Below are 288,358 nucleotides of genomic sequence, written 5' to 3' on the forward strand. Positions count from 1 at the left end.
AAAAATAGTCTCTTTTACCTAGTTAAAAATAAATTCTTATTCTTACATTAATGGGGGCCACCCACTATCCCAGGTTAATGTTGCCTCAGTTCTTTTTTTTTTCAGGTTTTTGCAGGGCAAATGGGGTTAAGTGGCTTGCCCAAGGTCACACAGCTAGGTCATTATTAAAGTGTCTGAGGCCAGATTTGGACTCAGGTCCTCCTGACTCCAGGACCAGTGCTCTATCCACTGCGCCACCTAGCCACCCTCAGTTCTTTTTTTTTTTTAACAGAAGTGAGGTTTTTTTGCTTTTTTGCAAGGCAATGGGGGGAAGTGACTTTTCCAAGGTCACACAGCTAGGTAATTATTAACTGTCTCAGGCTGTATTGGTGCTCTATCCACTGCTGCCCCTGTTGCCTCAGTTCTTTTTTTTCTTTTTTCTTTGCAAGGCAATGGGGTTAAATGACTTGCCCAAGGCCACACAGCTAGGTCATTATGAAGTGTCTGAGGCCCATTTGAACTCAGGTCCTCCAGACTCCAGTCATCTAGCCTCCCCTTGCCTCAGTTCTTGATTGTATATGCCATCAATGAGGAGATGGAATTAGGGTGGACTCAGCCCTTCCCTCCTTACAGTATTACAGGAAGATGGAATCACTGAACATGTCTTCGGCAACTGCCTATACTCTACAATTAGTGATCATTCATTACCATCATCTTGAGCTGGCTACTTGCCTTATATTCAAGGTTAAAAACAAGGTTTTAAAAATGGACTAACTCAGCTCAAATAGCTTGCTCTTCACAAGAGTCTCTGGCGACTTCTCCAGTGTTCTTGGAAAGTACCATCTCAGGAGTTATTTCAACAGTGCAAAGTGAAAGTGAAATATGGAAACTAATAGTAGTTATAAATACTAAAAAAAATAGTAGTTATAAATTAATGTATTCTTTCTTCAGTTTGGGTTGGTTTTTTGGGATGGAGGTCTTTAATAAATGTTTATTACTGATTTGATGTGGATCAGTACCAAAAGTACTGATTGATTGGTCTATTGATTTGTATTTAATCAAGTGCTCCCTTGAGAGAGCTTTTTGCTTAGTATTCTTTTTGTCTGTAAGAATAAATTACCTCTCCCATACCTGATTCATATTGTACATTAAGTATCTCTTCTTTTTACCATCTCCCTTCTGAGGAAATAAAGACTGTAAGCCAAAAGCCATATACTATAAGATACAGACTTGCATTGGCCAAGAGATTTCTCATCCAAGTAATACCGCTATCAGTGAGATCAGATTCAAGCCCTCTTGTCCATATCTGTTTTTATATAATAAGCACACGTTTATTCTGTATATATTTATGAATGTATGTAATGGGATCTGACACATGTACAAAATCCATCAGTTTGTTGGTTTGATGAAACTCTCCTTGTGGAGGAACTGGGAGAAATGTGGTGGTTTATAAAGGAATTGCCATTGAAGAGACTGGAGCAGGTGTAGATGTTGTGTAATTGGTTGGCTAACCAGGTATGGATGGATTCAGAAGAGCTAGAGGTTTGTACTCTCTCTCTCTCTTGCCTCAGTTCTTTTTTTTAAGGTTTTTGCAAGGCAAATGGGGTTAAGTGACTTGCCCAAGGCCACACAGCTAGGTCATTATTAAGTGTCTGAGGCCAGATTTGGACTCAGGTCCTCCTGACTCCAGGGCCGGTGCTCTATCCACTGTGCCACCCAGCCGCCCCTTCCCTGCACATTCTTGTAGAACCCAAACACCCCCATATTCCTCACAGCCCTCATGTTTGTTCTTTTTTCACTCTAGGTTCAGGGAGTAAAACCTCTGTGAGTTTTTTGAGTTCCAAAAATCTGGAGGACATCTTGGTCTTCCTGTTCCAAAGTTCTGGAGCCAGTAAAGCCTTAAGACTTTTAAGAACCCAGCCCACTGATAGCAGAGACAAGTCTGGTCAAGATATCTTTGTCTGATTATGAAATTGGTGGCACCAATACTGGTAGGAACTGAGTTAAATTGAGCTTACCCTCCATAAGGGAAAAAGTATGAACCTAAGGTACTGGGCGGGGGGCGGGGGGATATCTAGATTTTGTTCTTGCCATATCTTTGAAGTAAATATCTCTTCAGAAAAACTAATTGAAAAACAACCATTGCATATAGTTGGAAAAATAAATAAATAAAATATTTAAATTTTTTTTAAAAAGCTAATTGAGTGGTTAAATAAAACTGAGAAGTTAGTTACCCCTAATAACAGTGGCAGGAGAACCACAGTGAGTAAGGACTTAAGCCGGTGAGAAGAGATAAGAGAGATTCCTGAAATCTTTGGGGTACCATGGAAACCTGAGGGGCAAGAGTAGCAGCCCAGTTCTGGGAGAGTGGGACAAAAAATACATGCATAGTGTACCATGTTACATGCCTGTAAGGTAAGGAACATAGAGGGTCATAGAGAGCTGCCATAGAAAGAATGGGCAGAAAAAATAAAATAAGAAAGAATGGTCAGCCTAGATTAAAAAAAAGAGAGATGAGATTGAGCAGAGGCCCCTTTGCAGCAGAGGACCCAGGCTAACACCACTGACATCCCAGTGAGGAATAAGTAGGTGTTTGGGTTCCACAAAAATGTGAAGGGAGGATTGTGAGTTTAAGGGTCTGCCTATATTGTTGCCTTATGGGCAGGTAGCCTCAATCTGAACACAAACTGATGAGATTGCCCCACCTGGTTTTAATTAACCTAGTTTTTTTATAGTTTTTTTTACAAGGCTTAAGTGACTTGCCCAAGGTCACTTAGCTAGGCAATTCTGAGGTTGGATTTGAACTCAGGTCCTCCTGACTCCAGGGCTCTATCCACTGTACCACCTAGTCGCCCCTAAATTAACCTAGTCTTGACCTTCTCTTTTGCTCATCTCAAGGAGATCTAGCTGTTCTTGCTCATTACTATAATGAACAGGATGGGGGATATGTATGGGGATCAATGTATCAAATTTAGATTTTGACCTCAGCCTATGATTGGCTTAAGGGGGGGGGGGGCAGGAACAAGGCCTTTCAAAGGGCATAAAAGAGCCTGTATTTTGGGATTTCCCCACCCCCTCTCTCCCACCTTGAGAGGTGTGACATTTTTAAAGCTATCTTAATAAAATCCATTTTAATCACTCTGGACTCAGTATTCACAAGCCATTTATAATAATCCCCATCCCCATTTTTGTTCTTGAATATCCTCATTACCAGCAAATAATTAGTGCTTCCTAAATGTTTGTTGATTGATTGAATTCATACTTAATCAGCCTCCTTTGAACAGAAGGCTTAATCAAAATATACTTAATATATTTTATTCCCCAGAGAAGTCAGAATTGTTGGTTAGATGATTAGATGGAATCTGTGATGGGTTGAACTAAGAGAGAGAGAGAGAGAGAGAGAGAGAGAGAGAGAGAGAGAGAGAGAGAGAGAGAGAGAGAGAGAGAATGTCTTTTTTTCTTAACCAGATAAAGAGAGCCCTCTCATTTACTAGACCAGATTGAAAAGGGGTGTTGTGAGGAGTAGATAGTTTCTAAAACTCCACAGAGTTCTTTGTTTTGTCATTCTATAAACCTAAAGCTAGGTACTTCTGCTTTTTACCACAGGGGAATGTCACCTTTTGTTTCAGAATTATTACAAAATGTAAGTTGAATTGCTTGAGTGATGAGGTCTTTTTTGATTTACCTGGAAAGAATCTCTCTTCAAGCAAATACATATATGTTTAATAAGGATTTCTGATATTTCTGTCTTTGTGCTGCAGAGCCTAACCAAAAAAAAAATGGATTTGTGGACTTGGGACTCCATTGATTATCCTAATTCACTTTAAAATAGTTTTATTTATTTATTAGGGTTTTTCTGCAAGGCAATGGGGTTAAGTGGTTTGCCCAAGGCCACACAGCTAGGTAATTATTAAGTGTCTGAGGTGGGATTTGAACTCAGGTCCTCCCGACTCCTGGGCCAGTGCTCTATCCACTGCGCCACCTAGCTGCCCCCAAAATAACTTTAGCTTTGTTAGATTAGGACTTTTTTGACTGAGATAATATAAATAACATAATAAAATATAAATAATATGTAATCTATAATATTATATGTTATATATGTATATATAATATAAATATAACCAGGGCTTGTAAATGATCTTAAATTAATCAAAGCCATTTAATGAGAGACCTGAGGAACTCATATAAAAGAGGGAAGAGCTATCTCAGAAGTAGAGAGAAATTCTGAAGGTTTGGAAGAAGAGGGGTGCGAACATAGTCATAGAGAGTTGACATAGGTCCTCTTGATACCAGGCCTAACAGAAAAAATAAATTAAAAAAAGAATGAATAGATAAGACTAGATAAAACCAGATGAAGGAGAAAGAGAAGGTAGGATTGAGCTGTGGCAGAGCTGGAGGAGAGCCATTGACCCCTTTGAAGCAGAAGACTTAGGTTAATGACATCAATTTATCTTTTTTTTTAACCTCCTTTGTCTCAGTTTCCTTTTCTGTGAAGTGAATTGAAGAAGAAAATGGCAAACCACTCTACTATTTTTGCCAAGAAAACCCTAAATGGGGTCATGAAGAATTGGACATAACGACAATAGACTAGTTCTAATCTATCTGATGGTATTCTCATCTAAGGGAAATTTCCAGAAAATCTACTGCATCTAAGGCCATTTCCACTCATCCTAATCTAGATCTGGCCACTGGATCCAGATGGCTCTGGCAGAGAGAATGAAGCTGATGGATTTGCCCATCCCTCCCTGTTTGAAATCCAATTCACTTTCATGTCTTGGCATCACCTCCCTCTTTGAGAAAGAAGGACAAAAAAACAACCATCCTTCAACCAGTATTTATGTGGAATTATCTAAAGGTCTTTCAGGATCCTGGATGCTAGGTACTGTCTTCAGTTTCTCAAGCTCCTCCTTAAACAATAGTACCCAAAACTCAGCTTAATATTACAGATATGGTCTGTCCAGGGGAAAAACCAACGTGACTTATTTCCTCATTCCTGGGAGCCATCTTTCTCTCATTTGTAGCCCATGAGAACATTAGCATTTTTTTAGTTGCTATATCACCGTGCTGACTCATACTGAGATTGCAGTTCACTAAAGCTCCCAGATATTTTTTAGACAAACTCTTCTCTAACCAACCATACTTCATCCATCCTGTATATGTGAAGTTGATTTTTTTAACTCATGTACGTGATTTTACATCTGTTCCTATTGAATTTCATCTATTTCAAATCAGGTGAATTTGTAAAATTGATGTCATAAAATTGAAGCATAGGATTTCAGGTGACTTTGTAAAGTTGATTTTTAAAAGTTCAAATGAATTTCACCTGTTTCTATTCATTTTATCTAGGGTAACTAGGTGGTGCAGTGGATAAGAGTACCAGCCCTGGAGTCAGGAGGACACGAGTTCAAATTTGATCTCAGACAATTAATACTTCCTTAGTTGTGTGAACTTGGGCAAGTCACTTAACTCCATTGCCTTGCAAAAAAACATACATACATACATTAGAAAGTTGATATTTGCTCTCAAATTAACTACCTGAAGAGAGACTACAGGACTACTGACCTTGGAGACAGGAGGTTGGGAGTTCAAATCCAGTATCAGACACTTGTCACTTACTAGCTGTGTGATCTTGGGACCTTGATTTCCTTACAGCCAGGGTCATCTCCAGTCATCTCGATTCATATCAGGTCACTGGACCCAGATGACTCTGGAGGAGAAAGACTGGTGACTTAGCACAGCACCCCCTAATTCAAATCTAATTCACTTGCTTGTCATGGCATCATCTCCTCTGATGACATGGTCTTCGAGAATGAAGGACAAACATCATCATTCATTCTATCTCTAAACTGTTATAAATTCTTTTCAGATTCTGACCATCTTTTATTGTGTTGCTTGATTCTCCAGGGTTTTGTATATCATCTGTACCTTTATCCATCACTAATAAAAATCTTAATCTATAAAACCAATGTGGTTTTCTGGGACCCCTAGCAGAGATCTCCTACTACCTTGGTACTGAATCATTAACAATAACTTTTAAAGAAAAACCATAAACCAACTTAGTGGCATAATAGATGGTGTGCTGGCTCTGCAGTCAGGAAGACCTGAGTTCAAATCTGCCCTCATACACTTCCTAGTTGTGTGACCCTGGGCAAGTCACTTTTTTAACCTTATGTGCCTCGGTTTCCTTTTCTGTAAAATGAGTTGGAGAAGGAAATAGCAAACCGCTCTACCATTTTTGCCAAGAAAACTCCAAATGGGGTCTCAAAGCATTGGACATGACTGAAACAACTGAACAACAAAGACAAATCAGTTCTAATCTATTTGATGGTGTTATCATCCACCTTCATATCTATCTTTTCTCCAAGAATAGTATGAGATACTTGATGGAAACCTTTGCTGAAATGAAAGAAAACAACATCCACGATATCCCCCTCATATACCAGTTTAGCATCTACTGTTAAAAATAAGGAAGTAAGGTCAGACAGAGACCATCTGTTCTAGATGCAAGCATTCCTGCTGCCTCTTAGTAAGCACCACTTCCCTTTCTAGCTTTTCCCTTTCTTGAATAATCTGTCCTAGGATTTTCCCAGAAATTGAAGGCAAAAATCGACGGGCTAGAGTTTGCAAGTTTTATTCTCTTCCCTTTTTTAAAATGGGCCCTTTTCCAGCATTTTGGTACAGCTCATTTTTTCACAGTCTTTTAGAGTTGACTGGAAGTGTCTCAGTAATCATGTCTGCTAAGACATTTGCTGGACGTCAAATAGGTTACATAATGGATGGAGTATCTGGCCTGGAGTCAGAAGGACCTGAGTTCAAATCCAGCCTCAGACAAGTATTAACTCAATGACCTTGGGCACGTCACTTAATCCTCAGTTTTCTCAACTGTAAAATGAACTGGAGAAGGAAATGACAAATAGCTCCTTTATCTCAAGAAGAGTTGGGAATGACTGAAACAACACCGACCAAGCCTTTTACCATGTCATCTGTATCAAAGATATGAATCTTATTCTTTTATTGTTTTCTTACTTATTTTGGTTAATAAGTGTTAGTCATTTTTTTCTCTATCTTCTCTCATACATGGGTCATTGCCCTTGGCAGAGAAACTGAAGCAAACCAAGAACCCAATTTAGGCTACTAGGAGTCACAGTTGTAGAGTTTTAGACAGTCAGGAAGACCTGAGTTCAAATCCAGCCTAGGTACTATCTATGTGACCCCTGGTCAAGTCAATCTGTGCCTTAATTTCCTCATCTAAAAAATGGGAATAATAATAATAAAACCTACTTCCTGGCATTGGTATGAGGATCAAATGAGACAATATTTGTAATTTAATCATGTCAGTTGTGTCTGACTCTTCATGACCCTATTTGGGGTTTTCTTGGTAGAGAGGCTGGAGTAGTTAACCATTTCCTTCTCCAGCTCATTTTACAGATAAGGAAACTGAGGCAAACATCCTCTTGACACCAGGTCTAGTACTCTATCTGTTGTACTACCAGCTGCCCCAATATTTATAAGGTGTTCTATTATGCTATTTCAGGGTTACTAGTTTTTAGCTATCAAATCCAAAGACCTCTTTGCAATCCTTATCTTTCTTGAGTTTTCAGTGGCAGTAGATAGTATTTATCATAACTTCTAATTTTATTTTTTATTTTCAGTTCAAAATTCTCTCCTCTCTAAACCCCTCTCTTATCCATCAAGAAGGCAAGAAATATGATAGCCATTATACATATTAAATACACACACACACACACACACACGCACACATATAGCATTAGACACTTAGCTTTTCCCAGTATTTGTCTTCTCCATGGGTTTTTGTGAACTGCACCTTTCTGGATCTTCTCCTACCTTTTGATTGCTCCATCTTAATTTCCTTTGTTGGATCATCATCCATGTTCTACTCACTATGCATAGGTAAACCCCCAGGACTCAGTCCTGATCCATCTTCTCTTCTCTTGTTACATAGTCTTTCTTGGTTATTTCATTGGCTTTATGCTGATGATTGTCAGACCCACATATCCAGTCTTCATTTCTTTCCTGGATATGGTCCCATATTACCAGCTGCCTGTTGGACATTCCTAAATGAATGTTCCATGTCCAAAATAGAAAAACTATTCTTTCCCCCTCCTCCTTGCCAACCCTCAAGTCTCCTAAATTTCCCTTCCTCCTATAGCACCTGTCCTACCCCTAGTCAGCCCAGAAGAGTAGCCTTATGACCAAGACCCATCATCCTTCACCTTTGCTCCAGAACACCATCCCAAGGAGATTGAACAATAAAATCCAATCCCACTTACTGAGTAAAGACAGCTCTCCCACAGCACTGGAGACAAGATCTGAAGAGGACTCCAGATGAAATAAAAGAGAATACCCCCTCCCCAGAAAAAAAAAAAAACCCAAACCCCCCAGAAATAATTATTCTATCCACTACAGAACTGCAAAGAAAAATGGCCAGTTGGGAGAGGATTTGCACAAGAGACATCAAACCCAACTTCAGGAAGTGAACCTGTAGCATATGAACTCAGCAAAGAGGCATTGTGTCAGAGAAAATATAAGCAAAGAGGGAAAAAAATGGAAATAATAAAATTATTTACCTTCCAGAATTGATGTGATGAAATGAGACCCTATTTATAAGGTGCTTTGTAATCTTTTAGCATCATATAAGTTGTTATTAGGTGTTATTATTATTATTATAGAAGAGATGAGGATTGAGGATGAAGAATTTTCTATTTCATTTAAGTAGAGAGAAAAGAATATACAAAAATGGAGGAGAAATCTCCTAAACCACATTCATCTGAATCAAAGGAAGTTGGAAAACAGAGTTTTATATAGAAATACATGAAATTCAATAAAAATGGAGAGAGGAAAGAGCAGTTTAAATGGGGAAAGCAAAGTTGGGGAGGAATAATTACAAACAAATGCAAACTCAGAAAGTTAGTCATAAATGGAAAATTCAAAGGCCACAGAAAATGCAAGAACAAGAGGGTGGAATCTAATCTTGGTGAAAAGGAGTAGAGGAAGAAACTTTAGTTCTAGATTATTGAGAATCACATTCCTTATCTTTCTCCATCTCCTCTGCAAAATGTGGAGAAAAACAATGAAAGGATATGATGAAGGGAAATATAGACAATTAACAAGCATAGCCATGAAACTTGAAGGGAAGAACTGACTCATAAAATGGAGGAGGGTAAAGAAACAGAATAGAAAGTAGAATCCACCAATGGGTTGTTTTTAAGAACAGACTCTCTAGGTTGGACTGCTGACTCATCTTCATGGACCTTTCTCTGCCAAACTATAAAAAGCTCTCCTTGGAGAGAAGTTTACTCCAACATAACTTCTCTTATTGGTCCCCTCTGATTGGTTGGATCTTCCCAAACTCTTCATTTTAGGGAGGATTGTCAATGATATCTTCATTCCTCTCCTGCTGACTCATTTCCACAGCCCCTGGGGTGGAGGGTAGGAGGTAAGGGAGGGTCTTCTATCATCCCATCTCCTTTTCAGTTCTTTTTTTAATGTGTGTCTGATTACATAAGAGTGTAAGCTTTTTGAAATTGGGACTTCCTTTTTATTTGTATTTGTATTCTTTGCCTTAAACAAAATGCCTAGATGGGTAAGCCCTTAAATACTTATCTTCTAGGTAGCTAGGTCCAGTCATATTGATCCATATCTGGGCCACAGGACCCAGATGGTTCTAGAAGAAAGGTGAAGCTGGTGACTTTACACAGCCCTTCCTCACTTAAATCCAATTCATTATGCCATGGCATCACCTCCTTGATATCTTGGTCTTCCAAGATGAAGGACAAATAACAATCATTAGATGATGCAGTGGTTAGACTACTAGGGTTGGAGTCAGAAAGACTTATCTCCCTTAATCCAAATCAGGTCTCAGATACCTAGTAGCTGGAGGACCCTGGGAAAATCACTGAGCCCTGTTTGCCTTGGTTTCCTCATCTGTAAAATGAGCCGAAAGGAAATGGCAAACCACTCTAATTTCTTTGCCAAGAAAAACCCAAATGGAGTCACAGTCAGACATTGATTGGATACCAATAAAATCTACTTGATTAAAAAAAAATAAAGATTCACATAGTTGAAATATGAAGCCAGACCCAAACTTTTATGCTTCAAGTCAATTTAATAAAAAAAAAACCCAACAGAAGTAGAAGTCATGGCCCCTTATAAGACAATGGTAAAAAATACTTGGTTAAAGAGATAAACAAAAAATTGCATTATTCTTGATAGCACCATAAATAATCACATCATCAAAAAACGTGATATATATCATATATATGTATAAAATATAAATATATAATACATATATTAAGAGAGAGATCACTTCATATCATCTAAATATCTTAAAGAAAAGTTCTTTGAATTATAAAGAGAAGTAGATAGCAAAACTATAATAGAAAATTTTATACCTATATCAGATTGCTTGCTGCCTTGGGGAGTGAGGAAGAAAAGGAGGGAGGGAGAATAATGTGGAACTCAAAAGCTTACAAAAAAAGTGAATGTTGAAAATTATCTTTACATGTAATTGGAAAAAATAAAATAAAAAAAATTTTTAAAAGAAAATTTTATTTAAAAATCAACAATAATGGAATAATATTGACTATATCCAACTCATCCTTCAGTAGAAATTTATATCCCTAAACACTGTTATCAGCAAAAAAGAATAATGAATTGGATGTGTAACTTTTTAAAAAAAGAGAAAAGTAACAAATAAAAAAACCACTAATAAAAACAAATATAGATATTTGGAAATCAGAGATAAAATTAAGGAAAAAATGAATTGATAAATAAAAGTAGGATTTGACTTTTTGAAAAAATGAATCTTTATGTCTATATATGCATACACACAATATAGCTCTTTGCTAATCAATTAAAAAAAGAGAGAGAGAAACCAAATCACCAAAATCAAAATTGAAAAAAAGGATAATTCAAAACAAAGGAAAAGAAAAGATATTACTGGAAACTATTTTGTTCAACAGTATGACAACAAAATTGATGACAAATGAAATGGATGAATATTTGCAAAAATATGAAATATCCAGATTTATAGACATAAATTGAGAATTTAGGTTATTCAATCTTTTAAAAGAAACTGAACCAGTCAAAAAAGAAACTTCCAAAGGAAAAAAGCCTCAAGACCAGATTAATTACCAAAAAATTTCTATCAAGCATTCAAAATGCAATTAATTCATAAATTGTTTACAAAAATAAAGAAATGTGGCATCCCACCAACTATCTTCTGGTTTAGGTTCAAGAAACCTAAACTAGGAAGATATGAAGCAGAGAAAGAAAACTGCAGATCAATATCTCTAATAAAGATGGATCTGGTAATATTTAACAAAATATTATCACAGAGGCTATAACAGCATATTAAAAGATTATGTTCATTGTGACCAGAAAGGATTTATACCAGTAGTTCAATATTAGGAAAATGCATTCATAATAGATCATATTAACATAAAAAGTATAACCATAATAGATATAGAAAATAAAGCACTTTATATTAAAAATTATTTTAAAACATAGGAATAAAAGAATTGTTCCTTAATATGCTTTAAAAAATTTTATTTAAAACCTAAGAGCAAGCACTTTTGTAATGAGAAACACTAAGGTCTTTCCACAAATATCAGGGATAAAGAAAGGATTTCTATGTCACTACTATTATTTAATATGATTTTAGAGACACTAGCTATTGCAATAAGATAAAAGAGAGAAAATGAGGGAATAAGTCTAGAAAAAGAGGAAACAAAATCATTTCTTTTTATAGATGATTCAAATAAAAAATAATTGAAATAATAACCAGGATAAAATAAATCCACAAAAGCAACCACAGCAAGAAGAAGAGAAAAAATAACTTCCTTTCAAAATAGCTACAGAATGTATAAAAATATCTGAGAGTTGACCAACCAGGACATATATGGGAATCATATAACTACAACCACAAAATACTTTTTACAAAATAAAGACAAACAAATAATCAGAATGATATTAATTGTTCATAGATAAGTCACATACCAATGGAATAAAAATGATAATACTACTTAAATTAATTAATATAAAGTTCACTGAATTAAAGGGAGAAATGCTAATATATCCATATTTCTAATACTAGTATATATAAAAATAATTTACTAATAGTAATACTATTCAAATTACCAAGAATAATCGAACTAGAAAAACTCATAACAAAATTCATCCACACCATGGATTATTAACTTGGACAGGGTCTATGATCTTGTTCTTTTAAAATTTTTGATAATTCATTTTAATATAATTGGTTTCCTTTGTAATTCTATATAGGGTCCATAGGTTTCATCAGATTGCCATTGGAATCTATGACACAAAAACAGGTTATGAGAGCATCTGTTTTAGAGGAATCAGCATCCAGAATCTCAAGGGAACAATCAAAAAAAGGAAAGACAGAGAGGACCTTAATCATATTAGAATTCAAACTTTACTATATATTGTGCCAATACTGTCCATAAAGTTTTCTTTGGCAAAGATACTGGAGTGGTTTGCCATTTTCTTCTCGAAGTAGATCAAGGCAAAGAAAGGTGAAGTCATTTGCCTGGGATTATAGCTAGTAAATGTCTGAAACTGGATTTGAACTCAGGTCTTACAGACTCCAGACCCAGTGCTCTATCCACTGAGTTATCTACCATAAATGGCTATGTGTTTGCATACATGTTCCTGTATTGTAGATAACTGGAAGCTTCTTTTCACATACAGTCCTCTCTGATCTTTGTTTATGGAAATGTTTATATTTGTCAGACAATAAACATTTATTAAGCATCTACCTGGGCTAAGCATTGAGCATACAAAAAGGCAAAAGTTAGTTTCTGCTCCCAAAAGACTTTATTCATACTTGTTGAGTTCAAAACAACATGAAAAGAAAATGTTTCTAAAGGAAAATGACTCAAACGAGGATATTTCCCCAGGAACCTGTCTTTACATTGTTATCCAAAACAAAGGGGATCCAGGTTCCTGGCAGAACCACACCCCTCCTTTCCCACAAAGATGCATTGGGGTCACTTCCCAGGTTAGTCAAGTATACAAACATCATCCTTGGCCAGGAAGTTCTTCCTCACTTCTAACCCAGGCATGGTGGTTTAGGAAAAGGCCACTTGGTTCAATCTGTAAAGGATCGCACTTGGAAGGAGGAAGACTGGTGATTCTAACCCTACCTCAGACATTTATTGACTGCCAGACTTTTAAGCCTTGGTTTTCTCATCTGGAAAATGAGAGACTTGATGACCTCTAAGGTCCTTTTCACCTCTAAATCCATGGTCCTATGTAAAACCTTAGATATAAGTGGCAAAGGTATCACTCTCCTTATTTTATGAATGGGGAAATTGGGTGTGGTTAAATGACTTAGCCAGGGTTATGCCATTCATGGGGGTCTAAGTTAAGATTAGTAAACAATCTTTTCCTGATTTCCAACCCAGGATTCTCTCCACTTTGACAAATCCTTTAACCTAATCCTAGCTGGTTGCAGTACTGGCCAAAAGTGCTCTCACTGGGAGGAGGTGACTACAAAAGCCAAGAAGTCAGGTATCATCCTAAATTGACCCAAACCTGCCTTGCTGTATCATTCTTCCATTGGTTCTAATTCTGCATGAAGTCCAGCAGGTGAGGCTGAAACCTCTGCCAATGACCACTTTTTTTTTTAGGTTTTTGCAAGGCAATGGGGTTAAGTGACTTGCTCAAGGTCACACAGCTAGGTAATTATTAAGTGTCTAAGGCTGGCTTTGAACTCAGGTCCTCCTGACTCCAGGGCCAGTGCTCTAGCCACTGATCCACCTAGCTGCCCCTGACAATGACCACTTTTAAGTGGAAACAACAAACTTGTGAAGAAAGTGACCAGGTCACCTCAGGCTCTGTGACCCAAGAAAGATAGTGAGGTAGAGTGGATAGTGATCGGGCCTCAGAAATGAGAGGATCTGACTTCGAGATTTGTCTCAGCCACATACTAATTGCTTTTGTGGATTTATTTTATGCTGGTTATTATTTCAATTATTTTTTACTTGAATCATCTATAAAAAGAAATGATTTTGTTTCCTCTTTTTCTAGACTTATTCCCTCAATTTGGACCTTGGCCCAAATCACTAAAGTTCTCAGAGTTGGAGGCACTCCTTTGAAACTAGGAGGGGGCAATTCTTCATTGGTAGGGGGATTCTTCAATGTATTTGATGGGAAGGATGTCAAGGCTTGGGCATGGGGCCTTCATTTCTCCATCAATGAACAGGGATATGAGGTTTAGCCTGAAACTGAAAATATCTTCTAGACTAACAATATTTTGGGGAGCAGATAGCTATAATTCTAGACCAGTATCCCTACTCTCTCTGGAGAGAGAGCATCCTCCTGCCAGGAATTATAATCTCCCTTGGAGAAGGGTGGGAGAAGAGGCTAGAGATGTCTATTCTGCTTCCCTTCAAGCTATACAATAGCACCCTCACATCATGTGGGGGTAGGATTCCCACATGAGGATGGGCAAGACATGAGCATGGTTGAAGGCATTAGGATAGCAACCAATAGACAGAGATTGAAGATAAAGGCAATCTCTTGGAGAAGGAATGGAATAGGAATATTTGAGCCAGAAGAGGGGTCAGCTTTGGCAAGGAGAAGGGCCATTTCATCATGGGAGACAGCGGTGACAGAGGAAATAGTACCAAGGGCATCTGAGTGATGAGAGTTGAGGAGGAGCTCTCAATGACCCCAATTTTTTTCAGTAAAATAAGAGGCAAGGTTCTTGGCTAGTCTGCCCTAGAACCAAGATCTCCTGATTGTAATTCCAGGACTCTTAGAATCTTTAGCTTCCTTTCAGAATTGGCTAAGGTGCCACTTATTCAGGAAACCCTTCCTAATCCCCCCCCACCCCTTCTTCCGCCTTTGCTTATCCTCTTTTACTCTCAAATTTTCTTATATTTACTTTTCTGTTTACATATTATATTTGACCAGGGAAGTGCTGGTAAATATTTTAACAATGGGTTCTCTCTGGGAAAAAAAAATGGACCCACTGGTCCACACTTTTACATTTAGTCCATTTTTTTTGTTGTTTTTTTTTGCAAGGCAATGAGGTTAAGTGGCTTGCCCAAGGCCACACAGCTAGGTAATTATGAGTGTCTGAGGTCGAATTTGAACTCAGGTCCTCCTGACTTCAGGTCCTCCTGACTTCAAGGCTGGTGCTCTATCCACTGCACCACCTAGCCGCCCCACACTGAAAATTTAAGAGCGTGTTCTCTAGAGCTGACTCCGGGATTTCCCCAGTAGAATATAATCTGTGATGGTTTCATTTTGGATAGTTATTGTAGGTCCAGAGACTAATAGATGTAGATGAAGAGGTCCTAAAAATTTTTTTCATTGAATTAAATTGAATTCCTGATGCCATTGGATTGCATTTCTGCGAAATAAATTTTTCTAGGGGAGCCTCATCACCCTTCTGTCCTTGAATGAAGTAGAAAACCCTAAGGGACAAAGAAAAATTGTAAGGGGCTCTTTTGTGCCATTTTTTTCCCCCTGTTGCCTCAGTTTCCTCAACTATCTCATAAACTGGAGAAAGAAATGACAAACCATTCTAGCATCTTTTTCAAGAAAAACCCCAGAAGGGTTCACAAAGGGTCAGACAAAACAGAAGGATAATCAACAAATTGGGTCAATGACCAAAGACCTTGAGTGAGGACTGATGGGGTCTTTTATAACAATCAGCAAGATGAGAGAGCAGAATCTTGAGCTCTGAGTGTGTCTTCTTCTGATTGGCCTGACATTACATCATGACCTACCTGATTGGAAGACATTTTAATGAGGAGGTGGAGTAATCCTCAGGTGATAGGATTAGTCTCCTCTCTCCTCACTCCTCAACATTGAAAAAAAGCATGATGTAACTATGGCAATGAGCATTCTTGCTGCCAGAGCTATCTTGTGTCATATTTACTTGTGTTCCCTCCTAGGAACCTTCACCTCCCAGGTAAAGTGCACTTCACAAGGGTAGAGGCCCTTTGATTTTTGATTGTATGAATGCTTAGGTGGCCCAGTGAATAGCAAGTAGGACCTGGAGGCAGGAAGACTTGACCCCGGCCAAGTCCCTCCAACCTCCATCTGCATCAGTTTCTTCATCTTCAAAATGAGAATAATTAAAAGCACCAACCTCCCAAAGAGGATCAAATGAGATAACTTTTGTAAAGTGCCTTGCAAGTCTTAATGCTCTGTTCAAGAACTTGGTGGTTGGCTAGTCTTCTAAGAATTGAAAAGGTCCAGAAGGTACTGAGGATGAGTGTGGTGAGTATTAGTAGGTTGTAGCAAATAGGGAATTATGAGGGTTCCCTGGTGTACAGGGTGTCATCAAAGACATGTTTGAGCAAAGAAGATGACCCGGTCCTATGGTAAGAATGAGAGATGACTAAAGGATAGCCCAGAGGCTCTTCTGATCATTTCGTAATGTCAAGAGAAATTGATGAATTTATGAGAGGAGATGAATAGGTGTAACCCTGGATGGGTTGAAAGTCTATTCCTCCCCAGTCAGACCAGAGTCCTTCACTCCTGTCCCAAGACTTCTAAACCCAGGTCTTCTCTAATTCAAGTTCCCAGTTCTTATGGAAAATAGTCTATCTTTGAAGCTTTTACTAATCTATTTAATTGATGATGATTTTTCTTTAATTTTTTTAATTTAAATTTGATTTTATGCACTTAAAGCTTAGCACATAGCAATTATTTAATAATATTTGTAAACTAGGTCACTTAACCTGCCCTGGACCTTGAGTCAGAATCTGCTCCAGCTTCAGAAGGGACCTGACCATTCTGCCATCATTCTGCCCTTTTCTCTAGTTTTCCTTTGCCTCTCCCTACTTGCACTCACTCCCCTATATGGGTTGTCTTCCTCCATTAGAATGTGAAAGGAAAGAATAGTCTCATTTAAAAAAATTGTATCTCCAGCACTTAGCACAGTATCTAACATATATAATAATGATTTTTTCATTCATTCATTCCTCTCCCCTCCTCTCTTTCTTGATAACTTTATCAGTTGCCATGGGTTTAACTATTATCTCTATGTAAAAGACGCTTTTTAAAAAAATTGGTATTTTATTTTTCCACTCACATGTTATGAAGGTTTTTCAACATTCATCCACTTATATATTTATGTTATACATTTTTCTACCACTCTTCGGTGGTGAACAGTCTAATAAAAGTTATACGTGCTCATTTGTGTTTGACATATTTACATATTAGTCATTTTGTGTATGAGGAGTTAGGACTAAGGGAAAAGAAAGAAAACCATAGGATTGGAAGGAAACATAAGAGATGTTTTAAAAAAAAAAGGGAATACAGTATCCATTCAGATTCTGTGGGTTTTTGTTTTATTTTGTTTTGTTTTCCTCTGGGTATGGATAGTATTGTCCATAAACAGGTCTCCCAGGGTTGCCCTAGTTCTCTGAACTGCTGAGAGGAGCTGCTTCCACCAAGGTTGATCAACTCACAGTGTTACTCTTAATGAGTACAATGATCTCTTGGTTCTGCCCCCATCACTCAGCATCAGTTCATGTAATTCTTTCCATGCTTCTCTAAAGTCCAACCATTCATGGTAACTCCATGGTTACAACCATTCATAATACTCCATAACATTCACATACCATAACTTCTTCAGCCATTCCCCAATTGATGGGCATCCCGTCAATTTCCCATTCTTTGCCCCTACAAAGAGAGCTGCTATAAAAGTTTTGAACATGTGGGACAGTTTCCATTTTTTATGATTTCTTTAGATATAGGACTATTAGGGTATTACTAGGTCAAAGGGAATGATCAGTTTTATTGATCTTTTGGGCATCCACCAACAGATATGCAAAAAACTCTTACATCCATATACTCAAGCCCCATTTCTCCACAATAGATGCCTACTTGATATGTCATACTCAATGTTCTAGAGATATTTCAAACTCAACAAGTCTGAAACTACTCAATATTTTCCCCTTTAACCCTTCCCTTTGCGAAACTTTTCTATTTCTGTTAAAGACACCACTGCAATTGCAGCCTCTCACCTTTGTCGTTTGTAACATTATCCTTGACTCCTTATTCTGCCTTCCTCCCTATATCTACTCACTTGACAAATTTTGCCATTTCTTTTTTTTTTACATCTTTCACATTTGATCCCTTCTTTCAACTCTCATAGCAACTAGTTTGGTTCGGACTTTTATCACCTCTTGCCTAGATTTGTTGTTATTGTTCAGTCATTCAGTTGTGTCCAACTCTCTGTGACCCCATGGACCATAACATGCTAAGCCCTTCTATCCCATCTTTCAAAATTTGTTCAAGCCCTTGTTTGTTGCTTCCAAGGCATCTTCTTTCTATCTGATCCTCTAAGCCTCCTTCTTCTTTTGCCTTCAATATTCCTCAACATTTTACAATGAGTCTCAAGTCTTTAAACTTCAGCTTCAGTTTTTGTTTTTCCAGTGAATTAATTTCCTGAATTAATTTATTGGATCTTCTTGCAGTCCGAAGGACTTTCAAAAATCTTCTCCAGCACCTGACTCCAAGGCCAGTGCTTTATCCACTATGCCACCTAGCCGCCCTCAACTTTCCTTTTTAATCCAACTCTCATAGACATACATTGCTACTGGAAAGACCTTAACTCTGACTCTACAGACCTTTTTTGATAATTGTCTAAGCAATCTTCTAATTGGTCTCCTTGCTTCCAGACTCTCCTCACTCCATTCTACTCATTGCTATCAAAGTAATTTTCCTTAAACTTGGATCTAATCTTATCATTTCCTGACTCAAAAAACTCTAGTAGATACATGTTGTCTCTAGAATAAAATAGAAACTGCTGTTAATTTTTAAAAACCTACACCAGAATTTGACCCCAAGCTACCTTTCTAGCCTTATTGGACATTATTCCCTCTCCCACACTCTCCAGTCCTATTAAACTAGCCTTTTTTTTTTCCTGTTCCTCACTCATGATCTTCATCTTCCTTCTCTGCATTGTATTGGCCATCCCTGATGCCTAGAATGTACTGTCCCAAAGAGTTTCTTCCTTTAAAATGAAACTCATATGCCATCTTCTACATGAAGACTTTTCTGATCTCCTCCACAGAACTGTCCTCTTTCAAACTTTATATTGTATTTTCCTTCTCTCTCTCTCTCTCTCTGTATATATAGGGGGTAAGGGGGTAGTGGTGGAGGTGGTGGTAGGGATAAAGTTCTTACACACACATAAAGCCCCTCTGTTGGCATGCTTCCATGTGGAGGAACTTGGGTATCCTTCTTTCAAGGTGGCCAGAGCCACTGGCCTTGGAGTGAAGAGGATCAGAGTTCAAATCTCGTCTCAGACACTTGTGTATGACTCTGGGCAAGTCACTTAGCCCTGATTGCCTTGCATCCAGGGCCATCTCCAGTCTGCCTGATTCATATCTGACCACTGGACCCAGATGGTTCTAGAGGAGAAAGTGAGACTGGTGACTTAGCACAGCACCTTTCACTCAAATCTAATTCATGTGCTTGTCATGGCCTCACCTCCCTGATATCATGGTCTTTTTTGAGAAAGAAGGACAAACATTATTATTATTGTATATATATAATGAAATTATCTTGAAGACAGTATTAGCAGACTCTGGTCTGCTAACCATATAGTTAAGGACTAATGAGTGAATTGTTTCTCTTTAACTGTATTCTCTTTTTTCTTTTGTTTTGACTCCTTTACTATGAAGTCTCATGAGAGACAGTGCTGCAAGGGAAGAGGCCTTGAGCCTTTCACTTTCTGAAGCCATCCTGTGGCCCTGTGGAAAATAGGTCTCAGTTGTCTGCCTGGCTGTTTGTTTAGGTAAAGGAGATTCTTCTAGAGGTATGACTTTGCCAAATACAATACTTTTGTTGTTACATCCTCAAAGTAAATTCAGTTGTTTCAGATTCTTTATGACTGCATTTGGTAAATTTTCTTGGCAAAGATAAGAGAAGTAGTTGCCATTTTCTTTTCCAAGTCATTTTACAAATGAGGGAACTGAGGCAACAGAATAAAGTGACTGGCCTAGGTCACAAAGTTATTGTCTGAGTAAGGTGTCTTCCTGATTCCAAACTCAGTGCATCACCTAACTGTCCTTTGTAAAAGCTAATTGATATTAAATGTTTTGCTTATTGGGGAATACAGTGGGTGGGTACTCAAGAAGAAAAACACCAGTACCTTTCAGGGTACCCTAAAATCCTGAGAAAGAAGGGTTCTTGACTGGAGGGGGGTGGCAGACCTAACTGAATCTACAACCATTGTTCCTGGGAAGAGAAGGATCCCACTCATCACACCCTCCAAGCTAAAATGTCCCTCCCTGGTTGCCATTTTCTTCTTCGGGTCTTCTCCATCTGTCTTAGAATATAAGGACTTTGGTGTCAGGGGTTGTTTTGCTTTTGTATTTATATTTCCAGCCTCTAGCACATAATAAACGCTTAAAATGCTTTTTATTCACTCATTTAATCAACTTGTCAATTATTTATTTGAAGTGAACCAACAAATATTCATTTGGAATCAATCGCTCCAAGTCTGGAATAAGTGATTTCAAATCCCATTTCTGATATCAACTGTGTGATCCTGGGTAATTTCTTATTACTTCTCTAATCTCAATTTCCTCATTTGTAGAATGGGGTTATTAATCACCTATCTGGCAAAGGAGTTCCAAGTTTAAAGGAGATTATTTATTTGTAGTGTTTTCACAAGTTAAAGCTATCTACCTAAAGAGCTCCTAGTCTGCATGTTGTCTCTCCTGTTGGATACTGAGCTCCTTGAGGGCAGGGACTGTCTCTTGCCACTCTTTGTCCTCATCACAGTCACTGGCATATAGCAGGCCCTTAATAAATGTTTATTGACTGACCTCCTGCCTATTCCACAGCACTGCGACACCTCCGTCTCAGATAATAGGTGAAACACTTTATAAATTTGTCTTTCTTATGGGATTGAAAAGTTTTCTTGGAGCTAAATGTTAGCTCTGTCATTGCAAACCCTGTCTCAGACTCTAAGCCATGGGTCCTTGGACAAGTCACTTAACCTCTCATCTGGCTGGCTTACCAGTCTTTACAGTCCCATCCTTTACTCTATCTTCATCCCTTAAGGTAGGGGTTGTCTTTCTTGTGTTGGTTTTTCCAGATCTTACTCATGGTGAGCAATTAATAAATGCTTTCTCCAATGATCCATGATCCTATTATCCTTAAAACAATCTTAGGAAGTAAATACTACCAGATTTTTTTTTACCTAGATTTGTCTACAGTGCTATCCACTGGGCTATCTGCCCAGCTGCCGAATGGACTAGTCACTAGTTGGGTTTTACATTCTGTCTTTATAAACCTAGTCCCTTCCTCACCATGCCAAGGTGCCTCCAGTTGTCTTCTGGGATTCTGTGTTTGTAGCTACAAAATTAATGCCTTAAGATATTTGTCTAAATATCATCCAACCTTTTCCCACCCCCTGAACCTTGGTTCAAAGTTTTGTTTCTTATATAAATATACTGGATTTCAAATAACATTAGAGGTTGATTAGGCTTTGAGGTTTGTTCAAGGAACTAATATTTATAACATTATTTACGTGGGAAAAATGCTTTCTGAATTTCAGACAAGTTACTTCCAGATACATTTTTGGAACATGGTTAATTTGTAAGTTGGGGACAGACTGTTCTGAGAAGTAACTATTGGCAGAGATAGTGAGGGATACAAAAAAAGGAAGGAAGGAAGAAAAAGAAAGCAAAAGAGAAAGGAAGGGAGAGAGAGAGAGAGAGAGAGAGAGAGAGAGAGAGAGAGAGAGAGAGAGAGAGAGAGAGAGAAAGAGAGAGAGAGAGAAAGAGAGAAAGAGACAGACTAATAGGAGAGTGGAAAATATTCTGAATTTCAATTTGGGCTTTGTGTGACCTCATACAAATCTCTTTCATTTTCTCCTCCTATAAAAAGAAGGCTTTGGTTTCAATAGCATCCAAGGTCCTTCCCAGCTCTAAATCTATGTTCTCATGATCCTAAGTCCCTTGATTAATTTATAATCTGCTTGGTGAGATCGAGATGGGGAGGTACAGTAGAAAATGAATTAATTTGAAATCCTAGGGCCTGGGTTCATCTACATCTTGGAAGGCACAGAAATGTAGGAATGCTCTTTGCTGTAGCCCCTTATGGTTTATAAAGTACTGAAACAATGTTCTTCAAATAAATGTATGAACAAAAAGGTGATGGGTCGGGATCATGGTAAAAGCAATGGACAGCTCATGTGTTCTGGTGAAATCTTCACTACAGTGGCCTACGATCATGGAAAGAATGCTGGGCTTTGAGTCAGATGTTCAATCATATCCATCCAACTCTTTCTGACTCCTAGACCACATCACACCAGGACCTTCTGTCCTCCTCTTTGTCCTGAAATCTGTCCAAGGTCATGTTCATTGCTTCCACACCACCATCCTGTCAGCCTCTGTTGTTCCCTTCTCCTTTGGCCTTCAATCTTTCTTAACATCAGGATCTTTTCCAATGAGGTCAAAGTGTTTAAAGCTTCAACTTTAGTGTTTGACCTTCTAGTGAATAGTCTTGAGTTAATTTCTTTAACTATTGACTGATTTGATCTCCTTGCTGACCATGGAGCTCCCAAAATTCTTTGGGACTACTATTTCAAAGCTGTGTACTTTGGGCAGTGGGTCTTAGTTTCCTCAATTGTAAAATGAGAGAATATATTAGATGGTCACTAAGGTCCCTTCCAATTCACTCTATCTCTGTGATTCTATAGTTCAAAGGAAGCCAGATAGCCCTTGTTAGGTATGCTATTTGAATCTCCCTCAGATTTTGCTTGCTCTACATCTCTGGACAAGTAACTTAATTTCTTTCAGCTTTAGTTTGCTTGTTTGTAAAATGGGGAATCATAGCAATGGGCAGAACACTGGTCCTGGAATCAGAAGGACCTGAGTTCAAATCCAGCCTCACATCCTTTCTAGCCGTGTGGCTCTGGGCAAATCATTTATACGGGGCAGGTAGCTGATAGAATATCAACCCTGGAGTCAGGAGGACCTGATTTAAAATATGACCTCAGACACCTGATACTTGCTACCTGTGTGACCTTGGGTAAGTTGCCTCTCATCCAGGACGTTCTCCAGATGTCCTGATCCATCTCTGGCCACTGGACCCAGATGGCTCTGGAGGAGAAAGTGAGGCTGGTGACTTAGCACAGCATCCCCCTCATTCAAACATTCATGTAATCATTCTATCCTTCTAGCTAACTGCCTACATCTAATTCTTTATGGTTTTTTGATGTTATTTTATTTTTTCGGTTACATGCATGGATAGTTTTCAACATTCACCTTTTTATAAGCTTTTGAATCTCACCTTTTTCTACCACCCTCCCCTCTCTCCATGGCAGAGAGTACATCTAATAATTTAAACAAGAAGCCAATGGAGTAATAATGAGTTGGGGAGTCACAAGTTCCAATGACCTTGATAGATGTTTCTTGAACTGAACAATTCAATTCCTCAAGATAACAATAATAACTCTATAATGCATTAGTAACATTTTTAGTATGTAACAGTCAGAAAAATTCCAGGGTCCATTAATATGTTGCGTTGTTCAGTCAGTTTTCAGAATTCCAGACTCTTGCTGACCCCATTTGGCAGAGATGCTGGAGTGGTTTGGCATTTCTTTCTGCAGCTCATTTTATGGATGGGGAAAGTGAGGCAATGAGAGATGAGAAACTATATTGACTAATAATAAGATAATAAAACTTTCACAGTCTATTAGCAACATTATTAGTATATAACAATAATAAAAATTCCAGGATCCATTAACATTTTGAGTTGTTTTATTGGTTTTCGGTCATTCCAGACTTTTTGTGACCCCATGTGGGGTTTTCTTGGCAGAGATGCTAGAGTGGTTTGGCATTTCCTTCTGCAGCTTATTTTATAGATGGGGAAACTGAGGCAATCAGGGATGAGCAACTGTCTTGGTTAATAATAATGATAATAAAACTTTCACGGTCCAGTAGCAATATTATTAGTATGTAACAATAATAAACATTTTGAGTTGTTTTATTGGTTTTCCGTCATTCCAGACTTTTGTGACCCCATGTGGGGTTTTCTTGGCAGAGATGCTGGAGTGGTTTGGCAATTCCTTCTGCAGCTCATTTTATGGATGGGGAAACTGAGTGGATTGGTAATAATTGGCTAATCATCGAGGTAATAAACCTTTGGGGAAACTGAGGCAATCAGCGCTGAGCCACTGGATTGGCTAATCATCAAGGTAATAAATCTTAGGGCAACCGACGGCAATCAGAGCTGAGTAACTTCTGGTCATGAAGGCCATTTATTTTCCCGGTGCATAGCAACCTAGCTGGGCCTTAGTAAACGCCCTGGGAGGCTCCACTTCCGAGCTCAGACACGCAGCGGGAGGAGCCGCCAGGAAGCGGACACGCCCCCGAGGGTCGGCCAGCCAATCGGAGACCGGGGGGGCGAGTCCTAAAGGCTCCTCTGAGCGACGGGGAAGAGCAGCCAATGAGCGCGGGGCCGGCTCCGCGGCGGAGCCAATCGGGGCCCGGCGGGTCGCGGTGGCCGGAAGCGGCGGCGGTGCTGGGGCGGTTGTCGAGTGCGGGGGCCGAGCGGGACGGTTGCCGCCGCCGCCGCCGCCGCCGCGGACGGGCCTTTCTCCGCTGCCTCCCCAGGTGGGCCGGAGGGCGGCGGCGCCCCGAAGGTGCGGGTGGGAGCGGGGGCGGGGGGCCCGGCCGCCGACGCGCCCCTCCCCCGCAGCGGGAGACCCCCCCGCCCCGGGGCCGCGGCGGGCCGGCGGGGGAGGGGCCGGGCAGCAGGTGGGCCCGGCGTGTCTCCGGGGAAGTGCCCGGATGAGGGGTCCTGGCGGGGCGGCTTCACCTGAGGGCGGAAAAGGCCCGCCCCCCCCCGCCCTTCCGGCCCGGCCCCTCCCCCGCCCGGGGCCACCTGCGCGCCGGCCCGCTCCGAGCGCAGGGCTGACTCCGCGGCCTCTCTCCTTCAGCTTCGGGCAAGTTCAAGATGGCTGAAGTTCAAGAGCCGGAGACGCAGCTGTGCGACAACTGGTAAGAGCGGCCGGCCGGCCCGTGCCTCCTGGCATCGCGCGTCGGGGCCGCCCTGTGCCAGGCCCTCCCGCGCCCCACAGGCACCGCGGAAGTTCTGGACGCTGCCCTTGCTTTGCCTTTTCCGGCCCCTGGGAACCCTTTGTAAAATAGACTGAGGCGCGCAGCGCGTCCCCAGGGCCAGGGCGCCTTCCCCTCGGCCTCCCGGAGCTTTGTTGGGCCTAGCCGTTGGAATTTACTTGTCATAGAAACTTGTTCCAGTCTTTGGAGAGGGGGTGGAAAAAGAGACGGTGGGGCTTTGGGCCCAGCATGGGAGCTGGAAGTGCCAGATTTCAGCCAAGTGCCTATTTGGACTTGTTCGGGGTGTTGGCGGCTACGTTTAGAGGCAGGACGGCCGATGGATGCTGCGCTGCGGGCCCTGGGCCTCTCGGGCCCTGTTTCCTCATGGACACAAATGGGAGGAGGTTGGATGCTCTTAGCCAAGGCTCCTTCTGGGCCTGGCACGTAATTCTGTCTCAGGAAACTTGTTGCCATAGAAATCCCAGAGTTGCGGCTGGAGGACACCTTCATGGTCGTCTAGTACAGTTGCTCCATTTTATTTTGAATTTGGGAAAGTCAGCTTTGTTTTATTTTCAGATCTGCATCCTCTCATCTTCCCCCCTCCACCCCCCCCCACCCCCCCACAGCTGAGAAACCAAGAAAAACGAAATCTGTTACAAATGGATATTGGAGCCAAATAAATTCCCTACTGGCCAACTTCCCCATTTTGTGGAGGGGAAAATTGAGGCCCTGAGAGGTTTGATGACTGGCTCCAAGGACACAATAATGGATTAGATCTGACTGAATATGAATATCAGTTACCCAAGTTACAGTGCAGCGTGCCCCAGGGGACATAACCTTTATAGGATAAGGAACCCTTAGCTCTCTGGAGTCTTCAGAAAGATGTTTTTAAATGCATAAAAGGATTACAGAGGATTACATACTAGGATTACAGAGAAACCAATATATTGAATTATCCTTATCAACACAGTATGTAAGTTCAAGGACCCCAACAAGCCCAGGTAATAAGGGCTGGCCTTAGAATCAGGAGCAGCTGGTATTCAGTCCTGTTTTTGACCCTAAGCTTTATGACCCTGGACCAGTCATGTAATGTCCAAGATGACTAGGAGAGCTTGTTAACACTGGATTATAGAGGCCTTGCTATTCTTTGCATCAGAGGAGGGAGTTTTCCACATTGGGAGTTCTTCCCATCCTCTCTTCCCTCTCCCAGTATGAAAAACTCCCCTGTCATTGACATGAGTTGCTAGGGATGCTTTCAGAATGGGTATTTTTATGATGCAGGGTCTCCAAGAGAGACTTCTGAGTCTCCATTAGCTACTCAGTGGGGGTAAGATTTTTACCCCTGTGGGCGGTCTCTCTGTGAGCAGAATTGTCTTCCCCTCTGATCCAGTCTTCTTACCATTGCCAAACCACAGAGGCTCAAAAAGCCTGCTCAACATTCTTCAGCGACATAGTACACCTTAGTGCTGGAGAGCGCTTCTCCAAACACCCAGCAGGTTTCCTCCATCCACCTTCACCCAGCCTCCAGCTGCTCCCTTCTCCCTAACCCTGGCTCTGTTCTGGCTTTCCTTGCCAAAAACTGCTTTAGGCTGCTATGTGAGAGACTGGTTTAATGGTTGGGGGGGCAGGTCTTGTGTCTCCAGCCCGACTCAATGCCTGTTCACATGGTTGGGTGACTGTTTAACAATTATTTGTGGAGTGGAGAAAAGGGCTCAAATCAGGATTCCTTCCCTCCTTCCCTCCTTCTCTCCCCCCTCCTCTCCCTCCTCCTCCCCTCTGTCCCTTCCTGTCCTTCCTCCTCCTTGCTGTTCTGCCTATTCCTCTGTCATCTATGGTATGAGATGGTGTGTGGTCTGAGCCCTCATAGCATTGTAAAATACCTTTGCAGTTGTTTTCTAGTTGGTCTTCCTGTCTCCAGTTTCTCCCCTCTCTTTCCATCTATTCCTGTCCTGAAGCTGTGAATTGATTGTTCTCGAGGTTAGATCAGGACTAGGTCACACCTCCACTGTCACTTTGGGTTAAACTGCAGACCCTCCCTCTGCTTAGCATGTAGAGCCTCTCCCATGAATGTGAGTCTGTCTTCCTGGGCTCATTGACCATCCTTGACCCTCACTCCATCCTTGCATTCTTCTCCATTCACAGCTTTGCTTCTAGCTTCTGGACCTTTGCCCAGCTCCTCTTCATGTCTATCTCTTGGAACTCCCAAGGTCCCCTCCTCCACAAGGTTCCCAAGATGCTAGTGCCTCCCCCTCTAATCTCTGTGTTTTAGTTTTTGATGACTCCTATAATGCTCCCTGAGACATTCCACTTTCATTAGGCAGACTGGGGGCTTCCAGAGTGCTGGCACTGGTGGGCCCTGGGTACAAGACAATGACAACAGCCTGAATGATTGTCGGTGGACTCTTTCATTGGAAAACATCAGTGCTGCTTCTGCTGTTAGAATGATGTTCTTTTTATCATGAATTCAGTCTTGAAAAGGACTTTTTCCAAGTGAGAAAACCACTACCAGCCCAGGAACAGCCTTCAGGCCCATGAGAATGTATAAATAGCTGTGCCAGAGTCACCGAGGCTGGGCTGTTGCTACCTTCCAGCAGAGCCAATGAAAACAGGGTGATTTCGAGCAAAGCTATTTATTTAAAGAAGAAGCTCAGGAAGCAAGGAATGTGACTAGGCATCCTCCAGCGCATTCTGCTTCCAACAGACACATGGAATCCAGGCTACTAAAACCTTGGGGATTGTTGGTTTACCCATCATTCCTATTTAGCAAAAGGTTAAGAGAATTTTTTAGTTGTGCAGACTGAGCTGTTATCAAGCTGGGAGCCCAAACTGGGCAACCTCAGAGGGAGGGGAATTGGTGGTACATGGCCCTTGGATTTGCCCAGAGCCTCCATGTGGCCAGGGACTGAGATTGAAGCTCTTCCTTTGGCTTGCTTCATGGGTGGGAGGGAGGTGAACAGTTCTGGGTGTTTACTGAAGATCCCTGTTTGGCTAATTGTGGATTGTGTCTAAGGTGATGCTTGCTCCTTCATCAGCTCTTTCTTTGGGCTTTGTGTACTAAGAAAAAGAGTGTGTGAGAGAGAAAGAGGATGTATATGGATCCATAAGACATATATATGTATGTACACACACAGAGTACATTTATGAAGTGCTGCTCATTTTATTAACTCCTAATGGCATACTCTAATGGAGAATCCTTGATGGCAATATAAAAAATTTACCACACTTCTTCCTTCTCCACTTCCCTCATCTAAGACTTTTAGATCAATATGTAGCTTATGGAGGGTGGGTTTTCAGCAGAACTTAACTGACCACCCTGTAGTGATCATTTCGTGAAAATGGTTAGTGTAGACCTGGCTTCCTGAATGGGTCTAATTTTATTAATTACACTTCAGAGAAATTTTATGTGAATTGGAAACATCCAACAAAAGTACACTGAACTTGTCTTCTTGCCTCTGTAATCTGTAATTAAAAACAACCACCACCACCATGTTTGGTGTTTTGTTTTTCTATCACTTTCATTTCTGAAAGCTTATTCTTCCTTTTCCCCTAAGTCCCATCCTCCAACTCCTCTCCCTGCCCCTGGGTGGGTGGAGGCATCCCTTATAGCAAACACTGATCAGGAAATAGTTGAGCCCAGACAACCAGCAGTCCACTCCCAGTGTCAGGGGTCCATGCCTATCTATTCCTTGCCCGGATCTCTCAAGAGACAGGGAGGTACATATGTATTCTCTTCTGGGCCAAGTTAGGTCATGATTTATATCATTTCTTCCCTTGTTTCCTTTTAATTTTTGTTGTCCATATTGTTTTTCTGATTCTACTTCACTTTGCATTTGTTTCTGTAAGAATTCTCAGGCTTTTTTGTATTATAGATAGTCGTTATTCCTAATGACACAGTCATAGTCCATTCCATCCACATGCCACAATTTGTTTCACAAACAATGGGCATGCATCTACTCTAGTTGTTTAGTATTACATAAAAAGCAGCTGGAAATATTTTGGTGTATGTAGGGCCCATCCCTGATAGGGTAGTATCTACCTAATAGCAGGATCAAAGGATTTGGGACATAGTAGTCATTTTCTTAGCATATTTCCAAATTGCTTTTTTTAAGGTTTTTTTTTTTTGCAAGGCACATGGGGTTAAGTGGCTTGCCCAAGGCCACATAGCTAGGTAATTATTAAGTGTCTGAAGCTGAATTTGAACTCAGGTCCTCCTGACTCCAGGGCCAGGTCTCTATCCACTGTGCCACCTAGCTGCCCTTAAACTCTATTATGTTGACTTGCATTTTCTCTTATTAGTAACTTAGAACTGTTTACCCTTGCCATTATATATCCTTTGTGGAATGGTTCCTGCAGGGTCTTAGATGTGTGACTCCTGCCCTCTTCCCTACCAATCCCAATATATTGGGATATCATGTCCTTATTGTAAATGTCTGATGTCATTTAATCAAGATGATCCACTTTTTTTGAAAAACCAAACATTATTTGATTGTAAATTCTTACTTAAACCCAAGCTGTGAAAGGTATATAAGCTTGTTCTTTTTGTTTTTTAATTGAGGATTTCTTAACTGTCTCATAGGTTATGTGTCTGCTGTGAACTTAATGTGGTGTATGGTCTTGGAAGATTTTTTTTTGCCAAACTATTTTTGATTATTCTCAGCAATTCTTGTTTAGAAGGAGATTCTTTCATAAATATTTTATTATTCTCATGTTATAACCCCCCCCCCCCGTATTGAGTTTGATAGTTTGTGATTTTTCCTTATCTGTCTCCTAATTTCCTACTAGTCTATATTTTAATCAGTACCAAAGTTTTTATAGTATTGCTTTATAGTGAATTTAAGGTCAAGAAGGACTATAGTCTCCTCATGTATTTTTTATTTTTTTTTAAATTTTTTTAATTTAAGGCAATGGGGTTAAGTGGCGTGCCCAAGGCCACACAGCTAGGTAATTACACAGCTAGGTAATTATTAGGTGCCTTAGGCTGGATTTGAACTCAGGTACTCTTGACTCCAGGGCTAGTGCTTCTGTCCACTGCGCCACCTAGCTGCCCTTGCCTCTTCATTTTTTATTGAACATCTTCCACCCCTGTTCTTCCAGATGAATGTTGTCATTTTGTCTGACTCTTGATAATTTGGTATGGCCCTTAGTTTGTAAATCAATTTAGGTAGTATTGTTAGTCTTCATCTGTGATTTTAAAAAATTCTTAACCTTACAAGAAGATATTAGTATGTCTAGGTCTGATGAGCCCAGACCCCTTGAAATTATTACTCTTGGGGCTTAGAAATGTACTGATCTAAAAAGAAATAAAAGTCACTTATAGATTCCTCTACCCTTCCCTGGGATCCAAAGAAAGCCCTGAGAATGATGTAGGGTAGATTGGTGGAAAGCAGAAGGGTGGTCTGTGTGCCACTGGCAGCTCCCAGGCAAAGACCTACCAGACCAGAGCTACCATAAGGCTCAAATAAGACTTAGCAGCTGCTGCTCTAAAAAACAGGAGAACTTGTAATATAGTATTTCCAAAGGCAATTTCCAAAAATTTCCAGAGGTTTACAATCAAGGATACCCTATCTAAAATTTACTATACTCCTTCAAGAGAAAAAGATGGATTTTTAATGGAATAGGAGATTTCCAAACTGAATAGACACTTTATTTTTTTAGGTTTTTGCAAGGCAAATGGGGTTAATTGGCTTGCCCAAGGTCACACAGCTAGGTAATTATTAAGTGTCTGCGATTGGATTTGAACTCAGGTACTTCTGATTCCAGGGCTAGTGCTCTATCCACTGCACTGCCTAGCCACCCCCCTGAAAAGACACTTTAAAATGGAAACTCAGGCACATTTGTTGAATTGGAAGAGAACATTGCGGTGGAGGGGGGATGAATTTTTTGCATATTGATAAGGAGAAAAGAAACAAATGGCTTTTTAAAATTCTGCTCTTTTTAAGGGTCATGTTGTGAAGTTGTTTTTAGTTGTGTCTAACATTTGTGACTCTTTGAGGTTTTCTTGACAAATACTGCAGTGGTTTGCATTCCCTTCTCCAGCTTACAGATGAGGAAACTAGGTTTAAGGGTTAAGTGACTTGCCCAGATTCACTCAGCTTGTAAATGTTTGGTCCAAATTTGAATTCTGGTTTTCCTGACTCCAGACTCAGCACTGTCTACTTTGCCATCTAACCACCCAATTAAAGGTCATAGAAAAAAGGTAAAAAGGACAGAGGGCCTGTGGATGGTTTGGTTTTATTTCGATCATCTTAGAAGACAAAAATGGGAGGGTCAGAATATAGACTTGAAGAAGAAAAGCATTATTATAATATTGTTAAAAGACATGACATGACATAATAAGGATGAGAACATATAGTCATAGAGGATGGGGTAGAAACCAGCATCCCACAAATTTCTCTTCCATCTGAATTTGATAAAGTATTAAACTCATCCTCCATTCCCCCTTCTCCCCATCCCTTGATTTCCATTTGGAAGTGGATTAAAAGGGAAATGGGAGGGTATACATAAAAATAGAAAAAAGAAAATCTTTGTGACTGGTTTCTCTGACAAAGATCTCATTTCTAAAATGTATAATTCGAATTATAAAACTAAGCCATTCCTTAGTAGATAAATGACCAAGGGATATGAATAGGCAATTTTATCATAGATGGGGAAAGATCAGGAGACTTTAGAACTGTGCCTGTCTTCTCTCCCACCATCTTGGCCTGAAGTGAATAGGCAATTTTAAAGCTGTGCCACCAACCTTTCTATAACCATGTAAAATTCTTCAAGTCACTAATAATTTGAGAAATACAAATGAAAGCAACTTTATATCCATTAGACTGGTAGAGATGACAAGAAGAAAACGACATGTGTTGGAAAGCTGTAAATTGATCCACAGGTTCTAGAAAGCAATTGCGAGTTTTATGCCACCTAAATTGCTAACTGTCCTTTCCCTTTGACCCAGCTATGTCACTCCCAGCTCTGTACTTCAGAGAGATCAAAGAAAGTAGATAAGGGTTTGTTTAGATGCAGAAATATTTATAGCAGCTGTAGTGACCAAAAATGGGAAACTAAGGGACAGAATTCCAAAAGGCAAATGACTGATCAGATTTGGGTTCTGAATTCAGTAGAATGTTTTGTGTCCTAACACAATGAAATGGACAGTTTCAGAGCAAACTGGGAAGAGAGTGGTACCAGAACGGGTGATTATACAGTGATTAACAAAAGGATGGAGGAAAAATGACTTCAGAACTTGGATAAGTGCAGAAGAGCAAGACATGACTTCTGCCAGAGAACTGATGGACTTAAATGCAGCTACATACATATTGGAGCATGGCCAATTTGGAAATTTATTTTGCCTGAACTATGTGTTTCTGATAAAAGTTTTATTGTTTGTTTTTTTGTTTGGAAGAGGAGTTTAGCGGGAGGGACAGATGATAAAAAGCCAGTTAAATAAATTAATTTTTAAAAATCTAAAAAAGTAATTTTAAAAAGTTGCTTATCCCCAAGTCTTATCAGTTTTAGTTAAAAGTTTCTACACTGTTTTTGGAAGCCAAGGCCTGGAGAAGGGATTGAAGTCAATTAGATATTGAAGTCAATCAGTCAGTCATTTGTCTTCTTTTCCCCTGGCAGTTACTCTCCTCTTACATTAAAGTTTTTGCAGGGGAATTTGTCCTTGGGGAAATGAGCTTGAAATGCCAATGTATCCAGTGCTTAGAGAATCACCTAGATTGTGGTGATACTTTTAGGAGCTGATGAGAGATTCCTTTGTAATCCTATTTTGAAGGACCAAATGGTAATTCTCTATGAGGATTGAGAGACTTGTTAGCAACAGTTCATTACTTTGTAGGTTTTTTTCTCTGCTAAACTAAGTTCCAATAACTGACATTAATATGTTGTCTTAAGGCTGATTTACAAAGTCCATTGTCTAATTTGATCCACACAGTATGTGTGGAGGTAGGTACGCTTTTGTCATCCTTCATCTGATGCCAGGCTCAGACAGGTTGTTACTTTTGTGGATGGCAAGCTCAGGAGGAGTCAGGAGGTGGGGCAGGTAGCCCTCAGAGGGTTGTCTTGAGTTCTGGTATATATTCTTTTAGGGGAGAGAGAGAGAGAGAGAGAGAGAGAGAGAGAGAGAGAGAGAGGGAGAGAGAGGATAATGGTCAAGGACTACAGTATCATTTAAAGGAATGAGTTGGGTGTTCAGCCTGGAGAAGAGGGAAAAAAACTTGGGAATTAGGAGAGATTCTCCCAAATAGTTTGAAGGATTGTCTTATGGAATAGGCAAGAGACTTGGTCTGCTTGATACCCAGAGGTTAGATCTGAAGAAATGAGTGGTACAGAGAAATTTAGGCTTTCAACTGCCAGGGGATCTGGGCACCTTCTGGGCTCTCCCCCTTGTTGGAGCTTTAACAGCCAAGGCTGGATGACCTCTCCTCAGGGATATTGTGGAAAGCACTTGTCTAGGTCTCAGCCTCATGAGTTAGTAGGAGTGGGCAGCTTGGAGATTCTCTGGCTTACTTCAAGGCCACATAGCTAGAATCAGAGAGGGCAGGTGATCATTGTGTCTCCTGACTCCAAGGCTGGCTCTTTTTCCACAGTGGGAAGCATCAGATGAATAAATTGATGTTAAGTGTTCTGTAAATAGTAAGTTGTTATTTTATTGCTCCACAATTAGTTATCTTCATCTCTCCTGCTAGAATATCCTCTTGTGGAGGGGCAAGATTGTCTAATTCAGTTGTTTTCCATCTGTTTTCTGGAATCCCCTGGAGGTCCTTGAGACCCCTTTTTACAGGATCTTCAAGTTCAAAATTATTTTTATCATGTTATTTGCCTATTAAAACACTCCCTTTTGTGGACAGAGCACTAGCCCTGGAATCAGGAGGACCCGAGTTCAGACACTTAATAATTTGTGCCCTTGGACAAGTCACTCTTTTTTTGTTGTTGTTATTAAAAATTTTATTTATTTTGAGTTTTACAATTTTCCCCCCAATCTTACTCCCCCCCCCACAGAAAGCAATCTATCTGTCAGTCTTTACTTTGTTTCCATGTTGTACCTTGATCCAAATTGAATGTGATGAGAGAGAAATCATATCCTTAAGGAAGAAGTCTAAGAGATAACAAGATCAGACAATAAGATATCAGTATTTTTTCTAAATGAAAGGGAACAGTCCTTGAACTTTGTTCAAACTCCACAGTTCTTTTTCTGAATACAAGATGGCACTCTCCATTGCAGACAGCTCCAAATTGTTCCCGATTGTTACACTGAGTGAGTCCTCCAAGGTTGATCATCACCCCCATATTGCTCTTAGGTTGTACAGTGTTTTTTCTGGTTCTGCTCATCTCACTCAGCATCAGTTCATGCAAATCCCTCCAGGCTTCTCTGATTCCCTGGACAAGTCACTCTTAAACCCTTAAATTAAAAAAAAAATTAAAAAAAAATAGGGGTAGCTAGGTGGTGCAGTGGATACGGCCTCAGACACTTAATAATTACCTAGCTGTGTGGCCTTGGGTAAGCCACTTTAATTCCATTTGCCTTGCAAAAAACCTAAAAAAAAAAATTCTCCTTTTTCCAATTACATATCTTGGGGAGGTTAGATTTTCTTCATATACTTTGACCAAAACAACACTTGTACCACAACATATTGAATACAGAAACATTATGAGAGTCAGACATTAAAAGAGATTTGCAGAAATATGTATGACAATGCCATTCTTTACCCAAATTATATTTTTTGTTTTTTGGAAAATTGTTATTTTTTTGTTATTTTCATTTTTAAATGAATTTGCAAATTTTTGATTTCTAATATGGTGAATATCACCATAGATAATTGAGATAATTAAGTTTTGGGGGGCCTTTGAGTAAGGGGTTCCTGAGACCAAAAAAATTTGTAAACTTGTAGTCTCATTTATCCTTTTTTCTTTTCCAGTCTTAATTGTAGAAACTTAATCCTTATTAATTGACCTGAATTGGTTCATTGTTCTATGGGTTGGGTGTGTTCTGCTTTTGGGAGGGGTCAGACTTGGAAAAACCAAACCTGGTCCAGACTTCTTGGCAGCCAAATTCATATGATTGGTGTGTAATTAGGAGAGGGAGGTGGGCAGAACCTGGAGAGAGTGAAAAGGAGGGAATTAGCTTGAAGATCCTAGACTTGGGAACTGAAAGGGACCTTTGAGAACAGGCCTTCTTGGTCCCCTTGGGAACCCTTTGCAGAATAATGATGTCATATGCATATGATAAAATACATAGGGTTTCTAAGAAAACCAGTAATATTGAAGTACAGTTTTTAAAGTATATCATTTATAAAAAAGCAAGTTAATGTTCCCTGTTCTAGAATATTGATGAGGAAGCTGACCCACAGTGGCCTATTGAGTTTAGAATCAGACCCTAGGCCGAACTGAAGCCTCCTGGTCCACCTTTATGACTGGACCTAATGGAACCCAAATCAGCATTCCCCTCAGAGGCTGATGGAGGGTCAGTGCACAGACATGTGAACTGGGTTGTTCAATTGAAGGTGTTTCCCTGGACCAGAAGAGGTCCCCAGCAGGGTTTTGTCTTGTCTTTTTTCCTTTCTGTCCTCTCCCATCCACTTTTCTTTTCCTTTATTTTTTTCAGTTTTTTTTTTTTTTGCATTAAATGATTTGCCCAAGGCCACATAGCTAGGTAATTATTAGGTGTCTGAGACTAGATTTGAACCCAGGTACTCCTGACTCCAGGGCCGGTGCTTTATCCACTGTGCCATCTAGCGCCCCCCTCCCCTCCCCCCAGCTTTTTAAAGTTTTAATCAGAAAAGCTGGAAAAAGGCAGCCTGTGTTGTAGTGTGGCCCTATGGAAGCAGTGTTCCAGGTGCATTATGGCTAATTTAGTTTGAATAACTGGGTCACTTCTCTGAGAGGGGAAGCACTCATGTTGTGTGTGTTTTAAGTTTGTGAGGCCGGGACTCTTTGGGTAGAAGCACTACAAGCCTTTTTAAAAAAAGCGCTCATGTAGTGATTTCCTTGACTTTAGGGTGATAGTGGTACAGAGGAAGACTCCTCTCCCTGAGTTCACATCTGGCCTCAGATCCTTACACGCTGTGTGACTCTGTTTCCTAATCTGTAAACTGAGGAGAGGAAGTAATGAAGTTCCTCCAGTGTCTCTGCCAAGAAAACTCCAAATGGTATCCAGAGTCGCCTTGGACTTTAGGAGGAGCTGATTCTTCTTCATCGTTCTTGAGTTTTGAACTTGACCACTTCAGGACTGAAAAATGACTGAGCATCATGGAAGAGCTGTGGCTCTTACAGGGTTGCACTAGATTGACGTGGGCCCTGGGTGAGTCTAAGTCTAGTGAGGAGGTGGGAACATGAGGCCTAAGTTGGTGCTGGAAAAGTCTGGATTGGATGAGTGAAGCACAAAGCAGATGTGAGGAAGTAGAAGCAAAGGTGAGAGGGCTGGGGCGCTGTGGGGAGGCCCCAACACTGCATTTCCCACAGCAGACTTGGGAGGCAGGTGCTCCTTGTATCCCCATTTTGGAGGAGTGGATGGGCCTGGGAGGTTCAGGACTCAGGGAGGATGAGTCTGGATTTGTGTTCAGGTCTTCCTGATTCCAGGCTGTGTGCTCATGGGAAGGAAAGGCTCATTGGGCTCACAGTTTGTTTTCTTGTGTCTCATGAAGTAATCCACATTTTTTTCCCCTTTTTCTAAGTCTTATCGGAGCCTTTTGTTTTCATATGATAGTTGTTTCTGAATTCAAATTTCCCCTTGTGACAATGAAAAACAATTAACAGCAAAATCCCGTAAGACCTAGATGTTGGCTGACCCTTGACGGCTTTGGCATCCTGTCAGTCTTCGAGCATTATTAAGTGCTGTGTGTGTGTGTGTGTGTGTGTGTGTGTGTGTGTGTGTGTGAAGACCCCCCCCACACACACACAAAGTCAAGACGGCCAGGGCTGATGATGGTGGCATCAGTCCCTCCATCCTTTTTCACCAGGCTTCTCTGAATCTTACTCAGAGCATTGCTATTCTCTGACCCTTGTCTTACTAGGCCTAATGTAAGAGGCACCCATTGGTTTCTAGTTCTTTGCTGCCACATTACTACTACTATTCTAGAGTGGTTACTCTTATAGCTCTACCTGGGTATATGCCACCCTGTGCCCATGTATCTGAATTGGAGACTTCCGGGCTAGTCTCCCCCACCACCACCACCAAAAAGGCATTGAGATTAGTTGACTTGCTCAAGGTCACCCAGTGACCTTATTAGGTGTCTGAGACTGGATTTGAACTCAGGTCCTCCTGACTCCAGAGCTGGTGCTCTATCCATTGCCCCACTTAGCTGCCCCCCATCAGTCATTTTCTTAGGAGAATTGCTTACTGGAACACTTGGCATTGAAGTCCTTATCTTCCTATAACCCTTTCAAGGATCCCAACTTTGCCATCTACCACATCGTAGGGTATGAGGTGAAACTTTTAGTTTTTAACTTGCATTTTTCGGATTCTGAAGCAATCTTTTCTCTACCTTGCATTTCTATTTTGGAGATTCTGTTAATCAGGAAGCATTTATTAAGTGATGAACCCTGTGTCAGGCCCTGGGGAGAGGGTGTTAAGAACTGAAGCCCCCTATGACTTAAGGAGTTTCCATTCTCTTCTGTGGGGGATATTATTATTCAGGGTAACATGACACAGGAATGGGGTTGGTGAGGAGGTGGGGATGGTCGCCTTGGACTTCGGGAGGAGCTGATTCTTCTTCATCTTTCTTGAGTTTTGAACTTGACCACTTCAAGTTTTATTTTTTCTTGGATTTGAAACCTGAATCTGTTCTTGTGTTCCCTAAAATAAGTCACCTCTAAATTATGGGATAATTGTGGATTATTCATTCTGTGGCAAGCCAGAAAGACTCAAGAGTATTAGATAGTTCTCTCAAAACTTCATTTTCTAAAGCAGGGGAGAGATGAGGAGAATAAAGGAGAAACATCCTGGAAAAAGAGTTGAGCCAGAGCGCCCAGCCTGAAGGGCCCTGGGACAGGCCTTGGTGCTAGGAAGTAAGGGAAAGGGAGGCAGCTGTCAGTAAATAAACCCACTGTTATTTTGTCTGTTTCTATAGCAAAAGAGAAATTCCCATGCCCAACTTTACCATCCATGAGATTCACTGTCGACGGAACATTGGCATATGCCATGTCTGCAAGGAACCAGTTCCCAAATCTGAAATGAAGGCCCACATGGAGCTAGAGCATATCCAGGTAGTTTAATCTCTGCCCTCCAAAGGCACAGCTCAATAGCCCGGGGGTGGGGGGGGCACGGACGGACGACGAGCTTCTCTTCAGAAAACAGACTTAATCATTCTTCACTCTCACCCAGGTGACCTGCAAGTGCAACATGAAGATGGAGAGACAGCAGTTGGCAAATCATGAGGTGGGTGCCTTTGTCCTCCAGGAGGAGGTTGGGCAAGGTCTCCAAGGCCTGGCCTCCTTTTCTGTTGGGAGTGGTTCTACTAGGACCAGATGGCCAGGGGCCCTGAGACTCTGCCCTCAGGGCTCCAGGGCTGTAGGGCTGTGGCTTCATCAGGTGTCTGATCCAGTCTGGGGGAAGGCTTCTTTCTGACTGCCCTGGTTTTCTAGCTACTTATACCTGAACTGACTCTCCCAGAGCCTTTGGCGAGAGACCCATGTCTCCCTTGACTCTGAGGAGATTTAGAAGTGTCGGGTCAGGAGGGCTCACTTGACCTGCTGGCTTGGACCAGAGTAGGGAAAAGCCAGGTTAGGGCTGTCCTGTCCCAGCTTTAGTCTCCTTGTGTTGAGATTCTGTAAAAGCTTTTGATGGTTTCTAACTGATCTACTCCTGGAGAGAATTTTGTATGACTTCAGGGAAGGGTCTTGGGGGGGATCAGGTGAGCTTATAAGCATATTGATTTATTAAGTGCCAAACAAGTAAAGCCCAGGCCCCAGAAAACAAGCCACTGTAAACCAAAATGCAACATTAGGGAATCTGATTTCTAATTGGAGGAAAAATTAGGGATTTAACAAGTTGGGAAGGGTGTAGGACCAGTTTTCATATAAGAAATAAAAGTTGACTGAGAGGTCTTTAATTGTGAGAAAACTTGTTGCATTGATCTTGGGATCTAACCAGGTTTCCACTCCTAACTTCAGCTCCTTGTTTTAGGGGCCTCAGCAGCAGGGAAGGGGCGGTCTAGCATCCAGGCTGGGCAGGGCTGGGGTACAACATTGTAACCAGGGGGTCTCACAATTGCATAATTGAAGAAAGTAAAGGCAGAATTTGGAGGAGGCCCATCAGGGAACGGTGCTCGTTCCAGAATCGAGTCACAAGATGGCATTTGTGGGATTCCCTCAGTTCCCTCGCCAGCATTGTTATTTCAGGGCTTTAGTTCAGAAAGTTGGTGAATTTGGAGCCTTCCTCTGCTCTCTTGGCATTAAGACTGCAAATGACACAGGAATGGTGCTGCCTAAAATCAGAGCCTTCAGCATCCAGGCCAGGAACAGGTCCCTTCTTTTCCCATGCCCTTCCTGCGCATTTATGTTCCTGGTCACCTCTCTGGGTTACTGCTCGGAGGAGCTCATGCCATGCGCATGTCCATAGAGATTGGGAAGGGGTCTAGTCAGCAGAATCCGCTCAGCAACCTGGAACAGTTGAAGGAAGCTGAGGCCCGGCTGGGGTGGGGTAGGTCCTTGTGGGAGGAGAGGTGGTGGGGGAGGGCCTGGTGCCCAGAAGGAGCCCCATCAACTGGGCTGGCCGCTGCCTGGCGCAAGGACGTGGCCTGGGCCACCAAGGCCAGACTCCGGCTGCTGTGTTTTTCAGGCCCTGGAATGCCCCTTGAGGCTTGCTGTCTGCCAGCACTGTGAGTTGGAGCTGGCATTCCTCAAGTTGAAGGACCATGAAGAGTACTGTGGAGCCCGCACCGAACTCTGTGGCAAATGTGGCCGCAATGTGATGGTGAAAGATCTCAAGGCTCACCCCGAAGTGTGTGGGAGAGAGGGGGTGTGCAAGAGAGAGGAGCGAGCCAGGCCTCCCCACGGCTGTGAGAGTGAGGAGGAGGAGGAGGAGGAGGAGGAGGAGGAAGAGGAAGATGGGGCCTGGTTCATAGCCCAGACTGTTCAGAACATGCTGGGACCTGAAAATGCCACCAGACCTCTTCGGAGACTTTCAAGGTCCCTGGAGGATCCCTTTGAGAGCTGCCTCTTAGCAGACCAGAGGGCAAGAAATCCAAGCCGAGGGGCTGGGTTGGCTGTGCCGCTCAACCAGAATCGAGGTGAGGGGGGAGGGGCTGGAGGTGGAGGGGGCCTGTGCTGGGCGGGGGTCGCTGCTGCCAAGGGGTCTCCTAGGGGTCTGGGGGGGGTGCTCTGGCTCCCTTCCTACTCTCCTCTTGGGTGACAGGACCTTTCCCTGCAGGCCTGGCTGGGAGTGCCCACCCGCCTCTAACTTCTGTCTGCTGGTTTTGCTCTAGATGAGAAACCTGAGAGGCACCCGGGGAACAAAAACCAGCCGTCCCCCCTGGCATCTGGGGAAGATGCCCATCTGGACTACATGCTGGCCCTGAGCCTGCAGAGTGAGGGTGGCACCCCCAGTGGCACTGCCACCCACCTTGAGGACTTCTGGAGGGCCGTGTGCACTGAAGACCTCGGCCCCACCGTGGGGCTGGGCAGGGCCCAGGATGCCAACCTGCTCTACACGGAGCCTTTTCTAACTACTGAGGCTCCAAAGGAGTCAAAGAGTAAGTGTAAAAATTAGAACATGGCTTGAGCAGGGAACCCAAAGGAAGAGCCAGGGCCCCTCTGGGATGAGCATTTCCTGCGTTGAAGGGAGAACTTGAAGGGCCTGTCTCTGATGGAGTCGGGTCCTATGCACGCATGAGTAGGTGTCCGACACCCAGGCTTTGGGTGGGCTTTGCTTTTGCTGATTCTCAAAGCACTGTCAGGACTGAGGACAAAGTATCTCATTCCCTTGTGTCCCTTTTGTGAGGATTCTGACCACCCTTTATTTTTATTTCTTTTTGTGAGGTAGTCAGTGCTAGTGACTGAACTCAGGTCCTTCTGACTCCAAGGCTGGTCTCTGTCCAGTGTGTCCCATAGCTGCCCTGAGACTCTTTTGAGGTGCTGTTTCATTCTTAGATTATAAAAAGAAACCTCTGGGGCTGAGGCACCACTTTTATCACCTCATTTTTGGGGATAGTGTAAGCCTTTTGAGGTCTTTGGAGGGGATTGTGTCCCCTCCCTCATCCCTCCTGACCAGAGCAGGCGTGAGAAGCTAATGAGTGGGGGTCTGGTATGGCCCAGTGGGAGTTGGCCCCGGCTTAGGGAGAGCCCAGCTCAGTCACCCTGACTCTGGCCCTGTTACCTCTGGGCAGATAATGAGACCATGCTGCCTTGTGAGTTTTGTGAGGAGCTCTACCCTGAGGAGGACCTGATTCTCCACCAGGTAGGGTGGGCCTACTGTGGGGAGGGGTGGTCTACAGACAGATACTGGCCTTCTGTTGGGAGAAACGATGTGCCAGGCCTGGGGTGGAGGGCTACCTGGGGATAGCACCAGCTTCCTGCCAAAGGGGGCTTGAGTTGAGTCCAGGAGTTTGATGGAAGCGGGGAAGCTCAGAGAAGAGCAAGTTTGGAACGTAGGTGAATTCTGTTTAGGACTTATTGGAGTGGAGGGGTCTCTGGGTCGACCAGTTTGAAAAGTCCAATAGGCAGTTAGTGATGGGAGGCCGGCGCTCTGGGCGGCTCTGGGGGCTGAACTCTTCTCTCCAGACTAGGACTGGTGCGTGGGTCTGGGGGTCCTCTGTAGAGACAGAAGCTGACCGAGATTACTGAGTCAAGAGAGAGAAGAGTAGAGGGTCCAGGACAGAGTCCCCAGGACGGGATATGGGGAGGGGTCAGAGGACTGGAAGGGGGAGGGCTGGACGAAAGACTGGCCAATTTGGGCCATTGGGAGATACTTTGAGGAAGGAGTCTAGGAGGCTGGCACTTGCTGGACAGGTGTTGGGAATCCAGCCCCCCCGCCAGGGTAACTAACCCCTCACTGGGGTCCAACAGCTTGGGGTGGGGGAGAGCTGGCCTGGCTGTTTGCTGGGTCATCTTGCTTTCCCTGGAGTGACTGACCATCGGCTTGTAATGGCAGACGGGCTGTAACCCGGCGAGCGCCCTGGCTTCGTTCAGTAAGCGGAGCTCTCCCCCGAGCCTGTCTCAGGACCGAGGGGACCGTGAGGACCACGAAGTGCGGCTCCAGAGGTTCCTGGACCTGCCGGCCACCCGGGCCATCAATAGCAGGTTTCGCTCCCTGTTGGACCTGTCAGCTGCATCCTCTGGGGAGAACAGCATCATCATTCCCTGTGAATTCTGTGGCGTTCAGTTAGAAGAGGAAGTCCTTTTCCACCACCAGGTACGGCACTCCAGAGATTGCGGCTGCATGGGGACGGGCCTGGAGGGTGTAATGGGCAGGGAGGTCTTCCTGGCCCTGGCCTGCAGCTGGTGCCCGACGAGGCATCCCTGACACCAGACTGCAGTCCCCAAGATGGGGGGGAGCTGGAGGTGAGCATGGGCAGGTTCAGTCTCTCCCCGGGGCCCCCAGCTCTTCTCTCAGAGAGGTGCTTGACTTGGGTGGTCTGGGCTCCCTTTGGCATCTTTTTGTGAAGCATAATATGAAATGTGAGTCTTGGGTGCAGCGTTGCTTGGTTTTCCCCTTCAGTGTGGCAGATGGGCCACCGTCTAGACTGGCTTTGTTCTAAGACCTGGCTAGTGACGGGGCTCTGCCTTGGTCAGGGCCCTCTTCCTGTTTAGCCGGTCTCAGGCTGGCAGCTCACTGCCGCCCCCCCGTGGCAGATAGATGGTGGCCTCTAACGGAGATAAAGTGGAGCCGGTACTGAAGCTTGGGGGGGGGGTCCCAGAACTTCTCATGCTCGGTGTTCCCTGGGGCCCCTCGGGGTTGCCTTGCCTGGGGAGATCATTGTCTGCTTCTAACCCAGCAAGAGGCTGTGTCCAAGCTGTAGCCGTCTTGTTCTCAGGGCCTGGTCTGGCTTTCTCCTCTTAGGATCAGTGTGACCTCCGCCCAGGCAGCGGGGTGCCCGACTGGCTGCTCCCTGCCTACAAGCCACTTCCTAAGCAGGACAACTTGCAGCAGGAGCCATCCCCCGAGCTGCCCCGGCGGCGGATCAGACACCAAGGTATCGGTCAGGGGCTTCCGGCTCAGCCTGGTCTCTCCTTGGGTGCTCCAGAGAGGAGAGCCTCCGGGACCTCTGGCCCAGCGGGTACATCCCCTGGGGGACCCCTTTGCCCTAGATTTGGGGGAGGGGTCTTTGAGCCCACCTCGGTCCTTGACTTCCTCCTGTGGGGAGTCATCTGCCTGGGACCAGTCTGTTTGGATTCAGAACATCAATTCATTTTTCACAATTGAGTTGTAATCCATGAACTAGGAGGCAAAATTGCATTAGAAATAATTTTGGGGGAAAATACCCACAGGTCCTCGTTTCAGGCCTCGGTGCAGCCCTTGGGTCGGGCTGGTGCTTCCGAGGGAGGAGGCCAGGGCCACACCGGCTGGGCTCCAGGGAGCTTGGGTTCTTCTTATTCATTCCCTTGGTATTCCTGCCCCTGCTGAAAGGCCATCCCCGGAAGTCCTGACTCTGGCAGCACTGGCTTCCTTAATCACGGGGGTGGGGGTGGGGGTCTCTTCTCCCCTTTCAGGAGACTTGTCTTCTTGCTACATGGATGACATCCGGCAGGAAGCAGCCAACAAACAGACATACCCCCTGCCCCCCAGCAGGCCTGCCAACAGCATAGGGCTAGCCCGAAACAGACTGCCAAAAGGGGCGTCGGACCCTCGGCCCGGGGTACTGCCAACCCCTCCCCGCGTGCTGAAGGCCAGCAACCTAGAGAGTCTGGACACGAGAGGGCAGGGCCGCAGGAACCACAGCCTGACCACGGGGCCCATCTCTGTGGTGCGGCCTACTCGAAGCTTATACCCTGAGAATTATGTGCCCAGTTTCCCCCGGGTACCTTCAGTGAGACACATAAGGTAAGGAGTGGGGGGTCCTCTGTGGGAGCATCCCGGAGAACCAACCTGCAGTTTGAGCCAGAAGAGTCACCGCTCACTGTAGTGAGCCCTTCCCTGAGACCTGAAGGTCCCAGGGACTGGCCTCAACTCCTTTTCCTGGCTTTTCAGTGTGAGAAACGAGGTGGGAAGGAGCTCACGACTCACCCCATCTGCTGCCAACTTCCGAAACAGGACCACAAAGGTAAGAGTCCTCCCCGTGAGCTCCTGCCCCAGTGACCACCCAGCCCAGCAAACCTTGCCCCCCCCAACCCAGTGGCCCAGGGCCCTCTCCCTTGGCTCGGGTTTTCCCTTCGGTATTCTAGAGAACTGGGAAGGGTTGGAAGGCAGCGGGAGTGGAGCTAAGGCTCCTGCTGGGTTGTGTTTCCACAGACCAAATCTCCTAAACCAGCGGCTGGCGATGCCGAGGAAGAGGAGGAATAGGCTCCGGGCTGGAGACGGTCCGGTTCTAACCCTCTTCTGTGCACAGTAGTGCCTGCGCTGGTGCAAGAAGCCTGCTCTCTGATGTTCCGACAGAGAACCTTCTATGGATTTTAATTTTTCTAGGCAACAATCATTTTCTAACTTTTTACATTGTGAAGTGGTCAAGCGGGGAGGATCGTTCAGAGCCCAGCGGAGGCCGTCGAGAGGTCCATTTCTGCCTACGGGCTGGTGCCTAGAGGTGACCGAGGAGACCCTGCCCCTCCTCCCGGGGCCTGTTCTCCCGGTGGCATCGTGGGGGTGGAGGGCGGGCCAGAGCTCAGGCCCGACATCTGCCTCACGTGTCGTCTGGGAAGTCTGTTCCCCATCACCGGAGAGGAGCTCGGCCCGGGGGTCTCGGGGCTTCCCCGTGGCCAGTCTGTCACTCCTGTTCTCTGTGCTAGCTTTGAAATTCACGTCCTGAACGCGAGACTCCCCTGGGTCACGGGACGAACTGCAGCCGGCTGCCATGTTCTTGGAGGCTTTAAGCCAGTGGCCCAGCGTCTTCTGGGTCTTGAGCAGCAGGGCCCCGGGAGGAGTTTGCCATTTAGGGGATCTTGTCATTGGCTCCCTGGTAGCCTTCTGTCACTGGGACCCCAGGGTGCGCCTGGGCCCCAGCAAGTGATTTTCACCCCCCCCCAAAGCCATTCTACAGTTGGCTCTGAAAATTAAATTTCAGAGTCCCTTGTTGTTTTTTAATTTTAATTTTTTTTAAAGTTCCCTATAATGGAAATAAAGTTTGTACTAGAAGTACAGCCTGGCCGTGGTGTTTTCTGTCATCGGTGTATCAAGAGGTCATGGCTGGGTGCCCCACCCGCCATGTTGATGAGGGGCAGAGGACAAGCTAAAGCAGCTGGCCCTCACCCACGCTGACCAAGCGGAGGCAGGTCATCGCCACCTGGGATTGGGGAGGTCCCGATGACTCGGGAGAGGCCTGTATCTGCTTAGACTTGGGCTGCAGGGGGGGGGGGGCTGGCTTAGCACAAGTGGCCACTGGGCGTGTGCCCAGAAGGGAAGTGGCTGATGCTGCTTGGTGGGTGCCCACCCCCAGAGCTGGAGATGAGAGGGAGGCCTGCCTGGACCAACTGGGGAGTAAATGGTTCAAGCGCAAAGAAACCAAGAGGATTTAAAAAGTGTTTAATTCAAGCCGCCTGGAGGCCTTTCAAGAACGTCAAGGCCCCCAAAACATCATTCCGGGGACCCCTCGGCCAGGATCAACAATAAATGACCTCAGAGAAATCAAAACTGGACGAAGGTTATTTATTGTGGACGTAGCAGGTGGCAGAAGGAGCACTGGGTCAAAGGAACCATAAATAAGGACAATAAATAGAGGCCGCGCCGTGTAGCCTCCGGCCGTGGCGCCTCTGGGAGGGGGAGCAGGGGACGGGGGGAGCAGCAGGACTCTGACTTCTCACAGCTGTCATTGGCGGGGGGCAACGGGGGGGACATCAGCGTTTCAAGTCTGCTCAAGGAGAGGATGGAAGGGGAGGCCGGCGAGGGGTGTTGACTTCTCCACACCCCACTTTGCCCTTTCCACAGCAGGGACAGACGCTGCCCTGGCTTCCCCCCTGAGGCCGAAGCCAGGCTGGGGGAGTGGGGGTAGGGCGAGGATGGCACCAGTCCCCCAACCAGAGCCTGCGCCCCTTCCCTAGAGGGGCTCTGGCCACCTGACGACACACTCGCTTCAGTAGTAGAGGTTAATCCTGGCCTTTATTTTAGAAGACTGGGGGCGCATTTCTATATATGCATATAGAGATCTCTATATATATGGACGTATAAAACGGTCAGTAATACCTTGGCTAAGAATGGGGGGAGGCGCAGCCGCAGCTCTAACCCTCAGACGCCCACCCGGCCCCGTTCACGGCAGGGCAGCGCCGACTTGGACCACACAGGGAAAGGAGGGGCTTCTCGCAAAGCCTCGGCTCCCGTAGTCACAATAATATACAATAAATACAGCTTTGCAATTCCATGAGACCCCCGGAGTCGAGCATCCGGGGAGAGCTGCTAGCACTGCGGGCCCGGAGGTGGCGCCTGAGCAGGAGGACGCGGGCCCACCTCCTCACATGGTTGGCAGACAGCCGCAGAGGGTTATTCCTATTTCTGTTCGCTGGGAAGCGGGGAGGGGCTCTCCCCGGTGGCCCAGGCCCACTCTGGTGCTCGGGATAGTCCCCGGGACTTGTCCCAGGGGGCGGGAGGGCCTCTGGCAGCCCCCTCGGAGGTCTGCGGCCCGGCTGCCAACTTCTCCATTTCGGTCCCTCTTTCACAGCTGTGTGTGGCCCACTTTTGCCCGGGCCCGGGGCACAAGAACAGGAAGCCAGAACTGTGCTTGAGTGTTGCCCTTGGGAAAAGGCCCCTTGGCCGAGTGGGGAAGGGGACCCCTTGCCCGGCCCAGCTGCTGACCACGCTCGGGCTGACCTCTGCCGACTCAGGGAAGGGTCCTTCCAGTCCACAGAGGGTCAGAGGAAGGCCCCCCCCCACCCAGTGACTACAACATAGCTGCTTTTTCACGGGCAGTTTGGAGATCCGCAGGTCCGCCGGCCTCTCCGACCCGCTCGCTCCTTGGCTAGCTGGCTCTGCCAGGGGCAGAGCAGAATTGCTTCTCCAGCACAGGCCCCTGGGGTCCGCTGAGGAGGCTGGGGACGGGGTGAGGGGCAGGAGGAGTCTGCGGTGGCCGGGAGCCCAGGTGGGCTGAAGGCAGTGGTGGGGCCCGCTCCCCTCCCGAGGGGCCTCTGTCTGGCTGAGGCTCCTGTGGCTATCCGACGGGTAGCTGGACTCCACGCCTGGAGATCAAATCACATGTCACACCGCTTGGTACTAAACTAGCCTACAAACGTTCCACTGATGAGCGAGGCCGCCGAAGAACCAACCCGGCATGGGACTGACGGGTACAAAAGGTGGATTTCCGGAAGGAGAGGACACGATGGGCTGCAGAGAAGCCCCGTGTCCCAGCTCCTCCCAGGTGCCGCCTTGCCCCCGGCGGGCTTCCCGGGCTGGCCCGGGGCTTCCCCACGGCCGCCCCTCCTCGCGCCTCCACGAGCCCTGATCCGGGCTCTCTCCCTCGCCTCTGCTCAGCCACTCAGGGGGTCCTCCCGGTAGTGAATGGCACAGCGCAGTTTCTCCAGCATGATCTCCAGCGATGAGTACTGGGGAAGCTTGATCATGAACATGCAGGTTTCTACACGGATGTACCGAGAGTCCGGAGAGCCTGTGAAGCGACCCGTCCCCGACAATGGTCAGCTGCCCTGGCAGGTGATGAGGTCAGCCCCACACCCTCCACCCACGCCCCGTGTCCCAGGCCCATCTGGTCAAGGCTAGGAATGACGTGGGCAGCCTCACGGGGCCTTTTAGGGTCTGGGGAAGCTTGTTGTATTTTTCGGCCTCACTTTTTTTCTTAACCAGCACAGGGCCCTGGAGTGACTTGGGAAGAGACATACCTGCAGTGCCATCTGGGGGTGCTATCTTCATGGGATATGGGGGGACATGGGCAGTGTCAGGGCCCCCGTCTTTGCAGGGACAGGTGAAAGGGATTCGCTCCTGGTTGCAGGCAAACTTGATGAATTTGCAGAGCTCCTCCTGGGCAAACATCTCCAAAGCACCCCAGAAAAACTCGATGTGCTGGTCGGTCTCCATCAGTCCCACCTGGTACATGGTATGAGCCTGGGGGGGGGCAGAGTCTGTCACCTTGGGGTGTTCTGGAAGGGGATGCAGAGGTGGGACCGGCTGCAGAGGGGCGCCTGGCCACGGCTCTGCCTCTGGCCCTTCCTCTGGCCCTTCCCAGACCCGCTGTGAACCCCTGGGTCACTAAGCCTGGGCTTAGTGCAACGAGGGGGTGCTGAACACAGGTAGAGGGAGCAACACCCCTGCTGATGATGTCCAGGGTGGCCAGGCCAGAGGCCCTTGGATTCCTGCAGTCACCCTCCCTTCTCCCCCATCTCCCCAACCTAACAAGCCCCCCCAGTCCCCTTGGAGCTCTGATGGATGCCAGTCCCTGAAGGGGCTGCTGGGGCATCATCCATGGAGCACTGGGCCTGGAGCCAGGAGCTCTGCTTCATGACTTCAAATCCAGCCTCACTCCTACCAACTGTGGGACTCTGGATAAGTCACCCAACCCTCTACCTCAGTTTCCTCATCAGTAAAATGAACTGGAGAAGGAAACAGCCAACCTTCCAGAGTCTCTGCCAAGAAAGCCCCACCCCGCCCCCCATGAGGCTCTGAACTCAGCATCCCCAAGGTCTCCTCATTCTGGATGTCACAGACATTTCAAACCCAACACGGCAGAGAAGAGCCATCACCTTCCTCCCCGTCTCCCCTCTTCTCAGCCACTGCCTGCAGCACCCCCACCCCCAGGTGTGGAGGACACCTCCCGACCGCTGTCCCTTTCTCTCTTCTTCCAAGGTCCCCTCCAGAGGTGGCCCTCACTCTGAGTGGTCTCCCTTCCTCCCGCCTCTGCACTCCAACCACCCTTTATTGGGGAGTCCCATTTGAATCCTGCCTGCCTCTGCTTTACTCAATGAGCTCCCGATGACTTCTGGGATCAAATACCAAATGCCCTCTTTGCTATTTAGAACCCTTGACAACACTGTTCCTTCCTGTCTTTCCACAAACCCACAACCATTGACCTTCCACTATTTTCTGGCTCCAGACTTTGCCCATGGGGAGCAGGGTGCTGGGGGGGAGGGGCAAGGCCTTCTGCTCCCGTCTGAACCTCCTACCTTCAGGAACTCCAAGTTGATGTATGGGAGGCCACAGGTGCGCAGCTCCATCTCCAAGGGAGTGAGGCTAGTGAGCAGCTGCAGGGGGATGATGGAGCCCAGGCCTGCCCGGACGGCCATCACACAGTCCTGGTTCTGCAGCTCGCGCAGCCGCAGGTTCCGGATGGCCGTGGCATAGACGTCTTTGTTCTCCCAACTAGCGGCGTGGGGAGAGATAATGGAGATAGGGAAGGTGTGAGTGAGCGTGCCAACCAATCTCACTGTCCCTTGGGGAGGTCTTCTGGGCTTAGGGGGATGGCCCAGGTGAGCTTGCTCAGGTGTTGTCCCCAAGCCTCCCTCCCAGCCTCCTTCCCCACTCTTACCATCTAAGCCCCTTTCCAGTCCCATCCTTCTTCACACTCACTTCCCCCAGACTCTCCACCACAGGCAGCCCTGGCACCAAGTCTCACCCAACTGGGATGTGCCTTCCTCGGGAGCAGAGTTCCACCTCTTCGCCGGTCATGGTGAGGTAGGTAAACTTGCAGCACGGTTTGTTGGGGGAGTCGGGGCTCTCAGTGGCCAGATGCTGGGAGGCGATCTCGGCACAGAGGGCTTCCAGTTCGGTCTCATCATTGATCTAGAGTGGGAGAGAGTCAGTCTGGGAGAAGTGTGCTGGTGAGGGTGGGGCCATCCGGCGTGATGATGGGGGACCAAGGAAAGATAGCAAGTTCTCCTCTGGCCAGTCCCACCATGCTTGTTATCACCCCAAGAAGAGAACACAGCCCCGGGGCAATGGGGTTTCCATACCCTAGAAACAGACCACCACTGGGGTTGCAATGACCTGGATGAGGCTTCTTTAGTCCCTCCCGCTTCTGTCCTTTGGTGAGCTCACCCACAGGGTGGTGAGAGTGAGGACCCCTTCTGTGATAGTTAACTGTGGAACCCCTAAAATCCAGCTTCTCTCAGAGTGTGCTAGCCGGGAGACAGAGGGGTGAGGGAGGGGAGGACTCTTAGAATAGAGAATGTCAGAGCTAAAGCTTGAAGCTGATCTAGCCTCCTCTTGGATATACTCAAACCCAAGAGGAAAGGGATCTGGCCACAGCTGCAGAGCTTATCCGGGGCACCACCACAACCAGCACCAGGATCCCCATTTCCTGGGTGCAGTCTCCCTATCTCTGCTGCTTCTTCCAAGATAAACATTGGAATTATCTCCAGTCTGTGACCCCATCCCAACTAGAAGAGCAGTTGGATAGAAGGAGAACCCAGACTTGTTCTTTTGGTGGGACTCTTGGCAAGGACTCCATAAACTTCTAAACAATTTTCTGCTAACTACATTTCAATGGAAAGAGTTTCTGGGGGGGGGGGGGGGTGGAGGGGAGGGAAGCAAGATTAGGGGAAAAATTTGTAAAATTCAAATAAATTTTTTCTTTTATTAAAAATAAAGAAATAAAGTGAGAGAACCCCCCGCCCCCAAAATGAGATTCTGAGAAGGGGTCTCAGCTTTAGCATTCTGCTGCCCAAGGTCTGGGACAACAAAGAAGGTGAAGAACCACCTCCAAATCATGAAGTGGTGGTGGAGGGGCAGCTAGGTGGTGCAGTGAACAGAACAACGGCCAGAAGTCAAGAGAACCTGAGTTCAAATTTGGCCTCAGACACTTAATAATTACCTAGCTGGGTGACCTTGGGCAAGTCACTAAACACCACTACCTTGCAAAAAAAACTTAAAAAAAAGAGGTGATGGATGTGTGGAGGAACCAAGGCTCGGACTGTCGGAGTGTCCCCTTGTCCTTAGAGGGAAGCATTCCTTCTCTAGAGACTCAGTTCCTCAGGGTGGAAGAGGCTGGTCAGGAGGTGGCACCTCTTAGAGATGTGGAGATGCTAAGTGGGCTTAGGGCCATCCTCAGCTGGGCGAGAGCCCCTGCCCCAGTACTGAAGAGTGACCCAGGGGAATCAGCTCAGGACTTGCATTTTTACTGCCCTGGAATCTATCACCAAATTGGAACAGAGTGGAGACCTATGAGGCAGGCCAGGGGCTACAAGAAGGGATGGGGGGGCCTCTCCTGCTCCAGGCCAGCCTAGTGAACAGAAAGGGTATCCACAGAAATTCTCAGGCTGGAGGAGATCTTGAGGGTCCTTTGGTCCATCCATCCTTCCCTAAAAGCAGAAATTCTAGAGAAGGGGAGACACTAAATTTCTAAGTGGGATAGATGGTCCAAGAAATAGGGGAGAATGCCTCCTTCTTGAGTTTCTGTGCATGGCCCTAAAAGTAGGGACCCCCCCCCCCCAACCCATGGTTTTCAGCCTATGTGCTTTCATGGCTCCCATCTCTGTGCTGCACTGTCTATTCAAGTCAGATATATGGGAACCAGTTCCCAAGATTCCCTCCCAACACAGGACCATGCTGCCTCCCTGAGCCTTTAGGGGCCAAAACTCTGCAGGGAGTTTGAACGGAAGACAGAGGGTGATAGGGATTCTTTGGCTAAGTCAACCACTGCCAAGTGAGGCTGCTTAGAGCCCATCGGTGTCCGTTGGGGCAGGTGGAAAGGTGTCAGGGTAAGGCTTCCCACTGAGAAAGGGGGGATTGTGGGCAGGATTGAGATTGCAGGGGTCAGTCACTGGGAGAGTGACTTCTGTGCAGGTCCCAGTGGCAGCTGCTCCCTCAGGTCATTACTTACATTTTCAAACTTTTTGACATAATTGTAGGTGAGTATATCTGCTTCCTGAAGATCCCCATCAGGATCCAGGGGCTCCCCTACCAAGGTTTTCCAGAAGGAGGGTAAGAGGTCCAAGGGCAGAGGAACGTCGGCCCGGATGGCAATTCCCAAGAGCTGTCCAAAGAAATGAAGCAGCTGCTCTTCTCCATAGGTGATAGGACTAGGAGTCAGGATGTATTTGCCCTGGAAGACAAACCCAAAGGTGGATGAGAAACAGACAGCTTGGATCTGACCCTGGAAAAAACAGAGCCTGGGGAACGAGGCCAAAGGTTCAAAGGACCTTTAGCCCACATCAAGTCCAATTCCCTCATTTGATAAGTAAGGAAACTGAGTCACAGACAAGTTAAAAGCCTCTGGTCGCCCAGATGGTAAAACAGGTATCCAAACCCTGGTCCTGGAGCTTCAATCCAGATAGAGTCCCTTCGGTTCTGCCATATTATCTCTTAGACTTTGCCTCTCTTGGAACGTCATACCTTATTTTTGTTGACAGCAGAACTGGGACACAGGAGGAGGAGGGACAAGGAAGAGCTCTGGAGTTCCTTACACACCTGCCATAAAAAATGACGGAAGGAACCACCTGCAAGACATAGACCAAGACACTTGAAGCCCAGGCAGATGCCGCACTCCCCTCCAGAGCACTTAGAGGCATCTGTCCCTGGGAGAGCTAGGAGTGATCCCCTCGCCTCTGGGAGGGGCAGCCGTTTGAGGCCTGCCAGGCTTCAGGCATGGGGGGTGGGGTTGGACAGCCCTTCGTCAGGGAGGCTGACTCTGGGATCCAAAGCTCACAGTCTACAGAGGCCCAGCTGACAACATCGCAGGCAACAGAAGCTCAAGGAGGCTGCCAGCCAAGCCAGCTGCCTCAGGCCCCAGTCAGACCTGCTGGGAAGCCCTTCCTGGGACAGCCAAGTGCACAAGGGCTCCCTGCCCTTCCCCCTGCAGCTTCCTGTCTCTCAGGTGATTTTGAGACCTCTGGGAGCCCCCTGCTAATGCCGAGGTCTAACGAAGAGGCTCAGACTTAGTATAGTGGCCATGTGCAGACTCAGGACCCTTACCTGGCCCTCCCCCCTTGCTCCTATCAGCCACCTGCCCCTAATCTCCAGCAGAGAGAGCAGAGGAGCCTATGGGCTCAGCTACACTTGGGGCCCACTTCTTTTTTTCCCCGCCTACTCTGAATCTGCTGGGACAATGGCCGGGAAGTCAGGGGCTACAGCCACTCCAAAGCAATGTTCAAGTTTTAACAGGGAGGCAGAAGTCCCTTCAATCAGGCTTCTCCCTTTAAGAGGCAAAGAGATTCACTCTGAAAGTCTGTGTATTGGGGTGGTTTTATCCAGTTCACCAGCTTCTTCAGAATTATCTTTGAGATGAGTTTTTAGGTCCATTGTAGTCTTTCCAAAGAGAATCAAAGGCTCACAAAGGAGAAGTAATAGGATCAGAAGCAATTGTTAAAAAAAATTTATATATCTATATATATATACAAATATATATAGATATATATTTATATATTATGTATCATATATATATATATATATATATGGATGGGATGGGTCTCTAGGAGATGAGACAGGGAGAAGCACAGGGGAAATCTAAGTGATAAAAAAAAATGCTAACAATTATAACCAATGCTGAAATAGCGCTCTTAAGTTTGCAAAGCCCTCGGATCCTCCCAGCAGCCCTGGGCATGCTGGGATGACTACATCACTTGCCCTTAGTCAGGAAGTGCCAGGTCCAGAGCTCCATCTACAAGAATAAATCCATTTTAAACAGGGAATCCAGGTCTGTTTTTGGAAAGTACTAAGTAGGTACATGAGACTCTGGAGAGGGCGGTCTGTCCATGCTAATCATACACCCTCTGTGACATGGGCTAAAGAGAGGTTTCTGAGGAGGAAGATCCCTGTGCCAGGCTTCCAGCTCTGCTCCCTGAGGCCACCAGGACCGCGCTACTCACTGGTCCCGTGGACTTCCTCTCCCGTGAAGCGGATGTTGAACGCATAGGTGGGGTCACCTCCACTGGCCAGTTTGACACAGAGCTGGGATGAGGGGACAGAGGACAGCTGCCGGGCCGCCTGGCAGAAGTATGAGTTTTCTGAAGAACGAATCTCACCTGTGCAGAGAAGCACATTGGTTTCATGTGGCGGTTGGGCAGAATCCTCGGGGTGAGGTTGCCCAAGGGAGATGTGCCATGTCCTACCTCCCACAATTTCCAGGGGGTCCAGAGTGATCTCCGGGGCTGCGTGGTCTGCCGTCCTCTGCACGGTAGCATTCAGTACGCGGTTCATCACCGTCACCTTGGTATCATAGAAGATCAGCCCTACATGAGGGAGGCAGAGAGAGGTTGGTCAGAGGCCTTTCCAACTTCCTGCGGCTGGCACCTGCCACAGAAGCACTTTCCTAGTGGCCACAGCAGGGCCTCATCTCCCTGCTCTGTCTCTCCTCCTCCATCTCACTTCACTTCCTGGCTCCTGGGACCCCTCAACCAGTCCAGGACTTGGTTTGGACACCCAGTCGGTGCCATCCTGTCCAGGCAGAGTTCCTTCTCTTTTCACAAGGCTTTGGAAATACATAAGTATATTTCCAAGTTAGCTCTGAGGTTGGGGAGGAGATAGCTTCTTGGCAATGCTTCCCCCACCAACCATGATACTCTCTTGACTGTTCTAGCCCCAATTTTATAGCTTTGCCAGGAAGATGGTACATTTGTGCTGATTAACTCTGGTTGCCCAGGGAGAGCGAGGAGATGACCTATGGCTGCCCGCCTTACGGCGGCCTCTTTGTTCAGCCTTTGTTCAACTCCAGAAGCCCTGTAACCCAGGAATCTCTGGACCCGCCGGGAGATCCTGACCTTTGGCCTCCTGCAGTAAGGCGGCAATGCTGTTGGAAAACACGTCGGTCTGCCGCAGCTCCACCAGGGGCAGGAAGAATGTCTCCAGGGTGGTGTTCAGGGACTGGAGCAGAGCAAAGCGCAGACGTAAGCTTTCGATGGGAACATCTAAGGCAGCAATAATGGAGGGAGTTAGGACACAACTAGGCCACTATGCAACACTCAATGAAGCTGGACTAACAGAGTCGGGTCTGGGGCAGGGAGGATGTGGATCCTGCAGGTAGGACCCCTCTGGATCCTGGAGTCTTAGTCTGAGGGATGAGCCTGTATCTGCCCCCTCACCACAGGGCCATGACTCAGTCTATGCTTTTGTGGGGCATGGACATTTTAATTTGTTCAGAGATTTTAAAGATTCCTGTTTTCCAATACTTCCCTCTCCTGGTCCCCTCCCTCCCCCCCAGGTCCATGGGGAGCATCCCTGGCCCACCTTCCTTAGAGGAAGGCCCCCAAGCCCAGACTAGCCAGGCTCAGGTGAGCCCCTCCCCAGCTGCACGTACTCAGGAGACAGGCAACTCTGGGGTCAGCAGCATCTGCAGGGTCTAAGTACACTTCATGGGGGTGAAGCCGTGCAGGGGTGATTGCCAGATGACGACAGAGGCGGTTGATGTACTGGACCAGTGCTACATCCATCTCTAGGGTCCACTTCCTAGATGTTTTCTGAGCATGTCGGGCATCAATGCAGGCACACCTAAAGAACAACAATGTTAGAAGCTAGGAATTTGGCTCACGGTCTAGAAGAAACCCTTAAACAATGTTCCATCAAATTTAAAAATGAACTTTGTGAAATTGGAGACACCTCCATCCCTGGAGCCAGCCTGGGAGTTGCCGGCCTCAGAGGAACCCCCCTTTGCTAGGGAATCTCTGGGCCTCTGGCAGCTGACTATTAGGGTCTGAGCGAACCTGGGGCATAAAAGTCCTGGCAGGGGAGAAGGTGCCATGTGGAGTGGAGCAGGGGCTAGGAGAACCAGAACTGCTCCTCCCTCCCTCTGGCTAAGGGAGGAGGATGGAAAGGCTACCATGGATCAGCAGATGCCAGGCTGCCAGGAGAGTATCTCTAAGCACTGGCATCAGCAGGCACTCAATCAATATTGATCCTATCAGAGGGATCAATGAGAAACCTTCCAGAAGTCAAAGGAAGTTTATTTTAAAGTCTACAAGAAGGGAGGTGACCATTCCTGTCAGTAATTCACCTGACGGAAGATATGGAATCAGAAAAAATCACCAACCAAATTCAACAGCTGGGTCCTCTGAATGCAGGAATGAGCCACCTACCTTTCAAAATGAAGGTCATAGCCACAGGACAGAATGGCCCTCCAGACGCTGCGGATGTCCTGCTTAGCACGATCAACCACAAATTTGTGAAATCCTTCCAGGGTCAGATACTTCTCCTCAGGGACTGGAGAGAAGCAAAGCCCCCTCAGTCAACCCGGAGTTCCTCCGTGCTGTCCCTGCCACCTCGTGCCCCTCCCTACCATCAACTTCCCATTCTTCCTCCCCTGTAAAAGACCACTTCATACTTCGCTCAAGCTACATGGGGTTTCTGAACATACTCTGTCATTTCCCACCTCCACACTCCTGCTCACATGGCCAGTCCTCCTGGCAGGAGGCTCCCCTTGAGAATCTTTGAAAGAAGCCTAGATGACAATTTGTCTGGAACATTGTATGGGGAATTCTTGTTCAGATACAGGCAGAACTCATTGGCTTCTCTTGTTCTTTCCAACTCTAAGATTCTAGAAGGCCCATACTCTATCTCTTCCCATCTCTCCAAAGTCCCCTCCTGTAGGAAAGCCTGCCCCGATGGTTCCATCTCTAAATCCCTAATGCACCAATGGATCCTGGCACCAGCTATATACAGAGAAGGAAGGAAACTCCTTTCATCATTGCTGAATGGCAGCTTCACAGAGCCTCAGAGGCTGCAGCACCCAGAGGGTCAGGGTTCCATTCATAATTCTTCCTTAACAGACTGCAGTAATACGGGCAACCTGAGATATCATCTTCTTCCCTCTTCTATGCAGGGGATGAAGTCTTTCCTTTCTCTTTTCAGTTTGTAACCAGAGCAAAACCTTCCCCACTCTTTCCCTTAATCTATTCTCCCTAACACCAGGGTTGGGATGGCCCAAGGTTTACCAAGATTTTCCCCCAACTTTGGGAATATTCAGAAACTTATAGCATTCCTTAATCAAGCCCCATGATCATAAAGTACAATTCTAGCAATTTTCTTCATTTCCTCTTTCCTCTCTCCCCAGGAGCCTGAGCCCAGTTTGCATTGATCTTTAAGAATATTTAGTTCAGAATTACATGGACTGATGCTGAGCAAAGGGAGAAGAACCAAGAGAGCATTAAATATATCAACAACAATGTGAGTTGACCATGATGGATGCAGCTCCTCTCAGCAGTTTAGAAAGCTAGGACAACCCTAGGAGACTGGCTATGGACAATGCTATCCCCATCCAGAAGAAGAAAAACAGAATAAAAAAAATTCCTACAGAATCTGAATGAACACTACATTTGCTTTTGAAAAAAAAGATTAAAAAAAAGGAAAAAAAGTACTTAGTTCAACATACTGCCCCTCTTGTGTTGTGCATGGTGTCTTTGTTTCTCCCCTAAAGTAATTAATGGGGTCTAGGAATATATACCTCCTCTTCCTCCTCCTCCTATTTCTTGGAACTTCAGAAGGAAACCTCCAAGTGAAGCCAGAGAACCTCAAGTTTGGAGGGGAACTCCAAGACTATCTGGGAAAGTCCCTCTCAACAACTGGCTCATCTATTATATGTCAGGTACTGGGGTTCCAAGATAACAAACCCCATTTCTGACTCTCAAAGAATTTACAATGAACTGGAATCATCAATCCCCTTTTCCACATCACTGACAAGAAGTGGCTTGGAGGCTTTGTTTGATCCCCAGGTTATCGACAGGGACAGCCTCAGGCTCTAATGGTCTGAGCTTGTGTTTGAGGGACAAACAATGGCCAAGCTAGATAGCGCGCTGCCTACTGGGATTCATGTGGCCCTCTGGCATGGAGATGTGCTCCAAAGTCAAAGCTTTTGATCCCTTTCCCCTGGCCCTCCTCACCTTCTTGTTTTTTGGTGGGAGACTTTTCAGGGTCCTTTTCATCAGGTTTACTCTTCTCTGGTGACTTGGGCTTCACCATTGGCTTCTTCTCACTTAAAGCTGTCCTACTACAAAACCAAATGTTTGAATGAAACTGTGTCTGCCTGGGCCGGATGCAGAAAGCCAGCAATCTGGTTTTTCTGTACTCTCTGGAAAGAGTGTCTATTTAAAAAAATGAATAATGTGGACAGTTCATTCAAGTCTGTTTTCAGACTCCAAGGACTGCCTGTTGTTCAGGAGAGCCAGAGAGTGATCTGATAAGAAGGCACTTTACTGGCCATTCAGTTTACTTGGTTCAGTCCAACAAATACCCAAGAACACTTGGAGCTAGGCTTTGCTCCCTCAGTTAATGAGGACTGGATGGAGTTCAAACTAGAAGAAGCACCCCCTGGAGTGGACAAAATGGAATATTGAGGCCCTGGTTCAAGCCTCAGCTCTGCTTCTTCCCAGGTATGGACAAGTTTGGATTCTCTGAGCTTCAGCTTCATTGTCTGTAAACTGGGGACATTTGTGTCTGTCCACATCATTCTAGGGTAGTTCAGAGGAGTAGATGAGATGTTTACAACACACAATATCAACTGAAGCTCATGTTAGAAAAAAACAATATTCTAAAGCACCTTCTAGAAGATTCCTTTCCTGATTCTCTTTAATCTTAGTGCCTTTGCTGTTCATTATCTGATTTTGTCCACCTCTTGTTGCTATCCCATTAGATTGCAAGCTCCCTGAAAGCAGGGACTGTCTTCTGCCCTTCTTGTACTCTCAGTCCTTAGCCCAGACCTGGCTCCCCCTGCCAGAACTTGATAAATGCTGGAGCTTCGACTCCAACTCCTCCAAAGTGATGTCTTTCTACTGACCCAAGCATCTCCTGCCCTGCTAGAAAGCAGAGAGCTCACAGGCCCAATTGCAGCAGGATCAAAGATGCCTTTAGGCTCGGGAACCTCAGTGGCAGGAGACACGTCCCTTCCTTGGGGGCTAGCTGGGGGCCCTAGATGCTCACCTGACGCTGTTCAGTACAGACTTCTCCTTGGTAGGAGGCTTTGTCATTGGTCGCTTGGTGCTCACCACCTTCACAGGGTGCTGTTCTTTGCCCGCTTTGGTGTATTTGCTTTTGTCAAACTTGGGCTTGGGCACGCCGTATTTCCTCAGAATCTTCCCACAGGAAGGAACAGTTAGTCCTGGGGTGAAGGCTCCGGTCTCCCAACCCCACTCCCTGGGTTTAGGCGAGGAGGGCAGGCTTACCTGGGTGAGTTGGTCTTCCAGCACCTTCTTCGGGGGACGCACATTGGTGAAGAACACGTGGAGCAGGTTTCCAGGTGTTTGGGAGTTGATTTGCTCCTTACTGAGATAGATGTCAGAGACTTTAATGGGCTTAGGTGGTGTCAGGCTGAGCATCTGCTCCGAGTGGACACAACTTTTAAATATATCTGTGAGGACCTCTCGAGCCCCAGGGACCAGCTTCTCTCCTGAGATTTAGAGAGAAGGACAATACTGGAAGATGAACATGCTGTTCGGAAGAAAGGCAGTTTGCTCTCAAGGGCTTTGGAATGTAACAGTAGCCTGCCATTTGTCTCTAAGTTGCAGCTACATTTGTAGAAAACTCAACTATAATCAAACAACATTCATTACATGGCCATCGAGGTAGGTGCTGTGATGGGTGTTGGGGACACAAACAGAGGCATGCAATCCCTGCCCTTCAGGAACCCACAGTCTAGTAGGGGAGACAAGGTGCAAGCCCCCCACAAGAGAACTGTGTCCCCATCAACAACAGGAAGGCCCGAGAAAGGCAAGGGACTAGGAAAGGAGTAAGCCAGGGCCCTTAGAAGGGAGAGCTCCAGTCAGAGAAAATGTCCAGGAAGGAGAGGTGAAATGTCTTGTTCATGGAACAGCCGGGTGCCAGCATCACTGGATCCAAGAAGATGTGGTGGGGAATGAAGGTGTAAGGAGGCTGCAAAGTAGGAGGGGCAGGTTAGGAAGGGGCTTTGATTGACACACAGAGCATTTTGAATATGATTTTGGAGGTAACAAGGAGTGATATGGTTGCATTGTGCTTTAGGAAAATCACATAGTAGCTGGCTGGAAGATGGCCCAGAGTGGGGAAAGCCTTGAGGTGGGCAGGCAGACCCCCCGCCCCCAACCCCTGCCAGTAAGTGTTTGCAATAGTTCAGAAATGAGAAGATAAGGGCCTGCACCAGGGTGGAGGCTGTGTTGGAAGAGAGGAGAGGAGGGGAAAAATTTGAGATGCCCCAAGCCTTGGCAACAGAATAGGGCAACTATTGGGACAGATAGAAAAGGCCACTTGTACTAGCAGAGGGATTAGTCTTGGTAAGAACAATTTATCATGTAAAACTAGGGTGAAGAAGGAGAATGGCAGAAGGACCTGAATGATGGAAGATGAGGAAGATGAAAGGAGGAGGAGCTCACAATTATACTTTTTATACTTTTCTATAAAATATCAGGGAAGGATCTGTGCTTTAAGAGTGGGAGCTGGGGGAGCTGTCAAAGTATTTGAGGAGGTTTGGAAGACCTGCAGTGAAGAATGGGAAAATGGGTTGATAGGAGAGGTAGAGGAGGAATGTCAAGCCTCCACGAAGGCCCAGACCTGGGCAGAACAGCATGATTTCCTCCACCTTCATTCAAGAGTTGTGTAAGAATGAAAGTGATGAATGATGGGAACAATCTGAAGTTTAGTTGGGTGTAACTGGTCATATGATAAGGGAATAAGGGATTCAAGACAGGAGCATAGTGTAGAATTGAATTGGTTCACCAAGGGGTCAAAGTGGGGAAAGGAGGATGGCTAGTGTAGGGGAATGGCCTGGGAGAGAACTGAGGGGCCAAGGAATTAGATGAAGTGAAGTTTTATAAGGCAGAAGGAGGTGAAAAGTCAATGGATTACAGTCAGATAAGGGAATTTCAGAATTCTCGAACATGGAGGTATTCCATATTGTGTGTGACAGCAAGATTAAGGATATGACCTTCTTTGTATGGATCTGGTGGGGGGGAGTAATAACTTCTGAGAGGAATCAAGGTGGAAGAACTGAGAAATGAAGGGGACTGAGAGAGAATCAATATGTATAGTGAAGTCCTGAGTATGAGGGCAGGAGTTGGGAAGGAGGGAAAGAATGTAAGCAGGATAACCAGACTCACTGAGGAAAGCAGGGGAGTGACCTGGGAGGATGGGGTGGGGTGGTGGGGTGAGGTCTGTAGACAGCTCCCAGGATTCTGATTGAGTGGTATACATGAACCAAGGCCCAAAAAAGCGATGGGAGAAGAGGAGAATCTGGAAATGGCAATGGGAGTACAAAGTAGCTCAACTTCACCTTGACCAGTGAGCTGTAGAGGATGAGAGAAGGTGGAGCCAGAATAGAAATTATAACTTATAATAATGTTACTATTCTAAGATACAATAACACTGTATGTAATCATCAAAGAAGATGTGTATTTTGGCCATTGAGCATGTGTTCTTGTTCTCCTCGTTTTCCTAATGGTGCCAAAGATTCTCTGGCACCATCTTGGCTGATCCCAGGTTGCTGCCTCAGAGTCTGTCAGCAAAATTCATCATCTCCCTTCCGTCCTCTCCTTATTTTCTTAAGTACTATTCTCTTAGGGGACATGATAAATGTGTCCCCTAAGACAGGCTGATAATGACATAAAATCCTAATCCCAGCTAGAGCGTAGCATGAATAGCAAAGGACTATTCAATGGCAATGAGGAGTCTGGTCCAAGTGGTCATGTCCAGAGCAATATGATATGCCTTTTAAAAAAATGATGAATACACATCAATTAGAGCAAAGCCTTGTTAGATTTTTAAAATGCTATGTATAAGTGCATGAGAATTCCACCTTAGTATAATTAGAAAATAAAATTGATATAAATGTAAGACAGATGAAAGAAGATAAGCTAAGTATCAAAAGAGGCCAATGGTGAGTAGACATGAGGCTGTGATGAAAAGAATCAGCACATCCTAGGGCTGGCCTAGCAGGACCTGTCATACCCATGGGGGACTCATTCTGCTAGAGCCAGGATTGTCAGAAACATCATCTGTACCAGGTCTGGTCTGAACTCTGCAGTTTGGGAGAGGTGAGGAAGAGAGAAAAGTATATATAGAGAAAAATGGCACCTGGCACAAGGCCAATGGAGATAGGAATGGTTTATGCAAGAGACAGGAATCAGCTTCCTCAAACAGATGAAAAAAGTTATATCTAGAGAACTGAACCACAGGGCTAAGGAGTCCAAAAAAGACTATGTAGTTACCAAAAGTCAAAGAATGTCCATTAAAGAAGGCTGCAGGTTATCTGATTCCTTTCTTGGGTTGTGTTGGTTTAGATGGAAGCTGAGGGAAGAATTTTTCTCAATAGGAGAGGCAGATATACAAAAAGAAAAAAATCAACACACTTCTGATATGCAAGAGATGATCACAATCTTTGAAAGGGTTACTGTGCTTTGGAAAAAAATTAATTCTGACCCTACATCTTGACCTTAGACCACTAAATGCTAAAAACCAGCTCCTAGAAGGATTTTGAGAGAATAACATACCTTTAATAGATTTATCATTGAAATAGTCTTCTAGACCTGGGCTTCCTTGGGTATCAAATAAACTCTGGTTTACTGTTGACACGGTTAAAATTTCTTCAGTTGACATTTCCATTAATTCATCTTCACCATCCAGGCTTGACAAACCAATCAGATCATTATTGTTAAACAGACTCGCTCGGATCTTCTCAATTTTGGCCCGGGAACGTATCTGTGTGAAGGATGAGGAGTGTCACTTCTGGAGCTTTGGTAGAAAAGCAATCATTCAATGCCACAGAGATCCTTTTCTTCCTCCCCTCTCTCTGAACTGGCTACTTGCCTTTTCCTTTCCTGAAGGTGATTTCTGGTCACCTACTCTATGACAAGCTGAGGCTGGAGCTAGCAGGTGGGCTAATTCATAAAGAAGAAATGACAAGAGCACTAATGGTCTGGGAAGGGCTAATTTGTATGTCTTGCCTGGCCTGCAGGGGCTCTCTGCAAATATCTCCATGGCCTTGGGCTCCAAGGGTGCCTAGGTCTTTCTGAATTCATGACCCACTCTTTAAAACCCAGCTCCGAGACCACTTGCTCCAGGGCCCTTCCCTTCCTTCTCCAATGAGTAGTAATGTGACCCTGGCCATCTCTAGAACTCATGGAGCACTTCATTTGCTAACACTGGAATGCAGGTATGCCATGATGCCATGAGTTTCAGAAGAAAAGGGGGCTGCTTCTAATTTACATTTTTGTATTGCTCCCCCAATACCTATTGGGTAGTGTGATTCATACACAGCAGGCACATAATGATGGCTGATTGTACTGTTCTATTGCTCAGCTCGGGTGAATACTGTTGGAATAAACCAAACCATCAGTACAGTTGCTAAGTGGATACAATCCTAGATTTGGAGTCAGAAATAATATTATAATGATAAATAATAATAATGATATCACAACAGTGACAGCAACAACCACCACCAGCAGCTAATCTATTCTGTGCCAAAAACTGTGTTAATTGCTTCATAAGTATTATCTCATTTGATCATCACAATAGTAGGAATGGGTGTGTGTGTGTGTGTGTGTGTGTGTGTGTACTATTTTAATTCTATTTTACAGATAAGGAAACAGCAAGGTGATGTAACTCGTCTCAGGTCCCTCCACCAGGGCCTCCTCTGGCCACAGCAATCACCCAGCTGCTGCTTCTCAGGAGAATCTGAGTTCAAATCCTACCTCAGATGCCTAAGAGATGTGTGACCCTACTACCTGCCTCGGTTTCCTCATCTGTAAAACAGGGGGTCATAACAGCCCTCCCTGCCCAGGACTGTTGTGAAGATTAAATCAAATGAGCTCTGTAAAGCTGTATGAAAATTACTCTCTTACTGTCACTCTCTCCCACTTAATGAAACCCCTGAAAAGAATCGTAGGCGGTGTGGGGACCACAGGGAAGCTCAGAGGGCTGTGATTCCAGGTACCTCTACGACAGCGAAGCCTTTAATGGGGCGAGTCATTAGGGGCTGGTTGTCCAGTGAGGTGACCGTGTACATGGACCCCACATCAGAGACGGAGGCTGTTTCTGCATTATCCACAGGCTCCCCCAGGCTGCCCAGACTGCCCAGGCTTCCAGTGCTGCAGAGGGAAATGTCTAGACTCTCCTGGCTGGAGACGACATGGGGCTCCAGCAAACCAGGAGGAATGGCCAGCTCCAGACCCGGAGGAAACTGCTCTACTGAGACCTCGCTGACTGTCTGGGAGAGCCCCTGCGAGCTGCAGAGGGAGGCCTGGCTGGTGGAGGCAGAGGCGCTGACGCTCATGGCAGGGGTGACACTACTGGAGCTGCTGACATCCAAGCTCTCAACACTGGGGAAGCCCCCGGGCTTCTCCAACTCTGTCCGACCATCCCCACCTTCTGCTTTGTCCTTGGGCTTTTTAGGGTCTTCTTCCTGCAGAGGAATATAGATCTCATCTTTAAAGACCCCACCGTGGGCATTGCAAGCCTTCCGGATGGCATTCCTCACTATGCCCTCATCCAAGTGTGTGGGGATGCCCGAGATGACCAGGAGGCGGCTGTGGGCCGTGGGGCCCACGAGGGCCTGGCAGGCATCGGCGATGGCATCATTGGTCACCCCCAGCCCTTGGGGATCTTTCTTGATGAGGTGACGAAGAATAGTAAGCAAGGTCAGGGCCCTGTGAAACCACAACATGTCCTCCGGCTTGCCGCCACCAATCGTCAGCACAGATGCATCTGTTTCCACCGTTCGAGAGTTAGATCGTTTCCCTGAAGAGGAGGCCTTCTCCCGCTTCATTTTGACCTTCTTCCTCTTGGATAGGAGGCTGGGGCTTTGTGGGGTCTGACCTGGGGAAGATGAGGATGAGGATGAAGAATCGCTAAGATTTGGTGCGTTGGTTGAGGCCATGACGCTTGAGGTCACACTCATGTTGATGGGCAGAGTCACCTCAGCCACGGCCAGGCAGGCTTCCATCAGAGCGTGGAAGTAGGTGGAAAACCTGCCCTGGTCGACCCCGGGGGTGCCTGAGCTGGCACAGGCACTGCTGGTGACCCAGGTCTGGGTTTCTTCATCATAGAGCTTATGCAGCTCTGCCTGAAGGGCCATGAGCACAGCCAGGCAAGGGTTGAGCTGGAGGGCAATGGAAGAGGACAGGCCGGATGGCTTCTTCCTCTGCTCCAAGCTGTGCACTTTGCGCAGGAGTTCAGCCAGGAGATGGAAGATCAGCTCCTTCACACATGCTGCCATGTCAGTGGTCCACAGGAAATTTCCTATTTGGAAAAAAAAAAGTCCAAAGATTAAGCTTCTTTTTGCACCTTCTTTTCTGCAGCTAAGCAGGAGGCTGTCCGTGTCCCGCCAGTTTTTCTCCTCCCAAGCAATGACATCTGCAATAGAAACCACTTCCTTTTCTAGCTTCTTGAAATCATGAAGATCAAAACTGCAGTTCAGGGAGAGCAAAATGACCATCCATAGAAAAAACTGTTCATCCTGGCTAATAGGCACCAAGGTCTCATTTGATCGAAAAGATGGGGGAACTTGGGTTTTGTCCAGGTCAGGGCTGTTTTTTCCCAGTGTGGTGATACTGCGGAAAGAGGGCTGAGGTCAAGCTCTGCCACCTGCAGTCTCAGATCCTTTCCCACTTTGGACCTGAGCTTACTCAAGTGTGAAATGATGGGGGTAGTCTCCTAAGATTCTTTCTGCTTCTAAAATTCTAATTTGAATAGAAATTCACAGACTTCCCCCCGCCCCAATCTTAGAAAACAGCTTTTTAAAAAGGAATCAGCCTGAGGTAACTGTGAGGCTCCTTCTTCTTCTTTTTTTTTTTTTGTGAGGCTCCTTTTAAAGAAGGAGGGACCTTGGGGCTTTTCATGGCTCACCCTCCTCTACCCAGGGGACATTTGTATCAGAGAGGAGAGGCCTGGGGTGAAGCCTGGACAGGGCTCAGAGGACTGTGCTCCAGTGTGACTGGAACAAATTTGATCTCAGACACTTACTACCTGTGTCATCCTGACTCTTTCCTTACCTTTGAAAAGGGAAAAATAAAAGCCCTGGCTTCTCAGCACTGTTGTGAATCCCAGATGAAGTCTGGGAACCCTGCTCCATTCACTCGCCAGTTCTCAGCATCACTACCATTCCTGTTAGCATTATTCTATATCTCACCAAGGAGCTCCACCACCTGCAGCAGAACTGAAGCTGGGATGATGGTGTCTGGTTCATCTTCAGATCTTCCTAACCCGTCTTCGGATTTCCAAGACAACAGCTGCTCGGCGAAAGCCATGGCCAATGGAAATTCCAGGGGCAGAGAATGTAACACCAGCACAGCTCCCGGAGGTGGAGAGACCCCTAGAAAGACCCCCCCCCCAGGAAGGAAGGTAAGTGATTAGCACTCAATTTTAATAATTAGGTGAAACTGGTTGGTAGAAGACAAGCTAGAGAAGATGGCAACAAAGGTGAGCATTTCACTAATGGTAGAAAACATAGGAGGCTTACATGCTTTCCTTTCCAATGGGACAACAAAAGATGGGGAAGCAGAGTAAAAGGGAGGAAGAGACAACATTCTTCAATCACTGAGAAGCAAACTCATCTTAGTGAAACGAAAGTGAGTTTTATCTTGTCTGTTAAGGAGACATTACCTAGTACATTCCCACCCCTTAAACAAATGCTCTGGCACTGTACTAACACACCAGAGAGCTACAGCAAGGAAAGAGCTGGCAGAGGACAGCTATGCTTCCCCTACAGACTCCCAGGACCTCCAAGCTGGGGAGGCTCTCTGGGGCTCTCTGATCCAAGCAGTACCAAAGCAAAATCTTCTGGAAAACCTTTGTTGAAAGGAAAGTCAAGCCACTATTCCATTTAGAAAGTTTTTCTTTACAATGAAATTAAATCTGCTTCTTAGTCCTTCCAGTCACTGATCCAGGACCATCTCTAGGCTTTCTGTGACCCTAAAGAGTCAGCTGACTTCTTCTACATGATGGTCTCCCAGCCATTTAAAGGTGTCTCTTTTATCCTTCCTTATGTCCTAGAGTGAGAATAGCACAGAGTTAGGCCTGGAAGGGAATTTTACAGATTGTTCTCCAGGCCTTGAAAGCTAAGTGGAGTGACTCCAAGTCCAGGGCTCTCTCTGCTATACTACTCTGCCTTTTCTCCCTTTCGAGTAGCTTCTTGGATGTCTGCCATGCTGGCCACCATCTTCTTGAAGCTCTGCAGCTTACCAAGGCACTTTAAAAGAGTGTGGCTCCACATGTACACAGGACTCCAGTGCTGAACTGGCCAGAACAGAGGACAAATTGTCATCATCCTGGTCTGGACACTAGGCTCTCTCCTATGGCCTAAGATGGGGCCAGCCTTTGGGCTGTCCTATCTCAGGACAACCTGTATTTAGTTTGCAGACCCTGCTACCTCAGATCTTCAGGTAACTGCTATCTGGTCAAACATACCTTGACTTTTTTAAAAAGAGATTTAAATATTTTATTTATTTATATTTCCAACTATATGTTACAGCAGTTTTCAATAATCAGTTTTTGGCAAAGTTTTGAGTTTTACATTTTTCTTCCTCCCTCCCCCAACAAAAAGTATCCAGTATAGGCTAGAACCCTACTAAAGAGAGATCCACATGATGTGAAAGAAAGATCAAATTAAAAAAAAACCCAAACATAACACATAAGACAATGTTTCAAAATTGAAGCTCAAAAACTTTGGTCTACATTTAAATTCCAACAGCTCCTTCTCTGGATATGGTTCATTTCCTAACTTGTATGTGTGAAACTATTTCTGGAATCTAAGACCACTTTTTCCTCTTCTGAAAGGATCTCCCAAGTCCCTGCTGATGCATGGGCACAAGCTGTCCCCAGGCCTCAGGTGGCTACCAGCCACTCTCCTGCTCAGAGTTACCCAGAGAGGTGCTGTTGAAGGAGCTCTGATCTAGAAGAAGTCAGCAGCTGAGGGTGCCTATGAAGTCTGGCTCTGCCACTAACAAGCAGTTAGTGGCATCTCAGCCCTCTCAGCCTCAAGTTTTCTCCTGAATGGGGATAACAACACTTGAATTCTTTCCTTCCAAGCTTGTGGTGAGGTCAATGCTCTGCCAACATGCTCTACAGATCCCCAGTGCCTGAGGCTGGTCCTGGGGTGGCCACCCATTGGCTGCAGAGCTAAGGGCTTAACTTTAAGCTAGGAGCCCACAAATAAGAATTTCAAATGGTCCCAGAGTATTATTCAGCTCGATCAATGACTTCACTGATGACCGTAACCTGCCTGGCTCTTTCTCTTTGGGAGAAGGTCTGGTGATGGAGCACCCAGATGCTCTACCTAAAATCAACATCTTGGGCAGAGAGACAAGTGACACCCCCCAGACTGAAATAGACTGCCTGTTGCCTAAAACCAGATTCAAGCACAGACACTATGGTAGCTTTCATCAAGACACTGGGAAAGACAAGGCACATTGTTTTTTCAGCAAAGAAACATTTCAAGGGTTGCATTTTTACCAGGAACCTGAGCACGATTTTATGGCTCTCAGTGTCCAACACCCTGGGGGCCCATTTGAAGCACAGTAGGTCAGACAGAGAACTGCCCCCCCCCTTCCTAAGGAGAGGTCCTTCCAACCATTAAGTCACCATCCCGAACCTGTCAATCCCTGTATCGCCGGGCAGGGTATCACCCGTCCGATCTTTGCATAGTTACAGGTCTCCAAGGTAGACCATACTAAATAGTGAGAAATGGACTCTGCAAGGCAGAAAATCCCTTCCATTGTAGAGAAGGAAAAGCAGAAAAATGATTCTCAATAAATTTAATCCCCATAAGCTAATCAGGAGTTTTACCCAGTTTGATGTGGACTTTGTCAGTTGCTATGATCACGGAGGGATACTGGTTGGTGGTAGGAGGCGGGGTGAGTCCTGTGTTGGTTGGAGAAGCGTCGCGTGGGTAGCAGACGGCCTCAATGAGGTTGAGCTGGCCGTTACGCTTCACTTTGTGACCCAGTCCATATAGGAGCACTCGGGCCCAGGGAGCCTTGTACAGGGAGGAGCTGTGAAAAAAGCAATGAGCAGGGATGGAAGAAGGGGCCAGACATCCAGAGGATACTAAGAACAGAGGTGCTTCTAGTGGAGAGTACAGTAAGCAGTTTGGCTAATGGAATCGGGCCTGGACAATTCCACCAGCTTTTGTCAAAGGGGAACTATGTCAGAAAGCCCTATCTACTCACAATGTAATCTTGAAGAAATCCTTTAACCTCCATGAACCTGTTTCTTCAATTTTTTGGTTCTTGTGAAGCAATGGAGTTACACAGTTAGTAAATGTTAAGTGTCTGAGGCCAGGTCCTCCTGACTTGAGGGGCAGTGCTCTATCCACTGCACCCTATCACTGCTCCCCCTCCCTGCCACTGCCTCTTCTTCATTTTTTTTTAAGGTTTTTTTTTTTTTGCAGGGCAATGGGGGGTTAAGTGGCTTGCCCAAGGCCACACAGCTAGGTAATTATTAAGTGTCTGAGGCCAGATTTGAACTCAGGTACTCCTGACTCCAGGGCCACCTCTTCTTCATTTTTAAAGAGAAGGATCTTTCATGCTTTCATGGCTCTTGTGAGAGCCACAGAGCATTGTGGCAAGTACTTTGTAAATTACAGTATTGTATAAATGTCTGTGGTTATTATCATTATTATTCTTCATGATTAATTCTTTGTCAGAAAGAAATATTTCCCAAAGCAAATGCTCTGGAAAAAGACTAAACAAATTCTGGCACATGGACATAATGGAACATCACAGGGATATGAGACACAACAAATGTGACTGGTGTCCACTTGGCTAGAAGGACCAGGGAGATAAGGTGCTCTAGGCAGCACAGTACAAACCCAGACTACAACAAAGGAGTCTAAGGATCGAGGCTGGGAGGCATGAGAACATGATAGCCAGACCCGATGAAAGGTCTGACCCCATGGGACAGCAAGGGGGGGTGGAGGCGGCATGAGACTGCCTCCCTTGGGAGGCCGGCTCTCTGAGCCCTCAGGAGGCAGTGACCAGCTGAGGAATGGAGGAGCTGGAGAAACAAAGCACCACGAACATTGAGTGGAAAGAGTGTCCTCGAGAACTGGAAGCAGCAGGTGCCCCAGAGACGCCCTCTCGACCCCCCTACCCAGGACCACTGCCTGACCACTCACTCTTTGCGGAAGCCAGACTGACTTTCTTTACAAGATACAACGACGAAGGCGGCCCCGGGGAAGTTAACATCCATGTTGACTTTGGACTCGGAAACTGGGAATTCTTCTGAGGGAAACTGTTCTGGGGCGGTCTGCAGAGAGATGTCGAACCATGAGAACCACAGGCTCCCAACAATGGAAGCTTTTCTAGCTTCTAATATGAAAATGAAAGGCAGTGAGGTGGGGTGGGAGGCCCTAGAGGACTGGAGAAACAAGGTAACAAGACATAAAGGCCTCCCCGAAGAAATCCATCAAGAACAAAATGAGCATAATTTTGAGAAAATCACCATCTTCTATTTTAAAACTGTGACAACACTTAAGTTCTAACAAAGATTATTTTTTACCTGCAGGAAAGAACAGATCTGTCTTGTTAGCTCCAAAAGGCTCTCTTCTCCTTGGTGGAGAGTGCGTGTGATGGCGACGTTGAGCCATTCTCGGACTGTCTGTGAGCTGCCTTGGTAGAAGAGGTCTGCAGCTGAACAGTTCTGGGCGTGGATGCAGTGCTGCAGAGACTGGGCCAAGAGGACAGCACTGGAGCTGACGGTACCATCTGCAAACAGGAAATCAAACAGGGTCTGAAGGCAAGGCCCAGGGCAGTGGGTGCAGCTGCTGGACCCTCGATCACTTGGGAGGCTGAGTCTGAAAGCACCTGGAAGGTACCAAAAGACTTGGCTTCCCTCCCCCAACCAGAAGATTCTGAGAGAAGTTCAGAAGATCTGCAAGTACAATTGAATGTCTTAAAGCCCAGGGCAGGGGGAAGGTCAAAGAAACCTGGAAACCCAAGAATCCCTGATGCCCCTGGGGGATATCACACAAGCATCTCTGGTGGCAGGGACAGAGAAGGCAACTACCCCAGGTGCAGCCCCAAATGAAGGGTGGACTTGTGCATCCAGCTGACCAAAGGTTCTACTGAGTGTGCCTCCCTCCCCAGCACCTCCAGCACCAACTCCAACCTCCTCCCAGATCCTCTTCCAAGTTTCTGGTAAAGCAGGGATGGGGATCACAAGGCAGATTGTACAGCTCATCTTGGGTAGCTGGGGGGTGAAAGGAAGGAGAGGAAGGGGTTGCAGTTCTTGGATTTTGTCCTGGGGTGGCAGAGCAGAATAAAGCAGCATCTGCCAGGACAGTCAAAAAGATTCCATCTCAGTCCTGTCTTGGGAGGTCTTTAATCCAAGCACCCAAGCAGGAATCATGGCAATTACCCCAATATAGGATGAATGAGTGGCCTCCCTAAATGCAGCTTTACCTCAAGTCACAGGGTGAAAGGTAGGCATGTGTTACTCTAATTGTCATGATACTGAAAGGCACAAGCAGGTCTCTGCTTCAATCATCCTTTGGAGAAGTGACTCTTCCTAGCCTCTCTCTGGGCCACAAGCTCACCTGGCCTCTAACAACAGCAGAAGTTTAAAGGGTGAGGGCCAACTTCATGTGAATAAAATAAAGATCAACAATCTGGAAAGAGTCCTTCCACCTGCACCTCCCAACACTCTTTGCTCTCATTTCAAAAGGGAGTAAGGAGAAAGGGGACCCATCATCCTGTGACCTTGGGGGAATCTTGGAGGAGTCTGAAGAGGCATTTGTTGACCAGGTCAGCAGGTTGACAGGAGCCAAGGAGACTGATGATCAAAGTTATGTCTTACCAGGAAGAGGTGGAGCAAGGAGCTGGCTGGATAGGAGCTGCAGATGCTCCAGGGTGATGTCCCGGACAGCAGGGATGTGGAACAGTCGAGTAAACAGGTGGGGAAGCTTTGGGGCAAAGATGTTGAGGAGGGCCATGCGGCAGTAAAGCCTGGCCAGGGAGGCCTCACATCTCAGCAGCTCCCTGGAAAGAAACCAGCGATGTGGGTGACAGAAGTCTCCTGCTCCCCTCTTCAATACCAGACCCTAACTGCTGGTGTTTCTCCCAAACACCCTGATGACTTAGTGTTGCTATCTATAGTGGTGGTTTTATTTCTCTCTGCACTTCCTGCGGGGGGGGGGGGGGGGGGGGGGTTGGTCACAGCTGAGTAGAAAAACAAAAGGGCCAAGTGATTTCAGTTCCCCAGGACAGTGGCTATAAGGCTATCAAATCGAAGCAGAGAGCAGGGGTTTTGAGAAACCACTCATTAATGCTCAACCAGGTCTTGTCTGAATCGTGACTCCCACCTTAAAAGTACTTTTTAAGTTGCCAGCCCCCAGGCTCTTGGCTAGACAACCCCCCAGGCTTATTTATTAACCACAGATAAGGAGACGAAAACTACACAAAAAAGTCTCTTAGAAGCAGTTCCTCTGGAGGCCATGGAAGTTTGGGTCATTTTTTACTGCTATTTCTTCAATGGTTCAAATTAAATTTATTACAAGAATACTACCTGGGTTCTATTAGGGACTAGCAGCCATGAGAATACCATCCCGACTTTGGTCCTTGGATGGTCTTGATTATTAATATGCAAGAACTGCAGAAACAAAATCAAAGTAGACCCTAGAGGTGTGATGGGAAGGTGGATTAAGTAACAGACACGTCTCCCTCTTTGGGAGGGAGTCTATAATGTAAACATCATCTATAAATGCAAAGCTACCATGAAAGGAGAAAAGCAGTCCAAACAGATTAAGTCTGTGATCAAAATACTCATCCTTGAAATTCTTTCATTTCCAATTTCAATGAGCTGAAATTGTTGTAAAGCAGTCACAGGACCAACAAGGGAAGCCTTTCTTAGGTAATTTTCTTTTCCTAGTTTAAATTTCATTTCACAGGTGAACTATTTTCTGTCTAGGAAAAGAATTCCAGAAGCCTCTTTTGGTGCTGGATTCCTTTGCGTTTATTTGAAAAGAAAAGGCCTCTTTGGAAAACACAGAAACATACACCCTTCTTACTGGTCAGAATTTCAGTGGAGGCCTGAATTCAAGTCCTCAGTCACTGGACAATTCATGTTCCTCTCCTGCTGAAAACATGTTATCCATGACAATGATCCCCTACATACATTTGGATGCTCCCTCAAACTTTCTAAATCCCTTTCAGATCTGGGACCCATTTTGCCTATCAATACACAGCTGTTTTCTTTCATTGTGGATATCTATCAACAATAAAACTAACAGTCTACAGTAGTGAAGATTTCAGCAACAGGTGAGGAAAGATGCTGAGATTCAGAGATATTTGGGGTTTTTTTTCCTATTAAAGCTAATAAACAGTTCCAAACTGAGCAAAACAAAATGCTAAAATTGATAATGGACAAAGAGCAAGTATGGCCCTTTGAGCTGGGTCTGTTCTGATGTTCCCATGCCCCTCCTGCCTGGGTCGGGCCTCCCCCCAAGGGGCCTGGCTTGCAGTGTTGGGCAGACATCAGATGTTCAGGAAGCCTCTAGAGAAGAAGCTGCTGGGGGAGGAGAGGGAAGGAGCTTTTCCTCTGGAGAGCTCTTAGACTTTTGAGTTACCTGTGAATCTGAATGTTGGTGTTGTCCAGGGTGACGAGCCCATTAGTCGCAGTCCTGCGGTAGCCTGCAGGAGGCCTTTCCAACATGTCTATAGGATACCAGTACCGTACCAAGACGCCTTCACTGCGCAGGTATGTTTCCACCTGTACTAGTTCATTTACCTGCAACAATAATAAGAAAGTTTGTTGGGGATTTTTTTCTGAATAGTGATTTTTATTTGCAAAGTTTGAAAACAGGCACATTTATTCATCTCTCCAGGCTTTCCAATCCTCCTCTTCTTTGTGACAGCCAACAGCTGGTTCAGAGCTATTTGACTATCCAACAAATGATTTGACCAGGAAGGCAACAGTGAAAATGCCATACACAAGATTTTTTAAATGCTTGTCCTTTTTTTTTCCTCTTTAAATAAAGGGCAAAACACGACAAACATTGAGACCTTTAGAGAACTGAAACAAATAATGAAAGTTTTAATCTTCTTATATAAAATATGGCTGAAACACTAATTGTAAATATTCAAAATAGAAATGGAAAAAAAGGGTAGAATGATTAGAGGACATTTAAATATGTTTGGTTATAAAACACTGGATGGTCTAAAAATCTAAACAGATCTAGAAAGGCAAAGAGATAAAATGAAGTTGTTAAGCTGCCTCTTCACAAACTATATGAAACTTTTAAAAAAGTGCCAGTGCTATGTTATTGTTTACCAATGACTGGAATCACTCTGACATTTATTGAGTGCCTATCATGTGCAAACACTAATGAAAGCCCCTCCCCTCAAAAAGTCTTTGTTTTTTAAGGGAAACAATACAGAAACACACAAGTTCCATCCAAGAGAGATCCCAGATGGACAGGAGATCATTTTGTCGGGAGATCTAACAGCTCGGGGATTGGGAAAAGTCTCATAGAGGTGGCAGCAGCCTTTAAATGCCAGACAACTGAAGAGAGACATGGTAGCCGGTGCAGAAATGATGTGGTCAAACCATAGCATAGAGCCCAAGAGGAGGCTATTGCAATGACCCAGGCAAAAGGTGCCGAGAGCTTTAACAAGGCTGGACCAATCTAAGTAGAGACAAAGGGAAAGATGCTGAGAAGGCACAATCAGCAGAATGTGACAAGTGACTGGAAAGAAGGGCCAGGGAAAAGCCTTTATGAGAAGACCAAGTCGTGTGCTCCTCACACTGGGCACCCATCTCTGTTTTGGAGTCATTAAGGCACAGAATGAAATCATACAAATGTATTTGAGATTCAAATTCCAAGGAGTAAAATAAGAAATTAACATATCACAGGAGGTCGTCACTCAAGAAAAAAAAAGTATTGCCTCTCATGCAAACTATTTTCACAGTTTTCTATTTCTAAGTGATTTGTCATGAATTTCCATTGTGAGGAAAAGATGTTAGTTTCCATATATGGATCATCAGTGTCAGAGACTGGAGTTACACTGGATCAGAATGATTTAAAGTTGCAAAATACATGTATAACCTGTATCAGATTGCATGCTGTCTTGGAAGGGAAGGAGAAAAATTTAGAAGTCAAAATCTTATAAAAACAAATGAAAACTCTCTTTTACATGTAACTGGAAAAAAAATACTATTAAAAAAAATAAAGTTGCAAGTGAAATTATGAGCCAGCCTAACCAACTCTGTATTGAAGATGGTGTTCATTGCTGCACTCCTGCCCTGAACTCCCAGAGGTCTGCAACTGGTTTCTGACAAGGGCATCTCAGAGGACTCAGTCCATTAAATGGCCTGGCTTGGTCAGCGGAGACTGAAGTTCAGAGCTCAAAGACCTTTCAAATAGGAGTGGTCCTCACCAATCATTTATTTCAACCCCCATCACTTTACTAAACCCCAAACTGAGGTCTGGGAATGAGGAGACATGAGCGAGGCTCTGAGGCTCCTAAGAGGTGGAGTCACAACCAGAAGCCAGGTCTTCGGGCACCTCCTCCAGGCTTTTCCCCCATCACATGAACCTCTCAAGGTGAGGCAGGGCTCCATAGGGGAGGGCCTTGTCTTCCCAGAATCTAAGCATTAAGCACAAAACTCTGAGCATAGTAGGCTCTTGATAAATGCTGCTACTTTATTTCCTGGTTTGTTGTTTTTTTTTTTAACAACTTATCTCTCATTTACCTGAGTTATGAAATGAAGTAATCCACCCACCTGAAATGAGTGACAGAAATTAAGGGAAAAAATGGGCCAGTGTTTTTTTTCCCCATAACTGGCCCTGGCCATTGCAGCCAGTTCCTTGGTCTAGAAGGGCAGACAACAGTGAGCCTGATCCCCTTTCCCTGGTCCCAGGGAAGACAGTGGTCTGTATGACTGGGGGGGAAGCAGATGATACCACAGGCTCTGAAGGCTGCTCCCCATTTAAACTCAGTGATGAGGGGGGGAAAGATAGAAGCAACAAGGTATGTTCGACAGTCATTTACTTACTGAGTCCACATCTAGAACAACTCCATGGAGGCCAAAAGTTTTCAACATCCCCCGGATAGCAAATTTGGGGAGTGCGGTCCCTACGGCGCTGCTGGCTACATTGTTACTGTCTGGAGACCGTGTGACCACAGTGAGACCTGGGGGCCAAGGGAAGGAAAGGTTCATTCAGAGTTTGTATCCCTGTAATCCAGAACCATTTCTAAGCCTGATGCTGGATGGGAAGAGGGGTGGGATATCATTTGAATGTACCCTCAGAGTGGCTACAGACACCACAGCCAAAAGCTCTCTTCTTGAACGATGGGCCCAAATGACTTGTGTTGGCTATGAGAGAACCCTCCCATCTCTATCCATGCCTGCCCAACTCCTGTAATTTTCTGTCTGGGATTCTCATGCTGCTGAGAAGGAATGGAATCCTGAGAATGACTGTCCTGACTGAAGTCTTAAAGGTTGGCTGGGGCTGGTGCACAGAATGAGTGGGTCTAAGAGAAGCTGGGGGCTTCACTGCTGCTCCCCAGAGCAATCAAAGCCCTGGCACTATGCTGTGTTTCTCAAGCTCATGGCTTTTAAAAAGGTCCATTCTCAATTCCAAATTTGTAGCAAAAAGCAAGAAGGAAAAATAAACCTTTGCGAACTTTATCAATTGTGAATTTATTTGCTTCATCTTTGATATCTTCAATTGTAGGAAGATAAAGATCTCTGGGAATGCCACCATTCTCCTCATAAAGAAATTCTACCGTCTGCCGGGCGATATCCACCATGCCTGAAAGAAAAAGATGCCTTTTGGAGAAGCCCTATCACCCTGCTCATCCTCATCCTCTTCAGGGCCATACCCAAGGGAATATGCCATGAAGAAAGGGCACATCCTCCCTTCAGACTGAACCTGGAAGCATGTGTGCACGCACGTAGCCAGAGGCTACTGATGCTGGGTTGTTTTCCCACGATGTTAAAGGAAATGTTCGACAGTATTTGCTTTTCCATAAAAGTCATCTCTAATGCTCATTTACCACTTTGCTTATTAACTGGCCACACAACAATTAGGAAAGGCAACAACCTGCATGCACAACTCCAAAGGAGAGTGTAATTAGAGAAAGATGCTTCAGAGAGAAGTCAGTGAAAACAGAGTAGAGAGCATAGGCTACAAATCATTCCCCTCTCCTCAAGTACTTCAGTTCCAAAGACTCTTTTTTTTTTTTTTTTTTTGGTTTTTGCAAGGCAATGGGGCCACAGGTGTCTGAGGCCAAATTTGAACTCAGGTCCTCCTGACTCCAAGGCCAGTGTTCCACTGTGCCACCTAGCTGTGCCACTTTCAAAGATTCTATAAAACAGCTTACACCATTTCTCAAAGTATTATTAAAAAGGCCACACCTACCATGTAACATCAAGGAAATTCTGCCTATGTGCACTAAGATAAAAAAAATGGGCAATCACAAGGACTAGTTCTATTTTCTTTCCTACGATCAGGGCTATTTAAAATCTAGTCCCTTGCGCATACACCTTTGAAAAGGGGGGGGGGTGAAACATCCAGAGACCAATCCTCAAAAAGAACATTCAGCCAGTCAGAATCCCAATGGGTTCTAGAGAACCATTCTTATGGTTATTCCTCCCCAGAAGCTGCTGGGATGATGCCTACCAATGATCAGGGGAAAAGGGTAGAAACATCACTTGTATAAAAATACTCATAGCAGCCCTGTTTGTGGTGGCAAAGAAGTGGAAATTAAGTGAATGTCCTTCAGTTGGGGAATGGCTTAGCAAATTGTGGTATATGTCATGGAACAACACTATTGTTCCATTAGAAACTAGGAGACGTGGGAATTCAGGGAAGCCTGGAGGGATTTGCATGAACTGATGCTGAGTGAGATGAGCAGAACCAGAAGGACACTGTATACCCTAACAGCAACATGGGGGCGATGATCAACCTTGATGGACTTGCTCATTCCATCAGTGCAACAATAAGGGACGATTTGGGGCTGTCTGCAATAGAGAATACCATCTGCATCCAGATAAAGAACCATGGAGTTTGAACAAAGACCAAGGATTATTACCTTTAATTTAGAAAAAAAAACAACCTGATATTTTATTTTCTGATCTTGCTATCTCTTACACTTTTATGTTTCTTCCTTAAGGATATGATTTCTCTCTCATCACATTCAACTTGGATCAATGTATACCATAGAAACAATGTAAAGACTGACAAATTGCCTTCTGTGGGGGGTAGGGGGAGGGAAGTAAGATTAGGGAAAAAATTGTAAAATTAAAAATAAAATCTTAGAAAGGGAAAAAAAAACCCCGAACCCCCACAAATGATCAGGGAATCTTGGGACTTAGCTGCCAGGCCACGGAGGAAAGGCTCGATTCTGCTTGAGAAGCAAGAGTAAAGTAAAAATGCTATGACCACAAGAGAAAGCTGCCAAGTCTCCCTCCTATCTTCTGGGTGCACATGGCTGGGAGGGCTCACGATATTTCCAGGTACTGAGAATGAATGGCAGGAGACCATTAACTACAGATTGTTTTCATGGCTTCTTAGGGGGGCATCAGCCTCATTGTTACCTCAGAACTGGTGGGAAAACAACGCTGGGAAAACAATGTGGCAGGATGAAAATAGAACCGGGCTTGAGTCTGAGATGTGTTCAAATCTTCCATGCACCCACCGGCTGAGAGGCTGAACCCTTCTAACTCTAGATCTATGATTCAATGCCCTGTATTGGGATAAGTGGTCAAAAAACTAGTTGGGAAATCAGAGGAAGCTTTCTTTCTGATCTTGGCAGAGGGAGAAACTTTATGTGCTAATAATGATCTTTTCTTTCTCTATATCTTTTAAGGATCAAAAGATTATATAAACATTATATATGTAGGGGCGGCTAGGTGGCACAGTGGATAGAGCACCAGCCCTGGAGTCAGTTCAAATCCATCCTCAGACACTTAATAATTACCTAGCTGTGTGGCCTTGGGCAAGCCACTTAACCCCATTTGCCTTGCAAAAATCCTAAAAAAAAAAACCCCAAACCATTATAGATATATTTTTTAAAGATTCTAAAGGTTATGCTGCTCTAAAACCGTGTCAATCTCTCCCAAGGAGGAGAGGGAAGGTCAGGAACTAATTGCTTTCCTGCCTGGTCCTTCAAGGGCATTTATTACATGCCTATGGAAGGCTTTCCTTTAGAATAACCATTGTCCTCTTAAAGGAGGAGTCACCAATGGTATGGCCTGCCCAGCTCCTGCCATCTGACAAAGTCCAGTGGGTCACTCCTGAAATCCAGGAGCTCTGGAGGATCTGAGGGCCCTTCACCGATGCAGGGCTGAAACCAATGACCCTCCAAGGAAAAGGAGGGGAGGCTCCCAGATTCAATCTTATTATCTTTGGTTGGTCTTTGATGTAAGCTTGCCTCACATCTAGGTTTTATCCCTATAAAAAGAGTCCCAGCACTACTTGTAAAAGAGGATTTCTTCTCCTCTAAAGCACATGTTAAGAAGAGGAAGTATAAGAGGAGAAAGGGAAGGGACTAAAAATAGGAAGAAGCTGAAGGCAGCAATTGTCAGGGCACCAAATACTGACCCATTCACTGCTAATATACCATCTAAGGGCAAAACTTACATTGTTCTTGGACCAGTAAACTCTCTAATCTAATGAGGTGATTGAGAAGAAAAGTCAATTCTGGAACCTTCCAGGTCTTAGATACTCAGTTTTGTTCTTTCAAACATGGCTTCACAGAGTCCAGCAATGAAAATCAAGCCCCCAGAACAAAAGTTGCCCCAGGCGAAGGATGCGAAGGTGGGAGGAGCAAGCCAGGACAACCTGCTTCTCCAGAGACCCCAAAAGAAAACAAAGTGAATAAAGGGGCCACCAGACCTAGTTGCAGAGCCCCCTTAATCTGGTCCAGGCCTGACTTTCGCTCAGCTTCATTACGGAAGCGTCTTCGAATGGTGGGAAACACTTTGGTTTCCCAGGCTTTCACGAGCAGGGCATAGTGGTCCTCCTGGAAATGAGAAGGCAAGCAGACCATGAGAGGGTGAGCAGGGTTCAATGGGCAATTCATACTTCTTTACTGATTTAACCTTTCCTCACCCACAACCTATCTCTCCCATTGTCAGGCCACGAGATCCAGGCACAAAGTATACAGGTCTCCAGCTGGGGGGGTGGGGTGGGGGGAGAGACAGAACAGCTGGATTAAGGATAGTTCCTCCATTTGTTTTTGGAAAACAAGAAGGCAATTTTTATGTCAGCCCATCTTTACTGAATCTAATGCCTAAATATATCTTTTTTCTGATACCTTAAATATGAATAGGCAAAAGGGTCTCCTGCCTTGAGCAAACTGAAGTCTTGCAACTGCTTTGTTGTTTGTTAGTTTTTTAAATAAATAATCAGAGATGCTTTTCAAAGTCAGATTATATGACTGACAACCCTTATGCCTCCTGGCTTGGCCACTGTCCACCATCTTCTAACTCCTTCCAAGTCTTCCCTTTTCACAAGTTTCACATGCATTCTGACCCTGCACACCCTTCTTACTCTTTCCCCATGGCTGCATCTCCCTTACCTGTGGGATGTCATCGTCATCATCATCATCACTCTCATCATCTGCAATAGGAGGTGGGTGGGGGTCTGGGCCAGAAGTGATGAAATTTTCATAGCTGAGTTCCACTTTGTAGTGACAAGAGGTGTCACTATCATATTCTGTAATAGAGAACAGTGAAACAAAACATTTCATGTGCGAAGTGATAGAAAAGTCCTTAACTGATGACATCCTGAAAAATCCTCATTCATCTGATGGAAAGGGCTCTAGAACTCCAAGGAGCTTCAAGCAAATAGTCAAGTGAATAAAATATTACTTATAATTATACTGAATTCCAAGAGTTTTTCAGGGCATAATTAATTCAACAGAAAGAGCACCTTGGATAATTCTTCAAGATGAAAGAGAGAATGACTTTTTAATGAGGCATCCAAATCTGCTTCCTCATTTGCAAAAGGAAAGAGTTGGATTGGCTGACATTTGAGGTCCCTTGAAGGTTTAGGGATGGGATCTTAAGTTAGCTAATTGCTCTGTACCTCAGTTTCCTCATTTACAAGATGAGGGAGCTGGACTAGATGCGTTCTAAAGACTCTTTCAAATCTTGATCTTAATGACATTATAATCCTATATGAAAATGTTGGTAATGCTGGTATAGGAGAATGAAACATGTATGGCCATTTACGTTGCTGAGCTGTGGCCACTGCAGTAATGCGACAGGGAGGCCCATGTGTTCCTGGGTCAGAAGCTATGCTGGTACCGGCATCATTGTCACTGTCAGAAGCCATAGCAAAAGGAAGGGCTTCAAAGTTGGCACTGATCTCCTCAGCCAGGTCAATGCACAGATCAGCAGCATTCCGGTGAGCCTGACCTTCAGCATAGGCAAACTGGCGGGACCCAAAATTAGCCCGGATCTTGGTGTTCTGAAAGGAAGATCATGGGGGGGGGGGAGGGAGATGAGAAGCTGCTGCTTGATCTGAATCCCTAGGAGGGCCTGAAAGATGCTAGCGCAGAATAAAGCCTCAGAAACCTGAATCAATTATTTTACAAAGCACTGCCTATCCCTCCTTCCCTTCTATTCCTCTTTCTCCTCCCTCCTTCCTTTCCCACAAAAGTTTAAGTATGACATACTGATTGAGCACAGGACCCGGTATTCCAAGCTTACAGGGACAATGAAAAGCATCAAGTTCCTTCCCTAACCAAACCTACACTGCATTTCCTTTTTTCTCAGAGCTGTCATCAGGTTCTTGATATGAGATTTCTGCATTGCTGATGGGAGGAGCTAACCCCCAAATCCAAAGGTTTCTAAATGAGAGAACCTGCCTTTTTCTGAATATGAACCACAGGCCACATGCCTCCCGAGACATCTTCCAAACATGGGGGCAGGCGCTGCCCACAGTACGTGAAATAGACCCGACCCTTGGGGGGCTGTCCTGGAGGTGGCGGGGTGCCCTCCGTTCTTTCCCAGCCAATTCCTGCCCCATCTCCTGCAGAACAGAGGTAGGAGACACCAGAATCATTTTTGTGGTAACAGTCCACCACTCAAAGTCATTTCTGATTTACAACTAGCTTCTGTCTCATCGTGAAGGTGAAATTGGCCAACTCTTTGACTGGTTTTTCATAATCAACAGAAGGGGTTGGACAGGGTGGCCATATAGCTGCGTCTGTGTCTAGGCCACTGAAAGGAAAACAAATAGAGGATATTATCATTTGTTCCAAGGTCCTGGTGTTAGCTCTTTTAGCAGCCTCTTGGCTGTACCCTGGTAAATGTCTCATGTTGATACTCAGAATGTCAAGGAGCTAAGACTCTGTGGGTGACCACAGACATCGTCACTTAGGGAATTGCCTGAGTCCTGGTCACATAGCTAAGCAACATCAGTGACAGGATCTGAATCCACGTCTGCCATATTCCCAACCCCAGCCTTCTCTTTGCTTTGCCACACGTATTTATTAACTATGTCTGTGCTTGCTCTGGAGGACACAGATGAAATGAAAACAGCTGCAGGCCTCCAGGAGTGAACTCGAATACATATACGCAGCTTAGTAACTACAAAATAGGGACATAATGATTTCAGAGGTGCTGAGGCAGGCGGCACAATTAAGAGAAATGAGAATTATGCTGGGGCAGAGCCTTGAGGGGAGGATGAGAGGACCAAGGCCTAGGACAGCAAGTGGGATTCTGGGGGGCTATTTGCTTGACATCATCTCTGACCTCAGAAGAGGGTCCAGAGATAAAAATAAAGAGGGCTCCTAACTGGCCAGTCCCTGCTGCCTAATGGTAACCCTCAGGAACAACGAGATCCTGAGGCTCTGTCTTGTTCATTCAGTGAACCAGGGAGACAAAAGAAACAAGAGCCAGCTTCTCTAAGAGTTGCCATCATCGCTCCTACCAGGGGAGAGGGTCACGTCCAGGCGCACGCTCTTCCACTGTAATAAACTGGAGCCATTGTAGTGCACAGCGCGGCCATTGCTAGGAAGGAAAGCACAACCAGGGCAAAGAACATTAGGTCTAGTAAAAATAAAAGTAATCTTTGCTGAAATGAAAGGAAGAAGATAATTGTAATAGGGCTTTGAGAAGAAACATTTTCTTAAGTCAAATTCTGAAGAGCTCAATGGCAGAGGAATGATTTTTAAAAAAACAAAAGCCCCCAAACCCCAAACCCTCAGGATTCTTCCTTATCCCCTTGAGATAAACATATTTTTTTTAGGTTTTTTTCAAGGAAGTGGGGTTAAGTGGCTTGCCCAAGGCCACACAGCTAGGTAATTATTAAGTGTCTGAGACCAGATTTGAACCCAGGTACTCCTGACTCCAGGGCCCGTGCTTTATCCACTGCACCACCTAGCCGCCCCGAGATAAACGTATTCTTGAGATGACAGAAGCCACTTACTTGTGGAAAAGGCAAGTACCCACAGGATTGGTCCAGGCACCGTCTCGTTTCTCTGCCTCAGTAGCAAAGCCAAAGGAAACTATTGGTCCAGTGTCATCATCTGTATCTCCATAGGAAACAATCTCAATTTCCCAATAGAAGGAGGGAGCCTGGAGAAAAGTCAGGGATAATCAGAGACACTTCCATTACTCTTTTCTTTCAGACTTAAGGGAGGGAAGGCAGTTGAAAGATGGTCTTTTTTGTCCCACCTGAATGGGAAGTGGAGAAGTCGCATAGATAAATGTGCCCCGAGGGAGACCTCCACCAGCACTTGGATCAGCCAGGAAGGTCACAGAGGTCAGATGAGATGAGAACATGCAGGCTCGAACAGGTGGAAACACCCGAGAAGGACTCCAGGTAATCTCCTTGGGCTGTGGCAAGAAGAACAGAAACCCTTTCAAAAGGTCTACTGCTGTGAATCCTTGTATTGTTGAGCAGAGGAAAATACCTTTATTATATCATTACATCACCATCTTATCAAAACCCAAGTTTTATGGAAAAACAAAGTTTTTTTTGTTGTTGTTTCTACAAGGCAATGGGGTTAAGTGACTTGCCCAAATTCACACAGCTAAGTATTATGTGTCAGAAGCTGAATTTGAACTCAGGTCCTCCTGACTGGTACTCTATCCACTGAGCCACCTAGCTGCCCCTGAAAAAAACCAAGATTTTGCATGGTACTTTATATCTATTATATCTTTTAAGCATCACCACTCACCTACGAAGTGAGTACCACAAGCATTCACTCTGCAGGCTACTAAAGAGGAGACTAGAGATCATACAGGTGAAGTGAATTGCCCAGTTACGCAGCTAATGAGTATACTGCACATACCTTGGGGTCAAGTAAGGTATTAGGGCCTGATTAATGAACTAGCAGTTTCTCAATGAAAGCAGATATGATCACCTAACCTATCAGACAAATGCCCCTTTATGGATATCTACCAGGCAATCTGGGAACTATGCCTTCTTCACTACCCAAAGAGAAGTAGGCATAATCTGCGATGATTGTGTATACAAGTGGATCAAGGGGAAGGAGTACAACTATAAACAAAGTCAACTTTTCATAATTCCCTTGTTTCGACAAAAAAAAAAAAGTCAAGTTCATTCAGAGTTAACGTTTTATCCTTCTACTAGCTTTATCCCTAGGTCCTTCGGACTTCCAAACACTGTACTCCAGTATTCGTCAACAAATTTTTCAACATTTTATATAAATTAACCAATATATATAATAAGTGCCTATTGTATGCAGGGCACTGGAAATAAAAACCAAACAACCAATAAGCATTTAAGCCCCTACTACACAGCCAAACATTGTGCTAATCACCATGGAAACAAAAAAAAAATGGAAAAAAAGTACTAAAATAGTGCCTATTCTTAAGGACCTTAAATTCTACTACAGAAAAGTATTGGCGGGGGGAGGGAAAGATGAAATTCAGAGAACTGAGCAGAAGAAAAAGCACATTACAGATATAGTCAACAGTTTGTAAGACTGTTTGGACATTGCAGAAGGAATGCCAAAGAAGTTCCATTTGGCTAGAGTAGGGTATGTATGTATGTATGTATGTATGTATGTATGTATGTATGTGGTGGGGAATGATATGAAAAGAGACTGGAAAGGCAGGTAAAGGCAAGTTGTGGAAAGCCTTGAAGGCAAGTCTAAGGAATTTATATTTTACTCTAGAGAGAAAAAGAAGACTTATGAATAACAGTAACACAGTCAGACCAAGAAGATTATTTTGGCAGATGTGTAGAGGCTGGAGGAGAGGGGAGGAGACTGTAAGCATGGAGATGCTGTGAAAGGACAGACAAGAGGGCTTAGCAAGGGAAAGGTGGAGAGTGAGAAAGGAAGAGTGTGATGAGTAGAGAAGGATGGCTGTGCTCTCTAACCAGAGCAGACTGTGAAGGGAAGCCTTGGGACACAGAGCTTCTAGGGGGTAGCTGGTGATGGGGATTAGTGTTCTGCTAAGAGATGAAGATATGAAACAGAAGTAATCACTGAACTCATGGGATCAGATAAAATTACTAAGGGATAAAGAACAGAGCAAAAAGTGGGGCCAGGCAGGAGCCTAGAAGGATAACCATGTTTAGTAGGTGAAAGATGGATGATGAGCCAGCTGAAGAAACTGAGGTGCAGAACCACTGGAGCTGAAGGAAAACAGAGAATTCAGGAATAGGGGGAGTCAGACACCCCCCCCCCAATTTCCAACCCCCTCCAGTGTTAATAGCTATCAGAAGGGACTGAGAAAAAGTTGTTACATTTAGAAGTAATGAGATAATTGGCACTTTTGTAGAGAAAGGGTTCAGTCAAGTGGTCAGAAACTAAAATGAAGGGGGCTGAGGGTAGCTCAAGGGACTGACAGGATCAGGTGAAATGTGTCATGGATCGGGGAGACCTAAGTGTGTCTGCAGGTTTTGGGAAAGCAGTTGTGCCTAGGGTGAGACTGAGGGCTAACAAGAGGCAGAGGAGAGGGGAGGGACTGGAATCAAGGGCAGAGAATCGGAAAATTGGCCGGACAAGGAGAATGGCTGAAGCTTCTTCAGAAATTTGGACAAAGGAAAACAGGGCAGATGGCAGGATGTTGGAGATGAAAAGTTTCAATTTTCTCAGTTGAGGTCATCTGCTGAGACAGGGGATTGGGGAGACCTTGGAGGAGGGAGGAAAGCCTTGTGAAGAGCCTCTGGGGAGATAACAATAAAGGATTAAACAGAAGGGAAGGCCCAGCTAAGTTCAGGTTGCAGAAGTGGACCAGGTTTCCTGGTTCCTGGGCTTCCTTCAGCAGTAAAGGGAGCAGCTGCTAAACTGACCCAACGCTGAGAAGTAGCAAGAACAAAGGGGCAAGGTATTCAGAGGTGAGAATGATGGTCAAGTTTTCTATTGACTTTTGAGTCACGATGGGCCAGACTAGGAGGAATAAGGGAGAGAAGAGGATGGAAGATCTCAGAGCAGAACTCCTGTTTCCAGATCAGTAGTCACTAGGTACACAGTTCTAAACAAACCACTCCTAGTCAATTTAACAACTCAAACTCTTTTTGTAAATTCTGTCAAAGCTTTGATGAGTAGTTTTGAGATCCCCTGAGACTTTCTGCCCAAGGGTTGGGTCTCCACATCACAAAGAAGAGAAAGCAGAGGACTGCTTGAGACTGCCTCTTTGGTGCTTACCTGTCTCCGGTCTGCCTGGAGAGGTGGGGGTGGGGGGCGAGCACAGTCTCGGTAGAGCATCCTTAACCTCTCACACTGCACTTCTACAACCAGAAGCCGCTCTCCTGAAACATCATAAATCAAACTTGGAAAATCCACCACAGAACAGCAACAACACACAACATATTTATACAGAGTGTTAAAGTTTACAGTTCTTTTCTTCTCAATTTTATAAAGTAGAGAATATAAATGTTACTGTCCCTGTTTTCTAGATGAAGAGTCTAAGGTCCAAAGAAGTTTCCCAGCTAGCAAATCCAAAGCAAGGATTTAAACCCAGTTTTCCTGGCTCCCCATCTTTTCACATTTCTTCTCTCCAATTCCAGGAATTCCAAATTCCAAGTCCAAATCTTTTAGGACAGGAAGAAATCACTCATTACTTGGCTCCAGCAACCCATACATTTTACAAGTACTTTACTATGTTAACCAGTTGAGACTCTAAACCCTCAAGAAGTTTACATTCTATTTGTAGGGAAAGGGCTAGTGGGTAGGGGATCTAGGACATTTTAAAAAAAGAGACAGATTCTTAAAAAAAAAAGATACAAAGCTATAATTGATTCATTCGATATTTTCTGAGGGCTTGACAGTATGAGGCTCTCTGAAGCCCCTGAAGTGTCAGTGAGAGTCTCAGGGATTCTAGGCAGGGCTTGGGTCAGTGGCAGAGCACTCAATAGAGGATTTGGGCAGAGACTGAGAAACCTCTCCGGGTCTGGAGTGACTTTCTTTTTTTTTAGTTTTTTTTTTTTGTAAGGCAAATGTAAGAATTTGCCTTTCACCCACTAAGGCACTGTGCCACCTAGCTGCCCCCTGGAGTGACTTTTAAGGGGTAAAGAGCAAGGTGTATAAACCAAGGTGCCACCACAGCATGGCTGAAGTGCGCTGGATCCATGCTGAATGTCCCAGGATCCTGACCAGAGGACAGAGCTTGCAGACAAGATGAGTGAGAAACAAGCTAAGGAGGCAAGCTGGGGATGTGCAGCCAAAGACAGTGGGAGCTTGGCTGGCAGGTATGATTTTGATTGTTTGGACAAGGGTTGCTGCTGAAATATGCAGAAGGAAGAAAGAGATGACTAGGAATGGAGCTGAAATGGGGATAGCTGAAATCCTGGGAAAGCAAAAAACCAAGTAAAGAAAAAGTCAAAGGATAAAGAACAGAGAGTATAAGTTCCCTGAGGTCCTAGGAACACGAAGGGCATGAAATTTCAGAGCTTCCAGTCCCTAACTGAATGAGACTGGACAAGAGTTACTAATAGCAATCTCCTTCTCTGGATGATACAGTGAACAAAAAAGAAATGTTTGCCAGGAGCTGCAAACATAAGCCTCAGCTGCTGCCTGGTGCTATAGTATTAAATTTCAATGTACAAACTATAATTATTTAGTAGAAGGTAACTGATGCTCAAGATAACCTTATTCTGTCAAGTTTAGAAAGCAGCTGACTTTATTTATTTATTTATTTTTAGGTTTTTGCAAGACAAACGGGGATAAGTGGCTTGCCCAAGGCCACATAGGTAATTATTAGGTGTCCGAAGCCAGATGTGAACTCAGGTCCTCCTGACTCCAGGGCCGGTGCTTTATCCACTACGCCACCTAACTGCCCCTAGCAGATGACTTTAAAAAGGCATCTTTACAAAAGCAAATGAAGCATTCAGTCATTTATACAAGCTTTAAAATCAGCCAAAAATCTGTCTCAAAATGAAGCTTGAGCCAAAAACACAAAACTGCAGTCAGTCACATTGTATGTAGCTCAAGCAAGAAGTGAAGCCCATTCTGGGGAAAAAAAACAAAACAAAAATCTTAGGCCCATTTAATTTCAGTCTAGGAGCTGATCAGATTTCCTATTAAGTTTTACAGACTAAACTTCCTCATTTCCTCCTGTTCTTTCTCTTAGCCCTACAATCTGCTATTTTTCTAGGTAGGACCTCTGATTGATTAATAAGAGCAAAGAGATTCTACCATAAAAGCAGATTAAAAAAAAAAAGAAACTAGAATGTGAGAGAATTTAAAGAAGGATCATAGACCAAAACCAGAGAAAGGCAAAGGGTAGAAAGGAATCTACAGTGATGTATAAACTACAAAAGGACCCATTTCCTCCCAAAGAAGAAAAAAATAAGGAAAATCTTAAAGAGAGTAAGAGATAGTAAAAAGTCTTGTACAGGAACATTAAGGAAATGATAATCTAATCTTGAGCTTCAAAATGATTCTTCATAACTTCCTAATTATGTCCCTGAACAAATGGTTAATTTTCACTTATACAAATGAACTTAAAAGGACAGCTCTTAACATAAACATTTAATTTTGTTTTCAACTCAAATTCAGCCAACAGCAACAGTGAGATCATGCATGAACCATTGCTATGGATTATCAAGTTTTAGTGAGAAAAAAGCCAGGTGAAATAGCATATATTTGAAAAATAAAATGTTCTAATAGACCTAAAGTTAACATTTTAAAAGTAGAGATAATTCATTTACAGCAAGATGTGTCCCTTCAAATTCGAGGGTCGGGCCTAGGCTGACAGATGTCAGAACCCAGTGTCTTAGGGTTCTGAACACTCTCAATAGACAGGTGCTTAAGGCAATGAGCCCCAGACCCATCATCAGATGCTGGTGGTCCATGGTCAAATTGCCACGATGACGACAGAAGCTGGGAGGCACTCACCAGGGCTGCATTCCTGGGCAACAAGGTTGAGGACTTCAACGGCTGCTGGACACTGCTGCAGGAATTCTTCACAAAACAAACTGTCTTCTAAAAGCTGAGCCATAACCAGGCATGCTCTTGATGATAAAAGACATTTAATAACATTTCAAAACTGTCAGTAAAGTCTTAATGAAGTCATCTTGAGAACTGAGCTTCAGACAAGTCTTCCCCATGCTACACCTGCCCCCAGCTGCCCCTGGGCTCCAATCCCTGATTCCTCTTAAGTGGGATCCATCAAAGGCACATTAGGATGCTTTTTTCCCTGCACAGAATTTATTGGTGCTGAAGTGAGAATGAGCTCCAATCACAATGACGGAGACACAAACCCTTGTGTCTTCAGCACCAAAGCATGAGAGGCGTCCATCCCACTGCCCAGAAGTCTAGCTGTGGCGGGAAGTCCATAATCAGTCATTGCTGTACTACTCTCCACCTTACTCCCCAGGTTCTAGGATGAGCATGCAAGGGTCCCAGTGGGGGGAAAGGTCCAAGAAGGGGGGAATCACCTCGTTCTGATCTCAGCAAGGAGCCGAACCACTGCCATTACTGGAGTTGAGCCATCTCCTGTTGCAGGAAGTGAGGTATGAATAGAGAGACTTCCCTCCTGAGGAAGCAACATGGACTGGACTGCCTGTACTACCTTCTCAGTAATGGACAGTTTATGAAGAGGCAAGGCCTGATGGTGGTGGTTGTGGGGGCATGGCAAAAAGTTAAATTCAAGTAGTTAGTTTCTAAGAAATGAGGGAGTTATCTGGAGTAGTTAATTCTCATTTTGCACAGTCAATTTAAAAAAAATGCCACACACACACACACACACACACACACACAACTAAAAATGACAACAAAGCAGCAAAACACAGCAGATCTATGATACAAAGGAAGGCATCTTACATCAAATACATGATAACTTGCATACAAATATTGCTCTGAAATGCTCACAACCAAGGCACATGCAAATAAACCAGATTTAATTTAATCATACATTTTTCATAGAGAATTTATATTTATTATTCATGACTGTGCAAATGACTGTTTAGAGAGACACTGGATTTGAAAATGACCTTACCTCTGATCTTGGAACACAAAGTCTAGATAATGGAATAGTCAATGTGTCTGATGCTTGCGAGGTCTTTCTACAGTCTATGGGTGGAAATTTGACAGTGGCTATACCTTCCTGTTCATTGATTGATGCCACTACTCCAATGCTCCCGGATATTCCTCTCCCTAATACCTAGAGAAAGAAATGGCTTAGCCTCAAGAATGTCCATGGCTTGCCAGTCAGCAATGGTGGAGACCCAGCGGTAGTCAAAATAAAAAACATCTTTCAAACTTTAAAAGATGAGTGTAAGAAGTGATAATATAGTCTTAACAGACGTTCTTCTTCAAATGCTACATATAATCACTGAAATTCCACGAGAGAGTTTGCACTGCATGAAATTTACTTTACAAAGCCTCCACTCCCCACCTCCTCCAAATGCCCAGAGGTCTGATCTCTCCAAGGCTAGGCCAGCTGAAGGTGACCTTGGGCAGGTCACCTGGGAAGTGGTAATGGTTTCAGAAGGAGGGGCCCCATCCAAAGACCAGCTTAGTAAGGGCAAAGGGTCAGTCAGAGACTTCCCAGTCCTACATCTCACAGACACACCTCCATCACTGGAGGTAGTAGGAGTCATGGCAGCAAAGTTCCAGCTGCTTGGATCACCCATTTTGCAAAGCCTGGTAGGTTTCAGGACTGAATGAATCCCTTCAGAATGCAGCTTTAACCTCTACACCATAATACTCTAACTGGGCTAAGAAGATTTGTTCTATAGATCTTCAACAGCAGGCTCAGGGAATAAGAGGAGGGGATGAAAGGAGTGTACTACCTGGACTTCAGAGCCTATCTTGATGGTTTCTTTAAAGCCCCCAAGGGCACACAGTGCAGCCACAGCCTGTCGGGCAATCCTCTGAAGCTTGGCAAGCTTACGGCCACTGCTGCTCCCATTCTCCAGGATGCTTTCAGCATATTTTCCCAGTTGGGGGATGTACATCAGAGCTTGAGACAGAACCTAAGTGAATAGAAGAATGGGGACAGGGCTGGAATGGCCACAAGACTGATGAGGCAAGTTTGGTTCTTCTATATTCTAAATGACAGACATAATGATTCCATGGGGTTCCCCAGGGGCTCCAAGGACAAGTGGGGCAAGTTTCATAAGACCTATGGCTTTTGTACAATGGCAGGGCTGGCAAACATAACCTTCAAAATATGGGAAAATGGAACACGGTTGCTAGGGAAGCAAAACAAAAACTATCCATGTGAAAGCAAGTAAATCTAATTTACAATATCTCTTCAATATCTAATTAATTTTAGGATGTGGTGCAAGGAATTCATCTTAAAGGCTATTGCAGGAAAGGGAATTGTTAGACAGCTTTAGTTTTTAAAAAACCAAACTGCTGTTGAATGCTTTATAAGGCATCAATTATGTCCATTCACTGCAGTTATCACACAGGGCCAGTTTAAGATGTCAGCAAACAGAGCAAAACAGATAAGTTCTCCATAAAACCTTTTTTGAGGGGCAGCTAGGTGGCGTAGTGGATAAAGCACCAGCCCTGGAGTTAGGAGTACCTGGATTCAAATCCGGTCTCAGACACTTAATAATTACCTAGCTGTGTGGCCACTTAACCCTGTTTGCCTTGCAAAAAACAAAACAAAACAAAACAAAAAACCTTTTTTTGATCACCAGCCCACTAGTGAAAAACCATTTCGACGTATTTATCGACTTTAGGCTCATCAGAATATAGGCTCCTTGAGAGCAGGAACAATATTATTAACAGTCTCCTATCTTCTGGCACCAAGCATGATTTATCATTACTTGCAGAATAAAGCGGAAGGTCAGAACTCCCAAGGGGAATTGGGAAAGGGGGAAAGAGGGTCTTATGGATGAAGTACTGTGGCTGTTTGACCCACTGCACCGCAGAGCCTCTAATCTTCGGTGAAGCACCACCATGATGATCACAGCAGCTGTAGCCCAGTGGGAATGCTCACCTTTTCAGCCGTCGTGGTCCAGATCTGAGCAGCATTAGACTCGGGAGCCATCAACAAACTATGAAGCAGGGCAATCACTTCTGCCGCCATGCTGTTGGCAACATGGCCACTGATGAATGGGCGTACAGGGTCAGTTCTGGAAGCGAAGACACAGAAGGGGGGGATCAGGTGCCCAGGAAGGTTTATCAAGGAAAGGCAATGAATGGTCTTTAGCATCACAACTACCCTAGAACTAGGGAGCAGCTAGATGGAGCAGCGGATAGAGCACAGGCCCTGGGGTCAGAAGGACCTGAGTTCAAATCCAACCTAATGGTGTTGACTTTGGGCAAGTCAATTAACCCCACTGCCTTAAATAAATAAAAATTAAAAAAAAAAAACCCAACCAAATCCAACTATCCTGGAACATCTACTTGTCCCAATGAAACCAGTGCAGTCTGGTAGAATAAGTCAAAGTATGTTATGAGGACAGGTATTATGATCAGCGTAGACAGGCTTGGTAGCCCAGGAATTTAGAAGCTTTTCTCTGAGTGGGCTTCTAGATAATGGGGGTTCTCAAAGATTTTCCAACCACAAAACAATTCCTCAGGGCAAAGGAAACCCTCTAACCCTCACCTGCTCTGGGGTTTCCAGCAAGAAATGACTTTCCCAAGAAAAGCTATTTTTACCCCATCCTGGTGAAGGATGTGTAATGAAGGCTGGGAGAGGGATGCTTTGAACTTTGAAGAGGAGAAGGAATGACAATAAAGTCGACTTATTTGTCTCAAGTTATACTTAGTGTTTCCTAAAGCAGTTCTTCACAATAAATTCTCTTTCCTTTCTCTGATCTGGCTTTGGTCCTCTATAGACATTAGTATCTCCAAATTCTGCATTTTAAAAATGCCTATAAAATACATAGACGTCAAGGACCAGTGAAATTGGAATTTGGTGTTTTGACTTTTGTCCTTATTTTAATAAATTTTCTATATCCCTTCCAACATTTATTATTTTTCTTTTCTGTCATATTAGCCAATCTGATAGCTGTGAGATGGTGCTTGAATTGTTTTAATTTGCATTTCTCTAATCAAGAGTGATTTAGAACATTTTTCTCACATGACTCTAGACAGTTTTAGTTTCTTTGTCTGAAAAGTCCTTATTCATATCCTTTGACCACTCATCAATAACTCATATTCTTATAAATCTGCATGTCCTTATTTCAAACAAGTCAAGGGAGTGATAAAACAAGTCAAGGGAATGACAGCAAACTAAATCCTAAAGCCAGTGCATAAAAGGATAGGTTTTAAATCAGTTTGGACAGTCTTTACCTGGCAAGTTCAGAATTCCTCTCTCGACAAATGGAGGTCTGAGCAGTTTTCTTTTTGTCCCCTGTAGAGAGTCCACTCATAGTCTCTGGGTTGACAGTCTCCACCGGAGGCCCCACACTGACTATAAGCCCTGACTGGGCCCATTTAGTTGCCTTCCGAAGGGCGGCTGCAGCCTCTTCAGTGATCACTTCACAGCAGCCACTCTGACAAATCAGTATGAGAAAAGTGTGGAATACTTGGCTCTGCTAGGTCCTATAACTAGCCATTAACAGCACCATCCACCTAAGAGCTGCCAAGTTATTTTTGGCTGTGGTACTTCTCTGAATGAAGTTGAGGGAAAGAATTCCACAATACCCTTCAGGAGCCCAAACCTCTAACACCTCTCCTCTCTTCACACTGGCTTGTGAGAAATTTCAAATAACCTGTCTATCCTGTTCTTTGAGGAACTGAATTGTTTTCCTATTCCTCCATAGATGGAGCTGAACAACGCTGCCAAATCCAGGGATGGCTGATACCAGGTCCTCCATACCAGGCTCACCTTTGTCATGTCTCGGTCCATTTTCACCACTTTCTCCATGTTGGCACCTGTGCCAAGTCTGAATGGCCGCCCTTCAGAACTACTGCAAATGCAAAGGAAAAGACAGTGGGGGCAGACCATTAGCAGGAAAAATGTTTGCATGCTGTGAGATGAGTGGCCAACAAAAACAAGGTCACCTTGTGTTAAAGAAGGACAAGAGTTCCAAAAGGGAAGTAGTCTGCCAAACAGTTAAGTACAGAGGCCTTGGAGCAAAACAAGACACAGCTTTCACTTAGTCAGCAAGTATTAAGTGCCGACTGTGTCCCCCAAGGAGCTTGAGGGATACAGTGATAAAAATAAACCCATCCCTGCCCTCAAGGAGCTCACAATCTAATAAGAAGTCTGCTGACATTTATTTCCCAGTCACCAGTGGAATGCACATGTATACTCAACAAGTGGGAGATTAGGAAAGGCCTTTCCAGGGGTGCACTCGAGCTGGCCCTGAAGAGGAAGAGAACGTCAGGTGAGGGCAGGGAGAGGAGGTGCTGGCTAAGTGGCAGAACAAGCAGCACAGCACACAAGAGTTAAGTCAAGCCCCCAGTTATTAGGCCCCTACTGTGTGCTTAGCATGGTGTGAGGCACCAGGAACCCAAAGAGAAGCAGAAGACCAGCCCTGTGCAGAGGGTGCAGAGTCTAGTGGAAGAGACGTTCAGGGATGAACAATACAGACAGAGGATACACCGGTGGTGATATGGATCATTCCAAGGGATCAAGGAAAAGCTTCTGAAGGATGTCAGGATGGGAAGAGCCCGAGTGTCCCCCCCGCCCCGCCCACTGCAGCTCCCTCTCTCCCAATCTGCTGCCGTCTCAATGACCAGTCAGGTCTGATTTACCTCAGCAGAGGTTGTAGGACCTCGTGGGATGACTGGTCTTCTCTCTTGTGAATAAAGATAGAAAGTTTGCCATCCACTGCTTCACTTTCCTCGCCAGGGTCTTTGTCTCCCTTGATGGAATTCTTCGGACTGGCTTTTGCCAAAGCTGTGTCTGGTTCAGAGGCGGTAGGGGAAAGCACAGTCTGGCATCCTTCAAGGAGAAGGCAAAGCTTCATGAGAAGATGCCCCTGGGGGGTGGCTAGGTGGCACAGTGGATAGAGCACTGGCCCTGGAGTCAGGAGCACCTGAGTTCAAATTTGACCTCAGACAACGATTACCTAGCTGTGTGGCCTTGGGCAAGCCACTTAACCCCCCATTGCCTTGCAAAAAAAAAAAAAAAAAAAAAGATGCTCCTGCCCTGGGGAGGCTGGCTTTCTCTCTCAACCTCTCTTATGACAGCTGGGTTGGCTGTGCCCTGAGACACTTAAACACCACGAAAGGACAAGCTACAAAACTACTGTACCTCAGGGAGGTTTCCTCTCCTTCCCCAACTCTTTACCTGGAACCACATAATCTGCCAATTTTGCCAAGAGCAGGGATGCAATCTTGGAAGCTGGGTCACTGGGATCGTCCTGCTCACTGTTGAGAGAGGGCACTGAGTAGCTCCACGGGGGGAGTTCTACATTTCCACAGTCTTCCACACTCATCAGAGGCAGTGCTGCCCGACAGAGCTGAAGGATGATCAGGACCAACTTTGGAGAAGGGCGCTGGTCAAGCAGCAGAGAAAGAAGTTTGGACACACAAGCTGGCTGGCTCAGGATGGCTTTCCCAATGTGACTCCTGGAGAGACAAATAGGCTATGTGAGATGGAGACTGCAAAGTCTCTCTGAGGCAAGACTAATTCCTTCCTGAAGACATGTTTCATAGGGAAGACTTCTTGGCTGTAGCACCAAGATTTAATTAATTAATTTATTTATTGGGGGGGGGGGGGGCTTTGTCAGGCAGTGGGGTTAAGTGACTTGCCCAAGGTTACATATCTAGGTAATTACTAAGTGTCTGAGGCCAGATTGAACTCCTGACATCACGGCCTATGCTTTATCCACTGTGCCACTGAGAACTTGCCACCAAGATTTTATGCAGATGCTCAAACATGCAGAGCATCTTTACTCTCTCTGGTGAAACTTCTATGGCCTCCAACACCATCAATCCCTCTCTTCTCCTCCCTGTGTCTTCACAACCCTGTCCTCTCCTGTCCTCCTCCCCCTCCTCCTTGTTCCCTGTGCCTTCTCCGCTACTTCCATGGACATGTCCATGAAGTCTCTGAGGCTCTCTCCCAGGACTTCTTCTCTTCTATTTCTATACTAGCTCCTGAGATGATTCCTCATCAGCTCACATGGGTTTATTTACCATGCTAGTGCAGATGACTCCCAGATCTCTCTCTAGCTTTGACCTCTCTCTGAGCTTTAGTGCTATAGCACCAGGCAACTTATGTATATCAACTAACAGTATGTCCGCAGACACTTCAAATTCAACAACAGAACTCCTTATCTTTTCCCCCAAAACTTCCCCCTCATCCCCCTGAGTGCTCAGACTTTCAACCTTAGTGTCATCTTTAATGCACCTATACTTCCCCAAGATATCCAATCTGTTGCCAAATTCTGGGGTTTCTACTTTTTCAACATGTCCTATGTATGTCCCTTTCTCTGCACTTTCCATTCTCTGGCATTGGCCTTTTAATTGGTCATTTTGAACCACTCTCCCCTCAACTGACAGTCATTTTCCAAAGACACCCCCTGCTCAGCAGATTCCAGTTGTTCCTATTACAGACTAGCCCTCACTTTCCTACTCTCCATACCCTCTGGGGTCCAGCACCACTGGCCTTTGGGCTGCTCTTCACAGGGACTCATCATCTCCCCAAACTCATCCTTGACCATAGCTGCCTCTTTACCCCAATTCTTTATCTTCACTGGCTTCCTTGAAGACTCAGCTCAAATCTCATTTCATACAGGAGGCCCTTCCCAGTTTACCCAAGGGGGTGCTAGTACAAGACAGAGCTATGTGGGGGTTGCAGCTCCCCTCTTTTCACCTCCTATTTACACAGTGCCTCCTCCACCTGTGAGCCCCCGAGGCCAGGAACAGTGCTTTGATTTATCTTACCCTTCCCTTATATTCCCAGAGATTAATAATTACTTCTTGACTATTGACTAATTATTAAAATTATTTCTGAGTAATTCATGCCCAATGAAATTGTGAGTTCTCAAGGCAAACAGTGAATTCCACTACCTAAAATCAACCACTATACTATATAAAATAGATATACAAGTCAAGATTTCCAGGATCTTTCTTCCAGCTGGATACTCCATGACATTTGATGAAGAAGAGCTTCACTTAGCATAAAAGTTCAGTGACTGGTACAAAGCACTCACTTCTTCTATTTGGCTCTATTTTAAGGGAACAACAGAAGGAAACCAGCATGTATTAAGTGCTAACTGTGTGAAAAGTGCTTTAAAAGTCATCATATTTGATCCCTCTAAACAAGGGAACACTGATGACTATGCCAAGTTTTGTTGCTCTCTGGTCTGTAAAGAGTCACTGATAACAAGATGTCATATCTCCAAACCAGTTGGCACTGGGGCCTCATATGGACTGTGTGCTCCTGTTGACTTCAGAGCTCATAATGATGCTGTTGAAGCACTGAAGGATTTCTTTTGCTAAGAGCACAATAGGAGAAGAAGAGTTCATTAGTGGCAATACAAAGATATGCCTGAATCGGCCAAAAAGGGGATCTGGATCTTTGGTTACCATTGAGTAGCCTGGCAGTTGTTTTACCCCACCCCGCTGCCAACCCCCAGGATTAACACACAGGACAACACTGTCTTATGATGCACAAATAACACTATATATCCTCAGACTCTGGCACAAAAATGGAGAGCTCTTAAAGAGCTCATTGGGATTTTTCAAAGGGAGAACTGGTTTCCAAACTAGCCCCAGGCTCAGAATTGCAAGGCTAGTACGACCCACAGCTCCTGGTCCACCCACGGTTGTTCCGCCCCACACCTGGACAAATCATTCAGAAGGCTGAGAACATCCTGAAGGGCATCATTTCCGGCAGCCTGGTTGCCACAGCACTCAGTTGCTCGGGCAAGGTGGTTGGTAAGCAGGCTGGATACCTGACGTGCCAGGCCCGAGTGCACAGCCTCAGTTGAGCCACCTTTAGGGTTAAAGGCAGAAGATATCATGTACATGTGAGAGAACGGCAAACCTAAGATCCTACAGGACCAGCAAGGATCTGCCTCAAGAAAGCACTTGTTTTGGGAAGCCTCTTTCCTGGTGCTTGGGATGCCTTCATTTTGCTTTAGCTTGTTCCTCATTAGCCTTGGCATAGATATTTTAATAGCTACTTGAAGACTAGGTCTAGAGGATATTGTTTACTAGCTACAAGGGGAAAAAAAACACTATTCCATAGAAAAACAGAAAAAGTCATTTGCTTTGATTAGGAGAGATCATTAGCAAAAGTGAAAGTGCAAATAGGGCTGCAGTTGGTTTGTTTGAACAACACATGAGATTTCACTGGTAGAGAAAACTTTCAATAGTGAAGATTAGCACCCACTGGACACCTTTATGTTGTGAGAACACTGCAAGGTAAAGATGCAGCTTGGGTACATAGTCAAGACACTGATGGTGGAGGACCACCCATCTGACTACCATTGCTTTCAAAGAAATATAATCTTAATGAAAATATACTTCTGACTAAGACCATCATACCTTCTCAGAATAATGAATATTCCTTTGGCATACTTTAAAAAAGTTATCAATTAAGCACTAAACTGAAATATAACTAGTAGACACTGTCTTAATGGTAACCTATCAGCAGTAGACCATTGCACTGAATTGTCTCATACCCAAGAGGAGAAAGAAATGAAAAGCAAGCTGTTTCATCTTGGGATGCTAGAACTGATAAGCTTTTCCCAAAAGACCCAAGACTTTTTCTGATCTCATGGTTTTCTCAGAATCAGTGCATAGGCAAGCCTCTCCTTATCTGGGCTGGGGGCGGGGAGGGCTGGCCCAAGGCAGACCTGTGTGAGGCATAGCTCTCCTCTTCTCACCTTCTTCTTTTTCCCACTCTACACAGCGATTGGCCAGCACCTGGAAGGCAGCCCAGGCCATGGCGGCCACCTTCTGCTTCTTGGTCTGCTTCTCGCTGGAGCCAGCTTCAGCCTGACTGCTCAAGCTACAGAGTCTGTCCATGAGCTGAACGAGGCCACTGCGGACCAGGCACTTTTCTTCACTTCTACACACGGAAGAAAAAGGCATTAAGAAAAGCTATCTAAATGAAAGATCTTGCCAGGATGACAGATTCACACTCTGCTCCATCGGAGAGGAGGATTGTGACCAGCAGCATTCATAATTAAGAACTTACAAAATGTTTTGTTAACGACAGCTTCACAAGATGGGGCCACTCACTGGATGGTTTGCTTTTCTTTAAAAAACAGAACTAACAAACAAAGTGAATAAGGACAGCTTAGGTTTGCCAAAATGGTATCAAAGAGGACTCTTTGAGGTTTAGACCCCGACCATATCTCAGGAGGAAAGGTAAGTTTAAGAATCTCTTTCACCATGCTATTTCATCTTCATCCTCCTGCCAGGTCATCCATTTTCACAAAATAATGAAATTGTCAAAGTCTGTTTATGACTCTAAAGGATTGACAATATTGAATTTACATTAGGTCTTATTAGTAGTAAAACACTTAATTCAAAGTCAGGGTGGCTGATAAATTCTTTTGAACCACAAAAGCTGCAAACTCAACATAACTGAAAGCCAACAGAATCACAGCTCAAATTTTTAAAATTTGATGTAGATGGAATAAAAGCAGCGTCCCTATGAATGTTCTCCCATAGGGGAGTTGGGACTACTCTCCTTCCACACCTTTTAAAATTCCCAGATATCTTCAAAATTTGGTCCCGATGTCAGAGAAGACTTCTCCTAACACCCTTTCCCTTCTCAACAAAAGATATTTGACATATAATTGTATGTGTACATTTTGCCTCTCTCAGTAGAATGTAAGTTCTTTGAGGACAGGGACCACTTCATTTTTATCTTTGTACCTCTAGTGATGGGTATGAGGTAGATGTAGATGCTCAATAAAAGCTTATTGATTCATTGCCTCATTACTCCAAAGGAGAAGATGTTCAACATTCTAAGAATACAACTGCAGGTTGACCTTTTCTTGTTTCTTGGGTAGGGTCTTTTACCTGGTGTAAGGTATGGTGCATAAGAGGCCAATGCTATTTGCACAAGCAATAGGATAACGAGCACACAAGGACACCACGGAGGTCATTGTCTCTCCAAAGGCTTCCTGCACCTGTTCGACCATTCCACCACAGGTTAGCTCTTCTATTCTATAAAAAAAGAAATCAAAACACACATTTCTCAGACAAGTCAAAGAGGGTGATGATACTGAGAAATCTCAGAAGAACTTCTGTGGGTAACTCAATTGGTCCAGAGTCAAGAACTCTAAGGGCTGAGGATATCATCTTGTCTATTCCTCTTTATTTTGCTGATGAAGAAAGCCAAGGTCCAAAGAAGAGAGTCTTGTTCAAAGTCACCCATAGGAAATGGCACTTTTAAGACTAGAATCCAAGGGATATACAAAACATAGGCTTCTTCTTACCCAATTTTCCAAGGAAAAAAATGCAACAAATTTCTTGAGGGCTCTTTGAGTAGTGGAGAAGTGATGTCCTGATGGGCAGGGTTGCTCAATGTCTGTTCAGGACTTTCTGGGCACATGTGCCCATGGCTACCTGTACCTGAGCCTATACTTCTTGGTAAGAGTCTCCAAAGGGAACTGATGAGATTAGAAAAATAACTGACTGCGGCTGCTAGGTGGCACAGTGGATTGAGCACTGGCTCTGGAGTCAGGAGGACCCAAGTTCAAATCGGGCCTCAAACACTTAATAATTACCTAGCTGTGTGGCCTTGGGCAAGCCACTTAACCCTATTGCCATTGCCTTTCAAAAAAAAAACATAAAAGAGAAAAAAAAATAACTAAATATTAAAAAACAACAGAAAGAGGACATAAGAATAAAAAACCCCTACTATTATTGCCATAAATTATGTAAGATTTTCTTTTTTTCCTTTCTTTTTTTTTGCAAGGCAATGGGGTTAAGTGACTTGCCCAAGGCCACACAGCTAGGTAATTATTAAATATCTGAGGCCGAATTTGAACTCAACTCAGGTACTCCTGACTCCAGGGCTGGTGCCACCTAGCTGCCCCAAGATTTTCTTTTAAAATATTTCTGATAATATGGTTCAATTTAGGATTTGTTCCTTATTTTTTTATATTTGTTGAAACTGTTATTAATTTTATAATTAAGAAGATAACAAAAGTACTGCCAGGTACAACTGGCTAAGTATAAAGGCACAATTTGTCAAAAGCTACTGAAAATCGTTCTAAGTTAGCAAATAATTATTTTGAGGTAATATAGTCATTGCCCATGTTCTGGCCTCAAGTAACAGAGTTTATAGAACAGTTTCCATCATTAATGGGTAGTTTCTTAAGGCTATTTTCTTGTGCTGGAACCAATTAAAGAGAAAAATAGAGATATGGGAGATGTAAATGACTCAGTCCGAAAATGAACAACAACAGACCTGGGTCCACCTTGAAGCACCATTGTGACTGGACCTACAAGATGGGTCACCCCACCAACTCGAACGGCTGCGGTCAGCAGCTCCCGCATGTGCACAAGTGCCTGCTTCCGGGTGTTCCCACGCCGCCACCTGGTCTGAGCAGCTAGGAGGAAGCTGCTACTAGATACCTGAAACAGTGGAGACCAAGGCATGCTTTAAATAACCGATACATCATCCTAGTCTGACCAGTACTCTGGGCTGTCGTATTGTATTTGACAGGGATGAATGAGAGGGGGACGAGGTGTGACCTACTGCTTGGTCTGGGTTGGTCCCGATGAAGGCAAACAGCTGTCCTAACAAGACACTGTAGGTAGGCTTGTCCCTGCTATCTTCAATCGCCAGAGACTGAAGGAGTGTGAAGGAGCTGCTCCGGTGGCTGGGGACGTGTCGACGTCTATGGAGAACAGGCCTCAGTCAAGCAATGGCACGACTACCAGTATGCCTGATCACACACTGGGCTCTGCCTCTGCCTCTCCATGAGTAACTTACCTCTGGCTTGCTCGAGTGAATTCTAAATCTTCATTCCCAATCATTTCCAGGTCAGATGGGGCAGACATGCTGCGAAGAAACACAGGCTGCCGGACAGCATGAGTGATCACCTTGGTCTCAGAGGCCGATTTACAAGCTGAAACACAAGAAAAGAGAATGGCTCCATCACTGTAGCTGTTTGCACCCCCACCTTCCTCCCAGGCATTCCTCCTTCCTCATGCTAACCCATGCCCTCACACTTCTGAAAGCCCAGTGAGCATTCTCGAGCCTCAAGGCTTTTTCCAACTTCAAGTAATTAAGTTATAATTCTTACTAATTTAATGAAAGAGATTCTCGAAGTTTGGAAGAATGCCCTTAGCTTCCTGCAAGGTCCCTTTTTATTTCAATGCAGGCATTTCATGGAACGGAAGATGGTAAAGAAAAGCGATGATGCTGGTGATGCCTGAGTCACAGGGTCCCTGTTTTGGGATGTGGAGGACATTTGGAGAGCCTCTAGGCCAGAAATTCTCCAATTGGATTCCAAGGCCCCCTAGAGAGCCCTAAGACTCTAACAGGGATCCATAAAGTCAAAATTATGTTCATCACCATACTAAGGGCTTATCTGCCTATTAAAACACTCCTCCCTTTTAATTACACATCTTTGTGGGGTAGTATTCTCTTCATATTTTTCAACCAAAAGCCACAAATATATCACAACAGATTGAACACAGAAGTATACATGACAATCTAGGTCATTTATTAAGCTAGACATTAAAGAGATTTGGAAAAAATATGTAAAATAATGCCATTTTTCTTCACTAACCTTTTTTGTTTCTAAAAAATGCAGCTGTTCCTCCATTTAAAACTGTTATATTAACATAATAGGTCTATCATTTTTTAAAAATGAATATTTTAAAATTTTTCAGTTTTTCTTTTTTTTTTTTAAAAGGTTTTTGCAAGGCAAATGGGGTTAAGTGGTTTGCCCAAGGCCACACAGCTAGGTAATTATTAAGTGTCAGAGGTCACATTTGAACTCAGGTCCTCCTGACTCCAGGGCTGGTGCTCTATCCACTGCGCCACCTGGCTGCCCCTAGTTTTTATAGCTAATGCAGTAAATAGATATAATCTACATCAAGATAAGCTCTTTGAGGGGAAGAGGATCCTACATCATTTTTAAAACTGTAAAAGAGTCTAAAGACCAAAAAGTTAGAGGCCTGCCAACTCTAAACCAATTCCTTTATTTTAAACAAAACAAATCTAGACAAGGAACTGTAAGTGACCAGCAAGGTAAGGAAGATGAGACTCAGGAGGCAGGACTGGGAGAGGAGCAGCAGCATCAGGAGGAAATACAGTTATGCTCATTGAATCCAACTTAAGGATCAAAGATGTACCTTTATTTTCAAAGAGAAAAAAAAGGTCAGATGGGAAAATGTTAAAATTTCCTTTTTTTAAGGCTTGAAGAAAAGGGAGCATGTAAGAGTGTGAGAGCCCTATGAGGCCCAACGGCCTCTTCTGGCAGTACCTGGCGTCTCTGCAGGTGTTCCCGACACACTTCGAGGGATGCCAGACTGGGCAGCAATGGTGACATGAAGCAGCAGTTCGGCTCTGTTCATTAAGCTCTTAACTAAGGTTTTTGTTTTAGCCAGAGGGTGCAGGGGTTTCTGAATAAGAGAATTCACTTCCTGAAGAAACTTCTCCCTACAAAGGAAAAGTTCATTGTCCTATGAATCATTCATTAATTAGGCCAAATCAATTTTTATAATCAAGTAGCTTGCCTAGAGGAGTGGGAGGGGAAAAAGCAGCCTCAGCAAACCAGGCTTTCCTCTCACTATTTTCAAAAACACCCTAACAATAACTTGGACCAACTTTATGTTATTGCTCCCAAGTTTAAAAGTCAACTATGGTTCAAAGAAAATTATGATAATTTGATTTCAGAAGTCTGTCCCAAGTCTGAAATTCTTAACAAACACATGAATTCTTTTTTAGATCTGAGATGATTTAAAAAGATTTACAATTTCTGTCTGGCAGAAACATCCATGTGATAAATTCAAAACATTCTTGTTTCACCATCACCAACCTCAATGACAAGACCATGTTTTCAAGGTCACTTCCATCAAAGGAAACCTCCTTCATCGAACACAAGAGTTCCAGCTCCTTCATTTTGTTCTAAAGAATATTCAAAGAAAAAAATATGGATGCATACACTGTAACACTAAGGGCCTTGGTACAATGTATTAGATTAGCAGGTCTTGAAGGGATAAAAGAACATATTTTTTAGGTATATTTCTGAGGAATGGACCGAGTTTATCAATTGGTAAGTAACATTTGATGACTAAAAATGGTACTGGGGATTTTTTCTTTTCAGTTTTTAAGGAGAGTGAAATATGATCTTTATAAATAAGCCAATTGGTTAAAAACAACTTCAACAGTTGGACCCTTGGAGTTCTGAACTGTCATCAGATTGGTCTAATTAGCATCATTACAATACTACCTTAAAAAAAACCAAATGGGCTAATCTCAGGTTCTACAATAGAAATGATATCCTCCTTCTGTGAAGGTAGCATGGCTTCATCCTATATAAAAAGGAACTCAGAAATCTTAAAATGACTGAGAGATTATACATCTGATCAGGTTTGGACTCAATAAAGAAGCATTTATTGCAACTTCTATTTTCAGTCTACAAAGAGAATAAGCTGCATGAATACAAGAGGGCTCTCTTCTGATCTGGCCATCACTTACCGACTCCATTAACTAGCGATGTGGTGGGGTATACAGAAGAATGAACTCTACTGACTAGGATTTGGACTTTTAAATTTACATTATTATAGGTATTAATTTCCATTAATATGCTCACCTCATTAAAATGATAATCATAAAAGAATGGTGTGTTGTTTTCCAGTCTTCCTTGCATGGCATCATCAACTTCGCTTTGCCATTTCTGTTCTAATTCTGCAACACTCTGATAAATACATTAAAGGATCACTGTAAAGAGATTCCACAAGAAATACCCAACTTCCATCTGAATTGGACAATCTAAACTAGGCTCCTCTTTAAAAAATTAAGAACACACCTGGAGCTTTCTTAACATCCGGCACTTAAGAAATCCTTTCTGACCTTGATGAGGAAATCATAAATTACCTGAAGCTGTCTCTCCATAGCATTGAGCTTCTTAAAGGTCTCCCCCATAATTTTACATAATAAATCATATTCTTCAGCATGTTCCTCTTGATATTGGAAATTGATTAAAGACTGCAGAGCATCGACCAAGTTCAAATGTTTAATCACACATGATACGACCATTTCTTCCATGACATCAGGCTGAACCACTTCCCTACAGTTCAAAATGAAAACCTTTACAATATGCTATTTCCACCTATTAATTACCCAGAAATCTTAGACTTCTGAGAGGTCATACTTTTGATTAGGTTTCAGCAAAACAAAGAAGCATTCTTTGCAACTTCTATTTTCAGTCAACAAAGAGAATAAGAAGCATGAAAAAGAGAATGTTGTCTATTGATCTGGCCATCACTATCACTTATCAACTACATTAGTTAGAGATGATTGTGGAGGGTGGGCTAAGACAAGTATTAGAAGAGAAAATTTAAATAAACATTTTAAGTGGTTCTGCTGCTAAGGTTTGGATATTTTAAGCTAGAATTAAAAATACATAGCTGAACACCCATCACGTACCCCCACACAAACGATAGTGCCTAATTTTACATCGCCTAATAATTAACAACACCGTGGCTTTATAACAACATTAGCAACAGGATTCTGTTCTGCCCAAACCAAAGGAGAAGTGTTTAATGGCCCTCTCTGACTGCAGGTAAAATGTCTCCTCCAGATAACACAAAGATGGTATTCTTTCCATATTACTAGATTTAGAAGGCTGGATCCAAAGGTAAGACTTCTGGGGAAGACAATTAACACTCACTAAATAAATGACAGAACGAGAATATATTTGGCAAACCAAAAAGTGCCACTCAGACTGATCTTTTTTCTAAAGAATATGAGAAAGGCAATAAAATCTGTCTAGAAACACAAATAAGATGCTAGAACATACTTTATGCTTGGTCTAAACTGAGGTCTTGCACGCCCAGAAATTTCCCTGAGTTTTATCATGATTCCTGGAGGCAGTCTGATCCTAGGCAGTTCAAAGTCATTCCCCACAGGAGGCACCAGGACATCAGAGGGATAGGTGAACTCTCTATCTTCGTCTATGGTGAGAGGCAGCGGAGAAGGACTTGGGGTCAGAGCGGGAGAGATCACTCCATTGGCTTCCACCTGCCACTGACATCTAAAAAGGGCAGAGATGGGGTCACTTGCAGTCAGATTCCTCATCCCCCACACTTCTAGAAAGGCTTATGGACAATGTTTGTTGGTGATGTTAAAAGACAAGGGAGCAATGAGGCTGTAATTTTTCTATATTGGACCTTTTTCCAGAGGCTTAAAATCAAGGAACACCATGGGAATTTGTGAACATTCTGGGATTTTTTGTAGTTGAAGGTTTCAATCCTAAATTTACTAATGTAAAGTCCATAGAAGTCCTTAGGACTAATTTCAACATAACTTCTCAGGCATACCACTATGAAAGGGCAGATGGGTGTGGAAGGCCACCAAAACTCTTAATTGTTCAATGATTGCTGTGTCTGGTTTCCATGATTCTATACTTCTTTCTCATCACATGAACAAGGGTATAATTTTGCTTCTTAGAATTTTGTATCCTCATTCTGAGGAATACAAGCAAATTAATTAAAGACAAATATATACACAATTGTCAATAAGGCCTTTATTCCCCCTTAGGATCATTTGTATTGAAAGCTTATTCCCCATTTCTTTATGGAATACAAGTTAGCATTTCAAATGTAGGATTCCAAGGAGAAACCCTAAGTACTGGGATGAAGTCTGATTCTTTCTAGAGGCAACTGGTATAGATATTCTTCAGTAGGATCTGTCCCTTGCTTTTAGCTCTAAAAACACCCAAGGTGGTCTCCCCTTATTGCCAAATAAAAAACTTCATGGTAAAATGTTTGCCTCAGCCCAGATAGTCCAAGCAGGATTTTTGAAGACCAGTCATGGTCTTGTTAGCACTTCTTGGATAAATCAAGGCACATTACATTCCCTATATTTGTCCCCCTTCAACTGATTTATGATCTCAAAAACTCCATTACAGCAAAGAGCTCCACCAATCACCACCCTAGAACCCTCCAAAAGGAGAGAGTATCTCTCCCATATGTCTATACCAAACATGAAAGTAGCAAAGATGTTTTCCTGGGGTGCCACTGTCCCATCATCCATCTAGAAGCAGATTGGGAGGTCCATGGTCTATTCCTCCCAAGTTCCAGCAGTACCCAAATCTAGGCTGGGCTTCTTCTCCCCTCATGAGGGTTCTAGAGTTACCAAGTAGCCACTCAGTGGAAGAAGCATTTTTTGCCCAATGAAGGAACTAAAATGAAAATGTCAACCTGCTCAAAGGGTTGCAGTGAGTGGCCCTAATTTATTCAGGCAGAAATTTTCTTTGTTCCTAGTACCTAGCATAGTGTCTGACACTGCAGGTGCTAGTGTATGCTGAGTGAAAGACTCGAGGGCTGAGAAATGAACCCCAAATGCTCCTTTTCTTGTTCCATGTCCCAGTCCCTTTCTACACAAAAGAAATTCAATTGAAAACTTTTACCTTTGCAAAAGCTTCGATCTTAACAGCTCCTGGCAGGTTTCCTCTTCTTTGGTAATTTCTGGGCCATTGTATAAGATCCTTAACATGGAACAAGCTAGAACAGACAGACCTAAAGCCAGGTCCACCAAAAAGGGTAATCCTCCTGAGACATCCTCCGAAGACTCCTGCAAGTGTGGACAGGGGGCAGAAGCATGCTGATCAATGCACATTCCTGCATCTTGTTAACCTAGGCTATGTCATGCTGCCCAGCAGCATCCCCAGTCCCTGGAACTTCCTGAGCCAGCAGCAGGCACAACTGGTGAGGCTCTGCAGTGGCAGAAGCCAAACTGTCTACTCCAGCAGCATGGACGGATGGTGGATAGAATTTCAATGACCAAAGAGTAAGCCCTTAGCAAATTCTGGAGAAGCAATATACATAACACTAAATATTCATTTTTGACAAATATTAGCAAAAACTTAAGAGGCCCAGGCTCTCTGGGACCCCAATCTAGGGATGAATCACAAATTCAGTTTGTTCCATTGTGCAGGACTTCCTATGGCTTTCTCAACCATATTACTTTCTCCAATCTGATCTACAATATGGTCTTCCCTCCCCAAAATTGGGGTCTTATGCAGTGGAGTCTGACACTCAGTAACTAAGGACAAGTTATCCATAAGATGTGCAGATTCTCTGGACCATAGGACGACAAAGTCTGAGTCAGCTTATCTACTGATATCAGTGACCTCAACCATAAAAACTAATCCAGTCCCTCCTGCTCAAGTCAAAAGCTTTTATTCTTTATCTAACAGAAGAGACTGGTTCAGTGCCATCAAACGGAGCTAACAGATGCAATCATGGCTCATCAATGCCCACATTTTCTAATGCAGATGCAGACGATACAACCGAGGAACTCGGGAGAAAATGCATCAGACAAACATCAGTGGTCACATTAGAGTACCTGAGCGCGGACCGTGCAAGCAAAGCCCCACATAGCTTTATCTGGAGTGTTGTGTTCTCGGCCACTTCTCATTTCAAAGGAGAAGGTGACTGTATCCCCTTCCACCTTAAAATTGAAGGGGGGAAAAAGGTATTTTTAAAACAAGACAAATACAGTTTTCAAAAGCTCAGTGTGTTTCACAGCCTTCTTTTTTGGAAAGGGCCTGACTTCTTTTGAAGAAATCATTTTTCTGACCCTTTCACTCCCTCACAGGAGCCTCTGGCCTCTCCTGCCCCACCAGATCCCAGGTTTGACAGCTAGGATGGGCCACAACTGCCAAAGTGCATGGCCAGAATTTACATGAGAATAAACTGGAGCAACGCCAGTCAATTGCTGCTCCCTCCGAGCTCTTCTCCAGTCTTCCTGTCCCTCAGTCCAGAGGGCAGGAGAAGCTCTTGGTGTAGGCAACACTAATCAAACTCCTGAGGCAGACTGCTCAAAGACTGCAATCTAACATGGAATCAGTCCTTTTACTTTCCCAAATGGGCATTCACTGGCATAGGGAGCTCCCAGGAAAGAAATTCTTTCTATTAAAGCAAAATAGCATCTACTCTATAACTTTTCACCTTGAAAAGTTGTCTGGGGCTCTGATCTACCCCAGCCTGGAGGTGACAGGCAGGTCTTCTGCTCCCTATCCATCAGGCTCCACTGTCTGTTAGTCAATCACTAGGAGCACAAAGTCAGATAAGGTCAACAACCTAACCTCAGGAAGGACTGGAAAGGTTGAGTGAATCAGAAGTCCAATTCATCCAGACACTCCTCCTGAGGATGGCTAGTTCTATGTTCCCTGAGGAACATAGCTCCAGGATAAACTCAAAGCGTCTTTCCAAGCCGAAGGAATCAGCTCAGCTCATAGTCCTGGAGGACTCCTCCTGGCTGAGTCTGACTCTCCCTAAGCTGAGGACTAGCAATGGCAATGCCCTCTAAAGCCTGGCTAACTGACAACTGTCCAGGAGCCATGTGCCTGCTGAAGAGGAAGAGACCTAAGGGAACATCTGGCCCAACCCCTCATTTTCCAGCTGAGGGGGTCAGTTGCCCTGGCTCAGACCCAAAGAAAAGTATGTACCCAGATTAGAAATCAAATCTAGGGCTTTGGACACCAAGGCCCTGCTTTCTCTGGGTCTTTAAAACTGTCCTCCTAGCCTGGAAGGGGAGGGGAGAATGCCCTGACCCTAACATCCAGGGATCTAGAGGACCCCTGGATCAGGTGGACTATGTGATTGACAAGGGATTGGAGGATGGTAATAATCTCACTTTGTAAAAAGGGCATGAGGAATCATTCCTGTAGCATTTCAGGGTAAAAGGAGGATCAAGCTGGAGAAGACATCTTCATCAGATGCCTAGGGGAGCAAGGGCAATAGGGTTAGGTGACTTGCCCAAGGTCACACAGCTAGGTAATCGTTAAGTGTCTGGGGTTGGATTTGAACTCAGGTCCTCCTGACACCAGGACTGGTGTTCTATCCTCTGCACCACCTAACTGCCCCCCCTGACTTCACAAAACGTCCTCATGGCAAACCTCTGTCCAAAGACTGTTACTCTTGATACCTGGACCCAGAGCTAACAAAATAAGACTTCATTTTTCTTTTCTATTAAATTATTTGAACTGTAATACCGTACCTTCACTAAGTCTTTTGGCCAACCAGTTCCTAAGACACTACGGCTGCCATATCCCAGTGTATTGCCTCCATATTCAGCAACCTTCCTACTGTTAGTGTTAGGCCCAGCATATATCACCAACTTCAAAACAGAAAATATACTGTTAGACTGTAAAAGAAAAACAAAAACAAAATCTACAAATAAAGAGGCCGCAAGAGATTTGTTTTTTAAACAGTTTAAAACCAGGCACTGATGTCAATTTAACAAGGCAATCTGCCTAAATTTTTTTACTATATAAACATTCTAGATCATAGCATTAATGATTTTATACTAAGCAACAGTGTGGGATGAACCCATTAAACTAGCTATTGAACAAATTTACATTTTATCAGTTAGTTAAAGTATAATTCATTGGAGGGACTATAGAATCATATCTAGAAAAGTGAGATATGCCCAATCTTATATATAAGCTCTATCATTTTTTAGTATGTTCAATTCTACTTATTATTTCACATACATAAATTATTTTTAACTGGCACAATTTCCCCTTCAAATAAATACTCCCCAACATGAGCAAACCAAGCAACACAGAAATATGGAAGCAATTAAGTAAAAAATGAATATTAAAGAAGAAATGAGTATAGGAAAAAAAAGTTACAAAAAATAAATTATAGAGTTGGGGAACACATGTCAGATGGTACAAAAAGGGAGTCCTTCCCATCTCTCCTCAAATTTCCTGGTATTGATCTTTGTCCCTGGGCTGGTCCAGTGCCTGGCTTGATAAATTGGAACTTCAGCACTGAGCTGGAGGCAAGTATCTTCCTTTGTCTATCATGGATTGATGTTATTCTTTATTAAAAGCAAATCATTTCATGTCACTTTAGAGCCAGAAGGAATGAGAAGAAAGAACTGAAGGCCCAAGGATGTTCATTGCCAAAGTTGAGATATCTAGGAAGTGGCAGAGTGGGATTAAAAACCCTATCCAATGCTCTCTCAATTAGATCACAGATTTTGAGTCTGATAGTGGGGTCCTCCATTAAGCAATAGTTCTGATTATTTGGCATTCAGGGATTTCTCTAGGAAAGGATGTCTCATGCTTTTGAATACAGTAAATTCCTGTCCTTCCTAAGAATTCATCATTTTCTCTGATTTCAACATGAATCAAGTGCCCAGAGAAAGGTGGGCTTCAGTGCCCTGGTTACTTAACAGAGTCATGGCATTTCTTATCCTTTGGGATCTTTGATTGTCAACAGCCAGAGACTGAGGGAAAATCAGTCTCTGTGCTGTGCCTCTTTAACATGACCTCTGGAAAAGATTTCATTACAGAACCATTGTAAGAAGACTATCTTTAAAAGGATAAACAAAATAATACTAATTAAACCAAAAGGGTAACCTTAATGAGGAAAGAAGACAGGGTTCCAGCATGCAGAGCTCCCACTCTCTAGGAAAATGATACAGAACTTCCGACCACTTTCCAACATTTTTCCATGTTATGTCATTCTATATTTCTATCTTCTGTTGCCAACACTAGTCTCCAAGCTCCATGAAGGGAAGTATTAAGAGTACTAGGTTCAGTCTGGGGGTGAACACACATTTCTTAAACCAATAAGGAAGATAATAATAATTACAATATAATAATAATAATAATGATAATCTTTAGGGGAGCGAGGCCAGGATAGTGCAGGGTCTCCAAGACCATGCCTTGGATTATAAAGTAAAGGAGCTAGGAATCTTTAACTCTGTAGAACAGAGGGTTTTGTGGCCAGAAGATGACTATTTCTGAGAATAGGAAGAGTTGCTATGTCCAGATTTGTCCAGTTTGGCTTCAGTGGGGAGAACAAGGAATGGGTCAAAGCTAGAGGGTGCCAAATTTAGGCTGGATTCAAGGCAAAACTTGTTCCTAGTTCAGGATCTTCTAAAGCACCCTGGACTGCTTCAGAAGATGGGGGTGGGGGGGGGAGATAGGGGAATTTGCCTCACTGAGGGCCATGTCAAGGAGGGTGAAAAGGGAGTTCTTATCCATTTATAGGCTAAACCAAGGTCAAAGAATGACTCAAGGTTTAGAGCTGGAAGGACCTTTGGGGTCATGTGATCCACCCCCTTCATTTTCAGATGAGGAAACTGAGGCCAAGGAAGTTGGGTGACTTATCCAATGTCCTAGAGATAGTAAGTGGCAGAGCTGAGATTTGCAGCTGAATTCTCTGACATTAAATCCAACACTCTTTGCATTTCAACTAGATGGCTGTTGAGGTCTCTTCTAACTCTGTCATTCTGTGCTTGTGTTCTGTGCATATATGAGACCTTGTATATTAATGGGTATTTAATAAATATTTATATAAATGAATTGAGAAGTTCTGGAAAGGAACTCTAAAAGTCATCTAGTTCATCCCCATCTCCAAGACAAAGTTGAATTTAGGTTGACATCATAAAACCATTTGTAGTAGATGGGACTATATACTATTTAAAGGAGATTCTACAACTTTCTCAGGTCTTTTTATACATAGTAGGCACTTAATAAGTATATGCCAAATAGTACTGAAATGTATATTGAACTATCTCATAATGACTCATAATCTCATAATCTCAGAATGAAAAAATTCTTTCTTCTTATCAATAGAACTCTCTCCTGCTGCAATTTCAAGCCACTTTCTCTTATTCAGTCCATAGCAAATAGAGGTAACAATTAGCTAAACAATCCTCCCTTTCATCTATTTAAAAGCTATTAAGAAAACCCTCAGTTTTTCATCCATAGGGTTAATTTTCCTAATTTCTTTGAGCTCTTCTTACAAGTCTCTTATTCTATCCTTTTAAGTTTTTTTCTATCAAAGTAGGATAGTAAGCCTTAATTTGGAAAAATGTTTTCTCTCTCAAAAATCTGTTCGGCACTGAAGGTGATAATCAATGAACTAAGGTACAATCCCCTTAACACAGTAGTTGTAGGGATTGCCAGCATCTTTCTCTCTCCAGATGCACACAGGGAGAACATTTTATGGAAATGGAACCTCTTCTGTCTCTCTCTACAGAAGAAGGTCCATGCTCAGAAAAAGGAAATCAGAAGATCCGTTTTAGGATTTCCAAAGAAGAATTTCCTTCTTTGCAGCTTAAAGGTTCCTACAGAGAGAGAGGTCATTTGATAAGTTTTCACAGTACACTTGAAACTTGCCATTAAAAATCCAATAGCAAATTGGATAATGGCTCCTGAAAAGCCTATGATCTGCACTACATGGGAGAGAGCAAAAGGCTTTAGAATCTTAATTTCATTTCAAAACCTCATTTTTAGTCTGCAGAAGTGGTGGTTCTTTTCTTTTTCTTTTTTTTTTAGGTTTTTGCAAGGCAATGGGGGGTTAAATGACTTGCCCAAGGTCACACAGCTAGGTAATTATTAAGCGTGAGGCCAGATTTGAACTCAGGTCCTTCTGACTCCAGGGCCGGTGCTCTATCCACTGCACACCTAGCTGCACCCCTGAAATGGTGGTTCTTTAACTCCCCCAATCACTACCCTTTCTGACATTATTTTAGGACAGAAATAAGATATCATGAATGTAACCACTAACAAAATAACCAAATAAAATAATAAACTGACAGAGAGAGAAATAAATAAATAAGAAGCACACAGGCGATCAGCATATTCAGTCTAGAGAGGTTTCCAAACTATTTCTTCCTTACCTTGTCATAGTCATATTGTGAAGAACATCGGGTATCAAATCTAAGATAGAGACAGCGAGCTCCTGGGATATGAACTGTTTCTTTAAATTTATAGTTGTCTCTGACTGGATGAACTGTTTCCACAGTCTTCCCTGCAGCCCATGGGGCAGGAATCTTTAATCCAGTGAGAAAACCTGGCTCTTCTTTTTCTTCCAACATTCTTAAAACAAAGAGATCATGATATAGTGAAACAATAAGGACCCAAGATTCCCACAAAATCTCCAAACACTTCTCCATCCTAACACTGAGCAGATTTGTAAGATGTTCTCCTGAGAGAGATCCCAATGAAAGATTTTGCAAGCCAAGCTTTGTGATAAGACTGGGTTTTGTCTGTGATTTATGAAATGGATGTGAACAATGGCAAATGATGGGAAGTACATGTCACTGGATCAAAAATTCCTTTAGTTAAGGCTTCTAAAACATATTTTTTCTTCAAAGGAGAAATCAGATAAGATGGATTACTGATTGTCAAAGGAATAACTCAACAAACTTTTCTTTTAAAACACCTTACCAAAAAAACAAAACCAAAATCTCTTAAAGTGCTAAGGGATCTAACCAAAGCCATTATTTTCCATACATGTTTTGTCCTTCATTTTCGAAGATCTTGACATCAGGGAGGTGATGTCATGACAAGCACATGAACTGAATTTGACTGAGGAGGGACTGTGCTAAGTCCCCAGCTTCACTTTTTACCCTTGCTTCACTTTCTACTCTACAGTCATCTGGATTTAGTAGCCAGATATGAATCAGGACAACTGGAGATGACCCTGCATCCGAGGCAATCAGGCTAAATGACTTGCCCAAGGTCACAAAGCTAGTAAGTGTCTGAGGCCAGATTCAAACTCCTACCTGCTGACTCCAAAGCCAGTGCTCTATCCTCTGTGCCATCTTGCTGCCCCATGTTTTTCAAATATCACAAGCATTAACGTCTCATAAGATTTCCTTTCAGGTTCTAAGTTCTACACAAATGCAAACCATTAGTTTTCATTTGCATGAATCTGTGAGAAATTCCCAGGTCCCTTCTTGCTTATTCTAACTTAATTTTAGTCATTCTGTATCATGGAATAGAGACTGACAGCACCTTATCATTCAAGTAATTCAATTTTAGTGGTTTTTTTCATCAGGGCAGAAAAGCAGAGTTGAATTTCATTTTCATTCAGGGGTTGGACTCATCTCTCAATTCTTTGGGAAATTATTTCCTTACAGAAATCAAATGTACTTTAGAAAAAAACACAACTATTTATAAATCTATAAAGCAATTTTACAAACAATGCAAAATTTTGACCTTCCAATCTTTTCTTTTTCTAGTTACAGCTTCCCTGACAAGAAACACTGTGACAGATAATAAGTCTTCATTAAAAAATAAAAATAAATAACAAAATGGGGGGGGTGTTGTTTAATAAAATAGCATGAATCACCTCTCATCTGGGAACAGCTTGCCCTTCTGATCTGAGGTACCACATGGAGAACAACCCATTTCAGCAAAAACTGGAGACTGAGTTTTAAGCAGCAAGGCCGTCTGAAACACACACAACCAATCATCTTAAGTCACATATCCTAATTTCAATAACAATAGACCATGAAATGATAGAGAGGTTTCTTTCCAAGGAGGTCAGGGTCAAAAAGGTGACCTCCTTTGTCTTATTAATTCCATTTCACAAAGAGATAAAGGCACAGAGAATGAAGTGAATCACTTAAGGTCACCAAAAGTCAAATCTAGATCTTTCTAGCCTGATTGTTTTTGGTGAATAAATACTATTATATTACTCAAATCTATTAACATAATTTTCCTTAATTAAAGTCTATATTGCCATATAGAGAATACCCTGCCACTAGCAGCTGGCAAGGTCATGAAGGATCCAGAAGGATGTTGGGTTCATAGTCCTACTTGTACAAAAGAACGTGAACTCAACACACACACACATCCACTGCAGAACTCATAAGTACATAATGTAATAAAAGAGGGGAACAATTACTCTTAACCATCTAATGATGTGAGATGTAGTTCATTTTTTAAGACATAAAAATTTTCTTCATCATCCCTGCTCTCTGACTCTCTGGTTTTTGCTTGCACTGAATATATTTTTGGTAGGATAGATGCCTCGGTCAATATAAGGCAATATACTCAGTCAGCATCAAAGGCCATACCTGACTGGTATAAAGCACAAGCTGGACCAGCTGGGGCATCAGGGCATCAGCCATTGTCAAAGTCTGTAAATTTGGATGCATCAGGGAGGTCAGTAACACGGGAAGAAGGTGACCAAGCATTGTAGCTTTAGTGACTTGTTCCAAGCCTTTTAATCTGCAAAATAGCCAAGAAAACACAATCTCAGACATTTTGGGGAAGAGAAAACAACAGAAAATCATCTAGCATTTACATGAAAAATGTCTATTAAATTCAATCTTCTTGCACCTATTAATTAGCTAGATCTTACCCAGAAATGTAAGTTAACATTAAGCACTTTCTATCTTCTTCAAAGGAAGGTAGAAAACAAAACAGGTAGAAAATATCGTTCTTATTCAGTGACTTTATCAGACATATGGGGTGTTTTCCTTTTCCTAATTCACATAAATTTCAACAGGTAAATGGTCACCCCCACATGGCTAGAGTGAACCATAAAATAGGGTCCTTATTTACTTTATGGGCTTTTGTAGCTCTTGAATGGAGAAACTAAATACTTGTTCAGCTTTGCAACCTCCAAACCCTTTGGCTCTACTAACCATTCAGACAATCCAGGCAGATACCATGCAGATGGAGAGAAGATTTTAAATGCTACTTGAAGGATCACCTTTTCTTAATCTCTACACTCAGAGAAAGGAATGGAGACCAGTGTGTGGGGGAGTGTAAAAGAAGAGGGAGGTGTTATACAATTTTTTTTCTAGCCTAAAAAGGATATCCATGTCAGAGCCAGGAATAGAATTTAGGCTTCCAGTCTTGCACATCAGATTACACCTCCCTCAGAGCAAAGTGTTAGAGTATGCCGTGTGTGTGTGTGTGTGTGTGTGTGTGTCTGTCTCTGTGTGTTATTGTGTGTGTGTCTGTCCATGTATAAGTTTTAGAGTTCTGTATACTGTTCTTTTAATTTATCTTTTTAAATTGGTATTTTATTTTTTCCAATTACAATTAGAGACAATTTTAACATTCAGTTTGAAAAAATTTTGAGTTTCAAATTTTTCTCTCTACCCTCTCCATTCCTTAAAATGGTAATTTGATTTAGACTATATATGTGCAATTGTACAAAACTATCTCCATATTAGTCAAGCTGTGAAAGAAGAAACAGATCCAAAGGAAAAAAAAAAAAACAAAAAAAAAAAGTGAAAATTAAACTGTTCTTTTCAGAGACCCAAATCCTTAGTGTCTTAGGTGCAAATAGCCACACATGAAAAGATACTGTACTTTTTCCTCTGACCAAAGACAGGTATCAAGCGTGAATGCAAGGTAAACCACTGCAGTGCCTTTAAGAGCAATGACTAAAAGATTTCTTCAATATAGGACCATGGAAACATTTTTTGTACAGAATATACATGGATCATTTATTAAGCTTTACTTGTTTTTTAATAGATAACAGAACCCATTCAGAGTACAAGCCAAGTCAGAGCCAAAAGAGTCATTATTGTCAAAGGATTTAATTGTATGAACACTCCCTTCAATGGGGTCCTACTCACCCCACTTCCTCCTCATGCCTTTGTGGGTAAGGCTGGATGGCCCAATGTAATCCAAACCACCACAAATGGAGCACCAATTCTGATGGATCAACGAACCCACTAACCAAATAAATCAATCTATATTTTCTTAAACACCTACTGTGTGCCAAGAAGATCTGTGCAAGGCAATGGGGATAGAAATACAAAGAAAACAACTCCTACTCTCAATGATCAAACACAAGAATCATATAATGATTACAACAATGGACCTGGAATCTGGAAGACTTGAATTCAAATCTTGCCTCAGATATTAATGGCCATGTGATTCTAGGCAAGTCACTTAACTTGTGCCTTAGTTTCCTTAGCTCTAAAATAGGGATAATAATAGTTACTACCTCCCAGGGTTGTTTTGATGATCAACAGAGATGCTAATTGTAAAAAGCTCAACATATAATCAGTGTTACATGAATGTCAGCTGCTCCTAGTACTATTTTATCAAATTTGAGAAGTTTCTGTCAAGGACAGGGTCAAAAGGCTATCATCAAAGGTCCAGACCAGTCAACTTCAAACAAGCTCATTTGCAGAAGGTCATCCACATACTTAGGACTGTCTTTTTTTGGCCACAGAAACAAATGAAGATGGCTTACTACTAGAGTGCAGCAAAGTCAAAATCTATGATGGTCAAACAAGCACCCACAGCATTGAAGAATGTATTATTTGGCTGCGAATGGGACTGTTCTAGGTGCTATTTAAAGAGAAGGAAATTTAGGGAAAATCCAATTGTCAAATTCTTATAGAAAGGGGTGACAAATGCCATTCCACATGGCAAAAATAAAAAATTCTTATTACACTCAGTTATATCATAATAATATTGATTTAGGGGCTGAAAAGAAAAAGGAAGCCTGGACAAACTGTAGACAAAACAACTGGTGTTTCCCTTAAAGAAGGCTTTCCTTCACATGTTTCAAGGGCATTCATATGGGAGAAGGATTAGATTGTTTCTGTGTGGTCCCAGAAAGAAGAAATGGGAAAAGTGAATGGAAGCTGTGCAAAGGTCAACCTGGGCTAGAAGGAAAGAAGATCTGACTCACAAGAGCTGTTTCAAGGTGGAATGGCAGCCGCAATGGAGACCTCTGAGCAGAGGTCAAAGGATCATTGTCAGAGATGCTACAAAAGATTCTTATTAAGGTGTGCGCTGAAATTCCTTCCAACTCTGAAATTCCATAGTAATTTCTACCCCAGGAAGAGGCAGCAGAGAAGGACTTTACTGAAGAAATGGGACACTTATTAAGGAAGATAAGAGAAAGGAACCTACCAACAAGAAATCCAGGCTGGGGGATGAAGGTAGGGGTAAGAGGACAGGCAGCGGGACAGTAAGAGAGTGTAGTTCTCCTCAAAGAAGGGTTAATCCCTGAAAGAAATTGGGAGGAAGGTGACCCTTCAGGAGTGGCAACAAAGGGACAGGATTTGGGGAAATGGGAAAGGGAAGAGTAGTAAGTAGTTCTACTAAAGATGTGCCACTGTAGTCTAACTGCCTGGTCCATCCACCCTTAATCATGCCTGTACTCTGGACCAATATTCCTCTTGCCTTGTTCTAGTTATAACTCTGATAGGACACAGAAAGTGCTTTCCAGATGGTTGATTTTGCTGAACTTTTTCTTTTGTTAAAAAGGTGGGCTATATTGGGCAAGGGGCATGTCAGGTGGACTTAAGAAACAAAAACCATCAATAAAACCAAAAGCAGTAAGAAAATAGGTTCTACTATCTCTAGATTTAAATTCTTGCCCTTTGGGGGTTTCAACACCAAAATTGCCTTTGATATAACAGATGACACTGCAGTCCAGTTTCACTTTCTAAGTCTCTGGGCTTACTGACCCTCAGTACTGCTCACCTCTGGTCCCGGTCAGCTATATCACTGTTCAGGAGTGCAGTTGTGACTTGCTGAAGCATTTCTAGAACTTCATCACATCCAGTTAGGATTTGGGTAGCAAGAGCCAAAATACTGGCCTTTAACTCCTAGGTACAAAATGTCATAGGGTCAGACTTTATGTTCTGATGAATACATTGACAAGTGAAAAAGAAAAAGAAAAAGAAAAATGTATGCTTCCAAATTAAATAATGTGGTGGACAGGGTCAGCCCAAAGCTGAAAACTCCACTAGGACTTCAAGTGGCCATTGGATTTGGGATGCTACACCCCGGAGCGAGTGCTGGCACAATTAGCCACTGCATTTCACAGAGGGGCACATCAAGTCCCTAGAGAGGAAAGGCACTGCCCCCATCCCATCCAGCATCAGAAAGCTGCTGGGGGCCAGCCAAGGAACTGCCCAGGTGGAAGACGGCCTTAGGTGGTATGAGGATAGCTAAAGAGAAAAACACAACAGTGAAAGGTGTACGCATAGGGAAAGGGCACAGAAGGTGAATAAAATGAGACAAATACACAACAGTTCTGTAACAATACAATTTAGCTTTTACGCAATGCTTTATATCCAATATACTTGAAAATAGACAAAAGACTCAGCTGAAGCAGCAGACAGTTCCAGGTTATTAAAAAGTCAAAAAAAGCTGTTGTTGAGATTATGGGAGAGCTAGGAGTAGATTCCAGGGAGAGGGCTACAATTTGGAAGCTCATGGACAAATTTAGCTCTTTCCTATTTCCTCTAAAAGAACATGACTAAGCCTGCCTGCTACACAGAAATCTCTATTTTTCTTTAGAAATGCCACATTTCAAGCCCCAAGTTGAGATGGTACACACTGATCTTATGACTGATTATTCTTTCATTATATAAATAACAAAACAGCTCAACAATTACTCTTTCTAGGCAGACAGAGAGAAGACTGCTTTTATGTTAGGAATTTTCTGGGGCTCCTTTTTATTAGATTAACTTTAGAATTTCAATCTTTTTAAAGAAAAGTAATGCTGATGTCATAGTTGTGGGTAACACAACATTCGAACTCCTTACCAATGGAGATTTGAGCAAAAGTGGCTTCAAAAGAGTTGAATGCAGTTGCTACCTCTAGCCCCCTGGCCCCTACATGTCCCAAGGACTTGGCTACAGGTGACTTCTGAAGGCTGGTGGCATCCCTATGAGGAGATTTCTTTGAAAGGGAAAAAAAATCTAAAATGAAAAATAAAAGATTCTATTCTGCAATCTAGAATATAGTGGCTTCTGATTTTTACACAAATTTTAGTTAGATGGAAAAATCCCCCCCTCTATCCAAATTAATGTGATATCAAGATAAAATAGGGCTAGATATATGCTTTACATGGAATTTATGTCAGAATGCATTCAGCAGAAATAAAGAAATGGGATGCTGCAAGGAATTTTACCTTTATTTTCTGGGGGTGGGTGGGTATCTTTTTGGGGGGAAGAGGAAATTTATCTAAGTCAAATATTTTTAGGATTGAACAGATTAGTTACCTAGTTCTTAAGTCTTCCCCAAATGATAAACCTCGACATAAAGATGCCAACAAAAGGTCCAAGCATCTGTTGAAATGATATCATTACTGCAATAACAATCTTTGGCTTATTCTAATTGCTATTTCAGGACAAATTATTGAAAAACCGTATAGTTGACAATTTTCATTAAATAATTACAGAAAAGTTGAGATGGATTATGAGTTCAGGAAAAAAAATCAACAAATGATTTAACAGATTATGAAAAGGAAGCTGAGCATCCTTTGCAACAAAGGCACCTGCATTACAAGAGGACAGGACACAAACAAACTTCTTGGAATGTTTCACATCTACAATGTCACACTCCCAGGCTCACTGAGGCACCTGATTTTCAGGGGTATGGGGCATCCCTATAAAGCCCAGGATTGTTCTGTTTCTTTCTATACTCTTGAATGTAAAATGAAGGTAAGAACCATCAAAGGGGCCAAATGGGATGCCACAATGACAACAGGGTCACAAATATTCTTGTGATAGAGCAACAGCATGAAAACCTTGGTGATGCACAAGGCACTATTATCCACTTGTGAAAAATGCACCCCCATGGCAAGCCTGGCCACTGAGTCACACAGATGCAGCCAGGGAAGCAGCACCCTACACACTGGAGAAAGCCTCATTAGAATAAAGCTTGGTGTTTACCTGTACCTTCAATGTCTCTCCCTGCAAGGAACTGTCACTGTCATCGTTTTCATCAGGCTTAATCAAAACCGTGTTACTGAGAAGGTGGTTCTGTACTGCCATCAGATAGCGCAGGCAGGAGGAAGCAGCCTTTAATACAAATAAGGGCAACTGGAATGAGCTAAACGCTACTGAAAACACAGAAGATGCAAAATCCTTTAGAGAAGTTCAAATAAGAAAAGGAGAGAAGGGCAACATACAAGACAAATTCCCAATCATTTGTTGAAATGAGCTGTTTCAAAGAGTCAACATGCTGACAAGACTAAGATGCCAAACCTCCTTCACCCACTGCCGCCATCTCATGTTGTCCCTGCTCCAAACACTCAGGCCAATGGCCTGATCTGAGGCCTGGAGGCCTGATGTGGAGATACCCTCCATGGCTCCAGATGGCAATTTATTGCAGGAGGTACCTGGCAGGGAGGGCTCAGGGAGCTGCCCAGATCTCCCAGTCAGGCTGCCCAGAGCCTTCCACACGAATTAGCAAGCCACTAATTGATGCCTTTGTATGGCATGTGTCCCCTTTTCCTCCTTGTCTCCTGATCCCTTTCCCTGTCTTCCCCCGCCCCCACCCCCATCACTAAGGGCCTTGTGCCTAACTCTAAAAAGTGATCCCTGGTGCCTATTTCCCTTTGCTGAGCAGATTGGATTTATTTGAATGATGGAATCAAACAAAAACCTGCCTCTTAAAGCAGGAAAAGTCTATTAGTGAGCAAAGAGGAACAACACCCACCCTTGATCCAGCTGTTTGCCTCTGACCTGGGGTTCGGGATAAGAGTCCAAGAGTTTGGAGAAAATGGACTTTGCCTGGCCTACCCAAAATACCTTTGTCCCACAGATGGCCAAGCCTGCTTCTAATTTCTCTCTTACATCATGCACAATGAGCCTAAAGTTGGTAGAACTGAAAGAAGGCTGCTCAAGAGAACCCTGCTTTCAGGAAATACAATTTACTTACAGGCACCGTTGAAAGAAGTCTTTGAAAATCATCTTTAGAGACTGTTTGGCACTTGGTGATTAAGATACAGGATTCTCGAACAACAATCTTCAGAATGTAGTGCAAAAGTTCATCATTTAGTCTTTAAAATGTAGGAAAAATGTAACAGTAAAATGTTGATGGCTTATTAGTTAAAGGCTACATTTCACACAACTGGTAAACCCTGAGAAACTATAATGCAGATTAAAAAAGGACTCATTTAATTAACCCTACAAATAAGTAAATGTTCATATATGTCAAACCACAACATACATGGCAAAAGTGCCACAAGGAAAGAAACATGGGGCAACAAGTAAAGGTGGTTACCACTGACCTAGGGCAGGGTATTGTCCACCACAGGGTATTGTCCATCAATGGTCAGCCAGCCACACAGACCAGATCTAGCTCTCACATATTATGTATGGCCTGGGACATAACAGTGTTTTTTATCTTTTAAAGTAAAGTTTTGTTGAGAGCTGGACACACAGACTTAAGCCATATTTGTTCTGTTGGCCATACTCTGTTGACCCGATTATAAATGACAGAAAAACCTACAGTCTAACAATAAAGTCGAGGCCAAGAGATCAGGAATGCCTCTGTGCCTTCTTAATCCCCAATGGCCCTTATTTCAGGCACATCTTTTCAATTCAATTCTCTCCTGATAAAATGGAGTTAAACTTTAGCAGTAGGACTTATTAATGATCATTCCCCATTCATGATCAGAATTCGGACCACTTTATATTTGATGAGAAAGGAGACTAAAGCTCTTTTCATACTTCAATAATACAAAGATCTTTAAATTATGCTGGAATTCAGTCCAAAACCCTCATTTTACAATTGAGTAGAATGGAGGAGCCTCTGTAAGTGACACTGACTTAGACTGGGTAACCCAGGTCCATTTTGGCCCAGTTAGTCCTAGAACTCGGCTGCCTTTGAGACTGCACCAGCCCACATGGTGAAAAGGGCACTGACTTAATGAAATTTAAACTTTTATTTTATCTTTTTTAGTTTTTGCAAGGCAGTGGGGATAAGTGACTTGTCCAAGGTCACATAGCTACATAATTATTGCGTGTCTGAGAGCACATGTGAACTCAGGGCCGGTACTCTATCCACTGTACCACCTAGCTGCCCCTGTTTAAACTTTTATTAAAGAATCTGAATTTGGAAAAGCATTAAAAATGTTCAGATGTTTACCCCCTCCCCCAGTTCACTCAAGTGTTAGAGGCAATGTTATAATAGACTCCAAAGGGCAAGTCAAGTGCTGATCAAGGTCATTCTGAGGCTGACACACAATGACTAATGAACAGTGTAATTGCATCACCTGTAATGATCATCTTCATCACTACCAAATCGATTGTTTTGAAGTTGTTCAGCCAAATTGGTCAGGATCACATCCCGAAGCTGGGAAAGCCCAGTGTTTCTCTCTCCTGTGATAGATAGTACAAAGGTTTACTAGTAATGGAATCTGAGCCATGGTGCCCAGGAACCTGATTCACTAGGAAATAACTTGGGGGCAACTGTTTAAATGTCCTAAGAGTAATGCCAGAATGTTAGTTGCTACTCTCATTCTGCCTTCTGGGTTATTTACTCCCTGATGACAAAGTCCCCACAAGGCAAACAACTTCGGTCCCTATCTTATCTTCCTCTAACTCAGGCTACCAAGTTCTGGCTGAGCACAGCAATCCTGGAGCTCCAATTTCAAAATCTGAATGCTAAGTTGAAAAAACCAAGTGAGATTCCTAATAGCAGACACTTTCATAGCACATGAAGGTCTACAAAGCACTTTACATAAGGACAAATACGACCATTGTAACAACAACCCTGAGAGACAGGAAACTATGGCTGAGAAACTTTAAGCAACTTCTCTAGGGCTATGGAGTTGTTCTAAGTGAATTAGGCAAGATTTAATCAAGGGTCTTTGAAATTCTAAAAGACAAGTTAACCTTATAATATTCAATTTCCTTCCAGGTTTAGAGGAATTTTTAATTATTATTTAGTTATTGTAATCCTTCCCCCATCATCTGATGCAATGCCACAAATGTTTCTGAAGTCCTTTGTGGACTTCACAAGTAGATGACACTCTTTTTTGTCAATGAGGATATAGATAAAAGCTCCTGCCTTCAAGGATATCCTATCCAAGGTCAATTCTTAAAATGTCACCTGAAGAGCATTCTCACCTTCTGTTAAGACCAGTTTAAGTAAGTTATTCATTTCAACTTCTCCTGGGTACAGGATAGTTAAACCAGAGCTAAAATGAGAGAAAACAAAAAAATTACTTTTTGAACATGTTGTAGGCAAACAGAAACCGATTCCTTCCTAGAAGAGTTCTAAATATTCATTTTCACTTTTAAAAAAATTTTCTTTTCTTATTCTGCCTGAAATTCTACAAAAGGAGTTAGTTAACTCACCCCACACATCCTGAAAACCTTTTGTTGTCCTATTTGTGAGTTCTCCAACATTTAACTTGTGCAGATGGATAGAACTGGTTTAATTGGATGGCTAGGGACAACCCAGGACGCCAATTTTATTGTGCATTTTGATGCTGGAATATATTGACTAAATATACGATCATAGGAGTTAAAAAGGGAAGAAAGTTTCAGGATTATCCATTGTACCACATTAAGAGACAGAGTAGTGTGAAAGCTGACTCTATTCTGATCTCCATTAACTGTGTGATTGTAGTGACTTCACTTCTCTCACTCCGTAAAACAGAATGCTAAGACTTTCTATCTCACAGGGCTGTTAAGGGAAAAGTATGTAAACCCAAAAGCTCCATTTCTTAAAAAATGACTCTTACTCTTATTATCTTGTGAGACCTCTCATTTGATAGCCATGAAACAGGCCTTAAATGTCAGTGTCTATGCTCTGACTCAAACACCTGGTTCTTGTGGCCAAGTAGCCCCACTCTCTCAATAGAAGGAAAGATTTGGCCTTAAAAACTAGCATCAGATGTCAATGTTCCCCATTCCCCTAGATCCTTCAAGGAGAGAAAAGACAAAAGCACGACCGGAGCCATCCGCTCCTCCAAATAACATATCCTTCCTTGAAATCTTTCCTTACTCTATCATGGGAGTGACTACATAGGTAGAAAATGATAAAGTAAATAATATTAGGCTTTCATTTATCTTAAGTTTATTTTATGGTATTAACTAAAAAAGGTTTGGAAATGCCTACTTTTGAAACAAATCACACACACACACACACACACACACACACACACACACAGCAAAAGATCAATAACATAGGAATTCATTGGTATGGGAATTCTCTCCACTGTTACAAATTGAAACCTATCTAAAACTCAGAATATCAGAAAACTATTTGAGGCTCAGAGAAGTTCCATTTGCCCATGTCACAGAGCAAGCCAGATGAACAGCCAGGTCCTTCTGACTCCTCTTTACCAGGCTCTGATAGGCCTCTTTCAAGGACCTGCCCTCACATGTCAGCACATGTCCTACTTCAATGAGAGAACAATGGGGTCTAGACTAATTCTAGTGTGGAACCAATCCAGTTTAATTGATTTCAAAAGAAGGTATTGGATTCTATTTAGGCCAAACTGGGCTGTGAATTCATCAAAACAAAAGTGGCCCTCAAATTTGTCTAAATCCCTCCATTGCCAGGGGAGCCAGACCAAAACCTAAAGGACATTACTGGTGAGAAAAGGACAAAAAAGGGGAAATTTAATGTAGTACCCAGGTAGAAGAAAAAAATCTACCTAGTTTTTTAAAAAAGATTAAAAATGTAACCGAGATCAAAAGAAATGTAGCAAACTGGGAAACAATCTTTACAACTTATGTTTCTGATAAAGGACTCATTTCTAAAATATACAGAGAACTGAGTCATATTTAAAAAAAAAAAGCCATTCCCCAATTGACAAATAGTCAAAGGATTGCAAAGGCAATTTACAGATGAGGAGATCAAAGCAATCCATAGTCATATGAAAAATTGCTCTAAATCATTAATAATTAGAGAAATGCAAATTAAAGCTTCTCTGAGGTATCACCTCACACCTCTCAGACTGACCAATATGACCAGAAAGGATAATGATCATTGTTGGAAGGGCTGTGGGAAATCTGAGACACTATTACATTGCTGTTGGAGCTGTGAACTCATCCAACCCTTTCTGGAGAGAAATCTGGAACTATGGCCAAAGAGCAACAAAAATGTTATACCCTTTGATCCAGCAATACCACTACTGGGTCTATACCCTGAAGAGATGATGAAAAAGGGCAAAAATATCACTTGTACAAAAATATTCATAAGTAGCCCTGTTTGTGGTGGCAAAGAATTGGAAATCAAGTAAATGTCCTTCAATTGAGAAATGGCTTAGTAAACTGTGGCATATATATGTTATGGAACACTACTGTTCCATGAGAAACCAGGAAGGATGGGAATTCAGGGAAGCCTGGAGGGATTTGCATGAACTGATGCAGAACCAGAAAAACACTGTACACCCTAACAGCAACATGGGGGCGATAATCAACCTTGATGGACTCGCTCATTCCATCAGTGCAGCAATCAGGGACAATTTGGGGCTCGAGAATACCATCTGTATCCAAAGAAACAACTGTGGAGTTTGAACAAAGACCAAGTACTATTACCTTAAATTTAGGGAAAAAAACCTGGTAACTTATTGTCTGATCTTGCTATCTCTTATACTTTATGTTTCTTCCTTAAGCATATGATTTCTCTCTCATCACACTCAATTTGGATCAGTGTATACCATGGAAACAATATAAAGACTGACAAACTGCCTTCTGTGGGGGGTGGGGGAAGGAAATTGTAAAACTTAAAATAAACTAGATCCTTCAGGATTCATAATTTATGACAAGAAGGAGCAGAGTAAGCAGTTTTGTCTCTACTTTGGACTCTTTCCCATTCATGAGAAGATTCACTGGAATCTTTTAATAGTTGGAGATGCTCTGTGCTCCCTTTCCTTCCCATTATCACCCCCATTTCTTCATTTTTAGTGTGGGCTACACTAGATGACCCTTTGAATTCTTAAGATTCTCTGAGATTATCTTTCCTTTTCCCTGCTCTCCCTTCAAAGAGCAAACAACCTTGAGTTTGTTTAAATGATCACTTATTATACTGAGGCAGTTGGTCAGTTGGTATCTGGATGAAATTTCATAAAGATTTTTAAGGCTCTTTCTAGAGAAGACTCTGACAATATATAAGAGTCATAAAACTGGTCAGACCTTTATGGAACACTGTTGGAAATATGCCTTTGGTAGATTATTGAAAACACACTAGAAAGAAATTAATAATTAAATCTTCCATTTCTCCAGCATTTCACGGTTCACCAAGGATTTTCTTTACAACAACACTGTGTATGTTTCCATACACGATTTGAGCAGGAAAGGATCTTAAAGATTATAGTGCAACTCATTTGTTTTTATGCATGAGTAAATTGTGAAAATCTTGAAAAAACTGAAATGCCCCATTGCATTGAGGTCCCTCAATTTATGGGAGTACTATATTGCCATAAAGAAGGATAAATGAAAGAAATAGGTGGAAATATACAAGACCCATAGGAAATAACACACAAAGGAAAAAGTAGACACAAAAATATGTGAATATGAACAAAATACGCATGTTATTATGTGAATACCATATCATTAAAGATTAGAAGGGAATATTTAGTGAGTTATGGGTTAATCTAAGGTCAAGTATGATTCTGATTGAACTGATAAATTACAAAAAGAAAACTGGAAAAAATGCCTTTGAGATCAAAGAGCAATATACAAATAAACTTTGGTCCTCTGTCCCACTGCCTGATGGATACTTCAGCAAATCAGCTGGAACAACTGAGATAATGCACAGCAGTTTACCTGATGGCAAGACAGACTTCCTTCTGTATTTCTGGGCAAATTTGGTCTTTCGGAGCCATCAATAATTGCCACAAAAGAAGCCCTGACCGTCGAATGATGTCTCGGTTCCTTTCACTTTGTGGGCTAAAGAAAAATTTAAACACCACCTACAGAAACAGAAGGATTTGCTCTAAAATCACACTTTCCATTGAAGCCATGGCAGGTAGGGGGGAATGAAATATTCTTTTTTTTTTTTAAGGTTTTTTGCAAGGCAAATGGGGTTAAGTGGCTTGCCCAAGGCCACACAGCTAGGTAATTATTAAGTGTCTGAGACCGGATTTGAACCCAGGTACTCCTGACTCCAAGGCCAGTGCTTTATCCACTATACCACCTAGCCACCCCTATTCTTATTTTCAAAAGCACATGGAAGGTGGTCTTGTGAGCACATTTTCAGGTAACTTTTAATCACAATTTTTTCTATACTGTACAGTTGTATAATTTCAATAACTATTTGCAATATCATCACTGCAGCACTCATGTCACTGTAATACTCTGAATAGGATATGGAGGATTAGAATGTATCACAGATCCAGGAGGTTTTATTATATTTTTTTGTTTTTATTATAATCAATGACTTAAATCTAAAATTTAAAACTAGGTCAAGAATGCTTCAATCTACCTTATGAAACTGGCAAAAAATTAGTGAGATTTAAATTTTCTTTTCTTTTGGTTGACAATTTCCAGAATTCCTTTCCAAGTGTTTATCTAAAACCTGTGTATTCACCTGAAAGACAACAAGAATGCAGCGAATAATACAGGTATCGCCATTGACCATGGCTTTCTCCATGATGTCACAAATACTGCTAAGATGGTGTGCTTCAATTGGATGCTGCTTGCCCAGAAAGTTTGTAATTGGCAGACTCGTATTGGTTGCAAGAAGATTGAGCTGATGGATGCACATGGCTCCAACATGATGCAGAAGCTGGTTTATAACCTCATTTGTGGTGATAGCCTCACCTAGAAAATAAACAACAGTAGGAAGAGCTGTCCAACATGTCCACAAAAGCCATTGGAGCCTCCACCTCTCTCAACGTCTCCCTCACATGCTGCTATTGGGGCAGGACTGATCTTAAATTTTTTCTTAGAGTTTATAAAGAAACAAGGAAGCTTGAAAAGTAGGAAAGCCCTAAGAAAACTGCTTGACCCAGGGGATGGGGGATGGGATAAAGGGCCAGAATTCCAAGCAGTACCAACTTGCCTCTACTGATGGCTTCACTGTCTAAAAATATCTTGCCCCACATTTTGAGGGAGGGGCCCCTTTTTTAGACTAATGGATTCCATCATTTTAAGATTTTCTTGAGTTTACTATACCTTCATTCAATCAACAAACTGATTAAGTGGGGAGGGTACTCAGAGTACTGTGCTACCCTTAAAGCTTATAGGAGGGAACAAACCCAAATATGTTTCATGATGACTACATCAATGAGAGGTAAGATAAAACCATCTTTAAAGGGTGTGTGAGAATTACAAGATCTTTCAGGCACAAATCCCATGAATAATGGCAAGGAAGCCAGAAGGCAGAGGGAATGTACAGGTTAGAGGGCAATGTCCAGTTTGGCTGGAGCCCAAGGTGATTGGAAGGAGGAATGTGATCCAACATTAGGAACTCAAGCAACCTGGCCAAAAAGTCTTGCTTCTCCCTGCCCCCTTCTTTCTCAAGCTAGGATTGTCCCTTCCCAACCACCTTGTATTTGATTCTCCTGTATTTATTTATTTTGATTCTGGTATACTCATATGTCCATATAGTCTTTTCCAATAGAATGTAAACTCCATGAGGGCAGGGGCTATTTCATTTTAAATCTGTGTTAGCCTACAGTTTTGGCACACATTTAATAAATGCTGTTGATGGTCAAAATGGGTTGAATTAGTTCAGCCAGAATGCTCAACCCCAACTATCCATAGACAATTCTGCAATTTCTATCATCTCATTTGCACAACCTCAGACATATACAATATCATTTTGCTTACCTTTTGGCTCAGTAATAATATGGCTGACTCCAAGTCTTTGACATACATAATGAAAAGCTTGATTTCCAGGATTGCACCACTGATCAATATAATCATTAGAACATGTCCATATCATGTTATTCATTGTATCATAACATGCACCTGCAGAAGAACATTTAAATCATCTTGTTATCTTGCCTGCATATCTTTTCAGCTTTTGTCCAATTAATTCAAGTTAAGTATTTCCTAAGAACCAAGACTTCACTAACGCTGAGTGCTCCCACCACGAATACAGATGATGTCACCTCAGCACATTAAAAAGTCTTCATGAGTTGTATGGCCAAGTTTCTGGTAAAGAACTTCTCCACACTTCAGTGGTCATGGTCTTAGACAATAGACAAGAGGAATTATTGGACCACATGTCTTCCTAGGTTGCTTTCCATGAAAAAAATTTTGGGCTCTATTGATACAGAGCCTTGAGGAACGCAGGGTCTTTATTTTTTTGGTTTTTGCAAGGCAGTGGGGTTAAGTGACTTGCCTAAGCTCACACAGTCAGGTAAGCACTAACTGTCTGAGGCTGGATTCAAACTCAGGTCCTTCTAGCTCCAGGGCTAGTGCTCTATCCATTGTATCACCGAGCTGCCCAAGAATCTGTTGCCTTGAAGGACAGAGAGGATGATTTTCCATAAGATTCCTCTTACTAAGCATTTCAAAAATTAAAATAATGACAAGAAGTATGATGCTGCTAATCCAGATCTTTCATGAACACAAAGGTGAATATTAAGCCTCATTCCTGCCCCTTCAACATGAGCTTTTTTTTTTATGAAAAATTCTCCTTATATGCTTTTCAGGGTATGTAAATAATTAAGATCAAAAGTCAATTCAAGCTAAGACATAATAAACCAAGTTTAAATTACAGAGGAAAACCACAGGTTCCTAATCCTTCAGATTTCTTTTTGCATGGGATTTTGGGACAAAGTTTCTTTCTAAGTGGCAGAAATTTACCTCAGGAATGGCCTTCCTTATTAGAGTAACTAGAAAGAAGTTTTTAAAGAGGACATAAAAGAGAAGTTTCTATTTAATGCATATTAGACTGAATCCAACTATGACATAAGCAGAATTCAATGCCTTCTAGAGGGAAGGTACTACTGAACTTGCCCTTGAATTTAACTAATGAAAGACTGTGACCTATGAATCAGAAGACTAAGGCTCTTTTTCTAGTTCTACAATTTAATCCCAATGGGAACCTGGACTAAACATCTCAAGATGAAGATAGTATTAACTGCCTCATTCTGTATCACTAAGACTTCCTTTTAAAACCCATACAAGAGAACTGAGAAGTCAAAATCCCATTTATGCAATGAACTGCTTTAATAAAAACTGGCAAAACCTTTTAAGAGAAGTTTATGAATCTACTGAGTTTCTCTTAGGAATTTCATCCTTTAATTTCTTACCCAGTCCTGGGACAAGAGCACCACGTCCAAGTGAGCTTCCAGCAGCATCAATCAGGTCAGCACGGCTTGTGAACTGACCATCCGAAATGTTATACACCAAGCTGGATGCCAGAACTTCAGAAACAAAAAAAAAACAAAAAAAAAAAACAAAACCCAACAACTATTTTAATGTAACTTTTAGAGGCTGACGGTTCATTTAGCAGATTGTCATCTTCAAGCTTTCAACTGTCCATTGAGGAAATGTACATTTTCACTATGGAAAAAAAATCTATCTTCATTTGTTATAGATTATATTTCAGGAATATTTCTAAAATTATTCTGCTCTTAGATGGTCATGTATCAAAATGATTACGTCCTAAAAATGGTGATGTGACATTTTCTACAGCTTTATTTAACAGGCTGAAAAATTTGGGCATCCTCTCTACTGCGTCCCTCCCCTTCACTGCCCTCCATCCTTTCCCACTCTAGCCTGAGCTGGTGCTGGGACATGCCCACTGATACTGCCCGACTACAGGCCCTGATGCATTTCTGTCTTAACTGATCTTCAGGCTTCCCATGCTTCACCTCCATTCCATCCTGGGGGTGGAATACCACAAAGATTACCACATACTATTTAGTTTGGGGTTAGCTTTGCTGAAATACTTTTTCCCTCTTTCTTTTAAATGTTAAGTACAAGGATAACCTCACTGGGTTGGCAGGGGATATGTCTGGAAAGGATATGATATAAAATCAAAAGTATCAATTAAAAGAAAATCATAAAATACACCTGTATGTTTCAAAGAGCAAGAGATTATGCTGATCATCCTCAAGAGTAAGGTGATTCTTTTGCTGAAATGACTTCAAGAAGACATAAACAAAAGCAACAGGATACAGACTAGAGAGGCCCCTTCCTCATGATCAGTATAAGCCAGGTGAGGGAATCAAGTGAAAAAATTTCAAATTTTTCCAAGTCATTTCAAGGGCATTAGGACAAGGGTCAGGAATCTGCCAAAATCCAATGAAGCAGCTATCCAGAATAGGAACAAAAAGAGTCAGCCCACCTCCCCCAGAGTCCCTGTGGAAGAAACTCACTTACTTTTTAAAGATGACAGACCACTTGTTCCACCAAAGAGTGAACGGGTTGCAGAGCTACCTGAGCCCCCCGGTGGGGGAACCAGCATCACCAGGTATGTGCCACATGTGTATATAGGTGTCTTCCTTAACATTTTCAGAGGCAGCCCACAACTGGTATTTGCTGCTGAAAAACATTAAAATGCTTTAGAAGCAACTGAAATTTAATGAACAAATCAGATGATTAAAATGGAATATGAGAAATATGAGATAGCTAGTTTAGGAAAAATATAGGATAAAGAAACAAAAAACTGAAGAAAACGATTTTGGATCAATTTTCTCATGCAAAGATCCCTTATTACCATTCTAAAACTCAGAATTTTTCTGTGCTCTTCCAACAGTTTTTCTAAAAAAGAAATTTAAAAAGTAAACTAAAAATCAGAACTAAAACTTAACAGAATAAAAGAAAATAATTGCTACAGGTTATAAAAATGTTTAAGTTAAAACACTAAGAGACTAAAGTATAGACTCAGTCTTTTTTTATCTGATTTCCACAGCCCATTCCTCACTTTTCAATTGAGCTATGACACTATATTGCAAGTGCCTTTTCAATGTCTAGATCTGGAAATCAAAAGGCATCTGGTGAATAGAGCACTGGTCTTAGAGTCAGGAATATGGAAGTTCAAATTCAGCCTCAGACACTTGACTCTTAACTAGTTGTATGACCTTGGGCAAGTCACTTCACCCTGACTGCTGACCATCCAGGGCCATCTCCAGTTGTCCTGATTCCTATCTGTCCACTGGACCCAGATGGCTCCAGAGGAGAAAGTGAGGCTGGGGACTTAGCACAGGACCCCCTCACTTAAATCCAATTCATGTGCTTGTCATGACATCAGCAGCCTGATGTCATGGACCTCTTAGAAAATTAAGGACAAACATCACGACATTCAAATTTCATTCATGCAAAATGGAATACATTCCCCATCTATACCCTGACCCAATTTCTTCTTAATAACTTCCCTGTTTTGGAGAATACCATCATGCTTGTATTTACCCAGGATCAGCTCAGACTCCTCACTCCCACTTTTCTACCACATCCAATCCATGACCAAATTTTTCCAATACTGTCTTCACAAAGTCACCCACACCAATCCTCTTCTCTCCATTTACCTAGCTCAGGCCTTGAGCACAGCTCTCCTGGAATATTTCAATAGCCTCCTCTACAGTCTCCCCAAATCAATTCTTTTCTCTCTCTAATTCATCCCCCAATATTGCTGGCAGACTGATGCTCCTAAAGGAGAAGCTCAACCTCTTTCTTCAGAAGTTTCTTGTTTCCAAGATGAAATGGACACTCCTCTGCCTGGCATTCCAAGCTCTTCCCAATATGGCTCTATCCTGTTCTTCCTGCAAGGATGGAATGTTTCCCTTCTTCCCTGCTCTCTTGGAGTCTCTAGTTCCCCTTTGGGCTTAACTCACCTGCTGTATGAGGTCCTTTGGAACACTTTATGTGTTAGTATTCTTTCCAAAATTGACATAACTTTGTCTTTTTAATTATACGGATACACAATATTTCTCTCCAGTACAATTCAAAATGCCCGATGGCAAGCACTGGGATTTTTTTGCCCTTGAACCCGCAGGGTCTGGCACAAGATGTCTATTTTTTTGGTCTGATGCTATGATTTCACTGGCACAGGGAAACTGCTCATGAGTGAACTTCCTCTACCAATGTAACCTACAGTCTTAGTGAATTGAGAGGAGAGTAAGAGGTTAAGTGATTCACCCAGGGTCACATAATCAGTAGATATCAGAAAAGTGAATCCAAATCTTCCATCAACTATGTCATGCTGCTACTTGGCCTGAGAGATGGTAAAGTTGCTAAGTGAATTGTATGAAAGGAATCTAGGCAGATCCCAAGCCTATCTCAGTTTCAAGGAGTATCCTCAGGAAATACAATGGACAAATCTAAAACTGCTGAGTACTTTGGGTCACTCTATACTGTGACATCACTGGGACAAGACTTGAATAAGTTTTTTAAATGTTAAACTATTAGATATATGTTTTGCAGTAGTTGTAGTGGTGATGGATATTTGTACCGTGCCTTAAGACTTCAGAAGCAGTCCTCCTACATGATGCCATTGGCTTTGCCAGGCCATGAGTGTCTGAGGCAGGATTTGAACTTGACCCCAGGCCCAGCATCCTAATCACTATATGATTTCTGAACAGAAAATGGGTCAGAAAGATCTTCATCACAGAACTAAATAATACAACATTTCTCCATCTATATCTCAGAATAAATTTTTAACCTGCAAGATTTATGAAATTCTATTAAGCTAACTTCTTTTGGGTCACTGATATAGGCTATTATGAAGAAGAAGAAGAAGATGAGTTTTCTAATTTAAAAACCATAAAATTAATTTTAATCTCCTTGCATACATTGGCAAGACTACAATCTGAAAAGTACTGGAACTCATTTAGGATCTTCTATACTTACTCGAGTGAGAAATAATGAGAAACTTATTCATAGCATTCTAGCTCAGAACCTGTCACAGATTAAATCATAATTTCTTATTAATAATCTAGCACAGACATTTTTCTCAGTGTTTTGCCTGAAATAAGAAAAGTGAAAAAATCCCAACTTCATCCAATGCAGTATCCCTCATGGCAAATACCACTTCCCTTCTTGTTTTGTTGTTCTGTGCCACAACAAATTGACTTCTGCAAGTCATAAATCCAGAACATAGGCTCTTACTTGAGGTAAAGAAATTTTATTTAAAAAGCGTATTAGGAACACTGAGAAATTAGTTACTGTGTGGGCACAATGACACCTTCCTTCAAGATATTTTTAATATGCATATTCCAATTAACATGGTGTCAGCTTCCTTCTCTAATAAACACAGAACTTTCAGATGAGACCCTTTAAAGTCTCTGAATAACCCTCCTTCAATCTTTCTTCTGAAGATCTGTCTAGAGCTTATCTCTCTCCTGGTTCTGGCCTAGGCATCTGGGACAGCAGGTGTGGTCTTAGGTTTCTTATCTGCAAAGTAGGGCAACATAAGCAAATGACCTGGGTTTTGGTGGAAAACTTGTAGATAGTTGAGGACTCCTGGTACAGTAGCTGAATACTGGGCTTGGCAAGAAAAACCTCAATCCAAATTCTGCCACCGACATATCCTATCTGTGTGACTGCAGGCAAGACACTCCACTTTTCAGTAATCCAGATGACTCTCAAAAATGAAAAAGCCACAAATCAACTGGCAATCTGTCTCAGTGGAGGAAGCTTCCACTCTAGAAGGTCCCCACAGCAATTAAATTATAGAAAAAAGAAAAATGTCTACAAACTAAACTGTTGCATCTAATTCAGATTCATATGACAAACCAAATGCAATAGGGATTTCTTCCCATCTTTCCTAAATTAATGGAGACAATGAAACTTTTAACATCTGAAATTATTAAAGGGTAATCAAGTATTTGATTGGACAGACTCACTGTTAATTAATAAGAGATCTTTTTCCTCTCAATCTTTCCAGCAGACATGTAAAAGCATAAATGAACAATTTTCATTTATACCATACTTTCTGAATGTGCTGAATATACTGCACAATAGTATACAACTTGATCTTGAATTTTATTATAATTTATTAGTTGATTGGCTATCAAGAGAGAGAAGGAAAGATCAAGCAATGAGCATTATCTGGTGTGTGACCCTGATATCTACAAAATGTTCTAAGACATGAGGAAGGCTTCAAATCTGTCTGATATATTTCCTGTGGCAGACTTAGAAAAAAGGTATAATCAAACATCGCATGGGAGAACATGGCATGAATGGGCTGCAATTCGCAGCAAAGAAAATAACAACTCTGAGAAGTAGACAGCTGCATCTAAGTCCAGTGGTCCAGGTGTAAAGGCTGGCATATTCTCCATGCTTGTCAATTTTAACTTTCAAAGTCTAAAAGGCCTAGCTTTTGCATGGCTGATCACCACCAAAGCAACAAGTCTATGTAGATATTCTGTAAACTGTACTAATAATGGTGATATAAAATAATGGAAAAGACATTGTTGAGCCCTTCACAAAAAGTCCTATTCCGTTTCCTCACTGGGGTAGAAAAGTGACCCTTGAACTCTCAGAAGTTAGGGGAAGTCAAAGACTTGACAGATTCTTACAAGCTAAAGCTTTGCTTCAAGTCCCAGGGACAATGTAGACTGTTGTCCCAGGATGGGGAGGCTCAATATGAGGAGGATGCGCAATCCTCTGAATGTGAAAATTCAAATAATTAAAAGTAACACTCAGTCCTGAGTTTCTACAAGTCAGCAAAGCAGAAAGGAAGGCAGAAGGTGTTAAGAATTCATTTTCAGATTTTCAATAAACATTAAAATTAACTGTTGGCACTCTAAATGTCACATTTTTATCCAATGACCACTGAATTGACATATTACCAGAGGAACTGTATTATTTCCAAACTGCTAGTCTCACAATAAATGAAGCCATTAGACAGAAAAGTTGCAACAATTGAAGCTAAATGGAACAACAAGTAATGGGTTCTCCTGAAATATGCGGCAGAATTGGTTTAGTTGTGTGCCCAAGGGCAGCATCATTACATGAGCTACTTGGCCTTCTTGACTTATAGAACTCATGATGCACATAAGCAAATGGCTGTCAAGAAGAGGACTATTGCTTATGGAATACCATAAAGATGATACAGTTTATGAACCTCCATAAGGATGATTGAGGATTACAGGTTGCTAATCAGGACTATGGATTAGGGACCATGATAACAAATGTGGATTATGAGCCAACACTTACTTGAGAGGAAAAAAGAGAATACAATTACCTGACAAATCTGGGAAGACCCTAAAAACCACATGAACATATATAGCAATATTTGGTCACTTCAATGTGAAAATGGGCATAGGGAAGGCATTTTTTTTTAAAAATTGGAAAATATGCTTTTGGAATGAGAAATTAGAGGTAAAGGATTTCTGGGTCACAGGAATAATGCTACACAGGACTAGACATTTTTTATAATCCATAAAGTCTCCCAAACATCTCTAAAGTAAGAATTATGCATAAGAGATAAAGGAATTTTGGCTATCTTCTTGGTCTAGGACGCCAAGTATTCTAATAAGGTACAAATCCGATGAATTTAAAACAGAAAAGGCTAATCCCTAACCTTAATGCACTTTTCCCATTTTCCACCTTGCTATGATAAGGTCAAACAAGGCTACCCATAGATTAAAACAGAATTAACATATTCTGGCTAGGTCAGAAGTATGAGAATGCTAACTTTAGAGGGAGAAGTGAATCCGGAAACCAGGAAACATTATTCAATATCTAATATGTTCCAGACACTGTGATAAGCATGAGGGATACAGAAAAAAGGCAAAAGAGTCCCCTGTCTTTAAGGAGTCCCCAGTTTAAGGGGAAGACAAAAAGCAAACAAATATGTAAAACAAACTATATCCAGGAAACAAATAAAAGAGGAAAAGCCCTGGAATTAAGAGGCATTGAGAAAGGATTCCTGAAAAAGATGGACTTTCAAGAAGTTAGATAAGCCAGCAAGCAAGGGGCAAGTCAAAGTAAAAGCCAGAGTCTCAAGATGGAGTCTCCCTTCAGGAATGGCCAGGAAGTTGTGTCACTGGCCTACAAGGGTTTGAATGTAGAAAAGGATTTTGCATTCCATCCTGGGAGTGATAAGGAGTCATTAGAGCTTAATGAGTCAGGAAGAGTGTGTGTGTGTGTGTGTGTGTGTGTGTGTGTGTGTGTGTGTGTGTGTGTAGGTATAATATAATTGACTTGAGCCTTAGCAAAATCACTTCAAAGGCTGACTGGAGGATGGACTGGAGTGGGGGGGGAGGGGGGAGACTCAATGTAGGCAGCTCCACCAGTGGCTATTGCAGTAATACAAGTATGAAGTGATAAGGGTCTACACTAATATGGAAGTGTCAGAAGAGAGAAGGGGGGGCATATCTGGTGTTACAAAGGCAGAATCAACATGCCTTGGCAAGAGATTAGATATGAAAGGATGAGAAAGTCAAGAATCAAAAATGATGTCTAGATTATGAGGCTGAGGTACTAAAAGGATGGTGTTGTCCTCTAAAGTCATAGAGAATTAGGAAAGGGGAAAGGGTTTAAGAGAAAAGTAATGTAGAATCAGTTGAATTAAAAATATCAACTGGACATCTAATTTAAGATGTCAGAATCAGACACAGCAGTAGATTTGAGATTTATCAGTATAGAAATGATAATTAAATCCATGGTAAGTGATGAGTTCACCAAGTGAAATAGTACAGAAGAAAAAAAGAATAGGATCCAGGAGAGAATCTTGCAGGATAATGATTAGAGGAATTGACCTGAATAAGCAAAGCAGGGTAAGGATAAGTGGTCAGATAAATAGGAGAACTATGAGAAAAAGGTGTCCTAAAAATCTAGAGAGAAGAGAGTATTAAAGAAGAGAGGGTGATCAAAACTATCAAAGATAGAAGAAAGGCCATGGAGAATGAGGATTGAGAAAAGGTAGTTGCATCTGACAATTAAGAGATCATTGGTAACTTTGGAGAGAACAGTTTTAATAGAAAGATAAGAAACCAGACTATAAGGAGTAAAAAAGAAAATGGGAGAAGAGAACATTGAGACATCTATTATAGATAGCCTTTTCAAGAAAATTAGCTACAGAGAGTAGAAGAGATATAGATTGATAGTTAGCAAGGATAAAAGGATCAAGTAAGTTTTTTTTCTTCCTTTGAGAATGGAGAGGGGCATATCTGTGGTTAAGAGGTAAGACATCAGTAGACAGAAACTGAAGAAAATAGAGAGGATAAAAGAGGGAACATTTTTTGGAGGAGGTAGGATGTAATAGGTTCATTTGATTAAGTAGAGCAGTTAGCCTTGGTAAAGAGTAAAGTTATTATTTCATATAAGGCAGGGGTACAGAAGGAGATAGTGACAGAATGTCTTTGAGTGATAGGAGATGAAGAAGGAAAGAGGGAATTCATAGCAAATGGCATCAATTTTTTTTGATAAAATATGAGGCAAGGTTCTCAGTTGAGAGTGGAGGGAGAGAAGGAGCCATAGGAAGTTTGAGGAGGAATGAAAAGGTTTGGAAGAACCACTGTGGAGTGTGGGAGAGAGTTGATAAAGTAGGATTGGCTCATAGCAATGAAAGCCTAGCTGAGGTTGTGCAACAAATTTGAAGTGGAGCCAATTGGAAAGACTGCATAATTTTTCCATCTTTCTTCAGCAATATGTGTATAGCAACAAAGGCTGCAGATGATGGGAGTGATTCTACAATCATGATTAGCAGGACACAACTGGTGACATGATAAAGAGGCTAGGAACTCACTAGAAGAGGACAGTGTCAAATTTTATTGGTTTAGCAATGATCAAAATGTGAGCCTGAGATATAAAATTCATTAAGAAAGAAAAGCAAGTGCCTTGGAAATCTGGAAACAACAGCTATAACAATTTTGATGGGGTGGATGGAGGAACTACCACAGTAAATTAGCATGTGTGGAGCTCCACCAAAACTGAAAGAATGCACCTAGCATCCACCAGGGCCAATTTTATCTCCTCAGAAATTATTCAGGGACAGATTAAGGTCAGTGAATTGTGAACTGCCCAGTATGGGAAGAAGCAAAAACTACTTTGAGGTCCGTCTCCCAGGGAACCAAGATGCTAGAGAGAAGCCAGGAACTTCCCTGAGCTTTCCTCAGCTTCCCTCAGAAACAATAATAATCAAATCTTGAAACAGATTCTGGAAAGAAAGAACCAACAGAAAGAAAGAGTGGAGCATTTTCCAATGTGAGATCTTATAATGACTTCAGGAAAGGTCTGTCTCATTCAAGTGTAGGGGGATTATGGACCAGCGCCAGCAGGAATGGGGAAGACAGATGAAGACTTTCAGTTGCAGTAGAGATCACCAACTAAGGTTCCAGTTCAACAGGTCAGCAATACAGCAGGTCAACTGAGATGGCCCCAGACGCAGCTTAGAAGGCAAACTTTCAAGCCCCCAGGCCCCAGTGCAGTGGATGTGACGATTCCTGGTGCCCCAGTGTAATAGGGAAGCTGAGAACACCAAAGGTCCCAGGCATGTGGAAAATTAGCGAACAGGACCTTGGACCTTGGACCTTCAGTCCAAGAAGCTTGGACCCCATTGCAGCCCAGGGACAGGGGAGAAACTTTAAAAACCATGAAATGGACTAAACATGAGTAAGAAACAGAAGTCCTGATCATAAAAAGTTACTATAGTGATAAGAAAATACCATCTCAGAAGAGGATATGTGAAAAAGATCTATATGTGAAATTCCAAAAGGATTATAAATTAATCCAAGCCCAAGGAATTCTCTTGGAAAAGATCAAAAAGGATTTTAAAAATTAATTAGAAAAATTGGGAAAAGAAATGAGAGGTATGCAAGAGAGAGAGAGTCCACAGCTTAGAAAAGGAAGTACAAAAAGTAACTGAAGAAAACAATCTCTTTGAAAATACAACTGGGAGGGGGGGGCTAGGTGGTTCAGTGGATAGAGTACCAGCCCTGGAGTCAGGAGGACCTGAGTTCAAATCTGGCCTCAGACACTTAATAATTACCTGGCTGTGTGGCCTTGGACAAGTCACTTAACCCCACTGCCTTGCAAAAACTAAAAAAAAAAATACAACTGGGCAAATGAAAAGAAAAACAACTTCAAAAATAGGATTTAGCAAATGATAAAAGAAAGCAATTCTTTAAAAACAGAAATGGGCAAAATAACTTCTTCAAAAATAGAATTGGTCAAATGGAAAAGGAGATTTGACTACCTGAAGTTAAAGGAACTGGGCCCACTAGGTGGAACAGTGGATAGAGCACTGGCCTTGAAGTCAGGAGGAAGGAACTCAAATCTGGCCTCAGACACTTGACTCTTACTAGCCCTGTGATCCTGGGCAAGTCACTTAACTTTGATTGCCTCAATCTCCAGTCATCCTGATTCATATCTAGCCACTGAACCCTGATGGTTCTGGAAGATCAAGTGAGACTGGTAACTTAGGACAACATGCCCTCACTGAAATTCAATTCATGTGCTTGTCTTGGCATCACCTCCCTAATGTCATGGTCTTCTTTGAGAATGAAGGACAAACATTTTAAATGAAGAAAATAATTCCTTGAAAATTAGAACTGGGCAAGTGAAGCTAATGACTTTAAGAGACTTCAAGAATCGGTCAAGCAAAATTTTAAAAAAATAGAAAAAATGTAAAATATCTCATTGGACAAACAACTGTCCTGAAAAATAGATCCAGGAGAGATCACTTAAGAATTATTGGAGGGGCAGCTAAGTGGCACAGTGGAACAGCTAGGTGTTTCACTGAATAGAGCACTGGCCCTGGAGGACCTGAGTTCAAATCCAGCTACAGACACTTAATAATTACCTAGCTGTGTGACCTTGGGAAAGTCACTTAAACTCCCATTGCCTTGCAAAAAAAAAAAAAAGGATTATTGGACTACTTGAAAGTCATGATTAAAAAAAAGAGCCTGGGACAGCAAAACTGCCCTGACATCCTAGAATCAGAGGGGAAAATCATCATTGAAAGAATCCACTAATTACCTTCTGAAAGAGATCCCAAAATGGAAATGCCAGGGATATTTTAGTCAAATTCCATAATTATCAGATCAAGGAGAAAATACTTCAGAAAAAAATGATTTAAATATCAAGGAGCCACATTCGGGATTACACAGTACTTGGTAGCTTTGACCTTAAAGGACCATAGGGCCTGAACTATGATATTCCAGAGGACAAAGGAGCTTATATTACAATCAAGAATCAACTACCCTGCAAAACAGTACATTTTCTTTCAGGGGAAAAGATGGCCATTCAATGAAATAGAAGACTTTCAAACTTTCCAGATGAAAAGACCAGAGCTGAACAGAAAATTCAATTTTCAAATACAAGACTCAAGAGATGCATAAAAAGGCAAACAGGAAAGGAAAAAATGTTATACAATTCAATGATTAAATTGTTTATATCCCTATATGGGAAGATAACACCTGTATTTCTTGCGAGAATTATATCTCTATTAGAAGGACAATACTTCGATGGGGGCAGGCATAAGTTGATTGTGATGTGATGATACAAAAATTAATTAACATATTAAAAAAAAGGATTGTACTGGTAGCCATCTCCCATTGAAACTGCAATCAATGGAGAAGGAATTAGAAAATGAACAAAGGGAGAATATAAAGAAAAAAGACTAAAGTTAACAAAGTACTATGTATATGATTTCTCTCTCATCACACCCAATTTGGATCAAGGTACAACATGGAAACAAAGTAAAGACTGACAGAGTGCTTTCTGTGGGGGGGGGGGGGAGGCAAGATGGGGTGAAAATTATAAAACTCAAATAATATCTTTAATAAAAATTAATTTAAAAAAACAAAGTACTAAGTAATTTTAAAAAATCATTTAAAGGCCTTGAGCATTAGCAGATAAGTAATCTTTTTGAGAAGATAAAAATGTGAGGGTGTAAATACAGTATCTAGATAAGAGAAGATTCCAAATAGCTCTAAATAGATATTAAAAGACAAAGAAAAATAAATCAACATTTGATGAGCCTGAGGATTCCCAAGGAAATAAAACCATAACTGGACTCCCTGACTGGTTTAAAGGAGAAATAACAGAACAGAAATTATGAGCTACATAACAGAAATTATGAGCAAAACAGAAAAATGAATTCACAAAGTGAAGTGTCACCAAACAAACAAAAAGAGAGATTAGTTGATTTAAGAATGCAAATACAGGGGTAGCTAGGTGGTGCAAGTGGATAAAGTACCGGCCCTGGAGTCAGGAGTACCTGGGTTCAAATCCGGTCTCAGACACTTAATAATTACCTAGCTGTGTGGCCTTGGGCAAGCCACTTAACCCCATTTGCCTTGCAAAAAAACTAAAAAAAAAAAAAAAAAAGAATGCAAATACATGATTTTCCGGAAGAGGGGTAAAAAAATAATTACATAAAAAGAAAACAAATGTAGAAGGAAAACCATATTAATCCCACCCTCAGTCTTCTTGACTCTCAATCAAGTTGGCCTCCCTGCTGTTCCTCACATAGAATAATGACAACTTTGAGTTGCCCCTCATGGTTGGAACTCTGTCCCTCCTCATTTCTACTTCCTGGATTCCTTAGTTTCTTTCAAGTGTCAGCTAAATCCCCATCTTCTTCAAGAAGCCTTTCTCTGCTTTAATCTTAGTGCCTTCCCTCTTCTTGATTTTCTCCAGTTTATCCTATGAAAATATCTTCTGAGTATATAGTTGTTTGCATTTTATTTCTCAAATAGATTAAGAGTTCCTTAAGAGACAGGACTATTTTTTTTGCCTTTCTTTGAATACATAGAAGTGAGCAGAGTTCTTGATACACAGCAGGTGCTTAATAAATTATAAATGATTGTTTGGTGATCTTGAAGACAGGATATGGAGAGGCAACTTAAGGATTGCAGGCCTACATGAAAAGTTAAAAAAAAATTTAATACCATAATGCCAAAAGTAGAAAATAACCCCAAATTTTTAAAAACGGAAAAGAAACCAGATGAAATAATGTAGATTGCCTCCAGGAAAAAAAAAAAACACAACTCTTTTTTTATAACTACATTACAAACTCTAAGTTTGTAGTTAAATTTAACAATTCCACTGATAAAAAAAAATTCTCCAAGTAACCAGGAGAAAAGTTAAAATTATAAAGGAAAAGGAATTAAAATAACATAAGATTGGGGAAGCTTTCGCAAACTAGATAAAGTACTGACCCTGGAGTCTGGAGGAACTGAGTTCAAATCTGACCTCAGACACTTAATAATTACCTGTGTGGCTTTGGGCACATCACTTAACCCCATTGCCTTGAAAAAAACCAAAAACATTAAAAAAAAAAAAGATTATTCTGCACTCACCAAAAACCACAGGAGAGAATGGAACAATGTGTTTTAAAGATCAAAGGAGGTCAAGATGGCACTTGTTTTCCATATCTGAGTCAAACCATTAATAAAAAAAAAAAAAGATGGGACAAGTAGTAAAAAAAATGAATTATTTTTTTTTTAAAGTCATTTGAAGGGGCGGCTAGGTGGCGCAGTGGATAAAGCACTGGCCCTGGAGTCAGGAGTATCTGGGTTTAAATCCTGTCTCAGACACTTAATAATTACCTAGCTGTGTGGCCTTGGGCAAGCCATTTAACCCCATTTGCCTTGCAAAAACCTACAAAAAGTCATTTGAAGCATTCCTAGAAAGAAATCCTGACCTGGACAACTTTTTTGTTTGTTTTCAAAAACCCAAGTTGATAGAAACCAAAGTCAACAACTACAAAATACAACAGAGAAACAAAGAGATTTCTTTTTAAAAAGTATACAAGGAATCAAGGGTAAAAGTAAATTAAATGATAGTTTAGAAACAGGCTTCACTCTCCTATATGTCAATTAATATTTTTGAGTATGTGCTGGTGGAGTTGTGAACTGATCCAGCCATACTAGAAAGCAATTTAGAACTGTGCCTACTGAAAGGGCAATAAAACTATGCATACCCTTTGCTAGGTTTATATCTGAAACAGATCATAAAAAAGGGGAAAGGATCCACATATACAAAAATATTTATAGCAGTTCTTTTTGTAGAGCAAAGAATTGGAAATTGAGAGGTTACTCATTAGCTGGAGAATGGCTGAACAAGTTATAGCATATGAGTGTGATGGAGTACTATTGTTCTGTAAAAAATCACGAATAGGGGAACTTCAGCAAAGCCTAGAAAGATTTGCATTAACTGATGCTGAGGGAAGAACACTGTACACATTAATAGCAACTTTGAAAGATGATCAACTATGATGTTCTTAACTCATCTCAGCAATTCAGCATTCGAGGACAATTCTAAAAGACTTATGATGGAAAATGTCATCCACATCCAGAGAAAAAACTATGAAGTCTGAATGCTGACCAAAGCAGAAACTGGTACTTACAAGAATGATGAACAACAGAAAAAAGGAACCAGGGCATAAAATCTATAAAAGTTATTTAGAAGAGGGAATCCAATATGGGAGCCTTATAATTGTCTAATGATAGAAGATCTAGAGAAATCTAAGAGTTTTAGATAACTTTAACAGAAAGACAAAAAAAGAAATAATGTAAAACTGAACAAACTATTGGAAAACCTAGAGCAAAAAGCAAAAGACTGATTGCATCTCTTAAGTAGGACTACAAAGGAATATATTTATTTCTCAGCTCAACAAAAGTTGATCATATTTTAGGTCACAGAGACATTGCATATATATATATATATATATATATATATATATATATATATACACACACACACACATATATACACACACACACACATATATACATATATATGTGGGTGCGTATATTGCATATATATACATATATATGAAGGGAAGAAATAAAATTAAAATTATAAAGGCAGAAATAGTAAATATATGTATTACAGATGATAATGTAACAAAAATAGTATCAGTTTAGGGAAAACAAACAAAAGACAGACCCAAATGGAGACTTAACAATGAAATCTTCAATAATGAGAAGGAAAAAAACACAGAAACAATGAATAGTTGTATGGAAGAAAATAATAATTATGAAAAAACATACCAAAATTTCTGGGATGCAGCTAAAGCAGTCCTCAGGGGAAAAATTATATCCCTACAAACATACATTAACAAAATAGAAAAAGAGAAGATTAATAACCTGAATATGCATTTTAAAAATTAGAAAGTTAACATATAAATCTAAAATAAGCACAAAACAGAAGATATAAAAAGTTAGAGAAAACCTGGAAATGAGAAATAAAACTAAAAGTTGATTCTTTGAAAAGAGTAATAAAATAGAGAATTTCTTAGCCAATACACTTAAAAAGAAAAGGGGAGAAAATCAAACCACAAAATAGCAAACAACTAAGGTGAAACCACAATAAGATCAGAACAAGAATTATCAGAACCTACTATGCAGTTTTTTCTAGCAAAACTGAAAATACAAAAGAAAGAGAATACTTTCACAAATAGAAAATACCTAAACTAACAGAAAATCAAACAGAGATCTTAAAAAAACAACAACCCAGAAAAAGAAACAGAACCAGATCCAAAGAAATTGGCAGAGGGGAAGAACTCTCCTAATTCTTAAGGATCTACAGGAAGAATTCTATCAATCTTTTAAAGAATACAAAAAGTAAGTACCCTACCACATTTCTTTGATGAGATGAAAATAGTCCTAATACTTAACTCAGTGTAATATAAAACACAGAAAAATAAACTAGTTATCATTAATGAAATGTCAATTCAAAACTTTTAAATAAAATTTTGTCAAATGGACTATACCAATTCATTCAAGAAATCATTCATAGTAACCAAGTTGATTATACCAGAAATACAAAAAAAGACAGCTCAACATTAGAAAAGCAATCAAAGTAATTAATTATATTTAAAAAACCCACCTCAAATTCCATGATTATGTCACTAGATACATAAAAAGCCTTTGATAAAGAATAACACTCATTTATATTATAAATCCTATAAAGTATAAGCAAAGAAGAATTTTTTATAACATTAAAAAGTTTCTTCCTAAAATCAAATTCAAGCATTATATACAATATAGATCTTTTAGAACCTCTGCAAAAATGAGAGTAAAGCAAGGATCCCACTATCTTTGAAACATAAAGGCCTGCAGGTAATAAAGAGATAAAACTATTCCTAATTCCTTATTTTAGGAACTGACATAAAGTGAAGTGAGCAGAAGGGAAGACTATATATTAACAATATAACATGATGATCAACTGTAAATGACATAGCTATTCTGAGCACTACAATGATCCAACACAATTCTGAAGACTTTATTATGAAAAATCCTATCTATCTTCAGAGAAAGAACTAAAAGCAGATGAAATCATTCTTTTTAAACTTTTTTTCTCTCTGACTCTTTTTTCTTTTGTAAAATGTCTAATATGAAAATGTTTTTCATGACTTCCTTATCTGTCTTTTCAAGGAGGAGGAGGGAAAGAAAGAAGAGAATATGCAATTTTAAATAAAAAAACATTAAAATTTTTTAATGTAATTAAGAAAAAATAAAACCACACCATTTTATTCAACAACAGAAAGGAAACAGAAATGATCATATGTAAGAATGATTCACATTAATAATAAGAGGAATACGTATCAAAACTATCCTAAACTTTCATCTCAGACTCAGCAAATAAGCAAAGATACCTTGTGGGAGGGGTTGTGGGGAAAACAGGCACACTGGTCTATAGTTTTTGTTTGTTCCCCAAGGCAATGGGATTAAGTGCCCGGCCCAAGGTCACACAGTAATTATTAAGTGATGGAGACCAAATTTGAACTCAGGTCCTCCTGACTCCAGGGCTGGTGCTCTATCCACTGAGTCACCTAGCTGCCCCACACTGGTGTATTGTTGATGCAGCTAAGAATCAGGACACATGCTGAAAATTTGGAATCATGCAAACAAAAAGTCCATACTCAGACATTTCACTACTAGGTTTATATTTCCAAGTCTCTATATAGATTGATAAAGTCCCTACCTTCACTGAAATATTTATAACAGCATTTTTTGTGATAGTGAAGAATTGGAAACAAAATAGATGCACATCAATTGGAAAATGGCTACACACAGTGTGTTATATAGATACAATAGGATATCACTGCCCTGTCAGAAATGATAAATATGACGAATACAGAGAAGCATGGATAGTGTTACATGAACTGATGCAGACTGAAATAAGCAGAACCAAGAAAACAATATACATAATGATTACCCAGTTTATGTCCTTGGGCAAGTCACTTTAACTCCATTGCAAAAATAAATAAATAAACAAACAAATAAATGAAAATTTTAGAAAATAAAAAAATGAAAAATGAATGCTGCAAAATTATCATGAACAAGTATAGCTTGAAAGAATGAGAAGAAATCCCAGCATACCCCTTTGTAGAGATGGAGAAACACAAATGTACACTGAACATATTTTCAGACTTTTTTTTGCCATATTGATTAGTTCCACCAATTTTTTTCTTCTTTTTTGACTCTATTTGTGGCTCTTTGTAAAGGGAGAGCAACTAGGGAAAATTATATTTAAAAAAAGAAAAACCAAAAGACATCAATAAAAACTTACTTTTAACAAAAACAAGAAAGAAGCTATTGATTTAAAAAATAGAAAGAGCTAAAAGAAAAGCTCTTGTCTCTAATTATCATCAACCCCTTTAGCTTAGAAGAATCACAATCTTTATAATGTGAAGGTTCAGAAATTACTTCTGCCAGAAAATGATCAATGGATCAAATGGAAAGACATGATAACAAATATAGCACCTTTTTCAAATATAAAATCATAAGTAAAACAGGATGAGCAGAATTATGTCACAAAATGACAAAGGGCTGAGAAGATAAAAAGAAATTTGCATAAAGCTTGGTGTAAGAGTCAAAGTAGCAGGATCATCCCAAGAGAATGTATAGACAAATCTGGAAGGAAGGGGAAAAGGGGAAGGAAAAGGAACATATCTTCTAGTATTTCTTTTTTTTTTGTTTGTTTGGGGGGTTTTTGCAAGGCAATGGGGTTAAGTGGCTTGCCCAAGGCCACACAGCTAGGTCATTATTAAGTGCCTGAGGCTGGATTTGAACTAGGGTACTCCTGACTCCAGGGCTGGTGCTCTATTCACTGCGCCACCTAGCTACCCCCTCTTCTAGTATTTCTATATTCTACTTTTTATCAAGGATGACAATGGAAACAGAACATAGGATTTCTCACATTTCGATGTGATACAGAAGTAGAAATGCCAATACAAAATTGATCAGATGAATTACATGCAGAAGAAATTGCCACTCGAGAACATAAGATTTTGAAAGCATTAAAGGACTGATTCTTAAGCTATTTGAAGAAAAGATAGCAAATAGCTCTCTATAGAGATAGATAGATAGATAGATAGATAGATAGATAGATAGATAGATAGATAGATAGATAGCTTTTCTCCTAAGATGATCCAGCCTTTCTGGAAATGGGAAGCTCTACTATTTTTAGCTCTTTCACCTCTCTCTCTAATCAATAAAGTTAGAAGTAGTATGAAATTCAAAGTGTCTCAGAGGTAGAAGAGAACTCAAAAGCCATGTAACCAAACTTGTCCCTTTAGAGGAGCCCCCTGATAAGTTCAAATTGAAGATATCTATTAAGGAAGAGAGAACTCACCACTTTCTAGGGCAGCCCATTCCAATTTTGGCCAGTTTTAACTGTTGAGAAGCTTCTTATTATATTAAGTCAAAAGATTCCTCTTTGTAGCTTCTACCCATTTGACTCAGGTTTTACCCCCAGGAGAACAAGTCAAAAACAACCAGTCAATGTTGTTTTTACAGTTTTTTTGACAGCCCTCTGCTGTCAAAGTCATGAAGATAATCATCCTAACCTTGTCAGAGGAGAATTGTGAGGATCAAATGAGAAATTACTTGCAAGAGGTTTAGGGAATATTAATCACTAATTTATAAATACTATTTTTATTAGCTATTATCTCCTTTATATTAACCAACCAGAGAATGATTCTGTTCAATCATTTTACTGTTAGCAACATCAGTCAATGCATAAAAGCAGGATGAAAAATGTTCATCAAAAATTAAGTGTACCAGAGTTACAGATAATATCTGGAATAAAGTCCAAAAGAAAGAAAAAGCCCAGTTAAACTGGTGAGATATTACAGATGCTCACTGTGCTGCTTACATCAGATCCACTATGTACTGCAGGTCTTCCTCGATGAGATCTGTATCTAGTCAAAATATACTGACCTGACCTCTCCAGAGGAAAAAGAAAATGGATAACTGTCCATGATGCAGTTGACTTGACAGCCCATTGAGCCATTTCATCAATATATTTATCTCAGACTACAAATGGACTATAAATTGGGTTCAGAATTTAACCACAATGAGAGAGAGAGAGAGAGAGAGAGAGAGAGAGAGAGAGAGAGAGAAATAGTGTGCACTTGGAAAATTATATTTTGTTTTTGACAGTCTCAAGCTCTTCCCTGATATTTTATCACCGATCTCAATGAAACTATTATTAATCATGGGTTATCACAACTGAAGAACCAAAATTGTAAAATTCAGCATGGAGATGCAACATAATTCTGATCAAATACAATGGTCATTAGTATCACAGTCAATTAATTGATCAACAAATTGTATCAAGCACCTAGCAGGTCTGGCACTGGCTTAGGAGCTAAAGATATTAAGATACAAATGAAACTGTCAATATTATGCAGAGATGAGCACACTAGTATCCTGTAGGTAGAGCTTGGAATTGGTCCAACTCTTCTAAGATTTTTTGTTTTTGCAAGGCAATGGGGGTAAGTCTCTTACCGAGGGTCAAACTATGACTGTGCTATAAAAAATGATGACTATGAATATATAGAGTCAGAGGAAAGTTTCCATAAAGTGATGTCAAGTGGATCAAGCTGAGTCAGGAATCAATAACCTCAAAATGGAAGAAATCAAACACTGTGAAATTATTATGACCAAGATCAGCTCCCCAAAGCCAAAGAGCAGAAGGCACCTGCCTACCTTCTTTGTAGAGAATAAGTTTGGATCTTTTTGATACACTGGTTAGTTCTTCTCTGATCCAGTGACACTGGTCTTCTTACTCCATCTCCATCTCCTGACTGAACCCTTTCATGTACTTTCCCTCCTCATCCCCATCTCCAGGCTTTCCTGGCTTCCTTCAAGACTCTGCTATGGAGTCCCCTTCTGCTAGTCCTCCTTAATCTTAGTGCCTTCCTTCTAAAACTAACCCAATTTATTTTGTCTATGTCTTGTTTGTACACAGTCATCTTCATGTTGTCCCCCCCCATTAGAGTGGGAGCTCCTTGAGAGTAGGAATTTTCTTTGCCTTTCTTTGTATCGCTGGCATTCACCCCAGTGGCTGGTACCAAGAAGAAATCTAATAAATTTTTATTGACTAATGGGTTCTGTGGCAGAGGGGAAGGGAAGGGAGTATATTTAAAAATATAGGAAACATAAAAACAAAAAGTCTTCAACAAAAACTTTTTTTAAAGTTCTTGCTCTCAAGTAACTTACATTCTACTGGAAGCTGGTTATGGTTTTTAAAGCTACAAGAAAATATATATGAATGGAGACTGATGGAATAAACAAAAGTGTATTATGCTGTATAAGTTGATTTACAAAATGAACATCATACCTGCTTGGTCTTCTTTCAGCGTATTGGAGATGGTAGAGCCAGTTAGGGCTGCCAGTGTTGCTGATGGAGAGGCTCTGTACCGTGAAAGTCTACTCAGAAGCATCTCATTAATGCTTTTGGCAGACTCACCCTCTTTCCTCATTAGTATTATACGCTCATGGAGAGGGCTGGCTATACACATACCATTTTCAACCTATTTAAAAAAAAATGCCCTTAGATAATTTTTAAAATAACATTTCAGCTCATCCCAATTTATTTATAAATGTACTCTCTTCCATTTGATAGCTGTAGTATAGCCTGGTTGCCACAAAAATAGTTATTTCTAAACAAGGAACTTTTAATGCTTACCTTTCGCTCTTATAAAAAACATCATGAAAAACCTAAGGCTTAATAGAAATTTTCAAGAATGAAAGAAACATGATACAAAACACTGAGAACTTTTCTTTTGTTCTTTAATACAAAGTGACTTCAAATTACATAATTTAGTAAGTGAAAATCAATCACTTCTACTAAGCTGTTGATAAAAATTTTATGTGCACATATCTGTTACTAGTACCTTCTAATTAAAATAATATAATCCCAGAAAGGGGAACTTAAAGATCTCAAGAGTTAATTTTACAGAATCAAGGGAAGGAATGTATGCTTGTAAGGGAGACTGGAGGGAAGAGGGAGGAAAAGTATCACATCTTAAATGTGATTATAAAAATGTCTCCTCAGCAGGTCCACAAAAAGCCAATGAAAAGGATTCATGTATGAGGATGAAGGCTGTCCTCTTCAACTCCCAGAGCATCTTCAGGGACATACGTGAAACAGTGAGGAAAGAAAGGTACTTCTGGAATTAGGCCAATTAGCCAGCATGTTTAGACAAATGGAATCTGGCAACTAATAGGTTGGAAAGATTTCACAATAAGATAGATCACTCTCATATCAATCCAAACAAAAATAAAAAGGTGGAGGGAAGTCTTGGGAGTCAGAGAGGACAGAAGTCCTGTCTCTGTGACATACTGGTCAAATCATTTAACTTCCCAGTGTCGCAAACAACTAAGATCAAAAGTCACAGAACAGGTACATAACTACACTGATGGAGGGAGCTTTTGCACCAAGAGTTCAACCCATAGAGAGCCAGAACTACACATACATTTATACCTGAACACTACTAACTTTTCTGTTTGGTTATTGAAGCTCTTCCTAACCTAGGCCCCTTGTTCTGGGTTTTCTTCTAGTTTACTCTCCTCCATGTACTCTGAAGATCTTTTGACACTAGTCTTCATGCTGCTGCTACATCTCCTGGCTTCTGGTATCTTTACTAGTTAGCCTCCAAATCCGGAGCTCTTTTCCTCCTCAGCCTTCTGACTTCTTCCAGATCTCAACTGAAGTCCCACTTTTCTCTGTTCTCCTTATTCTAAGTGACTCCTCTGAGGTGATCCCAATACAACCTGTCTAGCTCTTGTTTGTACACAGCTATCTGTGTGCTCTCTCACCAATTAGACCATGAACTCCTTGAAAGCAGAACCTAGATGGCTTTTGCCTTTCTTTGTATGCCCCAAAGTTTGGCACAATGACTGACCCACAGGTAATTAAAAAGGTTTGAGAGACATGATTTCTGGGTAATTTAATTATTAATAAGACTGGCATGTAATTAATGAAAGGATGGTCACTTGGCCTAATAGCAGTGGGTCCACAGTTTATACTGAAAAGCACAATGCCAACTCTGAAGAGAAGTGCCAATCAACTCTGATTGGTTAATACAATGGGGGGTGGGGGAGTGCTCTATTAAAATAAGGGTCTTGGGATATGGTGCTTAGATCATCAAAATCTTGGTCAAAGAGCCATTAATTTCCAAATTACCTGTCTGACAAAAAAAGGATTCACATTTTCCCAGACCTGTCTGAGCCAACCCAAGAGCAGGAATACACCTATCAGTCCAAACTTAGAATTTCTTTTATTGTCTTTTTTAGATCTTGGCCTGAGTAAATCATTTAAGAGTGATTTCCCACTCTGCTTAGGGAGTAGAAAAGGGGAAAAACCTTGGTCCTGATTCAATAATCAGTTATTAAATATGAAAGAAATAACTAAATTTTCACAAGAAATAAAACAATTTCTCACCACAATTATATGCATGTATGCACACATACAACCACAACACAACGGCTAAATTCCAGACTTAGGCTCATACTAACAGCATTAGCAAGATTCACAGAAGAGCAATAATAGCTCAGACATTCTACAGTCTTAGAACACTTATGTTACCAAATTGAAATACCAATGGAGAACTTTTCATAATGGGAAAGGTTACACTTACTATGAGTTCAAAAATATCCATAAAAACAGAATGTCCTTTGGGTGTTTTTTCATTTAAACTTGCAGGAGACCAGATCCAATAGAAGTAAGTACCATCAGAAGAAAGATGAACAGTGCTCATAGTGCTGCCAATAGGAAAGTGATTTGCTGGCATTGGCACAATCTGACATACCTAGAGTACAGAAGGAAAAAAAGTCAAAATAGCAGAGAGACAAATTTAGACTTAATATAAAGAAAAGCTTCCTAATGATGAGACCCACACAAAAACAGAAGCCTTTCAAAAAATGCTTGGATAGCTTCTAATTGGGTAGGTCTTTTTTCAGAGAGAGGTTTCACCTGAAAGCTACTGAACTTCCTTCCAACTCTGTAATTGTGATCCTGTGACAGAAGGAAATAAAATTTAACACTGTTCTCTCTGTCAAGTATAATGACTAGGAAGGCCAGAACAAAAATCAAATTTAAGTTTGATCAAACATAAAGAAATTTAAACCAAACATAAAGGAGGAGATAGTAAGAAAACATCTCCTTGACCTAAATGAGTTCAAGTTTGTCATGCAATCTGTTTGAACTGCATCCCCAGGTACTGGAAGAAATGACAGATGATGATGAATATTAAATTGCTGACAGTGATCTCTGACATGACTGTTTAAAGAATGTGAAGACCAGAAATGATGTTTCAGAAATGAAGAGAGGCAAAGACTCCTCTAATTTTCCAAAAAAAAGCAAGAGAGGGGAATCTATGAACTATTATAGAGTGGGGAGCTAAAGTTCAATTGTTGACAAAATTCTAGAATGTACTATTAAAGGGATGGTTTGTGAGCATTTAGAAAACTGTCAACCCAAGGATGGGGGTTAGTTACAAAGGAACACTGATGATGCTCTCCATAAGGGTAGCCACAGGCCTGGCCCATACCTTCCTCTGCCAAGGCAGGGTAGTCTCCAAAAATGCCGTGGAGGCAGCCTTTATTGCAACAAGTAATATCCATACCTCTAAGGAAGGCCTTTCCAAGCTACTTTCAGCTCTCCTTGAATCACACCATTGGGAAAGCAAAACCCCTGATAAACTACAAGACCTTCAAGAGACTGGGAGGGTCCTGACTATTGGTGATGGTATTGCCCGTGTACATGGGCTAAAGAATGTTCAAGCAGAAGAAATGGTGGAATTTTCTTCAGGCTTAAAAGGTATGTCCCTCAACCTGGAACCTAACAATGTTGGTATTGTTGTATTTGGAAATGATAAACTCATTAAGGAAGGAGATACTGTGAAGAGAACAGGAGCCATTGTAGATGTTCCAGTTGGTGAGGAGTTGTTGGGTCGTGTAGTAGATGCTCTGGGAAATCCCATTGATGGAAAGGGTCCAACTAAAGTCCAAAAACGTAGAAGAGTTGGTCTGAAAGCTCCAGGAATCATTCCCAGAATCTCCGTGTCTGAGCCTATGCAAACTGGCATTAAGGCTGTGGACAGTTTGGTACCAATTGGCCGTGGTCAGCGAGAACTGATTATTGGTGATAGACAGACTGGCAAAACATCAATTGCCATTGCAACAATCATTAACCAGAAACGCTTTAATGATGGAACAGATGAAAAGAAGAAGTTATATTGTATCTATGTTGCTATTGGTCAGAAAAGATCCACGGCTGCCCAAATAGTGAAGAGACTTTCAGATGCAGGTGCCATGAAGTACACAACTGTGGTTTTAGCCACTGCTTCTGATGCTGCCCCGCTTCAGTACCTGGCGCCTTATTCTGGCTGCTCAATGGGGGAATATTTCAGGGACAATGGTAAACATGCTCTAATAATCTATGACGACTTATCCAAGCAGGCAGTTGCCTATCGTCAGATGTCTCTGCTACTCCGTCGCCCACCTGGTCGTGAAGCTTACCCTGGTGATGTCTTCTACTTACACTCCCGTTTGCTAGAGAGAGCAGCCAAAATGAATAGCACTTTTGGTGGTGGTTCTTTAACTGCCTTACCAATCATTGAAACACAAGCTGGGGATGTATCTGCTTACATTCCAACCAATGTCATCTCTATCACTGATGGACAAATCTTTTTGGAAACAGAATTGTTCTACAAAGGTATCCGCCCTGCTATTAACGTTGGCCTATCTGTGTCCCGTGTTGGGTCTAAAGCTCAAACCATGGCAATGAAGCAAGTGGCAAGTACAATGAAACTAGAGTTAGCTCAATTCCGTGAAGTGGCTGCTTTTGCTCAGTTTGGTACTGATCTAGACCCTGCCACTCAACAATTGTTGAATCGTGGTATACGTTTAACGGAATTGCTAAAACAAGGCCAATATGCTCCCATGGCAATTGAAGAACAGGTGGTAGTCATCTATGCTGGTGTAAGAGGACATCTTGACAAAATAGATCCTAGAAAAATCACCAAGTTTGAGCATACTTTTTTAAATCATGTAAGCAAGAACCATCAGGATCTTTTGAATAAGATCAAAAGTGATGAAATGATCACAGAAGAGTCAGAGATGATGTTGAAAACACTTATCAATAACTCCTTGGCTGAATTTAAAGGTTAAACTCCCAAAGATGTGTGTAACATGCCAGTTTGGTTCTGTCGCTGTTTCTTCTACTAATTCAGTTCCATTCAATAAAGGATTTTAATTATTCACTCAAGGATCCAATATGCAGAAATCCAATATGAAAGTGGAAAGTGATTTAAAAAAAATCAGGAATCATTAAGAGCCAGCATAGCTTCATGAAAAAGTTTACCGTAGAGTAGCCTCTTTTTTGACCAAATGGAAAAACTGGTTGGTTAGGGGTGTATCACAAACAAGATGCACTTAGATTCTTAGTAAACATTTGACAAAATACCACTTTATGCTTGTTAATGAGAGACAGAGAAAAAGCTAGGGAGCGAAAGAGTTTGGTGACACTGGTCTAAGGATAGAAGAATAATCAGATCATCTAAATGGGTTGGTATAAACTTGGAGACCTCAGAGTTCTCCAAGGATTTGTCTTGGGATCTGTGCTATTCAACATTCTTATCAATGATCTGAAAATACAATGACATGCTTATTAGGTAAGTAGACTTAAAAAGGAAGCATTTCTTTAGCTTGGGGATTTTTTTAAAAAGGGAACAATCACTTTTCTCAAGGAGTTTTTCTAGTGAGTTGAATGAAAGATATGAAGCTAGGCAGAACAGTCAATGTATGGTATGACAGGAGGCAATCTCCCAAAAGATCATGACAAATGGGCTGCATCTAAAGATAAAATTAAAAAAAAATAGGAGAGTCATGGCTCAGTAAAACTTCATGTGAAAAATATGAAGGTTTTGGGGCAGCTAGATGGCATAGTAGATAGAACACTGGCCCTGGAGTGAGGAGGATCTGAGTTCAAATTCAGCCTCAGACACTTAATTACCTAGCTGTGTGACCTTGAGCAAGTCAATTAACCCCTTTGCCTTGCAAAAACCTAAAAAAATAAAAATGAAGGCTTTACTGGCCTGTAAACTCATTGTGAATCAATGCTGAAGTGAAGGTGATAAGTATTTGGGACATAAGACTAGAACAGAGTGAGTACTGGAGACTAAGACATAAGATCAAATGAAAGAACTCAGGGTATTTTTCTTGGGGTGAAAAACACTTAGAGAAAACAAATTAACTATCTTCAAATAAGGGAACAGCTACACATGGAAAACAGATTAGATTTGTCCTGGTTAGCCCCAGGGGACAGAATGGGGACTAATGTATAGAAGGTACAATCAGACAAATTTAATCCCAAATTAAATTTAATAAAAAAGGGATAATCTCCGCAAAATCAAGAATATTTAAAAGTAGAACAGCTTGCTGTGTGAGGAAGTTAGCTTTCTACTGGAAGGTCATCAAATTGAGGTTGAATAATCACTTTTTGAGAGTTCTTGGACTGAATCCCTATTTAGAGACAGGGTAAATAGCTAAATTCTGTAAAGTTTCTCAGGGAAACTAAGAAAATCCATCAGAAAGGGAGAAGAACCAGGAAACAGCAGAATCATGGAAGCCAAGGGAAGAGAAAATACCAAAAAGAAGAAGCTATTCAATAATGTCAAATGGGGCAAAAAAAGGTCAAGGAGGATGAGACCTGAAACAGCAACAATGTACTAACCAATTAAGAGGTTGCTGGTAAACTTATTAAGAGTAGTGAAATGTAGGGAAGAGATATCGGATTGTACAGCACATTGGGGGGAAATGTAAAGAAGAAACTGAAAATAAAAACTACTCTTTCTAGAAAATTAGCAGTGAAATGTGAGAGAAAGATACAATAATTACTTGGAGGGGAGTGGTGGCAGTATCAAGACAAAGGGAAGATTTCTTTAGGGAAGAAAAACCCTGAGTATCTCTTTAAGTAATGGAGGAGGTGTCAGAAGAAAAGACTAAATATGGTCCAAAGAAGGAATGACAGATTCTCAAAGTTGCAGGAACCAAAGTCAAGGGCTAGTAGGCTTAGCAAAGTGGACAACTACATTATACTTTGAAATGAAAGTAAGGTAGAGAAGACAGGTAAAGACAGAAACAGGTTGTGAGGTATGAACAAGGAAAGAGAAAGTTGTGGGTGGTCTTTATCAAAGTGGGAATGAGATCTATAAGTGAGGAACTAGATAGAGAAGGGGAAAAAAGGAAGTTTGGAAAAGTTGCTATGAGGGATATCATAGCCTACACTGCTAAACTAATGCACAAATTGTTTTCAATGCATTTGTGTATTCAAGAACCTCCTAGCTCTGCTTCACTGAATGGTTAAAGAAATTGTGTAGATCTCAACCGATAGAAATTAATATGCTTATTGATTGACTCAGATATGGCTACAAACAAATGCCATGTTAGATGAGTTTTAATGTGGAGCTTTCAGAGCTCTGTTTCTAATAACTACAATCATAATGGATCTAATAAAATAATGAATCTCATCTAGTCACTTTAATTCTCAGCATCAGCAATGGGATAAAGTAAAGCCAAGTCAGGGCCAAGATGGTGGCATGAAGGCAGCATTTCCTGGGAACTCCTACCCCCCCAAAACTCCAAAAGCCAACAAATTGTGACTCTAGCCAAAATGTAGAAGGGCAGAACCCACAGAAAGACTGAGTGATACTGAGTGATACTAAGTGATACCAGTCCAAGATAACTTAGAAGTTCCATGGGAAAGGTATGTCTTACCAGGACCTGGAGTTGGAAAAAGCCCAGTCGCCACACAGGCTGGGAACAGCTTGAAGGGGCAGAGAGAATACTGCTACACCAGAATGACTGTGGAGTGAGGGAGCACAGAACCTGCAGCAAGAATCTGGAGAAAGCAGCCTGCACTCGCAGAGACAGTAAGAGGGTCAGGGAGGACTGCAGAAATTTCTCTGCTCTCCCTCAGGGTAGGACTCTGCTGTTTGCCTACACTCAGATCCAGGTTGCAGTTTGGGCTTCTATACTAATTAGCCAAGCAGGAGCAGTCCTTACAGCTCCAGAGCAGAAGGAAGTATGGGGGTCATTTACATATCAAAGCACAGGCAAGAGAGCATAAAACCTTGGAGCAATAAAGGTCCAAGTGGGGTGTCCCTCCCCCAAAAAACCGCCAAAGACTTGGAAATGCTGTAACTTAGTCTTGGGCTCAGAAAATGAGTAAACAACAGAAAAAAGAAGAATCTGACCATAATTACTTTAGTCCCAAGGAAGATCAAAACACATACTCAGATGACAACAAAATAAAAGCTTCCATATCCAAAACCTCCAAGAGAAACAGAAAATGGGCTCAGACTATGCATGAGCTCAAAAAAAAAAGACTTTGAAAAGCAATTAAGGGAGGTGGAAGAAAAATTGGGAGGAGAAAAGAGAGTGATGCAGAAAAATCATAAAAACCAAATCAACAGCTTGGTGAAAGAAATACAAAAAAATACTGAGGAAAATAATATATTAAAAACCACTTTAGGCCAAATGGTAAAAGCAACACAAAAAGCAAATGAGAAGAATGCCTTAAAAAACAGAATTGGCCACCTGGAAAAGGAGATAAAGGTCTCTGAAGAAAATAACTCCTTCAAATGCAGAATGGAACTAAAGGAAACTGATGACTTTGCAAGAAATCAGGAAGAAATAAAACTTTTCCAAAAAAAAAAAGCCAAAAATTATAAGAAAATATGAAATATACTGAAAAATAACCGAATTTGAAAACAGATCTAGAAGGAATGATTTAAAAATTATTGCACTACCTGAAAGCCACAATCAGGAAAAGAGCCTAGACTTCATTTTTCAAGAAATAATACAGCAAAACTGCCCTGAGACCCTATAAGGAGAGGGTAAAATAGAAATTGAGGAAATTCACCGGTCACCTCATTAAAGAGATCCCCCAAAAAAAACTTCCAGGAATATTACAGTCAAATTCCAAAACTCTCAAAGAGAAAATTTTAAAAGCTGCCAGAAACAAACAATTCAACTACTGTGGCTGCATAGTCAAGATTACACAGGATCTGGCAGCATCTACATTAAGGGCTTGTAGGGATTGGAATATGATATTCTGGAAGGCAAAAAATCTTGGTTTCCAATTGAGAATCAACCACCCAGCAAAACTGAACATCCTCTTTCAGAGGAAAAGCTGGACTTTCAATGAAACAAGGGACTTTCAGACTTTCCTATTGAAACAACCAGGGCTGAACAGAAAATTTGATCTCCAAGTACAGGACTCTGGTGAACAATAGAGGGGATGGATGAGAAGGACTAACTATGAGGAACTTAATGATATTGAACTGTTTGTATTCTTGCATGGGAAGAAGATATTGATAACTCACATGAACTTTCTCATTTATAAGAGCTGTTAGAAGGAGCATACATAGACAGGACACAGGAAGGAGCGGAATATAATTGTCTAATATAGTAAAAAGCTGGAGTCAATGGGTGATAGGAAAGTACTGGGAGGAAAGAAAAGGAGATGAAGAAGAAGCTAAGAAATTTCACATAAGAATCAAGAAAAAGTTTTTTCAATGGAGTGGAAAAAGGGAAGGCAAGGGGGGAATGAATGAGCCTTCATTCTCATCAGAAATCACTCAGAAAGGAAATAACATACACACTTAATAGGGTGAGAAAATCTTACCCTAGAGAAAAATGAGAAGAAAGGGATGGGATGAAGGGGGATGGGGGGATGGAAGGGGGGGAATAGGTGATAGAAGAGAGGGAAGAATGAGGGAGAGGGTACTCAGATACAACACACTTTTGGACAGGGCCAGGATGAAAGGAGAGTAGAATAAACGAGAGTGGGGAAGAATAGAGTAAAGGTACAAGTAGTAATAGCAACTGTGGGAAAAATATTGAAGCAACTTCTCTGGTGGACTTATGATAAAGCAACTCACCCCAGAGACAGAGCCATTGGAATCTGAACACAGACTGAAGTACATTTTTCTTTCTCTCTTTCACCATTCTTGAGGTTTCTCATCTTCTTGGGGGGGGTTATCTTACTCTTTTAACAAAATTATTATAATAATAGTAATAATAAATTAAAGTTCACTTGCAAAAACAAAAAAGAAGCCAGGAGGGATGAGAATTCAGGGAAGCCTGGAAGGATTTCCATGAACTGATGATGAGCGAGATGAGCAGAACCAGAAAAACATTGTATACCCTAACAGCAACATGGAGGTTATGATCAACCTTGATGGACCTGCTCATTCCATTATTGCAACAATCAGGGACAATTTTGGGGTATCTGCGATGGAGAAAACCATCTGGATTCAGAGAAAGAATCATGGAGTTTGAATAAAGACCAAAGACTATTACTTTTAATTTAGGGGGAAAAAAATCCTCCCATTATCTTACTATATAATTCTGCTATCTCTTACACTTTATTTTTCTTCCTTAAGGATATTTCTCTCTCATCACATTCAACTTAGATCAGTGTATACCATGGAAACATTGTGAAGACTTAACAAATTTTCTTCTGTGGGGGGAAGGGGAGGGAAGGAAGATTAGGAGAAAAAAATGTAAAACTCAAATTAAATTTAAAAAAAAAAAATAAAGTCAAGTCAGTAAAAAGAGAATCTGGAGTAAATAGAAATCAGTCTTCTTTGAGAATGAAGACAAACATCATCACCATCATCATCATCATCATCATCATCAAATAAGAATTTCTATCAAATTCAGAGAAAGCTAACCTTTCCCTTTAAATGTCAATTAAGAATGTAAGGAATCATTTAGGAAATTCCCTATTTTCCAAAATCAAATCAAAATAACAAAGAGAATTTTTCTGGAATACAAATGCTTATTCTTAAATGATAAAGGCATGTGCTGTCAAATCACTGCAGGAAAACACAGTAAGATGCTTTCACAGTGCCAAAATACAAATAAAGTTTCAAGTGATCATTTCACTTTCAGAGTACACTCACTTTAAACACTTATTCCTTTATTCTTGAAAGAAACTTCCTAAAATACCAGAGAACAAGGAGGCTGTTCCTTAGAAGCAATTAAATTCAGACTGATTATCTTATCTCCAAATAAGGCCTGGAGATGGTGGAGCTCCAGCTCCTGAAAGGAAATCTGTGCTACCATAATACTCAAAATAAAGACAATAGGCCAATTTGACTGAATACTGGAAATAGATGAAACATCAAATTAAGTTGTTGGGTGTCAACAGTTTGGGGTCATGTGTGGTTAACAACTACAGAAACCATTTTTGGTCAGAGATCTGTCTTAAGTAAGACTTTTGTCCCACCAAAGATAACTTACAATTGATGAGTGACTTCAATTCCAAAATACAGATAATGAAATATTATATCCCTCAGCTAACTTTCCTCTTTTCATTATAGTTATTACAAAGAAAATGAAGATGGTTGCTGATTTTATCAATTAATAGGGCCAAAGTCTTTTGTATTTTGGGTGCAATAGCTTTGTAAGCACTGGACCATTAAACACCTACTAGATGAGCCCAGTGCCAAGTTCTGGGACACAAAGCAAACCTTAAAAGCTTGTGCCATGGTGGGGGAGACAGTATGTCAATAGTTGGTTGACATGAGAAGGGAAGGCTTCAGCAGCTGGAGGGCCAGGAAAAGGCACTTGAAAGAAGTCGAAGAAAGCAGGAGGTGGAAGAGAGGGGCATATGAGAGCCACCTCTGCAGAGGTCAGAGAGGAGCCAGGTGGTGGGTTCAAGGAGGCTGAGAGGTCAACCTGTAGGGCAGAACTTTATTGGATCTGAGAGCTAAGAGAGAGTCAATGGAGTGAAGTGTGTGAGTGTGTATGGGTGTACACGTATGCAGGCATGAAGTATAACATGGTCACACTTACACTTTAGTAGCTGAGAGGAAGATAGATGGCAGAAGAGGAACATTTGAGACAGAAGACCAGTCAGATTATTGTAATAATCAAAAAAAGAGCTGCTAATTAGGGGTTGAACTAGAACTGTGGCAATGAAGTAGAGAAAGGTAAGATGTATATGGGAAGAGGTGTGAAGGCAGAAACAAGATCTGGCACCAGAGTGGATAATGGGGGGGGGGGGGGATAAAAGTGAAGAGACACAATGACACCAAGTTGTATATCTTGGTGATTAGGGATGGTGGGAATCATGACCTCTGTTTTGGAAATGCTGAGTATGGTATGCCTATGGGACATCTAGTTTGAAATGCCAGGAAGCAGTTAGAGGAGCAGGACTGCAGGTCTGGAGAGACTAGAGTTGTAGATCTGGGAATCAGCAGCATGGAGATAAGGGCCTGGGGAACCGATGAGCCATGGGAACTGATGACATCATCAAATGAGTGTGGAACAAAGAAGGCTCAGGACAAAGCTTTGGGATACCCATGAATGAGTGAAAGAGAGAGAGAAGAAAAAGAGAAAGGGCAGTTAGATAGGTGATAAGGTCAAAGAAGACAAAGAGATCAAAAAGAATGAGGATTGAGAAAAGGTCTCTAGATGTGGCATTTAAGAGACCACCAAAGAAGGCAGTTTCATTCTAGAATGATCAAACAAAATATTTTTTGATCCAATAATCCTATTACTAAGAATAAACCATATCAATATTATAAAGGGGAGAAAAAAAGCTTATCTATACAGTGCTATTTATACCTGTAATATCTAATAGGAAACCACTTAAATGTTCAATGATTAGGGACTGGCTAAACAAACTGCACATCAATACAATACAATACAATGGTGTCCTTAAAGTGATAAACATGACAATTACAAAAAACCGGAAAATCATATGAAATAATGGGAAGTGGGCAGCTAGGTGGTGTAGTGGGTAGAGCACTGGCCCTGGAGTTCAAATCAGACCTCAGACACTTAATAATTGCCTAGCTGTATGACCTTAGGCAAGTCACTTAAACCCACTGCCTTAAATAAATGAAATTTTTTAAAAAAAGAAATAATGGGAAGCAATAAAAGAAAAACTAGAAAAGTAATTGACATGGACTGAGACTATTAGAAATACATTTAGACATATGTACCTGGGCAGAGATGAGAAAGTAATACAAAGGAAAAAAATGAAAAATTACTATTTGTATATTAAGATAGGTTTTTATTTGAATGTATGTTCATCTGATACTCTTTATAATGAGAATTTAGTTATAATAATTTTTTTTAAACACCCTCCAAGCACTATTATTTTACCTGAAGAGTATTCTGGTCAATGACCTGGAAAAGGGAATGAGGTTTATTATCAAAAGAGACAGGTCGATGAAGAAGATTTCCATTGCCGAAAGCAACCCATCCTGGCTCCAGTTCCTCATTACGGCAATACACAAAACCTCTGTAAAAGAATAGTGGATGAGTATTTAATAAGTAATTGTGATTTTTAAAAACAGCATTAAACACAAGCAATAGTTCTGACTTACTAATAATATGTGATTCTTAAAATATGCAGAATCTCTGAGGTAAAGAGAAATAATATGGGGCGGCTAGGTGGCATAGTGGATAAAGCACCGGCCTTGGAGTCAGGAGTACCTGGGTTCAAATCTGGTCTCAGATACTTAATAATTACCTAGCTGTGTGGCCTTGGGCAAGCCACTTAACCCCATTTGCCTTTCAAAAAAAAAAAAACCTAAAAAAAAATAATATTCAATTTTCCTGACTTGCAATTTGTATAGTAAAGAAAAATTCTGCACAATTGATAACAGATAAAAAAATCTTTTAAAAAACAAAGAAATAGGTAATCGAATCTCAGTTTTTAAATTTATAGACTCTTGATGAAGAAAAATTACTTATTCAATCACCAAGCTAAGCATATATAAATATTTAAACATTTTTTTTCATTTAGCAAAAAAGAAGATACTAACATAACTGCAGAAATTCTGCACCTGAAGCATCTTCTGACTGGGACACAAGATTCTGTGGCTTCCATACTAGGTCAAAGGTCAAAATTTTTTTTTAAAAGAAACCACTCAAGGAAAGGATTAAGTGAAAAAGAAAATGGCAATGAGAGAGGGACTGTTTGATTCTCAATTTAGAAAGGCAATTGGGACATCAATCTAAAGTCAAACTTCTTCAGTCTGATCAAAATTCCCTTTCACAGATAAAAAAGGAAATATTCTAGAAAAACAATTTAACAAACTTGATGCAGCTTACCGTAAAGTACCATGTAATCCAGATCCCAATTTGCTTACTCCTCTACCAACAGAATTAGTAGTATACAGGTAAAGACCATCTGCTGTAAGGCAGCGACCCAAGTCAGCATCTAAAATAAATATGTGTATAGATATGTAATTATTAATATACCTTCACACACATATTTTTAAAGATTTAAATATTTGAACAGATTAAGAGATTTTAAATTGTGGGCTTCAAAAGACAAAGTCACATCATGTGAAAAGTGAAGCTCTCTAGACAGAACTAAATCTGATAAGCCTGGAAAGAGACCACTTGGAAGGATGAGGTAAAATTTGAAAAGAAAGTACCAGAACAGCTGAAGATATGCATTTGAGGGGATATTATGTAGAAATTGAATAAACTGGTTCTTTTTGTCATGAAAGAGATGCATAAAATGCAAAGATTAAATTCAGGTTCAATATGAAAAATCCCCCCCAATGATAGAGCAGCCCAAAGATCAAAGGGAATGATGTTTCAAATGAAGAATCCTATCAGTGGTTTGAGCAGAGGACAGAATTCCTGCCCAAGGACCAAATCCTCACACTATCTGGTTTTTTTAGGTTTTTGCAAGGCACACTATCTGTTTCTATGCAGCCCATGATGTAAGAATGATTTTACTATTTTTTAATACTGTAATACTTTATTTAAATATATAAAAAATGCTCTGCTCCAGAGCTATATGAAAACAAGGAGTGGACAGGATTTGATCTACAAGAATAGTATGCTGACCCCTGAACTCAATGGCCTCTGGGCTCCCTTCCAACCCACGGATTATGTGGAAGATCATTTTCTACTAAAAGATAAAGTATTCTGTCAGGAAATCTTTTCTAGTCCCTTCAAAATACTATCACATCTCAGATAACCTGTCTTCTACTTCATCCATCTTGAATGGATCCAGTTAATTACATAGTGCCTTCCTCATATGAATGTAAACTTCCTGAGGGCAGGGACTGTTTTATCCATCTTTCCACAGTTAGCACAGTGCTTGTCAGGTAGTAGTCTTAATAAATGATTGTTGACTGACTGATGGTATTTCAGAATGGTCATCCAAGACAGAGACTCACAAGTCAAAAAAACAAACAAACTCAGAAATTGTGGCTAGGTCCTAAAAGATGGAGAGAGGGATAGGGAGCTTATGTGTGTATATGCTGGACTAACATCATCTCTTCTCTAGAACTCCTGACTTCTGAAATCTATGGGAGTGGGATAAACTTGCCTGGTCTTAACCTAAGAATTGGGATATGTGATTTCAGAGATGCTGAGAAGGGTCCCCTGCTGCCAGATAACCAACAACCCCTTGCCCTGTCTTACTGACAGATCTCTACAATTATTTTTACAGTGAGTGGAAAAGAATTGGAATGGATCTATGAAATTACCTAATCCAAACTTCCTATTTTATAGAAAAAAAGAAATCAAGACCTACACAGGGAAAGCTCCTTTCCAAAGGGAATGAGCAGCAAAAGTATCACTCAGGTCCTCTGAGTCCATTACACCCCCTGCCCTGGAACAGATGGTCAATGAAACTGCTTGAAGGTTAGTTTTGATTGGGGAAAGGAGAGAGAGGAAAAGGGCTTTTGGAAGACTGAAAGTAAGGAGGGCAGGACAAAGCAGAGGAAAGAGAGGCCAGAATTCAAAAGAAGAAAGTGCCTTGGAACCTGATTCATCCAACCTTCCAGGCAAATAGAGGCCACTAATTCTGTTGTGGCACCTCAGGTTCTTAGAAGGCTTCTTAGAACCTTGTGCTGGTCCAAAAATTGGCCTCTTTTGCATCACTCAGAACCTAGAACAAATCTAAACTCTCTTCTAATAGCTAATTTCCCCCTTTGTCTTTATCCAGGTGAAAAACACCCAGGTCCTTGATGAGACCCTTCTCTGTCCTTCACTGTCCCTTCTGGGGACAACCTGGTGCCCAGACTCACAACACTTCAGGTGTGCTCTAAACAGAGCCCTAAAATGGTGAACCTTTTTTTGGTCAGCCTAATCATACAGTCAATAAAACATCCCAAGATTTTCTCACAAGCCTGGGCAATTGCATCCCATCGAAGTTAATTATGTGAGCTTGTCTGTTTAATGTCATCTTGCCAATTTGGGCCCAATGATCTAGCCCATAGTGAAGGTGAATGATTCAGTCAGGTGTACAACACGGGATTTCTCCTTTCCATTTTGCGTGCATTTCTAATGTCTCCATTCATGTTGTTCATAAAAGAGTCTGACTAGGCAGAGTCCAGAACAGAGCCTTATGATGATCTACTGGAGACCAATTCAGCCATTACCAGTCTTCAGACTAACAGTGCAATGCTCCCTTGTTGTGAATTCTTTTAGTCTCTTATTTCACCATGTGTCCACAGGGGCATAGAAGTTTTATGAAAAAGAAATAAAAATGCCATGCAAAGGTATAACCAGTTTAGGAATTCTGTTGTTGCTGATGCTTAATTCCAATCCTAATCTCACTGGCAGAGGAAACTGCTGACATGGAAACTCCATTAATGGAGGCCAGGGATGACTTATCTGTGACTTCAGGTCAAAGCTAAGAGAGTGCAGGGACCTGCCCATGCTCACCCAGTCAGCATACATCAACAGCAACAAACACACACAATCTTCTATTTACAGTTTCTGACTCCTCTACACTGGACAGAATTAGTCAATTCATCTATAAAGTCATTAATTTCATCTGAATGTAGACGAAGACTGTTCTGCAGACAGGACAGGGTACCAGAAAGAGAACTGAGCTTAGACTGAAAAGACACCTGGGTTCCAACTCCAGGACTTTCCTTTTGGAGTTGTATGACTGAGCAAGTCATTTAATGTCTCTGAGGCTCTTTCCTTATCTGCAAAATGGTGATAAATAGTAGTATCTGCACTACACAGGTTGGGCAGAAAGTCCTTTGGAAGTCTTGAGCTACTGCTATTTTCAATAATGGTTTTAAAAATGTTAAAAATAGTAATTCTAACTTCCACAGCATCCCATCACCCCAATTATTAAGCAGGCTTTGGTGGGCTACAGAATCACAGAAGATTAAAATAAGAAAGAGATCTGAAAGGCTCTCCAATCCATCTCAAGTCTGAACTTAAGCCCCTCAACAACATAAGGCTCCTCCAGGCTTATGCTTGGAGATTTCCAGAAGGTGGAGAGCCCACCCCCTTCCAAAGTAGCTCATTTCACTTGAGGATGGCTCTCACTGTTCCTTTCTTTAAGCCTAAGTTTGTCTCTTTCCAAGTTCTGCCCATCCACAGTAATCATTTGTTCAAGGACTACTTTATATTTATACAACTTGATACCAAAGGAACAACGTAGGAGAGTACAAAAATGGTAGAAAGAGTTCAAAACCACCCAGAAGATTCCTGGGTACACTCAGGTTTGGGCCAACTCAATCCTCCTGAAGTAACTGGGAAAGAGATTATCATGACTTTCCTCCTAGCATTTCTTTTTCAAATCTTCACAGAGATATTTTGAGTTTTTCTCTATGTAGAAAATGGCTTTCAGCTCAAAGGATCAATAATTCTACCTAACAATGGCATGACCCAGCACAATGAGTAACTCAACAAATGCTCTCCAAATAAGAATGCACAAGATTTTTCCTCTATCTCATTTTTTCAGATATGAGTTGAAACTTAAAATTGCCTATGCTCTGTTCTCATGCACTATCAGATTTTCTATTTTTGACAATAAAATATAAAATTATGGGAATCTTGAAAAATTATGAAGTCCTTGAACATGTAAATCATTCAGACCTCCCCTTATGCTGATCAACTGCCCCAAACTCAAAGTACCTTTACTTTCAGCATTAGAACCAGTGTTATTATCTGGTGCTGGTAGCATATCTTCATATCCCCAAGAAACCATGTGCTTGCCCCCAAGCAAGCAGGATGGTGATCCAGGACCTCCTTCCAAAAGTAGCAACCTATAAAAGGGAGAAGACATTCAAGTTCTTCATTCCAGTAAGAAGACAAAAAAAAAAAGTCTACTATCTGAAAAAAACCTATTTGAAAAGCTTTTTCAAATTTTTTACCAAATTCTCAAATTTTTACCAAAGTAGTACAGAAAAATTTTCAAAGTAGAATTTGTATTGAACAAAATTTTGACACCCTAAGGATTTGATTCATATCATTTCTCCAAAATTTAACAGGATAGTTTTTATCCTTTACTGTTTATTATTGAGGATGGCAAAATCTCACTTTTTGTTTTAAGGGTTTTTTTTTTTTTTTCTGGCAAGGCAAATGGGGTTAAGTGGCTTGCCCAAGGCCACACAGCTAGGTAATTATTAAGTGTCTGAGACCGGATTTGAACCCAGGTACTTCTGACTCCAGGACCGGTGCTCTATCCACTGCATCACCTAGCCGCCCCCAAAATCTCACCTTTAAAGAAGTCTTAAACATATAGGCCATTTTCAAATAGAGGCTTACCTGTATAATACATCAGCTACAGGTAAAGACCCCAGATCCGTCTGTTTCTGTAGTAGATGGACTGTATGTACAAAAGTTTTCAATGATCCCCTGAAAAAGTAATGGAAATACATCAACAGAAGGTAAGATAACTAGTAACTTCAAAGTTTTATAGACTTTGTGAAGATAAGAATGAGATAAAAAGCACTTCCAAAAGACTTTTTTAAAAGTACCAAAATTATATATAGTATCATTACTAAATGTTAGCTATGATCAGACCTATATATTGTCTGTCCAACTTCCTGTTCCTTCTTTTATATTTGATAGCCTCAAACAGAGAAACGCCACCTACTATGAACCATGTACAAAGTTTCGACAATTACAAATACTCTCTTAGGACTTAAAATTAAACTACAACAGTTTGCTCAAGGTATTAAAACTGAAAATAACTGCTGGCCATATTCTGCTTTAAGAATAATTTAAATTGGGGCGGCTAGGTGGCATAGTGGATAGAGCACCGGCCCTGGAGTCAGGAGTACCTGAGTTCAAATCCGGTCTCAGACACTTAATAATTACCTAGCTGTGTGGCCTTTGGCAAGCCACTTAACCCCATTTGCCTTGCAAAACCCTAAATAAATAAATAAACAAAAAGTAAAAAAAAAATAATAATAATTTAAATTTCAGCTACTTGAAGGTCAACTTTGCTTTTAAAATGACCAAAATAGAAAACACTAAAAAGCAATCAGATAGTCATATAGTCAATAGAAGATTCTTTCAATGAGAGTAAAAAATAGAAAAAGTAACTTCAACAGGGAACAGAGTCCTCCAGAAATACCAACATGGGTCTTGCTTTTAAAAAGTCACTATACTTTTCATACCCTTTGACCATGTGATTTCAGATCCTAGGTTTGTATCTATGTAATCAATGAGGCTACAAAAAGCAAAAAAAAAAGAGACCAAGTGTACAAGATAAATATAGCAGGAATATTTGTTGGAAATAGACTATATCCTTGATGAGAGAATGGCTAAACAAATTATGGTATATGGATGTAAAGGAATATCACTCTACTATGAAGATTAGTGAATATGATGAATTCAGAGAAACCTAGGAAGACTTACATGAAGTGGTGGCAAAGTAAAGAAGTCCAAGTGGAAAATTTTAGTTTAAATGTTCAAACTGTGCTTTATGAAAACCCTGATGAAGATGAACAGGTAACACTTAGCAACAATTTGCATATGACAGGTGGGAGACAGTAGAAGAACCATGAAAATCATTGATGTTTTGAGCATAGGTGACTGAGAGGATGGTCCTACTCTCAATAGTCACAGGGAAGTGAGGCAGCTAGGTGGCGCAATGAATAGAGAACCAGTCCCGGAGTCAGGAGAACCTGAGTTCAAATCCGGTCTCAGACACTTAATAATTACCTGAGTGACCTTGGGGAAGTTATTTAACCCCAGTGCCTTGCCAAAAAAGAAAAAAATTAGTCACAGGGAAGTTAGGAAGAGAGGAGGGTTTGCAGGAAAAGACCAAGCTTAATTTTAGACATCCACCAAACATCCAGTTGAAGATGCTCAATAGACTGGAACAAAGGAGAGAGGTTAAGGCTGAGCAAATAGATTCCAAAACCATGTGCATAGAGACAATAATTGAATGCCTGGGAGCTAATTGAGATCACCAAACAAAACAGAATAAAAGGAAGGAGAAAGAAAGGAATCGAAGAGGGAGGGAAGGGGAGGAGTGAATCTTGAGGAGCATGAATATTTAGGGCATGACCTGGATGAAGATCTTGCCTTGAATTTTACATATAAGGAGCAAATAAGTTACTTCTATGCTCCTAATGTACTCTTGCAAATAAATATAAAAATTACAGGAGAACTCAAAAATGCTTGACCAGGTGGACATGCAAATAATAGCACTTTGCCAAAGACATGGCATAACAAAGAATTTCCCTTAGGATTAGTGAATTTTGGTTAAATGCTGTTTTCCCACTGAGATGCACACTGTCTTAAAACACAAGCAAACAAAACTTTTGCTATAAGACCTACCAGTCATCATTCTAATGCCCTAAGGTTGCTGTAAGTTCAGTTTTGGAAGCATATTGCCAAGTGAATATCCCAGCCTACATGTGAGGTATGGAGATGACCACCATTTTGCCCTTACCGTGCACAGGCCAAGGCGACGAGGGCAGCAGCAGCATTCTCCTTCTGCTTGTGCGGGACATGCTGACCAGTGGCAGATGGTTCCTCGAGCCAAGAGCAGAGCAGAGCCTCGATTCCATTCAGACAGTCAGCAGGCTCCTTAGTCAAGCTCAAGGGCTGGCAGTCTCGAAGGCAGTTCAACAGCACCTCAGCTGTTATGTTACAGAGAGAAGGGTCTGTTCGACTCTGGGACTGAAGGAGAGGAAAAACAAGGAGGAGCCCCATTCGGGAGGTGAATGGCGCTTGCTCTGGTTGCTGTAACAATCCCTGGCGTTTGAGCAGAGCCAAAGTTTCTTCATCACCCGAATTTTCCCTTTCATGTTGTTCTTCCAAGGCCAGCTGACGCTGAGCATTCCACAGTCCTCGAAGGGCATTCAGACGGTATTCAAGAAGACGGGCATACGCATTGCTCTGATTTCCACATACAGACCGCAAACGTTCTGCAAGTTCAGTAGGATTTTTGGTCTCAAATGTTAAAATCTAAAAAAGCAGGCAATAAAAAGTTACTATCTGACAATGAACTGTATCCATTTCATCAGTCATCCCTGAGAATAAAGAAGCAAAATATAATTCCATTATCTAAAACAATATTTTGATTCTAAGATAGCGTATAAAAAATGCACCATGGGATCAGTTTTATAGTTGGGAATAACTTTTTCCTAAATATTTCTACAAACCTCCCACTAAAATAGGAGGGAGAAAATTGACTTAATCACTACCTAAATGCAATGGAGAAAAAAAGATTATGATCAAACTTCAAAAGAATTTCATACAAAAGCAAAAAGGAATTATTTCTACAGAAAATCTATTACCTTTATTTTTGAAAAAAAAAATCAGTGTGTTTACTTCTAGGTATCTATCACAAAATAGAGTTTTTAATTTTAGATTTCAGTTTTTTAAAAATTGGCACATTCCCATTTTGAGACAATACATAGATTTTACTCAATTCACACAGAAGCCTTCCTTTCCACCATCTTCTTGCCAAAATAAACAATTATCAGGAAGTCCCTCTAGATTTTAAGCAACTGGGGCCATTCAATCAACTAAGAGAGGAACAGCTCTTAAGAAAAAAGAATCAAACCAAATTTGAGTCAAGGAGTTCATGTACTGAAATTCTACTAGGTTAGAAAGAACACAATTCAGAAAGACTTGGGAGAGCTGTGCAGAAAAATAGATGATTGAAAGTAATGTTGATGAAGTCTGGCTCTCATTAGACTAAAAAGATCAAAGCACAGAGGTACTCTGAAAAGAGATCACACAGGCTATGTGGATCACATTATTTTTCTTATTCAATTTCCTTCCATCTCAAATTTTGCTTTTAAAATATTCTGTTCATCTAAAGTAAAAAGCTCTTCTGGATGCAATGTAAATATTGGAGCTGCCAGGTGTATGTGTGTGCACATGCCCCCAACTGATTTGAAAAATGCTGACTTTGGAAAATCAAAAAAGAAAAGTCAAAATAAAATAACTACCTATGGAGTTTGAAATGCTGTTAATGGTCAAAGCTAATCCTGAATGTAGACCATTCCAGCCAGGCTGGACATGCATCCAGAAATCTACCAATAGGTTCAGCTACATGATTCATAAATGAGGTGTGTGGCTGGATATTTCTACTACCAAATAGCACAATTTGTTGCTTAAAAATATATAATAAAATTTCTATTTTTCCTGTCAAACATTAGTTATTGCAAATGTCCAATCTTTTTCTTACTCTTATACATCTCAAGGCTTTTCATACAAGAGAAAACTCATTTAGTTTTAAGGAAAAGCCTCAACAGTAAATATATGCCGTATAACACCCTTCTCTATGCTTGTCAAGACTACATAGTTTCCAGTCCAAATTATCTACATTACTAAAGAAAAACCCCAGATCCTGAATTAATTCTTAAAATGGTATCAGATATGAGAAACTAGGAGAGTCTTCTAGGATCCCTGTAAACCTCTAGCATAATCAAGGAGAAACTAACTGCTCTTTGATCTGGATCTTTCTGGCAATGTACCTAGATGCCAGTCAGGTGGTGCAGTGTGTAGAGCACTGCTCCTGGAGTCAGAGAGACATAAGTTCAAATTTGACCTCTAATATTAGTTGAATGATCCTGGGAAAAGTCACTTTGTCTTTATTTCTTCTTTTCATCTGCACAATGACGATAATAGCAGCACTATTTTTGGGGGGGTGATTGTGGGAATCAAATAAGATGGCTGTAAAAAGTGCCTGGCACAATGCCTACATATAGCAGGTGCTTAATAAATGCTTGTTCCTGAATGCCTTTACAACCTTACTCAAGAAACTTGTTATTCTGAAGGTATAATGAAGGCAGCATTTCCTTTCTAAGGTATGACAGATTCTGATGCTTCTATCATTACTAAAAACACATCAAAGTTTAGTATTCCACTTGGATTTTTTTCCTAAACAATATTAAACACATGTTTTGCAGCAATTATGAGTCTTTTGATCTCATCATCTTTCTGAGTCTGAGAAAACCTCAACATTATTTAAATATTTCCTGCCAAAGTTTTTCCATCATTGACCTTGTGATTTCTTCAGGTTAAAAACAGGTTTTAAAAAGAATCAGCTCTCTATGTATAGTACATATATGACTTAATGCTTTTCTAAGCATGGATCAGCTCAGCCAAAGGAAGCCACTACTAAAAAATACAAAATGAGCTTTTATTAGATTCCAGAATAGAACAATTATGTAATGTTAAACTTAGCTATTTATTTTTATGATCAATGTTCAAATAGTCCTTTTGAAATACAATATTTCATGGTTCATAAAATGAGATGTGTGGCTGGAGATTTCTAAAACTAAGTAGCACAACTTGCTGTTGAAAAATACATAATATAATCTGTATTTTTCAGTCAATTTTCTTTTTTACATCAAGGACTACTGTATATTTTTAGAATTCCATTTTGAAAAGAACTAGTCTGAAAAAATTGTTAAATTATAATTAACTAAATATGTAATACATACACTTAAGTGGCTGTTACATTTATTGATTTAGCATTATCTAAGGCTTACTGTGCTTTTAAAAATCCATTAGACTATTCAGCATTATCCATTTTCAATGGCATCTTATGAGCACTGAGAGTTGTCCATTTATTAATAAAACTTTGTTGCTGTTTTTAGAACATTCAAGTCTGAAGGACAGCCAGCCTAAAATCCTTTAGTATAGCTGCCATAAGTTTTAGGTTAGTAAGCCTACTCTGGAAGAGCCATTTGGGTTGATTTTAGTTTTATTAAGTGAGTTGTCATAGCTTAACATATGAGTTGTCTATCAATAACTACTCCTGGCCAAGAGGCAAAAGACCAACATCTTAGAAAATTAACAACATTTTTTCCCTAAGGGAAAAACAAATAAAAAAAGCTATGTGAGGGAAAGAAATCTCTAATAAAAGGATCAGAAATTGCATATGGGTGATAACAGCCAGATCCTTCCTTAATTAAAGGGGTAGCAGTCTCAAAGCCATTTACAGACTTGGGGCAATATGCTATCAAACCTGACATACACATTGACCACACCAATAATCCTGGAACCTCTGGGGAAGAGGGAAAGGGAAGGAGGAAGAGAGGTTGATAACACTTCAAGTCAAATCTGATTGTGAATTAGATTCCAGCATAAGAACATAAAGGTCATACTGGGTCACCCATTTATAACATTTTTACTTTTTCTTCTTGTGAAAAATATAATAGAAAATGCTTTAGAGATTATTTCACAAAAAAAGTGGAGAAAATCAGGGACTTGCCAGAGCTCTCCTGCAAACCACTACATATACCTTTAAATAATGACTAACCAAATTCCAGAGGCAGAACCCAAAAATGACTAATGTAACAATTTCCCAGCCCAAGACAACTTGGAAAATTTGTGGGAAGGGTCTATTACACCAGGGTTAGAAAGGGCCTGCTCTGCAATCTGGGCTGCACCAGGATGAACTGGCTCCAGGCATCCAGAAAAAGACCACAGACACCTGGGTCCCTGGGGGCACCTGAGTTGGGGGAGCAGTGACAATTTCCAGACCTCTCAGCACAGGGATTACCAAGGACATCTTGAAAGGTCTACAGGAAAACTCTGGTACCAGAGAGTGGAGCCCATTCCAGAGCAGGCTTTAATGCAGACCCAGTCCCTGAGGACCAGGAACAGGCCTGGGGAGCCATCTGGCAGGGAGCCAGGGAGCCACCTAGCAGCTGCTTCCACAGCCCTCAGCAAGTGGGGTGGTTGGGAAAGATTGCATAAGTCTCTCCACCATCCCTGGGGCAGGACCCTGCTTGCTTTGCCCACCATACCCAGATCCAGGTTTGTAGGTGGCACTATATTGCCACAGTGGAGGAGAGACTGACCCTTCTCACAGCTTCAGGACAGAATGGAGTGCTTGTGGTCATATACAAACCAGAGCACAGACCAGGAGAGCAGGCATAGTCAACCATAAGACCTTGGAGGAATTGAGAACTTGCAGGTCCCTAGGGGGTGTTCATGAAAACAGCTATGAAAACTCTCAAAAGCTTGGGACAGTGCATCCTCCACCCGGGAAGCAAAGTTCCACCTTAACAAAGAGTTAAAATCAGGTCATAAGCTGGGGAAATGAGAAAACAATAGAAGAAAAAGAATTTGACCATAGACAATTACTTTGGTTCTATGAAGGATCAAATTACACACTCAGAAGAAGATGACAAAGTCAAAGCTTCTGAATCCAAAGCTCTCAGAAAAATATGAATTGGTTGTCAGACTATGGAAGAGCTCAGAAAATATTTTTGAAAATCAAATAAGGGAGGTAGAGAAAAAAATAGGAAAAGAACTGAGATTGATGTGAGAAAATCACGAAAACCAAGTCAGCAGCTTGGTGAAAGAGATAAAAAAAAAGCCAATGTGGAGAAGAATGCCTTAAAAAACTGAATTGGCTGGATGGAAAAGGAGATAAAAAAGTTCTCTCTTAAAAGAAAATAATTCCTTAAAGTACAGAATGCGGCATGGGGAAGCTGATGACTTTGTGAGAGATCAAGAAATAAAAAAGAAAAACCAACAGAATAAAAAACTAGAATGAAAAACTTTTCACTAGAAAAAAACAACTGATCCAGAAAATAGATGCAGGAGAAATAATTTAAAAATTATTGGGCTACCTGAAAGTCGGAACCAGGAAAAAGAGCCTAGATGTCATTTTTCAAGAAATTCTCCAGGAAAACTCTCCTGATATCCCAGAAGCAGAGGGTAAAATAGGAATTGAAGGAATCCATCAATCACTTCTTGAAAGAAATCCCAAAATGAAAACTTCTAGGAATATTACAGCCAAATTTCAGAACTCCCAAGTCAAAGAGAATATATGAAAGCAGCCGGAATTAAACAATTCATATATCATAAAGCTACAGTCAAGATCACACAAGATTTAGCAGTATCTACACCTTAAGGGCTCATAGGGCTTGGAATATGATATTCCAGAAGGCAAAAGAATTTGGATTACAAGTGAGAATCAACTATCCAGCAAAACTGAACATCCTCTTCCAGGGGAAAAGATGGACAGTCAATGAAAAAGAGAACTTTTCAAACCTTCCTGTTTAAATGACCAGAGGGAAAGTTTGAACTTCAAGTACAGGACTATGGAGAAGCATTGAAACAGAGAACAGGAAGGGCAAATGATGAGGGATTTAATGATGTTGAACTGTTGTACTCCTGCATGGGAAGAAGATACTAATAACTCATATGAACCTTCTCAATTATTAGGACAGTTAGAAGGAGCATACATATAGACAAAACATAAGGGGGGACCTGAATTTGAATGTATGCTATATTAAAAAGATGGAGTTAATGGAGGAGAAAGGAATGTACTGGGAGAAAGGGAAAGGAGAAGTGGAATGGAGTGATTTTTTTTTTATTAAAGAAGCAAGAAAAACCTTTTGCAGTGGAGTAGTAGAGGGGAAAGGTAAGGGGGAGTGAGTGAGCCTTACTCTCATTGAAATTGATTCAGAGAGGGGATAACATACATATTCAACTGGCATTAGAAATCTTTCCTATCCTTGAGGAAAATAGGAGAGAAAATGGATGGAAGAAAGGGGCCAGGGGGAGGAGAGGGGGTGATAGAAGAGAGGGAAGATTGTGAGAGAGGGTAGTCAGATGCAACACATTTTTGGGGAGGGGCAGGGTGAAAGGAGAAAAAGAATAGAATAAATTTTGGTGGGGCAGAACAGGATGGAGGGAAATAAAGCTAGCTATAGTAATTATGAGAAAAAATATACTGAAGTAATTTCTCTGATGGATTTATAATAAAGAATGTTATCCATTCAAAAGACAGAGCTGATGGTGTCTGAATACAGATTGAAGCTTACTTTTTTTTAATCTCACTATTTTTCTTGGAGTTTCTCTTTCTGGGGGGGGGGGCGGAGATTTTATTTGCTTTTACAACATGACTATTATAGTAATGTTTTTCATGGCTTCACATTTTTAACCTACATCAAGTGACTTGCTTTCTCAGTGGGGAGGGGGGTGAAAGGAAGGGAGAGAACTTGGAACTCAAGGTCTTGGAAGTAAATGTTGAAATTTGCTTTTGCATATAGCAGGAGGGAAAATTTAAAAAATAAAATAAATTTTAGAAATGTTAAAAAAACCCAAAACATTTCTATTGCAAAGACAACTTCATTTTTGAAGATCACGGCATCATGACAAGTACATGAAATGGATTTCAGTAAAGAGGTGCTGTGCTAAGTCACCAGCCTCATTTCTCCTCTGGAGCCAACCCAGTTCAGTGGCCAGCTCTGAATCAGGACAATTGGAGATGACCTTGAATGTGAGGCAATCAGGTTAAGTGACTTGTCCAAGGTTACACAGCTAATAACAGTCAAGTGCCTGAGGTTGGATTCAAACTCCCATCCTCCTGACTAAGTCCAGGGCTCCTCCACTTAGCTACCTAGCCACCTTATTTCAAAGAACAGAAATTGAAGATAAAATATGTGAAACCATGAATCTCTATTACATTGTCATAAAATATATAATAAAGTTAACAAGTTAGTTTCAAAACTGTCCTGCTTACCTGCACATAGATCTAAGTTTCCTTCTGGTCTCATATGTACATTAAAAAAAAATATACTAATGGGGGAAAATGCTTTAAAAACCCATACTAAACAAATAAGCTTAAAATTGCATGGGGGAATGCAGGGAATAGAGCAAATGTAGAATTGATTCATGACACAGAACAAATATAGGTCTACATCTACTTCTGCTAAAGTCCTAACCTAACCTAAGTTCTAACCTGAGATGACCTTGGATTCCCAAGGTTATAAAGAGTTCAAATCTCTGGTAGATACTACCAACCTAGTATATCATCTTCATTCCCCTTTCAGTTGTTCTGCTTTGTTTCTCCTTCATATACCTCTTGCTTTCCAGCCAGATCAGTTCAACACCAGAAATCTGATCCTTATGGTGATTATTTTAGCTTTGATCCTCAACAATCCCTCAGCACTCTCAGTTTCTCCCCTTTTAGATGGGTTAGTGGAAGAGCCTGCCTCAAGTCACCCTTTGGAGAGGGTGCAGAATTTCAAACTTCCTTCCCTCTGTTTATTTGGGTAGGATCATCTTTTTCTCATTTATATACCTAGCACTTGAGACAATGGCTGACACCCATCGAATGTTGAATAAATATGTTCTGAAACTAAGAATTGGCTGGCTTAAACCTCAGAAATTCATGAAGACTGTATCTTAAGGCACAGAGAATCTACACCAATGCAGTACTCACCAAGGCCCATGAAACGTCAAAGAAGATGACCATCTGGCTCAATATGCTTAAAATGGGTCTGGAGTCTCATTGACATGAGCAGTGTGTAGAGATCAAAGGATCAAACAAGCTGCCCATATATTACCCCTAGTTCTACAATACCATCACCTCTTTTCCAGTCACATATTTTCCTGATCAATCAACACAGCATTTACTAATTGCTCACTTCGTATCTGGAACTAGTTGATAGCTGGTGATATCCTCACTGGTGATTATGTTGCAGCCTAACCATATCCATCATGGTTAGGTTAAGCCACTCCACTGTTAGGTGACTCAACTTGAATTCTTGGGAGACATTAGCATTTCATGATTTATAGAGAAATTTGGCCACTGGAAGAATATTGATGCTACATAACAATGAATCTCCAAGTTCTCAAAATTTGTATACTCCTATTTAGTCCTAGATTCAGGACATTCTTTAACAATCAACCAACACTGGGGGCAGCTAGGTGGTGCAGTGGATAAAGCACCGGCCCTGGAATCAGGAGTACCTGGGTTCAAATCCAGTCTCAGACACTTAAAAATTACCTAGCTGTGTGGCCTTGGGCAAGCCACTTAACCCCATTTGCCTTGCAAAAACCTAAAAAAACAACCAAAAAAACAACCAACATTGATTAAGCACCAATATGTGCCAGATGCTGTGCTAGGTATTTGCCCAAAATACCCACACCAAAGGATCATCCACCAATCTACTGTAGTCTGGACAAAGCATTTTTCATCCCCTTAGTTTGTAGAGAATATGGATAACATTTAGAAGACTGCAGTATTCACCTTGTGCAGTCAATATGAAGTCATCCACAAACAGGCACATTTGAAGGATCTCACTGTCCATAGAGAATGCATTCTTTTAGATTCTCTGCTTAAACATCCTCTATGACAGCAACAAATAGGTTTGAAAAGAAATTTGCCCTGCTTGATATTATTAATCAGAGGTTTGTCAAATAAAATGGCCTATTATTAGTTCTTTCAAGGAATTTTGTATGGTTATATTTTGTATGCATATAAAGATATGCAAGAGAGCTTTTAAGGTGGCATTTTAAGTCTACCACATAAAATGCTTTCAGTAGTCAACAAAAAGTAAGTTGAGTGGGATCTAATACTCTCAATTAAATACAACTCACTATGTATTTATTGATCTGAGACAGGTGGCACCCATGATTAAAGTGTTTGACTCAGATACTTCCTGGCTGGGATACCCTGAGTAAGCCATCCAACTTCTGTGTGCCTCAGTTTCACCATCTGCAAAATGGGAATAATAATAGTAAACATCTTGCATTCTTGTTATGAGAATCAAATGAGATGGTATTTGTAAAGTGCAAGGTGCTATTTAAATGCTAGTTATTCTATTAGTAATCACCTATGTTCTAGGCACTATGCTAAGGCAATAACAAAACAATCAATTATGGACTGCTGTAAAATACAATTTTCAAAAGTCAACCTGTTCTTATTTTCATCAAGAGTTCCCCTGAAATGTGTACATGACTCCCATAAAAATTATAATTAGTGGAAAGTCAGTCATTATTAATATTTTTCTCAGTTATTGATACTTCTCTCAGCTGTCATCAATCTTTTTTTGGCTAAGAATAAGGTTTATGGTTTTTATTAAGAGTTTGATGTTTTGGGGCGGCTAGGTGGCACAGTGGATAGAGCACTGGCCCTGGAGTCAGGAGGACCTGAGTTCAAATCCGGACCCAGACACTTAATAATTAGCTAGCTGTGTGGTCTTGGGCAAGCCACTTAACCCCATTTGCCTTGCAAAAAAAAAAAAAATCCTAAAAAGAGTTTGATGTCCTTTTTTTCATGTATCAACAGATCAAAATTCTGTGACCTCTAGTACAGAGGTCACTCTAGTCCAATCACTTTTCCCATCTCTGCTTTAGAACTATTGTCTTTCCTTGTGCAGCACCCTGGGGGGTGGGGTTAATAAGATAAATACGTGGCTCCACTGTAAATGATATAAAAAATAGATTGGTTTAAAAATTTTTTTTTTGCAAAGCAATGGGGTTAAATGACTTGTCCAATGTCATACAACTAGGTAATTATCAAGTGTCTGAGGCCAAATTTGAACTCAGGTCCTCCTGACTCCTAGGGCCAGTGCTCTATGCACTGTACCAACCTAGCTGCCCTGGTATAGAATTTCAATGGATCTTTCTTATTTTTCTATGGGTCTCTGTCCTTCAGTTTCACTTTTAAATAATGTAAGTGCTACCTGCTTGTCTTCTTTTATCTTCTCAATCAAACCTGTTACAGGTAAACGAATACTGACACTAAACAACAATTAGAAATATCTTCAACGAGCTATTTCCATTTAATCAATTATCAAATTCTTAAATTGTGACATACATTCCCTCTTCCCAAGAGACCTCCCTTAAGACTACCCTTCCCCCCCCAAAAAAAAACCAAACCCCAAAACAAACAAAAAATGAGGCAGCTAGGTGGTACAGTTGACAGAGCACTGGCCTGGAGTCAGGAGGATCTGAGTTTCAAAACTTGATAATTATCTAGCTATATGACCTTGGGCAAGTCACTTAACACCATTGCCTTGCAAAAATCAAAAATAAAAAAACAAGGACCTCAGCTCTTCTCCAAGCTCCCAGGAAGGATCCACTGCCCTGGTCAGTCGCATTCCTGAGCCAAGATGGTGAAGGTCGGAGTCAACAGATTTGGCCGCATTGGGCGTCTGGTGACCAGGGCTGCACTCATCTCTAGCAGAGCAGATGTTGTGGCCATCAATGACCCCTTCATTGACCTCAACTACATGATTTATATGTTTCAATATGATTCCACCCATGGCAAGTTCAAGGGCACTGTCAAAGCTGAGAATGGAAAGCTGGTGATCAATGGAAAAGCTATTACCATCTTCCAGGAGCGGGATCCCACCAATATTAAATGGGGAGATGCTGGAGCTGAGTATGTTGTAGAGTCCACTGGTGTCTTTACCACCATGGAGAAGGCTAGGGCTCACTTGAAGGGTGGAGCCAAATGGGTCATTATCTCTGCCCCTTCTGCTGATGCCCCAATGTTCGTGATGGGAGTGAACCATGAGAAATATGATAATTCCCTTAAGATTGTCAGTAATGCCTCCTGCACCACCAACTGCTTGGCCCCCTTGGCCAAGGTCATTCATGACAACTTTGGCATTGTGGAAGGACTCATGAACACAGTGCATTCTATTACTGCTACCCAGAAGACTGTGGATGGTCCCTCTGGCAAGCTGTGGCGTGATGGGCATGGTGCTGCCCAAAACATCATCCCTGCTTCCACTGGAGCTGCTAAGGCTGTAGGCAAGGTCATCCCTGAGTTGAATGGAAAGCTCACAGTCATGGCTTTCCGTGTTCCCACTCCCAATGTATCTGTTGTGGAACTGACCTGCCGCCTAGAGAAACCTGCCAAATATGATGACATCAAGAAAGTGGTGAAGCAAGCATCAGAGGGACCCTTGAAGGGCATCCTGGGCTACACAAAGGACCAGGTTGTATCCTGTGACTTTAACAGCGACACCCACTCTTCTACCTTTGATGCAGGTGCTGGCATTGCCCTCAATGACCACTTTGTCAAGCTTATTTCATGGTATGACAATGAGTATGGTTATAGCAACCGCGTAGTCAACCTCATGGTCTTCATGGCCTCCAAAGAATAAAATGGGAAGCCATGGATGAATCTTTATCCCCAGCCAAAAAAAAAAGTTACATCACTGGGGAGCCCACATCCCTAACATGTGTTCCTCTACCAGGGATCCTGTGCCCCATTCACATCCTTGTCCCAAAGCACCCCTGTAGGGGGGGAGAAGTCTAGAGTCCTTTATTGTGTACCATCAATAAAGTCAACATATTCAGTGGAAAATAAAAAAACAAGGACTCCCCTTTTTCAATTCCTCCTCCCATTTTTCTTCTATTCTTCAGTCTCAGGTAAAGTAACTATTTGTGAGGGGTATTGTTGAGGAGATTCTTGCTCAGTTATAGCTTGAAATCTGAAGGCTTTGAAGTCCCTTCTGACTCACGAGTCTAGGAAACGTAATATATTAGAAAATGGGAAAACCTCAGGCAATAGTAAAGAGAACGAGCTTGACAAGAAATATTCTCTTTAATGCAGATCCCTATTCCCTACCATTGTTGGCATCTGTCTTTCTTAAACAATGCTGGGTTATGTTCCTTGAACAAACCATTGTACATATTAGAAAATAACAATGAACAATAAAGACTCTGACTCACCAAGAGAGGTGTTTCAAACCTGGGATCGCTCATGCTTCAAATAGATGAATTACATTATGACACTTTCCAGTCTGTATGGTACATTAACTGATTCAATTCATTATGTGAATCTGTCAGTATAATCTAAATTTATTTCTAGGCTTATTTCAAAGCTGATCCACTTAAGCAGACTTGAAATCCTAAAATAAAACTTTTAAGTAAATGGCAGGGAAGTCTGAATTCCATTCAAATGTTTGATCAGATTTTAAACTTTTCTGGATTTTCCTCTACTGCTTCTTACATTCTGAATCACAGAAACTCTAAACTGATTATAACAGACAAAAAAAAAAGTAAGCAAGACTTCAATTTAAACTGACAAAAAAGTAAGCAAGACTTCAATGTAAACCAAACTATAGTTGGGAGAATCAGAGAAAAATTAACAATATTATTGTTGTTATTAATAAAAACAATAGATTCTTTTTTAAGAGTTTTATGGGTCACAAAACACTTTCCAACTTTAAAACTGGTTATAACTCCGTTAGTAATGCCAAGTTGCAGGTTCCTTAGTTCCTTAGACTAGTTCCTTAGTCTAATAAATCAGACCCTGAGTCTACACTACTTTACAGAATCTTTAAAATTATGTCGGGGGGTGGCTAGCTGTTGTAGTGGATAAAAGCACTGGCCCTGGAGTCAGGAGTACCTGGGTTCAAATCCGGTCTCAGACACTTAATAATTAACTAGCTGTGTGGCCTTGGGCAAGACACTTAACCCCGTTTGCCTTGCAAAAACCTAAATAAATAAATAAATAAATAAATAAATGAATAAATAAATAAATAAAATTATGTCGGTCCAAACTATAAATAGTTTAAATTTTTTTCTTTCGATACTGTCTATATAAGGAGAACTTTAATCTACCTGCTAATAATACAATTTCTATGCTTTTATTTATAAGTTTTAGTCTTGACTATACGCCAAAATTTGGGAAAGAACCCTGCCTTGTAAATAAATTTAAAAAATATTTCAGTGGGGGCAGCTAGGTGGCTCAGTGGATAGAGTACCAAAGTCCAAATCTGGCCTCAGACACTTAATAATTACCTAGCTGTGTGGCCTTGGGCAAGCCACTTAACCCCGCTGCCTTGCAAAAATCTAAAAAAATATTCAGCGTATAAAAATTTGTTCTCAAGAATTCCATAAACTTAAAATTTTTTCCTTATTTTAATTTACTAATTTATTTCCTAAGTAAGCTCATATATTCTATTTAATGCTTTTAGAAGCATCATTCTGAGAAGGGGCCCTTAGGCTTCACCAGACACTGAGTCCAGGGCACAGACCAAAGTAAAGACGTTCTCCTGAGTTCATATCATTCTAGATTATCAGCCATCTCTCAGCAGAAAAATCTGGATAGCTCTGAAAGTATCTACCTTAGGATAAGTCCACTTCAAAAGCATTCATCTAATAGGGGGCTGAAGTGCAGAAAGCTGCTGGAGCCTATACAAAGAACAACAAAGGATTGGAAATCAAGAGCAGAAAGAGACCTTGGAGGATACCATATTTATATAGTACTATATAGTTCAGACAACATCCCTCACATTGTTAGGTAGTAATTCAAGGGTTTTTCCCTGTTTTACAGGAAAAAAATCTAGGCTCAGAAAGGCAACCTGCCTTGTCTAGGATTACTCAATGTCAGAGGTGGGACCTGAGTAAGGGTCTGCCTACTCCAAGAGCTCTGCTCAGCACCACACCAAGCTACTTTTTAGTTTGAGGAGTATTCCCATATGAAAGGGGAACAGAGGATTTCATTCCGTCCTTCTATACAGAATAACAGAGAGCTGCTAGATGGCCAGTGTCTTTGCCTATCTGGGAGATGCAGGAAGACTGTACCAGGACAGGGAGTTGGGGCCATCCACATTCACCCCAGAACTATCAGAGTTCTCTGCCAATGATCACAACCAACCTGAGCTGAGGTGCTGCCTGAATCACAACCAACCTGAGCTGAGGTGCTGCCTGACCAAGCATAGCACAAGGTGGAACGTTCCTAATCCACACAGTAAAGGTAGAAATGAGGAGGAAATGAGGAAATATGGATTAGGTAACTTAAGAGAGGTGTAAAGTCCATCCTTACCTGATGATGTACCAATGGAGGAACCATATATTGAAATATATGAACACGTGGTGACATCAGTACTTCCTAGTTCTCCTTGTAAAATATCCTTTCACTGTTCAATCACTGGTTCTTCATGATTTTGTTACCCTAGAGAACCTTGTCTTGGCCATTTATTTGGCAACTTGGGTCAAAGGGATAGCCCAGATGACTGCTCTCAGTTTATATTCTTGATTCACTATCTCCATGGCCAGAATTAACTTACTGACCCTTGCCCTTCCTCCTATCAACCAGAACCACGATTATCCCCAACGCCGAAATCTTTCTCTTGCTGTGTCTCCCCTTTTGAGCCATCTCCACCTACTCTACGCAGAAAGCTGTCATCTGTACAACTCTTACTCCTGCTACAATTCCAGATCAAACCACATTCCTCACAATGCCACAGTCAAGCAGACTGGTCCACACTAGCCCCTTTTCTCAGTTCCCATATCACTTGTTTAAATCACTCATTGTGGCACCTAATCATAAGTCCTTGCCTCAAGTTAACGGTTTCTTTTGTCTATATTTTATCCCTAAACCAGACTGTGTAAGTGCCCACATGGCAAGAACTATGTCTTACATTTCTTTTTTAAAGCATCTAGTTCAATACCCTACTGATCATAATGATATTTGTCCTTCATTCTCAAAGATGACCCTGACCTCATGACAAGCACATGAGTTGGATTTGAGTGAGAGGGATGCTGTATTAAGTCACGAGTCTCACTTTCTCCTCCAGAGCTATCTGGGGCAAGGGCCAGACAGGAATCAGAATGACTGGAGATGACCTGGGATGCAAGGTAATCAGGGTTAAATGACTTGCCCAAAGTCACACAGCAAGTAAGTGTCAAGTGTGTCTGAGAACAGATTTGAACCAGGTCTTCCTATCTCCAGGGCTGGTTGGCACCACCTTGCTGCCCCTGAGAAGCAGATTCTTGTAGTAATAAGCATGCAATAAATACTTGCTTAATTAATGAATAAAGAAAATACAAAAATAAGACAAATTTTTTTTAATGATAATAACTAACAGTGCTTTGCTAATAGTTTGCAACAGGTTAGACTAACAGGTTTGCAAAGTGTTTATGTTTACAATCTTATTTGATCTTCCCAACAACCCTGAAAAGTAGAAGCAATTACTATCTTCATTTTCCAAATGAGGAACTGAGAAAGAAGGGGTTGAGTGATCTGCTCTGGGGTCCCACATCCAGGAAGTATCTTAGGTCAGATATAAACATGGATCTTCTTCCTGACAACAAACAGGTTCTCCTAACATTTACTTATTATTAATTTCTTTCCATATTTTTAAATTTTTATTTAAGTCAATGGGGTTAAGTGACTTGCCCATGGTCACACAGCTAGGTAATTACTAAGTGTCTGAGGCAGGATTTGAACTAAAGTCCTCCTGACTCCAGGGCCAGTGCTCTATCTACTACACCACCTAGTTGCCCCTTTTTGGTTATTGTTTTTGTTTTTGCAAGGCAATGGGGTTAAGAGACTTGCCCAGCCTCACATAACTAGGTAATTAAGTGTCTGAGGCCAGGTTTGAACTCAGGTCCTCCTGACTCCAGGGCCAGTACTCTATCCAGTGTGCCACCTAGCTGCCCTCCTCCTAACATTGCAACCCAGGGAATCCCTTTTAATTGACACAGTTATCCCAATTCATTGCAAAATGTTTAAAACTAGCCTACTTTGCCCAATTTCCCCCACTAGAGTTGGTGAATTTGAGGAAGACTTTCTAGCCAAAGAAAGTACCAACAAGGCAGATGAGATCAGTTCAAATGTCCCTAGTCCTCCACAGGAACAGTTCCTGGAGAGAAGTTTTTAATGCAGCTGAATAGATGCTTCTTCAGGTCTTAGAAGATTATCCTGTGAGAGGAATAACAAGATTACTTTGTGACATGATAATCTAAGAATGAGATCATATTGTGACACCTTTATCTATAAAGAGATTTTATAAATATGTCTAAACCTTCCATGCTTAAGAAAATGTTAACACTGTGACCAAAAAGTAGAGAAGCAGTATGGTCCCACAATGATAAAACTCCCCCATACCCTTAGTAGGATTCTGACAAAATGCTATTGAGCCACAAAGGAAAGCATCCTGTCATATTTCTGTGGATTCATGATCTGAGAGGATTCAATTTAACCAATGCTGAGCACTTGTCCAGGGCCCTGTCTTGACTTGGCATCACCTTTGCCAGCTGCTCTGTTTTACAAAGTGGGAAACCACAGCCAAGAGATGAAGTAACTTGTCCAAGATCACAAGGCCAGGGTTCAAATTGATGGTTTATGGCTCTGAATCCAAACTCCTTCTTCTCTATCAAATACCTAGGCAACAACTTTAAGAACCCATACCCCAGAATCCTGAGATGGGCCCCAAGAAGGAGGCAATTTGGAAACCTTTCCTCCCAGTATGTCTTTCTTCCCTCCCTTCTTACTGCTCAGGAACAAAAAAGGGGCTCCTTCCAGACTTGTCAGCACTCCCTCCATCACTGCAGATTCCAACTCCATGGCTTCTGGCTTGGACAAGGTTTATTGAATCCTTATTGGAGGCTCTACTTGACATCCTGGAGATTTTCCTTTTTCTGAGACACTTAAAATTTCAAGTATACCCATGTAGCAGGTGAGTTGTCCATCTGCTCTCACTATATAAGAAGTCTTCCTCCTTTTCCAAATATACACAACTCTAATGACATTTTATCTTTAATGACATTTCATAGGTCCAAAGTCATTTTTAACAATACACTAGATGTTACAAAATTAATATGAAGAGACCCACATTTGAACAATGAATTAATTTGTACTGTCAAACTATATCATGAGATCTGTTAAAGTCTGCAACAACTGAAGCAAAAATTCAGAGTTAAATTTTTCTAAATTTAACAAAAGCATTGTGGCTCAGGATCACGGTTATTGAGTGGCAAAGAGACCAAAGCAGTGGTCTTTACACCACACTCAAGATTCTAGTGCTCAAGAAAACTAACCAGCTAGCTAAAACTATGTCTACCTTTCCCAAGATTAAATCTATCTGCAACTTTCACCTACTGTAAGTCAAGGTCTGTGGCAGGGAAGTAAAGCTATATCAGAACCCCAGCAAAAGTTTTTTTTGAGTTCTTGTCTTAGTATCAAATATAAACAACACCTTTAATCTCCTGTGATTGCTGATAATGGAAGTGCATCTCTGTAAAACTAGACTATATATAATCAGATGGCACAATTCTTTGGCATTTATGACAGTGGATTATATTTATGTATCATCTCCAATCTATCATGAATTTCTAGGACAGTTTTCCATAAACTAAAACCCACCAACCAACCTAACTCTTTCTGGTAGGTCTCACATTCCTCTTGTCCCTTTTATTGTCCTCTGAATAGTGGAGAGATATTACTCACAATATGAAGCTTTATCTCTCTGTTCCTGAAATATTCAGAAAGGCTAAACCACTAGCCCTTAACCCATCTTCCCTCTCAATCCACCACAAACCCATGTGCCTGTAAATGTTACACTGATATATCAAAAGACTATGTCTGAATCATATTACATCAAAATAAAGGGATTCTTGAGGTGAAAATACAGAATTTTTTCCTTTTGGTACCATTTTTTATGACAGTTCAGCAAAAGTACTGAAGCAAAAGCCCAGAAATGGCAAATGACTAATGATTGTTAAGTTTCAAACCTAGATTTCCTGTGGATCCTAAATTGCTTCTGTAAGAATCTGCAGTGAAGTCAGATAGATGAAAGTGAACTAGACAAATTCATCACCTGAACTTATGAGACACTTTTAGTCTATGTCCCATTCAACATGAATAAGATTTTCTAAAAGCTGGCAGGGAAACCTTCTCAGAAAAGCCAAAATAATAGGGTGTAATCTGTATCTGAGAATTATTGGATCTACTGAAGTTATTCCAAAACCACTTTAGTCTACCACACAGATATATATTTAGAAAATATCTAAGTCATAAGCAGCACACAAAGATATTTAAGAAAATTTATATAGAGACATATGCATATATACATGCATATATGCATATATACATATCTATGTAAATATCCAACAACTTTTCAAAATTATGTAGCTTGGTATTTTACAAAAATTAGAAATTTGAAATTCCAACATAGGCCAAATCCTGCTACAGTAAACTTACAAAGGATTGCTTAAATTCTTTTACTAAAAGTTATGATATTGTAAGCACTGTAAAAAACTATAATGAGTCAAGTTACATTAATCTGTTTATTGCTATAAAAGTCGTTGTAATGGGATTTTGACCTACATACTAAATATTCTAGGCTGCAATACCACCGGTGGTCAAATTCTCTTCTAATGGAACTGTGATTATTTTTAAACAAAAACAAAAAACAAATAGAATTAATTAGAATAACTAGAATATAATTCTCATAGTGGTAGTTTTCTATAAATAAACATGCTTTACTATCACTGCATACTCTATTTTAGATTCTTAAAGACTAGGTAAACTTCAAAGAAATTAGAATCTTAAAATACAGGAAATTAATAGCTAATATTTCTTTAGTGCTTTTAAGTTTTAAAAAGTTTTTTCTATCTATTACCTCATTTGATCTTCATAATGACCTACATTATGCATTAAGGACTATTACTACTATCATTATTATTATTATTATTGCCATTTTATCAATGAGGAGACACAGAGAGGGTGACTCAGTCACTGTCACTGTCACTCAGTCATTGTGCCTTAGGAGGGAACAGCTCCCATAAACTAGTTGTCTTTACAGAAGTTTGATGATCACATGTCAAGGATACTGTCAAAAAAATTCCTCTCATAAATAGATTGAATATACTGGATTTTAAGATCCCTCCCAACTCTGAGATTCTGTGAAATTCCTAACACTTCTATTGATTGGAAAGGGAAAATAACTAGAAAATTGAGAACTCTGTATTTTAAAAAAACAAAGTTCTGTAATAAAGAACCATAGGCAATATCCTGACAAGTTGCAATTTGTCCCACATCTTGAACTGATAGAATTTGTATTGAGCCCAAAATATGTAGACTAACAGCTATACTCTAAGAAACCAAGTAAACAACCTATGCATCTTTTTCTTAAGATTAATTTAACTCGGAAATACCAAGTGACTCACAAACTACCCTACCCCCTTCAAAGACCAATGTTTCTCTGCAAAAGACAGAGAATAAAAGCCAGTGGAGACCATAAAAAAACAAACAAAGACTTCACAGCCTGATTTGAGATTTGTTTGCTGTAGGGTAACCTTTTCATCCATTTGTCTCTTTATACAAAATTTGGTATGTCTATGAAAAAAGAAATGGGACAAAACCATAATCACAATTAATCCTCTAAAAATTACTTATTATGACCCTAAATTCTTTAAAGAAAATATAAATAACTCCACGTGTAAGTAACAGAATACTATAAGGAAAGAAGATAGTGAACTGTTCCTTTATTAATTTATTATTTGGGATGGGTCTTGCTTACATGTGTGTGTGTCCGCGCGCATGGGGTGGGGGTGTGTGGGAAGGAGCAATGGGATTAAGTGACCAGCTCAAGGTCACACAGCTGGTAAATATCAAGAGTCTGAGGCCACACTTGAACTCAGGTCCTGTGCTCTATCCAATGCTCTATCCTTACTGCCCCGGTGAAATGATTTTTAAAATAACATGCCAATTTTCCCTGCAGGCTATAGAAATTTGGTTTGGAACATGAGCTGACAACTCCTTAGTGCTTTTTGAAACAGCTGAGCTATTTAATAGTTAATTTACTACTGTATACCAATTAATTCATTTTATCAATATGACCTTAGTTTGAATGTCTAGATAGTATATTCTATCTACATACCAAACAATCCATAATTTGATACCTTAGCTTGCGATACATTGAAGACCCAGTCTTTATCCAGACCCTGACCTACTTTCTTCGTTTCTGAAATTTCTTAGTTGATTGGGAAGACATTGGAGGCCTTTGTCCCAATTTTCTGGACCAATAAGTGAAAAAGGAGTGACTAACTAGGTGGTGGACTGGAGAAGAGGCAGACCTTGAAGTTCTGCCTTTCCTAAGAATCCAAGTTTAAGGAAAGACAACATGAATAATGGCTTTTCTAGGAGAAAACAATTTGCTATTAACCATGTGGGTTTGGTTCTATCTCCTTATAAACAGCACATAACAGAAAATGTATGAAAATATTTTCTTAAGATGAAATACTAACATAAAATTACAAAAATTATAGCCATTAACTAAAAAACCAGCTTCAAAACAGTATGGCTCTGTCACTGACTACTGAAATGTGAAAGCTATAATCTAATTGCTATATTTCAATTTCTCTATCTATTAAAATAAAATAAGGAACATCTGCCCCTAAATTACTTTACATGAGTCAAATATGTCATAAAAATTCATTGCTGTTTCTTTACTCCAGTAAAATATCTGGAATAAAAGACCCTACTCCCTTCCCCAATAAAACAAAAGGCATTATAACCGTGGTTTATTTAGTTCTAGTTCCTCCATCAATTATCTAAGGATAGTCCGGCATTCATTTTTAGGCAAAGAAGCTTAAGGAAGATAGAAATATGCTTATTGTATTAAGAGAACCACCTCTTCCTTCTATAATTGGACTCAACAGTCACTGACTTCCCAAGGAAAAATTGCAGGGTCCTCCCCTCACAGAGCTTTATAGAACAGCTGCAACAAGATTGTCATACATCATGTAACACGTAAAGGCAATCTGCTGGCCCAGGCTGGACTTGCTACAATTTCAATCAGCCATGTACATTATAAAACATTCCATTTATATGGATTACATGTAATATGATTAGTGCATTGAATTTAGAGCTTGTTTCCAGTCTGTCAACTCATTAACTGAGCCAATGTCCTTGCCCCAGGCTTGAACAGAAATATTTCATTTCTTCATTGACTTCAAATTATAGACCAGAAGAATCTATGATAAAATGATTAGAAGACAATGTGCCAGCTAACTGACTCTCTGCATCACTGATTTGTATAGATATTCATGGATGCTAAATCTTCTAAAGACAGGTGGATGGATTATCTTTTTGGTGGGAAGAACTTCCAAGTTAATTTATCCAAATGACATCATCCTACAGAAAACAGTTGCTGACTGTCCTGGAACCCTTAAACACAACACAGTATCTATTCTCAATGAGCATGTGCAAGGTCAAAGAAAGAATATAGATGCTTCCTGGCAGGATGATCCTAGAATTTTTCTTCCTAGGAGCAGTTAGGCTGCACAGGAGATAGAGCACTTGGAGTTAGGAAAACTTAATTTTCCTCAGTTCAAATCAGGACTCAGATACTTACTCTCCCTATAACCCTGGGCAAATCACTACCCCTGTTTGTCTCAGTTTTCTCATCTGTAATACAGGCCAGAGAAGGAAATGGCAAATCATTCCTATACCTTTGTCAAGAAAACTCCAAATGGGGTCATGAAGCGTCAGACGACATGGAAAAATGATGGGACAACATCAACATAAGGCACCAACTGGTTATATCTATGGAAAATAAATTTCATTAATCAGGTCTTTAACTTGTCCATCCAAATGGATTTTATGATGATTAAAGTGGACTAAATGGGACTTTCTAAAAACTGGATTTGCGGGGGCGGAGCCAAGATGGCGACAAGAAAGGATTGAGTCTTAGGTGCTCTCTGATAAAACTTATAAACTAAGGACTCTAACTAAACTTTAGAGAGACAGAACCCACAGAGGGACCCAGTGCGGCAGTTCTCCTACTCAAGGTAACCTGGAAAAGAGAAGAAAGGCTCTGCTCCCAGGTCGGAGGGGCGGCCAGCCAGAGGGGTGGCCCCCCAGAGAGAAAGCACTTCAGCCTCCTGGAGGCAGCCCCAAGGGCACTGGGAGTCTCAGTTCACAGCAGCAGGGGAGTCTCCGGAGTTACACCCCGGGGAGCACTGGGCACAAAGTGGGGGAACAGTGGGGGACCTCTGCCAGAGCCAGCACATGGAGCCCAGCCCTCAGGGCACACAGCCAGCAGAGTGGCCACCTCAGCCCAGATCCAGGAAACAGAAGCAGGCGGAGCAGCTAAGCAGGAGCCTCCAGGGCATGAGCCCATTGAGCTGAGGGAGGGGAGTGAAGAGAGACTGCAGAGCTCTGTCCTCTGCCCCTGAAACAGGACTCTGGGGCTCTGACCACATTCGGATCCTGATCGCAGTCTAGGCCACCCCATAGAACAACAGGGCCCCCCGAACCTTGGCTCCGTGGCAGAGGGGGCGCTTATGGTCATTCACAGACCAGGAGGGAGGACAGAGCCCCACACACTGAGACCCTTGTGGGAGTGTCCCAAAAGCTCAGGAAGCACCCCAAAACCAGGCCCAGGCTGGGAAAATGAGCAAGCAGAGAAATAAGAGGAAGACCATTGAGAAATATTTTGCAAATGAGCCCAAGAAGGACCAAAATACTCAGTCTGAAGATGAGGAAGCACAAGCTCCTGCATCTAAAGACTCCAAGAAAAACAGAAATTGGGCTCAGGCTATGACAGAGCTCAAAAAAGACTTTGAAAATCAAATGAGGGAGTTAGAAGAAAAACTGGGAAAAGAAAGGAGAGAGATGCAGGAAAAACATGAAAATGAAGTCAGCAGCTTAGTCAAGGAAATCCAAAAAAATGCTGAAGAAAATAGCATGCTAAAAACCAGCTTTGGTCAAATGGATAAAACAGTTCAAAAAGTTATTGAGGAGAAGAATGCTTTAAAAAGCAAAATTGGCCAGATGGAAAAAGAGATAAGAAAACTCTCTGAGGAGAACAAATCCTTCAGACAAAGAATAGAATTCAGGGAGATTGATGAATTTAACAGAAATCAGGAATCAATACTTCAAAACAAAAAAAATGAAAAATTAGAAGAAAATGTGAAATATCTCATTGAAAAAACAACTGATATGGAAAACAGACTTAGGAAAGATAATTTAAAAATTATTGGAATACCTGAAAGTCATGATCAGGAAAAGAGCCTTGACATCATTTTCAAAGAATTACTACAGGAAAATTGCCCTGATATTCTAGAAGCAGAGGGCAAAATAGAAATGGAGAGAATCCACCGATCCCCCTGAGAAAGAGATCCCAAAAAACCAACCCCTAGGAATATTATAGCCAAGTTCCAGAACTCCCAAGTCAAAGAGAAAATATTACAAGCCGCCAGAAGGACACAGTTCAAATATCGTGGAGCTGCAGTCAGGATCACACAGGACTTAGCAGCAACTACATTGGAAGCTCGTAGGGCCTGGAATACAATATACCAGAAGGCAAAAGAGCTTAGAATGCAGCCAAGAATGAACTACCCAGCAAGGCTGAATGTCCTCTTCCAGGGAAAAAGATGGACTTTCAATGAACCAGGGGAATTTCAAATGTTCCTTTTGGAATGGCCAGGGACCTATCTGCTGCACCACTCAGCGACCCTACAGCAGAGTCAGAGTGAAAGGAGAGAGAAAATATAGTACATGGTAGTGGAGAAATAAGAAAGGAGGGAGTTGCAATCAGCAATGGCAATGTTGGAAAAATATGGAAGTAACTTTTGCGATTGACTTACCATAAAGAATGTGATCCACCCGTGACTGAGTTGTTGGGGTTGGAACAAAGACTGAAGCACATTTTTTTATTATTATAATTTGGGAGAGGGTGCAGGGCAAATGGGGCTGGGTGGCCTGCCTGGAGACACATGGCAGGGTGATCGTTGGTTGTCTGAGGCTGGATTTGGACCCAGGTGCTCCTGGCTCAAGGGCCAATGCTCTGTCCGCCACCCAGCCACCCCTACTATTATTACTATTTTATTTTATTTTTGGTCTTTTTATTTTTCTTCTTTTTGGTTTCTGCAGAGCAGCGGGGATCGGGTGGCTTGCATGTCACACGGCTGGGTGATTGTTGGGTCTACGGGGCTGGATGTGGGCTCAGGTGCTCGTGGCTCCAGGGCTGGTGCTTCATCCATTGCGCCACCTGGCCATACCTACAATTATTACTATTATTTTTTTAAAATGTTTTTTAATTTTAATTTTTTTTCTCTCCCCTTTACTTTATCACTCAAGCAAGTCTATATTTATGGGGGAGGGGGTATTTCATTTACTCTTAAACAAGAATATTCTATTAATGTAAAAAAAATTTTTACAAAATGAGAATAAAAATTTTTTTTTAAATTTAAAAAAATAAAAAAAACTGGATTTGCATGTTTCTATGTTCAGTTGTTCTCCAGTTAAAGATAAGAAACTGTATTATCTGGCTAGCAGAGAAGGCACCAGCTTTGTAGGAAAGGAAATGTAGATTTTTTTTCCCTCAAGGATATGTTTTTTCCTCTCAACATCTTCAATTCTGATCAATGCACAGCATGTAATCAATGCAAAGATTATCAGATTGCCTTGGGGGGATTATAAAATTCAAAACCTTACAAAAATGATAGGTTGGAAACTATTATTGTATATAATTGGAAAAAAGTAAAATATTTATATAATTTAAAAAAGGAAAAATAGGCAGTTAGTCACCTAATTTCCCCTCCCTCACCATTTTGTATGATTTTTAAACTATTCCATGCTGATACCAGATGGCAAAAGAAATTGGCATAGATAGGTGCACAGGATTCAGCTGTCTTAGTGAAACATGATGGTCAGCAGGAAATACACTATTCACTCTAACCTTTTCCTGGAAAAAGCTTCTGGAATGCTACTGAAAATGAGCGAGCATGCATAAGGGGTTGTTATTTTTAGTGGAGAAAGAAGATAACATAAAATTTAGTAAAAAATAAATTATTCATCAGTACCTGTAGCCTTTTCAGACTAAGGAAGCCTACTTAAATTCTTAAAAAATACTTCTCTCAGACTGGCCAATATGACCAGAAAGGATAATGATCATTGTTGGAAGGGTTGTGGGAAATCTGGGACACTATTACACTGTTGGTGGAGCTGTGAACTCATCCAACCTTTCTGGAGAGAAATTTGGAACTATGCCCAAAGGGCAACAAAAATGAGCATACCCTTTCATCCAGCAATACCACTACTAGGTTTATACCCTGAAGAGATGATGAAAAAAGGTAAAAACATCACTTGTACAAAAATATTCATAGCAGCCCTGTTTGTGGTGGCAAAGAATTGGAAATCAAGTAAATGTCCTTCAATTGGGGAATGGCCTAGCAAACTGTGGTATATGTATGTCATGGAACACTATTGTTCTATTAGAAACCAAGAGGGATGGGAATTCAGGGAAGACTGGAAGGATTTGCATGAACTGATGCTGAGTGAGATGAGCAGAACCAGAAAAACACTGTACACTTTAACAGCAACATGGGGGTGATGATCAACCTTGATGGACTTGCTCATTCCATCAGTGCAACAATCAGGGATAATTTTGGGCTGTCGGCAATGGAGAATACCATCTGTATCCAGATAAAGAGCCATGGAGGTTGAACAAAGTTCAAGGATTATTGCCCTTAATTTAGGTAAAAAAACCTAGATATTTTATTGTCTGATCTTGTTATCTCTTAGACTTTTGTCTCTTCCTTAAGGATATGATTTCTCTCTCATCACACTCAATTTGGATTAATGTACAACATGGAAACAAAGTAAAGACTGACAGATTGCTTTCCGTGGCGGGGTGGGGCGGGGAGTAAGATTGGGGGGTAAAATTGTAAAACTCAAATAAAATCTCTAATAAAAGAAAAAAATACCTAGTGTGGACTAGGTATGTCTTGGACATTTTTAAATTGCACTAAATGACTAGGCAATACCACTAATAGCAATAATAGCTGATCTTTATATGGTGCCTTAATGTCAATGTCTCATTGACAGAGAACAAAGAATCTTAGGTTCACCCAGGAATCATCGGAAATGGAATGAACTCCAAGGTCAATGAAAGAATGAAAAGTCCCATATATTAAAAAGGATTCACAGAAGGAAAGATTCTTTGGGGTAGCAAAAATACTGGAAGCAGAGGATGCTCATCAACTGGAGCATTGACTGAACACATTATGGAATGAATATAACTGAATGCTCCAAAAGAACCAAATATGAGGAATTCGAGGAAATACATTAAGACCTGTATCAACTGATACAGAGTGAAGAAATCAGAAGCATGAAAACAATAAGGATAACAAATGTTTCAATGATATAAATGAAAACAACATTAACAGATGGTTAAACTTGGATAAATCACAATGGACAATCTTGATTCCAAGAGCTGATGATAAATATACATCCCTTTCTTTTGATAGAAAGCTGGAAAAACAAAGAATGAAGAATATTATATAGGATTTCAGACATGCTTTCTTGGTTAGTTTTTTTAACTTATACTTTTATTTATTTACATATTACTAAAATAGTCTTGTTGTAAGAGTGAACATAATTCCCCGCCCACTAACAAAAATAAAAAACCTCATGAGAAATAAAGTGAAAGACAAAAATGTGCTTCAGTCTGTGTTCTGATATCATCAGCTCTGTCTCTGGGTTGGATCAGAGAAGTTACTACCATATTTTCTCCCACAGTTGCTATTGTTCATTGTAATTCCCTCCATCCATTCCTCTCCACTCCCATGTATTCTATTTTTTCTCTCCTTTCACTCTATCCCTCTTCAAAAAGGTGTTATGGGGCAGCTGAGTGGCACAGCAGACAGAGCGCAGGCTCTGAGGCCTGGAGACCCCCAGCCCACTCCAGACACCAAAGCAACTACCCAATTGTGTGGTCCTGGGTAGGCCACCCAAGCTCACCACCTTGAAAAACCAAAAAAAAGTGTTGTACCCTCTCCCATGATCTAACCTCTTCTCTATCACCTACACCCCCCCCTCCCCTCCTCCTGTCCCCTTTCTCCCCTTTTCCCTCTAGGGTAAAAGATTTCTATATCCTATTATGTATGTTGTTTCTTCTCTGAGCCATTTCTGATGAGAATGACAGTTCACTTATTCCCTCTCACTTTTCCCCTTTCCACTCCACTGCAAAAGCTTTTTCTTGACTTTTATGTGACCTATCTTAGCTCATTCTACCTCTCTTTTCTGTTTCTCCCAGTATATTCCCTTTTCATCCATTGATTCCATCTTTATAATTATTATATCTTCATATTCAGCTCCTTCCTGTGCCTTGTCTAAATATGCTCCTTCTAACTGCTTATTAAATGAGAAGGTTCATATGAGTTATCAGTATCTTCTCATGCAGAAATGCACACTGTTTAACATTAAACCCCTCATAATTTGCCCTTCCCGTCCACTTTCTCTTTGATTCACCTGAGTCCTGTACTTGAAGATCAAACTTTCTGTTCAGCTCTGGTCATTTCAACAGGAATTTTTGAAATTCCCCTATTAAATGTCCATCTTTTCCCCTAAAAGAGGATGTAGTTTTGCTGGGTAGTTGATTCTCAGTTGTATTCCAAGCTCTTTTGCCTTCCAGAATGTTATATTCCAAGCCCTACGAGGCCTTAATGTGGATGCTGCTAAGTCCTGTATAATCCTGACTGTAGCTCCACAATATCTAAATTGTTTCTTTCTGTCTGTTTATAATATTTTCTCTTTGACTTGGCAGTATGGAATTTGGCTATAATAGTCCTGGCAGTTTTCATTTTGGGATCTCTTTCAGGAGGTGATTGATGGATTCACTCAATTTCTATTTTGCCCTCTGCTTCTAGGATATCAGGGCAATTTTTTCTGTAGAAATTCTTTAAAAAATGAAGTCAAGGGCTTTTTTCCTGATCATGACTTTCAGGTAACCTAATAATTTTTAAATTGTCTCTTCTAGGTCTGTTCTCCAGGTCAGTTGTTTTTCCAATGAGATATTTCACATTTTCTTACAGTTTTTCATTCTTTTGGTATTGTTTTATTGTTTCTTGATTCCTCACAAAGCCGTCAGCTTCCCTTAGCTCCTGTCTACATTTGAAGGAGTTATTTTCTTCAGAGAGCTTTTTTAATCTCCTTTTCCATCTGAACAATTCTGCTTTTTAAGGCATTATTCTTTTCCTCATTAACTTTTTCAACTGCTTTTTCCATTTGACCTAAACTGGTTTTTAACATTGTGTTTTCTTTGGCATTTTTTTAATCTCCTTGACTAAGCTGCTGATTTGGTTTTCATGTCTTTCATGCATTGCTCTCATTTCTCTTCCAAATTTTTTCTCTATGTCCCTTACTTGGTTTTCAAATTCTTGTTTGAGCTCTGCCATAGTTTGAGCCCAATTCCTATTTTTCTTGGAGGCTTCGGATACAGAAGTTTGGACTTTGTCATCTTCTGAGTGCATGTTTTGATCATTCATGGGACCAAAGTAATTGGCAATGGTCAGGTCACTTTTTTCTGTTTACTCATTTCTCCAGCCTATATCCTACTTTGAGGTGCTTCCCAAACTTCTGAATGTTGTTGGGACACCCCCACAAGGACCTCAAGGTGTTATGAGAAGCTCTGAATGCTTTCATGCCTATGCTCTGGTCTGTGGATGAACACAAGCACACCCCTCTACCCTGGAGCTATGAGGAGGATCCCTGCTCTATGATAATAAGGAGCCCCAGACTACAACCAGGGTCTAAAAATAGACAAAGCACCAGAGTACTGTCTCAGGGACAGAGGAAAGACCTCAACAGTCTCTCCCCCCAACTCCGTTACCTTCCATGGGCTGAGTGCTCTGGGAACAGCTGCCTGGTGGCCCCCTGCTGGGTAGCTCCGCAGGCCTGCTTCCATTTCCCAGGATCTAGGCTGTGCTGAGGGTCATGCTGGCCTGGGCTCTGTGCCACTCTGGCAGAGGTTTCCTTGCTGATCTTCCAAGTTATGCTTGGTGTTCTCTACTTTGGGAGGTCTAGAAATGACTTCTGCTGCCACAAGCCAGTGTCCCCAGGGACTCAAGTGCCCTGCAGGCTGTTCCCAGAAGACTGGAGCTCCTTTGCTTTGATGCAGTCATCCTGGCTGCATTGTCACCTTCTCTAACCCCATGGAACAGAGCCTTTCTATGCTCTTCCACGGTACCTTGGGATGGAGAATTGCCTCACTGGGTCTTTCTGTGGGCTGGGTCTCTTGAAAATTTAGTCAGTCATAATTTTAAAGTTTTTGAAATATTTTGGAAGAAAGCTTCTGTGAAATCCTGCCCTTATGGTGTCATCTTGGTTCCATCTCCTTGGTCAAGTTTCTTTAACTGTGTTCAAGGAATGTTAGGTGAAGTAGGAAATGACTGTTTTTTTTAAAGGTATCAATAAAAGCAGTAAAGAAAAAACTATCAGTAACATGAATAACCACATTTGTATTTTAGTAGTTTTTCCTTCCCAGGCTCAAAAATCCCAAAGCAAACTTATCAAAGCAACACTGAAAGAAGGTGGCATGTTTTAATGGGTATACCATTTTCCTGTAATTATTCTTTTGCCATGAGTTCATTGATAGTATCTGAATTCATATTGTCAAGCTCTCATAAGTCTTCCTGCATCCTTTCTCCCTGATATAAACATTCAAAAAATGAATTCGGTTTCTAAGAACTTAGATATGTTTTTTTCCTCAGTTAAAGATTATACTCTGATGTCACCCATGGGACTAGTGAAATATAATATAAAGGCAAGACCTTTCTACCTTTAATAAGAAATCATTTTAACTTTTATTTACCATATTTGGCTCCAATAGTATCTACAAATATCTTGCAATATCATTCATGTGAACAAGAATTTACTCATACTAAATGATATTCTAATTAATATAGCCAAAGACAGACAAAAAGACATACCCTCAGAAGTGATGCTTCCACTAATCATCACTAATATGATGATTGCCATATACTTATGGTTGCTGTATGGCACAAAAGCAGGTCTCTCCACCCAGTTTCATAGCATCCTTTCTCTGTTCTGCTTCCAGGACTTCCTGGATGAGGACAAGATTAGTTTTCTTAACTGGAAAAATTTTCTATGTTGATTTGCACATAATAAGGACGGTAAAATGGAATTTAATTGAATTCATCTAGGAGTTTATTATCTAGAAGTTTACACTCTGTGATAAGAACAACATATTTTGGGAGTGGGGAGAGAGAACTATAGGCTAAAAAGGCATTCTGAATATTCACCATCTCTCTACAGATGCTAAGACTCATCAGGAGTTTCATTTCCATATATGTTAAAAAAATGGTTTATTTGTTTTTATATCAATCACCTGAGCACCTCCCAATATTTCAGAGGAATGCTCCAAAAAGCTCTAGGACACTTTTAGGACCCATTTTATGATGTGGGAAAAAAAAAGCACACTAACGAAAAACAATAACAGAGCAACAAGAAGACAACAGCATACTGAAGTATAACATTAACAAATATAATATGAACTCCAAAACTGAACTTCTCTATTAGATTTGTCATGGTGGGACATGTTTAAGTGCCTGTAAGACCAGAGATGGTAGAGAAGAGCTATTGTAAGTATTATGATTAAGTAATGGTATTGAGAGCTTTCTGTTTTTTGTTACCATTTCAAATACTTTTATATACTTTCAATCCATTAGCTTTTGCCAACATCAGATAATGGAGCAGAGGTCTTAACCTTTTTGTGAATCATGTTTCTTTTGGGAGTCTAGTCAAGCCTATGGACTACTCCTCGGAATAATGTTTTTAAATAATTAAAAGAAATGCTTAGTAAAAATAAAGATGAATTTTTTTCTAGCCAAATTCACAGATCCCTTGGAAATCCATTCATGGGTCAGAAGACTTGGGGTGAAGAGCCTCCATAACAGAGGACCTTGTTGAGGTAGAAAGTGAAGTTGGTGGTGAAGGTCTTAGATGGGAATCCTGGATCTGCTGCTTTCCTATCTGTCTGACTGTGGGCAGAGAACATAATTTGCCTGTATCACCATTTCATCATCTGTAAAACAAAGTATCTGAACTGAAATCACCTAAATTCTATGTATATATGAGAGGAGGAACAGATCATAAAACTCATACTAACTACATGCCACAGCAAAGAAACCATGACTGAGGCCTCTATTTCTAAATCACTCACAGTAGTTGAGAGGGGTTATGAATTTGATACTTTTCATCATCCATTTCTCCAGGGTATGGGGGATAAAGAAAAGGATTCCCCGGGCCCATAAATCTATGAAATTCTGGTGAATCATGATAGGTTATTTCTTCTTTTTCATAATCCTGGTGACTGTTGATATGCTTGAAGAACTGAAAAGATATACAAGCACGTAAGAAAGAGGAGTCAGAACCACAATAATGGCCTACAACTTAAGAGAGAAAGGGCCAGCCTTAACTGGGCTTTGCCAGTGACTGACTTCTCTGTTTCTCTGCTCAGAAAGCTTCATAATGTTTCAGTTAATCAACTATCCAACAAACCTACAGTCGAGTTTGTCCTGTGGAAATGAGAAAATTATGGCTCTTTATTTAAAAATATATGTCATTCTTTGTTAACTGAATATATTAGTCAGACAGGAACTCACTAAGAACTTATTAGAACTGTAGAAAATAGAACTGTAAAAAAATATCAACTGAGTATGGACCATAGGTACAGGAGGTCTTGGAAATGGAAAAAAATATCATTTTAGTCATCAGAATTTCACAAGATGGCAGTTAGAGCAGTTCAGCATACTAAGGCTTGAAAAAGACATGAAGAAAGAGAAGAGAAATTCAACAAAGTTAATTTCTAAGGGGAATGACCTGGAACTCAATTTTAGCTTGGACATTTAGGATGTTTCCTCTTCATCAAAGGGGTAAAAGAAGCCCTGGGACAACTTGGCTAGAAAGATTGAAAAAAATTTGCCTTATGATTAAACAAACTTTGTGATTTAGGGTCAGATAGAAAAGTTTAGAGTTGTGAATTTTTATGTGATTATGTTCTTTTCTTTTTTTGGTGACAAAGTTACAGGGAAGGATAAGTGGATCTGATTCTGATTTCTGTACATTATATAGATATAGCAATGTTCCTTATATAATAAAACTTGTACATTATGTTTAAAAAGTCTAGTCTTTAAGCATCTGTTTTTATTTTGAGGGTTCCAATCTAGATATATAAAAGAATAAGCTTGGTGGTAATATTTCTTTGGTTTAGGTCTTGGGGGGAAGCTGGAAAGCCCTTCTAGAGTCAAAAGTGCTGAAAAATAAATCTTAAGTTATGCCACATAACTACCTCTGTAATCTTGAGCAAGTCAACTTCTGTGGGTCTTACACTGTAAAATGAGATCATTATATCATATTTCCAAAGACCTTCCAATTCTAAAGAACTATAATCCTATGACACCTGAACATTTTTGGTGTCTAACTAAACAATACCAATAAGTCTAGGAAGAAATGCTCACCTTCAAACCATTGCTATATAGAAAATGGAAAAATCTTAATTTTTTTATTTATTTTCCTTTATTCACCATTATAATGGTATCTATTATAACAAATCCCAGGTCCCTTTACATACAGGAAGCAAAGAAATACATACATACATACATACACACACACACACACACACACACACACACACACACACACTGACTCACTCACTCACTCAGAGGAAAAGTGAGAGTAAGGAACAGCGGAAGTCCCTGACTGGTCTGTTCCCAAATAATAATTTTTTGAGAACTCCCAAATCGGGTTTCAGCATGCCTCAACAAAGACAGTTCCCATTTTCTTAAAATCGGAAATGAAATTTTCTAAACAAAATTTAAGGTTACATTAATGTGAAAACAAAACAAAATCATGCCGAATTGCACTTCCAGGAGATGGTGGGAAGGGTATAAGTAAATCAAAACTATGATATGTCAACTTTTTAAAAGTCTTAAAAAGCACTCATTTAGAGAGCACAAGGATCTTCTTGAAGTCCTCTCTATAATAAAAAGAAGTAAGGTAATGGTATCCAGAGATTTTTTTTTGCTGTTAAAACATAATCAGCTGATTCTAATAAGCTTATACATTTGTAATCCAGACTATCCATGAACACAACTGCATAAATTTACAGTTTATAGTGAAACAAAAACATTCCAAAGAGGTCACTAAAGGTTGTACTTTTTCATTTCTGACCATGATTCTAGGAACCCTTTTTCTTTCACTTTGCTTTAAGGTACTTTTTCTAGGGTTTTATTTGGAGTAGTTTTTTAAAGAGTTTTCAATATATGGACTTGACTTTCTTTCTGGTGCTCAAAGGAGTATTTCCGATTTTTATGATAAATCTTTAAAAACTAGGGCATTAAAAAAATAGCATTTAATAGGACTTTTTTGACATCAAACTGATTTCATCTTACAAACTGTTGGTTTTCTTTACCTTTTCAGAAGATTTCTGTTTTGCATTTATCTTTTGGACAATGAGAAATTGCTCAACACAATAATAAGAGGCACAAAACTCTTTCTGGTTAAGAACCACAACTATGTTATGTTCTATGTGTTGGAAAGGGGCAGCTAAGTGGTACAATGTGGTTAGAGCACCAGCCCTGGAATCAGAAGGACCTGAGTTCAAATCTACCTTCATGACTCTTACTAGCTGTGTGACCTTGGGCAAGTCACTTAACCTTGATTGTCTCACATCCAGAGTCATCTCCAATTGTCCTGATTTACATCGGCCACTGGATCCAGATGGCTGCAGAGAAGAAAGTGAGGCTGGTGAGTTAGCACAGCCCCCCTTACTCAAATTTAATTCATGTGCTTGTCATGGCATCACCTCCCTGATGTCATGGTCTTCTCTGAGAATGAAGGACAAACATCATCGTCATCATGTGCCAAAAAATAAATATTTACGCTAATTTCAATAAATTTATACTAGAAACAACTAGGAAGTCCACTATAAAATCCTAGCAAGAGAGTCAAAGTATTTTCAGAAAAGTTTTTTTAAGCTATTATACAATTATTCTTGGCCTTTCAAATAGCATGAAGAAACTAGTAATAATAACTTATTTGTGTTATTTTTTCAGTCGTGTCTGACTCTTGGTGACCCCACTCGGGGTTTTCTTAGCAGAGACATTACACCAGCTCATTTCACAGATGAGGAACTGAGGCAAACCGAGTGAAGTGACTTGTCCAAGGTCACTGGAGTTATTAAGTGTCTAAGGCTAGATTTAAACGAATTTGAACAGGAAATTGAGTCTCCCTGACTTCAAATCCAATGCTCTATCCACTATGTCACCTATCATCCCCAACTTAGATATAAAATGGACAAGTGGAAAAGTAGCTTTAAAAATAATTAGAATCACACAAATTTTTTTCTTTTTTTTAGGTTTTTGCAAGGCAATGGGGTTACGTGACTTGCTCAAGGTCACACAGCTAGGTAATTATTAAGTGTCTTAAGCCAGATTTGAATTCAGGTACTCCTGACTCCCAGGACAGTGCTCTATGAACTGCGCTTAACTGTCCAAATATTTTCTAATTCCTATCAGCAATCAACCCAATTATCTCTCAATAGGGACAGATGAATTTCAGGGCTGGTGAACCATAATATATAAAGATCCAGGGATTTTGGTCATGAATTACTATTACATATGAAACAAAAGATCTCTCTGCAATAATTAAATACTTAAAAATATAGAAATCAAAAAGAAAGATTTTCAAAAACTGCTATCTTATTATGTAATTCTGCTATCTCTTATTTATTTTTCTTCCTTTAGGATATGATTTCTCTTTCATCACATTCAACTTAGATCAATGTATCCCATGGAAAAATAATGTAAAGACTAACAGACTGCCTTCTCTGTGTGTGTGGTGGGGGGGGGGGATAAGGGAAAAAAATTGTAAAACTCAGAATAAATAAAATCTTAAAAAAAAAGGTTTTTCATTTTTTCATCTCTCAATTTGCTTTATTTTTAAATCTACAAAGCATAAAACCAATTCCACTCTTGAAAACTCAATAGCTAAAACTTGGCCCCTGAGTTTCAAGAAGGTCTTGTCTGTAATAAAGAAAACTTTAGAATTCCTACAAGACAGTTTCCAAAAGGATGAAAGTCTCATCATTTTCAAGTTAGCAGTCATCTATGACAGAGACTAAGTACTTGCAGAGGTCCAGCCCAAAACTGAATTAGGAAAGAGTCAGTCTTCTCTTCTTCCCAGAGGACAATTCATCTGGACTCCATCAGGATCCAGTGGCCAGATATGAATCAGGATGACTAGAGATGGCCCTGGATACAAGGCAAGTGAATTGTCCAAGATCATACAGCTAGTAAGTGTCAAGTGTCTGAGGCTAGATTCAAATTCCCATCCTTCTGACTCCAAGGGAAGTGGCCTAGCTACTGTACCACCTCACTCAGTCCTATTTCAAAGTTAAATATCATAAATGCTCAGAATTTGAATTATTGTTCAGTTGCCTAGGTTGAGTCTGACCCATTTAGGGTTTTCATGGCAAAGATAATGGACCATTGGGGCAGCCAGGTGACTCAGTGGATAGAGCGTTCAGTGGATAGACCCTGGAAGTGAGGAGGACCTGAATTCAAATTCAACCTCAGACACTTAATTAACTAGCTGTGTGGCCTTGCACAAGCCACTTAACCCCATTTGCCTTGCAAAAAAACAGGAAAAAAGAGTGAAAATTGTTTTACAGGGAAGCTAGGTGGCACAGTGGATAGAGCACTGGACCTGGAGTCAGGAGGACCTGAGTTCGAATCCAGCCTCAGATACTTAATAATTACCTAGCTGTGTGGCCTTGGGCAAGCCATTTAACCCCATAGTCTTGCAAAACAAACAAACAAAAAAAGATAATGGACTGTTTTGCCATTTCCTTCTACAGCTTATTTTATAGATGAAGAAACTGAGACAAATAGAGTTAAGTGACTTTTCCAGGCAAAAGAAGTCTTAGTAAGTCTTAGTAAGTCTAAGGCCACATTTAAACTTGAGTCCTTCTGACTCCAGTCCTAGCATTCTAACCACTTTATAACCCAGCTGTCCTTAAATATGGGTTAAGTAATGATAATCAGGATTAAACATTAAGAATGAAAGTCCTTGGGCAGCTAGGTGGCATAGTGGATAAAGCACCAGACCTGGAGTCAAGAGGACCTGAGTTCAAATCCAGCCTCAAGACACTTAATAATTACCTAGCTGTGTGGCCTTGGGCAAGCCACTTAACCCCATTGTCTTGCAAAAACCTAAAAGAATGAATGTCCTTTTGATCAAAGATTCATATGTACCTAATTAAATAAAAAATTACATATCTGCCAAATGGGATTTTAAAAAAATGTGGCAATTATATAGAAAAATGAGCACAACTATTAAGAAATTAATGAAACTGAAAAAAAAAATAAGTATGTCAGCAGTAATTCATGTTTCTTAAATATCAAATCATTAATGGTACCTAGGATACATCACTAAATGCCCAAAGGAATTACTGTCTAGTCAAAATTACTTTAGTTTAGTATTCTTGATTTCTGACTAGGACTTCTAAGGCACATAGTTTGATAGAGGCCTTTAGAGAATAGACCTTTCTAAGCAGGACAACCAGGAATCCTCTAATACAAACTACCCTGAATATATTAGGAAAGATAGTTATTTAGGTTCTTATCGTACTCCCATACCTTTAACAAAAATATGTAATTCACTGAAAACTATTTACCACAATACTCCAATTTTTTTTTTAAAGCCTTTAAAAAGAGATATTTTGGGGGCAGCTAGGTGGCGCAGTGGATAAAGCAACGGCCCTGGAGTCAGGAGTACCTGGGTTCAAATCTGGTCTCAGACACTTAATAATTACCTAGCCGTATGGCCTTGGGCAAGCCACTTAACCCCATTGCCTTGAAAAAAAAAACCTAAAAAAAAAAGAGATATTCTCCATAGTGAAGTATATGATATTGTCATGATTCTTAATCTGGGATCCCTGAACTTGATTTTTAAAAATATTTTCATAAGAGTATTTCAACATAATTAGTTTCTTTTGTGATTCTATTTGTTTTATTATATGCACTAAAAGAGTATTCTGAGAAAGGACCATAAGTTTCATCATACTGCCAACCCTAGAACTTCATTGTGACCCAGTATTATCAATATCCTTTAGGTTTCAAAGAATATTTCCTCTAAGGACCACAAAACCTGACACATTCAAATAAACTACAAAAGTTTCAAGTTATAGCACAAAGACTCTGAGAACCTACCTACTGCTATTCCAGGAGGTCTATCATATTTATGTTAGTCTCAAGGGATGGACTGTTTAACCACAATAATAAGGAAGCAGCTAGATGGTGGTTAGGGTGCTGTACTCCCAGTCAAGTACTGAGTTTAAAAGATACTATGAGGGGCAGCTAGGTGGCACAGTGGATAGAGCACCAGCCCGGGAGTCAGGAGTACCTGAGCTCAAATCCGGCCTCAGACAATTAATGATTACCTAGCTGTGTGGCCTTGGGCAAGCCACTTAACTCCATTTGCCTTGCAAAAAAAAAAAAACCTAAAAAAAATTTTTTTAATCCTGCCAGTTCTTTAATCCTACCAGTTGTGCGTCAGAGCTGATAAGCATGCCACTTGAACTTTTGTTCAATTCAATGAGAAAAATGTTGAACAGCACAGGGCAAGCACTAACTCTACTTTTCTGTAGTTATCTTTCTGCTGCTTTTCCACATGAAAAATATGAGTGACTTTATCAAATGCTGTACTAAGACTGGGTAAATTATATCTATATCAATGCCCCAGGTCTATCAATCTACTAATCTTGCCCAAAAAGTAAATAATGTTATTCTAGAATTGCCTATTCTTGATGAAGTTCACACTGACCTTTGGTGATTATTGCTATCAAAATGTTGATTAACTGTACTTCAAGTAACACATTCTAGACTTTTGTCAATTATCAAAGTCTTTTACTGGCCTACAGATTTTAAATTCTTTTTCCTTCCTTAGAAAAAATTAGAACACTACCCCCTTCTCTAATCTTTCACTACCTCTCTAATCCTACATAACCTTTCAAAGATAACTGACAGTAGCCAACTCATGTAGAAGAAAAAGCTTCCATACTTTCAGTGAAAGTAGAATTCAAAATACGAACATAGTAGATGACAGAGACTACATTGGCATCCTAACCCTAAACTTAGTTTAAGTTCTTCCTTATAGCATCATGTTGAACTGCTAAGTACAATGGGTGAATAAGGTAAGAAAATTCACAAAGATTATCAGGACTAAAGAGATGATTTTCCTTTCCTTTTATCCCAAATTATTATGTCTTTTAATATTGAAAGGGTCTTAACAGTCATAACCTTAAACATTTGCAATTCTATCTATTAAAAAAAAACATGTAAGGGGCAGCTAGGTGGCACAGTGGGTAGAGTACCTGGGTTCAAATCTGACCCAGAGACTTAATAGTTACCTAATTATGTGAACTTGGGCAAGTCACTTAAAACTCACTGTCTTGCCAAAAAAAAAAAACAAAACACCACCATATTCCTTCAAATTTGTTGAGCTGGGGAGGGAGGGACAATCAAAAGTTCTATGTAGGTCAACCTCATTACAAAGCAATCATTTATTCAATCCAATATTTATTGTACATAGGTCTGTATAGACAATTCCAGGTCCACAGAATTTTTAAATTGGAAGGCACCTCAGTGTTCACTCAAACTAGCCCACCCCTAGAGGGAAATCTCATTTACCACCTCCTTAACAAGGATAAGTTTCCCTCAAACTTTACTTGACAAACCTCCAATGGGGGACTTCTTAGGGCGGTCCAAACCACTTTTGGATAATTTGAAGGTTTTGGAAATTTTTCCTTACTTAGGTCCAGATTTGTGCAGCTTTCAACCAGTGTTCCTAAGAACTATTGCCTGGGGGGAGGCTAGGTGGCACAGTGGATAGAGCACTGGCCCTGGAGTCAGGAGGACCTACCTGAGTTCAAATTTGACCTCAGACAATTAATAATTACCTAGTTGTGTGGCCTTGGGCAAGCCACTTAACCCCATTTGCCTTGCAAAATCCTTAAAAAAAAAAAAAGAACCATTGCCTGGGTCCAAAAGAAAAATAAATCCAATCCCTTTTCCTTTTTTAAAAATGTATCCTTTATTCATTTTTTAACTTTTTTTATTGCTTTAGTTAATTTATTTTTTAATTGTTTTTTGAATTTTACAATTTTCCCCAATCTTGCTGCTCACCCCCCACCCCCATAGAAGGCAGTCTGATAATCTTTACATTGTTTCCATTGATCAAAACTGAATGTGTTGAAAGAGAAATCATATCCTTAAGGAAAAAAGAAAATACAAGAGATAGCAAAATTACATAATAAGATAACTTATAAAATTTAAAGTTAAAAGTCTCTGGTCTTTGTTTAAACTCCCCATTCTTTCTTTGGAAAAAAATGGTATTCTCCATTGCAGATACCCTAAAATTGTCCCTGATTGTTGGACTGATGAAACGAGCAAGTCCATCAAGGTTGATCATCACCCTCATATTGCTGTTAGGGTGTACAGTGTTCTTCTGGTTCTGCTCATCTCGCTCAGCATCAGTTCATGCAAATCCTTCCAGGCTTCTCTGAATTCCCATCCCTCTTGTTTCTAACAGAAAATAGCATTCCATAATATACATATACCACAATTTGTTCAGCCATTCCCCAACTGATAGACATTTACTCAATTCCCAATTCTATGCTACCACAAACAGAGCTTCTATAGATATTTTTGTACAAGTAATGTTTCTACCCTTTTTCATCATCTTTTCAGGGTATAGACCCAGTAGTGGTAATGCTGGATCAAAAGGTATGCACATTTTTATTGCCCTTTGGACATAATTCCTCCAAACCCTCTTATACATGACAAGACTTCAAATACATGAAAACAACTATCACACTCTTCCCTTCCATGTCTTCTCTTAACCAGGATAACCATACCTGGTTCTTCCAAATAATCTCAAGGGCTATTGTCATTTTCACTGTCAAACTTTGAAAGCTCTCTAACCTATCAAAATCTCTAGTATGGGGCAGCTAGGTGGCACAGTGGATAGAGCACCAGCCCTGGAGTCAGGAGTACCTTGAGTTCAAATCCGACCTCAGATGACACAATAATTACCTAGCTGTGTGGCCTTGGGCAAGCCACTTAACCCCATTACCTTGCAAAAACTTAAAAAAATCTCTAGTAAACTGGGGTCAGACTGGGACCCCTGAAACGAACTTGGGTTCAGCATTTTGTATTTTATTCTAGAGAATGTCAGAAGTCATGTAGATTCTGAAGTAGGATGATGTGATCATACCTGAGCTTTACAAAGATTATTTTGGCAGTTGTGTGAAGAATGGATTGGAGAGGGAAGAGAATAAAAGCTGAGAATCTAGTTAGGAGCTTATTGTTAACATCTAGGAAAAAATATGATGAGGATTTCTAAACAAGAATGTGTTGGGTCATCCACAACTGGGAGACAAGATATGATTATCTGATCATGTACCCTTCTCTGTTGGTGTTACTGTTTTTCAGTTGTTTTCAGTCATGTCTGAGTCTGTGACCCCATGGAGCTTTCTTGGCAAAGATACTGGAGTGGTTTGCCACTTCCTTCTTTCAGCTAACTTTATAGATGAGGAAACTGAAGGGTTAAGTGACTTGCCCAGGGTCACACGACTAATGAGTGTCTGAGGCCAGATTTGAACTCAGAAAGATGAGTCTTCCTGACTCTAGGGTCCAGCACTCTATCCATTACCCCACCAACCTGCTTCCACAAAATCTTTAGTGGGTTCCTATTTGTTCATTGAGTAAACTTTAAATACTTTTATCTATCATTCATGGTCCAATCTCAACCAGGCTTTCATTGCAGCAAGGTTAACTTTTATACCTTCTCTCCCTACCTTCACTGAAAAAAAAACAAAACAAGAGGCCATTCATTGAGAGTTCCTTTTCAGCTGTTCTCTCATCATTCAGATACTTTCCACTACTATTTCCTCCTTCACTCCTCTTTCACATGAAGAGGTAGTCATTCTCCTTTGCCAAGGCAAACCCCTTGAAATATACAAATGATGCCATTCCAACCTATTTTCTCCAGTAAACTACAACCTCCTCTTATTTCTACTGTCTCATTAATCTTCAATCTCTCCCTGTCTACTGGCTCTTCAAAAACCTTCACTTAATCTGTCCAACCCCATTTTCCTGGTCAAAATCAATGAGAAAGCCAACTATAAACAGGTGTCTCCACTTTTTTTATTCTCCCTCTCTTCTTAACTCTCTGCAGTCTGGTTCCCAGTCAAATCACTAAACCAAAGACTTCCTCCAAAATTGCAAGATCTAATGGCCCTTTCTCAGTCCTTAGGCTTCTTGACTTCTCTGTAGCCTTTTGACTCCTCTTCCTTTTCTCCTTGCAATTTCTTTCCTGTAGGTTTTCACAACAGCTCTCTCCAGTTCCCTCCTGTCTGAGCACTCTTCAATCTCCTTAGCTGATTTTCATTCAAGTCACTAAATCTTGAGTATTTTCACTAACTGGCCCTCCTCAACTCTGCTTCCTGGCTTGCCTTGGCTTCCTTCAAGTCTCAGCTAAAGTCATCCCTTCTGTAAGAAGCCTTTCTGATTCCTTCTTAATCTCAGCATCTTTCCACTATAACTGGCCTGTATTCTATAGATAATTTATTTGCCTACAGATGTTTGCATGTTGCCTCTCCTGCCATCAGACTGTGAGCTGCTTGAGAACAGGAATTGCCTTTTTTCCCCCTTTTTTCTTCCCAATGCTTAATAAATGCTTATGGACTAAATCAGGAGGCATGATGATGTAGCAGAATTAATCCCTAGATTACTATACTTATATGACCCTGGTTAAGTCACCTGATCTCCCTCTTTCAAAGCTTCTTTAGCTATAATGGGGGGGGGGGGGGCTACTGGGTTCCCTGACAGCTGTATAATCAATCTATGAGACCTAGAATAAAATACCAATTCTGCCACTCAGTACTTTTGTGTGACTAGGCAAGTCACATAAACTGTCTTCGTTTTAGCTTCTTCCTCCCTGTACAAGAGAGAGTTGACCAAGATGACCTCAAAGGTTCCTTCCTCCTCTAAATCTATAATCCTAAAGCCCTATATGTCCAGTGTTATCTAAAACTACATCCCTCTCCACAAACTCCACAATTCCACATCCTCCAAATTTACTCTGTCCTTTTGAACATTTATGCATTTGCTCATGCTGTTCCCTGGAATTCAGTCTTTCCTCCCATCTTCACCTATTTAATTTTTTAAAGGGAAAAGGACTTACATGCACAAACTATTTAGAGCAGCTCTTTTTTTTGTAGTGGCAAAAAATTAGAAACTGAGGGAATGTCCCTCAATTAGGGAATGGCTAAACAAATTGTGGTATATGATTGTGATTAAATATTATGCTAAAAGAAATCCATGAGCAGGCAGATTTCAGAAAAATCTGCAAAGACATGAACTGATACAAAGTGAAAGGAACAGATAAGAAAACATTGTACACAGTAATAGCAACACTATGTGATGATCAACCATGAATGACTTAGCTGCTCTCGGCAATACAATGATCCAAAACAATTACAAAGGACTCATAATGGAAAAGGCTATATCCACATCCAGAGAAAACTTGGACTCTGAATGCAGACAGAAGCATAATATTTTCACTTTCTTTATTCTTTTTTTATTTTTATTTAAGGCAATGGGGTTAAGTGACTTGCCTAAGGTCACAGAGTTAGGCAATTATCAAGTGTCTGAGGCCACATTTGAACTCAGGTCCTCCTGACTCAAGGGTCAGTGCTCTATCCACTGCACCACCCAGCTGCCTCTTTATTCTGTATGTGTGTGTGTGTGTTTCTTCTTTTACAACATGACTAATACAAAATAAGTTTTACATGATTGCATATAACATATTAAATTGCTTACCATTTTGGTATGAGGAGGAGTAGAGGGAGGAAGAAAAATTTGGAACTCAAAATTTTGTAAAAGTGAATGTTAATACGCCCAAAGGGCAACAAAAATGTGCATACCCTTTGACCCAGCAATACCACTACTGGGTATATATCCTGAGGAGATGAAGAAAAAGGGTAAAAACATTACTTGTACAAAAATATTTATAGCAGCCCTGTTTGTAGTGGCAAAGAATTGGAAATCAAGTAAATGTCCTTCCATTGGGGAATGGCTTAGCAAACTGTGGTATATGTATGTCATGGAATACTATTGTTCTATTAGAAACCAGGAGGGACGGGATTTCAGGGAAGCCTGGAGGGATTTGCATGAACTGATGCTGAGTAAGATGAGCAGAACCAGTAAAACACTGTATACCCCAACAACATGGGAGTGATGATCAACCTTGAAGGACTCAACTCATTCCATCAGGGCAACAATCGGGAGCAATTTTGGGCTGTCTGCAAAGGAGAGTGCCATCTGTATCCAGATAAGGAGCTGCGGAGTTTGAACAAAGTTCAAGGACTATTCCCTTTAATTTAGAAAAAAAAAAACAGATATCTTATTGTCTGATCTTGTTACCTCTTAGAATTCTTGTCTCTGCTCTAAGGATATGATTTCTTTCTCATCACACCCAATTTGGATCAAGGCACAACATGGAAACAAAGTAAAGACTGACAGATTGCTTTCCGTGGGGGGGGGGAGAGTAAGATTGGGGGGGAAATTGTAAACTCAAATAATATCTTTAATAAAAATTAATTTTAAAAAAGTGAATGTTAAAATGTAAAGTAATATAACTGTAATGTAAAATGTAAATGTAATGTAAAAGTTGTCTTTACAGATAAATGAGGAAAAAAATACAATTTTAAAAAGCCCTTCCAAATTATCTCTTCCTCCCAATTCCGTTTCCCCACCTCCATGTTGTACTTTTATTTTCTATCTCTCTATCATTATGTATTATTGTAATTTATAGTTATCTATATGTCATTCCTCTAACAAACTAAACCATGTCTTATCTAAATATGTCTAGCATAAAGCTTTGTATGTAGTAGTTACTTAACATATGTCTTAAATGCTTAAAAAAGTTACAATTGCCTGTTTACATCTGTCAATTTCAGCACAAAAGTCAAGAGAAATGACCATAAAAAAGAGGGAGAGGGAATATAAGACCAAGAAAGCAAACTAAGGTCCTCTGAAAAGCAAAAAAAAATAGACACAAAATTATTGTCATTTATAATTCAATTTTATAGGAAACAGTAATCTGATTGATAGAGAATGGGTCATTCAGATTTATCAGAAATCTGAATGGCAATTATCATATAGATCTGTAATATTCATAAGAAAAAGTATGGAATATGAAAACAACATTAAACTAGATGTTCTAAATTCTAGAAACCTGGACTCCATTCTCATTCAACTCAGTGTCTAATCTGATTTGTATTCTGGTGTCCAAGCCCTCATCATCAGCTGCCTTTTGGACATTTCCATTGGATGACCTGTAAATAGCTTAAATTCAACATGTTCAACACAGTAGTCTCACCATTCCCCTGAGCACTCTTCTTCCACTGCCCTGTTCCTGCAAGGCATCCAGACTCTCAATCTTGGAATCATCCTCTACTCATCATTCTTCCTTCATCCATCAAATCTAATCCTATGAATTTTATCTCCATAAAACCTCTAATATACTTCCTGTGCTCTCTACACACACGGCCACCATGCTAATTTAGGTAAACATTATCCCATGCCTGGACTACTATAATAGCTTGATAATTATTAGTCTCTACACTCCCAGATCTCTCCCTCTCCAATCTTTGGTACCTTGTCAAATTGATATTCAGAAAACACAGGTATGGTCACTTCATGCCCCTGCCTGCTCAAATGCTTCTAGGATGCAATACAACTCCCCAATTGAAAAAAAATACAAATCCCCATTTGACACTTAAAACCCTTCTCCTTGGGCTCCCATGTGCCTTTTCAGATGTAGGCCCCCTGTATGCTACTGCCAACTCTATGGTCTGGCTAAACTAAACTATCAGCAGGAACAGAATGAATTCCTGACTTAGAAAAACCATAAATTGCTCTTATTTATATCATACTATATTTTTATTTGCTAAATATTTTCCAGTTACGTTTAATCTAGCCTAGATTCCATTCTGGAGTTTTGCTGTAACAAACAGTGAGCAAGCTTCACTACTTCTCTCCTCTACATACCTAGTCTTTGTCAGCCACTGTCTCTCCTAGGTCTTCAATGCATTCCTTTCTCATCTCTTCTCTAGTAACTACGCCCATTCAAACTATAGCTCTACTGCTATAGGAAAGCTTTGTTTAACGCTTTCAAATGCTAGACCTCCTCAATTATTTGGTTTACATTTTGTATTGACATCTCTTCTGACCGAGAGTTTCCCCCAAGCAGAGGCAATTTAGTCAACAACTTTTTCATTTCAGTTCTTATTATATGGCACCAAATAACCGATGAACACATGCTTGCTGAACTCACTGGACCTCTCCAGACTTCAGGTCCACTTGTAAAATGACATGGGCCAGAATATTTAGTTCTTTCCAACTCTAAATTTCTCTGCTCTAATCTTTCTTTGAGGGATTTAACAGCAGTTTGGAATTAGTTTTGTCAGGGTCACAATTAACCCCTACTACCAGAGTGCTGCATTTCTGACAGGTAGTACCCTAATGCCACCAATCCCAACAGGCAAATCACTAAATCAAATAAGTCAAGAGACTTAAAAAGTTAGGGCTTTAGAATTAGGCTAGGCTTACTCAAGAACAAAACAAAAAGATCAGCAACTGCATCTCTAAGCTATGAGGGGAAATAGTAACTAACTAAAGGAGTGAGATTCAAGTCACCACTAGAAAAAGATCAGCTCAATGCCTCCTGTTATTACTGGATAGCCATAAAAAAGACTCATTCAATATACCTGTAAATAGGGCATACAGAAGACCCCAATCACCCAATTAGTTGTAAATAATGGCAGTAAATCTAATAAAGGGCTATTTCGAGAAAACTAAAAGAAATCATTTACCTAACTGTGCACTTGTGAGAAAGAACAAAGCAGGAAATTCATTAAAGCCATGTTAAGGACTGAAGATAAACTCTGAAGTCAGCATGGGGGAGGAGGGGAGTAGTGCTCCAATTTAACAATCTAGAATGTTAAGACATGGCAGTGCCAGGAAAGGTTTTTAATCTAAAAGATAGGATTCTTAACTTGAGATTCAGAGGTTATCAGTGTTCTTCTTATAATGGTTGACACAGAAAATGAACAGAACACCCAGATGTGGTCTAGCAAAGGCATTGCCAGAGCAACTGTCACCACTATAGAACCAGTCACTGGCTCTGGCTCTCTCCTAATAGTCTACGAGTACAGCAACTCTCTTGGATCCTATATAATACTAATGAATAATACTAATCATGCAGTCCACTTAAAAGCTCCAAATCTTTTTTCAAATTACTAAGTAAAAATGATGATATTTCAATAGTGCTTTAGAATTTTCAAGGTGAAAATCATATTATTCTAATTTGATTCTCACAATAATCTCTTGAGGTAAGTGCAATAGATATCCTGATTTTATAAAGAAGAAAATTAAGGTGTGGAAAACTTATCTAGAAGCACAGAGATAGTGAGTGTTTGAGGTATGATTCTTGCCTCCATATCCAGAATTCTAGGCAATATATCAAGATATATATCGAGAGAGCATTTTGCACTTGTGACAATGTTTTGAACATTATGTGATGATTTTCTATTTCTCCCTAGTTTCTCTTTTAAGACCTAATCCACTGAGACCTCTCTGAATCTTGTCTGCCATCCAGTACTTCAGCAACACCTTCCATCTTTGTGCCATCTACAAATAGATGTGCATGCTATCTGTGCTTCCTTCATGATGCCTGAAGAGGAAATTGGAAATTGATATGAATGTTGTAGGATTGAAAGGAGGGTGACTAGAAATCTGGTAAAATTCTGTCATTAATTTCCTACTGAAATGTGAGGAAACAGCACTAAAGAGGGCCACAAGGCTCAGGTTCCAGGCCTGTGACCTTGAGCAACTAACAACCTCCTTGGACCTTGGTTTCTTCAAATTTCAACTTTAAAATGCTACAATCTAATGACATACTAGCTAGGAAAACTTTCCACAATATGACAACCATTAAAGATAAAAGTATAAAAGAATTGAATAGAGACAATGATTTTGATATGAGATTGTCAAAAAGAATTTAAAAGTCCAAAAAGGTCCATTCATCAATAGATAATTTTGTAAAAAGAGATGTAATTCTCATGCACACCATCCCTCTGGTGAATGTGAGGAGAGAAATAAAAAACCTGCAATGATTAATGATGTATCAGTGACAATCAACAAACATTTTTAAGGTCCGATGGCCTTTAGGCACTGTGCTAGGGATTAAAAATGCTAAAATAAAAAGGTAAACATTTCTGCCCTTAAAATCCTGACATAATACCAAAGCTTTACAATGCCTGGCTACAGCAGAATGTTAATGTTTGCTGATGTAATTTTCCTTCAACATTTACATAAAGTAAATATCAGTCACATATGCAGGGACAGGATGCAGAAGTTCAGTTAATCAGTACACTTGTAACTAATATTCTTTTCACTTGTAACTATTAACATTACTTTTTTTTTCATCTTCAGGTTTCAAAGCTTGTTACAATTCTTCACATTGAATAATAACAAAAAAGCAGCAGTCAGAAATACAATCTATTTCCTTGAGAAAGTAACATGGGCAAATTCCCAAATAACTTGACAGGGATCCAGTTTTCATCAGAGCAGCCAGGAGCCTTCTCCTGCCTTTAAACATGGATTCCAAGACATCTTAACAGGCTGCTTTGTCCTACTTAACCACCTGAGAACTGCTTCCTCTAGTTCCAATGAACTAGGTTCACACAGGAACAATTGAGCACAAGTGAATGTCCAGCTGGCCTTAGAACTAAGAAGCCCACAAAACAAAAGGTTTGGGCTGGGAAGACATGCTTACTGGCACTTTGGTCTCTCTTACAGGCCTGCCCCAGCTACTCCCAAGGGCTGGCTGATCTTCAAGTTTCCTCAAATGTGAATATGCTCTACTGAGAGGACCAGTAAAAAAAAGAGCCGTAAAGAGAGTCAAGGTTTTGTTTTGTTTTGTTTTTAGCAAGGCAATGGGATTGAGGGACTTGCCCAAGGTCACACAGCTAGGTAATTAAGTGTCTTAGGCTGTATTTGAACTGAGATCCTCCTGACTCCAGGGCAGGTGCTCTATCCACTGTGCCACCTAGCTGCCCCCCCAGGTCAAGGTTTTAAATTGAGAAAAATAAAAAGTCCAGAAAGCTTGATTACCTCTAAGTTCAATTAAGGCATTATCCCTCAAACAATTTTGAAAAAGCTGAAACATCAAATCCTTTCCAAATAAGGTTTATCATCCCACTTTGAGACTGTTTCAAAAAAGAAACTAAAGGGGTGGCTAGGTGGTGCAGTGGATAAAGCACCAGCTTTGGAGTTCAAATCCAGTCTCAGACACTTAATAATTACCCAGCTGTGTAGCCTTGGGCAAGCCACTTAACCCCATTTGCCTTGCAAAAACCTAAAAAAAAACCCATTTATAATTCAAAAAGTAAAAAAAAAAATCCTGTTTATACTGTGCAGTCTAGAGCTTTAGAAGATCTGCACACTAAGTCAGACACCAAATACATCAGAATTCCAGGAATTCTGTTAATCAACATCATGGTGCATGCGTACACATTATTCTTGTTGTAGAGAGGACGAATTATCAAGCTATCTTATTGATAAGAGAATTGCAGTTGTTAGAAAATACCAGTATTCATCTGAAAAACTCAAATAAAAGAGCACTGGTTCAAAATTGTAAAATATGGGTTTGTATTATGCCTACATCATTTAACAATCATGAAAGTATGGAAAAGTAAACTCTGAGCCTCAACTGCCTCATCTACAAAATGGATTGAATATAATATATAATTGAATATAAATTTGAATATATAATTGAATATTATATATATATGTATAATATACAATTGAATATAATTGAATATATAATTGAATATAAGAACAACAAACTTTTATTTTGTCTTTTTTTTTGCAAGCCAACAGAATTAAGTGACCTGCCTAAAGTCACATAGCTATGTAAGTATTAAGTGTCTGAGGCCATATTTGAACTCAGGTCCTCCTGACTCCAGGACTCGTGCTCTTGCCACAGCACCACCCAGCTGCCCCACCACAAATCTTTATTAAGCTTTACTGTATTGTGACTAGATACTGGAAAATGTTATGTTTCGAGAAAATATTATCCTTGTCCTTATGATTTCCCTTACATATGGATACTATATGGAAATGATCCCAGAGAAAGGGGTCATATAAAATAAAGAAATTTTATATCATAAAATATTTTATGTTAAATCTATCTGAGAACTACAAAATAAAGTTATAGATAAAATTTGAGGGAAAAGGTAATTACTGACTCATAGTGTCAGGGAAGGTTCCCAAAAGAGGTATCACAAAGTAAATTTTAAAGATTTGAGCAGGAATCAATAAGCAAAGAAATTTGGGGCAGAGATAGAAGGCATATTCAAGGCCTAGAAAACAACTTTAGCAATGGCATGAATGTAAGTGATTACATTACATTCAGAGACAGAAACTAAATAGTGTTGCTTCCTGGATACACTGCATGTGAGATAAACTGGTAAGGTAAAAGGAGTCTATCAGATTATGGAATACTTTGAATATCTAGATGAACTTAACTCACAAGGCAAGAAAGAATTCCTGAAGACTTTTGAGAAGAGAAGTCACACAACCAAGTAAATGAATAAGGAATATAAATGACACATTATAGAACACAAGATCAAAAATAAGGCTATTGCATTTGGAATTATGCCCAATGGGCAATAAAACTGTACATACTCTGATACAACAATACCAATAGGTCTATTATTCCAAAGAAATTACAAGGATGAAAAACCCACATGTATAAAAATATTTATAGCAGCTCTTTACACAGTGGCAAAGAATTGGAAAATGAAGGGATGTCCATCCATTGAGGAATGACTCAACAAACTGTGGTATATGAATGTGATGGAATACTACTGTTCTGTAAGAAGTCATGAGGGATTGGACTTCAGAAAAACCTGGAAAGACTTACATGAACTGATGCTGAGAGAAGTGAGCAGAACCAAAACACTGTACACATTAACAGCAACATCATGTGATAATCAACTATGATATACTTACTCATCTAAGCAATACAGTGATCAATTAAAATTCTAAAGGACTGGGGCAGCTAGGTGGTGTAGTGGATAAAGCACCAGCCTTGGAGTCAGGAGTACCTGGGTTCAAATCTGATCTCAGACACTTAATAATTACCTAGCTGTGTGGCCTTGGGCAAGCCACTTAACCTCATTTGCCTTGCAAAAAAACTAAAAAAAAAAAAAATCTAAAGGACTTGTGATAGAAAATACCATCCACAGCCAGAAAAGGAAATATGGAGTCTGAATGCAGACCAAAGTTTACTTATTACTTTTAATTTTTAAAATTTGTTTTATGTTTCATGGGATTTTTCTCTCCTTATAGTCTCCCCCCCCCTTTTTGTTCTGATTCTTCTTTCACAACATGATTAATATCGAAATATGTTTAACAAAGTTATACAAGTACAACCTACATTAGACTGCTCTCTGTTAGGGGAAAAGGGAGGGAGAAAAACGTGAAACTCAAAACCTTTAAAAAAAATGAATGTTGAAAACTATCTTTGCATGAAGATGGGAAAATATCTTTTTTAAAAAAATAAGGCTATTCATCTCTGAGATACCACCTCACACCTCTCAGACTGGTCAATATGACCAGAAAGGGCAATGATCAATGTTGGAAGGGATGCGGGAAATCTGGGACACTAATACATTGCTGGTGGAGCTGTGAACTCATCCAACCTTTCTGGAGAGCAATTTGGGATTATTGCCAAAGGGCAACAAAAATGTGCATACCCTTTGACCCAGCAATACCACTACTGGGTCTGTACCCTGAAGAGATGATAAAAATGGGTAAAAACATCACTTGTACAAAAATTTACAGCAGCCCTGTTTATGGTGGCAAAAAATTGGAAATTAAGTGAATGTCCTTCAATTGGGGAATGGCTTAACAAACTGTGGTATATGTAATGTCATGGAACACTATTGTTCTATTAGAAACCAGGAGGGATTGGAATTCAGGGTAGCCTGGAGAGATTTGCATGAACTGATGCTGAGCAAGATGAGCAGAACCAGAAAAACATTGTACACCCTAACAGCAAAATGGGGGTGATGATCAACCCTGATGGTCTTGCTCATCCCTTCAGTGCAACAACCAGGAACAATTTTGAGCTATCTGCAATGGAGAATACCATCTGTATCCAGAAAAAGAATTATGAACTTTGAACAAAGACCAAAGACTATTACCATCAAATTAGGGGGAAAAAACATCATATTATAATGTAATTTTACTATCTCATACTTTATATTTCTTCCTTAAGGATATTTCTCTGTCATCACATTCAACTGAGATCAATGTATAACATTGAACCAATGTAAACATTAACAGAATGCCTTCTGTGGGGGGTGGGGGGAGGGAAGCAAGAATGGGGGGAAAAATTGTAAAACTGAAAATAAATAAAATCGTTCTTTAAAAAAAAAGAATGCCATTGACCTCAATGAGAAAGAGGAAAATTCACTAGCTAAACTGCAAAAATAAAAAATAAATAAAAGCCTTTGTATAATTGATGGATGGAATAAAATTTTTCCAATTTAGTAAACTTGGTTAACAATGCATTTTTTCTTTGGGTTATGTTTAACTTTGTGAGGAAACTTTTCATAAATTACAAATAAAATTACTGTATCACTAAATATTAAGCTAAGATTTTTAAAAAATAAAGTATATTCAACTAAAAATTAAGGCTATTGCAATATTCTAGGTAAATGGTAATGGGGACTTATGCTGTCTAACAGCAGGGCTGTTGCAAAGAAATTTAGTGTAACTATAATGTTATAGAAATAAGGGTTATTAGGAGACAGTATGACCTAAGGAACACTAAGGAGCTTGCATTTGGTTCTGCTTAGTATAAGGCATACTAGTTCACCTCAACTTTCCTTCCTGCCCCATCCCTTGGCCTTTGCTGAATGCACCCTAGTTTCTAAAATGAGGACAATTGATTGTATGTGAACCTTCTTGATCTGGGTGGGTACACATTTTAAAATTCCCTGCAGAGCTCCAGCAGGTACATCCAATTACCACCTTGAGGCTAACTGAAAAGAACAGAGAAATGCATGTATTATAACTTCTTACATGACTAGATAGTGTGAATTTAATTACCCTTATCAAACTGAAAAGCTAAAAACTATCAATTTGTCTGGCTCCAAAGTCTGTCATTCTTTGATTTATGACAACTGCACTTAAATAACTCCAGTGTATTTGACTTTGCATTCTTAAATGGAAGAGTCTTACTTTTTCTTTTCTAAAAACATTTCCTCAATATTCAAATCTTAAGAAGTTTGACCTTATCAAATTTAACCAGGAATAAAAATTATTCTGTTCATTTAAATAAAACTATTACACCCACACAAGTAAACTGAGACCTTTATTCTTATTTAGTGTCCAAAATATACTCACTGTAATAAACAGGTTCAGGACTGAAGGCAGGACTAGGAGGGAATATGCAGGGGCAAAATGAAAAACTATTACACAAATACACAATTTTTGTTTTTGCAAGGCAATGGGGCTAAGTGCTAGGTATTAAGTGTCTGAAGCCAAATTTGAATTCACCTCCTGACTCTAGGGCCAGTGATCTATCCACTGCGCCAACTACCTGTCACTACACATATTTTTCAGGGCAAAAAAATCCTGTTTCCTGAGGCTCAAAGTCTCTTTGAAGACAGCTGCACACATGGGGCACAATATGCACTGTCTTGATATCAATACCAAGAGTTTCATTTCCAATATTCAAGGTAGTTATACTTTTTAAAAAAAGGTGATTTAGAGAGAAAAAACAGACCAACTTTTTGATATTTTTTTTTAAAGAAATTTCTCCCAGTCCCAGAGACAGGAGGATCTGAATTCAAATTCGGCCTCAGACACATAATAATTACTTAGCTGTGTGACTTTGGGTAAGTCACTTAACCCTGTTACTTTTCAAAAAAAATAAAATACAATAAAAAGAAATCTCTGGATGAAAAGAAACTCAAACAAATATGATCAAGCTTATCACCTTGTCCCAAGATGTCTAAATTTTAAGAAGTCTATTTAAATTCATTATAGCCTTTAAAATTGATGGTCAACCCTTCTGAATAAGAACTAGAGATGTGTGAAGCAATTTTAAGTTCTTCCAACTCATCCAAGGTATAACACAGGCATATCAACAGAAACTCTTAGCAAAGCCAAAATGTCTCTCCTCCTCTACATGACTCATTTCAGCCTTAACAAACCTACAGTGTTAAGGTCACTTGGTCTAAACTTTTAATATGAGGGCTGTAATTGTGATTGCCACTCCATCTCAACAGCAAACATTTCATTTCACCAAAAATTACCATTTAATATTTCATCTCCATTTATACTGTTGTCTGATATCTGTCCCTTACCCATGGTATTGGTTTTGAAACCCCATAATATCAATGGAGCTAAATATTCCAAATATCAACCTTAAAGTTACTGCTTACAAAGTTCAAATGCTGCCAGGATTGTGGAACCAGAATCTATCTGGTTCCCTGGAGGTAACTGGAATGTTACTTTCCTTCTGTCCTACAAGCTTATTCAGGGCCCAAACAATGACCCCTTGGGCTTGGGCTGGGACCTTGAGTAGGCCAATCAATGAGAGTCAAAATGATTTGGGTTTAAGGCACTGTCCTTAAGAAAGAAATCTAGCTCTAAGAAGCAATAGTTTCATTTTGGGTTAGACTGATTTTTTTTTTGGACTGGGTAAAAGAAGCTATTCTTTGCCTCATTTCTCATCTAGAGTTAATCACTGAATGGCTGTTGCCTCAGTCAAACTGAAACCTAGAGAAAGACCTTAGCTTGAAAAGGCCAAGGTCAGCAGAACCAGAAAAACACTGTACACCCTAACAGCAACATGGAGGTGATGATCAACCTTGATGGACTCACTCATTCTATCAGTGCAACAATCAAGGACAATTTGGGGCTGTCTGCAATGGAGAATACCATCTGTATCCAGATAAAGAACTATGGAGTTTGAACAAAGTCCAAGGACTATTCCCTTTAATTTAGAAAAAAGAAAACTGATATCTTATTGTCTGATCGTGTTATCTCTTATACTTTATGTTTCTACCTTAAAGATATGATTTCTCTCTCATCACATTCAATTTGGATCCATGTATACCATGGAAACCAATGTAAAGACTGACAAATTGCCTTCTGGGGGGGATGGGGGGAGGGAAGTAAGATTGGGGGAAAATTGTAAAACTCAAAATAAAAGGCCAAGGTCTCCCACTGCATCCAGGGTCATCTGCACATCTGTACCTTGCCTGATCTGTATCTTGCCACTGGGCCCATATGGCTCCCAAGGATAAAGTGAGGCTGATTACTTTGCACAAATTCAATTCATTTACGTGTCATGGTATCCCTTTCCCGATGTCATGGTCCTCTTTGAGAACAAGGCACAAAACAACAATAACCAGCTTACTACACTTACCACCAAATGTAAGCTCATGCTGTACCAACCTTAATAATCACTGTGATTATCAGAAAACCACTTCAAAATGGATGAAAATGATCAGTTATCTTAGCATGTAAATCTTCTGGGAATTACCTCATATCCATTATTATCAATAACAGCTGTACACAACAATCTAAATCAAGTTCATGTGAAACAACTAGACTAAATCAAATAAAATACCAATGGTGGTATCATAAAATCAAAGGTAAAATCATGGTATCACATGACAAAGACCAAAAAAAGAACTATCTTTTGAAAATGAAAGCAAATTTCATTTCTATCCAAAGGACAGATTTCCATATTAAAACCCCTCCCAAGAACAGATGTTACTGCTAGAGGCTACCTGTATAAATTGCTTGTGCATTAATATTAAACATAGAAATTAAGGAATTATTTCCAGAATTTCAGCTGACCTACTTATAGATTTATAGGTACACAAACTGTGGGCACTACAAGGGACTTCTAGTCCAATCATCCAATTACTGCAATCTAGTTTTCTTCTAATTAGAATTCATCCTTTTTCCCACCATCTCCACTAAATACCATCTCCTTTCCATCACCCCTACGCTCCCTCCCCTACACAGAGAACTAGAAGGAGCTAGCATCCTCCTTGTTCCCATCCTTTTTTTAAACCCTCCCTGTGCCACTTTCACACTCATAACTCTCCTCAGGGCTCTCCACTCCAATCCCTCTCTCCTTCTGTCCTTGGTTACTATAATATTCATGAAGATGACCCTTGGAGAACTTTAGTCCAATTCATCAACCTCAAAGCCCATGACCTCTGTCTCCATTGTACCTCAGTCATCCACAGGGGTGGTCACATCCTGCCAAGTGATTAGAGAGAATAATGAGCTTTCACAAGCAAAGGAATTAAGAATCAATTATTCAAAAGCATGGCATCTTTTGAAAATGACAACAACGCTTACTAAGTGTCAGATATTGTGCTAAGCACTAAGGATACAAGACCAAAAGTGAAACAAGCCACCTCCCTCAAGGAGTCTGCATTTGACAGAAGAAACAAAATGAACATGTACAAGTTTTTACAAAATACATTTAAAGCAAATACACAGTGTCACCTTGGAGAAGGCACTTAAAAGTCGGGGGACCATTGCCTCTCCCCTGTAGAATTCTAAGGGGCCCAAGGAAGAGAAGCCAGGGTAAAGGCAAATGGAGATTAAACCAGAAGTCCAGGAGGCTAAATGTGTGTGTATGCATGTGCACGCATGCACGTAACACACACACACACACACACACACACACATGCAAAACCTTCCCTGAGCTATTTTGTCACAAGCCCATTCCCTTCTCTATCTTTTGCAACCTGGTTTCTATATCCCTTCTGCTCTTAACACTCCTATCTCTTAAAATAAAAATACAAGAGATGCTAAAGAAGTAGAATGAACAGGACTTGAGACCTGCCAAGTTAGTAATGAGAAGTAATGGAGAGTGGAGAAATAAAGATAACTCTTAGACTGCAAAGTCAAGGGACTTGAAGAATGGTGGTAACTTTGACAGAAATAGAATAGCGAAGAAGGGCAGTTCTAGTGGAAAAGGTAATGAGTTCTGTTTTGAACCTGTCAAGCCTGAGTTGCCCATGAAACTTCCAAGAACAGTGTAAGCAGAAAAAGACAAGGTACTGGAAATCAGGAAAAAGATGAGGGGTGCTCATGTAGATGTAGAAAAACCATTCGAAAAAAAGTCACATATCACAAATTTGATCTAGCGAATATTTTCTTAACTGCTTACTATATTTAATAACAAAGACAACATTAGACTTAGCTCCATCACCCATCAGGTGAATCTGGCCAAATTCATTCTCTAAGCCTTACTTTCCTTGTATGTAAAACAGGGAAAATATTTTGATTACTTACTTTACAAAGTTGTTGAATAGCCGAGAGCTATTATTGCCACCTATGAAGTATTACATGTGCTAGGTCCTGGGAAGGATACAAAGATGAGTAAAACTGAAACCTCTCCTTTTCCTAAAGTCAGCCCTTATGAACAGTGGTTGAAAGGAATTTATTTCAAGAATAAATTCAAAAAATGAATTTATTCTTGAATTCTCGTTGACTTTAGAAGCTAACTGAAGGAAAAAAGACACATATACCTTATGCCTGAAGATGTCCGTTTTCTCCAAGTCATCCTTCACACAACAGCTACCAAAGTGATAGTCGGTCTACTGTCTTTCTCTAGCTCAAAAAGCTCCAATGACTTCCTATTGCCTCTAGGAAGCAAAATAAACTATTCCCCTGCACATGTAAAGCCCTTCACAACCTGGCTCCAAGATCTTCCCAGACTTAAATACATATCATCTATGAACTCTATAATTCACACTGGCTTCCTTGTGAGTTCTCACACAGAACACTCCATCTCCCTTGCCTGAAATATACTCCTTTCTCATCTCTACCTCTTAAAATAACTCAGAGTCACCCTCCACTTGAGGTCTTCTGTAATCTCCCACAAATTATTTTTGTATTTGGCATATATGCATTGTTTACTTACATGTACATGTTTCCCTGATAGAATATAAGTTTCTTAAAGACAGGGACTATTTCACTTTTGTCTCTTTGTTTCCAGTGGTCTCTAGTTCTAATTCTAGAACGAAGAAGGGCTCTCATAGGTGCCTTACAGCATGTTACTGACCCCCCCCCCATTTCTTTTTCCTTTCTAGACCAAGTCAGTAAATACTTCAGACATAAATATTACAAATATAAAAACAGGAAAGGAGATTCAAGAAATAATGCAGTCAGGGGGCAGCCAGGTGACACAGAGGATAGAGTACCAGCCCTGGAATCGGGAGGATCTGATTCAAATCTGGCCTCAGATACTTAATAATTATCTAATTGTGTGACCCCATTGCCTTGTAAAAATAAAATAAAATAAAAACAAATAATGCTGTCAACTTATTTGCCAGTGTTTTGAAGAAAGTCTCAACCACAGACTCTCCTCTGATGTTCATCATTGTTTTTCAAACAAGATCAATGCAACATGCTACACTGTATTTTTTGAAAGATAAAGGCAGGGGGCGGCTAGGTGGCACAGTGGATAAAGCACAGGCCCTGGAGTCAGAAGTATCTGGGTTCAAATCTGGTCTCAGACACTTAATGATTGCTTAGCTGTGTGGCCTTGGGCAAGCCACTTAACCTCATTGCCTTGCAAAAACCTAAAAAAAAAAAAAAAAAAAAAAGATAAAGGCAGAATATTAAAGTTTTCCAAATTGGCAAAAGTTACCTGTGCACTGCTAAAATGTGTTCATTTGAAACTGGTATCGCAATTTAAAAGGCACAAAGTTCATAATTGTAGCTTTGCCATAAATTTAAAGAAGACCCATTAAATACACAAAGAAGCTGATTGATAGGGATGTCAAACTACAATTTTGCTATTGCATTAATAATTATTTGCACTTAAAGAACCCTTTAACAGAAGGATCTAAAGAAGTGGGAGCACCTGTATCAGAGTGCTTTCTTGTTGGGGGGGGCAAGGAAAAAAATTGCAAAATTCAAAACCTTGCAAAAAAAATGATTGATAGAAACTACCATTGTATGTAATTGGAAAACAAATAAAATTGTTATATAATTTAAAAAAAAAGCATGAGCACTATCTACCCTGTTGTCATCCATTCGCCTATTGCATACTGTGTTATGACCTAGTAAAGCAGCCAACTGCTAGTTTGAAGGAGCACCGAAGGATTCCAAATATGTTCACAGGAAGAACAATTCATAGATCCCAAACTCACCATAAAATAGCTCTCTATACCAGTTATTCTAAAAACATACATGATGAGAAAGGAAAAGGTCAGGAACTAAACACAGTGAAAATATTTTTCAACCATATAATGAAAGAAAAAAAGAAAAAAGGGAAAAAAGAAAATGTAAAACCTGAAAATATCAATAAAAAACAAACAACAATGCTTGAAAATTTCTACAGTCATCATTGTCCTTAAGTTTTCCAAAGTAAAATCAAATAGCATCCCAACTATTGAAATATTTAAAGATGGCTTTCCCCTAAAATACAATTACCTTTAAAATAAACAGCTTCCAGAAAAGCACAAATAAAGCCTGCTCAAATTTAATAATATTTTCTTGATTCCTAAAGATAATTTTGCTTATTTTATGTGCATATGTAAGATAGGAGATATTACCCAGATTTTAGCTTGGAGCATCTACATTTCCACTTCAGTGCACAAGGGTGCAATATGGAAGCCAAACATGATCTCCTCACTGTGACTGCACAGCTCTGACTTTGGCCTCTGGCATAATCCCCATGCCATCATGGAGCAACAAGCCATGGCTCTCCCCTAGCTTTTTATGGAGTTGCATAGTAATTAATGTATTACTGACCACAAGAATAAAAGCCTGGGCCTCTGGGGGAAAGGGTCCTCTGAGGCAAAGTGACAAGGTCCCTCTCTATAGTCTGTCTAGTAGAACCACCAGGACAATGTGCAACTTCGAGAGTCATACAAAGGCTCTCTGCTCATGTGCATTTTCAGGTTCCCAACTGGTTCCATTTGGACTCTTTGGGATAAAAAGGAACATGACAGCTTTAAACAAAGAATTTTGTAAATTACGCAATCTGAATCTTGGGTTTTCAATAACCTAAGGATAGCTCCAGTTATCTTGTTTTCCCCAAACTCTCAAAATACAGATGGAAGTAACATTCATTAAATATGCCATACAGTACTGGGGAGGAGAGCGTTTTGGAGATGGAAAAGGAGGAAATGAGAAGTCAGAAGAAATGTGTAACAAAATGAAATAGGAATAAGGTGAAAACTCCCAAATGCCTGGAAACAACTGGTCTCAGTATAAATTGTGCTAAGATATAATATAAAGTTATTCACATAGACTTTCTTCATTATGAAACAATTTTATATATAAACTTTACTTTAAAATAAGTAACCAAACAACCTACACAAAGGATCTTATAACCAATCTTGTATAACAGGCAGAGTCATGGGAAGGATAAGTGAAAAAAAGGTATGGAAGGGACACATCCAGGTGTTACAAAAATGCAAAGATTAAAAATAAAAATTACTGCTCTTTCATAATTATCTTCATATATATGTATACACACACACACACACACACACACACACACACACACACGCATGCCACTCCTGGTTTGTAAGATACTTTATAATCTACCAGGTAACATTGGGCAACAGTATAAAGCCAAGAAAACAGATACGAATCAAGACTGCTATTCAGCAAGGGCTCTTGTCAGACAACTGGAAGAAAGCTGAGATGATGACAATCCTTACCACTTCTCTGTCTATTGTCTTGCATGGCCAGTCATATTGTAAATGAATGCTACTGAGAAGGTAAAGAACATGAGAGAGATGAGGAAAAATCTACCCCTTCTTAAAAAACAATTCAAGTCTCAAGACCAGCTGTTAACAGGTACAGATCGTCTTTACCTAGGAAAAAAGATGACACCTTCAGAAGAATGGTGCAATTTCTTGTGGCACTGATAAGGTGCACTTTCTGAGGGTTAGTGCATTTAGTTCATGTAAGCTTTTAGGTAAATTAGGGGCGGCTAGGTGGCAGTGGATAAAGCACCGGCCTTAGAGTCAGGAGTACCTGGGTTCAAATCCGGTCTCAGACACTTAATAATGACCTAGCTGTGTGGCCTTGGGAAAGCCACTTAACCCCATTTGCCTTGCAAAAACCTAAAAAAAAAAAAAAAAAAAAAAGAGTTTAACATTGAATATTTCCATTAACTGAGCCCCAATAACCCTCTTCTATAAGCCCTAAGACCTTACAGGACACTTTTGTTTTGGAATCTTCTCATAGCATAGATATCCAACCATTTAGTTCTTCCAGGCTACACTGCCCAACAAAATCTTTTCAGGGGCCACATATATAATTTAATATTAATTTATGACTACAATGAAACCCATATTACTAAAGAGGATAATAATAAATGTGACTCTGGCCACATGAAAGGGCTTTGAGGGCCTCATACATCCAGCAAGCTAGAGCAGCTGGTGGGCACACCTGCTCTAAAGCATTTATTAAGAAATGTAAATTAGCATTATTAGTGTTTATCTCTTAAATTCTAGACAGTAAAGACCCTAAGGGCACAGAATATCTCTTCCCTAACTTTATATCTCTCCTAGCACTCCTCTGAACACAAGAAATAGGAGTTTAATAAATATTTGACGAAGTAGAGTACTTATGGGCATAGATACCCTCCCCTTTTACTGTCCATCCCAGTTAAGGTCTACGTTAATTCATCTCCTATGTTTTCTTTTTTTAATTAAAAACAATGAATAATGAGAAATGTAAGTTTAAATGCTTTTTTAAAAATCAATCTAAGGGGGCGGTTAGGTGGCGCAGTGGATAAAGCACCAGCACTGGAGTCAGGAGTACCTGGGTTCAAATTCGACACTTAATAATTAACTAGCTGTGTGGCCTTGGGCAAGCCACTTAACCCCATTTGCCTTGCAAAAAACCTAAAAATAAAAATCAATCTAAACCATAAAGTCGCAGCTCTGTCCTTAATCTAATTATATGTTCTGTCAAGTCAACAATTATATTTCTAATAAAGAATAAATAAGACAATACACAAAAGTATTTTTAAAGATTCTTTTGACTAAGACCAACAGATTATAAATTTAGCCACAAAAGAGGTCTCTTTGATCAAAGAATTCAACTTTCACATTTTACAAATAAGAAAATCGAGGCAAAAGAAACAGTAAATAATTTGCCCAAAGCAACACCAGTGGAGAAACGATGAGCCTAAAATTGAAAGTAGGTCCTCTGACTCCAAATCTAGGGTCTATCCAGTACAATATACTTCAAAGTCACATCTTGCACTTTTAAGAAAAATAATCACTTTCATTTCATTCAATTTTAATTTACCTTAAAACTTACAAAAAAGACTTTCCCCTTCAGGTATTCCTTTTCTGAGAAGAGCTTGGCTCTTCTCAATAAAAAAAAAAAATCTTATTTTAGAAGGCCAGAGAATGTCTCAATAAAATTTCCATTTAACACAATTCCAGATAAAAACTATTCTTCCATTTGGAATTTACTGGAAAAAAACATTTTCTGTTTACACAAATAATGACCTAGCTTAATTTGACCAACTCATTTTAACTTAATGTTTTTTTCAAATGTCACTGTAGATTTATTTGTCTAAATGTCATCAATGTGATATTTACCAATTGGTGAGGCAGAGGAGAGAGAAGCCTCAGGTGGAGGAAATCCACATTCCAGGTCTGATTCTGCCATTTACTACCCATGTAATCTTGAATAAATTCCTATCTAGCCTCAGTTCTTTTTCTGTAAAATAAGAGATTTGGACCAGATGATCTCTAAGAGCTCCTTTCAATTCGAATTCTCTTAAGAGAGTATGATAACGAAAGGTCTTTTCAGGGACAAAGATAAGGACAAACATTAAGGCCTTTGAGTCAATTTAGCAAAATGTATCCAAAATTCTCAATTAAAAGTCTTCATAAATATAAAATAGCCCATAATGAAGGACTTTGAAATTGAAAATACCCTCACAGCAGAAGTCTTCTTGGATGTGAAACTATATTAAGGAATTTTTGTAAAAGGAAAAATGAATATGAAACTTATCTTTCTCAAATAACACAAGACAAAAATGTTACTAGAAATGGGTGTAAATATATCCTTTTTTTCTTTATTACATCTGCACTCAAGCTATTTAAAAAAACAATTACAAATGTGAATATTAAATATGCTTTGTCAAATATTTTTACTCTAGTCATCACAAACACATTCTTAGCAATTCATTTCTGATGCTATATGGCCTATCCAACAAGGGGGAGGGGGGGATGAAGCTTCTTCTTCATCCTTGAGGAAGACCACGATACCAAGGAGTGATGTTGACACGACAGGGACATGAATTGGATTTGGTGAGGGGCTGTGCTAAGACACCAGTCTCTCTCCTCCAGAGCCATCTGGGTCCAGTGACCAGATATGGATCAGGACAACTGGAGATGGCCCTGGATATGAGGCAATCAGGATAAAGTGACTTGCCCAGAGTCATACTGCTTGTTGGTATCAAGTGTCTGAGGCTTGATTTGCACTCCCTTCCTTCTGACTCTAAAGTCAGTACTCTTATCCACTCTTACCCACCATCTAGCTGCCCCTTATGAGGGGTGTGGAGAATGAAAATACATTTTTCATCACTACCAGTCATAATAAATGTTTACTCACAATGTACATATGGCTTTCTGGGAAGTTAAATCAAGGGATAAGAAGAAAATCACACTGTTTTTGTTCCCTCAGAGCCACAAAAGTTCTTTGCCTCATTAATTCAGTATTCAGTAGAAATACCCTATCCAAATTTTCTTTCCCTGGTTTGGTTTTGTTTTGTTTTATTAAGGTCAACCAATCTCTCAAGACTCAAAATTATCACTCACCCATATCCCATCATAGTAAACAAACCAAAAGTAACAAACCACAGCAAACAAACCAAAAGCATCTCACTATCACAGCAAAACACCGCTAAGTTTCCATGCAGAACTTTGTCTTTAGAGAATAAACTAAAATGAAATGTTATGAAACAGAAACTTCTTCCAGGTTAAGAACTCAACCAATTTGTGCTTGCTTTTCTTTTTAGGGGACAATCTGTAAAATGTGAAATCTAAGAGCTTACAAAAGGAATGCTGAGGAGAGCAATTCCTGAAGGAAATATCCTGTGTCTGGTCCTGAAATGCTCTCATATCTATGTCTGAGATGAGATTAGGTAACTACAGTTTCCAAAATCATACAGTATGGTTTTTAAATCCATTTCTAAATGTTCCTTGCACTGAAAGTCAAACCATAAAACTCAAAGGATTCCTTCCTTTCCTTTTATTGCTAGAAGACAAGACATCCCTTCCTTGTTCTAGCCAGAGTCCTTATTGTGAGAATAAAAATTTCATCCTAATTAACCAAAGCTACCAACAAACCAAAATGTCACCTTTCAAATGAAGGGGAAAAAACTGGGAAAGCAGAGTCAGCAAGAGGAATCTGATGTGCTGGCCACAAAAGTATTTCTATCTCTGAAATGGCAAAAAAGAAATCATGGGTTGACTTTTATTTTTTAAAGAAGGTTGATAGAAGCAGGGGGAAAGTTCATACAAAATACATTCAAGTTTCCATAATACTGTCAAGACTGCAGAAGCTAATGCACCTGCCATAGTTCCTAAGTGGTCAGATTCTGAAAACATCCCAGTTTACAACCTGAGCTCATAAAAAGGTTCTGTATTCTAAGATGCCTGTGCCCTAACACCACATCCCAGATGGAAGAACCATAAACCAGTCTCAGTCTCTCTTCACACCAGTCAGCTCCCATTACTGAGATCCCATGTCATTTTCAAAACCCATCATCCAGAAAGGAGAGGTTACACTGTTTCACCCAGGCCACAGGCAGAGAGAAGGAGGCAAGTAGCAAGATAACAGAAATTTTATGGAAATTAGTGTGTCAGAATCTTGAAGTCATCCTCCTCCTCTTTCTTTTTCTCCAGCTAATAAAAAATCTGGGGCTGGGGCAAGGGAGGAAAATGGCCTTCAAAGGACAGAATTAAAGGAAAAACAAAACACCTCACACAGAATTTGGGGGGAGGGGGGAGGTAGAGCTGGAGAGAAATAGGGATGGAAGAATGAGGATAAGGATGTGAGGTTAAGAGTAGTGACGGGGTACAGATAAAGGCAGGGAGAGTCCAGTATATGGGGGAGGAAGGGGGTGGTTAGCAAAACATGGGAGAGATGGAGGGAGTAATGAAAGGAAGGGGGAAAGGGCTGGGGAAGGAAGATAGGAAAGGGGGTGAGGAAATGGAGATAAGGGTGTAAAGGTAGGAGTGGGGGAGTAGGGAGAAAGGTGGAAAGCAGATATGAAGGAGGAGAAATAGGAATGGGAGGAGAAATGGAAGAGACTAGAGATAAAGGTGGTGGAGTAGGTATAAAGATAAGGGTAATAGGGATGAAGGAGAGCCAAGAATAAAGGTGGAGGATTACAGGGATGGAGAAAAGTAGGGATAAAGGTGGGGAGAGGAGGGAGGGATGGGAATAGGAAAATTAAGGATAAAGGTGAGGGACAGCACGGGGTAGAGGGGAGTAGGGATGAGGTGCTGGGATGGAGGGAGGGGGCACAGGGAAGAAGGGCATTGATGGAGGAAAGAGATGAGGGTGGGGGGAGTAGGGATGGAGGATGGAGGGATATAAGGGAAGCAGGAATGGGGATGAGGATAAAGGTGGGGAGAACAGGGATGGAGGAAGTAGATCTAAGGGAGCAAGGGGAAAGAGATATAATGGAGTAGTAGGAATAAGGGGGAGCAGGGAAGGGGGACACGGATGGAAGGTGGGAATAAATAAAGGTGTGGGGAGCAGACTTGGAGGAAGGAGGTATAAGGGGGAGCAGGGATGAGGGCATGGGTGAAGAGAGTGAGGATAAAGGTAGGGAGAGTAGAGATGGAGGAAGCAGGGATCAAGGTTGGGGAGCAGGGATGAAGGAAGTAGGGATAAAGGAGAGCAGGGATGCCACAGATGGAGGGAGTGGGGAGAAAGGTGGGGGAAAGGAGGGATGAGGAAGTAGGGATGGAGGAAGAAAGGATAAAGGTTGGGGGGAGCAGGGATGGGGGAGCAGGGAGGGGGGCAGGGATGGAGGGGAACAGGGATGGGGGCAGGGATGGTGGGGGCAGGGAGGGGGGCAGGGATGGGGGTAGGGATGGGGGAGCAGGGATGGGAGAGCAGGGAGGGGAGCAGGGATGGGGGAGCAGGGATGGGAGAGCAGGGAGAGGGCAGGGATGGAGGGGAACAGGGATGGGGGCAGGGATGGTGGGGGCAGGGAGGGGGCAGGGAGGGGGGCAGGGATGGGGCAGGGAGGGGGCAGGGGTGGCAGGGGCAGGGATGGGGGGAGCAGGGGTGGCAGGGAGCAGGGGTGGGGGCAGGGATGGGGGCAGGGGTGGGGGGAGCAGGGGTGGCAGGGATAGGGGCAGGGATGGGGGCAGGGATAGGGGCAGGGAGGGAGCAGGGGTGGCGGGGGCAGGGATGGGGGCAGGGGTAGGGGGAGCAGGGGTGGCGGGGGCAGGGAGGGGGCAGGGATGGGGGCAGGGGTGGGGGGAGCAGGGGTGGCGGGGATAGGGGCAGGGAGGGGGCAGGGATGGGGGCAGGGGTGGGGGGCAGGGGTGGCGGGGGCGGGGGCAGGGAGGGGGCAGGGGCAGGGATGGGGGCAGGGAGGGGGCAGGGGCAGGGAGGGGGGCAGGGGTGGGGGGAGCAGGGGTGGCAGGGGCAGGGATGGGGGCAGGGAGGGGGCAGGGGGGGCGGGGGCGGGGGCACGGCTCGGGGCACGGCTCGGGCCCGGGCGCAGGGGGCGCGGGGCTGACCCCGGGGGCCCAGGAGAACAATGCCGCGGGGCCCGGCCCCCTCCCCAGGCCCGCCGGGCGGGGCCGCGCTCACCTCCAGGTCCGTGTCGGCCGCTTCGGCCGCGCCGAGGATCTCGCTGGGCAGCTCGGCCAGGTCGGTGACGCGGATGAGGCCGTCGTGCAGGAAGATGGTCTCCTCCTTCACCGAGAGCCACTGCGCCGAGTCCGCGGCCGCCGCCGCCGCCGCCGCCGCCGCCGCCGCCGCCGAGGAGCCCATGGCCGAGGCCCGGAGCCGCCCGCCGCGGCGCTAGCGCCCCATGGCCGCCCCCCGCCGGGGGCCCGCGCCCGCGCCGCCGCCCCAGGCGGCCCTAGGCAGCCCGCGGAGCCGCCGCGACTCCCGCCCGCCCCGGAGGCCCCGCCGCCGCGCCCGCGCCCGCTCCCGCCGCCGCCCCGAGCAGCCCGATCCGCCTCCGCCGCGCCTCAGCCAACTGTCAGTGAGGCGCCATGTTGGGGGCGGGGCTCCCGGCATGCCCCGCGGGCCGGACAATACAGGCCCCGCCCCCGGCCGGGAGTCGGGCCCGACGCGCCTCCCCCCCCCCCCCCCCGCCCCCGGGTCGGCCCCGCCTCCCGGCCCGGGGCGCCTGCCCTGACCCCCAGCTGCAAGCGAGGGACGAGCCCCCGCGGCCCAGGCGGCAAGCACGGGTTAACCGCCGGCTGTGTGCACAGAGCCGCCCCGGCTCCAGGGGGGCGCCGCTGCCTCCAGCCAGGGAGGAGAGGGATGCACACGCGTGCACCTGTGGCTATGTGCGATGTGTGCGTGTCACTTGTCTGTGTGGATGGCGTGTGTCTAGGATGCCCCGTATGGCTTCTATGAAGGCAACATCTGGTGCGTGTGCTATATGAGTGCGATGCCCATATGTCATGTCATGTGTATTCTGTGTGAGCGCTATATGCTGTATCATGTGTGTGATATATGAGGGCAGTGTGACGTATCATGTGTGTGCTGTGTGAGTGCTATATGTCACATCATGTTGTTCTGTAGGAGTGCTATACGTCATAGCATGTGCATTCTAGGTGAGTGCTGCATGCTATATCACTTGCATTCTATGAGAATGCTATGTCATATCATGCATAGTCTATGTGAGTGCTGTATGTCCTATCATGCATAGTCTATGTGAGTGCTGTATGTCATATCATGCATAGTCTATATGAGTGCTGTATGCCATATCATGTGCATTCTAGGTGAGTGCTGTATGCCATGTCACTTGCATTCTACGAGAATGCTATGTCATATCATGCAGTCTATGTGAGTGTTGTATGCCATATCATGCATAGTCTGTGTGAGTGCTGCGTGCCATATCACTTGCATTCTATGAGAATGCTATGTCATATCATGCATAGTCTATGTGAGTGCTGTATGTCATGTCATACATAGTCTATGTGAGTGCTGTATGTCATAGCATGCATAGTCTATATGAGTGCTATATGCCATATCATGTGCTTTCTAGTTGAGTGCTGTATGCCATATCATGTGCATTCTATGAGAATGCTATGTCATATCATGCATAGTCTATGTGAGTGCTGTATGTCCTATCATGCATAGTCTATATGAGTGCTGTATGTCATATCATGCATAGTCTATATGAGTGCTGTATGCCATATCATGTGCATTCTAGGTGAGTGCTGTATGCCATGTCACTTGCATTCTATGAGAATGCTATGTCATATCATGCAGTCTATGTGCGTGTTGTATGCCATATCATGCATAGTCTGTGTGAGTGCTGCATGCCATATCACTTGCATTCTATGAGAATGCTATGTCATATCATGCATAGTCTATGTGAGTGCTGTATGTCATATCATGCATAGTCTATATGAGTGCTGTATGCCATATCATGTGCATTCTAGGTGAGTGCTGTATGCCATGTCACTTGCATTCTACGAGAATGCTATGTCATATCATGCAGTCTATGTGAGTGTTGTATGCCATATCATGCATAGTCTGTGTGAGTGCTGCGTGCCATATCACTTGCATTCTATGAGAATGCTATGTCATATCATGCATAGTCTATGTGAGTGCTGTATGTCATGTCATACATAGTCTATGTGAGTGCTGTATGTCATATCATGCATAGTCTATATGAGTGCTATATGCCATATCATGTGCTTTCTAGTTGAGTGCTGTATGCCATATCATGTGCATTCTATGAGAATGCTATGTCATATCATGCATAGTCTATGTGAGTGCTGTATGTCCTATCATGCATAGTCTATATGAGTGCTGTATGTCATATCATGCATAGTCTATATGAGTGCTGTATGCCATATCATGTGCATTCTAGGTGAGTGCTGTATGCCATGTCACTTGCATTCTATGAGAATGCTATGTCATATCATGCAGTCTATGTGCGTTTTGTATGCCATATCATGCATAGTCTGTGTGAGTGCTGCGTGCCATATCACTTGCATTCTATGAGAATGCTATGTCATATCATGCATAGTCTATGTGAGTGCTGTATGTCATATCATGCATAGTCTATATGAGTGCTGTATGCCATATCATGTGCATTCTAGGTGAGTGCTGTATGCCATGTCACTTGCATTCTACGAGAATGCTATGTCATATCATGCAGTCTATGTGAGTGTTGTATGCCATATCATGCATAGTCTGTGTGAGTGCTGCGTGCCATATCACTTGCATTCTATGAGAATGCTATGTCATATCATGCATAGTCTATGTGAGTGCTGTATGTCATGTCATACATAGTCTATGTGAGTGCTGTATGTCATATCATGCATAGTCTATATGAGTGCTATATGCCATATCATGTGCTTTCTAGTTGAGTGCTGTATGCCATATCATGTGCATTCTATGAGAATGCTATGTCATATCATGCATAGTCTATGTGAGTGCTGTATGTCATATCATGCATAGTCTATATGAGTGCTGTATGTCATATCATGCATAGTCTATATGAGTGCTGTATGCCATATCATGTGCATTCTAGGTGAGTGCTGTATGCCATGTCACTTGCATTCTATGAGAATGCTATGTCATATCATGCAGTCTATGTGCGTGTTGTATGCCATATCATGCATAGTCTGTGTGAGTGCTGCATGCCATATCACTTGCATTCTATGAGAATGCTATGTCATATCATGCATAGTCTATGTGAGTGCTGTATGTCATGTCATACATAGTCTATGTGAGTGCTGTATGTCATATCATGCATAGTCTATATGAGTGCTATATGCCATGTCATGTGCTTTCTAGTTGAGTGCTGTATGCCATATCATGTGCATTCTATGAGAATGCTATGTCATATCATGTATAGTCTATGTGAGTGCTGTATGTCATATCATACATAGTCTATGTGAGTGCTATGTGTCCTATCATACATAGTCTATATGAGTGCTGTATGCCATATCATGTGCATTCTATGGGAATGTTATATGTCATATCATGCATAGTCTATGTGAGTGTTGTATGCCATATCATGCATAGTCTGTGTGAGTGCTGCATGCCATATCATGCACATTCTACATGAGTGCTGTATGTCATATCACACACATTCTATGTGACTTCTATATGTCATATGCATATTGTATATGAGTGCTTTATGTCATGTCATGTGTGTGTTCTATATGAATGCAATGATATAATTCTTAGGATCATGACAAAACAGATCTTAGAGACTGTCCAGAACAACCTTCCTCATTTTACAGGTTAGAAAACTGAGTCACGGAAAGATCAAAGTTTAGCCTCCCTCTACTAAAATAAAAAGAATCCATCTCCTTTGGGTGTCAGCCAGTGCTCTGGAAACGCAAAGACCATTTTTCTAAAAAAAAAAAAAATTATTCCTGCCTTCAAGGAAGGAGCTTATAATCTATTGGGGGAACACGATAGCCAATTGCATTTTATTCAATTCACCAAGCATTTATTAATCTGTGGTGTATGTCATATCATGTGCATTCTGTGACCAGCACCCTTCTAGGAGCTAAAAATATAAAGGAGAAAAAAACTCCATCATCAGGGAATACACATTCCACAGGGTGAAAGCAACTTGTACTCATTATGAACCCCATTTCTATAGCACTCTGATGCATTATCTCATTTGAAGCTCCCAGCGGCCTAGTGAGTGAGGTAGGCAAGCTCTATTATTAGCCCTCTCACCTCTGAGCAAGACTCAGCCTCACAGCCTGGGGAGAATCACAGAATCTCATATTTGGGAGGGGCCTTGAAAACCATCCGGGCCAGCCCTTGTCTGAACAACATTCCTCTCTGCAACATCCCTGATGAGGGCTAATCCTGCTTCTGCTTGTTTACCTGCCTGAATGGGAAGCTCATTCCCTTAGAGGAAACCCACATCAGCTTGGGGCAGCTCAAATTGTCTGAAGCCCTTCAGAATCTGACTTTTTGCTGCTCCTTCCCTCCCTGAGGTCTCTTCCAATGCAATAATGCTGTGGTTCCTTACCTCTTTGAAGCCACAGATTCACCTAACATGGTGAATTCACCTAACAAATTTGATTTTGAAAGAATTTCTGACTTCAAGAACTCACTAGCTATGTGACCCTGGGCAACTCTACCTCTATTACATAGACTATGCATGATATGACATATAGCACTCACATAGAATGCACATGATATGACATATAGCACTCATACGGAACAACATGACGCGACGTTTCCTCCATTTCCTCCTTTATAAAATGGAGATAATAGCTGAGAAATAATTAATCCCCAAAAAAATAATTCCTGAGAAACCTCCCATGATTTCTATGAGAACAAAATGAGATTAAAGTGCTTTGTAAACCTTAAAAGTGCTGTATAAATGCCAGTTAATATATTTCTATTCTGCTGGGCTCCAACATCAGAACCAGGGCCAATGGATGGAATTTATAAAAAAAAACAGAAATATGTGTCAATGTAAGAAAGTAAGATGGGTCATGGTTTATTAAACGACGTTGAAGAAGATGTCAAGCGAATTGGGTTGCTTCTCTACTAAAGATTTGAAGAAATATTCACACAAGAATCTTGAAGAATATGATATGAATGACTTCTGGTCTCTACTGGTAAAAAGTCAAAAGTCCACAGTGGATAACATTTATATAATGGTTTTAAGATTTGCACTGAGATCAGTGCTATTTTACAGATACAGACGAAATAGAGGCTCAGAGAGATTTAGTGATTTGTCCAAGATCATACAACTAGTGTCTAGCATAGGATTTGAACTCCTCTCCCTGAAGTGGGAGCACCTATGAAGGCATAAGGAAGTTATCCTAGGAGCTGTCCAACAGAGGAAGGACCTAGGGGTCTTAAAGTTTCCAATATCCTGTGGGACAGATAGTATAAGAATTATTCTCTCCATTAAATAAAGGAAGAAATGAAAAGCTCTCTTTCTACTACCCTTTTTCTCTAGCACTCTTTCCATCATATCACATTGCCTACTATTATTAACTGGGGTTGTACTTCAGCCCACTACTAGTCTGGAAGCATGATGAAGAAGGGGCCATGATTTAATCCAAGTTTTGTGTGGTATTGCACACATTATGAACATAATAAACATCTGAGAATTTAAAGCGAAATGATCAATGTCAATGTTATCCTTCCCTCAATGCTTCAATACATCTATGATCTCCTCTTTTGTGGGCAGCCCCTCCAACATTGCCTGTAGCAACACATCTATTCCTTTTTGTCTTATTTGATTCCTGTTCATACTCAGTTGATCAATCAGCCACTATATTGATTAAACACCTAGTCTATTATGTGTGCCAAACCTTCATTTTTAATGAAAAGCTTTTAACAGAAATCTAGTCAGTTCCTTGTAACAAAAAAAGCATAGTCAAAACTGTCCATGTCCAAAAACTGTCTGACTCATGTCACTCTGAATCCATCAGTTTTCAGTCAGCAGGTGGACAACCTGCTTCATCATCAATTCAATAGAATCACTTATGGTTATTGCATTGACCATATAGTCATTGCATAGTGGAGAGAGAGCACCAACCCTCAAGTCAGGAGGACCAGAGTTCAAACTCACCCTCAGATACTTGACACTTACTAGCTGTGTCACCCTGATTGCCTCACCTCCAGGGCCATCTCCAGTTGATCTGATTCCTATCTGGCCACTGATGATTCTGGAGGAGAAGGTGAGACTGATGACTTAGTACAGCACTCTCTCACTCAAATCTAATTCATTTTCTTGTCATGGCATCAGTTCCCTGATGTCATGATCTCCTTCAAGAATGAAGGAGTGACACCATCAATACAACTTTCAAAGTTGTTTATCTTTACAATGTTGTTACTGCAAAAACTGTTCTCTTTGTTTTGCTTATTTCATTTTTCATTTGTTTATAAAATATTGTTTATATAAAGCCATACAAATGGCTCCTTTTGCATCCATTCCTGTCTATCTTTTCCATGTCTCTATGTCCTTTCTCTCTCTTTTTTTTTTTTTTAGGTTTTTTTGCAAGGCAGATGGGGTTAAGTGGCTTGCCCAAGGCCACACAGCTAGGTAATTATTAAGCGTCTGAGACTGGATTTGAACCCAGGTACTCCTGACTCCAGGGCCGGTGCTTTATCCACTATGCCACCTAGCCGCCCCTCTATGTCCTTTCTTAAACCCTACATAGAGTGTGCTAGGTACTGTTCTTAGAGATTTTTTTTTAAAACATTCTCCATTCAGACCCTATTATCTTTCCTTCGGGCTACATAACTGGTCCACTTCCTTTTCCTCATTATACATTTTCTTGAATGACATCACAGAATCTTACACTCTCCAAGCTAATAGGGACCTTGGAAACCATCTTGTCCATCCTGGACCTGAACAAGTGTCCTCTCTAAACATTGCTTATATCTATTGCTTGTAACCTGCAGTTAGGGGAAGGAAACCTGCAACCTCCTGAGGCAGCCAATTCTATTTTGAGGTGACTCTAATTGGTAGGGAGTTTTCCTGACATCAAACAAAATCTGCCTCTCTATGCCATTCCTTGGGGGCAAGTCATCTTACATAATATGCTATCTCTACTACTTTACTTTTGCCTTTGTACACCAAACACATAGCTCAGGACCTGATCTACCACACATTTCTTCATTGCTTTTTAGGTTTATGTAGGCAGACTGTTACCCCATCTCCAGTCAGCAAGGTGTCATAGTGGATAGAATAGTATTCCTGAAATCAGGGAGACCTCAGTTAAAATCTAACTTCATGTGCTTACCAGCTGTGTGACCTTGGGCAAGCCACTTAACCTCAGTCTGCCTAGGTTCTTCAATAGTAAAATGGGAACCATGATAGCATCTACCTCCTAGCTTCTTTCTACTGATACCTGCCTCAGTTTCCTCAACTGTGAAATGGAAATAACAATAGAACTTACCTCCTAGGGTTGTGAGGGTCAAAAGAGATATTTAGAAAGTGATTTGCACAGTATTTAGCCCAATTTAGCCTACATAAATGCTAGTTATTTTTATTAATTCTCCTGCTCTTCCACCTCCAATTAAATCATGCTAAAATTTACTTTTGTTGGTAACTGCAGATGTTCCTAAGTAATGCTAAGACACATCAATATTAATTTGTAAAGGGCTTAGAGACCATATAAACTCTCTCTCTCTCTCTCTCTCTCTCTCTCTCTCTCTATATATATATATATATATATATATATATATATATATATGTATATGTATTCCATATAAACTTCTCTTTTTTTAACAAATGGAAAAATGAGCCCCTGAAAAGCTAAATGCTTTCCTTAAGGTTGTAGAGGTAACAAGAATTAGAGTGCTGGTCTAACTCCAGAGTCCGTCCTCCCAAGCAGTTGTCCTAGCTTCCAACCAAATTACAAAGTGATCAAGCTCTAGATCCTAACATGATATTACATGTGTGTGACCTACATGTATACATTTATTAGTCCAATACAACACAACAATGTTCAAAGTGGACCCCTGGGTCCAAAACCCTTTCAGGGGATCCATGAGATTAAAATTATTTTCATAATAACACTAAGGCATTATATGCCTATTAAAATTCTCCTCCCTTTCCCAACTACATATCTATGTGAGACTATTTTCTTTTTATATACTTCAACCAAAAATAACACGAAAGAATGAATACAAAAGCAGATATGAAAATCCAGGTGTCTCAAGTCAAACATTAAAGAGATTTGCAAAAAGATGGAAAATTCTTCTCACTAATTTTTTAGTTTGGAAAATATATATATATATATATATATACATATATATATGTATATATATATATATATGTATTTAGTTTTTGCAAAGCAATGGGCTTAAGTGGCTTGCCCAAGGCCACACAGTTAGATCATTATTAAGTATCTGAGGCTGGATTTGAACTCAGGTCCTCCTGACTCCACAGCACCACTGCACCACCTAGCTGCCCCGAGAAATATATTTTTCCATTAAAATGTTAATTATCCTAACATGTAAGAATTATTATTTTAAATTAATTAATATATAATAAATAATAAATAGACTTCAATTTTAAGAGTGTTGGGGGTCCTGAGACCCCCATACTTAAGCTCAACCTGTCTAATGTATCTATAGAGGCAGAGTAGTATTCTAGAAAGAATACAAGTCTTAGAATGTGGACATCTGACTCTGAGGTTGAACTCTGATATTTACAAACTGAATGTTATTGAAAAAGTGATTGTTTGAATGAATGAATGAATCCAGCAATCTCACAGGTTGTTGTGAGAATGTTGAGCATTTTTTTAGTTGTGTCCAACTCTTTCTGATCTCATTTGAAATTTTCTTGACCAAGATCCTAGAGCAGTTTGCCATTTTCTTCTCCAGCTCATTATATATATATATATATATATATATATATATATATATATATATATATATATATATATATGAAGAAACTGAGGCAAACAGGGTTAAGTGAGTTGCCCAGGTTCACACAGCTAATATCTGACTAGATTTGAACTCCAGCAGATATAGAAACTGGTATTCATAGTCACAGAATTTGAGAATTAGTAGAGAGCTCAGCAGCCATCCAGTGCTAATAAGTAGCCATGCTGCTGCTTCTTAAACAACACCATGACTCAAAAAGATATGTAGTATCACTGGGAGAACATTAATATTTTTAAAAGATGGAGCTTTGCAACAGAGACTATTTAAAGTAGTTAAAATCCCTGTGCTAGTCACCAAAAGGAACCCAACCTGTACTTTCCCCTGTTCAACTCTAGGCCCACTTTTTTGTTTATTTTCAAGGGCTATCCAAAATATAAGTATTGATACATTTTCTCTGCTCATACATCTGCATATCATTGCTTGAGCACTAGGCATTCTTTATCCTCTTGGTCTTTTCTATGTAAACAATTATATTGAACTCTTTATTTTTTATCTTGATATTTTTCCAATTACGTGTAAAAATAGTTTTCAACATTGATTTTTAAAAATTATTTAATTATTCCAACTACATGCTTACCAGTTGGGTGACCTTGGGCAAGCCACATAACCTCTGTCTGCCTAGGTTCATTTTTGTAAGATTTTGAGTTCCACATTTTTCTCCCTCTCTCCCTTCACTCCCCACCTCTCTTTGACAGTGAGCAATCTGATATAGGTTATACATGTATAACTATGTTAAACATTTTCATATTAGTCATCAATATTCATTTTTGAAAAATTTTGAGTTACAACTTTTTCTTCCTCCATTTCTTTCCACCTCCCTCCCCAAGATAGTAAGCAAGCTAATATGGAATATACATGTATGATCATGTTAAAACATATTTCCATATTAGTCTTGTTGTGAAAGAAGAATAAGAATAAAATGGGACTATCATGAGAAAGAAAAAACAAAAAAGTTTTAAGATAGTTTGCTTTGGTTTGTACTTAGATGTTATAGTCCTTTTTCTGAATGTGGATGGCATTTTCCATCACAAGTCTTTTGGAATTGTCTTTGATCATTATATTGTTGAGGAGAGCTAAGTCTATCATAGAAGTTTTATTACTCTGTACAATGTCCTCCCGGTTCTGCTCACTTCACTCAGTATCAGTTCACGTAAACCCTTGTTGAACTCTTCAGAAGGATAACAAATATCAATTATGAGTCTCTGCAGTCTTTTGGGACTTGATGCAATTAGCACAAAATCATCCAGCATTTGGAGAGTCACATTATCTTTAGAAAACTGCTGGAGAGGTGGCTAGGTGGTGTAGTGGATAAAGCACCAGCCCTGGAGTCAGGAGTACCTGGGTTCAAATCCAATATCAGACACTTAATAATTACCTAGCTGTGTGGCCTTGGGCAAGCCATTTAACCCCGTTTGCCTTGCAGAAAACCTAAAAGAAAAAAAAAAGAAAACAAAACAAAACTGCTGGAATCTGAGGCAGCCAGGTGGCCCAGTGGATGGAGTACTGCTTTTGAAATCACCCTAACCTCTCTCAGCCAAAACTGTTTCCTTATCTAGAAAATAGGAATAATTATAGTATATTATTAATAGCATGTAGTATTGTTATGAGGATTAAATGAATTTATATTTATAAAATGCTTTGCAAAAGCTATGTAAATGTTTTCTATTATCATTCAATTTGGACTCTTTCATGGACATCCTCCTTAATAGAGATGAAGACTGTAATAAAGTAAATCTATTTTAGACCTTGCTTACTATTCTATTAATAATCAGATTCCTTAAAGAAAATTATTTCTGTTATATCTTTCAATGAATCTTCTATGATTTTGTCATATGTACAGAAGAATCTTTGTTGGAGAAGTCTTTAATGTCTTGCTCTAACAAATAAAAAAATTAATCAACAAACAATAAACATAGTGGAAGCTTATGTTCCCTATGCCTTTCAGTCAATTTTGTAAATTTAAACATGTGATCTGCTGTGTAATATTGTTTGTGAAAATCTACCTATTTCTTTCTAAAACTTTCATTGAAGATGCTCTCTATGCATGTCAATTATGCTCATTAAAATTTTTTATATATATATATATACATATATGGGTGGCTAGGTGGTGCAGTGGATAGAGCACCAGCCCTGGAGTCAGGAGGACCTGAGTTCAAATCCGACCTCAGACACTTAATAATTACCTAGGTGTGTGGCGAACTTGGGCAAACTACTTAACCCTATTACCTAGAAAAAAATCATATACATATATATATGTATATATGAGCAAATATGCCTATTGGTCATTAATTACTAGTAATTTCATTCACTTTTTAAAAATAATGTTTGAAAAATTATTCTGAACCTTCTGTGGGGGTGGGAGAGGGAAGCAAGATTAGGAGAAAATTGTAAAGTTCAAAATAAATAAAATCTTAAAGTAAAAAAAATTCAAAATAAATTTATTAAATTTTAAAATATAAAAAGAAAATTATTCTGAACCTCTGATATTCTCAATTCATTTAGATATTTAGAGAATTAATCCCTCAACATCCCCAAATTATTTCACTTCAAGTATGAATCTCCTCTATGTGTACTTGTTTTGGTTCAGCTGCTCTTTCCATCTTTGTCTTCGTTGGTGACATTTCCATTTTCTCAAGGATTAGTGCTATAATGTCCATACATGGTGACTCACTAGTCCTTGATGGTGAAAATAGATATGAAAATCATTAAAGATGTTCTCCATTTTTCCATCTAGGTATTGTTCTATGTCCCCATGTACTATAATCCCTAAATGCACTCACAAAGTCTCTCATAGTTTTCAAAAGTTTATTTTTCCCTTCATTGCTACTTACAGGTTTATGATATGAGTATTCTAAAGTTGGGACAAAGTAAAGCCAAGAGACAAATCTGGATCCTCCCACCCCCTTTTTAAATTATTTCCCCTAATTTTATTTATTTAAGGCAATGGGGTTAAATGAGTTTCCCAAGGTCACACAGCTAGGTAATTATTAAGTGTCTGAGGCCGGATTTGAACTCAGGTTCATCTTGACTCCAGGGCAGGTACTCTTTCCACTTTGCCATCTAGCTCCTCCCTACTGCACCACCTAACTGCCCTCTCCTCCTACCCCTTTTTGTACAACTAAGAATAATTTTTACATTTTTAAATAGTGTGTTGTTTTGTTTATTTACCCCTTTTTGATGTCAATAGCTTGCTTAAATAAGTCAAGTGTGAGTTGCTTCAATTATATACTGTATCTTCTCATTTTTATTCTTTTTCCATAATCTTTGCTTCAACAAGTCAATGGTCTGACACTATAGTAGAGACAGCTTTTTCAAAAATGACTCATATACCAAGGATAGCCTATCTGTTAAAAAATAATTTCATTTTTGTGATGTCATTTGATACCATATTCAATGAATTCTCTTTTCCCAAATAAAAGTATTTACTATTTTGTTAAATGTAAATATAAGGCGGTAGTCTTAGACTTTCACATTTTTCAGATGTATAGGTCCTTACCTAGACCATGATATGGCATCACTATATCATCAAAGTGTCGACATGCTTGTCACTTCCCTCCCATCTCACTCTCTTCACTGCCTTCCTTTCCCCCATTGCTTTCCACTCTCCTTCATTTGTTATCTTGCCCTATTAGAAAACTAGCTTGTTTTGAGAATATTTCACATGATTCCTGGTGCCTAGAAAACACTAAGTATATTATCTATCTGTCATCCATTTTGAGGGGCTATCTTCTTCTATGTCCATTTTTTGGAAGACTAGCATAGAAGGAGATACAGAATATGAAGGGAACCCTTGATTTAAATCTCAAGTCCACAGTTCTTAATAAAGTGAAGGAATGGAGGCGGCTAGGTGGTGCACTGGATAAAGCACTGGCCCTGAAATCAGGAGTACCTGAGTTCAAATCTGGTCTCAGACACTTAATAATCACCTAGCTGTGTGGCCTTGGGCAAGCCACTTAACCCCATTTGCCTTGCAAAAGCCTAAAAAAAAAAAGTGAAGGAATGGCATATTTTAGCCTTTAAGAAATTTGTTCAAATTTGTTCTTGAATTGGAAAATTGAGGGGATGCCCATCAGTTGGGGAATGGCTGAACAACTTGTGGTATGTGATAATGATGGAATGCTACTCTGCTATAGGAACTGATGAACAGGATGTTCTCAAAAAATCCTGGAAAGACAGAAAAATGAAAAGTGCTACCTACTCTTTCCCATAATAAAGTCTATGTCACTTTAACTTGGAGAATCTTACTGAACTCTTCATACTGCCTATCAACAAGAGACATCATAACAATTGTGAAAATTATTTTCATGGAGGTCTTTTTGATCATGAGCATGAATAGTTGTCCCATGAATTATCCTTCACGCTATCTTGATTTATTTTTTGGAATCTGAGCCTCCCTATTTCAGGCATGTGAGAAGGGCAGTGGCCATTCCTGAAGCTGATCCCAGTAATGAATGGTACAGAAACTTGAATCTGCTCTGTTTTTCTGATCCTGACCAATTAATCCCTCCTTAGATAGCCCGGTGGCTCTCCACTGCCAGGGGATTATCATATTGGTGCTGGGAGAGTGCAGACACCCAGTTAGTATTAGCCATATTACAAGTCAACTTCCAACCCCAAGCAATCTACTAGCCTCTCCAGCAGCAGGGACTAGCATTTGGTTCATGGGACCTTTGTATGACCAAAACAACTCCAAGCAGGACTTAAGAGTTACCCTTCCATTTAGTTGCTTTTCCTTAGATCTTTTACTTTCAATCAGAATTATTGTGGAATGACAAAAGCGATAAAATTCAGTTCATCTCATAGGGTATCTATATCTGGTCATTGGACCAAGATCTCACTTTGAAAGTAATCATAGCTAAGTAAATGTTTATACAGTCTCAAAATTGTGATCCTTAACTCCCTTTACTTGCTCCTGTTTATATCATTCTATCATGATCACTGCAACACCAGAATGGGAGAAATGGGAACAAGGGCCTTTTTGTAATTTTCTTTGTTTCCTGAATTGTCCCAGCTAACCTATTCATCACCAAATGGCCAAAGCTATCTGCTGAATGAGCCTGTCTATATTTAGCTAGCAAGCTGGCACATAGAATGCAGATATAGGCTGTTGCTGGGGACATGCTCAAACCCTCTGTAGCCTAGTAGAACCCACCAGAATATACACCTTTGTGAATCCAGGGATCAATAATGCCCAGGCAATTAGTGATAGTTAGGATACGAACCCAAGCCCTCCCAGTGAGAGCCAGTTTCTTCCCCAGCACCATTCAACATCTATATACATAGATCCACTGACTGCTGAATGTATTTTGTCCAATCTCATATCATCTTCCATTCTTCAAGCACTACAAGTGAGAAGTAAAATTCCATGACAAGTCTAGAATGGATTAAAAAAAAAGTAATGCGAAATAAAATGAGATAGGCAAGTGGCTGCAGACAGCATGAGGCTTTAAATGGCAGGCAATGGATTTTTTATTTTATCTCATTGGTGGCGATACACTACTATCACCTAAAAGTTCTTCATTTGGATTTTTAGGATGGAAGAAACTCCATAGGCCACACCATTTATTGATTTATTCTAAGGCAGGGATCAGAGTCAGAAAAGTAGAGTTAACTTATCTCAAGTTCTAATGAAGCCAAGGACATATTTTTTTAATTAGTATTTTAATTTTAATTTTAATATTCATTTTGAACAATTTTAATATTCATTTTTAAAACTTTAGGTCCTAAATTCTCTCCCTTCTCCTGCCTCCCCCTCCACTGAGAAAGCAAACAATTTGATGTAGGTTATAAATGTGTAATCATGTTAAATATTTCCATAATAGTCGTGTTAGAAAAGAAAAACATAAAGAAAAAGAAACCTCAAGAAAAATAAAGTTAAATGAAAGTATGCTGCAATATGTATCCAGATACCATTAGCTCTTTCTCTGAGGAGAGATAGCATTCTTTATCACAAGTCCTTCAGCATGGGTCACAGTGTTGCTGAGAAAAGCTAAGTCATTCATAGCTGATCATCCTAGAATATTTCTGTTACTTTGTATGCAGTACCTTTCACTTTTCTGTCTTTTTTTTAGGCTTTTGCAAGGCAATGGGGTTAAGTGGCTTGCCCAGGTTTTTCTGAGAATATCCTGCTCATCATTTCTTTCAGCAGAATAGCATTCCATTATAGTCCCATACCACAATTTGTTCAACCATTCCCCAACTGATGGGCATCCTCTCAATTTCCAATTCAAGGACAAATTTCTTAAAGGCTAAAATATGCCATAGCTTCACTTTATTAAGAACTGTGAACTTGAGATTTAAAGGGAGGGTTCCTTTCATATTCTGTAGTTCCTACTATGATTGTCTCCCAAATAAAGAGCCTGAAACCAGTGGGTCCACCTGATTTATGCTCTTTTAAAAAAATGAATTAGGATTACTTAATTTCTGAGCCTAAACATCCCTCTTAAGAACTGCAAACACACTTCTGTATGCAGTTGAGATTTTACATGCCCAATGCATTGTTGAGTTCACTTACTGGTTCACCCTCTTGGGAAAGCTGTAAAATGGCCTTTTGAATTTGAGCTGTCCCATTTAACTTTCAATGAGCATGAAAGAATAGCTCCAAGGTTCAGTCTTGATCAATTTGTTCAATACCAACATATGAGCATAGGGAGACAACATTCCATCCCCACCCCAAAGTGATTTGTGGCTGATAGTTTTTGATGATGATGATGATGATGATGATGATGATGATGATGATGTTTGTCCTTTGTTATCAAAGAAAACCATGACTTCAGGGAAGTGATGCCCTGACATGCACATGAACTGGATTTGAGTAAAGGGATGCAGTGCTAAGTCACCAGTCTCACTTTCTCCTCCAGAACCATCTGGATCCAGTGGCCAGATATGAACCAGGATACCTGGAGATGATTCTGGATGTGAGGCAATCAAGGTTAAGTGGCTTGCTCAAGGTCATACAATAAGTGTCCAGTGTCTGAAGCCAGATTCAAACTCCCATCCTCCTGACTCCAAGGTCAGTGCTCTATCCACTGTACCACTTAGCTGCCCCAGATAGTTATTATCGAGGGACATGAATGATATAATTAATCCACATCTCATGCCTTGGCCCCCACCCCATAGAGATTCTAGCTCTTGTTTCAAACTTCATGAATGTCAAAATCATTCCCATAAACATGCTATGACATGCACATGAATTGGATTTGAATAAGGGGATCTGTGCTAAATCCCCAGCCTCACTTTCTACTACAGAACCATCTGGATCCAGTGGCCAAATATAAACCAAGATATGAAACAAGAACCTGGATGCAAGGCAATCATGAAGGATTCCTTCGTGAAAAAATAAAATTAATGTCTGTTTAAAAAAAACTACCCAATAACAAGAAATAGGATGTTTCTGGTAAGTCTGAAATGTTAGCTTGCTCCATCCAGACTTCTGCAGGTTTCATAGGCATTCCCAAAGATCATATTGGTAGGGGATCATTTCTCAAGCTTTTTGGTCACAAAGACAAAGACAAAGGTCTCCAAGTCTGTCTCAATTCACAGCATTAACCTTCCATTGTTTGACTATACCTACAATGATCACTACTTAAATACCTTCAAAACCTTGGATATTCTATGAACTGTTTACCAGAAGGTCTGTGGTCAAATGGTATCCCAATAACTCCTCTTTTGACCTTCTCTGACTTTTCTCAGAATCTTTTTCTGGATCTCAATAATGAAGAAGGTCCAAATACAACCAAAAGCATGACTTTAGTCTATAGTGTGACTATATCCTGAGCTCCCACAGTAAGCACAAACCTTTGATTGTATAAGCTCTGGTCTCTCTCTTCCATCTCTTAGATAAAGCAAAGTTACTTTCTTGGTTTTTTAGGTGGTCACCTTAGAGTGAGGCATTAGAATTCCCTTAGGCATGTCATTTATACTAGTTCTCTAAATATTATACTAAATTTAGACTAATCCCCTAAATAATGTTCTAAATCCCCTCATGCTAGCACATCCCTTTCTAAAAGCTGTCAGTTCTTCTGGATATCCCTACACTATCTGCATAGATTAAGATGAAGACAATGCAGGAAGTAAAACATTTCTGAAACCAGGTGCTACATATCTAAAATATTATAATATTTGGATGACCTATGACCCAGTGGTATTGTGAGGAAAGGACTTTGCAAACTTGACTAATGTTATAAGAAATATGAGTTTGTGGTGGTCATGATGATTTTGACATCTGAAAGAGCCTTTAGAGTTGTGCACTTAAGTATGTCTCAGGGGGATGCCCATCTAAATGCATATCATATTTTGGAAAATAGCTATCCATTAGATGTAAACTCCTTGAATACAGGGACTTTTTCCCCTTTTCTTTGAATCCCAGTGCTTAGCACAATACCTAGCACAGTGTAAGCAGATAGCTAAGTGGTAAAGTATATTAGAGCCCTGGTTCTTGACTCAAGACAATCTGACAACTATCCTCAGATGCTTACTCCCTGTGTGACCCTGTACAAGTCACTTTATTTCTGTCTACCTTAGTTTCATCATCTATAAAATGAAGACAATAACAGTACTTACCTCCCAGGGGTTTCTATGAGAATCAAATGAGATAACATTTGAAAACAATTTATATTAAAACTACTTTTTAAAAAACAAAACAGTAGGGGCACAGTGGATAGAACACCAGCCCTGGAGTCAGGAGTACCTGAGTTCAAATCCGACCTCAGACACTTAGCTGTGTAGCCTTGGGCCACTTAACCCCATTTGCCTTGCAAAACCTAAAAAAATGAAAATAAAAATAAAATGGTATCCACATTCAGAGAAGGAACTGATGGAATCTGTATGCACATCGAGTGTACTGTTTCCAGTACATTCCTAGTCTAGATGTGAGGCAATCAAGGTTAAGTGGCTTGCTCAAGGTCATACAATAAGTTTTTCCTTTTACGCTATAACTTATATAGTAATACATTTCACATGGCTGTACATATATGATCTATATCAAATTACTGTCTTAGGGAGAAGGGAAGGGAAAGAGGGAGCGAAAAATTTGCAGCATAATATAAAAAATTAAAATTAAAATCATTTTTATTATGCATGTTATATAAATGTTACATAAACAAGATGTTGTATAAATACTAGTGATGAAGCGGGCAGCTAAGGTGGCACAGTGGCCCTGAGGTCAGATGAGCCTGAGTTTAAATCTGGCCTCAGATACATAATACTTACTTAGCTGTGTGACCTCAGGCAAGTCACTTAACTCCATTGCCTTGAAAAACAATTTTAAAAACAAAAAATGCTAATGATTATTGCTATTAATCTATTACAGAGGATTTCAGATATGAGGGTAAATGAAGGCAAAATAGGTGTGTTGCTAGCACATCCCTTTCTAAAACTACCTTACATTCATTTTTGCATAGATCATATATATATATGAGTTGTCTCTTCCATTAAATCAGAGGTGTGGAACCTTTTTTTCTGCCAAGGGCCATTTGGATATTTATGACATCTTTTGTGGATTATATTTGGTCAAACATTTCATTAATTCAAGCATTGAATTTCAAGTCCCTCCTGCGGTTACCTTGGCAATGCCACACCAATATGACCTGTGGGTCAGAGGTTCCCCACCCCTGCAGAGAAGCTCCTTCTGGTCAGGGACTGTGAACCACTGTGCCTTGGACTAGAAATGTTTGCTGGGGGAAGATAGGTAGTGCAAAGGATAGATAGAACACTGGCCCTGGAGTTAGGAGGACCTGGGTTTGTATCTGACCCTCAGACACTCGACACTAGTAGTAAGTCACTTAAACCCAAATTGTCTTGCATCAGCAACTACACATACACAACACAACACACATGTAGACACGCAAAATGTTTGCTGAATTGTTATTTATGATAAAATGTGACCAGCACATTATCACCCTCAGACAACTGATAATGAATTAGCACCTATGAACCAGTCTCTCCCCTTTCTCCATGCTAGAAACTTCCAGAATAGAAGAGAGAAACACAAATGTCTACCTGAAAGAAATGTACCACCCAAAGCAAGCTGTATGATATAGGTACAGAAAACCAGAGTCCATTCACAAGAAAACAGCATCCCTAAAATCTTTCCTCTTCTCTCCACTAACACAGGATCCTCACTTCACCCAGCCCCCAATTTTGGTCCTCATCAATTCTCTCCTGGATTTTTGCAATAACCTCTTCCTAATCAGTCTTCTTACTTCCTGCTCTCCCAGTACCATCATACATTCTGGCATATAGATGGTAATCAAATTGATACCATTCAAGATTTGTCACTCTCCTTCTCAAAAAGCACCAGTGGCTCCCTATTGCCTCAAGGGATGATACATTATCTTTTTTTTTTTTTTTGGACATTAAAGTCATTCACTGTATGACTCATTCTATCCTTCCATGCTTATTTGACAATCCTAACTGGTCTGCTTGCAGTGGAAATTCCTTTACTTATCTCTTAATCCCTGCACAATGTTTCCCGTGTCTGAAATGCTCTCCTTCCCCCTATGTGTTTCTAGATCCTTTTAAAGATAGAGATCAAGTGCCTCCTCTTAAATAAAGCCTTTCCTGATCTCCCCCAGGTGTATCACCCCCAAAATTACTTTGTATCTATATTCTATTTATTTATCTATGTATATTTTTTTAGTAGAATAGAGGGCAGAGACTGTTTTATCAGGTGCAACACTTTACATCTAGCAGGCAATTCATAAATGTTTCTCAAATTGAATTAAACTCCATGCAAAGAAATTATCTGCTTTTAAAATTTATTTTCTTTGCCATTTTCCTTTGGCTTTGCTATTCAAGATGGGCAGGAGATCAAACAGATAAGGGAAGAAGTCAATTGAGTGGAACAAGACTAGGAGCTAAATGCACAGAGAAAGTCTCAGAAAGTGGAAGAAGCAGATGATCTAACAGGAGGCTTGGGTTCATGGGGCCACTGGGAGCCATTTCCCCAAGAGAGAACAGGTTTGTTGATGGAGACATCTCCAGGCTGCCGCAGCTGCCCCCAGCAGCTGCTGATGTGGTTTGACTGAAGCCCCCAGGGATCCACAATGTTTTTGCTATCCTCCTCTGGCTCCCCAGCAAGAGCTAACTGGCTTAGCTGGTTCGGGTATCTGAGTGAGGTCCACAGATAGGAGCTGGAAGCCTCAGAGAGGAGGAGAAGGAAATGAGCCAGGAGGGAGATGATGGCTCAGGGGTCAGTGCTGATCAATAATGGCGATATGTTGATTTTACTGCCTTTAAAGCACTAAGGAAGAGAGAGCCCCAGCCCTGATCAATAGCCCAAATGGCAGAACCAGTAGGCAGATTGTTTCTATGTCCTTAATAGTCAGCATTAAGGAAGAAGCATGCATACATCAGGTAACCTTTACTTTTAAGGGGATCCAATGAGCTTGGAAGAGATGTTGGAACAGAGTCCTTATAGGCAGAAAGATCTGGATTCAAAGTCTTTCTCTGACATAAATCACCTTTTGGTATCCCAGCCTCTCTCTAAGCTTTGGATCACACACACACACACACACACACACACACACACACACACACAAAATATAAATATATATATATGGGCGGGACATAAATATCTATGTATGTGTATATGAATATGGATGTGTGTGCACATATACATAGATCTATGTATTATAGATAGTTATTTACATGCATGTTAAAGATTTCATGTGTTTGGGGTGACTAGGTGGCACAGTGGATAGAGCACCAGCCCTGGAGTACCTGAGCTCAAATCTGGCCTCAGACACTTAATAATTACCTAGCTATGTGACCTTGAGCAAGCCATTTAACCCCATTGCCTTGCAAAAACCTAAAAAGAAAAAAAAAGAAAAAAGATTTCATGTGTTATATGTATATATGAATAAAAATGCATGTGTGAATGTATTTATGAATATGTGCATGCATATATATGAATACACATATATATTATTTTTATTTTATTATTCTTTCTGAGTAGGGCTTAAATGATATAATAGAAAGGACACAGGACATGCAATCAAAGAAATGAGGTTAAAATTCTGACACTGCAAGTGATCTCAAACCCAGGTGTGGGGGGGAGGGGCAAAATGTTGAATTTAAAATCAAAAGACCTGGGCTCAAAAACTGCCTCTTAATCTCTCCATGCCTCGGTTTCTTCTTCTGTAAAATGAAATGTTTGGACTAGTTGACCTCTAAGGTCTCTTCCATTTATAAATTATGACCCTATGATTCCTGATAGTGGTTAGGGAGGTTGAGAAGGGAGAAAGAAGAAAAAAGAAAATAGTACAAAAAAAAAGAGGGGGGCAATTGAGTTTTATTTTTTCAACTAATAAAAATCTATTTTTCCCCTCCTTCCTACCATCTACCATTAAAAAAGGAGGGGAGAGGAAATTCTCTTAATAAGTAAATAAATAGTCATAGCAAAGCAAAACAAATTCCTCCATTGGCCATAACCAAAAATATCTCATTTGGCACCTTGAGTCTATTATCAGTCTGCCAGCATGCTTCATCATGGATCCTCTGATCATTGCTTTCATCAGCTTTACTTATGTCTTTCAAAGTTACTTGTATTTACTGTGTTGTAATTACATAAATTTTTCTCCTGGTTCTGCTCATTTTATTTGGCATTAGTTTATACAAGTCTTCCAAGGTTTCCCTAAAATCAGCTCAGTCCTCATTTCTTGTGGCACCAATTCTCAATTGATGGATTGGTTTCTTATTATCAGCTTCTACAAAAAGAAATGTTTAATATTATTTAAAATCAATTGTATTATTCATTAATAATAAATTAATTATAATACTTATTAATGTTCATATTTTTCTGCAGGTGGATCCTTAAGAAAGAGGAGTTTTTAAAGGAGATAATGCAGAGAAGGGAAAAGTCCAGGCTACCGCCCCAACAACTGGCAGAAGATAACAGAGAAGGCAACATGCTCTGCCTATGATATCAAAGATCAAAAATCGCCAAAAAATTCATCTGGGGCAGCTAGGTGGCGCAGTGGATAAAGCACTGGCCCTGGAGTCAGGGTACCTGGGTTCAAATCCGGTCTCAGATACTTAATAATTACCTAGCTGTGTGGCCTTGGCCAAGCCACTTAACCCCATTTGCCTTGCAAAAACCTAAAAAAAGAAAAATTCATCTAGCTGTTCTTCTTATTCAAGAAATCAGTACCCCAAGTTTAAGGAGAGAAGAACTTCCATGCCACCTTTTGGTCACTGAGGGAGCTGCTGCCTTCCTAATCCAGAAGGCTGAAATCAAGTTCAAAATTACATGAACTCCTTAATCCCAAAATTCTTTAAAAAGGAAGGACTTTGGAGCTGCTAGGTGGCACAGTGGATAGAGTACCAATCCTGAAGTCAGGAGGACCTAAGTTCAAATATGACCTTTTGATATTACCTAGCTATATGTGACCTTGGACAAGTCACTTAACTCCATTGCCTTGAGAAAAAAAAAAAGGAAGGTCTTTTGTGAAAGTTCTAGACAAAAGATAATGAAACATACATTCAATGGTGATAAAAGCGTTGAACTTGGGAAGACCTGACTTCAAATCCCGTCTAAGACACTAATTATGAGACCCTGTGCAAATGACTTAACCTCTCTGATTCTTGATATGTAAAATGAAGGGCTTAAACTCAACCAAAGATTCTTTTTTTAAAAAAAATTATTTATTTAAGGCAATGGGGTTAAGTGACTTGCCCACCTAGCTGCCCCCAACCAAAGATTCTAAAGCCCAGATCTGTAAACAAATTTTAGGTGGCTGGTGAACTTAGATGGAGGAAAATGCATCTTGATTTTTACTATTTTTTTTTTTTAGTTTTTGCAAGGCAATGGGGCTAGTGACTTGCCCAAGGCCACACAGCTAGGTAATTATTAAGTGTCTGAGGTCAAATTTGAACTCAGATACTCTTGACCCCAGGGCCAGTACTCTATCTACTGCATCACCTAGCCACCTTGATTTTTACTAATTTCTAACTGAAACCTAGCATTAACTTTGATTACTTAAAAAATTCCTTCTTTAAAGAGAAATCCAGAGAGATCTTTTTACTACAACACCAGAGGGGTCCATAATACACCAAAAAAGAAAAATGCTGAATCCCTAGATTAGGTGAATTCAAAGTCAGTTCCAGTCCTATATGATATGCTATCTATATGATATGATCCCATAATCTTTTGTCCTTCATTCTTGACAAAGAACACAATATCAGGGAGGTGATGCTGTGACAAGAAAATGAATTGGATTTGAGTGAGGGTGATGCTGGGCTAAGTCAGCAATCTCACTTTCTCCTCCAAAGTCACCTGGGTACAGAGGCCAGATATGAATCAGGATGACTGGAGATGGCCCTAAATGCCAGGCAATCAGGATTAAGTGACTTGTCCAAGGTCACACAGTAAGTGGCAAGTGTCTGAGGCTGGATTTGAACTCCTGTCTTCCTGACTCTGAGGTCAGTTCTCTATCCACTGTACCAAGAGCAAAGAGGAAGGATTACATTGATACAGGATGCTATACATATTGTCAATGGGATATTGCCAATTATTTTTCAACATAAAGGAGGATTAGTCTGGAGGGGAAGTACGTGTGTATATATTCATATAAAAGGAAGATGATTCCAGCTCTCAAACAACTGATATTCTATTGGAGGGACAAAGTATATAAAGGGAAACTTTTAAAAAACAACAACAAAAAAAGGAGTCAGGTAGCAGTAATATGACATGGACATAGGTGGGAAGGACTGGTCTGGACAAGATAAGGGCACAGCTGGTCCATCAAAGCCCAGGGTGATACCAGAGGCAGAGTCCAAATCTCTGGTGAGGCTGAGGTAGAGATGATGGTCAGAATGACCTCTCTGATGTAGCCCTATCATGTGATTGGGGGCAAGTCATTTTGTTTATTAGAGCTTTGACTCACTAAGATTCTAAGCTGTAAAGAAGATGCCTCCTGCTCAGGTAAAAGGAATTTGCTCCTTTGAGAGCTCCTTGAACAATGAAATCATAAACCAGAATCCCTAATACTGCCTTACTATAAAGTTGATGGAATGAACTAATAGCTAGCCATTGTCTCTCTGACACAATTGACTGGCCCAGGACAAGGTGGTCTTTTTTTTTTTTGGTGGGCCAATTGGAGTTGAGTGACTTGTCCAGGGTCATATAGCTGGTAAATGTCTCAGGCCAAATTTGAATTCAGGTCCTTGTGACTCCAGGGCTGGTGCTCTATCCACTGTATCACCTACATGATTCCCTACCACCACCTTCCTGCCTCACATGATCTTCTTTTAAAAAATTGAAACACTTTCTGCAAAATGTCCATTGAGAATCAAGGAAGGAGATTGCTCTGAGGAACCTCTAGAAGCTTGGGAGAAAATCATCCTTAAAGGAAGAACACAGTTCTTCCTCTGGAGAGGAAGGAGGGGGTTTTCTGGTCTCCTCCATCCCCCATTGGCCAGAGGACCTTGTTATTATTCAGAGACAGTTTTCCTGGCCCAGAGCTGAAATGGCATGCATGTGATAGCAGATAGGACAAGTTCTGTCGTGAGACATTTAAGTAGTGTCTGCCTCTTCATGACTCCATTTGGGAGTGGTTTGCTATTTCCTTCTCCATCTCATTTGATAGATAAGAAAACTGAAGCAAACAAGGTTAAGTGACTTGTCTAAGGTCACACAGCTAGTAAATATCTGAGGCTGAATTAGAACTCAGATCTCCCTGACTCTAGGCCTAGGACACTATTCACTATACCACCTAGCTGCCTTCCCGAAGTTGACCTTCATCCCAATTCAATGAATTCCAATGGCTCCCTATTCTTTCCAATATCAATTATAAAATGCTTTGCCTTATAAGCCTTTGATCACCTGGACTCTTCCTACTTTTCCAGTTTTCTTACACCTTACTTCCCTCTATGTACTCTATAAACCAATGATGCTGGTCTATTCCTCAAATATGACAATCCATTTCGAGACTTTGGTCATTTTTTTCTGGTTGTCCTCCAGACTTGGAATGATCTTCCTCCTCATCTCTGCCTCCTGACTTCCCAGATCACCTTCATGTCAAAGCTAAAATTTTACCTTCTGCAAAATCCTCCCAGATGCACCTGTAAACCTATCTATCGTCTCCCTCTGCAACTGATCTCAAATTGATCTTGTATATTGCTTATTTGTACATGAATTGTTTGCATGTCGTCTCCTCCATTAGACTGCGAGCTCCATGAGAGTAGAGACTGGATGACTGGATTTTTGCCTGTTTTTGTATCTTTAACATTTAACCTGGTATACAGAAAAGGCCTAACAAATGTTCATTCATATATATATATATATATATATATATATATATATATATATATATAGAGAGAGAGAGAGAGAGAGAGAGAGAGAGAGAGAGTTCCAATTACATGCAAAGATAGTTTTCAACATTCATTCATTTGCAAGTTTATGAGTTCCACATTTTTCTACCACCCTCTCTCCCTTCCCTTCTCCCCATGGCAGTGAACAGTATGGTAAAAGTTATACATGTACAATCATGTTTAACATATTTCCATATTAGTCATGTTGTGAAAGAGGAATTAGAACTCAGGGGGATGGGGAGACCAAGAGAAAGAAAGGAAAAAACACAACAGGAATTTTTAAAAGTAAGCATAGTATGCTTTGCTTTGCACTCAGACTCCAAAATTTTGCATTATTTTTCTCTAGATGTGGATGGCATTTTCCATAACAGATCTCTCAGGATTGTCCTTGTTCACTGAACGAACTGTCGAGAGGAGCTACATCCAAATAGGTGATCATCTCACAATGTTGCTGCTAATGGGTACAATGAGAACTTTACTCAGCATCAGTTCATGCAAATGTTTCCAGGTTTTTCCAAAGTCTGACCACTCATTTAGTGCAGAACAGTAATACTCCATCACTTGTTCAACCATTCCCCAATTGATGGGCATCCTTCAATTTTTTTTGAGATCTCTTTGTGATATAGTACTAGTAGTGGTTTTGCTGGATCAGAGGATATGTATAGTTTTTTTGCCCTTTAGGCATAGTTCCGAATTATTCTATTGCTCTCCACAATAGTCGGATCAGTTCACAACTCCATCAACAATGAATTAGTGTCTGAGTTTTCCCACATCCTCCCTAATATTGATCATTTTCCATTTTTGTCATCTTGATGATATTTGTCCTTTGTTCTCAAAGAAGATCATGATATCAGGGGTTGATGCCATGACAAGCAAGTGAATTGATTTGAGTGGGGGTGCTATGCTAAGCCTCCAATCTCACTTTCTCCTCCAGAGACATCTGGGTCCAGTGGTCAGATATGAATCAGAGATTTCAATTTGCATTCTTCTAATCTATAATGATTTGGAGCATTTTTTCATATGGTTATAGATATCTTTAATTTCTTAAACTGACAACTGCCTGTTAATATCCTTTCACCATTTATCAGTTGAAGGACTTCTATTCCTATAAAATTGACTCAGTTCTCTATACATTTTAGAAATGAGTCCTTTATCAGAAACACTAGCTGTGAAAATTGCTTCCCAGGTTTCAACATTCTTTCTAATCTTGGCTGCATTGATTCTGTTTGTGCAAAACATTTTTAATTTAATGTAGTTGAAATCATCCATTTTGCAATTCATAATGTTCTCTGTCCCTTGTTTGCTCATAAACTTCTCCCCTCTCCATAAATCCGACAGATGACAACTTCTTATTCTCCTAATTGGCCTATAGTATCACCCTTTATGTCTAAATCCTGTATCCATTTCAACCTTATCTTGGTAGAGGGAGTGAGATGTAGTTCTTTGCCTAGTTTTTGCCATTATATTCTCCAGGTTTCCCAGTTCATTGACTTATAACTGTTGACTAGGGCTAGAAGAAATTTCAGAAGTCATCTAGTCCATCTCAGGAAAATGAGACCCAGGGAATTTATGTAGTCTGCCCAAGATCATACAGATAATAACCATCAGAAAAGGGTTTGAATCCACATCTTCTGTTGCTGGAACCCGTACTCCTTCCACTGCATGGATTTTGTTAAACTGCTAAATCTTCTTAAAAGTAAATTGATTGGGGTGGCTAGGTGGTGCAATGGATAAAGCACCAGCCCTGGAGTCAGTAGTACCTGTGTTCAAATCCAGTCTCAGACACTTAATAATTACCTAGACGTGTGGCCTTGGGCAAGCCACTTAACCCCATTGCCTTGCAAAAACCTAAAAAAAAAAAAAAGTAAATTGATTTTTGTGACATTATTATTAAAATTAATTTAGTTTAAGTAAAAAAGAAAGTTATAGAGCATGGAGATATGAGCTCTAGCCTTGAGGCAAGGAGATAACTGTATTCAAATCCTGGCTTTTAGACTTACTCCTCCAAAAGCCTCACTTTTCTCATCTGTAAAATGGGAGAAAAAAATTAATAAAAAAATCTTAAAAATAGGAGAAATGACATTTTTACTAGAAACCTCACAAGGTGATTGTGAGACTCTTTTTTCCCTTTTAAAAATACTTTTATTGAAATCTTGTTTTTATGTTGACTTCTTTCCTCCCTTATCCCTCATCTCCTTCCTCAGAATAATTTTTTAAAAAAAGTAAATATGGGAGCAGCTAGGTGTTGCAGTGGGTAGAGCACCAGCCCTGGAATCAGGAGTACCTGAGTTCAAATCCGGCCTCAGACACTTAATAATTGCCTAGCTGTGTGACCTTGGGCAAGTCACTTAACCCCATTGCCCAAAATAAATTAAAAAGTAAATATAAACAAATCAGCAGGGGTGGCTAGGTGGCACAGTGAATAGAGTACTGACCCTGGAGTCAGGAGTACCTGAGTTCAAATCTGGTCTCAGACACTTAATAATTACCTAGCTGTGTAGCCTTGGGCAAGCCACTTAAACCCATTGCCTTGCAAAAAAAACCTAAACAAATCAGCAAAATTCCATTGAAATGTGACATTATAGGCAATGTTCTGCCCTTAAATGCACACACACATGCACACAGACATTTACACTTATACAGAGATAGACACACACTTCTGCAAAGGAGAAAGGGAGGGTGAGGAAGATACTTGTAACCTAAATCACTCTGGCATTGGGAATTATCATTTTGCTCTTATTTCTATAGGGTCAGAAAATGTATATGTTAGTCCTGTCAACAATTGGCATATAGTGTGTGCTTAATCAGTGTTTATTGATTGATTGATTATCATCCCCATGTTAAAGATGAGGAAACAGAGGTAGAGTTAATAGCCCAGGGACACACAGATAACACCTGAGGAAGGACTCAAAACCAGGACAAAATTCAATCCTGCCCCCTCCCCACCCCTAATCCCCCATTGTTGAAGCTTCTCTTCCCTGGGTAGTTCCTTAGATTCATTTCATTTTAACCCCTTGTCTCCTCCTCCCACTCCCACTCCTTTCTCTTTGATAAAAGAGAAATTTATACCTTTAGAAAGGTAGCTTACCTTATTCCTAAAAGTCCCAAAGAAATGATAATTGCTCCTAATTCTCCCCTAGAAGGCTGCACATTTATGCTTTTTCTTTCCATGGTCAATGAAGCAGTCTTGGAAAGGAAGAAATAACTCCTGAAAATGTCCATACCTGTCATCCCAGTGATTTGAGAGCAGCCTCAGTAGGCTGAGCATCTGTTCCTCATCATCCCTTTCATCACAGTAGGACAGAGAACTCAGACAAAGGGAGAAAGGTCAGGAAGGAAATCCTCATGTCTAGAGGAGCCAGAGAACTCAGAAGGACATGTGGTGGCCCAACAAGTCCAAGAATAAATAAAGAGCAAAGTCAATAAGGTGAGTGAATTGTAAATCTCCAGGTCTACAGGGACCCAAGAAAACAGCAATCACATAGCCTGCTTCATTCTGGTTAGGAGATGAAGGGGTAGTCAATACAATTCTCCCCACATTCTTTATGGGATTCTTTTTTTTTTTTTTTTTTTTTAGTTTTTGCAAGGCAATGGGGTTAAGTGGCTTGCCCAAAGGCCACACAGCTAGGTAATTATTAAGTGTCTGAGGCCAGATATGAACTCAGGTACTCCTGACTCCAGTGCTGGTGCTCTATCCACTGTGCCACCTAGCTGCCCCTTTGTGGGATTCTTAATAAATATTGCAAGGAAATTCAATGAAATTACTTAGTTCCAATGTCCTTCTGACTTGGTCCCTCTGAGACTTACTCCCTTCCCTGCCCTGAAATCCTAAAACTCAATGCAGCCTTCCCCTCCTCTTTGAGACATTTCCCCAGTTCAAATGTAAATTCGTTGAGAGCTCTTACCAACTTATATATTTGTATTTCCAGTGACTGGCACACAGGAAGCATTCAATATGAATTTTGTAAAATTCATTCATCCATACATTCACTCATTCATTTGTAAGGTACTGCAGCTTTCTTATGCGGATTTTTTATTTGCTGAATGGAGCAGGGAAAGGACATTTTATGTGGAATATAGAAAAAAGTCAATTGAAGAAACAAAAAGATCAGTCCTTTGGAGAATAGTGCATGGGGCGAGCTAGAGCTTTGAAAGGACAAGAGTGAAAGCACGTTCCTCAAAGGTAAATGGATGACTAATTATAGAGAAAGCTGTAGGGGATTTTCTTTCTAATTAATACCTTAAATATGACTGTTTGAGGGATTTGGAAATTGGTTGATTAGAACCACCATCAAAGAACTGTTTGGGATCTATTATACAATGACTATTTGAGGCATATATGAAGAAATGTAGATATGAGTTTTCTCAGTCCAAATTAGAAATAAGGATATCCTTTGCTGAAGCATTAGAAGATAGACTCCTACTAATAGAGAATTTCATAGAAGCAAAAAACATATGGCTAGAGGCTTTGCTGTTCTATGCAGGGAACTGATCTGATTGGAAGAAAGCTTTGCTGTTTGAAGGAACTGATGGAAGGAAAAGAGACTCTTCACCTGAGTGTGAAGAACTGGCTGAGGGAAAGACTGCCTTTTTTTTTTCTAGAACTATAGCTATCTTGAGAGTGGTAAAGCCCCTCAAAAACTTGTCTGTATTGATTCCTTTTACTCAAGAGGGAAATCTCTCAAATGCTTTAGAGATCGAGATACAAATAGCTTTGCTGATCTCAGGCTTTTTATTGAAAAGTACTTACTTTCTTAAGTTTGAAAAAGTACTTACTTCCTTAAATTAAGTCAAAGGAGAAAGACTTGAGACTACAAGACACTAGACAAAAGGCTGCTTTTGGCTAAAAGAGTTTAATGCAATTTTAGTGGTCTGAGAATAGCAGGAAAGCAACTTCTAGACAAGAGTAGAGAGGCTCAGAAGAGAAACAAGTGATATGTGGTTGACTATTCCCTAAAGAGATTATAAGTTTCAGGCAAATAGTCATGAGTTTTTACCCTGCTCATATGGAATTCCCTTTTTATGTGCCCAGGAAGAGAGGCTGAAAAGAATTAGAAGATGTGAGAAATGTCCTTTATATATTCTGCATACTTGCTATATTGAAGGGAATAAATATTCCAAGAGGCTGGGTTATATTACAGTGAGGATCTTGGGGTATGTGACTTGGATCATCCAAATTTTGGTCAAAGAGATTAATCTATTTCCATATCACCTGTCTGACAAAAGGGAGCATTCACATTTTCCAGACCTGAGCAAACACAATGAGTAGGAATGTACCAATTAATCTAAACTTGGATTTTGTTTTATTGTCTTTAATTAGTGGTCAATGATCCTGCTTGGGCAAGTCTTTTAGAAAGATTTCCCATACTGATTGACTTCTGAATGAGAAAGCAGAAAAGAGGGAAAATTTTTATCTCAATACAATTATTATTAATACAGGAGAAAAATAATCATTTCTCTCATCATCTAGACTACTACAATGGTCTCCAAATTGCCTTCCCTACTTCCAAGCCTCTTTTTGCTCATATAATTACTGAAATCATCTTCCTAAACCACAGGTCTTATCAATGCAATTTCCTGTTCAAATCTTAAGTGATTTCCTATTACCTCTAAGATAAAACTCAAATTTGTCAACAAGGCATTCAAAGACCTCCATAATCTGAGTCCAGCCTAACCTTTCTAGATTGATTTCCCATTATTTGCCATAATATGCCCAAACTGATTCCACCCAACTATCTGGCTTGCTGTCTTCTACTCATTATGCAATCTCCCACTTCTGTGCCTTTGTACAGTTCTGCTTGTCTGTGATGCCTTTTTGTCTCATTTAGCATCCTTTCCTTCAAGGTTCAGTTTAGGTTCAGCTACTTCTTTAGAGATGTCTTTCCTGATTACCCCAATTTGAAGTATTCTCTCATTCTTCAAATGACCTTATTCTTACTCCCTATGTACATAGTGTATTTCCTGGCAGACTAAGTTCTTTGAGAACAGGGATGGTTGGACTTCTTTTTTCCTTCAGATTCTCACACTTCAGTTGAGTGCATGCTAACTGCCTAATAAATGTTTGTTAATTTGAAATTTAAAAATTTTTTCCATATCATCTGAATAGGGAGCTTTTTGCTGTAGGAGCTCCTTCCATCAAGGTAAATCAGAAACTGCCATTATAGTCTTAGAGACTTCCTTGGAACATGGAAGGGTTAGGTGATTTGCCTATGCAGTAATATATTTTAAAAGGTTGAACTTAGGGGCGGCTAGGTGGCATAGTGGATAAAGCACCGGCCTTGGAGTTAGGAGTACCTGGGTTCAAATCCGGTCTCAGACACTTAATAATTACCTAGCTGTGTGGCCTTGGGCAAGCCACTTAACCCCATTGCCATGCAAAAAAAAAAAAACCCCTAAAAGGTTGGACTTGAATCCAAGCATGTCTTTCTGATCTTAAAACTGGCTTTCTATTATACTACACACTTCCCTTACTTGGACTGAGTTGTTTTTTTTAAAGCAAAATTATTATTTTTTTTCCCAATTCCAAATTCTTTCCCTCTCCTTACTCTTTATCCCCTAATGAGAAGGCAAGAAAAACAAAATCTATAAAAATATGCATAATCATGCAAAGCACATTTCTGCATTATTGTTCCATTATTATTCTGCCATCTGTGTTCCTCCCTTCCCCCAGTAAAAAAAGAACCAGAAAAAACAAGAAAGAGGAAAAAAATATGCCTCCAACTACACTCTGAGTCCAATCATCTTGCTATCTGAAAGTGAATAGCATATTTTATTAAGAGTTCTTTGGAACTATGATAAGTGGTTGAGTTGATCAGATTTACTGCTTGAATGTTGATTATCTTTACAATATTAGTTTTACTGTGTAAATTGTTTTCCTGGTTCTGCTCACTTCATTTTACATCAGTTCATATAGGTTTTTCCAGGTTTTTCTTAAATCTTTCCCTTCACTAAGTCTTATAGCATACCAGTTGAATTATTTTTTTTTAAAGCAACTATTAAGATAGATTTCTTTAATGCAAACCCCCCCCAAAAAACACCATGGATCACTTTTTTTGTGAAATTGAATGACATCTCTTTCCTTTCTTTTCTTGCCACAACCTGAGATCAGACACTGATTATCCCTCAATGTCCTTGAGAAGATAACTCAGACTTTAAATTGGTCAAATGAGAGCAGATGGTTCCTTTTTTATTAAAAAATGTTAATGTTGCTGTTAGCTATTACAAGAGTAACCCAGAATCAGGGCTCAGGTTTTCACTCAGAACTAATTTCCTCATTAGTCCCTTCTTGGTCTAAAAATCAATAAATTTCTGTCAAAATATACACTGAATTGCACAGGAAAAGAGGCATGTACAATGTTATTGGGGAAAATGTAAGTCTGAAAGAAATGTGGGGGTAGTCAAGTAGAGAGATAGTAGCTAACTGAGAGTAGATCCACATGCTTCATTTGTGTCTGGATAATAATACTGAGACATTTAGAGGATGGTCCATAGCACACTGGGAGAGGTTGAAAAGGAAACAGGAGTCTTCCAGAACAAGAGTCATAAAGAAAATGCAATTTATAGCATTTGGAGGGAAAGTACACATTGATGAGATCTCAGCTACTTGGAAGTATCAATATTCTTTTTTTTTTACCTCCTAACCATGTAGCAGGTAATGTGGATCAGTTTTCAAGAAAGGCAATCTGATATTTTAAAAAAAAAAAGCAAAATACCATAACTATACATAAAAGAAGTTTGTGTATTTGTTTACAACCATCTTTTAAATTTTTTAAAATATTGAAATGTTTGCAGTTAATATTAAATTCATCATAAAAAAGAAAGATAATATATACAAGCTTTTTTTCTTCTGCCCTAATATTCTTTTAGAGTCAAATGGTCTTTTTTTTCAATGCAGGGAGTCTTTTTGTCATCCATCTTCTTGCTGTGACTTTTTCCAAACTACTGAACCTTATCATCTGCCTTGCTATTATATCTGCCAGACCACTTGTCTAGAAACTTGACATCTGATAATTTTATCTTCTCAGTCCTGGAATTCCAACACTGGGACCTTTACTGATTGATGAATGCATCACATGACCCTCTATATTTAGCTGACCCCAACCATGTTTCACATACTATCTTTCTTGCCACTGCTGTTCACAGCTTCTTCCTGTCTTTCTCCTCCACCCCACCCCTTTTCAGCTCCAAAGTAATAATCAAATTAAGATTTTCATTGTTAATGTTTTCTGATTTTCATTGTTAATGAAAAGGCAAGTGAGGCAGCTAGGTGGATAGAGCACCCACCCTGGAGGCAGGAGGACCTGAGTTCAAATATGGTCTCAGACACTTAATAATTACCTAGCTGTGTGGCCTTGGGCAAGCCACTTAACCCCATTGCCTTGCAAAAACCTGAAAAGAAAAAAGAAAAAGAAGAAAAGGAAAGGCTATCAATTCTTTTATGCTGTCATCTAAAAGAAAGTTGAATTTTTGCACAAGTAAACCCAGTGGAGCCAAAAACCTGGAGGGAAAGTCTTGCACAGTATCTCTGATAAAAGTCTCATTTCTCCTTAATCTTTTTTTTTTTTTAGATTTTTTTGCAAGGCAATGGGGTTAAGTGGATTGCCCAAGGCCACACTGCTAGGTAATTATTAAGTGTCTGAGGCCGGATTTGAACTCAGGTACTCCTGCCTCCAGGGTGGGTGCTCTATCCACTGTGCCACCTAGCCACCCCCTAAAAGTCTCATTTCTAAAGTATATAGAGGACTGAGTCAAATTTATAAAAAAAATAAAGGACTTTCCAGTTGATAAATGGTTCTAGGTAAGGATAGGAAGAGACAGTTTTCAGACAAAAGAGATCAAAGCTATCTATAGTCATATGAAAAATGTTCTAAAATCATTATTGATTAGAAAGATGCAAATTAAAACAACTCTAAGGTACCACCTCACACCCATCAGGTCAGGAATATGACAAAAAAGGAAAATGATAAATGTTGGAAAGGAGTAGGAAAACTGGGACACTAATTTTACTTTTTCAGTTATGGAATTCTAACACTGGGGCCTCTACTGATTGATGAGCTCATCACACAACTCACTTTATTTACCTTGCCCCAAGCATATTTCACATTCTATCCTTCTTGCCACCTGTGTTCACAGTTTCTTTCTCCCTGCCCTCCCCCCACCACTTGCCAGCTCTGGGATCATAATAAAATTAAGATTTTCATTGATGGAGTTGTAAATTGACCCAATCATTCTAGAGAGCAATTTGGAAATATGCCCAAAAGATTAAAAAAATTTGCATAACTTTTGATCCAGTAATGCCATTGCTAGGTCTATATTTCAAAGACAAATGAAAAAAAAAGGAAAAGGATGAATTTGTACAAAAATTTTTATAGTAGTTCTTTTTGTGGTGGCTAAGAATTGGACATTGAAGGGATGCCTATCAATGGGAGAATGGCTAAACAAGCCATGATATAAGATTGTGATGGAATATTATTGTGCTCTAAGAAATGATAATCTGGATGATTTCAGAAAAACTTACATGAACTGATGCAAAATGAAATGAGCAGATCAGGAGAATGTTGCACCCACTAAAATCAATTCTATATGATGATCAACTGGGAATAACTTAGCTATTCTCAGCAATATAATGATCCCTGAAAATCCCAAAGGATTGATGATGAAGCATATTATGTAACTCCAGAGAAAGAATTAATATTGTCTGAATACAGATGACAGAGTGCTATTTTTCACTTTTTTCTTTCCTTTTTTTTCCTTTTTTTTTCAAGTCTTCTTGTACAAAAAAGACTATCAAGATAGTGCTTAAGCTGTATCTTAAAAGGAGAGGGCTTTGAAAATTAGAATTGGGCAAAGGAAAGCCAGTGAAGTTACGAGACCAAGAAATAATAAAACAATATAAAAATGAAAAAAAAAGAAGAGAGTGAAAACACTACAAAACAACTAATCTAGAGAACAGATCAAGAAGAGAAAACAAGAATAATTGAACTATCTGAAATCTATAATCAAAAAGAAAATCTCAATGAAATAATACAAGAAGTAATTAAAGAAAATTGTCCCAAAGTATTAAAACAAAAGAATAAGGGGGTAGAGCCAAGATGGTGGAACCAAAGCAGGAATTCTCACAAGTTCTCCCCCAAACCACTCCAAATACCTTTAAATAATGACTCTAACTAAATTCTAGAGTGGTAGAACTTACAAAAAGCCTGAAGAAACCACATTTTTCCAGTCCAAGACAATTTGCAAGATCCTTGGGAAGGATCTGTTAAATCAGTGTTAGAAAAGGCTGAAGCATTTCCAAGGCAGCACTGGGCATGCCAGAGCAAACTGGCTCTAGTGGAATGCCTGGGTCCCTTGGGGCACCTGGGTCCATGGCAGCAGGGGTAGTTTCCAGACCTCTCAGAGTAGGGATTACCAAAGTCAATTGGAAAGGTTAGCAGGAAAACTCTGCTACAACAGAGTGAGAGTGGAGCCTAGTCCAGGTCTCAGTGTAGGGAACCAGGAGTAGGTCTGGGGAGATTGCAGAGGTTTCTTCACTATCCCTGGGGCAGGACTCTGCTGCTTTGCCCATACTCAGATCCAAGTCACAGTCTGGAGTCCCATACTGCCATAGTGGAGCAGGAACACTCCTCCAAGCTCCAGGGCAGAGAGGAGTGCTTGTGGTCATCCACAGACCAGAGCATAGACCAGGTGAGCTGCCAGAGCCTTTCATAAGACCTTGAAGGAATTGAATACTTGCAAGTCCCTGGGGGCTGTCCCTGAAAACAGCTTAAGACAGTGCATCCTCCATCCTGGAAGCAGAGCCCCACCTTAACAAAGAGTTAAAATCAAGTCATAGCCTGGGGAAATGAACAACAACAGAAGGAAAAAAAATCCAACCATAGACAATTACTTTGGTCCTGTGGAGGATCAAAACACACACTCAGAAGATAACAAGGTGAAAACTTCTGATTCCAAAGCCTCTAAATAAAATATGAATCGATCTCAGGCTATAGAACAGTTCAAAAAGGATTTTGAAAATCAAATAAGGGAGGTAGAGGGAAAATTGGGAAGACAAAGGAGAGCAATGCAGGAAAATCAGGAAAACCAAGTCAGCAATTTGGTGAAGGAATTATAAAAAAGTACTGATGAAAATAACATCTTAAAACCAGTTTGGGTCAAACAGAAAAAGCAATCCAGGAGGCCAATGAAGAGAAGAATGCCTTAAAAAGCAGAATTGGTCAGATGAAAAAGGAGATACAAAAGTTCTCTGAAAAAAATAATTTCTTCAAATGTAGAATAGAGCTAAGGGAAGGTGATGACTTTGTGAGAAATCAAAAAATAATAACAAAACCAAAAGAATGAAAAAACTAGAAGAAAATGTGAAATACTACATGGAAAAACAACTGACCTGGAAAATAGATTTAGGAGGAGAGATAATTTTAAAATTATTGGATTACCTGAAACTCATGACCAAAAAAAGACCCTAGATTTTATTTTTCAAATGAATTTTTAAGAAAATTGCCCTGATATCCTAGAAGCAGAGGGTAAAGTAGAAATTGAAAGAATTCACCAATCACTTCCTGAAAAAGATCCCCAAATGAAAACTGCTAGGAAAATTATAGTCAAATTTCAGAACTCCCAAGTCAGGGAGAAAATATTACAAGTAGCCTCTGGCTAGCTCTGGCCAGAAACAATTCAAATATTATGGAGCTATAGTCACAAGATTTAGCAGCTTCTACATTAAGGGCTTGAAACATGCTATTCTGGAAGGCAAAAGAACTTGGATTACAACCAAGAATTAATTACCCAACAAAACTGAGCATTCTCTTTCAGGGGAAAAGACATTCAGTGAAATAACTTTCCTCTTGAAATGACCAGAGCTGAACAGAAAGTTTGATCTTCAAGTACAGGATAACATAGAGAAGTATAGAGAGGGAGGATGGGAAGGGCAAATAATGAAGAATGTAATGATGTTGAACTGCTTGTATTCCTGTATGGGAAGAAGATACTGATAACTCATATGAACTTTCTCTTTTAAAAGAGCAGTTACAAAGTGCATATATCAACAAGGCACAGGAAGGAGTTGAATTTGAAAGTATAATAATATTAAAAAGATAGAGTTAATAGGCAAGAAAGAAAAGTACTGTGAGATAGGGAAAGCAGAGGTAGAATGGGATAAGTTATTTCACATAAAAGAGGCAAGGAAAAGCTTTTGCAATGGAGTGGAAAGGGGGAAGGTAAGGGGAAGTGAATGAGCCTTACTCTCATCAGAAGGGATTCAGAGAGGAAATAACATACACACTCAAATGGGTATAGAAATCTATCTTGCCTTAGGGGAAAATAGGAGAGGAAAGGGATGGGAGAAAGGGGACAGGGAAGAAGAGGAGGGGGAGTATGGGGAATAGAAGAGAGGGAAGATTGTCCGGGAGAGGAGTCAGATATAACACACTTTTGAGGAGGGACAGGGTGAAAGAAGAGAGATAATAGAGTACATGGGGGTGGAGGGGAATAGGATGGAGCAAAATACAGCTAGTAATAGCAACTATGGGAAAAAAAGTATTGAAGCAATTTCTCTAGTGGATTTATGATAAAGAATGCTATCCATCCCAAAGAAAGAACTAATGGTGTCTGAATACAGACTGAAGCACACTTTTTTTTCCCTCACTTTATTTTTATTGAGGTTTCTCTAAGTTGGGAGGGGGGGAATTATGTTTATTTTTACAACATGACTATTGTAGTAATGTGTTTCATGACTACACATTTTTAACCTATATCAAGTAGCTTGCTTTCTCATTGGAGGATTAGGGATGGGAGGAAGGAAGAGAATTTGAAACTCAAAGTTTTGGAAGTAAATGTTGAAACTTGCCTTTGCAAGTAGCTGGGAAGGAAGGAAGGAAGGAAAGGAGGAAGGAAGGAAGAGAGAAAAGAAGAAAGAGAGAGAAAGAGAAAGAAAGAAAGAAAGAAAGAAAGAAAGAAAAAGAAGAAAGAAAGAAAGAAAGAAAGAAAGAAAGAAAAAGGTGATTTTAGCAAATTATGGCCATCAAAATAGCCAGGAGAAAAATGTAGTTTCTTCAAAATCTGAAGAGTCCTTTAAGTCCCTGAACTTCTATCCTAGATAATGGGAAAAGCAAATGTCAGTAGATTATTCTATATTGTACCTAAAATTCTCTGGGTCTTCTCCACACACCATATTTAATAAAATTTGAACTGAATTTGCTAAAATTTGTATTTTCTTTGACTTGATTTCTCTGTGCTTATTCCTCATAGGCCCACCACCTGATCTGAGGACTCTATCACCACGGTCTCCTTTGACCCTGTCAGCATTATATCATCAATGTAATGTACATCATCAGTGGTGCCAGAACTCAAACAGAAGCCTCCCTTCAACAGTATATTGACTTAGAAAGCCTCAAATTAGCAGTATGCATATTGTATTGTAATTTTATTTATTTTGTTAAACAATTACCAATTATATTTTTAATCTGGTTTGGCCCTACTAAGCAGCTTTCTCTGTTCTGCATTTGATACCTCTGGTATTCATCCATGTTCTCAGTAAAGAAAGCCTTTTTCAAGTCTCTTCTTTCCAGGCTGTGGGGATATAGAAAAGAGTTCAAGTAGCTTTGGGAAAAAACAAGAAAGGTAGGATGTACTTCTTACCAGGGTAAATAAAGCAAACTTTCTGAATAGTCTCAACCACAGATACAGAAAAAAAACCCACTGGCAAGGTTGATAGCCTCTTACTTCTCACCCTAGGCCTGTGATCCCTGTCCTACAACATTGATGAGGCCAGGAACAGCTAAAATGATGGACAGGATGACTTTGCTCTTTTCCCTATAGTTCACCATTAGCAATAGACATCAGCCTTCCTCAATTGTGAGCACAGGGATATCTGGTATAATGAAGAATCCAACTTTCTTCATCTTCATCACTAAAGAAGAAATTTATTTCACCTCATCCTACCTCACACCACCCCCAGGGCACCTAAAACTGTTTGATGTTCACTATATTGGATAATTTGGGTTATTTGACAGTTTTCATTTTGATCCTACCCATAGACACTAAGCTGCACAGAGATTGCTGAAGGAGACTATACAACACTGGTTCCAAAGAGTCCATTACACCCCTTCTCCCCAAGGTGGGCACTCTATGCCCTCCTCTGAATGATCCAAATTGTAGAAGGGCCTTAGGAGATGCCTTAGCCTTGGGTAAGGTTGAAAGGCCCTACATACTGGGGACTGAATTTCATCTGGGATTTTGCTAGAACCATCATAGACTGACCATCAATTGATTCCAGAGTTACAATTAAAAAGGCAATAGATGGCCAGCCTACAGTGGTACTCCCAAAATCCTTTGAAGTCATTCTGGCGGAGTTTTACCCAAAAGGTGGGATCTCCTTGACCCCAAGGCAGGTAGGTTATAGGGTATAGCAAGCCATTATCCCTATTGGTTGGGGATCCCAATTCACTTTCTCACTTTGTCTGATTCTCCTGTCTCATAGCTTTGATCTCTAGGAGAAAGTGAAAGTGGAATCTCTGGATCCTTTGTTTTGACAATCCCCACTCATCAAGAGAGATCCCTTTTATATGACTGTGATGGGACACTATTGTGTTTTAAGAAATGATGGGGGGGTATGGTTTTAGGAAAACCAGGACTTATATAAACTGATGCAAAATGAAGTAAGTAGAACTAATAGAACATTGATCACAGTAGTAGCAATATTGCAACAGTGATTAACAGTGAAAGACAGCTATTCTGATTAATACAATGATCCCAGACAATTTCAGAGGTCTCATGATGAAAAATATATCCAAAGAGAGAACTGATGAGCCCTTGAGTGTAAATTGGAGCGTACTTTTTTTCACATTCTTTATTTGTCTTTTTTTTTCACAATATGGCTGGTGGAGAAATATGTTTCTCTTATTTAACAAAGATCATATTGTTTGCCTTCTCAATGGGTGGGGGAAAGGCTCAAGGGAGAAAAAAAAGTTTAACTAAATATTTAAAAATTTTAATATTAAAAATATTTTTTTAAAAATGGTGAGATCTCGTAACTTGCCCAGCCACTAAATCTTTAACTCCTCTTGTTTCATTACTCAGTCCCTAAAAACTGAGATCTCTGGCTCCAGTTTCAATCTGATTATGCTGGCAGTCCAACTTCTTCTGCATTTTCAACAATAACCAGGGCATGTTGGACTTGGCACTTTATTTGCCCTTCTGTTCAGCCTCATCCATCACCCACTGAACCAATGGCCCTTTGTCAGCAGGAGCTCACTCCCTATCCCATTTACTTTTTTGTTACCAGATACTAACCATGTGGTGTCCAGACATCCTATTCCGCCTTACCCCAAATTGGCAGTGCCTTCCCCCAACTCATTCACAATGTGAGCCCTCTCAAGGTCATCTCAACTCATCTGAATCATCACTTATCCCAAATATTAGGGGCAATCCTGCCACTGGGATCTGTTGAATTTACTTTTGATAGTGGAGTGAAATGAGGCACTCCTTAGTCATTGAACAGTTAGCAAAAGGTTTATTTAGTTAGCCCCCAAACAGCAAAGATGTGCAACAAGGAAAGAGTGGCAATTAGCTTCTATAGATTCAGCTTCTCTCTGTCCAAGAAACTGCATTGAGGGAGCCAGGGAAGAATCAGGTCCTAGGAATAGCTTAGTTGCCTCTTAAGGAAAAGTAATCCCTTTCCTGGGGAAATAGGGAGAATATTGGTCTTATTCCCTCTACATCTTCTCTAGCTAACTATTCCCATTTACTTGGACATATCTTCATTTGGCAATGCCCCTTTGACCTGACAATCTACTTTGGAAGTTATTCTCCAAGCCTAGTGCTCCTCATAGGGTTAAAGCGCATAGCTATTGGCATTCCTAGGGTGAATAAGGTCAGAGTTTCAGTCCTAGGAGGATTAAGTCATTGCTTCTAGTGTCATGGACACAGACTTGATTCCTGCTCATTTACAGTTCCACACCCCTCATGTCAGAGATGTGAGCCCTTGATCTCCTGGAAGTCAAGAAGAAAATGAAGGAATTAGAGCAAACCCATCATCAGGATGAGGAAAACAATTCAAAGAACAGACTCTATTAAGAAGAAATAGCCAGGGGCGGCTAGGTGGCGTAGTGGATAAAGCACTGGCCTTGGAGTCAGGAGTACCTGGGTTCAAATCCGGTCTCAGACACTTAATAATTACCTAGCTGTGTGGCCTTGGGCAAGCCACTTAACCCCATTTGCCTTCCCCCCCCAAAAAAAACCTAAAAAAAAAAGAAGAAATAGCCAGAGTTATTGTTATAGAAGGACAAAACATCTGGAGAATGCCATATCTGCAAGGAAGGGAGCAATGTAATGAGGGAGAAAGCAAGCCAAAGGGCTATATCCCAATCTGGTGCCTCAGTGATCCCAAAAGTCCTTGTATCTTTCCTCCTTCTGCTCCTGGTTCTGCCTTTTGGGACCAAGATAGAAAAAATCCAGTCCTATTCCAAAGGACAGCCCTTCAAATACTTGATCTCAGTTCCCAGCTCCTTCTGAGTCTTCTTTGGACTAAAAACATCCAACCAATTCAGCTCTCAAATGACATAGTCACAGATCCTTCACTTTCCTAACCACCATGTTTTGGACATTTTTCATTAGAGAGAGGCATTGTGCACCAGTGGAAAGAACAATGGATTTGGAATGAGAGGCTCTGAATTGGAATCCTGCCTCTGCAATTCACTTTCAGAGTGACCTTGAGTAAGTCACTTACTGTTTTCACTTCTGCACAATGATGATGATATCAGGGAGGTGATGACAAGCACATGAATTGGATTGGGGGGGGGATGCTGTGCTACGTCACCAGCTGCACTTTCTCCTCCAGAACCATTGGAGGAACCAGATATGAATCAGAACTAATGGAGATGGCCCTGGGTGTGAGTCAATCAGGATTAAGTGACTTGCCCAAGATCACACAGCTAGTTAGTGTCAAGCTGTCTTAGAGATTTGGATTTGAACTCCTGTCCTGATGACTCTAAGGTCTTCTAGCCTACTGACTCTACTCACTGTGCCACCTAGCTGCCTGGATGAAGATGATATATAGGGGAATGGTGACCAGAACAGTCTGCTGCTTTGGTCTGAAAAGTCCAGGGAGGAGTGAGTAGAGTCAAGGGGAGACGATTGGAAATCCCTTTGCCAGTGAAGGTGGCAGCATGATTCTAGAGTTGCCACAAAAGAGGCATTGGAGAGGTGGAGAGGTCACAGAGGTGATGGGAGGGTGGATGATGGCAAGCTCTGGGAGGCTGGATGATTCAGGAGCTGGCAGGGAGCATGAGTGGCAAGAAAATGGCTGGGGTGAAAGGTGAACTGTGTCTGAGACTTTTAGAGCAGACCGTGTGATACCCTTATCAATCCGGATCATTCTGACTATGGGTGGAAGTTCCAGAGCTAAGGGGTGTTAAGTCCCTCAGGAAAGATCCAGTGGTTAAGATGATGGAATGGTATAGGCAGAGAGGTTAGAGAAATAATGTGCCTAGGGGGTTGAGAGAGTCAAATTAATTAGATAGCTAGCAATCGAGAGAGAGAGAGAGAGAGAGAGAGAGAGAGAGAAACAGACAGAGACAGAGACACAGAGACAGAGAGAGACAGAGAAAGACAAAGACAGAAAGAGAGGAGAGACAGACAGAGAGAGAGAGAGAGAGAGAGAGAGAGAGAGGAGAAGGGGGAGAGAAAGAAACAGAGAGAGACAGACAGAGAGACACAGAGAGACAGACAGAAAGACAGAGACAGAGAGATATAGAGACAAAGAGACAGAGAGAGAGAGAGAGAGAGAGAGAGAGAGAGAGAGATAGACAGACAGACAGACAGACAGGCAAAGAGACAGAGGCAGAGACAGAGTCACCCAGCTGTCCCAATAAACTCTAGAGGCTCTAGAGTAAGCAATTACAAAATGCTCTGTTTGCATTCAAAGTCCTTCATAACCTAAAAACTCCACCCTCTCCATCTTTCCAGTCTTCTTACACCTTCCTGGAATTTTCTGACCTCCAGTCCCTGAGTGCTATTCCTCCTCATCTCCATGTCCTGGCTTCCTTGGCTTCCCAATGGGATCCATTGCTCTTTGGAAAGCCTTTCCCAATTGCTTTGAATTGTTCTCTTTTTTTTCATGACGCACTGGGGTTAAGTGACTTGACCAAGGTCACACACACAGTGTCTGAGGCTGAATTTGAACTCAGGTCCTCCTTACTCCAGGTCAGTCCTCAATCCACTATGTCACCTATCTGCTCCAGCACCTCTTTATTCCAGTGTCTTCCCTTTCTTAATTATTTCCTATATTATCTTGAACATAACTTATTTGTACATATTTCTTTGCTTGTAGTCTCCATTAAATTTTAAGTTCCTTGAGGGCAGGGACTGTCTGTGGCCTCTTTTTGTGTTCTCAGCACTTAGCCAAGGGCCTGGAAGGGGATTAATAAATGTTTATTTCCTGATTGACTGACTTCTTCCACAAAACTGTCCTTGAGTCTCCTTACCCTGTAGTTAATAACCGACCTGTAACTCTACTTTTCAACTCCCAAAGCATTTTTTCACTTGTAGGGAAGAAGCCTGTCTTTCCTAGCAGGTCATCCTTTTATACTCGGGTTATCTCTACCTTTTTGAAAACATTCATAATTTTTTTCTTAGTTTTTTTTGCAAGGCAAACGGGATTAAGTGGCTTGCCCAAGGCCACACAGCTAGGTGATTAGTAAGTGTCTGAGGCAGGATTGGAACTCAGGTCCTCCTGACTCCAAGGCTGGTGCTCTATCCACTGCACCACCTAGCTATTCCAAAACATTCATATTTTTAAAAATCCTTCGGAGTGTTGCCATTTTCCAGTCATGTCTGACTCTCCATGATGCCATTTGATGTTTTCATGGTATAGATATTGGAGTGATTTACCATTTCCTCCTCCAGCTCATTTTACAGATGAGGAAACTGAGGTAAAGAGGCTTAAATGATTTGTTCAGTATCTTAGAACTAGGAAGATGAGTCTTCCTGACTCCAGTACCAGCAGTCTACCCACTACCTAACTGCCCTTTCTATTTGATAACATACCTCTATTTGAGTATATTTACTTATATATAAATTATAAATATATACTATTGTTCTAATGAATAGATATATTTTGAAATACACAAAAGTTCACATTTAAAATGACTGAGATAGGGGTGGCTAAGTGTTGCAGTGGATAGAGCACGGGCCCTGGAATCAGCCTTGGGCAAGCCACTCAACCCATTGTCTTGCAAAAAACTAAACTAAACTAAACTAAAATAAAATGACTGAGATAAAAATGAAATATCTTTTTTTTGGCAAGGGAAATGGGTTAAGTGACTTGCCCAAGGTCACACAGCGAGGCAATTATTATTAAGTGACTAAGGTTGGATTTGAACTCAGGTCCTCCTGACTACAGAGCAGGTACTCTATCTACTGCGCCACCTAGCTTCCCCAAAATGAAATATCTTGAAAGTATTTTATCTGACAGGACAATCTTTTTGCTCTCACTAAAAATATCAATTGTGTTATTTTTAGTTAGAGCAATGTGATTAAATGTCATTTTTATTTTATTTTTATTTTTTTTGTGCAAGGAAATGGAGTTAAGTGGCTTGCCCAAGGCCACACAGCTAGGTAATAAGTGTCTGAGGTCAGATTTGAACTCAGGTACTCCTGACTCTAGGCCCGTGCTCTATCCACTGCACCACCTAGCCACCCCCAGTTTATTTCAATATGTGGTTTCCATACTTGGCTTTCAGAGCTGTCAAAGATACTTGACAAAAGTATGTGGATCCAAATGGAAGTTTGCTTTACTCACCAAAACAGAATATTCATTTTTTTCAAACAAGTTAACATATACAAAATACTTTTCAAATCTAGAAGGGCAGTTAACTTTTCTTCAATCCCATTCATCAGTTAAGTAAAGGTTTTTGTGGAAATTCCTGTCATAAATATCCATATTCCCTGATGCCAATCAGTTGTTCTTGCAGAGTAATTTGATGTTGCATTTTTATATTTTTAACAAGAGGTGAGAAGATTTTTCGAAAGATCTCTTTGAGCTGCCTAAGTGTGTAAATATTAGGGTTTTCAATACTTTGTTCTCAGCAACTCCAAAAGGAGAATCTGGAACAGAGGGTGGTCAGCAGGGTCCAAGGCTGCAGTAAGGTCAAAGAGGGTGAAGATGAGGAAAAGACTATCTTCACATTTGGCCCTTGAGATCACTGGTAATTGGAGAGAACAGTTTCATTTCAGTGAAGAGTAAAGGATTAAGAAAGAGGAAAGTGAGGCCTAGAGAAACTTGGGAGATGGTGGTACACCTGAAAGAGAAAGGATGAGAAAAGTTGGGGTTTGGGGAAAAAAATGAGATATCTGCAATAGAGATTTCACCCCATCCATGTGTTTCTGCTCTTCCCATGCTCCCTTCTCCCAACAAAACCCAAAGAGAATGTCTGAGGTTAGATTTTTAGGTGAGTATAAGACATAGCAGAAGGGGTCACAAGATTTGAGCCCCAGTTTTGCTGCTAACTTCCTGTGTAACCATGGATAAGTCACTGCCCTGATTTAGACCTGTAAAATGAGAGCCTTGGTCTTTTGTTGTGAGATCATTTTGGTTATATCTGATTTTAAGTGTTTTCTTTTCAAAGATATTAGAGTGGTTTCCCACTTTCTTCTCCAGATGAGAAAACTGAGACAAAAAGAGTTAAGTGATTTATCCAAGGTCACACAGCTAGAAAGTGTCTGAGGACAGATTTGAACTTAGGAAGATGAATCTTTCTACCCATTGTGCTACTTAACTGCCCAAGAGTTGGGATAGATAGATGGTCTCTAAGTCTCTTCCTGGTATTCTTACATGAGTATATCAACTCCTTCATTAGAAGGTATATTTCTTGAAGTCTGGGCCCCATTTTTTATTTTAGTCTCCATGTGTCTAGATACATCTAGTATATAATTTATATATGTTACATACACACACACACACACACACACACACATATATATTTATGTCTAGATATTTGGAAACAGGTAGCATTTAATGCTTGTTGATTGGAATTGTTTAAGGTATTGTGCTATCAGTACACAATCCAGACTTAGTCTCTGGGGGTTTATAATCTAGTTGGGCATTCTGGCCATGTTCCCAGAGGATAAATATGAATGAGTCTAACAAAGATTATATGCTGGTGTATCATAACAGAAGGAACTCAGAAAATTGGGCAGGCATTGAAGTTGGGTGGTGTTTTTATTTTATTTTATTTATTTAAGGCAATGGGGTTAAGTGACTTGCCCAAGGTCACACAGTTAGGCAATTATTAAGTGTTTGAAGTTGGATTTGAATTCAGGTCCTCCTGACTCTAGGGTCAGTATTCTAGGACCTAAGTGCCCCCTTGGGTGGTGTTTTGAAGTTAACCAGAGGCAAGTTTAGGTTTGCTATAAGGGAATTATTTAAAAGTTATGGGTTCCAGAAGGTAGAATTTCCATTCACTGGAGGTATTTCAATTAAAGGCTAAATAACCACTTGAAAGGGATACGGAAGGAAGGAAGGAAGGAAGGAAGGAAGGAAGGAAGGAAGGAAGGAAGAGGAATTCATTAAGTCTTTTTCTAAGAACCAGGGATACAATCTTTTAATCTAATAAACATTCATTAACTGCCTTTTATGTACTGGGGTCTTTAAAAAACAGCCCCTGCCCTCAGGGATCTTACAGTTTAAAAAAGGAGACAGGACACAAAGGGAGGCAGGAAAGAAGGACCAAGGGGGACCTGGAGTGAGGAATCTTGTTCTATAAAAGCCAAGGAGGAGCACTGGCCCTGGAGTCAGGAGGACCTGAATTCAAATTCAGCCTCAGACACTCAATGGCTTAGCTGTGTGACCTTGGGCAAGTCACCTAACCCCATTGACTTGAATAAAAAAAAATGTTTAAAGCCAAGGAGGGCAGCAGATGCCAAGGATCTGAGACCCTGGTGTCTGTCCTCTATAAAGGAAGGCCTTGGGACGGGTTGAGCACTCTACTTCCTAGCCCTCTAATCCAGAGTGGGCTGAGGGAAGTGGTGTCAATCTAGACTTGTGATGGTCAATTTAGAATTCAGGAGCTTATCTCAAGAGCAAGTATCTTGTTTCATGAAGTTGAAATTTGACAAAGGCAGTCCCTGTCCTCAAGGAGCTTGCATTTTAATATATATAAGGGAGTGATGGCCAGAGAGGAGTCAATTTATGGGAATGGTGAGTGGGGGCCAGTGGGAAGGAGGTCAATATACTGCATGGAATCAAAGTTAATTCAACAATGGACTCCAGGTACCATTGACTTGATCATAGTTCTCAGATCCAAAACTTGGGAGGAAGGGAAGGTGAAGAATAAGAAGATTGTGTAAGACTAGAGTGAAGTGAAACCTCATTAGGTCTTTACTGAAAGTGTTCCCAGAGATGTTGTCATCAATTAGAAAATCAAAGACCCGAAGCAGAAGTTTTTCAAGAAATGAATGGATGGTCTCTTAGATGACATGGCGTCACCCAAGAAATTGTTGAAAAGGAGATTATAGAAGAGGTGTCCAGAGAAGAGGGAAAATAGAAAGGAAATTGCCTGGTCTAGTTTGAATTGTCTGGGTTCTTCCAAATCTCAGAGATGAACACCTAAAGGAGGGCCTGGAAGGATAAGAAGGACTTAGATAAATAGAGTGGTTCTTAAATCAAGTCACTTAATTTGAAAATGCATTGTAAAGGGGTCCGCAGTAGATAGTGCACTAGCCCTAGAGTCAAGAATACCTGAGTTCAAATGCGACCTCAGGCATTGAATAATTACCTAGCTGTGTGGCCTAGGGCAAGCCACTTAACCCCATTGCCTTGCAAAAAACAAAATGCATTGTAAAATACCAGTGTTTGGGGTGGCTAGGAGGTGCAGTGGATAAAACACTGGCCTTGGAGTCAGTAGTACCTGGGTTCAAACACTTAATAATGACCTAGCTGTGTGGCCTTGGGCAAGCCACTTAATTGCATTTGCCTTGCAAAAACCTAAAAAAAACCAAACCCAACAAAAAAAAAATACCAGTGTTCTTAAAAACAAGAGTCATGAAGTGGATAAAGAGGAAATCTTGGAACCTGTTGATTTCTGATAGTCTCAGTTGAAGAGAGGTATCATTATGTATTGGTAGATAGTGCACCAGCCCTAGCTGTGTGACCTGGGGCATCACTTAACTCTGATTACCTCTCATCTAGGGTCATCTCCAGTCAGTCAGGTTTATAACTGGCCACTGGACCCAGATGGCTCCAGAGGAGTGAGACTAGCACAGTGCCCCCTCACTCAAATCTAATTCACATGCATGTCCTGGCATCACATCATCATCATCTTCGCCTAACATAGAACAAGTACTTAATAAATTCTGGTTCTGTGTCCAAAGGGCTTTGAAAATGAGCATACCCTTTGATCCAGTAATACTACTGCTAGGTCTATATCCTGAAGGCATCAAAAAGAAAAACGAAAGGGAAAAGGACCTACTTGTACAAAAGTATTTATAGAGGCTCTTTTTGTGGTCAAAGAAATGGAACTCCAGAGGCTGCCCATCATCCAGAGAAGGACTAAACAAGCTATGGTATCTGTAATGGATTATTATTGTTCTCTAAGAAATGACAAATAGGATGACTTCAGAAAAATCTGGAAAGACTTATATGAACTGATGCACTATGTGAAGTGAACAGAACCAGGAGAATGCTGTATTCAGTAACAGTAATATTATATGATGAACCATGAATGACTTAGCTATTCTCAGCCATAGAATGATCCAAGATAATCCCAAAGGACTAAGGATGAAGCATATACTCTGCCTCCAAAGAAAGAACTGATATTGTCTGATTAGATTGAAGCATGATATTTTTCACTTTCTTTTTTTCATTCTTTTTTCTTTTGAGTATTCTTGGACAAAATGACTAATATGGAAATGTTTTATATGACTGGCCATGTGTAACCTATATCTCAGGGAAGGAAGAGGGGGTAGGAGGGATGGAGGGATAGAATTTGGAACTTAAAACTTAAAAAAAAAAAGAGCACTGGTCCTGGAGTCAGGAGGACCTGAGTTCAAATCCAGTCTCAGATACTTAATCCTTACTTAGTTGTGTGACTTTGGGAAAGTAAGTCACTTTAACTCTATTGCCTTGCAAAAACAAAACAAAAAACCAAAACCTTAAAAGAACTGTTAAAAATGCTTAACATGTAATTGGGAAAAATAAAATGTATTTAAAAAATACAGTTCCTTCCCTTTTTAAAAATGTTATATATTTTATTTTTCCCCAATTTCATGTTAAAATTTTTTTAAACTTTTTTTTTTAAGTTTTAAATTCCAATGGGCAGCTAGATGGCACAGTGGATAGAGCACCAGCCCTGGAGTCAGGAGAACCTGATTTCAAATTCAGGCTCAGACACTTGATACTTACTAGCTGTGTGACCTTGGACAAGTCACTTAATCCTTTTGCCTTGCAAAAAAACAAAAAAAATTAAATTAAAAAAATTTGAACTCCAAATTCTATCCCTCTTTCTCCTTACCCTTCCTTGAAATGGTACAAATCCAATTAATTAAAAAAACAATCTGTACATTAACAGTTCAATCATCCCTTTTGATCTTCTTTATAGCAATAGCATGTATTTTAAAATTCAGTTTTCAGTTCCAAATTCTCTCCCTCAGCTCCTGAGAAAGCAAGAAATATAAAACCCATTAGGAGGAAGTCATGCAAGACAAATTTCCACATT

The 288,358-nt window shown here is 40.8% G+C and overlaps 3 protein-coding genes and 1 pseudogene across 21 annotated transcripts; 3 read left to right on the top strand and 1 right to left on the bottom strand.

Annotated features, from left to right (window-relative positions):
* The first annotated feature begins 24,473 nt into the window (after window positions 1–24,473).
* TRAFD1 (TRAF-type zinc finger domain containing 1) lies at window positions 24,474–45,282 on the top strand. Of its 3 annotated transcripts, none has more exons than XM_074205780.1 (12): window positions 24,474–24,652; window positions 24,950–25,010; window positions 38,126–38,261; window positions 38,380–38,433; window positions 39,835–40,285; window positions 40,481–40,747; window positions 41,381–41,451; window positions 42,145–42,405; window positions 43,054–43,186; window positions 43,704–44,034; window positions 44,182–44,254; window positions 44,443–45,282. In XM_074205780.1, the coding sequence occupies exons 2-12, from the start codon at window positions 24,967–24,969 to the stop codon at window positions 44,491–44,493; spliced, it is 1,872 nt and encodes a 623-aa protein (XP_074061881.1). In that variant the 5' UTR covers window positions 24,474–24,652; window positions 24,950–24,966; the 3' UTR covers window positions 44,494–45,282. The 3 variants fall into 3 exon arrangements, with proteins under 3 accessions (XP_074061881.1, XP_074061879.1, XP_074061882.1); XM_074205778.1 differs by having other exon boundaries at window positions 24,474–24,623; XM_074205781.1 differs by lacking the exons at window positions 24,474–24,652; window positions 24,950–25,010 and adding an exon at window positions 34,841–36,467.
* Window positions 45,283–46,220: 938 nt separating this feature from the next.
* HECTD4 (HECT domain E3 ubiquitin protein ligase 4) lies at window positions 46,221–238,754 on the bottom strand. Of its 17 annotated transcripts, none has more exons than XM_074205773.1 (78): window positions 238,572–238,654; window positions 202,473–202,606; window positions 194,208–194,301; window positions 172,687–173,204; window positions 170,547–170,636; window positions 169,914–170,044; window positions 166,122–166,230; window positions 165,168–165,306; window positions 154,622–154,792; window positions 152,320–152,512; window positions 133,174–133,335; window positions 132,099–132,212; window positions 130,666–130,806; window positions 129,422–129,654; window positions 128,659–128,804; window positions 125,005–125,075; window positions 124,149–124,254; window positions 122,810–122,930; window positions 121,819–121,947; window positions 119,618–119,742; window positions 116,230–116,383; window positions 115,500–115,600; window positions 114,043–114,241; window positions 110,398–110,544; window positions 108,742–108,846; window positions 107,804–107,967; window positions 106,193–106,426; window positions 105,268–105,460; window positions 104,984–105,088; window positions 104,207–104,295; window positions 103,652–103,827; window positions 102,151–102,286; window positions 101,914–102,055; window positions 101,623–101,789; window positions 100,227–100,373; window positions 99,080–99,264; window positions 98,031–98,184; window positions 95,533–95,813; window positions 94,995–95,184; window positions 94,123–94,204; window positions 93,585–93,787; window positions 92,284–92,419; window positions 91,124–91,306; window positions 90,328–90,492; window positions 89,768–89,937; window positions 89,226–89,341; window positions 86,535–86,638; window positions 83,587–83,748; window positions 83,339–83,487; window positions 82,841–82,920; window positions 81,774–81,937; window positions 81,136–81,373; window positions 80,481–80,617; window positions 79,796–79,922; window positions 76,571–76,708; window positions 75,949–76,085; window positions 73,520–73,680; window positions 71,752–71,933; window positions 70,456–70,661; window positions 70,073–70,203; window positions 68,743–68,948; window positions 66,089–66,271; window positions 63,896–65,199; window positions 62,454–62,661; window positions 59,160–59,383; window positions 58,918–59,069; window positions 57,882–57,988; window positions 56,082–56,205; window positions 55,307–55,497; window positions 54,771–54,917; window positions 54,123–54,242; window positions 53,880–54,035; window positions 52,408–52,511; window positions 51,896–52,117; window positions 49,691–49,857; window positions 49,242–49,437; window positions 47,964–48,186; window positions 46,221–47,734 (listed from the first exon to the last, which is right to left on the bottom strand). In XM_074205773.1, the coding sequence occupies exons 3-78, from the start codon at window positions 194,235–194,237 to the stop codon at window positions 47,598–47,600; spliced, it is 13,140 nt and encodes a 4,379-aa protein (XP_074061874.1). In that variant the 5' UTR covers window positions 194,238–194,301; window positions 202,473–202,606; window positions 238,572–238,654; the 3' UTR covers window positions 46,221–47,597. The 17 variants fall into 17 exon arrangements, with proteins under 17 accessions (XP_074061874.1, XP_074061872.1, XP_074061867.1 ...); XM_074205771.1 differs by lacking the exon at window positions 238,572–238,654 and adding an exon at window positions 236,095–237,660 and having other exon boundaries at window positions 202,473–203,895; XM_074205766.1 differs by lacking the exon at window positions 238,572–238,654 and adding an exon at window positions 206,174–236,061 and having other exon boundaries at window positions 202,473–203,895.
* LOC141501622 (ATP synthase F(1) complex subunit alpha, mitochondrial pseudogene) lies at window positions 155,415–157,246 on the top strand (annotated as a pseudogene).
* On the top strand, window positions 183,070–184,251 carry LOC141501623 (glyceraldehyde-3-phosphate dehydrogenase-like). Its single transcript, XM_074205782.1, has one exon. The coding sequence runs from the start codon at window positions 183,119–183,121 to the stop codon at window positions 184,118–184,120; it is 1,002 nt and encodes a 333-aa protein (XP_074061883.1). The 5' UTR covers window positions 183,070–183,118; the 3' UTR covers window positions 184,121–184,251.
* Window positions 238,755–288,358: the final 49,604 nt, after the last annotated feature.

This window comes from Macrotis lagotis, chromosome X, assembly GCF_037893015.1.
Source record: "Macrotis lagotis isolate mMagLag1 chromosome X, bilby.v1.9.chrom.fasta, whole genome shotgun sequence".
NCBI lineage: Eukaryota > Metazoa > Chordata > Mammalia > Peramelemorphia > Peramelidae > Macrotis > Macrotis lagotis.

Excerpts from the sequence above, each read along its gene's own strand:
- TRAFD1 (XM_074205780.1), top strand. The coding sequence starts at position 24,967 with ATGGCTGAAGTTCAAGAGCCGGAGACGCAGCTGTGCGACAACTG. Across the intron at positions 25,011-38,125 it reads ACGCAGCTGTGCGACAACTG|CAAAAGAGAAATTCCCATGC; the intron begins GTAAGAGCGGCC and ends CTGTTTCTATAG. Across the intron at positions 38,434-39,834 it reads AGCAGTTGGCAAATCATGAG|GCCCTGGAATGCCCCTTGAG; the intron begins GTGGGTGCCTTT and ends TGTGTTTTTCAG.
- LOC141501623 (XM_074205782.1), top strand. The coding sequence starts at position 183,119 with ATGGTGAAGGTCGGAGTCAACAGATTTGGCCGCATTGGGCGTCTGGTG.
- HECTD4 (XM_074205760.1), bottom strand. The coding sequence starts at position 238,754 with ATGGGCTCCTCGGCGGCGGCGGCGGCGGCGGCGGCGGCGGCGGCGGCC. Across the intron at positions 98,185-99,079 it reads AGAGTGGGAAAAAGAAGAAG|GTGGCTCAACTGAGGCTGTG; the intron begins GTGAGAAGAGGA and ends TTAACCCTAAAG. Across the intron at positions 89,938-90,327 it reads TTTGTGTTCCAAGATCAGAG|GCCTTGCCTCTTCATAAACT; the intron begins GTAAGGTCATTT and ends CACCACCATCAG.